The sequence below is a fragment of the Crassostrea angulata genome, chromosome 4 (assembly GCF_025612915.1).
Source record: "Crassostrea angulata isolate pt1a10 chromosome 4, ASM2561291v2, whole genome shotgun sequence".
Classification (NCBI taxonomy): Eukaryota; Metazoa; Mollusca; class Bivalvia; order Ostreida; family Ostreidae; genus Magallana; species Magallana angulata.
In genome coordinates this window covers 20,322,283-20,577,456 of record NC_069114.1, presented here as the reverse complement: position 1 = coordinate 20,577,456, position 255,174 = coordinate 20,322,283, and the positions used below count along the sequence as shown (strand labels likewise).

Here is a 255,174-nt window from a genome sequence, read left to right as displayed (position 1 = left end):
TAGACACGCAAATGTTAGGCAGAGCATTTACAGTCTTCTTGGGTTGGGGCGGGGGGGGGGGGGGGTTGGGGGGGGTGGAGTATTGAAGGGGTGGGTGATAAAAGGTGACCATGTGTTGTTTTATTCTTGTTGGACCCATTACTATTTGCTTTTGCATATATATTATATATATCTGAATAACATCCGGTTGCAGGTTCGTCTAATTGATATGCACTTTATGTAACTTTATCTTACGGACCCTGCCTAAGATTATCTGATGAAGACAGCCGAAATACAATATTTAATTATATTTTTTCCACATTTAATTTAAACAAAAACACACAAGAGATGGTATAAACATGCAGTTTATTGACCGTTTTTGTTTCATTTCATGCCCCCTGCCCACACGGCTCGTTGTTTTGATGCACCTTAGGGAAAGATAGAAAGAAAAAAAGGACAGACAGACAGGGAAACATTATATTTATGTGTTTAAGAGTGAATCTACATTTTAAGGTGCGACATGGAAACTGGAGAATCATTATCAGTCAGCTGTTCAGATTGATGCCCATTTTATGGATGCGACATTTGAGGCCGATAGACAGAATTACATAAATCAAGACGCAGTTGGCAAAAGATTTCACCAGGTGTAGTTGTAAGGCGCTTCAAGGAGCAAAGAAAACTCCAACCCTCCCTCCTTTCCTATTCTTAATTCCCAAAGCTCGCATTCCCTTGAGAAAAAGAAGAAAAATACTAAAGATTATGTTTTATTGCAAAGGAGCCCGGGCCCCACCGTTACCAACTTTCCTCAAGTCATTACTCTGCCTCAAGTCTGAGTTTTGATCTCAAATTAATGCACTTTTCATATAAGGGTTTGAGATGAGGACTGAGTTGAGCGATTTGAAAATTTTGGTGACGGCGAGGCTTGTTGTATAAAAAAGCGTTTCTTCATCTCTCCATAATTTCTGTTAATTCTAAACACGTTTCTTTTTCGGGATTATGATCTTCCGCCAGTTTCTCCTTTCGTTATCTACATAGCGTCGCACGGAGTTTAGGTTGCTAAGTCAATGAATGTCAAACGCTGACCGAACCGAGAACTTTAATGTAATCAAAACGCACATTCCAAGTTCAAAAATAAGTTGGGAGAGGATTGGGTGCTACTGGCGGTAGTTTAAATGGTCTAAGATTCTCTCCAGTGTTTTGTCAGGTTCCATGTTTTATTAGGATCCTGTCCTTTTTGAAAAACATAAATTGTGTTTTTACCTTGTTTGATGTAATTAAATTCTCAAGATACACCTGCCATTGTCTTGAAGCCCTCGCCTTTTCATCACCAGCGACTTATTTTTTTTTTTTTTTTTTTTTTCTCTGGTGTGTAGTATTTTACTGATGTCACAGAAAGTCTTTTTTAAATTTTAATCATCTATACCTGGAATAATTGGATAAAGAAACTTTTCAGTTGATGTATGTATGACAAAGGGACTAAGGTAGCCGTGCACATCATAAATTATCAACGCGAACTACCCATTACAATGATTTTGCACACACATTTATATATTAACCCCCAAAACTAATGTATTTGCTGACGTCATTTTTGCCCCAGTTCTTCTCTCTTTCTATCTCTGTCTTTCTGTTCTCTCTTTTCTTTTATTCTATAAGGCGACCACCGTATCGTGACAAAACAGGAAATGCCGCTCGTAATAGATGAAGAATATTGCTGCCTTGCTCACTCTGCCAAAGTTAAGACGTTTTTAACCGTGCATTTTTTGCAGATATGAACCATTAAAAATTCAAACGATGTCACATGAAAGGGATGCAAGTATCTTTAACATGAAAATTTAATATAAGTATAAATCATAGACTTTCCGTTGCGCCTGCTGGGTCTACCTATCACCAGCCGTGGTATCAAACGTTATTCTGGGTATTAATCATTCAGGCCTAATTTGTAGAATGAGGCACGGGGGATTTTCCTCATAATGTGCCCCTCCTGTTCACGGGTACGATGTTAAGAAGAAGGAGGTTTTCTATTAAGCAATGCACTATCATCGCCTTTTTCATCATCATCATCATCATCATCATCATCATCATCATCATCATCATCATCATCATCATCATTGATTTCATCATTACGATAGTGATGATAACCATCACCATGATAATCTGATTCATCATCTTCTTGAATTTTCATAATCGATTGCATGTAGTTATAAAAAGGAAAGTGCTTGATATTTTTCTTTGGTCCTCAGATTCTGCTGACCATGGCCACTCTTAGTTTCTTCTAACGTCTCGCACTTGAAACTTAATTCACATATGCACGCAGATATGCCTATTTCAACAACGAAAATATTGTCCCCATGTTTGATTAGAAATTGAAGATTCTAGAGGATCCACTTAAACACCTGCATTAAAGGGAAACTCTTGTATTTGTCTGTATATATAGGAATAGTTCCCCTTCTTCACTAATTTCCTCGCTATTACCATGCAATTATGCACGTATAATATCTAGATGCTTGTTCAGTATGCCCCATGTGTCAATAAAAGTTAAGCGCATTCTGCAAATTTTTAATGTTTTAATTTTATTTTTTTCTCTTTAATCATATATGAGATCCGATAGTCCAAACCTCTCTCTCTCTCTCTCTCTCTCTCTCTCTCTCTCCGATAGTGTATTGTAAACCATGTCGCATGGTGTTGCACTAGTCGGCCCATTAATGCTTTTATGTTGCTTTTTCTTCCATTCACTTTCATCACAAACTTTTATTTGTGCTAAATTAATCAATTTTTCATTCAGACAAGATGTGATATAAGGTAGCAAACCGCCTTTACAAAACTGTAAAACGTTTCAACGAACTTCAATAGTGGCATTGACTTTTTATATTTTTTTTTTATACCCCTTTTCAATAGAAATGATAGAGAGCAATAGACAAGGAAAAAAATGTGGAATAAGAAGAAGTAGAAAAGAAAGATCTCTAATACAAATATATAAAACTCGGATGTTTATCAATTTCTTAGTGTGTATTTGTAACGATTTTCGTTTGTACGTGATTATTTGTGTGACCCACTTTACACAAGAAGATTAAACAGAGTTTTGGAGGTTTTAGAAAACAAGGGTGTAAGAGGATTATTTCGTTAAGAATGGAATATTGAAGATCCGGCTAAATACCCTAACGTTTTCTTTTTTTAATCTTACAAAGGGGGTTTGGAAATATATCACAAAAAATCAAATGCGTGAACTGTACAATTCAAAGAAAAAAATATTTTGTACTATTTATGTGTATTGACTTTTTGACTTTTCAGTTCATTTGTTTACAACAAAGAGCCGTAGACTAGGAATGCATTGGTGAATAGGCCGATCTATTGAATTGGTAGTTCATTGACGGGAATATACAATGAAACGATTTAATGTGCGTGGAATGTCAATTTACATACATATTCTTTGATAGTATAACTTTATAATCTTCAATTTACCCCCTGTCCCATATCCCTAGTGTATATTCTTGGGTCTTGTTTCTCTCTGACTGCTCTGTAGCAGTACTCCAGTATGGTTACACCAAACTAATACGCTTTTGATTCAGTGCTAAAAATGGAATAATGATCTTTTAGGAAAAAAATTCACTGGAGAGATTTGAGATACGTTTAATTGTTTCCCGGACATTTTTAATTCATTTCCTATTAAATTTTATCCTGGCACCCGTTGCAGCATGAAACTTCCTGTGTATAATTTCTCTCTTGAGAGTTATTTCATATTTAATGACACTGTTTTATCATTCTTACATACGATTTTATACGAGGGATACACACAATTAGATAGGGTAGTCTACCTTTTAGGACTAATGGCCGTTTTTGCTTGGTTTCACTTAGTTGTTTTAACCCCATTCTAAAAGTTAGCCAAGTAGAAAGACACATAATGTGGCTGATTTCTTTCTTCGGATAAACCGCGTTTCTACCGGGTTAATTTTGAGTATATATCTGAAATTTTAAATTTTTTTAGGGGGGGGGGTAATAGAATAGAATATCGAGATTTAATGCAGGGAACTGAAACTTGCGTGCTTGTGTATTAGTGGATTTTGCCTTGGCGACAAGCAGACTATTAGTTAGCTTGCTAAAATGACCCCGTTCTGCGAAGGATCATCCATGCAAACCATAAAATTTGAAGAAGAAAAAAAAAATCAGGCAACGCGTGTTAACGATACCTATTTGTTTTACAGGGTCTGCGAAAAAACAATTGTGGTCGAATTATTTTTAAATCCAGAAATTGTAGGTTTGTGATCGGAACAAACTTATCTCTCCTAATAACCCAGATAAAAGGTGTGATAAAGGTTTAAACAATTTTCATGCTTCGAATAACAGAAGTTTAGCTTGATCATTGTGGTTTGTCGAAAATAACTGCGCCATGACACCCCCCTCCCCCCTCTCTCTCTCTCTCTCTCTCTCTCTCTCTCTCTCTCTCTCTCTCTCTCTCTCTCTCTCTCTCTCTCTCGTAAGTTTTTTTTTACCCGTACCCGATAGATCACAATGACCGATTTTTTTTATAAGTTTAACTATAATTATTTTATTATCCAGCAGGGCCCCTTATTCTATATTTTACCAATCCCACTTGGTCATCATTAGAGAGAAGTAATGGCGTCGTGTGTTGGGATTATAGACGCTTCAGTAATTTAATTTATTAAAAAGATTGCTTGGACACGTGTTTTTGTCTAGGTATAATGAAAATTAGAGGGAATCTGAGTGCATTTCATATATGTCCTTGTTGCCAGCTTTTCGGAATAATGTAATAGAATCGATCGGGATCGGGATGTCGAATCAACGAACACGACTATTCACTCAAAAAAGCTCATCCAAATCAGCGTCAGATTTCTATCAAAGAGTTGATTTTTTTCCTGTGATAAAATTTCGTTGTTCATTTTTATTAAAAGATTGCTGATTGCTTCAAAATTAATTGGAGTTTAATGAGTCCGAAATTTCCGTTCCAATTACTTACCAAACGTACACATAATGGCAATGGTAAATAATGGTAATATTTTCTCGAAAACACCCAGTAGATTCTCAACCTAATTAAATCCAAACATACATACAGACATTCTCGTTTCCTGTAGGAACATTGAAGTCTATATGTGCAATTATATGGCCAACAGTTCTGAATTAGGCCAACACCTTTATTATAAAAATTGACCTAAATTTTGGATATCAATGGAAATATTCTACTCCATATTTAAGCCTTCGGGAAATTAATCATATCATTTTCTATGATTTTTTTAAAATTCATAATTACATCATCAAAATGTAATTATGACATTTACATTTGGGTGGAAACTTTTAGACTGAATAGCATCCGTCTTTTCCTTGTGACATATTATTTGAAAATAAATTATTTCAACGGAAATTATGTAAGTAAGCATGCCAACAAATGAGTATAATTTGCAAAATTATTTCAAAATTTATTAGAGATCTCTCGGTTTATAATTACAATCTTAGCCTTTGCCATGTTCCCTCAGTTTCTTTGATTATTGGCATCTCCCGCTAACATGCAGACGAACTGCTTCCAGTTCGCGTCTCCACAAACGAGTGTAATCATTGAGCGGTTAAAACAATGATTTTATTGACAGATTAAGGCATCTTACACTGCAATTATTGGGTTAAACGAAACACCAAGGAATTTGATTCAATATTACCAATTATGTCTCTCAGCAAAGGGGCGTGGCCGTATGGAGCTAAGCAGATCGATACAACATATAGGGAGGCTGCAATATGGATATCTTCTATCCAACACTATAGCTGCATTTGATGAGGCAGCCATAAAATGCAGGTTTAGAATAAAGACAGTGTTATTGAACACTCAATTTCATTGTAGAAGATAGAGCAATAAATGCCAGGGACATGGCCATAAAATTTACAACTTTCAGAAAATTGACATTGATCAGTTTACTTGTTGATGGTATTATACTCAAAGTTTTGTTTATATTAGACTGCTCAAAGTTTCGGTTATTCTAAGACTGGTTTTTTTTTTTTGGTTGGGTAAACGGAAAGATATATGGAAATAAAGAACAATGAAATTTTGCTCTCGTGGGAGCATTCAGTAGTTGGTATTCTAAAATACAATCGTAGAAGAATATCTATGTAAAACAATAGCGCGGGTCAAGTCCAATCATGTGAATGTACATCCTCGCTAAATCTTCAGAGCTCGGGTTCGTGATACCACCATTTCGTGACGCCCTGATACCCCGATCTCGAGTTACACCGATTCCTTATCATTCTTGTCATTATCTTACCATCTATTCTGGACGACCTTTGTTTTTGTTCAATGATATGTGATAGTCTAGTCTTAAAACTAATTGTAGCATTCTTGAGAAATTGTCAGAATAAAACTTTGACAATGGGCTTTTGTTCTTTCTCAGCCATGGGCAATGGACTTTGATTATTTGCTGTTGGGTGTATGTGTTGATTTTCATCGCCTTTTTAGGGGTCCTGCACTTTTTATGAAATGCTTCCTAGACTTTCCTACTTTAGCTGGAAAGATTGTCATTATCAATACATCTTGTGATGCATCATCTGAGAACTTCGCAATACATTTTTACTAACAAGTTTCCGTAAAAATGTTTGAAATAGAGAAAGAAAAACATTGAAAATCATTGAGAAAGTTTAAAGAATCGAATAAAAATCAAAATACATGTATATAGATATGTAAATAGACACAGTCATAATTTATATTGGAACAAGTGTTGGGAGCTTTAACTAATTTTATTTTTTCTCTCTTTATTTTAGAGCATCCAGGATGCCAATTAACGGTTATGAAATTTGGGAACATTGATTGGAAGTGAATCGAAAGAGAACACCAAAATTATTAAAATCAGGTATATACTACTAATTTTTGATATTGGTGATACATGTACCAAGATATATAATTTTTAAAAAGTATATTTAATTGATTCACGTGGTTATAGACTTTTAGAAAAGTAGCCATAGATAGATAAGGAATGAAACCTAGATATGTTAACAGAAGGGGTTGTTCCCCGGTCTTAATTTTGTATCAAGACATACCTTTTTCGAAAGCAGTCATTTTTAGAAGGTTTCATATTTAAAAATTTCATCTCGATCTCTCCCCCGCTTAAGAAAAAGTTGAGACAATGCAAATTTAAAATATTTAACGTGGATCCGTCTGCATGACTGACCAAGTTTAATAATGATAATATAATAATTTAAAATGAAACTAAGCGTGTTTATCTACCAACGACCCCATTCATCCAGGTTGAATGAGTGACACAGTATCTATTGAAGACTTACAACGATAAGGTCAAGGTCGAAGTAGTTAACAACAGATTGACCTTGACACACAACTTTCTTTTTTGCAAGAATGGACGTGGTACGGTCATTCCATTTATACATGTATAATAGAGAATCTGTAGAGGAAATGGTTAGATTGATCAAACACAAAGTAATAAGTCGATGCGGTAGTTTCCAGATCAAAAAAGTTTACTATAGTATACCGGTGCTATCTGAAGGACATTGTTGAAAGTCAGTGTATACATTCAAATCTTACAAGTTTCTAGTTACACCCAGAGAAAGAAATATAAGAAACATATTTATGTAATTACAAGGTTTATTTGATACACACGGCGGAGAAGGCTACCCTATCATTCTTCCGTGTAAATGTCTCTAACTCGACTCGCTGTTGCGGTGTGAGTTTTACGATGGAGGGGATGACTTCTGTCTTTGATCTGCTCCAGAACGCCATATCATTCGTGTTTAGATGTTGGTAAATTCTAATAACGCTTAATGATTAAGCATCAAAAGACTTGCACCTGCATTATAGTATCTGAAACTATATTGATAATAATCCGGATCGGTGACCATGCGTCCATTTCTGATATGGGCTGTTAGTGATATCAGCATATTTTTTTCCTTATGCGTTATAAATTATGGGAAGCATTTTTGTGAAATTTGAGAGTTAAATGCAATGTTTTACTCATACATAAAAACATTAATGTGTATTTCCAAAACTGCTACAGGCAAAAACAATTTAAAAAAAAAATGTACGATTAATATCAACTTAATTTGAATTTGCTTTTGCTTTAATTTCCATAAATTTTACTTAAACGTCGATTATTACGATATATATGATATATTTTGTTAAAAGAGTAAATGATTAAGCATCAAAAGAATTAAAGCTAACCGGATGACTATTTTAGCATGCACTTATTTTGGCTTAATCGAAAAGGAGTTTGTTTTTAAGTTTCCTTCCTTTTTTCTCTCCTTAGACCTATACTTTTTCAAAGTTATTCAGCGTCGAGTTGGCACTCTTTCAGTCTACAGCGTCAAGTGGATGGCTTTACCGCTTCGTTTTATCTATATTTACAATATATTGGAGTAAAGATTATCGTGTGACGAAACACTTAAACTTTGTGATTTACATCTACGGGTAACAAAAGAGCCAGTCTCCCCTTATTGACTTCTGATAATGAGTCGCGTTAAAACCATTCAATTTTTACCATCACTACAGATTGTTATTGTCAAACAGAACAATTAAAGACCACATTTGCTAATATTGCAAAGTAAGGGCACATTAGCTTTAATGGAACAATGACTAAATAAAAAGTGATGATATACACAGTGAACAGGTATCTACTTTTATCCCGTGTTTGATCAAGTATTTGAGAATGCAAATATGTTGACATTGTACTATTTTACGACAATCAAAAGTGGATACGTTACAGAGATGCCATCAATCGTTCTTTTATTTCCGGTGACAAATATCGGTTGTGGTCAGACGCTTTCCCCCGCTCTCCCTGCTCGTTATCCCCACACACTTCTATTCAATCTGTATATAGAATGGTTCTGCTAATTTGGGTTTCTTTTTTTCGCAGCAAAAAAAAATGTCCGTCAAAGGATGAGCCCTGAATCAGTGGCTATTTGTTCCGAGAAGTACAATTAAGAAAATTGTGTTTTGACAAATCTATCGTCGATATTAGCACTAATAGGATGAAACGAGCAGTATCATTAATATTTGTCTAATATCCATGTCTGTGATTTATTACGAACATTGGCTAGTTTTCCCGTGCTTTATTTTTTTCAATCTATTTGATTTTAATGAGGTATCTTAATTATACAAAGTGTTTCAAGGCACCAAAACGACAACCTATCTGGTTTCAAAGAGTGAAAAAGCATTTTGATTTCAACCTTTCGTTTAAGTTTTGGATCATTAAGTTTTTTTTTTCAAATAAAGCAATGATTATTTTTTGCATTATATTGTGCATTAAAATATGTGTGAGTGATAGTTGAAATGCTACGCTGGGTTTTAAGGAAACGACGTAAAAGCAGATCTAGAGTGCATCAAACCTCAAAGTGGAACATAAAATGAAGAAAGAATGGAGTGGGGAAAAGTTAGTCAGAGAGCAGGTCTCTATTGAGGGAAATAAAGTCTTTTAAAAAAAGGAGAAATTTATAAATAATAATTTATCCAATATTCAAAACACTTCTTTTTAAATACATTATATAGCATAGACAATAGAGAAGATAGATTTAATTCTTTAATTTAAATTTTGTATTACCTATCTCTTCTTTTTATTTTGATACACTGTAACTATAATTGAAAGTGTTTCTACAAGCAGTGATTTTTAAAGATTGTCAAAGTTTTCACGGTATTATCAAAAAAAAAAAATTATTTTCGTTTTTTAAATTACTGTTCCTGCGTGTAGTTTTAAAAATAATTTTTGATATTTCACCCACGTTTTGAAGAATGTGTTTGCGGACGACCAACTCACGGCCCATTTCTTTGCACAATGCAAATAAATATTTCGATTGCATCAGGCTGAATATGAAGTATGTCGATCAATAATTAAGACCGAGAAAACTTTCTTTTCACGTTTTAAACCCGATTCCTCGTTCAGAGTGTGTTGAAAAGTTTATATTATAATTTTGACGTGTATAAAGGTCATATTCCTCCCATTTTTTTTTTGCATTGTAAAGTTTCACTGTAGTTATTGCATGCATTACATACAGTAAATGAATATTAAAAAATATTATATAAAGAATACCAGAAATTTCAAGACATTTATTCTACTGCCCACGACAAGGCACAAGAAAACAAGTTAGATTTTTATTTATCGAAGATTAGGTTCTTTGCCAGAACGAAGGGATTATCCGCGATCGCTTGTTAAAACAAAAACAGGGGGAGATAACACACATGCCAGTAAATCAAATCTTTATCAGCCAGTAAATTTCAAAGATTTAAGCCGCAACCAAATGCACTTTCTCCGTTTTCCACCGCCAGTAGGTAATATACAGTCATTTATTTAAAAGGGAAAAGCAATATGGTCGAGATTGCTTCTTGGGTTGATATCGACGCGGATTTACTCTGCCTTGCTCTGACGGGCATTTTCAATATGGTTTCCAAATTCTTAATATGCATTCTCCTACATTTATCTCAATTTGGTGAAATAAATCAAAATCTTCGTCATTTTAATTTAGAGTAAAAACACTGAACATTTACGTTGGGGGATTAAGGGAGCAGACGTGCTCCCCCGATTTATATTATAGGCGATAAAATATCCATTCCTCAAGTTTGATTGAAATTGCGTACTTCAGAAATAATTTATAAGATTAAGATAGTTACTTGGATTCGGTGTTATGTACAAAATATTGATATAGAAAAATCAGGATGAAATATTTTGGAGGAAAGGTATTCGATATGGCAAAGGAGTAGCAGAGCTTTCTTACTCATCTGGAAGACATCCTTCATATAGGTTCGGAAACCACTCGTAACTGTAAGAGATAATGCCAAATCCGAAACAATTAGACATTTTAATGTGTAATTAGACATCTTTGCTATTTTAAGCCCTTTTTAATTTGATAGAAAATAAAACCTGATGATTGATGGTTAATTCCATCTCGCATAAAAATTTTCTTTTTTTCAATCTTGAGTATGATTGACAGTTTTCCCGTCGTCTCCTTTAGGGTCAAAATTTTTTCAAGTGGTACTAACCCCTCATTACAATAGAGGTCATCCCCAGGGGTCACACGCCGGGAACGGTGAAATTTACGCCCTCTAGGAGTGGAGGGTAAACCGCGATCTTGGCCAACAAAGAACGTTTTGACGGGCTGCCCGACCTCCTTCGCCAAATTTTATCGAAAACTTTTGATTTATTGTGTAAATGGAATTACAGTGTCTATGCAAAATGAAGCAGTTTGTGTGTTTAAGACGCTGCAGAAGTGTTGGGTCTTACCCGCAGACGATAGACGGGTTATTGAGAATGGGGTAACTTGTTGCGTAGATACGTTCGCGAGTCGCTCGCCAGTGGTAAATCCCTATATCCCTTAGTTAATACATCTTATGAGTCACCGTAGATAGAAAATTTATGTATGATTCAAATATAAGAAAACACATGTCATTTTTAAATTCAGCGCTCTCAAAATGACCAGGTGTCCCTGAAACAATAAATTTCTCCAGACATATGTGGGGTCTGTAGATGAAAGGAGACAATGGATATTGGCATTCTTTTCTTTTATGAGATACAAGTTTGAAATATTTTAATAATCATATAATCTCTTTCAAACTTTAATATTTCCTAATTGGTAATGATTTATTTTTGTTATTCATTTTTACTATAAACCCAGTTGAAGACTGTGTTAAGATTTGTAGACGATATGAAATAGACAACGATAAAGAAGATGAGATGAGAAATTTGAGCAGCATTATCAATAAATTTATATGCCGTTATCTTTTAGATTAAAAGTGAAGGAATTATCTTTGATTACATATGTTAACAGAAAATGAGTTTGCTTCTGAGAGACCAAGTATGTAAAATAAACAAGGAAGACATAGGCATTGGTAGACATGAAAGGAAGAAAATTATAATGGCGGCACGGGTGATCTTATAAATAATTTACTCAGCCCAGCTTGTAGCTACAAAAACCTGGAAGTCTAAATCCAGAGCAAAATCCCCGCCAATTATATTGTGATCCTCTTACGGGTCCCTAATGTAATTCGTATCCCCATCAATTAGAGTTGGGACTGCTTGAGTCTTTGTACTTGCATGGAGTTCTCTTTCGGTGCCGTGTGAAAGAAATGGAGATTAAAACCATTGTCCGGTCCAACAGCAAGAGGATTACAGAGGCTTTCGCCGGGTTCTTTACAGATTAGCCTTGTGACACGGTGCTCTTAGCTGTTGAATAATTTATTTTAATTGATACACAAGATTGGTCATTATTTTCAAACATTCCTGCAAAGGTGCACGTGGGTAACAACTGTCTATATCAGCTGATTGTATTTACTTTGAAGCTTAAAATTCAATTTTTAATATGCTTTCATTATTGTAGGATTAAAAATAATGAAGACGGGTGATATTTATTTTATATTAAGTATATTTTCATAATTTTTACGATATGGATTAAATTGATAAAAACCATGGACACAAAAAGCGAAAACGGTAGTTCGACTCTGCCCCCGAAACATCTGAAAACAATTTCGGGTTTGGAAGTTTTCGTCTTTTGTTTATGATTTTTAAAACTTATCCCTCATATTTTGATGTTGATTTAGGCTTACAACCCCGTTTTGTCTGATAGATTTGACTTAAGTTATAAATAATATGGTTGTAACGTGTACCAATCCATCAAAAGTTTCAAGTTCTGTAATTCCTCCTATTATGGCAACGGTTGATGGTTCTGGTAAGAAATACCAGGGGTTATCAAAATCGTGGACTGAGTTTAAAAAAATCAACATATGCGAAGATTCAAGGAGCATAGACACAATCTAAAGGTATACAGAGAAAAAATTCCTTGAATCCGTTTGTTTATTATTAAAAGTACATGTAAAATTCTGAAACGGTAAACAATTTAAATTTTACCCGATGTTCCGGAAATGCAACATCTTAAGGTGGCTGGAGGGTCGGTGTCATTCTAAGGCTATATGAACCTCCTGTAGATAAAGAGCTGTGTATAAAGATGCTAGTATAGGAAAATGTTCAAAATTGAAGCTAATATGTTTGTTTATTTTCATAAGAAAATGATAGTTTATGACCAAAATATATCATATTTAAAAGTTTAAGGCAAATCGATGAGTAATTTGTTTACCATCCAGCATCCTTAATAGAATTTTCTCTCTTTTCTTGACATAAAAACATGATATTGTAATATTCCTATATTTACTGTGTCAAAACTATAGATACAATTTACTTCGTTTGTAATAAGTGTCTGCAAGTCACAATTTCATAGAAATATATTTAGAAGAAAACTGAAGGAATGGTTAACATACAAAGTCATTGCTAGTATATAATTCATTGTAATAGTTAAAAGTGAAGGAACCAGGTTTGAATACCAAATTTTTTTATGATTGATATATTTGTATAATACTTGTGCTAGCAATTTATTTAAATATACATATATACAGGCGTCACTTCTACTAAGTATTTTTTTCCAATTTTGAAATATATATACTTCTTAATTCAAAAATAAAAAATGGTACATGTAGTACTTATTAATTGCTGACATTAATTTCATTTTGTAGCTATTTATAGAAATTCAATGTATATTCAGAAAGGCAAATGAAAATCTAAACAAATTGAATATGGGTTATGAATTCAAGAGATAATTGAAATTGGTTCAAATATATACCACTGTTTTCATATATCTAATATTTTCTTTGAATAACTACAATTATAAATATTAGTTTTATTAATTAATTGGAAGAAAACTATCAATTAGGCATTTGGGAATATGTCTGTGAAATCCGTTTCATGACCTTCTTGTGTGATAAATGCATGGCTATAACTTATAATTATATATCAGAACATTATTGTTAAATATTCACCAAATTCTTTGTTGTCAAGCGCAATTAAACCTTTATTAAGTAAAAAAAAAAATATTGTGTGATTTTCCCAACATCATTTTATTTTCTATAGAGAACAATACTTTGAAAAGGATGATTGTTAACTATGTTTTTAATGTTTACTGTTAGATTCCTTTACAATGAATTGTCGTATTTTCATTTTTCTTTTGTCTTGAAAATAAATGGACAAAAGATTAACTGTGTCATTATGGTACAATTTCGCACCAAAAATTCTCAATGGATCACTTGCCAAATACAGTGCTAATACAAATATGAACATTTCTCTGTGTAAATCATAGATGTAGGTGGAAATGTATATATGTATATGTTAAAAAAACAAGTTAAGTTACAATTTATATGTGATAAAAGTCAAGATTATTATTTAAAATTCAATTATCCATTGTCTTGTATACAAAAAATATCAATTATATATATATCACTGTAACTGGTAAAACTATATTCTATAGATTGTCTTATAACAACACTACCTGACTTTGTATTTTGGAGAAGGTTTACATAAACTTTGCCTGTTACCCAATCCATTTGATTTATCAATAAAATATGTTTAAATAACAAAATCATTAGCTGTTGGCCAACATCTTGTCAAATAGTAATCCATTTATTTCTATGTAAAGTGTAAATTTTTTCTAATATATGCTAACAAGATGTGCTCTATGAACAAACATGTAAAGTCTATCTATGTAAAGTCCATGTAAAGTCTATCTATGTGAAGTCTATGTAAAGTCTATCTATTTAAAGTCTATGTAAGGTATATCTATGTAAAGTGTATCTATGTAAAGTCTATGTAAAGTCTATCTATGTAAAGTCTATGTAAGGTATATCTATGTAAATTGTATCTATGTAAAGTCTATGTAAAGTTTATCTATGTAAAGTTTATGTAAAGTGTATCTATGTAAAGTCTATGTAAAGTTTATCTATGTAAAGTTTATCTATGTAAAGTGTATCTATGTAAAGTCTATGTAAAGTGTATCTATGTAAAGTCTATGTAAAGTGTACCTATGTAAAGTTCATGTCAAGTCTATCTTTGTAAAGTCTATAAGGTATATCTATGTCAAGTCTATCTATGAAAATACCGAAAGTGTAAATTATTTTTGTATAGATGTTTCGTAAAGGTTTTAAAATTCATAGAAAATTAAATAAATATAATGTTATTGAAAGTAGGCCTATTAAATTTTAAGATTAAGAATTTTAAAACTTTATTGTCACATAGATGTTCACAAGATGTGACAAATGAACAAACGTGTAAAGTCTAACATGTGTGGATTTTATATCAATTGTATATGAAACTCTTCCAGAGCCATTATTTGTAAAACTGTTTTTTTCTGTTATATTGGGCTATACATTTTCAATAAAATAGCGAACGTGTCTTCTTGAAATGTTTTTATGTCTACATCCTGATTTCCATGTGTAATTTTTATCGTGTTAAATACATAATGAGAATGGAATAATCCTTCAACCAGGAACAGTCATAAACATGTCAAATATTACTGAATTTACTGCAATTATAAGAAATAAAATGCAAATTGAATGCTGTTATTTGATTCTTTTCTTTTCCACACAAAAAGGTTTTTTTTCTGTATAACAGAACATGTATTTTAAATTAAAGGCAAGCTGTTTGGATTTGCTAATCCTAGATATAAAAAAAACCTTCTCTTTACTGTTGTAAATATTGTTAATAGTCTTGTTTTATTTTTTGAAATCATTCTAAGAATTTCATTTTTAACTCTTTTCTTTTTTAACTCTATCTTCACAAATTAACAAAAAGCATTTTGGATCGGGATTATTTTCTTTCTTTTTTTTTTACTTCTTCCTATGTTTATAAATTCTAACAAGACATACTTTCCAAATATTCATTTTTGTTTGTTTGTATTTTTAAAGAAAATCTTTTTTATTTTTTATATTTTTCATAGATATAAATGATTTATAAAAATTAAAAAAAAAAAAAAAACTCATCTCACTGTACATACATTACGCATTTTGGTCAATTTCTATAACATGAAAATTACTTTTTGCAAAATTCAAAACATATCAAGTAATACAAAAAATACATTTTAAATATTGTGACTATATTTTTATTAAAAGTTAAGGGAATAACATTAAAAAACAGTATCATGCAATGTATACCAAATGTTTTCCTTCATGCATACTGAACAAATGAAATAAAATGATGTTTTATTGAAATATAACTATGTTAAAACGGTGATTTTAAACAAATAAACTTTCTTCCATGAAAACATCCCACATAAATACCCACTTTTCAACATGGTTGGGTTGTATGTCATGGATAACATCATCTGAAATTTAACAATTGAAATATTTGAAATTTGCTATTATACATGAAGTCTACCGATCAATACCTCTGGTAAATTGAGATTGACAAAAATGACAAGTTTTAACAATTTCAAACCAAATTTGTTTTGTTAACAACATACAAAATATTACATCATAAAAATTATATTTTTTTAATGCTTCAATTTACAAAAAGTTAAATAAATAAATATTTAAAGGTAGACAGTTTTATCACACATGGAAAACGTAATTATAGACCGAACAATTAATAATTTAAAGACATTTAATTGGAATTACTTGTTCACTATCATCTGCATGACTGTTTAAATAAGATTTTTGTCAATTCAATTCTGAATACATGTACTTATGAAAAACAGATATAACATGGGGAATGTGAGTATCATCTTTTAAAAGACAACTGAATTATTTATTATGAATTGCTAAAAAATGTTTACTTGCACGTACAATACACAGTCATATATTCACATATTTTTACACCGATTACAAACTGTGAGACCAGCGTTTACTATCAATCGTTATTTTCACCATGACTAAAAAAGTCAAATCTTGAACAGAAACAGTATCAGATAATTCTTAATGTATAGAATCAGAGCCCCTTTTGTTTTATGATAAGAATTCACCAATAATATTGAGGACGTGGCTTGTATCTATAATCAAAATATAACATATAAACAAATCACACGTTTTCTCCCTTAATATGATTACCATATCTTCATTCTTAATTTGCCCCTAATTTTTATTCAATCATTTAACTCACTTTATAACAGTCTTCTCTGTAAAAAAAAAAATGAGGGCTTTTCTTTTGTCATGTACAAATTAAATTTGTCTCGGGGGACTTCGAGAAATGTTTATTGATTTCAAGAATTGCCTCGTACCCTAACGTAGATCTGGTAATATCGATCAGAATCAGTACTCGCAGACTAACTCTGTTTATTTGCTCTTAGTTTTGTCAATAGATTGGGTAAGCATCTAAAACTACAAGGTCCTCGTTTTGAAATACAAAGAAGCGTTTTGAAGGTTTAGTATACTCATTTTACAGATAAAACTCTTCATATCATAATCACAATCATCGCTGCTTTTGTACAGCATTTGTGAGATGCATCATTAAATGAACGTATAATCATTTATTGCTGTTCTGACTTTGAATTAAATCCAGTAATTCTGTTAGCACCAAGTCTTAATGAACGAATCTGTTAAAAATAAAAATTGTATGTCCTTATCCAGTTATATTGAAATTATAACTGTGATAAGAATATGACAGCTTTGTTCTTAAAAAGATAAAGTTATTTGTTGATAAAAGGAATTATTGTTTCTTTAAATCGCCTTATACATTTTTTTGTCAATTTGAACTTCTATATGAAATGACATATTGCTTAAGTCTTTCCAAGAAAAAAAGCTAAAAAAAAAAAAACAAAAAACTAGAGCTTTATTATTTGAAGAAACGAAAAAGAAAAATGAATTTCTGCGATTTGTAATACTTTTATCAAATACATTGTTATATTTAAGACATTTCACTATGAAAAGAAAAAAAATCCAACACAAAATCTTTGCTTTCAAGGCACCTGTTATAGAAAAAAAAAGAAAATATCTAGCCATCCTTGAAAAAAAAATCACCTTGTTAATATGTTTTCTTCGTCAGAGAATACCTTGGATTAAAAGTTCTTAAATATTTAATTACATTCACCAATATGCCAATAAATAAGTGCGAGTTATTCCTAATAAATCTTGAATGACAATATAGAGTAGACTGCTCTTGTGACGGTGCTATTTCTCGTAACAAGTGGCTTAAGCAAGAAAGTGAAGTGTGAAATTTTCTAAATCATTTTATTTTTGGGGTAATTTCTATGAGTCAATCTTTCGTAAATTTTAATGGGGCGCATAAGAACCAGAAAAAGGGTTCTGAAAGCCCCATAGCATTAAAATACCATTTAGTAAGTCATTATATATCAAAAGAGAAATATTTCATTTTGCAAACTATAATTAGACCAAGGTTTTGCTTAGGTGACTTCAGCATTAAACATTGCATTATTGAACTGTTTAATGTTTGAAAATATTAACAACCCTATTTCATCCTGTTTCAAGAACTTTCAATTATTTTTAATGAAACAATATATCTATAAATTGATGTTTTATCTAAATATTTTACACTTATTTATTTTACGCGTGTGAGTTCATGTATTTGAATGTCACCTAGATATATATAAAGTTTTTGTTTTTGTTTATATGGATTACCTTGTTTGCATTTAAAGGCTTTTTATTTTCGATTTTATTGTATGAATTATTGGGTATAGTGTTTACTTCATCATTATTTTCTTATCAACTACATCATTTTGATCTTGTCAACAACAATCATTAAAAAACCAAGAAAGCTGCGCAATAAATTGTATGAATTATTGGGTATAGTGTTTATTTCATCATCGTTTTTCTTATCAACTACATCATTTTGATCTTGTCAACAACAATCATTGAAAAACCAAGAAAGCTGCGCAATAAATGCAGCAAACTCTTAGTCTATACATTCTGTATTTCGTTCCAAAAAAAAAAAAAAAAAAACTAGATATGCTTCCTGAAATATGGTGATCAGATCAAATGTGCTTTGTCAATGGAATACGAAATGGTCTTGAATGAAATATCCTCTGATCGACGTCCCTTTTTCAAAAAAAAAAATCAACCAGGAAAATAAAAAAAAAAGTTGGCCATTGTGAAATGAAATAATTTCACCGCTGAAGACGTCAAACCCAATAGTTGCAGATGGTGGCGCAACAGAATATGAGGCAGATGAGCAGATGCATTGCGTGCACTAACCACCAAACAGACATGCAAAAAGTTTTCAATATCATGTAGAGAGAGAAAGAGAGAGAGAAAAATTGAAATGATTATTGTTGTGCTCTCTGCTTTAATTAATCTTGAAATGGTTTATATTTCAAAGGGCATTTGTTAGCCCGTTAACGCTTCACGTGAAAACTCGTCATTCAAGTGACGTACGTTTTTGATATTTGAAGAGGCAATGCCATGTATATCAGCTAAAAACCATCCAATGAATTTCCTTGCCGGTAATTTAGGAAAAGGTGTTACGTATTATGGATTGCAAAAAAAAAAACCCATTTAGATATGTATTTCACAAGCTAAATTTTCACATGACAGTAAATTGAGTTAATATAACAGATGTTTTCAACAAAAGATGTGCTCTCTGCAATAAAAGGTATATCTCATTACATTGACAAGTGTTACAAAAATAGTGCATGATTGCAATATATTTTGCTAATTAAGCTTCAGCTCAATAGAACAGACTGTTTCTAAAATAAAAAAAAAATGAAATAGTTTATGCATATTTATGCCTATAAATTCTTAAATGACAAACGATCGCAATGAAAGCGATGAAATATCGAACAAAATTATGAAGAACATTTACATGAGTACTGAATAAAATCGCAAAATAAAATTTAAATCACCATACAAATTGAATGTATATGTATCACTTTATACCCTCTTTCCTATATGCAGCCTCCTAAAAAATTGTATTCTTCAAGTTTTATGATATTTTATTTTTGAATATTCTTGAATATTACTTGATGCAGATGAACATATGAACGTGTTACGTCAATTGGTGACGTCATTTCTGACAAGAAAGGGTAATGAAAATTAAGTCATGTTCAAAGAGGAAGTTTCTGAATTCCATAGCTTAATGTATGATACGTTAAAATATCTGAATGTAAAAATTATTACACTATTTATTATACAAAATAAATTGTCAAGAAAATATTTTTTTTCTCATATTTTTACATTTGTTTGGTGATAAAAGACTGAATGTTACATTTGCTAATTCAAAATTATATGAAATGCTTACAGGCAGTTTGTTTAATGTCGACGACTTTACATATAATGGATACATACGTGTTATTTTTGGATTAATTGAATCAACAACCATTCACCTTCGGATTGCTGTTCAATAAATCAAACGCACCCGGTGACTCTAAATACCCTCGGTGCAGCGATCGCTGCTTCTTCTTCTATTCCTTTGTCACTGTTCTCATCTCAATATTTAATCCCATAATCTAAAATGAAACTTATTATCCAGAAAAAATAATTATTTTTTCATTTGAAATGCAAACTATTTCTGAATCCTACCAGTTCACGTGTAGGGATGAATTCATAAACCATGATTTTCTCCCTCAGGTGTATGATTAATTTCGGTATTTAATTACAACAGTTCGTTTCCCCGATTTAGGTGCCATGTCATGTACTGCATAGCACTTAACGTTGAGGTAAGTTTATACAAATAAAACTCATAATTAAAAAAAATATATATATATATATATGAAATTTGCATAATACCATAAAAGGATATGTGAATATGCTGAATACAATTAGTGAAACAATCCTTCATATATATGCTGTTTGAAGCTTTCTTTCAAGTTTGCATACGGAATAATGATATATTATTATATACTTGAAAGAGTAAATTAGTTATTTTATTCATTCTATGAAGATATCCCATCTATTTGAGATACACTATGCATCTGACAGAGTCTTTATGGGCTACAGAGTCTGCATTTCAACGAAATACAAATGAAAACTCTACTTATTGACCATATTTTCTGGTACGCCTACATGAATTGATTAGGGCCCAGACAAAGTAATTTTCTATGACTTCCAATTCGTCTGCACATGTACACCCATTTATTGATCCGATTGCCTCAACTGTTTCTGAATTGTTCTAACAATCTTTTTTTTTTCTAGAAATAAATTACCGACATTTCTAAACTAAATTCTTTGTAATTAGATGGCTTGCCAATTATTCAATTGGAATGACCTTATCTATAAATATAGATTCTCTCACCCTTCGGAAAAAAGGTTAAAAACACGGTAGTACAAAGATGTTTTAATTAAAAAAAATCACAGGAAAAAAAAATACTTTTAGAGTGAAAAGATGTACATTCAAAAATACATTGTTTAAATGAAAATGAACACAAATTTTTGAATTATTTATTTTTTTACATTATATTATGGATGGTCTCAGCAAAATGGTCCTTTTAACGAAAAAAACAATCTGGTGCGTTCTTAAACATGCATTTCTGTTATTTTTACTGCATGCATATAGTCTTTTATTCTTCTGTTTTTCAAAGACTTTGCATGTTCGAGCTACAGCCGACAGATAATCAGATTTACAAAAAACCCGTGACAGATATTGTAGTTCTGTAATGTCGGGACCTTGCAATGTTGAGTATTCCTCCAAATCTAACCAAATGATAACCTTAAAATCACACATAGATGTGCTAGTACAGCCGATCAATCATGAAGTACAAAGAATTCATTTACCATATTACTGCAAAGTAATTTAGAAATATGAGTTGCAAGAAGAATTATATCTAATGTTTATGTATGATTTTAATCATGATATAGACACCAAACACTGACATTGAGTTAACAAAATATAATTTTTGATCATACAGTCACTAATTTGGCGAACAAAAACGAAGAGAGAGAGAGAGAGAGAGAGAGAGAGAGAGAGAGAGAGAGAGAGAGAGAGAGAGAGAGAGTTTTAGAGAGAGTTTTTACCGTGCGAAATCTAAATTGGTAGGACGATAACTTGAAAAAAGGAATCTTACTGTTTACAGTATATTTCTTTAGATTTCAAAGAGTGCCTGCAACATAGAATGGTAAAAGATGATATTAGGAAACTCACAGCAAGTGTGTGAGTGAGTAAGAATAAGTAACAAGACACTGTGTCATGCACACGTACATTTGCACCATCACCCACCAGCACGCACACAGACACACAAAAACTCTAACTAAACCCCAAAGGAAACCGATATCGGTATTTTTAAAGTTTTGAGCAGCAAATGAAGAGAAGAATTCTTCGTGATCTTGTCAAGAAGTAACCATCACCAATGCTGAGAAGCAGAAACAGGAAGTGAAACTGCTGGGGACAGGTTAATTAGTCTCCCTGGCACAGAACCCGGAAGACATCGACAAAGCGGAAATTAGCGGGCAATACAGAGGCCATATGATTCTGACAAAAAAGAATCGGAGAAGCATTTTTTTCCGCTAAATATTTCCTCATTTGAAAAAAAAAAAAATCTTGTCTATTCATATTTGAAAATTAAAATTCTTTCACATTTTAGGAACAAAAATATATCGAAGTTTGTATTTGAAAGTGTTTGAAACTATATTCTAACTGATTTCATTTGTTTTAATTTTCGTCTTTCAATAGATTGTTAAATTAAATATTCGCTTTCTTATATTCTTATATGCATTAAAACACAGCATAAATTATGAGTTATATTTTTTTTATTGGGGGGGGGGGGGGTCTCATATTTTTGACGTATGTACCTATAATACATGCACATATTTCGTTGACGTTTGTAAGGGCGGTTGCTGTATCAAATGACACATAAGTTCAGTCAATTTTTATGGAGAAGTCAACAAATGTTTCCCGTTTTTTATACAATCTTGTACATAGCATTGCTGAACTGCTCATTGATCCGTGACATACTTTACCTACAGACAGCACAGAAGATCGTATATCTAGGTTATTGGTTTTATATAAATCACCGTGGTTCCTCGGTAAGGAGATGATGACATGTTTTCCTGACTGCCTTTTCAGGCTGGATAAAAAAGAAATCAAAATGATAAATTGCTGTCTTAACAGCAGATTATGCGGCAATGCAAGCATTATTAACATTCAATTTCCCTGCGATGATAACTATCTAAATGGGATTCTGAGGTCGGGAATAGCGTCATAGCTTCTGTATGACAATGCCTTGCTCTTGACCTTTCCCGAATATGGTTAATATTTTCTCCTTCTTCATACCTAGATTCTGAAAATGTTCTCCTACTTTGGTTTCAGGAATCTTTTGTCGTAAGTAAGCGTCCATTTGTCCCTCGTTATAGTAGATGCTTATTAAATATATATCCTATAACTTATTTTAATGCTAAGGAACCATTACCACAAAGTTGATTGAAAATTTACTACGCAGCTCACAGAAAAAAGTTATTGTATATACATTGTATACCTATAAAAAGGAATAAACTTTACATATACAACTTTAATAGAGTTGCTGCATATAAAAAAGCCAATTCTTACTTTATAGAAGAAAAAAAAACCCAACTCAAAACATTTAACTATTGTATTTAGTTGATAGTTTAAATTCTACAGCAATAAACTAATAAATATCATCGACCTTTGTAGTCATAATCAAATTGTTCAATTTAAAGCATTTTTATATTCTCAAACTTTCAAAGAGACCTAAATGATTGATTTGTCGTAAGGATTTTTAATGATTGTATACTCCTAATCTCTAAAAATGTATGTTTTGTACGCCAAAAATTGCTTTATAAAACAGCTTAATTTCGATAATATGACATGTACAATGTACATTATACCTGTATTTGTCACATCTTTAAATGTTAGTGGTATAAAACTCTAGTATATCTGTGATAATCAAATATAAATAACTGTAATAGATTTTTTCTACTTTAAATTAATATTTAATAAAATCGCTATTACCTTTGGTGGTAAAACATTGGTGAACTTGAACGAGAAGCATAATTACCAACAGATTCCTAAAAGGCTTTATAAATGGCACATTATAGAACAAAGCTGCTAGGTGTGTTTTTGTAGATGGGTAAAAAAAAAAGGACGAACATTGTCAAAGAAAGACATCAATTTTTCCGATCAAAAATTAGATAATGAATACTGGTACCTTTGTCATAACTGCCTATATTCAACGTTAAATGTGCAAATATACGCAATGGTTGTTCCTTCTAAGATGTAACATCAGATATGAATGTATAATGATCAAAATATTGTGGAAAGCTAGTGTATTATTTAAATAACATTAATTTGATAACAAAAACCACCCTATCCTCACAGGTTTTGCTCTATAACCCCCTTATTATTCCTTTTGATCGAGACGGGAACTTAGTTTTCTACCGTTAGGTTGAATGTGATTTGCTAATGTTAATGTTAAAATATAATTGGTAGCTGAACAATTGTTTTAAGAAAATGAATTTTAAATTACCCTGTTTAACGAATGCTTTGTATTTTCTTGTTTTTTTGCTTTTATTGTGTGAATTTCCTGTTCTTAAATTATTGTTAGTTTGTTTCTGGCTACAAAAAAAACCCCCGCTGCTTAATGGCTTTAAACTTTAATAAAATGCTATAAAATGTCTTTTTGGAAATGAACCGATTACAAAATGTAGGCTGACATTCTCTCTTTTTTTATATATGTTTTACTGAAAACAACAGAGGTTACGAGACTGTCAGTTATTTTCAATGATAAAGGTTTGAAGTTAGTTCATGTAAGCTGTAAAAAATCAAAAGCTTCGAATTATGAGTAAAAAATAAAATGCAAAAGTTCGAAAAAAAAAATCCAAAATAACGAAATCTTTAACAAAATCCTATTCATAGTATAAATTACCCAAGTCAATGTATGCAATATGCTAGATAATTATGTGTATGTATTTTAACGTACATGTTCTGTCATAGTGTAAATTTTGAAAGCACTTGGTGAGTGTTAATACACAATTTAGATTATGACAACTGTTGTTGGATTATATATTACTTACATGACAATAAACATTTTAAATTGTGTTGATAATACATGTACTAGCATATTGAATAAAACCACCTACTTAAACTTTATGTATCTTGATTTTTATTCTGTTTAAGTTAAAATGCAAACATAGATCTTCCTCATCCAATTTTATAATTGATTAAGTCGATGTGCTCAATAAGGTTAATTCTTAGTGGTGTAGTTAGCTTCTTCTTAATAAGTTAATTGTCAACAGCATTTAGCAAACCTAAAACAAAAAAGCCATTAATGTTGTTCATCGTATTTGCTGAAAAAATGAATTAATGAAGGATAATTTTAAAAAAATATATTTATTTATTTATATGACCCAAGAGTAACTGTTTTAACGCTTTTGAATTACACGACAAGATTTTATTTTGCCATTTTAATTTTAAAAGTAATGCATACACAAGTATTTGTTTTATCAAACTCTCTTTTGACAGAAGTACCCCTTTTTCAAGGTTTTCGGATGATTATTTACATCATGTAGTATTCTGTTTTAAAGTGAATAATTGATTGAATAATCTTCATGTCAAACATAACTGCTTTTCCTCATAGCCATGTGTCGCCGTGAAGGCAAATAAAATCGGTAAAAAAAATGTCACAGGTGTCTGAAATCTTCTACGATGTACAGACCTTGTACAGTATTGATCAAATGACAAGATATATACTCGTTCTCGATCACAGACACCGTATTTCCTACCAATATTCAAGTGAGTTGTTCTTTACTTCACAGATCTAGAAGTTTGAAATAAATTTAAAAAAAAAATATTCTTGTATCTTGCTTCCTTCTTTTGTTTGTGTGTTTATTTGTCAAATAATATCAGCTGAATTATTAGAATTGATGAACGAATTCATATCGACATGATATACATCTAAATCTCTGTGTTTATCTTTATTGTTTAGAAACTGTCAATGCAAACACCAGGGCATGCAAGCATTTGTCAGATATCAGACCCCCGCAATTTGTGTATCCTATTTGAACAATATGCGCACTTGTTCAATAATGAACTGATTCAACTGGGTATGTTGATAATTACTCCTATTTATTCAACCAACATTTAATGTTGATATTGAAGCAAGAATGTAAACTGATTTTTTTTAATAAATGCATTACATATGTGCATTTCATAGATAGTGGTAAAAAGATGACTTATGTCATTTATTAACATAATATGTAGCTTTATAGTTTTGAATAAATCAAAATGTTTGCGTTCCCAAAAATTTGCTTTGCCTACAGCATCCTTATTTCCCCTTGAATATCCTTTTTAAAAGCAGGGTTATTGCGTTAACAGTTGACTATGAAAACAGAACGAAACAGTACTTCAAATGGTACGTTCGTGAAATGTTCCTCAAAGAACAAACGATGTCTTCGTTTCAGTGATCCCTGAAATTGTTCTGCTTGTTTCTCTAAGAGTTGAATGATGACGTCATCACAGTTTGCGCAAATGGCGTAGGTAACACTCTGTGATGTTTTCGGAAATGAACAATGTATTCATGTGTGCGAAATTACTCCTTTATATCATCGTTGGTAGTTTGATTTCAACCCATGACTGTTTTAAAGTGAATGATTGTACACACAAGTTTGTTGTAGAATTACACCAATTTTTATCACCATTTTTTTCTACCGTTTTCATCATTATTTTTAGTTTGATTTCAACTTTTGAATACTTTAAAGTGAATACATTTACGCAGGTTTAATTTGTTGTCGAACTACTCCATTTCATCATTATTTGAGTACATGAAAAACTTATAGGCAAGTTAGTCAATCAGCTTTAATATTCAGAGTTTATTTTGAGTTTCTAAATTAGTATCATACCCGGTATCTCTTTCCTTGTTTGCAAAAAGAGCAAATGCGTCATGAGGAAAATGAGATATCAATTTACTTACATTGAATTGTCAATAATTTATTGTTCATCATATATTTGATTTTTGAAAATATGAAAGTAACCAAAAACTAAAAAAAATTAGATTTAAAAAAAAAAGAAAATTGGCATTTAATCTAAAAGCCAATCAAGATTGGTGGATAAATTTAATAGCACCCTTGCTCAATTGTATTGTTTCAATGCCGCATGTTTCATAGATTGTAAGCTACAAGCCCGCATCTATAAAAATTACAATTTTCAACAATTGAATCATGTACTGTTCGTATCAAATGCATGAAATCTTTGACGCACTTTTTGGGGGAATGTATTTATGGTGGTGGAATTTGAAACAAACATGTAGAATTGGTACATGTTACCAGAACTCAAAACATTTAGATTGTTAATACGCTACATTGTTCTAATAATTGTGAATAAGGTTATCAAAGGTAATCAATTACTTTATTTTAAAGGAATCAAGGAGAAGCTTTTGTATATGAAACATTGAAAATTAAATATTAATGAGAAGTATACGGAAATGGTTGTATTCAATCTTAAAGTTGGTGATTTTTGCTCACATTCATAGTGTACAGATTATTGAAACATGTATAGTTTGAATGGAAATAAAGAATGCTTATATGTTTATGCATGTTGGAGTTTTTGTCTTTGTTGACTTTTAATGCTTTAAAATTGCCAGAGTATTTTCATAATTTCAGAGCTCCTACATGTAAGGCCTGATAATTAACCTATTATCATAAATTAAAGATGAACTGATAGAAAGAAAAAACTATTTCGTAGCGAGCAACCTAGACATTGAAAAGAACAAACGAAATCTTAATACTTTCCAGGTTTTATAAATTAAGCATTTAGGAGAGTGTACTAAAATCGGTCTCTGTCATAACATTACTAGTATGCAATCTTATTAGCTTTCCACAGAAAGCAAGAGTTAAAATGCCTTTTGTTTTTATATAAAACCATGGACTAAATAATGAACCCAACCGAGTTCCATGATGTTCAATTAGAAGGGACAAGATTTTCGCCGGATATGGTCTGTCTAAAATTGTTATGTGCAGTAAAAAAAATTTTTAAAAAGAAAAATAATTTCTTCTCATTCAAATGTCAAGGAAACATATCGACCTTGGGTCCGTATACGAGTATTACTTCGAAAAATACTACAAAAAAAGAGAAGAAAATCTATACCGCAGTGACTTGTAAAATTGGAAAACGTCAAGCAACATTACAACGTTTTTTTTTCCTTATGAATGGCAAATTGTTCTACAATAGTTTTTAAGATAATTATGTGGTCCGATTGCTGGTAGGTTGGATTGGTGCATGCGTGTCAAAACCTCCACAATGACATTGCATGTCATAGAAATGTCGATACCATATTACATTATGTACTCAATAGAACTCAAATTACTCTATATCTCTCTCTCCTTTTACCTTGCACTTGCAATTAATTTTTGTGGACCCAAACATTCAGCAAAAAAATTAAAAAAGATGGATATCAAAACTTTTTAATTTTCAACCCCGCTCACATCATCGTCGAAAAATTTTAATGAAAAATAGTTCCAATGTTGACTCAAAACCTCTTCAAAACCAACAAATGAAATGTAATGCTTGTTCTTCGGATTTGTCTCATATTTAAAGTTGTATGTTTCTGCTATGAAGTTGTAACCTGTGTTTAGCCCAAACGTTACTTGAATGTGATACCAGAACCTCATTAGTCATTATCTAAAACTTTTTTTAAATACTAGTAACTGTAATCAATTCAGTTCAGTTTATTTTCACTCAAAAACCATATAATGGTACATGAAGTACATGAAAAACCCCCAACATTTTTACATATACACAATAAAGTTGCAAAGGTCAAAAAAGTAAATGGGGTGAGTAAACAATTTGATTAATTTTTGTAATAAACAAACACAATTTTCTTAATATTGTATATTTGTTGACATGATTTCACAAAACTTTTTTAGTGTAGGAGAAGAACAGTTATCTGTAGCTAAAAACTGACTTCGTAAGTTACTTAATTCCTAACATTCTAAAATAACATGAAATTCATCGCCAATTTTGTTACAATTACACAAACTGCAAACTTTATTTTATAAATTCTATATATATATAACCCTTTAAGTCTATTCCTAAATACCGTTATGTCATTTTTTTTTTTTTTGTAAAAATTGAGCTCTAAACCTTTGGTTAATATAGTTGCCTTAATCAAATCTGTTTGTGTAATGGTATGATTCATGATCACACCATACATTTGAAAGTCTGCAATTGTCTAAAAATTGTCTATTTTTTTATAGAGTATCCAAATGTTTTATTTACAATTACTATATATTTTTCACGCACGATTGGTTATTGTTAACTACTTGTATCGTAAAAATAGCCTAGTTATGAAAATTCCATTTACCATACAGTACATCGTAAATGATTGCAAATTTTGACAAGCAATTAACGCCACCTACATCATCATGTACTTAAGCAATTACATGAGCTCAGCGCACATGTACATGCATATAGGACGTAAAAGATTTGGAATTAGTCGCCTGTATTAGAACCAGATCATTAAATACTGTCATTTAGCATCCAAACATTCCGACATCTACCCATTTACCACAAAAACAGAGGAAACCCTGTAAATAGTAAAAAAACAAAAACCCAAGAACGTTAAAAATATGGGAATTCGAATTTAGCCCCTTCCATCTTGGCCAACACTCCAACTGTGAGGACGAAACGTCTGTTAGTAATGTCGTTATCCCTGGGAAGGAACTCCCATCCTTCTCTTATATCCAGTGCAGGAGCCGAAACAAGATTATCCTTTAATTGGCGGGACCTAATGAAATCAGACCAGGATAAAAACCTCCTGAAATATAATTTGCGTGCCGATAATCAGCCTTTAAGCGAGTTATCGGCGACCCATATCAGCGCTGTTGTGTCTTTTATTTGTTTCTTTGCTGTAATTTAAGCTCTATTCATTTCAAATTTAAAGATAATTTATAGAACAATTCCACTGGATTCTCCTTATTTTCTCGAGAAGCGGTCAGGGTTTTTGCCTCCATCAACGCAAACACCGTTGCACTGGCCCGAAAACAGAACAGACCAGTTTCCCCACTGCGGACGAAAAAGAGGGTATATTTACATGTATCACATGTTTTCCTTCAATAAAACAAATTACAGAAAATAAGCTCAACAAATTTAGCTCAATGTAAACTGTCATCTGGTGCAGTATGATCACATTTTGCAATGAAATTGCAAAAAATGTAAATTAAATTCATATTTCCTATTTACTTATAATTCACTGTATTTACTCAAACTTCGTGGCATGCTATTAATAGTTTTTATACATATATATTTTTTCTCATCATTTTAATGGTAATCACCCTGATTATACGTAATGATGAACTCGGTAAATCCAAATTGAATTATCACCAGATCGTCGTAAGCAATGAGTTGATAGGGATTTTATTAACTGTCTTCATTAAGAGCCGCATTACATTGTTAATAAATTAACGATTTCATTGTAGGAAAACGGTTACGTAACTCGCACTGGTCAGGGCTTTGTCTGCTGTCGATAGCACCCTCCATATTTGTCACCGTTCATTAGCAGTTCTTTCACATGCAGGGTCGGTGATTTGAGTTGATAACGAATACTCAAGACTGGGGATTGAGAACTGACAAAAACACCATCCTAACCCGATGCTAATGAAATGCGGAAGCTGTGAACAAGTTTCACAGATTTCTAACCAGATTTTTTTCCGTTTTCCGTGTACTTTATCTGCCTATTATAGAATATCATGTCAATGTTGATACATGTATATATAAAGACAATCCATCATATCTATTAGAAAGACTTTGTCATATGATTATGAATGTTGTGTTAATGAACGCATTTTCAAGCATTATGAATTGTATGACTCGTATGTATTTTAAATTTTTGAATGTATTCTACATATCAAAATATCTTAAATTATATGTTGACCACAATAGAAAACTACCGTCGAACAAAAAAAATTATAGGCCTACAATTCATACAAATAAGAGTAGAATTCAGTATTTGCAGTACGTATAATGCGTTTTCATTTCCATTTCAAAAATATACTATTTTTCTTATATACTGCATACTACAAATATAGTGATAGTGTGTATGAACAACCTGCTTCCAATACTAAAGAACGGTTAAATACAGTATGCGTAAAAGTTTTCAATTAAATAAAAAAACCCATAAAAATCCTAATTATCTATATACATTTAATTTTACATATACGTAAGGGCCATTCATGAAATTCCTCATTGCATACATTTTCATTTGCAATTAGAAAACTACACAAACATATACATGAAAATAGACACAAACAATAAGGCTGTAAGTTCTTTGCAAAACTTAGTTATAATATACAATTTCTAACACAGTCTAAGATTTTAAAACTTTACTGTAAGCCGATAAATAATATAGGCTAACAAAAATGCACCACTTTTTATCTTACTAGCCTTTCAAACTGTTTTGTTCGTTTTCAATTTTATTTTATATTCAAATGTAATGAACAGAATTTTTCAAATCAATTCAGAACAATTTGAACAACAGTTATCAGATTTACAATAATAATATACAAATAAAAATAGGCGATGAAATGTCTTTTTTGATATAGAAATGTAGCCTGCAAAGCCCTTTATTGTCATTTGAAAGGAAATAACAAAAGGGTAACCATCACACGTGAATCAGCGCGGAAGAGCAGGATTACAATAGACGCCAAGATACAGTTACATGTAATGCATTATTGCGGTAATCCCATAATGTAATATCTACTCGCACGAATATCTGTATATTTCAGTGAAATATACTAGACGTGAGCCGCGCGCAATGCTGTAAATTTCTCTTGTAGTCGGATGCAATGGAAATAGACATGAAATTTTGTAAATTTCTCTTAAAGGAGTTCAGGATGGAAATGAAATAGACTTGACATGCTGTAAATTTCTGTTGGAGTCGGGTTCATTTCTGGGCGTTCGGAAATCAATTGCCTGTGTTTCCTCACAAACGACTGGAGAGGCTGGATCAAATCAATGAGTGGGGCCGTCCTTATATACAGAATGAAAGAAATATCAATAACTATAGAGCGACTTCTTCACAATACATGTTAGACCAAATTCCTTTCTGTTTATCTGTATATCCGTTGATTTTAAGGTATCTATTAATACACTGTAAGAAAAAATTATTTCATGTATTGAATTAGATTTTTCAGAAAGAAGAAGAAAAAGATTCAATAATGAAGAAATGAATAATAAGTATTCAAACTTCGTTTCTTTACTATGCACATAATAACTATATAGATGTTCATAGCAAAACCGTTTTAAAATGGTTTCTTTCTTCCCCTTGGTTCAAAATAAGTTTTACGGTAAATTATGTCAAAACATGACACGTTTTATTTTTATTTCTATTCTCTTTTTTAATTAAACGATAAACGCTAAATCAATGACAACACTGCAAAAATGTTTGACGTTTCCATTTTGGCAGTTTTAGGGTAGCTTATTCTCGCTGGACAAAAATTGAATTCAATGAAAAACAAATACGGTTTTCTTTGTCTAGGGGTGACTACTTCTTCCCACGGTCTCAAAGCGGACCTTGTTTATTTTAGCACCAATGTAAAAGCGTGAGGGGTGAGGCATTCACTCGCGCTGTGGGTCCTTAACACAGTTTTTTAGAATGACATTTATGGACCTATTGAATCTTACACAATCAATAATTGATTTCTTGGATTTGTTGGTCAATAAATGTGTTCCAAAATATAGGATCTGAGTCAAGAGTCAACCTGGAGAAACAATTCTTTGTCTACTTCCCGTAAATGTTATTTATTAGATTGAAGCTAAATATAGTCAATACTGACCGATTATTTGATCAGAAATAGTATAGCTTGAATTTCTTTGCTTTTATTAAATTTCAGCTATTTGTAAATTATGAGAAATATAAAACAATTCAAATTTAAAAAATACATAAATAAAGGAAATCGCAATTAGTGAATGAAATATTGACGTCAGAAAGAGATAATTAATTTTTAACAAGAGAATTAAATTTCAACTTAAAAAAAACTATGTAATGAAAATATTTAAAAAAAAACTAACTTTTTTTCTATCATTTAGGACATAAATTCAACAAATTAGATCCTTAACAGGATATATCTTATTTAAGAATATCAAATTCTACTAGATGGCCTATCGTCTATTTTTATGATTAAGGATAAAAACTATCATCAGCAATTGTTTCGCAATTCTCCAAACACTGAAACCAAATCAGTTTCCAATATTCAAAACTTCAACTTTTCAGCTCACTAGAGGATAGAATGATCATGCAGTTTGATGGGCTATGAATATTAATATGTCTATTGTAGACAATAGAAATGTAACATTCAAACATATTTCACGTCTGTAACGGGTATACATTTAGCTATTGTTATCATCAGAAATGACATGAATACATTAATTGCCATTCGTCAAAACTACCATTGAAACTGTCATTCAATAAATTATGAATCAGAGATTTCTGGTCAGGCAATGTCAGGTTTCGGCATGAAATTGCTGATTTTAAACAAAAGTTGAATTTTAATTTTCGTGTCAAAAGTCTGATAATGATTTATGTATGATTATGAAAATACTATGGTGCATTTTTTGAAGAGGTACTATATTGAGTAAAGGTGTAAAACGTTAAAAAGGGATTACAAATAGAAAGCGCACAATTGTCATCTCTCTCTCTCTCTCTCTCTCTCTCTCTCTCTCTCTCTCTCTCTCTCTCTCTCCTTATATCTTTATTATCTATGATTTGCATTTAACTGGTAGTGATACTGGTTGCTTATATCTTTTTATTTTAAATACATGAATTTATATGAATAAACTTGTTGATTTGAATGCTTCTACCAGTGTACCTGCCTCGAAAAGAAAACAACTAAAACAACACCCCACCATCCGCCAATTTTAGCTACTACAGATGACATTTTAAAAAAACCCACCGAGTGATCGATGCTGGTCATATTAATTAAATAAAGCTAAATCAACAGTTAGTATTTCTAACTTTTATATTTGACGTTGATATTAAACAAATTTTATTACAAGTGAAACAAACAAATTTATTAAGGTAATTTAGCTATAACGTTTTTATTATTTCACAGTTTGAATGAATTATTGCTATTCAATAAAAACAACATAAAAATCGTCTTCCCCCTCTCTTTCAAGAAATCATAGTTTATAAAACCTGATCCAAATATCTTCAAAACCTCATAATAGTCAAAGTTAAGGTTTCATCTTGCAAAATTTAGGAGAAAAATTGAAAAATAAAATGGTCATCTTTGTCAGATTTAACGAGATGACCCGGGTGACTGTAGATTGTCGGCGATGGTGACGAAATGGGTCAAACGACGCCATTGCCATAGTGAACCCCGGTGGAAGGAGAAAAATGTCGAAATCTAGCCGGGAAAGAGGGGTCACTAACGAAGAAATTGGAGAAAAATTGTTGAAGAATCGACATTTTAAAGCGGCTTAATAGGTTTTCAAACCCAGCAACCTGTCAAATATTCTATGTTTTACTGTTTTTATGCGAAAATAATGAGCAGACGTTTAGACTTTAAAATGATTTTTCATTTCCTGTGTGGATTTCATTTTGTTTTCTATCTTGACGTTTATATGGATCATCATAAAATTTATAAACATCAAACGACATCGCAGCTTAAGATGTGTGATTTATGTAGAAAAAAAAATCCTAAACATGCACCTCTTTTTGTTACTGGTAGAAATTTATGAAAAAGAAACTGTTACATTTCGAGAGAATGGTAATTTAAATATTGATACCTATTTTGTATATTACATGTAGTGTAGAGAGTATTATCTTTTCGTGATCATTTTTAATGATAAATAAAGATTACAATCGCAAGCGTTTAAATATACAATGATATATGTTTGAAAAGTGAATTGAGGTTAAAAAGAGACCGAGGCAATGTTTTGACTACTGTGAAATATAAACCGCAAACAATCCCAAAAATAAACACAAAAGATAAATTTTCTCGGTCTTTGAATTCGAGTGTTTGAATAAATGTGCGACAGGGGGTGTTAATAAGGTTATATAAACACTCTGTCATTTCTCACACAAGCTGAACTGTTTAAAATGTACATTAATTCATATGTGTATACAAGTGATTATTCAAATGAACAAATCAATTCGATTTGTGTTTTTATTTTCTTAATTCAACACTGATAGTAAGTACGATTATAAGATAATACTAGTATTCTTGAAAATCTTTCAAAATTTGATAATTAGTTTTTACGTTAAATATATCCACTCCCAGTCTGGATACACTTACACAGCGTGTGTTATTGCCTTTTGCAAAATCATGATTTATCTACAATATCTCGATAATATAATCCGGGTCTTTTAATGGATTCCGAGATAAATCTTTGACATTGTTTGACCACGTACCGAAATTTTATATTAGGTTCAAGCGTACATGTCGTATATGCTCTCTCTCTCTCGAAATGTTTTCAAAATATTAGTGCCCCATGCGCTATGCCAGTGTTTGAGTACAAGAATTAAGCTGTTATATTCTGCAAAACAAAAGGTCACGGGCAACTTTTTATTTTTATATATACGGTGTCCTTTTACAAAGACATTGTCGTTGAAAGAAGATTTATCTGTTAACCACAAACTTTATAGGTATGATCACACACCCGCGTTAGAAAAGTTCTTTAAATAAAGAACAGTTTGTGGAGTCCACTGTTCAATCCACAAGTGTTGACATTAAATTTTACGTTGAGTAACCTTTGTTTTAGCAAGACTTAACACAATCGATTTCAGGGTTAATCAGAAAGGAATATAGGTTTAAGAATTATGACACTTGGGCGAGGGAAGGTTTGATGTTCCAATTATTTATCGTCCATTCCGATGAGAATTCAGCTCGGATCATGTCTGCTCGAACACGAGTTTCCAACTCGATAGCCGACCCCTTAATATGGACAGGGGCAGACATTGCCAATTTATTTTGCGGAGGAACAACGACAGGTTCCCCTTTTTAAGACAGGGTTCAATTTCGATGGCATTTTAATTGGTCTGTAGCTTTTGCAAACTACAGAACCATCATTTGTCCTATACTGCAACAAGAACGATAACTGCTACAGGAAAAAACGATTAAACTTATCGGTTATTATTTACAGATATCTCATAGGGTAACTAGAAATGATCTCGTAAACAAAGAAAAATCAGAATTTATGATGTAATTTTCTAACCTTATGCAACGTTTCATCAAAATGTATTTTGATTCGCGTTTATTTAACCCTATGGTGTATATAGAGACAGAGTTTACCCATACTTTTATCCTTTAGAAATCCTCAACTTTCAGCAAAATTCCACAATCCCACACAAACATGAAAGATTACAGATTCAACATTTTCCATTACACTGAGGTAGAATGAAAAGGAAAGGATGATATTTCCAGTGAAAGCTAAACAAAAACAGATTTCGTTGAGAAAAAAGATCTTCCAACGTCAAAATACGACCTTTCTGGTACACAGAATTACCAACTAAATGGAAAGAGCAAGGATTTAGTCAGAAAAGAATGGAAATAAAGTCAATAGAAACGACGATTCGATCGAAAAGATTTGAAAAAGGATTTAGCTTTTCATTAGAAATGAAAGAGCCATTATTACGACCATGCTCATCAAAAGCCTTGGTATGTATTGGTTGGTGTATAGAGAACATTTTCCCTATTCATTGCCGGCGCTTGTTCAATTGTGGCATTATCGGGTTTGTTCATCGCATAAAGAGCAGACTGGCTGTGGAGCGAGAAACGAGCGCTCAAAAGAAAAGCCTACTTTAGAAAATACTCCAATGAAATGCGTCTGTGGGCGCTGACCATTGTTATGGTGGAACCCAAGACGTGCTGCACAATACGGTATCGACTTGGCTTTGCCAGTGGTCATGAACTGAAGAGCTTTCTCCAAGTTTTTTTCCGTTTCCCTGACAAGAGGGACGTGAGGGCCCATCTTGAGGACAGTAATGCACCACAATGTCAATTTCATGGCGCTCAAAGTGTCCAATTTCTAATTTAAGTTGTTCTCAATCAATGCGAAAAAAAAAGTTTAAAATTTTTTTGGCTTGTTAACTTTCTCATTAAAATGGAATTTATTTTACGGAGAACAAAGGCGTTGGCGTCTCCATGGACATACAAATAAATCCCCTCCGAAAATATACAAACCGATTGAACCGCAAACGCATATTACCTGGTAGTAATATGCAGGTGCGATTCGACTGTACTTCATGATCATCGCGAGAGGGCGTGTCGGAAACCATAATTACAACCAGAGTCCACAAATAAGCCACGAAAATAAATTGGATCGGGAACTATAAAAAAAAATGTACCTCTCAACTCTATTTCCTTTTCTACCATTTCTTGTTTTCTAAAGTAAATACGAAAGATAATTATAAAACACCCTCGTGAGAAGCCCTCGCGTACCGCATAACCCACTGAGTACCTAGAGGGAATCAAGAAATAATTGACGAAAAAACTCCCGCCGCGAGAGTTCGCGCGAACTTCATCCCCCTTGAGTGAGTCATACACAGTTGTCCACCCTTTGCAAGGATCAGTTTTCAAAGCAAACTATGATATACTATCTCGGTGACAGTTCGAACGGGTGAAACTGGGATGAAAATTGCAATATCACCAAACTACATTAACGTAAAGAAAACAAAAAATCTACATAACCGTGCATTGCAACCATGACTAAGTGAAAGGCAAATTGTTGTTGTATTCAGAATTGAGCAACGAAAGCACTTGCTACTCAATCCAGTTTTGATTACGATTGTATGTACTATACACCAGTAATGTAAAGAGCAAATGTGCCAAGCACCATGCAGTTTTTCATTTTTTGAGGAGAAAAAAAAATTAAGAAAAAACCCTCCAAATTTGCGTTTCGTATTCTTTAAAAAGATGACCCTTTTTTCAAAAGGTTTACCAAAACAATACATGTATTGATCTTGTATGATTTGTTGACTTTTTAATTGAACCCTAGTACACGTTGGTTGGTTTCGTTGCTAATTGGTTGGATGGCAGGTTGGTTGGTTGATGACACGGTTAATGGGTTCCTTAGATGCCAGGGATGTTGTATTGTTGCATTGCTAATTGGTGTAATGGGTGGTAACGTATTTCAACGATCTTTAAAAAAAAACCCAAAGTTTTAAAGACGCTAAAAAATAAAATTTGAAATAATTACTCATTATTACTAAAAAAAAAAATCTTTGAACTCAAATTTCAATCTGAAGAAACATTCAATTGTTAGCTATTCCTGATATCTGATAATTTTATAAATTGTACAATCACTGTTTGTCTGATGTTTGCCGGGAACTCATCATCTTAAAACATATGCGTATGTACAAAGGGTGTGTGACAACGTCGTCAACTGTTTAACAAATTAAAAAATCAATCTCCGTTTTTCCCGATCTCTCCTTGGCTTGTAAATAGACCAACGGTGACATCTTGTGTATAACCAATGATCTATTCTTCCTTATAGCAAATAAAGTACGTTATAGCTAAGGTCACTTAAATAAAATGATTTAAACATATAATTTATAAAATATCATTTTTGATAAGTGTTGTTTTGTTTTTGGGCAAGACTTTTACTTTAACCGTCTTATATATTTTAAAAAATGTATTTATTCCATAATATTTAAATTTTCCAGTGACTTTGTCTGTGGTAACACGACGAATCAATTTTGTTATGTGTAGTCCAATACATTTCATCAATGACTATTTTAATATTTAATCGCGCAATAGCTGAAAATTATATAAATCTTGGTAATAAAGAATCATTCTTTGAATATTATGAGGTAATTAAATTCTGTCGAGCGTGACCAAATCTATCTTAAAGCCGTTTTGGTTTTTTTTGGATTTGATCACCCCGACCATATTTGATCAACTCATAATATTCGCAATCAAAAAAAGATTCCTTATTCCTTAATTAAAGGTGACATCTTATGTCTAACAAATGGTCTATTCTTCCGTATGACAGCAAATTAAGTAAGTTAAAGCTAAGACCACAAATGTTAAAGCTAATGTCTTGAATATATGACCACTTTTAAAAAAAAAAAAAAAAAAAAAGGGTTTTTTTAACGTGTACTTTTATCTTTTTTTTTTCAAAGAATGTTTCGTGTGTGCATTAATTCGATATTGAAGGTTTCATACATTAACGTATTTGTGCGATAAATCATTGTAAATGTTAATATAGCAAAGAATTAACAATGTTTTCCATGGAAGATTTTTATACTTTTTCATAGTGAAAAAGCACTTTTCTAACATCATACCTAGGAAAATAAATTACACATTGTATACGTGTATAGCTTAGCTATTTTGAAAATTATATAAAAAAAGAAAGTCATTTTTAAAACAGAGAACAGTAATATGACTAAGAAATTCGCTTATTTTTCATGTCTAGATCTAAGGGTGCCGACAAACAGATTTGAGAGAATTTCCCACTTGTTGGAGAAGTTACGAATTTAAACATAAACCACCAGAAAGAATCACTGGCAAAACAACGAACCCCGATAATTTGATATTTCAACAACTGGTTTCAATAGAATCAAAAACTTCTTTTGGGAGAATATTCAATCAAAAACTAATATCCACACAAATTCTAAAGAAAGACCTGTGAAAGGTATACACAGTTTTCAAAATCTCTTGGCTTTTGTCACTTCGAACAAGTGATACTTTTGTTCGAAAATAGCGACCGTTGACATATTGGTCTTTAATCAGAGCATATGTAAATACGTCATCTATAGATTCGGAGTCTTCATAGCGTTTGAAAGATAAATATTTGAATTTTCCATTCTCTTTGATAATATAAATCTTAAACACAAATTATTCTTATTTCAGCGATCTATTGTGAACATTTTAATCACATTCTTGAGAAAAGAATTGATCGAAATTAGAGCATTATCGGGTTATTGTAAGTCGTATAATACCTATTTCCTGACCAATGGGAAATTAGGTAATGCGATAACTGTTTGCCCACCTTAAATTTCGGTTTGCTTACAGAAAGCAAAATAAATGAAAACATAATAGCAAGTCAATACTTTGCTTACTCTTATTTATGAATACCAAAGAAGTGGAATCCCCTGACAAATTGCAATTATTTGTCCAGACTGTTCAAAGCTTAGAGCTCAGTGTTACATATTTTGTCTTATTTAATCTAAAGCGTGTTGCGATTTTTCCTTTGCTTCTTTGATTTTGTTACATTTTGTGCTACATGTATAAAATTTTAATGTTAATACTATTTTCTGAAAATCTTTATGTAAAGTTTTTTTTCTGTCGTATCATACATTGAATAAAAGAGATTTTAAAAATAAACTAAGGATGAAGTGTCACAAAACAGGGTCTGAACATATACTTCTACATATTAAATGTATCATATTTCAATGTATTCCATGTATAACTTAGGTGAATTCAACAGTTGTGATTGATATCTTAAGTGCATTAAACATCTCTTTTAAACTATAACATGTATGAGGCTGACATAAATGGAATTCTGAAGACTGTTAGTAGTCAATGAAATGAACTCTTTGCACTTGAAAACTTTTTTTTTGAAAAGAATTGAACTTTTATTAAATTTCCAAAAGTGAAACTTCATTATTTTAAAAACCGTTAAAATTACTAAAAGATTCTAGTTAGGAATCTTAAAATATATTATATATGAAATGTGATATATATATATATATATATATATATATATATATATATATATATATATATATATATATATATATATATATATATATATATATATATATATATAGTCCAGGTCAGACATTTTGCATAATATGTATTTACACAATCAAGGTAGTCCATATATATATATATATATATATATATATATATATATATATATATATATATATATATATATATATATATATATATATATATATATATATATATATATATATATATATATATATAAATATATATATGGACTACCTTGATTTTAACATATTTTATTGTGTAAATACATATTATGCAAAATGTCTGACCTGGACTATATGTATCATAGGCTCTTACTCTCGTTTTGAAGTACAAATGCATATATCGTCTGTAACCAAAAGGTGCTTTCAGTCTGAAGTTCTTTCGTTGAAGCCGTAATGTGTCATCTTGATTTTTCATGTACATGTGTATATTCATGCTTGGTAAAAGCACCTTTTCTTTCAATGCATCCCCATCAAAACTTGCATACATGTATTAAAGGACTATATATGATAAGGGCCTAAAATGGCCCCCTAAAATGAACATCATCATTTTACTATCATTCTTTGTTTTCTTAGTACAGGTATGTATATGATGTGTTTACATAATATTCATTTTGGTTCAAGTGCCCACAATTTAGAAATACGACATTGTAAAGACAACCTTTTCCCGCCATTTTTGCATTTTGAGCGTAAAACAGCTTGTTTTCAAGCAGTTTTTCCTTCCGAAAACATAGAGCGCATTCTTGAACAAATGAAATATTTTAATCAGAGATGTATCTAGCCAAGACTAATAAGTGACAAAAATATTTTCCTTGTTCAAGCATGCGCTCTATATTTCCCATTCGTAAATAGATAAGAAAAATGTCAATTTTTGGCTGATTTTGATTGAATTATAGAAATGGCGTCACTTCTGACGTCATATACTGCCAGTGAGTGCAAATAATTCAAATAAATAGATGAAAAATATATTTCATATCAACTCTTCTAAAAAATTAGTTAACATTTTATTGTACCCGAAACATTTAAAAAATGGCGAATTATGGGGGCCAAATTTAACTCTTATCATATATAGTTCTTTAGATTTTTTTTCATACATATAAAAAATCATGGGATAGTCACAGAATCTTTTTTATAGTAATACGCTAGATACAAACTTGTGGGTTTTTTTTTTTAGCTTTGAATTGACCACAAGCACCGCAACCTTTGATGACAGGTAAACAAAGGGAGTGTTAGTACATACAAGAAACATATGAGTAAGATTCATTATATAACGCCGTTTGTGACATAGTTATGCTGGAATGTAGAGAGAGAGAGAGAGATGACCCTGTTTATACAACAGGTATCATGTAACGGCCTCTTTGTGTAACCAGGTGCTAGAATCCTCAATTTGGAAGCCTCTAGCAGACACTTTCGGCGTGATATAGGAGGTTTAGTCAATATTTAAGTCCAGTCAATAAGAGAGCTTGTATCATTTGGCTAAAGTGACTATTCCTTGATCGCAAATATTAGTCCCGCTTCTGTAGAGGGATATTCCATTAGAATTTCAAATGTAAAGTCAATATTTTAACAATCTAATGCATACTTAGTGCATGAAGAGTGGTTCTATGTACATAAAACTTAGCTTGGGAAACAGAAACGGGAAAGATTGCAAGGCGCGAAATTTAAGAATCTTTAATTGCAGGAAGTTGAAATCCAAAGTTCCATGTGTTGAATAACTGTAATTTAGTAAATTTTACATCCAGCATTTTTTTAAAGTTTCAAACATCCGCAAGATGTCATAGACAGCACAGTTTACAATTACACAATGCTTTCATCTCGGCGTTACAGATGATTTGATTACATTGCAAGAAGAATTTGTAATATTAATTTGTAATTTTAATAATTCTAAAAGATAGATATTTGAAGTCTTGTCGTGGTAGTTTAACACGGCAAACTTTCTTGCTTTGAATGTGCTCTAAAATGCAGATATATATAATAATATATAAGTAATCTCTGAGATAATGCAGTTCAGAATTTGACATAACACATATAGATGTATTATCTCATTGTCTTTTTTTCAGGTCAAGTTGAAGTAGAAGCAAAAAAAAATATAATATTTAATTTTTGGATCATAACGACATTCAGCCGTAAAGCGTCTCAACCATCTTTCACTGTATACAAAAGAGGAACATGCTGGTTCTATGCAACATGGTTACCGCGATGCAAAGCGTTGTAATTTTTACAGCCAAGTATTATGGCTACCTTGATCGAAACCGACTCAATATGACACAACAACCAGCTCCAAGGTTAAAAAAAACAAAAAACAATTACAAACAACCCGAAATATATAGATGTATATAAAAAAAACCACAATCCCCCCCCCCCCCCATAAAAAAACCCCCAAAAATTAAATCATAAAACAAACCAACCAGGCACTCGTTGACATACATACATCTACCTGCAATGATACTTGTATTTTACAAGAAAGAGAGAGAACCAAACGTTTTCAAGGTGTTGTTATTTTTTAAACGCAAAGTATTTGCCATCTTTAACGTTGCGTCTATATTACAAGACTCTTTCAGAGAATTTACCACTGATAATATTTCCTGGCACAAAACTTGATCAACTTTATTTTGATATTAATTGCATGCATTATTCGGTAAGACGTTTAATTAAAATCATCAAAATACAATCAGTTTGATCCACATAAGTGCGTGTAAATGATAAATATCAAAATAATGATTTTCCTTGAAAAGATACGATTTTTTTAATTCATTAATATTATTATATAAACTTTCCAGAATCGATGTGTCAGTGTTTTGGCAATTATCAACCTAAAAGGCATATAAATGAATGATTTCCACTGTTTTAAGAATAATTCGATTTCTGTAGCGCTTCAAAATTTGTTTCATCCCCCAAAACAATATTTGCTTTTACAAAATTTAACTCGGCGGCGGCAACATGAAAGACCTGCTTGGGTGTATATACATTACCAGTTTTTAAACCAAGGATTGTGGGAAACGCAGTGTTTCTTATTTGTTCGATTTAACAAGACATATTTACACTGTTTTCAGTTCTGTGTATCTAAACGACAAGTGACCTGTCCATAGCATGCAGCATTTCCCTGCGTTCTCTTGAAGCCCGCGGTCCACATTGATCACAAGCGAGGTCCATGGGTGCGCCACTATTAACACATATTAGAAAGACCGACATTAATATTTCCCGCCGTGCATGCATCGTTTAAACCCTTGCTAGTTTCTCGTCCAAAAACATATGAAGTAGCGTTTACACATATCCATTAAATCAATTGATATGGCGATGAAAAATATGTGAAAGACAATAAGACTTTCTACAGTATCTTAACTTATTGCACGTCAATTAAAGACATTCGGTAAAGTTTGCACGCTTTTTTTTCTCTCAAATGTCAAAGTTTTTTTTTATTACACATTATATTCATTCTATATCCCATGCAATTCAAATGCAGTTCAAGAAAATTAAAATTTGATATACATGTACATATGAATAAAACAATTGTGTTCCCAAAGTAAAATTGAAAAGAGAGAGAGAGAGAGAGAGAGAGAGAGAGAGAGAGAGAGAGAGAGAGAGAGAGAGAGAATGAGTTTAAATTTTCTCTAACCTACATTCTGAAATTTTAAACGTCAATTCTCCATAATTACATGCCTGAAACTTAATTGTCCAAATCCTCCTTGTCAATTATTATAATCATCTATTGACGGGTAACCCTTTTCGAACAAGGTCCCTCTTATTTGTCCTTGAACATTTGAATGAATAATGATATTTCATTTTTCTTTTTTTCCAGAATTGCGTCAATCTTCGCCTAAAATACACAAGAGTTTTACACACTACAAAAGAAAACTCGTTCCTCCAATTTCCATAATTCAATGATCATACAAATATATCTTTATTAATATTGTATCTTCACTTTAACAGTGATTTTTTCTCGCTTTCTCCATACAATATGTTGTATGATGCATTCAGTATTAGCGAAAACAGGGAGGTTTTAATTCAATATTTGCTCAAACTGGGGTATAAAATTAACGCATGGGGAGCTTTATTTGAGGAGGGGCGCAAGGATAGGGATTGTTTACACTGGCAGAGAGCACTTGTCACTACGAGTCTTCTTCTAACAACTGTCCTACTGAAAAGAATAAAGAATAGCAACCCCCCCCCCCCCCGAAAAAAAAAAAATCTTGACCCAAACTTGTTCTACTTTTGCGGTTAAAAAAAATTTGCAAAACTAGTCAATTTCACATTCAATTTATATGAAGAGGTCGCAAATAAGTTTTCAAAATTATGTTGAAAAGAATACTTTTGCTTATACTGTATGAATATATTTTCATTTTCCAGTGTCTTTGTACATGTATTTGATAACACTACGAATACATTTTGTAATGTATAGTCCGATACATGTCATCAATGAATATCTTTACATGTAATCGAAAAATTACTGGAGATTTTAACTATATAACTATAAGTTTATAACTATAAGTAAAAATTAAAAAATCATTTTTTGAATATAATGAAGTGATCGAATACGGTCGGGCATGATCAAATCTATCATAAAGCCCTTTTGGCTTTATTGGATCTGACCACCCCCCCCCCCCCCCCACCAAGGGCATTTGATCACCTCATAATACTCAAAGAATAATTCCTTATTCCTTGTATAAATCGATATTTCTACGCTAATGGATTTTTGTTCGGTGGTGGTAGGGGTGGCGCCGGGGAAAAAAATGTTCAGTTTTTTTTATTTTGCGTATATTACCCTAAATTAACAAAGAATAGTCAGTATTAAAGCAGGAAGAACTTCGGTCATTAATTTATGAAGCGGAAATAATTAATCTTAGATCATAAACTGTCCATTATATCAACACCATCTTTAAACACTTTTAGTCTATCAAAGAAATAGATCTAGAGAGAAAGACAATTTTTAAAACGTCCCGGTTGATTTTTTATTTAAAAAGATATTGATCGACTACCCTTGACAAATTTAATTACTTGAAGTAGTCGAACATTTTCCTGATGGTTCATTATCAATAGATTTTTGTGCTTTGTCAAGAATAGACGTTGAAAAATGATACTGAAATATGGTTTTGAAGGATTGTAAATTGACACTTCAATTTCTATTGAAGTAAACTATTTATCAAGCATGCATTTTGTGAAATATTACCGTCATTCACATATCATTTCGAAAATCACAAACCAAAGATAAATCATCTACACTATAACGCAAGACCTTGGATGCAGATTAGTAATAATGTGAAATAAATGGTGTCTTGTCAATATTTTCAACTTCTTTTTGGAAAGAGGAAATATGGACAGAATACAGAAGTCAATTAATTAGACATATGCTAATGCCAGGCTTAATGTTTGATGACCGTCTAACCCAAACTTACCGATTAGAATCTATTGATTATCAATCGTATATAAAAAACGAAGGATCTTTTAACCATATCTATTTTACGTAAATTTACGCCTCATAACACCTGTTTGCATCAATTGCAATCTTTCAGTTTGGCAATTTGAATTAAAAATATCTAAATTTTATATTATACAGAAAATGGCATCATCATTAATAAAGAACGTATTAAAAAATCACCCTAACAAATTAATCAATCGATTCACTTCTCAATATTAGTTCTAGTTTTCATCTTTAATTGCAAACAACAAATATTAATACGTAACAATTTTACAGAAAATCGCATGTTTGAGAGAGAGAGAGAGAGAGAGAGAGAGAGAGAGAGAGAGAGAGAGAGAGAGAGAGAAAGAGGTGTTTCTATACATGTACTTTGCTAACTTGCCCACCATGCAATTTATCTGACGTTCTTGGCATTGAAATATACAAGGATTACATTTACAAACGAATTATGTCACCATGATATAGTTACTATGTACAGTGTATATATCATTTTATTTTTGAAAATATATCTAGCATTGACAAATATATGCGTGCAGTCGTAGTAAAAATGTTCACATTTTGAATTAAATAAATATTTTTTTACAATATGTGTGTTAAAAACTCTTACAAAGATAAGATCTACGAAAGACCCACAGGGTTTCAGTTTTGCGTACATATTAATCAAAATATCAAAATTTACAATGTATGTTCGCGTACAGATTAATCAAACTATCAAAATTATTTCTGCCTACAGATTAATCAAAATTTTAAAATTACATGTATGTTCGCATTACGATTAAGACCGCTGTGTATCATGACCAAGTAACAATATTCATATTCGTGTTGAATTTTTAATCTAAGCATTTTTATATGTATATATACATGCAACTATCGTTTTTAAGATAACTAATTCCCCCGCTCGTAAAAAATTCCAAACCGGAATCCAAAGAAAAAATTTCAGGGAAAAAATTCAAAATATAAATGTTACACATATTCTACTTTTTAAAAAATAAAAAAATCGTGTAATCTATCAAAATTTTCGCCAAACCTCAAGAAAATTGCTAGATTAACAAAACTAGTATGCAAGATCCTACATAAATGTGAATCGTAAGCCTACAATTAACTTCATTTTATTTTTTTATCTAATCAAAATGTTCAGAACCTATCTTTTCCTTCTTTTTCTTTGTGGCAGGTGTGAATGCAATCTCATTTACTTGCAGTAGTCTAACGTTATATGGAAAATGGTACATCCATTTTGGCATCTGTATCTTGGTTTACGCGAATGAACTGACCATACAGAATTTATTCCGTTATAGAATTGAGATATGAAAAGCGGAATAACTCTTGCTCGCAGTAACTTTCCGGAATATTTTCACTGTTTTGTTTTCAAATTATGTGTATCTTCATGTTTCCCGTGTTGAGGAGAGAGGGTAAGTCAAAATTGAAAGTTTTATGATTTACACTTTATAATCATAATATTGTCAATCAAATAGTGGAATACTTGCTTTTTTTTGTATCGTGTGATTTTTCTTACTACCGGTATTAAAAATAAGTTTTATGTTTTGCAAAAGTGGAGAATATTTTAATAAGGTCGAAATCGACTGACTAAAGCTATAAAGCTGATGAGAGAGAGAGAGAGAGAGAGAGAGAGAGAGAGAGAGAGAGAGAGAGAGAGAGAGAGAATTTATATAAAAAGTAAAGAGTGAAGGCTGTGTTGGCAGCTAATGACCAGCATCCTTGACAAAGACGCCATCCTTCAAACGCGCAAAAAATCATACATTATAAACAGAGGCCTCATGTAACAGATGATTATTCCAGGAAAATTAAGAATGTGCAAGAAACTAATCCCCTTCCTTTTGGCAGCTAGCTAAGATAATGGGGAAAAAAGCTTTGCTCAGGAATGATAAACTATGCATCGACAGTAAGCTGTTCTCCATAGAGAAACTAACAATTAAGTAACAGAGATGATATGCATGATGACATACTGTGGGAGCGGAGACATAAATAACAGATTGGCAAATGATCAAAATCTTGTGGTCGCTATTCTAAAGTATTCCCAGTTTAAATCAGTATACATGTATCTTTCTAATAAACAATTATATCTAAATAGAAACAGCTAAAACCTATTACAAAAACATTCAAAATATTATATTTTCACTAGTTTAGGTCTTATAAACAATATTAAAAGAGGAGATTTAGGAGGCAGTTGGCTACCCGTCGTCTGAGGTTTCGGTGATGTTTAATAGCTGGCCAGTATATTTTCTATATACATGTATTTTTCTTATTTTTCAATTTCTTGTTTCAAAAATATCTTAAACCTATGCACATATTTCATAAAAACAATATACTTTTCGTTTAAGATCATTATCTCTATTTTCTAAATTTAAATATGTACCAATAGTTTTCAAAGTAAGGTTGGTCCCATAACATTTTTCAACAACAAAACACGCTAATGGCGAAGTTGCCAATCTCTGTTATTTATGTCTCTGGTGTGGGGATATGCATGATGATGATGTGCATGAAGTGAATAATGAAATAAATAGGAAATTCAGCCGCCCACTGTATAATAACATTAACGTTGTTAACATATTGGCACACTGAAAAAACTTGCTCGTTATTAAGAAATGTCTAGTAATACGTCAAGAAATACTATCACTGTAAATTGCAAGTGTATATTGTTTATTTTTGTGTTGATATGTGCATAATGTTGATACTTTTTCCTGCACCATATGTTGAACAGAGTATTATTTGAATTTGGAATTATTTTAATTCTTGGAATTTAGAGAAACAGTGAAAAGTAGCCTTAGTCACTACTAATTCATCAACTAACCGTGGATTTTAAACAGTCAGTGTAATACAGGGCATTACTTCAAATGCCCTTAGTTTCTTGATGTGGAAACTAAAATTTATCAATATCATTTATATTACATAAGTATTCAATAAAACAAAAAAATTAAAATGTCTGTAGCTATTGATTAATAAAAAAACATTCAGTCATGTATATCTTACACACTGGATTTATTCTTTCAAAAATATGTATGTATTTTTTTTTTTGTAGATGGTATGATCTAAGTTCTTTTGTTAGGTGCTTGAGTAAAAATTCTTCAGGATTCACTGGAAGTTAGTAAATCCAGGATTTGCTAACCCCTATTGGGCGCATGCCTTAGGTTTTCTTTGGGGTTAGTAAATCCAGGATTTGCTAACCCCTATTGAGCGCATGCGTGCGCTGTCTTTGGTTAGTAAATCCAGGATTTACTAACCCCCCCCCCACCCCCCCGACCCTCTTGACACACGTTCCAGTCCGTCCTTTTAAGCATTCAGTTGAAGAGATAATCTCCGGCTTCTTTAACATATCCTCTTTTATTGGTCAACAAAGATGCACTTCCCAATCGCTCTCGTAAAATCATAAAATGATAGCCATCATGCTTCGCCATGTGCACTACAATGTCAACACATCCGCATTGCCGATTCGATCGCCCGTTTTATTGTGAATTACAATATGTACCTACCATTGTTTGCCTTACATAACGATATCATTATCCTAGCGCGGTGGAATATATAACAAACTTGTAACATAAAGCCCCTGTCAAACAAGCAGCCATCACTGCAGAAGGTAGTAAATTTAGCGTCACTTCCGCATTTCCTGACGTCATATTCAACAGTGAAAAAAAATTGGCGGATCACGATAGTTATTTTTATCCTGATGATAATAAATGCTATAACTATATGCTTCAATCCTCTTTCTCTATTATTTATAGATAATTTTATTAAATGTTTCTATTTTTTCAACTACAATCATTATGATATAAAGGGTTACGATAACTAGTTGAACTGTTTACTTTATACATACCCCCCTCCCCCCTTTCCCCATGCATCTACGTCTGTACGTCTGAATTTTTTATTTCCGTCTTTTATGACAATCAATTTTCTGGATAAGCAAACTATTTTAATATGGAGTGTTTTGTGTCTTTATATAGGTACAGGGTAGATGTATAACAAGCAGTGGTAATTTAAAATCATTCAGAACATTTGCGTTATTTTCATACTTACAATAACACCACCATTACAGTTTTACCCCCCCCCCCCAACTTCCTCATTGATTTGTTTGTATACATTTTGTTTATGTGTTTTGTTTTCCTGTTCTTTTAATTCATTTTGATTTGTTCATTTGCATGAATTTATGGGCTGCTTTCTTTTGTAATATACATATAACACGTTATAGATATATAATTGAGGGAAAAAAAAATCAAAATGAAATTTTTGATAATACACTTATCAGAGCTAAAATGATGTATTGTTAACGTTATGCGTTGTAATGCATTTTTGAACTGTAAATATAACTTTATCCTTTTTTCCCTCCATTTCCACAAGCTGACGACATTTCCCATTGTTAATGTGAAAAGCTGTGTCAAGGATCTAGCAGAATCTGCACCATTCCCTATCAAAATATTAATTCAAAGTTTCGAATTTCAGGATCCGCCCATGGATATTTCTTAAGAAATAAGGTATCATTTTTGGATGTCTATCGGGATATAGATACGGGTTGGTCACGTGATCAAATCCCATAAAGCCCGAAGGGCTTTATGGAAGATTTGATCACGTACCAACCCGTATCTATATCCTGATAGACATCCAAAAATGATACCTTATTTCTTATATTTTCATTTGTAACACTAACAATGCTCCATACTTCCTCTTTTGTGATGACCTAGAAAGCCGCTTCGATTAAAATGACGTAACAAAAAATAGTGCAACAATGTTGCAAGCATTTGATTATTGTGATAAATGAATATGACACTACTTTTGAGGAGACAACACTTTTTTATCATTAAAAAGGGAAACAGAAAAGAAAATTCACTTGTACAATTGAAAAAACTGATTGAAGCTTGGCGGAATAGTACCACCTGTGTTGAAGTCGCAGAGCGGTTAGAAATTTAAAAACAAGCGATTGAAAGTTGAGTAAGAGTATACTTAGGCATTTTCAGGGGAAAATCTATCGCAGAATCAGATTCAATAGCATAATGATTTCCTCCGACATTATAGAGGAAAGCGATTTTAACTTTGATGATCTTTTTACGGAACAAATCGGTCAGAAAACACAAGGAGTTTTAAAATTTGACCGTGATCCGTGAATGTACTACACACTAAAGGTCTGTAATTTTGCGTTTGCAATTTTGACCGAGGCTTGTAATAAAATCAGAAATGAATTTTAACTGAATTAACCCCTTTGACAAATTACGATTGTAATTTTCAAGAACGCCTCGTTACGATGTCGAACCATAAACATTATGTTTACATGCCTAACGTGTTATCTAACATGAATCATTTATCCCCGCGATTATCCCCGATAATGGGTTTTTTTTTGTGAGAATGAATGAATAAAACTTCGTATAACAAAATACAAATACATGTACGTTTATTATTTATGCCTAAATTATGTTTTCATTACGATATCTAATAAGTGTGTTTCAGCACAAGTCAATTAGTTTGTGTACATAGAAAAAGTAGTGACCTATATTATTCATGCGCTACTTTGACCTCTTGACCCATAATGATGTTATGCAGAAATAACAGCGGATTGCTCAAACAGTGTTATATAAGGGAAAACATTTGCAAGTGTAAATATTACCAAATAAGAGTGCCGATTTAGTGTGCACATCTTCCAAAACTTACTTCAAACTGACGTAAGGCTTACTGTTACGTCATGAAGCTAGCACTGAGCTGTTCAAGATCGATTCGGCCTTACAGCAGCGCACCAGAGAGAGAGAGAGAGAGAGAAAGAGAGAGAGAATCTAAACAGAATTACGTAATATTGTTATATCACTTTACTGAAATGCTACATAAATATGTAGCTACCTACGGGACCATAGGCACACAAAATCAAACCGTCAGTAATTTTTGCTTTATTTGGCAAGTTTAGTGTGTGTGCGTGGGGGTTTGGGGGGGGGGGGGGGGGCAGAACTACCCCAGCATCTTGACAGGTAAAAAAAACCCGAATAATCATCCCGTCTATAATCAACATCGGAGGAGGATATACTGCAGTAGAGTTAAAAAATTGTTTAGTATGTTACAATAAGAATTATAAATGTTTTTAAAGAAGTATAGTCAATTTTTTTTTCTGGTTTTATTTACAACTATACTTTGCAGGCAGGTAGCATCGTTTTTGAAAAGGGGGGGGGGGGGAGGGGGGGGGGCAGACTCATCCAAAAAATCTTGAAAAGCAAAAAAAACAACTCCATGTTAATTCAGTTTTTTGTATTTAAATTTAAGAAAAAAATAGTGGGGGGGAGGGGAGGGGGGCAGCCCCCCCCCTCCCCTGATGCTACGTGCCTGCTTTGACCCGTGCGTGCACATGTTGACATTGCATATGATATTGGACATTTACGAAATAGATACATCGATACATGTATATTGTTGATGTTAAAAGCTTTAAGCCTACACTAATGCCATTAATTTCACTACCCTCTGCTTAGTTATAATAATCTGTGTCTCGGGACAGGCCTTTACCACAGTTAAAATGCATCCCATACATAGGCGTCGGAACCGGGGGGGGGGGGCTAAGCCCCCCCACTTTTTTGCCAAGTTATACCTAACCATTAGAAATATAGCATGATAGAGGGTTCAGCCCCCCCACTTTTTCTCGCAGGAAAGATTATTGTTCCTAAATTTACCTTGAAAGACCCCCCCCCCCTCCCCCGGGTTAGGAATTTCATGATTTTGGAAAAAAAAAAATTTGGGTGGGTAAGTGAATTTTTCTTTTTTGGAAGTATAGGTATCCTTCCCCCCCCCCCCCCCCCCCCCCCCGGATTAGGATTTCCATGATTTTGTGAATTACTTTTTTCTCAATATTTCTGAGGATTAGTCTAGCCCCCCCCCCCCCACTTTCAATTTGCTTCCGACGCCAGTGCCATATACCCGTAATGTAGCAATTGTAGAATAGCTCCAAACGATTTTGGAGAAAGCTAATGAAGCTGCAATGAAAATAACCGTCAAATTATTTATAACAAACCATTCTGAGGCTGTAAATTCCTTTCATCTAAAATACAATTCATATTAAAGAAGAATTCAACACTTTTTCATCAACGTACCCTATTTTCTTTGCTACAGAGACAATACACGGAAGACATTCGTTTTTTACTCGCTTCAAATTTTCAAATAACGTTGACATTCGGAACTTTCTGGAATTTTCATATTAAATGTACTGATTTAGAGCTATCTCCCGTATTTTCTTTGATGAACAGAAAATATTGCGAATTTTCAATGATTGAATGAAAATTTACACGTATTTGTATCATCGTTTGACTTTCTGGGTTTATTCATGCAAATGTGATATAGTAGTATAGATGCTTAAGGAATGCATTTTAATAATCAAATAAAATTTGAGAGTCAGTCGTAGAGTTATAAGCAATATACATGGCTCACAATTCTTTGTCATGTAAACAAGGCAAACAATACCATTCCGCAGACCCCTTCTCCCCAATACTTCAATCTTAAAATTAATATATTATATATACTTCAATTTCTGCAGCTTTGATGTCATTTCATCTATGTATGAGCAAGGTTCAATATCTACACCACCATCACATCACATTTGTATCATGGTGTTTTTCTTTGATGACTGATGTGCTCTTGATCTTATTACTCAAACAAAGGTGAAGTTTAGCGTGGCATCGTTCGATTTTGAGGAGTTTTTGTGTATTCATTAACTTCAAAAAACATGTGTCGGGCAATGTTTTTTCTTCAGTTGAATGCAAACTTTGTGAAATTAGGAAATTCAAAATGAAAATAAAGCCAACTGATAAAATAATACCAATATCATAAACAACAGTAGATCAAGGTATTTTTAGCATATATATAGAACAGTCCATTTTCTGTTGATTTAGATTCAATTTTTATAAGATGAAAATTACATTCAACGGTGAGCCGTACAGAATAAAAAGAAGATGGGTGGATAAGGCGTGTAAAATGCCCATACTCGGTCGGACAGGCTACTAAAAAATTAAAGTATCAACAAGTCTGATGGGTTTTTTTAAAATCATTTAAAACAATATATATTTAACGAATCGTTGATTTGTAACCTGTAGGTATGTTATATACTTGGAATATGTTGACTCAAACAGGCGTATACGTATCAAAACCTGCAAATATTGTCATTTTTTAGAACTTCAAGGCATTTTCTTTTATAGAGTGGGTCTGTGCTCCATATTTTTATCATAGTCTAATTAAGGTCTAATGGAAAACAAACCGATTTCAATCAACAAAAACGTGGAGAGATGACTCACTATACATTAAAAATATCATTTTGTATCCCAACAACTGAACGTATTGAAAAAATAATACAAGTCCGGTAATTCGTGACCTTAGTCACACATAATATTTAAAAAGCCGCCTTTGTTGTGTCTGAAATGGCTCAGTGGTTAGAGTACCTGGCATAAGCTAACAGTGTAAATCTAGGGTTTTTATGTTACGGGTTCGATACCACCAAAATTTCCGACAATATTTTTTTTCTTATTTTTTGTTAAATATATTAAAAACTGACTATAGTTAGAAATTTTGCTTTTGCAAGGTTGTATTACAATATATTTTGAATAGATTTAATTGGGGAAAAATAAATTTAAAATTGTATTTCACTACTAAACCGAATGGGCATTTGCGCCATCTTATTCCCCCATCTTCTTTCAGAGAGAGTTTGAGGTAGGGGAAATCTGTTACTGCCTCACTCCGAGAAATCGTTGTCCTTGCGATGAATTTTAAAGCTGAACACCGCTCGTAAATAGGCACTGTCCGCCATATTTCTCTTTAATCACTGCTGTCCCTACAACCCTTATATAAGGGACAGACCTCTAAACAGTTCAAAGTACTTCGCTGTAGAGGTCTCACCTGTGTGGACGTACATTTTGCCTCGCCGTGTTACCCGGTCGCGATGAAATTATCAAATTTTACGCACTTTTTGAAGCCAGGAGAATACTAACATCAAATAAATTGGTCAATGCATTATTTACGAACAGAAAATAAACATAAGATAAGAAAAAAATGCATAAAATCTAAAGACCACGAAAGGAATACTACATGTCGGCCACGAGGTTCAGGTGTGCAATCGGGTGTAACGAAATCGAAGGGTTTATATACCAGGTATCTGTGTGACGGCGCCTATTTACGAGCGGTGTTCAGCTTTAAGAACAGCCCACTGAGAGCTATTCATGAACTCCGCAAACTCAATAAAAACACAGTTTGTTAACTTAAATAATGTAAGTAAAGTATTGCCAGTAATAAAAGTTAGGTAAAACAGTAAATCCCTATGAAAATGAACGATCAGCTAACGCAAATAACTGTCCTTTTAATTTCTTAAAAATCACAATGTCCGGCTGAAAAAAAATGCTGACTTGGTCATGCAATGTGTACTACTTGTTTGAGTTAATCTTGTCACTGCATTCCGGGTTAAAAAAGGAATAAGGAATCATTCTTTGAGTATTATGACGTGATAATTTTGGTCAGGGCGTGATCAAATCCAATAAAGCCCGAAATATAAATAAACAAACCCCGCTGGTGCCTCAATCTGGCGTCATCTGTATTATATATATAGTACAAAATCGATACGTAGTGTTATCACAGGCAAAGACACTGGATAATGTAAATATATGATATTATGGTGCAGTGCTGAAAAAGGATCGGGTATGTGTATCTGTGGGTGCGGTGGGGGGGGGGGTGGGGTGTAAAGAAAAAACGTCATGCAAGTGATATCGATTGTCATGAATTTGAAACAAGTTCTTTCTTGAGCAGCGATATTGAGTATCATGTGATATTATGAGTGTTAACTCCTCCGGTATAGCGCGAACTCATTCAAATATCTCAGACACCCAGCTCTTGCAAAATATTATAAATATCAATTTCAACTTGATATGATTCAGTTTAGTTACAATCGGAATCGGTTCGAATTCAATTTACTAAGTCTATATATATGCTATAAATTCTTACCAAAATTGCGCAACTTTAGATACAGATTAAAAATTTAAAACGAACTTCTGGGAAAACTCCTCTTAGCATCGTTTTAAACAATACTTTATTTACAATCTAGTAGCAAAGCAAAAACACACACGTGCATCCAGCAAAGCATGATACTTTGTTTACGTCGAAGTTACACGTGTGCTTGAAAATTAAGCCCGATAATTCCCCCCCCCCCCTCCGGAAACACGCATCGAAAATGATATATTCAGATGACCTCGCATTGTTACAAAGCAGGGACAGTTAGACTTCTTACACGTTGTTTTTTATCTCATAAAAAAAGCTCCTGTCCTAGGCGGAACGCCCCAAATTCAAAGTATATAATAAATATACAAATAATTATAATTCGGGAATTATTTTGCTTCAGCCATGTTTTGACGTGAACGTTCAGTGAATTACTGTAGTGAAACCTTAAAAGGAATCTTGCTGTCCACAATACATTTTTATAGAACATATGAAGGCAAGGAATATGGCTAATTCTAGTACAGCGAACCAGCATTTTTTTTAAATACACGCATAAGCTTTGGATTCGCTGGTAGGGTGGGGCGGGGTGGGGGTTGTGTCATGTTGTAAATTTTGTATTTACACCCACCCAGTAAATTCAAAATTTACAACATGACAGTTGTCCCACTTTAAAATATTCTCAGGGGTAAGTACTAGTAAACATGTGCGGATCAGAAATTTTTCCAGGGAGGTCCGACGACTATTTGTGTTTGCCGGGTAGGGGGGGGGTCCGAGGAATAGTTTTCGTAATTCTATAATGTAATTAAAAGAAATTTGAATTTCACAGGGGGTCTGGACCCCCCCCCCCCCCCCGTAGATCGGTGCATTAGTAAGTGTTAAGTCCCAACACATCACACATTCACTTCCATCGAGATGACAGATCAACTCTACTAATTGTGATTTAAAAAAATCTGCGGCTATCAAGTATGAATGCTGAAACTGTTATGCCCGAGGATCCCCAAATCCCAATGATTTTTAAATCATGCATATACATTTATCCGTGTTTGTGTTTTTTTCTTGATCTTTGAAGACCCTGGATATATTTAAGTTGTTGATGGTGGTAAGAGAGTGGAGTTCCGAAGGAGAGCTCTTCCTTTCTTTATACAGAATTCCGTCTGTGATGTTCTTTAATTCAACACGAAGTCCTGGGGGAATCATCTTGGTCAAGAACTTAAAAACTAAATGTACGAAGTATTCTTATTGAAAGCATATATAGTTCAATGTATGTGTATTGTTTCATGCTGAATTTCAGTCCTCAAATACTCGTATGTGATGATTTCAAAGTCGACATATTGCGGGGAATACCAGCAAACTAATTTGTTCGACGAAAAAACCAGCGTAGATTTCGTAAAAGCAGTTTTTCGTGTGCATGTTATTGACAAGAAGTCGGGAATTTCAGTAATTTGAAAATTAAACATGAAGCATAAAATTATTGACTATACTACGCAAGCCAGATCCAAGAGTCATATACACTGTTTACTAGGGTTTTTTTACTGAAGCAATTTTCATATCACATTGTACATTTTCAAAATGATTAAAATCTTTCTTATGAAAAATTGATAAAGGACAAGAGCGTACAAGGCCTGACAAATCCCCCTACCGAGGATTTTGAAATGGCATATGACCATATAAAAATATCTATACATTTGAAACTGTGCATCAGTACATGTACATGTATAATATAGAACTGCATTCTCTGACAAATACATAATAAACAATAATACATGTCCTTGGTACTTACCTCCTTTGTTTTGTTTGATGCTTTCTAAGCATTACAGAATGATTTCATATCTGTGCTAGCGCTATTTTTCACCGACAATATATGTACAGAACATGAACATTACGTATTTGTTGTCATTATATAAATGGTATTAGATACTTTTCTCATAATCAATAAAAAAGCAAAACACGTTTTACTTAAAGGCAAATGAATTAAAAATAAAACGTCGTCTCTACGATTCGAACAGGAGAAGGATGGACTACGAGCATCCGCATATCACACTGGGCTACGTTGACACATAAAAGCACGGGTGAATAAATTGAACTCTTTGACAATAATTAATAAAGGAAAACGATTCAGGTGAAATCACAAATTTGACCATCATGGGTCTATATTCCATTTTATTAAATCAATAATAAAAATGAAAACAAACTTATTCTTTAAATAAAAGTACTTTTAGGATGGAGTCAAGACTCATTCGTACCTAATTTTGCAATTAAAAACGGTGAATGATCCAAGATTTAGGCAAAAAATGATGTGCAGCTTAATCTGGAAACCAATACCTGTCGTTTTTAGAAAATAAACGCACAATATTGACTTACATCGTGAAATTTATCATGAAAACAATGCATACAAGTCAAAAAATAATATTCTATTAACTTGAATTAAAATTCTTTCGTCTTCATTGCTCCGAGTGGGGGATATGCAACGCCTTGTACGCCTCTGTTCTTTGGGGTAAACAGATAATAAACATACTGGTATTCTCATACATGTATATTCATACAAATGTAGTTGTTATTTAGTTGACAAAATATATGCTACAGTAATGCTAAATCATGTCAGATATTTCAATGATTCGTTGTTTCGACTAAACAGTTTATTGACAACAACTCATTTTATAGTCAAATATGTTTCATCTTCGCTAGCCAAGGGTTTTCGGTCCACTTCGCTCCCCCATAAACCTCCCCCATAAACCCAAGGGTTATGGGGAGCGAAGTGGACCAAAAACCCTTCACTTCGCTCCCCATAAACCCTAGGGTTATGGGGAGCGAAATGGACCAAAAACCCTTCGCTAGCGAAGATGAATATGTTTATATCTTTAGGTTTATGATATACTAGTAATTAGGGCTTTTCGACCATCGATCGAAAAAACCTATTGTTTTCGTTCTGTTTTGTTATTATTCTTCTTGACAAAGTTTCTTCGGTTTTTAGAAAACGGAAGTAAAAAATATGAATTTAATGTTAATTATTGTAGCAATATCTTTGTTCTCCCGTATGTCCCTTTTTGGACTTCCAGTTTATATGCTTCCGGTTAACACATGTAAAAATACAAAATGTTAAAAAGACCCTTGTATCTATTTTATTTTTTAATTATAAACTAAGAAGTTTTGGAATTAGATACTTCATGCTATAATATGCAAAATCGTAAGCGACACCTTATTTGATTTTTTCTGATATTTTAAACAATAAAGGAATAAGGGGATGTCGAAAAGCCGTTACTTCTTGTTGAAGACAAAAAAGTCCTACTTGGCATTGCCTTTGCCAATACTCCCCCGGCGAAGAGTATTAAACAAACGTTTTTATCTATTTACATGCTATTACCAAAATGATAACTTTTCTTTTGGACGAAACTGACTTTACGTGCAAGGGGGGGGGGGGGGGTTAATATTTTATATAACTCGTTGTTTTACAAGGTGATTAGAAATACCAAGAAGTGGACATACACATGTACCCGGAAGTGATCATGTACAACAATGGAGTCGACTGCATGTTGATTTAGGACGACAAAAAAAAAAAAGAATGAAGGAAAACAAAGAAATATGAATAAATTCAAAATATTGCAAGAAGTACTATAGTCTGTCCCAAGATATTTATGCTGCATATTTGAAAGATCTTTAATATAAACACACATACCTGCTGTGACAGAATTGCAATTAAAATCGATGAAAGAGGAAATTCCCAAGATAACTTTATTCACACATTATCATTTTTCCCTCATAAAAATTCACAGGTTTCCTACGGAGATTTATAATTGGGAATGTTGACATCTTTTCTCCATTCGGAAGTACTCGGGACACCTCGCGCAATTTTTCAACGTTATCATCCGGGCGTCTTCATCTCCTTGGCAATGGAAAAACCCCATAGACTTTTTATTTTTAGCCGTGTATTGATACCCGACAAGATAGAGGGGGCGTTTCAAATCTTGGGATTTTTTCATACTATTGAATGAACATCATCTGAACCAAGAGGTATTTATAAATATCGAATAATTTAAGGAAAAATGTGGCAAAAATATCTTGGAACAGGCTATAGATATTTTCTAATGTAAACACCTTTTTCGGTAGAGCTCGGAGAAACACCTCGTGAAATAACAGAATTGAAATTCTGTGGGGTATTTGGGCTTCCAGTTATTATTTGTTGTCGTGCTCAATTGATTTACCACATTTAAAGATCTATTAAGGTAGTCCTATACTCGGCATTAAATGGGCTCAATCATTAAAAGCTTAGCTTTAAATGATAAATATATATTCTAGCAATACATATACAAAAGAAAATATGCATGTTTACATGCTAGGTTTTTTGTTATCACCTCTCAGACGGGTGTACCCCCTTGCGAAAATTATTGACAATTATGAAATTTGCCAGACGTCCGTTTTTTCTTAAAATAATTACCAATTTTGGGAAAATTAGAACTGAACATACAAAATAGAGTATAAATATTTATTTAAGCCATATCTCATCAATAATTTTGCGCAAATTTTTGTAAATAAGTACAGTTTATGGACCTGATGTATCAAATAGAATACAAAAAATGCAATGCTAGTATCGCGTTTGGTAATTTTTTTTACTATTTAATGGACTCAAACTTAAATTTATGGTGTTTATTCTATAGATTGACATCTTAGAAAAAAGATTTGGTAAAATAAATTATATGTTGACGGATTACTTTTCACGCTATAAGCTCTAAACCAAGTAGACCCTGACGAAAAAATCCGTAAAAATCACATTTTGCTACAGTTTTCTGCCTAGATCTGTCAACAATGTTAGATATCATTTAAACATTAATTAATTGACGATTGATTAAATTCGAGATAGCTTCTGTCTCTAAATTTAAACCGGTTTTAGTAAAAGAAAAAGAGAAATTCGGGGGTGGGGGGGATCAAAACAAAGAAGATATAAGCATACCTGAGATCCTGGTTAATCAGAAACTTCGTTTTTCATTTTACTTTAATAGAATCGAGTTTCTCAACATTAATCATTTCTATCTCTCATAGAATACATATATTACCGTTCTAATTGCTTACTAGTATTATTGCCATTGTTTACAACAGCGATGTAGAGCAAAATCAATACCGGGTATCAAAAACGCTTTGTAAAAGTCGAACCAATATTGTAAAATCCGTATTATGACGTAGTGCGATACTCGGACTACTTTAATATATATTTCGTTTGAATTTATATCAACTTTTTTTGGAACCTCAGAATTTTTCTGTGTATTTACTTGATAGAAATGCCCATAGTAAATTTAATTGAAAGCCATCATTCGTTGTACATGTATATTACCGGTAAATAAGTAATCCAAATTGCTATATGGCATGCACTGGAATACAAGTGTATGGAATACATTAAAGTAGGCTACGGATTTTTATTTTTTTTTTGACAAATTAGTTATTTTTCTTTAACTGCAAATCCATGATTCTTAACTTACATCTGAAAATGAAGTTTGAAAATAATGTTTTAACTCCTCTCTCTCTCTCTCTCTCTCTCTCTCTCTCTCTCTCTCTCTCTCTCTCTCTCTCTCTCTCTCTCTCTCTCGTGCGCTGCTGTAAGGCCGAATCGATCTTGAACAGCTCAGTGCTAGCTTCATGACGTAACAGTAAGCCTTACGTCAGTTTGAAGTAAGTTTTGGAAGATGTGCACACTAAATCGGCACTCTTATTTGGTAATATTTACACTTGCAAATGTTTTCCCTTATATAACACTGTTTGAGCAATCCGCTGTTATTTCTGCATAACATCATTATGGGTCAAGAGGTCAAAGTAGCGCATGAATAATATAGGTCACTACTTTTTCTATGTACACAAACTAATTGACTTGTGCTGAAACACACTTATTAGATATCGTAATGAAAACATAATTTAGGCATAAATAATAAACGTACATGTATTTGTATTTTGTTATACGAAGTTTTATTCATTCATTCTCACAAAAAAAAACCCATTATCGGGGATAATCGCGGGGATAAATGATTCATGTTAGATAACACGTTAGGCATGTAAACATAATGTTTATGGTTCGACATCGTAACGAGGCGTTCTTGAAAATTACAATCGTAATTTGTCAAAGGGGTTAATTCAGTTAAAATTCATTTCTGATTTTATTACAAGCCTCGGTCAAAATTGCAAACGCAAAATTACAGACCTTTAGTGTGTAGTACATTCACGGATCACGGTCAAATTTTAAAACTCCTTGTGTTTTCTGACCGATTTGTTCCGTAAAAAGATCATCAAAGTTAAAATCGCTTTCCTCTATAATGTCGGAGGAAATCATTATGCTATTGAATCTGATTCTGCGATAGATTTTCCCCTGAAAATGCCTAAGTATACTCTTACTCAACTTTCAATCGCTTGTTTTTAAATTTCTAACCGCTCTGCGACTTCAACACAGGTGGTACTATTCCGCCAAGCTTCAATCAGTTTTTTCAATTGTACAAGTGAATTTTCTTTTCTGTTTCCCTTTTTAATGATAAAAAAGTGTTGTCTCCTCAAAAGTAGTGTCATATTCATTTATCACAATAATCAAATGCTTGCAACATTGTTGCACTATTTTTTGTTACGTCATTTTAATCGAAGCGGCTTTCTAGGTCATCACAAAAGAGGAAGTATGGAGCATTGTTAGTGTTACAAATGAAAATATAAGAAATAAGGTATCATTTTTGGATGTCTATCAGGATATAGATACGGGTTGGTACGTGATCAAATCTTCCATAAAGCCCTTCGGGCTTTATGGGATTTGATCACGTGACCAACCCGTATCTATATCCCGATAGACATCCAAAAATGATACCTTATTTCTTAAGAAATATCCATGGGCGGATCCTGAAATTCGAAACTTTGAATTAATATTTTGATAGGGAATGGTGCAGATTTTGCTAGATCCTTGACACAGCTTTTCACATTAACAATGGGAAATGTCGTCAGCTTGTGGAAATGGAGGGAAAAAAGGATAAAGTTATAGTTACAGTTCAAAAATGCATTACAACGCATAACGTTAACAATACATCATTTTAGCTCTGATAAGTGTATTATCAAAAATTTCATTTTGATTTTTTTTCTCCCTCAATTATATATCTATAACGTGTTATATGTATATTACAAAAGAAAGCAGCCCATAAATTCATGCAAATGAACAAATCAAAATGAATTAAAAGAACAGGAAAACAAAACACATAAACAAAATGTATACAAACAAATCAATGAGGAAGTTGGGGGGGGGGGGTAAAACTGTAATGGTGGTGTTATTGTAAGTATGAAAATAACGCAAATGTTCTGAATGATTTTAAATTACCACTGCTTGTTATACATCTACCCTGTACCTATATAAAGACACAAAACACTCCATATTAAAATAGTTTGCTTATCCAGAAAATTGATTGTCATAAAAGACGGAAATAAAAAATTCAGACGTACAGACGTAGATGCATGGGGAAAGGGGGGAGGGGGGTATGTATAAAGTAAACAGTTCAACTAGTTATCGTAACCCTTTATATCATAATGATTGTACATGTAGTTGAAAAAATAGAAACATTTAATAAAATTATCTATAAATAATAGAGAAAGAGGATTGAAGCATATAGTTATAGCATTTATTATCATCAGGATAAAAATAACTATCGTGATCCGCCAATTTTTTTTCACTGTTGAATATGACGTCAGGAAATGCGGAAGTGACGCTAAATTTACTACCTTCTGCAGTGATGGCTGCTTGTTTGACAGGGGCTTTATGTTACAAGTTTGTTATAGCGAGCGCAGCTCGCCGGCGCGCAGCGCCGGCGAGCGAAGCGAGCTCTAAGAACCAGTGTGCGCGGGAAAAAGAACGAGCTAAACCTACAGTTCATCAAACAAAATTTTTTGTCTACGTCCCATAATGCTCTCTAATGTTTTCACCCGTGGTGCTATACCAAAAATGGCCGACTTTTAACTCGTAATTTACGGTGACTTAAAGTTTGAAGACACGTTTTGAGTACCGCATATGCTTTGGCGAAACTCAAAAGATTTGTTACATGCTTCCATACCTTCGTATTGAGTCGAGAAACGTAAACAAAGACGAACAAAGTCATGGATGACGTCACAGTGCACTCGCGCTATATTTCCCGCGATAAATTTAGAGGTGGATCAAACATCTGTAATTCGTGTTCTAGCTATTTCAGCTGCGATAACTGCCACATTGACGTATGATTTGTTTTTAATTTTTTTATTGTTTGAACATATTTTATTGTATATATAATATACAAAGGGTTCGAACACAAGTTCTTGCAACTTACTAGGTTCTCACCCAATTACAAGTAATTTGCAATTGTCATGAAACATGGTACAGGTATATACACATATAGCCTACTGAAAAAAAAAATGGTAAAGAACAAAATAGTATACTTATGTATATCTGCGAGAATTAATTATAAAGTTCTGCACAGCTGTGAAAATTATAACATTAGTTTTATAATCTAGGTTGTCATTACCCCATAGTAAAGTATGCGAATCTATTATACCTAAATTTTGTATTTGGAACAGTTCATTAAATAAGGTATTCCTTGCATTAGAAAATAGTTTGCAAACAAATAAAAAATGATATACATCTTCTTTCTTTCCACATATACAATTTGGAGAATCAACAATATTTCTTCTGTGTAAATCATAATTTAGTAAACAATTGTGTCTTAATTTTGTATGAATGATGTTAGCTACTCTTTTGCCATGAAGAAAATATTTTGGAACTTTTGAATCACTGCCATTATTAGAGATGCTTCTTTGAAACTGGCGGATGGATGTTGATTTTTTAATATCCGAATTTAGTGAGTTCCATTTGCCTATAGCATCTGGAATAAATGATTTTTTTATATGTATCATACTTAACTCTAGGAGGTATATAATTGTCTTCATAACGAGTATTGTAGCGAGAATTATCTTTCCTAAAAATGTTAGCAATATCACTAAGATATTGTGGTACAAGATTGTAATGAATTTTGTACATAATCGTCAGTTTAGCTATTTCTCTCCTTTTAGATAGAGAGTCCCAACCCGTTTCGAAATACAATGATTCCCTTGAGGCCAAAAGTGGAAGTCCCGTGACAATTCTTGCAGCGTGTAGTTGTACTTTCTCTAACTTTTCAATTTCTGCGGAAGAACAACCGTCCCATACAACAGAAGCATATTCAAATATTGGCCTTACAAAAGTTATATATAATTTTGATAGTTTGTCTCTGCCTAAAGTAAATTTAAGTTTCTTAAGTAGTCCTAATTTTTTACAAGCGATGTTCACTATATCATTGATGTACACAGACCAATTTTTTTATATAGAGATTTTATGTATATATATTAGCAAGAGCCATACTTTACTGTCATATCGATCCATTTTTAAGCTAATTGTGCATGAATGAGTAGGGAGGAAATAAACAATAGGATATTTTGAATAAAATAAAAAAATAAACAGTTAAAAAAATTATGTAGATATGGCATATACATGTAGTCAGACCATTAAATTTAAAAGTGGGAAATTACACGCCTACAAACAGGTACCGGGCTCTCTCTCTCTCTCTCTCTCTCTCTCTCTCTCTCTCTCTCTCTCTCTCTCTCTCTCTCTCTCTCTCTCTCTCTGGGAAGGGGGTTGCGCTGTATGTATCATAACCATTAAAATTAGTACCTTTGGCATACTTATTGTAGAGCAATATACTCTCTCAAAAATTCTTTGACGTTCGTTGATACCTAAATAAAACTATAAGTTGACAATGATGCAAGGTATGTGTATAATTCTTGCTGCGCTCGCCAGAACGGTAGCACCGTAAATCATATTATATTCCACCGCGCTAGGATAATGATATCGTTATGTAAGGCAAACAATGGTAGGTACATATTGTAATTCACAATAAAACGGGCGATCGAATCGGCAATGCGGATGTGTTGACATTGTAGTGCACATGGCGAAGCATGATGGCTATCATTTTATGATTTTACGAGAGCGATTGGGAAGTGCATCTTTGTTGACCAATAAAAGAGGATATGTTAAAGAAGCCGGAGATTATCTCTTCAACTGAATGCTTAAAAGGACGGACTGGAACGTGTGTCAAGAGGGTCGGGGGGGGTGGGGGGGTTAGTAAATCCTGGATTTACTAACCAAAGACAGCGCACGCATGCGCTCAATAGGGGTTAGCAAATCCTGGATTTACTAACCCCAAAGAAAACCTAAGGCATGCGCCCAATAGGGGTTAGCAAATCCTGGATTTACTAACTTCCAGTGAATCCTGAAGAATTTTTACTCAAGCACCTAACAAAAGAACTTAGATCATACCATCTACAAAAAAAAAAATACATACATATTTTTGAAAGAATAAATCCAGTGTGTAAGATATACATGACTGAATGTTTTTTTATTAATCAATAGCTACAGACATTTTAATTTTTTTGTTTTATTGAATACTTATGTAATATAAATGATATTGATAAATTTTAGTTTCCACATCAAGAAACTAAGGGCATTTGAAGTAATGCCCTGTATTACACTGACTGTTTAAAATCCACGGTTAGTTGATGAATTAGTAGTGACTAAGGCTACTTTTCACTGTTTCTCTAAATTCCAAGAATTAAAATAATTCCAAATTCAAATAATACTCTGTTGTTGATACATTGTTTGTATTTTGTATATGCCTAATTGTACGATGGGCATTGGCCAGGGAGTATCAATAAACTTATCTTATGATTTGTGTAATTTTCTAGGTATTAAAAATAAGTTTCATGTTTTGCAAAAGTGGAGGAGATTTAAATAACTTCAAGGTTGAAATCGACTGACTAAAGCTGATGAGAGAGAGAGAGAGAGAGAGAGAGAGAGAGAGAGAGAGAGGTGTAGTGCTCTAGTGGGATAACGTTATCTACTCACCATGTACTTTAGATTCATTCAATTATTTACCCTGTTCACACAGTTTATTTGGATTTTGTACACAACCACCTTATCATGCAATTACATTGGGTTATAATATTATTAGCCAATCTGATGAAAACACAGATCTTTATTATAGTGCAAAATGCAAAGAAATTGAGGGTCATGTTCTGTCACATGTCATAATGTATCAATAATTTAACCAATAAGATGGCAAGTTATGCTTTTCTGTAAGTGATATTGTGATGCAATATTTTAACGATATCCAGGTTGACTTTGTAACATAATGATCATCAGTAATATGATTGGTTGATTTATACTTGTCTTTAATGGAATTAATAAAGTTCATTCTGACATCGCGGAACAGTGGGTGTTGTCAGACCTGTTTGTGTTTTGTGCTATTGTAGAGTACATTTTATTTTATTTAGACTTGAGACTGATCATGAACTAGCCAATGTATATATCATTTCAACAAGACGAAAATGTCAAAAAGACATTTTATTTTGTCAAATTAATATCAGATAAATTATATTAATATGCTCACTGCATTAGTTGGTAAAAGTTTTCTAAATTTCCAGTTGTATTTTTTAAACAATTTAATTGATGTGGGAAGCCCATAAAATTAAATTGTTTAAACAATGCAGAATTATTTTTGTTTACGTTAATTGGATCACTGTTAAAATCTTGTACTTCATATCATTATCTGAGTCATTCATTCAAAGGTCAACCATGTTTTTGTTTTTGTTTTTTCCTCTAATGACTTATTCACCTTTTTATAACATTTTATACCGTATAGATTTTTTTAGAATTCCACTCTTACATATTGATATAAACATGAATATTATGCCCAAGTACCGGTATGCTGAGTATTATCGATAAGATTACTGCATACTTATCTGTAATACATGTATGCATCAAGATTCATTGAATCTGGGGTTATCATATATAGGATGGATACCTTAAGAATGAAAAATGCTAGTAGCCGGTATTTGTTAGCTCATATGGATTCTGGAGCAAAGGTTAACTGATCGGCAGGGACATACTCGCATTGCTTGTACATGTATACATTCACAGTACAGCCACCTGCCAACAAACACAAACATACTGCTACACCTAGCTATTCTCATTTATTGCTTAAAGCTTAGGATATGCAACAAGACTCGAAAATCATGCAGAGATAAACTGGACTGATTTTTTAAATTTAGACTTTAAATAAGTCTACATAATGACGAAAATGCAGATTTGAACTCAGGTAATTCGAAAGAAGTGAACATATACCATTGTACAGGAATCAGGAAACAGTGCCTGCATGTACATGGTGTATTTAATAGGTGTTTGTGTTTGAATAGAGCATTCTGGGTTTAAATTTTGGACGCTTTTATTATTACCTGTTAAAATGAGCTATGTCCTAAATATGTGGTAGAGAAATTGTCGTCTTGCATTATCAGTTGGGTAGATAGGTAGATAATACCTGTTCTGATTTAACTCAGTGTTTATACATGTATATATACACTGTCAGGATCACCCAGGACTGAGGTCACCATGAGCCTATAGCTGGTCAGAGATAATCTCGAGGAGCATCTGGTGATGATTGACTTATAGACAGCCCGGTTTTCCTTCAGGTCAAGGATATTCCATCAAACTCGATACAAAAAAGAAACGAAGAGGAAACATGTAAGTTTTTATTGCTGGATGTGTCGATCTTCATGTACCATATTACATGCATTTTTCCTATTACTTTGACCTTCTAGTACCCGGTAATGTAGATGTATATATAGAGCTGTATGTGTTGTCAAAATAGGATATGACATGTACTTACTGTATTATTCATACTGATAATGCATGCTTATATGCTTATTTTCTGATTCATTATAAGTTGTAAGTTTTTTTTTTTTATTGAGAGCCTTTATACATTGTCATTAATTAAGTGGTGTGAAACATTTATTATTTTTTAAGTTTTGTGTTAGATAGAGCAACACTGGCAAAATCATTATAATACAATTAATTCTTAATGCAGCCAGCATATTATAATTATTATGTGTTAATGTGTACATGTATAGATGTACATGTAAATTTGATAATACATGTACATTAATTATATCTCTCCATTTTTCAACACATGATATTATCTTAATACAGGATACACATGCTTGGACTGATACAGTGAATTGATTTTTATATTTTTATGATCTTTTGAAGTACCCCCCCCCCCTCCCCGAAAAAATGAAAGTGGTTTATGGTAATTAATATATATGAACATTTAATATGATATTTTCAATGTCTGCTAAATCTTGAATGTTTAATCATAAAGAATGTTACTTATCTGGTATATTTAAATAACTTGGTCACAAAATGCCTAAAAGTTACCGGTAATGTCTTTTAAAATAGACAAGTGCTGTGTTATTGATTTCTTTTTGAATTTTACAGGTTAAAATACGATGAGTACCTTAAAACGAATTCTATAAACAGATACTGTGCTGTTTGTAATATAATGACGTCTGAATAGATGTAACTATTTCATTTTTCTGTATTATTGATTAGTTCAGAAGAAATAGGCCTTTCAATGGACAGGGTAAAAAATGCAGATTGAGAGTTTACAAACTTGCTCAAGCAACCGGAATATTAAGTTAGCCGACTAACTCTGGAGACATTTAAAGGAGACACCCCATATAAATTTGACCTAATCGACAAGCAAAGAAAAACATGTCAGAAATTGAACCAAAGAAATAAATTGTCTTTAAGATATGCGTATAATTTTACATATTTATTTATTTGACTTTCACAAATTTATCCTGCAACGACCCCTTGCAGTGGCAAAATAAGGGTAATTACAACCAAAGCTGTCAATGCAAAAAAAAAGAAGAGAACATTTATTCAATGGTTAAATTTTAGCATTATGACCTATCATCTACATGTATCATACATTGTTTAGCAATTAGCTTCTTGGATGGGTAGTAGTTTGAATTGTAAATACAGGATATATAAATACTTGATAATTGTCTATAATAGAAATATCATTGTAAACGAAATTTCCTAATGGAAGTGCAAAGAGAGAGAGAGAGAGAGAGAGAGAGAGAGAGAGAGAGAGAGAGAGAGAGAGAGAGAGAGAGAGAGAATTAGAAATTCATGTGTTAAGACTCTGCTCTGTTGATTCCCCATAGGTATCAGTCTGTTACCATAGTTACTGCTAGTCAATCTATCAATTCAGCATCACTTGTCTACAGCATATTTTCTGTCCCCTTGATCCCATTTAGCTTATACTTTACAAAGTGTCAGGTGGTAAAGGGTTTATATGCAATGACCCTAAGCAAAGTGTTTAGATCAAAGGTTAAGGTCATAGCCAAACCATGTCTTAATTCATGTTTTCTTTCCTTTAAGCCTTATCTGCTTAAAGAAATACAAGTTTCATTGTAGTGTTTTTCAGTGACATTGAACCTGGCAAGTTGCTAATTTAATGGTGAAGATCACAGCAGAACCATTCAAAATTTATTTTAGGACCATAGTTTTTCCCTTAGCCCAATCAAGGTCAGACTTTACCAAAGCCATGCCTGTAGGTAAAGTGTGTGCAGTGACCTCTGATTAAGTCTGTTTGTCAAAGGTCAAAGTGATGCTTCACGAATCCTCTCATATATTTGTGAATATTGGTATGAAAGTTTGGTTGAGTTATTTGTTTTAAAAACAATATGTATTACCGGGTAATACATGTACATGTACATTTAAAATTTCTTACACTGATATTTTTACAGGAAGCTGCAGAATCCATGGTATATTAAAATCTTCTTGGGTCATGTTTTAATAAATATTTTTGTTTTACAGGTCAACCAACACAAAACTACTTCAGCAACTGTTCAAGTGCACTTCCATCTTCCAACAACCAATCAGACTATTAGCAGTACAGCAGGTGTCGTCTCTACATACTCTTCCAAGAGAATCTTCTCCAAGACAACATGTTTTCCTGGGAGCTAGACATCATTCCTGTCCATCCATCTTCAGACAACCTGACTCTCTGAAAGCTGTGTATAGAAGCTGCAGCAGTTTTGTGTCACCTCAGGGATCCAGAAACAGGGATATAACTTTGAACAAGGAGGAATTATCAGTTCGATACGGACACTACCATCTTGATCTCCCATATGTTTGGCTGAGAGATCACTGTCGCTGTGATGTTTGCTACAATCATCAGACCTGCCAGAAGAATATTGACAACTTTGAGCTGGATTTGGACATCAGGCCGACCGAGGTCTCATTTGACGGCACAGTACTGACCATAGAATGTAATTGTCTTTTTTTAGCTCTTGTGAAATCATGTATTAAAAAACTTATCATGCTTATTGGGGCTAATTTTTGTGGATTTTTAATCTTTCGAAGTTAAATTCATAGGGGCATAATTTTATTGATATACTAGGATGATTAATGAGTCAAAACTAAGTTTCTTTACTTGTCAAGGATGTAAGTTTGTGGAGGACAGGGACCTATGAAATATTCAGATAGTGATCAAGCCACTACAAATACTTAAAAGGTTCTTTTTAAAGGTCAATTGAGGCCACTGTTAACAAATCATTATATTTCTTAACTGCATCTCTTACACCCTCTTGAATTTCAAAAGTGAGATATGGATACGAAAATCTTATCTTTTTGAATTGCATCACAATCCCTATAAAAATTCTCAATGAAATTTTATGCTTTTACATGGCGCAGTATCAACATTTATGTTCTTCCTAAATTTAATACATGGATATGTACATGTATTATGTACATACTAGTAGGGTAGATAAATTTTACGATATTATTCATCTACTGGTACATAGGGCCAGACAAGCACCTGACAAGCTACAACATTGACTGGCTGCTGGAGAACACATACCATGACCAGCACCGCGACAGGGTGGAGAGAGTTCTGTGGAACAAGGCCATCATGGCCACCGTCACAGAACAACCGATGGTGCCGTACAAGGATTTCATGGAGACAGAGGATGGACTGAAGGAGCACGTGAAGAACTTGATGAAGTATGGGTTTTCTGTCGTTACACAGGTAAATATGCAGGTTTACAAGTCAATACTGTAGAAGCAGAAATAAATGTCTTCATTGTGGATTTAATTTCATTATTTTCGTTGGCAGTATAAATGAACGAAATGAAATCCACAAGGATTTTTTAACCCAAATATTAATAGATACATAGTTGATATGCGATACATTTAAAAGGAATTACGATGTGACGAAATTAAAAGCCAACGAAATTGTATTTGGTTTAAAAACCATGAAATTTTAACCCAACGAAAATATGTGCTTTGATCTACAGTACATGATGGATGTAACATTAAGCCAGGAACTTAAACCAAAAAGCCTGAATTAATGTTATGCTGGCATTTGCTTCAATTATGTTGGATGTTGCAACAAACTTGGGTTTGCAAAATTCAGTGCATGCTTCAGATCAGTCCAGTTAGAGTTCAATTGGATCTTCAAACCACCCCCTGTTCAATGCATTGTGTAGAAGATTCTGCACTATAAACGTAATAAAAATAAGAGGGTGAATAGTGAATTTAATTTTAAATATATTGGCTGCAAAAAATTGGAGAATTTTTTTTCTGAAGTATAGCATTTTTACTAAATAATATTGTCTTATTCAAAGATTTAAAATTAAGATGCTTATTGGTGCATGGATACATCCTAATTAAGTTTAAAATCAGTACCCTAAGTTATTAATGAGGATAGTTTACATTTTATGCTCAGCTTTGTCTACATACAGGCCCCTCCCAGTCACGAGGGAACGTTAGCAGTATCTCAGCGCCTGACCTTTCTACAGCCCACTTTTTTCGGCCCCTCATGGAGCTTCACATCAGACATGGCATTTGGGGATACAGCATACACTACCCTGGGTCTAGGGGCCCACACTGACAACACTTACTTCATGTCTCCGTCTGGGTAATCTTTTTGTCTTTGCTACTGGTATATCACATTCAGAAAACAACTCCTCTAGCTTATATCTTGATGTGCCACAGAAAAGTCATTTCAAATTTTGTGGAGGAGCAATATTCCTGAATTTGTGAAAGGCCCAGACCATAAATTCCCAACTCACTTTTACATGTATTATCCATTCGATGTTCTCATGAATCTGAAGGTTGGATTGATACAAAGTGGATTTTAATTTTTCTTTTCCATATGCAGTGTAGTGCTCCATTTATATAATTACGATGTACAATGTATTTCAACATGTGCCTGGACATGCATGTAATTACAGAATTCAGGTGTTCCATGTGCTGGAGCATCAGGGAACGGGAGGAGAGACCCTGCTGGTGGACGGGTTCTTTGCGGCAGAGACTCTGAGACAAGACAATCCCACAGCCTTCAAATGTCTGAGCGAGACAGTTGTAGCTCACGAATTCTATGATAGTGACCATCGAGTCAGGAGTTTGGGCACAGTTCTCTCCCATCATCCTACTACCAAAAAAATGTTTAGCATAAGGTATACTTACCACAGCATACGGAATTTCAAAACTGAAAGTGAGATTTAATATTGTGTATATATTTGCACTCAATTATGTTTGTTACATTGTCTGGTACTTTAGTTATAATTTAAACGTTCAAGTCCAAGACTCTCAAAAAATGAGACATCAGAACCTAAAAAGGATCAAGTACAGTACTGTTCTGCTAGTCAAGATATAATATTACATGAAAACAATTGTGAAGCTTAATACATACATCATTTGTTCCATGTCATGATATGTATAAACCCCATTATTTGTATGCTTTTATGATTTATTATTGTTCTCTTGTTAACATAGGCGGGAAGTGCTCCACACCTTCTGTTACAGTATATTTATTGTACATGTATTAGGCCCTATGTTTGATTGTAAATACATGTTTCTAAATAGCAGCTAGCTTTCATTTTCAATTACAGATTCAATCCCTATGACAGATCGCCTCTACACACCGTCCCTCCAGATCAAATAAAAAAATTCTACAAAAGTTACGCAGCACTGACAGAAGAAATCAGAAAACCAGAGAGTGAAGTCTGGCTGAAACTAAAGCCAGGAATGGTCCTCTTTGTAGACAACTGGCGAGTCATGCATGGCCGATCATCCTTCACCGGGCTGCGAAGAGTCAGTGGGTGCTATTTACCCAGAGACGACTGGTTTGGAAAAGCAAGACTTTTTGGCCTCCAGAACTTGTAACATCCCCCTCCCCTAAAATAATGTTTAGTTTCTTTTAAATGTATTTTTTTGAAAGAAGGAAGTTCGTTTTTCATAAAAACATTCATGTAACCTGATCTATGCTGAAGGGTGTTTGGTTCTGGACAGTCTTATGTATATACATTTTTCCAGAATTGTTTTTTAAAGTGCAGTGTATAGTTTTGTTGATAGTATACATCTAACATAATCATTTACCCTATGTATTCAAATTGAAAATGTCCCACTCAATTTTGACCTGCAGAAATGTATTACCTGTATATAGTTTGATGATTTAAAAATATGTGATAATGTCAAATCTTTTTATGATATCCGCAAAATGCATGCAAAATGACATACAAATGTGTCGGGTATATATTCTTTGTGATTTTTAAAAAATGGAATATGATGCCAAATAATTTGTGATTTCTGTAATTGTCTGTGATAAATAGTTTATGTAAAATAGTTTATGTAACATAGTAATACATGTAGTTTATAAGTAGTATATATATACATATACCAATTTAGTAATAAAACAAAACTATACATATAGGTAACAAATTATCAATGCAAGATAGATACCAGTATTTGATTAAAAACCAAATAGGTGTTTATGAACACTCAACAGTTGTGTGTGATCTCTTTTTTAGTTTATATTTGATTATATTCTCATTTAGTTCTACGTGTGTTTTGTGGTAAAACTAGAAATGGTTAACTCTTACATACATTTTGTGTACTTCCCATCATAGAATTATATGTACAATGTACATGTGTATAATTATGTATGTATTTTCATTTTACTACCATATTCCAAGTAGAAGCCCATGCATGTATACTGCTCTGGTTAAGTGTATATTTTGTATATTTAATGAAAATGTTACCAAGTAAATCATCACATTTTGTGACAATATTGGCAAAAGTAACAAGACATGTATGTGCAATTGTGACTTTTGTAAGTTTGTTGACTTTTTCTTCAATTTTGTGACATTCATTAATTGTTTTCCCATTTCTTCTGTTAATTTTACAGATAAAAGTTTTAAAGTTGCTAGCAGTTAATGACTTGTTTCTTTGTTGCAGTTTTGTAACTGAATTACATATTGTTTCAAAGTGCCATGAGTATTAAATATGACTTGCAAACAGTGTCCCTGTGTTTAGTTTTTTATGCCCCTCTTCGAAGAAAGGAGGGCATATTGCTTTGCTGCTGTCCATCTGTCTCTGTTGGTCTGTCAGTCTGACGGTCCACCAACAGTTTCCGTTCATTTTCTTCCTCAGAGGTTGCACATATTGAAATGTATACAGATAATAATATTTAAGTCAAGTTCAATTTGGGTGCGATCAAGCAATTTCCTACAGAGTTATGCCCCTTAGATGTACAAAAATTCCAATTATTTGCAGTTTTCCTTCATTTTTGCAGAGGATTCACTTACTGAAATGAAATTTTGTGTACAGATTTATCATAATGATATCAAGGTCAGCTTCAGTTTTGGATACGATTGAGCAATTTGAGTTATGCTCCTTGGACTTAGAAAAATTCCAATTATTTGCAGTGTTTGTTCATTTTCTGTGCAGATGTTTCATGCACTCTCTGATATTGTTTACATAGTACACAATATATAACAGCTGTTCTCCAGCCCATTTCAATAAGACTTTAATTGTATGTCTCTTCATATCAAGTTACTGTTGGAATAATAATATCTCGACCTAAATTTGCTTAGAGATTTTGCTTCGATTTACAAGATTATAGACATTTCATGAATGAAAATTTAGTTCTGCCAGTGACTTGCTTTTAACTACATATATTTACATTATCCAGTGTCTTTGCCTGTGATAACACTACGTATCGATTTTGTACTATATAACCCATAATACAAATGACGCCAAGTTGAGGCACGAGCGGGGTTTGCTTATTTATTTTTAAAATATTTAATCGTACGATGGCCTTAAATTATATAAATATAAGTAATAATAAATCATTCTTTGAATATTATGAGGTGATAATTTCGGTCGGGACGTGATCAAATCTATCATAAAGCCCTTTGGGCTTTATTGGATTTTATCGCGCCCCGACCAAAATTATCGCCTCATAATACTCCAAGAATGATTCCTTATATATGTATGTACCAGCACTTCAGATTCAAAATCCATAAATATTGGTCAACGTTTTATGATTGAAAATTTATTTGCTTTTACAGCGAATTACAGAATACCGGTAGAGTTTTCAATAGCTTGTTGGATTGCTCAATAGGGTATTCAATTTGGTCAGCAAGGTATCACATCAGGTTTAAATCTAAGTCCTGTGGTTACTCAAGTGTAGATGCTTATTTTGCACTCAACCCATTCATTTTACACAAAGAAAACCTCTAGAACACTCTCTCCTATTGTTTGCTATTCTATTCATAGACTTTTTAAAAAAAAGTTCACCTGGACAGCACTGGGCTCTATAGAGTACAATTCTGCTTGGAGTAATTTGAATTTTGTTTTTCAAAAAATGTAATTCAAAAGGCAGTTCTGAAGAAACAAACAAAAGAGACAAGCATAACTTAAAAAAGGAGATATTTTTCACTGCAAAAAATCATTAAACATTTTGGTTCCCTGATTTCTGGTGCATCTTACAGCACTAATATTTTTTTTTTGTGCTGACTGCTTAATTAGTTCAGACTTTTATAGCAGTAATGTAGGATAACAGAGAGAAACAAAAAGGCCCAAAACGTGCAAATGTTAACCAGATTAACTCACTCTATTGCTGTCATACCTGAGTAATCACATGACCTAAATTTAAACCTAATGTGATACCTTGCTGACCAAATTGAATACCCTATTGATCAATCTAGCAAGCTATTGAAAACTCTACTGGTATTCTGTAATTCGCTGTAACAACATATATGTACTAGTACTTCAGTTTCAAAATTCATAAATAACATTTTATGATGGAAAATTTATTTCTTATATTAGACAGCAAATTAATAACATGGTTATTGTTATGTACACTAATGTTTTCAAGTACCCTAATGGGCTTCTTTTTTCTTTTCCAAAATAATTGCACTTTATATGTATTAAACCATACATGTTGTATTCACATCATAGATAACAGTAACAACAGAATTCATGAAGAGGAAATACAGATCCAGCTGATGATGATGATGGGTTCTTTAGAATGGGTTGTTATTCTTTTTAGTCCTTTTAGATGCTTTATAATCCCCTTCTTGTGTAGCCAGCATGCCATAAAGTTCTTTGACTTTTCTTTTTCTCTCTGCATCTCTGTAACATGAGCACAGGTGAACAATAATATTCCGAAATTGAAAATACCTCCCTACATAATTTGAAAGCGTCATGTTTCGATGTGACTCAATCTCTAATACCATTTACGCTAAAGTTTTATTAGGGATATAAATGATAATAAGATGACTTTAGTCATAACATCTTATAGTTTTTTTGTGTTTGCTGAAATCCACTTGTCCATTTGTTGACCTGCAATGTATGGATGTAAGACCCCATCTCTTTTTAGCTACTCTTATATTACGCGAGTACTTAATTCCGCGATCTCGCTGGTTTGTTTCAAATCGCGAGAATATAAAATCGCGAACATGGAAATTTTCTCCTTATTTCTTATATAATAGCGAGATTTTAAAATCCTCGAAGGGTGCCTCTCGCGATTTTACGCGGATATTAATTCCTCGCATTTAATTAGGAATCTACAGTATTGATTTTTCCCCATTTGTGCCGATGACTTACTTTTCCATCTGTTCATTGAGCTGCTCTCGAGCCAAGAACTGCGTGTCTTTCCTGATCTCTCTAATGGCTCCCTTCAGCTCCTTCTTGTATTTGTGCTTCATTTTCCCTTTCTCATTTTCCTCCTTTGATGCTGCTTTCTTTTTCTTTCTGTCCTCAAACCTGAATAACAAAACCAATATTTTATTGGTCATTTCAAAACTGGGCCTTATTTATAGTATAATGTTTAATACATGTAGATACATCTCCCAAACAGAAACTTACACTTCCTCTATCTTGGGTTCAAACATCTTCAGGGGTTTGGGTTTACTATGTGGCATACTGACTTGCATTCGAGATTTGCTACTCCTTTCTTTTAAGGTTTTCTGAAGATCTTTTATCGATTCCTGCAAATTAGAACACAAAATGCACTTAATCCATTGTTTTCAACTTAATAAAATTATGACACATTTGAACTGTTCTTGCCAATATTATAACTATGTATCTTGAAATTAGTATGAAGTTATATAAAATGAACAATTTCTTCAAAGACGAATTAAATAAATCTTTAATTTTTTTCTGACAGACAATTACTGTTAAATCCATGTAAGAACTTAATTTCCTGATTCTGTTGTTTTGTGTCGTATCACAAAAATATAAAATAGCAAGTGACAAAAGTTAGCTCTTTATGCGCATAGTTCAAGTCTGTCAAAAAATAAATGCAAGATTTTTATAATAAAATCTTTGATGAATGCCTCTCAGGATTTTAAGCCAATGATAATTCTTTGCATTAAATTAGGAATTTGCAGCATAAAACCTGACAAACATTACCGATATATGCCCAGGCCATACACGTATAAATGGCAGAGCAAACAATAACCAAACATGAATATATAAATGTACCTGAAACAAATACCGGTAATGGTCATATTTTGCGTTATCGGAGGTGAGTTCAACAGAGCATGCACTCGCCAAAATTTCGTTGCGGGTATAGGGAATTTTGGAAAGCGCTGGCTCTGTTGATCATGCCTACGATACTAGTATAACAAGAATTTACCTGTAGTGTGAGGGGGTATTTATTGACTGGTAACTTGTCCATCATGTCTAGGATGTGGGAGAAGATTTCTCTGTAGCTGGGTAGTTCCTGGTACAGAGTCTGGAACTCCGACAACAGAGCCACACAGCCTTTTATCACAGATAACCTAAAACAGAAAATCTGCCATCAATAACACCAAGGCTTGATTGAGTGAAATTAATATTGTAACAATGAACAGCCTGGCAAACAATTTATTAAAGATTTCATACCTGAAGTCATCATTTCGTAGTTCATCTATATCCATTTCCACATTCAACACTTTAGACATTTTTAACATCTTGACATCTGCTTTTCTATAAAATTAATATACATGTACAATTTTAAAAACAAATTATAAAAAAACTTTTTATTATTACATGTACCATTTAATTAAGTATTGAATTTAATAGCTACAATGTACCCAATTTTTACATGCATAAACTGGGTTGGGGCAGTTTTTTTTTTTTAAATCAATAAGTGTTGAAAAAAAAACCTTGATTTTTTGCTATTAGTTGTAGAAAAGAATCAGTCACAGCATGTTACAAAACCAAATTATAACTTACTCTAATGAGTTAAAGTACAATTTTTGGTATTGTTAAAATTTTGTAGATAGACGATATACTCTTGAATTCTTTATAAATGAATTAATATTTAAGTTTATTAAAATGGCACCTGTTGAGAAAAAATATTTACAGGTAAATGTAATAAGTGATAATCATATTTACTAGCTATCATTCCCTACAAATTCCATTTCAAGGTACATGTACAAGTACATGCATTTGAAATATATATGGCATTGCATATATCCTGCCTCCATTACCTTGAAGCTGAACACGGCTCGTAAATACATGCAAGCACCATCACAAACCCTTCAATTTTGTTACATCTAATTGCACACCTGAAACTTGCGGCCAATGTGAGGTATATGTATTCCTTTCAAGGTCTTTGGATTTTATGCATTTATGGGCAGATGGTTATTTCAAACACTGGTCTGTGGCTTATATAGGGGATGCAGGGATAGTGGTAATGAAAGAAATATGGCAGACAGTGCCTTCTTACTAACAGTGTTCAGCTTTAAATACAGCCATAACAACTCACTTGTTTGTCTTTGAAACCACCAGAAGGTCATTGAATTTTCCGACTGGCCTAAATGGAGGAATAACTGAGGCATCTGCAATACAATTGACAAATATAATATGAAGCAGGGCAGCCCAAAAATAACTAATACATGCACAGAATTACAGTCATACATGTACCGGGTTCATTAGGATTAGGAGGGGGTAATAATGAAGTTTCCTCTACGAAATCTACAAACACTAGGCCCTCCAAATAATGAAGATAACAATATGGTATAAAATGATGAATATATTTACATTTGTTGGGGTCTTTCTTTGATGCCAGGAACAGAAGTCCATGTAAAAAGTTCACACACTCTGGCACAAATCTTTTAGACAATGACACATACTGCAAAGTACAGAAAAAGAAATTGGTTGAATTGAATACTTTGATAGATATTTTTTACAAAATGATGAAAATGACTTTATAATTTTTGAGAGTAAATGTATAGTAAGATATACATAAAGCATTCTGTTTACATGAATTGTATACAGGGAAATATTCGCCCCTGTTTTAATTTTGCCCCTTTCGCCCTATTTGGTAACTGGTGCAAATTTAAGACTGGGCGAATTACGATGTCTCAAACTATCTCTCTTAAAACACATCTATGTCTGGGCGAATTCAAGACGGGGCGAAACTGTTTGCAAGAGTAGAAGGGCGAAAATTACACGGGGCAAAAATAACCCTGTATACAGTATTTCAAAACATGAAAATGCTTTACAGATATTTTGTACGTTTTCAACAAGATAAAATGAGCACTTCTTACTTCCAACACCAGCGTACAGAGGAAGAGACCGACTGCCACATCCCGCTCATGTTTAACGGAGGTCTAATAAAGTAAATGTGCATTCTTGTAAAAAATCAAAGTACATGTAAATCGTTATGAACTATTAAGTGGATGTTACAGTATTAATTATTTTCTGTACAATTTTAATTGAGATTTTGATGCCTACTTTTTTTTCCAAACAAAAAATTCCTAATATTAACTGAACTCCATTTACATGTAATGTAGGATAGCAGAAAAAAAAATTTGTACCACAATGTTTATGTACACAGTAGATCTGATGTAGTTAACTAAGTTCAGAGTAGCAAATACTTGGTATTGGTATTTATAGAGTAGTTACCTCTGCCAGCATCTGAGCAATGAAGATGATAGCTGGAGTAGTGACTGCATGGCGGAAATCAGAAGTAGGAAATAATATGGCAACAAGTTTCAAAAGCATCAACTGTAAGGAAATAAGATATCATTTCGTAAGACACAAGTCAATAATTCTGCAGTGGACAATCACATTCTTTTCCTGTCAATCATGTTTGCCACAATATACTGTGGATCACCCATGTAGTAAATTTTTGATATTATACTATACAATGACATCATCAAGAGTCAAGAAAAATTGCTGAAATGCCTTTACTACCCAAGCCTATAAATAGGGATAGCACAAAACAGGTTGTTCAAACGTGAAAAAGAAAAGAATGTCCTTCAATTTGTAATTGTACTGGTATATGTATTTTTTTCAACTCATTGTGTGTTTTCCTTCCCCTTGTCAATCATCATCAATGAAAAAACCACACTACTCATTGGAAAAAATAATCATATACCATTGCAAATAATGAGAGATCCTATATTTGCTGGCGATAGTAATACATAATAATGTGTGCTGATCCTTACAGTATCTAGGGCAGGATAGAGTCCTCTCCCTTTCCTGCTATCACAGATGGCCTGGAACTCCTGCTGCCTCTCCGTGATCTGGTCCACTAACACCTGGGCGGCGGACACCTGGGACCCCTGACACAGCTCGTACAGGTGGGGCACCAGCTTGTCCATCAGCTGGAGCTGTGGGGGCTGTTGGAGGGCCAGGTCAGCGAAGTACTGGACCAGGCAGGAGAACAGGGTCTGTACAATACAAGGCACAATTGTATGAGGAAATAAAACACCTCAGCAAAATTTAACATATTTTTTTCTTCATATTTTTTCACACAATGGTATATAATACGATATTCATGTTAGACTCATTCTTCTAAAGATAATAATAATGACTACTACCACATGGTATATAATAAGGTACAGAAATACTCATGTAGGACTCATTCTTCCAAAGATAATATATGTATTAATAATGACTACTACAATTGATCTTTGTATTTTTATAATTAAGTCTTATTTTTTTCTTAGCTGAGATTTAGCTTGGCTTGATATTTGGACTGATGCCCTCATTGAGATGTAGCTACAAATTTAGTAAGCCAAGCCTAAACTCAGCAGAAATTATATCTTAGTATTTCAATTATTTTCATTGGAAAGTTCCAAATACATGTAGTTCTGATATTACTACATATAGGTTACTATTTATACCTCTAGTTTCTGTTTGTTTCCCTCTGCCAGGCTGACGTGGTGACATTTCCTGAGTCGGGTTATAATGGTCAGCTGATCTTTCTCATTGTGCTCTTGTAACAAGTCCAGCAACTCATCGTAATCTTTGGGTGCTGAAAGGCAAAGGGATTTTAGGCATTCATATTAAGGGTATAAAGACTGAAGTTTACAAACTATTGGTAAATTGATGCTGATACAATGTACTGCATGTGAATGAATGAAAGACTATGCAGCTAAAATTATTTAATTGGGTGATAAGCATAATCTCTGAATAAAAATAGTAATGAAAGACTATGCAGCTAAAATTATTTAATTGGGTGATAAGCATAATCTCTGAATAAAAATAGTGAATTTATTTTTAACATTTGCGACAAAATAAATACCTGGGAAAGTGTAAGGAAGCTCCTTCCGTGCCTCATCCATGACTTTCTTCCTTTCCTGCAACAAGATTAAGTGTAAAATCAACAATATTCCATTCACAACATATGCATAACAAAATGCCATAGTGACAAATTCAGAAAATACAGCAATGACAAAAATAATTAACCTTGAGGTCTAGTGTTGATTTTTTGGGTTGGCTGACTGTCGGTTTCTCACTGTCCGAATCTCCTTCATTTTCTGACTCAATGTCTTTGTAACTGTCATCATCAGAATCATCATCAGAACCTGTTTTTTTTAAAATTTGAGATATGATATTATTAAGCAATTAACAATTACTTAGTAAAAGAAAAAATCCACACATTTTTTTGGTTACATTATGAAACTTCTCATGGCGATACATGTACATATGGTCTTAATTAAATGGCCACAACCATACCCCCCTTTCAATGTTTAGAATTAAACCACCTTAAGTGATATTTGCCAAACCTTCATTGTCCTCTTCATTGTCATTTCCTTCGACATCATCTTCATCTTTTTCACTCTCCTCACCATCTTCCTCCTCTTCACTCTCTTCTTCATCATCATCATCACCATCATCATCTTCTTTATCCTCGTCATCCTCACTTTCTTCTTCTTCATCATTTTCATCTTCACTCTCGTCTCCATTCATCTTCATTTTTCCATCTTTGAACACTGCATGGAATCGAGGTTGAATATCCACTGAAAAACTGCAAAAAAAATTAAATAACTAAGTTTCATGCATCACTTCACCAAACAACTGAATAAAAAGATAAAAATATTGTATATTCATTATCTTTCCTGTGATTTACATTCAATCATATGTGATCTACAGAGAATGATATCCTTTGAGTTAGTATTACATAATCCTGTTCATCAATCATCATTAAAAATGAAGACTATGCTTGTTACAAATAGCAATGTATTACTTGTCATTGAAATCATCAGCAGAGAAATGAACCCTCTTCTTCTCTTCCTCCTCTTCAACTGCTATTCCCTTCATCCTTCTGTGACGGTCAGCCTTCACAAAAATTAGAATAATGTTAACAATGAAAGTGGAATTAAAAAGCCGACACATCTCATCACCTATTTATTTAAATATCTATTATGGTTATTTACCTCAAGTTTGTCTAGTCTTTCTTTCTCTTCCTTTGCCAGTTCTTCCTCAGATTTCAGTTTGTCTGTCGCCTGCATAATGATATTCAAAAAAGGACTAATGAATGGTTCTTGGAATTCACATGTACATGTACGCTGAATTTTATCAATGTTTTCTTCTAAGAATTAAAGTTTAAATAACATCAGTTGGTAATGATCATCTTACCTTGCCCTTCATTTCAAACTTGAGTTCCCTCACTGCAATGTCAAAATCATCTGCTTTACTTGGGAAATTATCCTCAGGGCCTCTCTGTAATATTAAGAACATTAAAACATTCTTAACTATAAGATTAACTCGCTACACATCATTATTCACCACACGCAGCGATATACACTGTACATACATGTAAACAATCAACTTTATGTTCTGTCAGTGATTTATATATGCTGTTGTTGTTAAGACAAACCTTGTCTGATCCAGACATCAGCTTCATAACATCTTTCCATTCAGCATCCAACTTTTCTGTCAGTTCCCTTGTTTTCTCTTTCTCTGCTTGACGTTCATACTAAAATAAGAATCAACAATTTGAAGAAAAACAAAACAAATGGAGACTCCTTCTCAGAGAAAGGTCAGGAAATCAGCAAACAAATGAATGAATACATTTACCAACCTTTTCCTTTTTAGACTTGGCAATTATTTCTTCCATTCTCTCTTTCCAGCTTTTTTGTTTCTGTCCACCTAACTCTTCATGGTTACTGTTTGTCATAAAGCCACCAAAGTGTTCCTTTGCCACCATATCAGCTGAAAGCAACAAGCACAACAACTGTTAGTGATGTGTCACATTAGGGTTTATACAGAGTTGTCTCCCTCAGAGAGCACTGTGTTTACAGAAAAAAATACATTGCATGTTAAAAGTACCTGTTCAGGTAAATATTCCCCTAAGTCTGGCAAAGTTATGATGTGAACTAAAGTTTCTTGATATATATGTACTTCTTTCAAAATTCAGGTCTATAACAGGATGTAGCCCTGTCACAATTCTTTTTTTAGGGCAGCCCTCTCCATAAAAAAATCAGAGAGGGCTACATTATTGCATCTTACAAATGGCAAATGTTGATCCTAATCTAGAGGTTATTATAGATATTATTTATCAAAGTTGGAAGTACATTCAACTTGAAAGAACATTAATTATTGAATATGCATGCCAGTCATAAAGAGAATCCTGGCACAGTTCAAAAGTTTGAGCCAGTTATTTAAGTTTTAACAAACAAAACTGGAAGACAGATGAGACAAAGACATTTTGCCACGCTCAACATTTTTGGAGGCCAAAAAAAAAACCCACCAAGCAAGAATCAATAAATTACATAATTTGACTGACCATCAATCCTGCCACCATCTTCTTCATCTTCACTGACGAGTGGCTCCTCAAACTTCTCAATAGAGGAGAGAGACTGGCCAAAGTGGGTCAGGTCATCTTCGTCTTCATTCAGGCTGAACTTGTTTGTTTTCTCCTTCTGAGAAATTAATTTGAAATCAGTGTTTTATTCACCATAAACCAAGTATTATCCACTTGTATTCCTGTAGATATTGATATTTATATATTTTACTGTTCATTGCTTATTTGTATTACTCTGTGCAAAAACCAATTGCAGAAGTCTAGAAGATAAATCTGCATCTGACAATTCAGAAATAAAAGATGATGCGTACGGTATTTTAAACAGGTACTTAGTTTAGGGCCTAAAATACTGCCTGGGGAAACAGGTATTCCCTTTATGAGCATTACTGTGAAAATAATATAGTACATGTATTGTCATTGAGTTTTTAAGTTCAAAATCAATCGAAACTTACTGCTCTTTCCATGGCAAATCTCTTCATCATTTTCTCCTCTACACTGAGTGAGGTGTCATTCTCACCAAACCTTTTGTCAATAAATTTATTGCTTTTGAACCTTTGGTTATATTCCTGAAGTAATGTGGCTTTTCTCTGAATATGACAGAAAGAAAATATTGTCAATTCAACTGGGTACATCGAGATGTTCAACAAACAGCTTGTACACAAGAATCTAGCTAACCTTTTGGATTCCTTTAGATCTTGATAGCCCTGGCATCCCTCTGTCGTGCTTGGATACTTTACGGCCCATTACTTTTTGTTTCTGTCGATTTATCTTGATCTCAAATGGATTAACTTTCTTTTCTGGATCTCGCTTTTTATTCCTTGTTTTATCCGCAAGGTTTTTCTTCTTTTTGGCCATATTTATCCTCTTTTAAAATATCAATCTCAATTCTTATATTTTTCTATGGTTGAATACTAGAGGTCGTCTGTCAATAATCTCTGAAAAAAAAACATCTTTACAAATAAACTTTGTGAATGATTCTGCTGAACTTATTTATGCATGTTTCGGCCATCTTTATAAACCATACAGACTTATTCAAAGATATGAACTTTATATCTATACTACTATATTAAAAAAATAGACTCCAGTTTAATCTTAAAGCTTGGTTATGTAAATGTCAACAATACGGTGTGACGATGTAGGCCATTTCGTAAACAGTGGTAAATGTCCTATACAGGCATGTAGCATCGTTTTTGAAAGTGGGGGGCCAGACTCATCCCAAAAAATCTTGATAAGCAGTGTGTGAAGCTACGGGTCAAATTTAGTAAAATAAATAAGATTTACTGAATCAAAATGTGGTAGAGTCTAAGTCATGTTGGAGACCAACCCATGTTTAGTGGTTTAACTCCAATTTTGTGGATGAATGATATACTTTTTTTATCTATCGAACGGGACTCTTTTTTAAAATCTTCTTGGATTAAGTCTTCCAGAAGAAAAAGTGCATCATGTTTACCACCATGGCATTGTAATCTTACATATGTACCTTTGTTTAAAAAACTCTATGTGTCAATATTTGCGCTCAGGTGTTAAAAACAAAGGTAGAAATGAAATGCATTCAAAAGTTGCTTACTGTCTGTCCCAAGATATTTTTGCTGCATATTTTCTTAGATTATTCGATATTTATAAATACCTCTTGATTCAGACGATGTTCATTCAAAAGATTGAAAAAATCCCAAGATTTCCCTTTTGAAACGCCCCCTCAAGCTTGTCAGGTTTCAATACACGGCTAAAAATTGGAATGTCTTCGGGGATTTTGCATTGCATCAGCCATAATTAAGCCCCAATGATAATGTTAAAAAAATTGTGCGAGGTATTCCGAGCGACTTCCGAATGGAGAAAAGATATCAACATTCCCCATTATGAATCTCCGTAGGAATATTGTTTTCGTTCCTGTGAATTTTTACGAGGGAAAAATGATAATGTGTGAATGAAATTATCTTGGAAATTTTCCCTTTCATCGATTTCAATTGCACTTCTTTCACAGGTATGTGTATTTTACTAAAAATCGTCCAAATATTCAGCAAAAATATCTTGGGACAAACTATAAGAGTTTCTTTCTAAAAAAAAAAATTGATTTTATTCAAAATATATCATCAGGTTGGACACCCACCCCCGTTTGGTGGTTGGAGTCCCGTTTGGTGGTTAAATGCCTAAATGGTATACCTATTTTACCTACCAAATGGGACTCATTTTTCATTCAACTCGGATTACGTTTTTCTGGAGAAAAGGCGCATCACGTTTATTACTGGGGTAAGTACTCTGACATGTTAACTTCATGATTAAACATTCATTTAAATAATTTTATGTGTCGATTTTTCCCCACATTTTAGGCATTTAACCACCAAATGGGACTCCAACTACCAAACGGGGGTTGGTGCCCAACCTGATCATGGCTTCATTCCTCAGACGCTTTACATTTTTATTCCTGCATTTTTGCATTCCAGCAAGCTTTGGCTATAGAGGGTTTGTACCTAATCTTGATTGGTAGAGTGCTTAATTTGTATGCCAGAGGACCTGGGTTCAAACCCCAGATGGTCTACATCTGTCCTTGTTACAAAAATATAGCCCTATGCTTACTTGTGAAGAAAAGTGGATGAAGGCTATGCGGTAATGGAACAAAATATCTACCCACTTAAAATGTAAATAAGTATATCATAACATCCAATCAAATTCTAATCACGGCAAAACGCTTAAATTCACAGAGATCAACGGAAAACAAAACAGTACCTTCTCACATGTGTATGGAAGCCGCCATTTTGTCAGTTGTGGTAACTTGTTCTTGTATTTGTCGTGGATACCCCCCCCCCCCCTCCCCCAATCCCCAGGGCCTCCTCCACCTTCTTAAAGAAGAAAAAATATGCAAAGTGTTTTCAACGGATCAATGTTTAAAATATGGTTAAAATGCAAACTAATTTGTAAAGTGGGTAAGAGTTCCATAAGCATATATAAAGACCTTTCGGTCACATTTCTGTTCAGATTTGCCTCAGAAGCCCGGGAGTAGAGCAAGCAGTATTTACATATCATACAGATCTTGGTCTGATTAAATGAAGCATTCATAAAATGGTCGGACTATTCACAATATTACTGAATTATAAGCAACCAAAAAAAATTAAAACATAAAATATAATACTCATTAGAAAATTACCGGTTTCCGAGCCAGATATTATAATGACGGATGAGTTTCCGTCAACAACAGAAGACGCAGCAGCACGTTCAGACTCGGAGGATACGATGAGCAATCCCACCAAATGTGTTCTGTTAGCTTGTGGATCTTTCAACCCTGTGACAAATATGCATTTACGAATGTTTGGTAAGTAAATCATGTGTCAATATTGTTACACTTTTTGCTGATCAGAAAAAGAAACTGAAACCATCATTTTTTTCTTATTTATCATAAATTTAATGTTTAAGCCTAATGGGTAACCAGGAAGGTTTTTCTGTAAAAGTACCGGGGGGAAATGTGTTTCATTTTCTGATTTTTTTTTTTTACTATAGACTCTGTAAATCACACATTTTTTAAATGCCGAAAATGTTGAAATGGAAGGTTGAACAGATGAATTTACTCTTCTCGGATTTATATAGGCTTATTTATTTTCACTTTCATTTTCCTAAACTTATTTTTCTTGGAATAAATTATATTGCAATTTGACCAAAATTCAATCACATGAAATATCCAAGTGTAGATGAAAACTGCCTTCAGCTACCCCTTTTAATGAATAATCTAGATATTAAAAAAACCCACATTCTTATGTCTCCTAAATAAAGTAAACATTATTAACATACATATGGAAAATCTAACTGAAATAATCTATTTTGATTTCATTGCCTTTGCTAATTGCTAGTCTAAAATTATGCTTTGCAATTTAGATATTTTTGCAACCGTATTTGTACTGGACCCAGTGTACTATGATGCCAGATGAATAAGTGTTCTTATTTTGTGATACAAGTTGTGTCTTGTTTATAATCCAATTTGTCTTAGTTAAGCTTGACTCCTTCAGTAGAAAATAAACAAATGGATAAGCCCTTTACATAGGTATTGCTATTTTCAGGACAAATTCATATACAGTGGTTCATTGAAGTTTTAGTTGGCAGATAAATACATGTAATGACATTCAATCATTCAATATATAAACCAATTTGTAATTGTGAAAGTTACACAGCTATAGTGTATTTTTATATGACAATGAAAATTACTTTATTTTTGCTTGAAAATTTTATTTCAAAAACATTGATATGTTAGAAACCTCTGTATCATATAGTGTAGTGTCTTAGTAACATAATAATGGGGTTGAAAGACAAGTTCAATGCACCCAATGTATGTAAGACTGCTGAATTTACATAAATGTTCATGTACATTTAATATTATAGAGAGTTAGATCATCATCAGTTGTTTATATATTCAATAATCATATATTATGAAGTTTTAAGATATTAGAAATGACAGAATAAATGTAAAATTTCAGAGATAGCTAGAGATGCTCTCCATAGGACCCAGAAATTTTCTGTGGTGAAAGGGATAATTTCTCCAGTCAGTGATGGGTATGGTAAAAAGGTAAGTGCTAAATTACCAGTATATGCATATTTACTAACTACTTTTTAAAAATTGCATGAATGATAAATGGTGTATTCTAACTTAAGTTGGATATTGCACTAAACAGTATATGTATTTTGATATATAAAGTAAAAGAAATTGTCATAGATATGTATGACAATATGTGGAAGAATAGAATAATGAAGTTCTAGCTATTTGAATAAAATAAAAATCATTATCAAACAATTCTTCATGGTGAGCCTTATTTCACAACAATTTGAATGTGAATATAACAGACTCATGTGGAAAAATAGAATTATAATGAAGTTCTATTTGAATGAAAACAAAAAATCATTATCAAACAATTCTTCATGATGAGCCTTATTTCACAACAATTTGAAAGGGAATAACAAATTAATTTAATCAATGTGAAAATTAATCGGCAGATTTATTAAAATATTAAAGGTTCACTGGTTTTATGGCATTGATTTGGTTAATTGCCCAGTAACTTTGTGTTAATTGTCAACACAACGGAATGATAAAATCAATATGAATTAATACATTCTACCATTTGATTAAATGCATCCTTTCAGGTTATTTAATTTATTGGTAATTGTTCTATGAAATGAGAAACTTCAATAGAATTGCCATCAGATATTCCTAGATTAGTTGCCCTGATTATTGAATTCATCCAATAGTTGTAAAAATTAGAAGCATCCATCAGATTGAAACTCACTGTTAAAACATACAATATGTACATGGATATGAAGCGTATTGCTCTTTATATATTGCTGTGTTCTGATCAGTGGATTCAACAAGCTTCATGCACACAATTTTGCCCATCGGAGAATAATTGAATTAACATATAAAAGGTTATCATAATAATGTCTGTCTATTCCATGAAAGCTGCATTGTTATAATTAAGCTGTAATCTTCATTTAAAGATGTGTAATGGGACTGCCTTCTATACCGATAAATTGGTACATTCAGTTGACATAATATATCAAATATTTGGATCTTCATCCATTCCAGTAGTAGTTCTATAGAAGTTGTGCATGTTCTGTAGCGTAATGTTTGTATATTGAATTGGCAGTTTAACACCTTTTGCATTTACGGTAATATGTGATTATCAACAATATGTTCCACAAAATGACAGCTAGGTACCAACTTGAAATACCCGATTCATTCAAGGTTAAATGGGATGATAGAGTGATATGAATCTCAATTAAAAAAACTGTTAGAATTACTTTAATGTTTTGGAAGATGTGGGAGCTAGGTGGGAGTGCTATCGTCATTACCTTTCTCTTTTATCCTGCGGCTTCCTGTCCGTACCACAGATATTGAGTGGATAATGGTTGTAGAGTTTGTGGGGTATTACCAAGCACTGTTTTTATGGAATTTTCAGGAGTGGTGTTCAAAATCAATACATTTTTTCATTGATCTGTCTATAAATAAAGAAAATCGGTGACAGTCCTGGCTTGATTGTCCCTGTTTTCCGAGCATCTATCATCTGCTTGGTTAAACAGGTGAAGTCTTTCTCTCAACCTTATATCTATGTTGAGGATCAACCAACATTTCCAACTGCAATGCTATGCTTAGATACTTTTCTTATACTGCTAAATAGACTAAAACAATACATAGTTTGACAGAATACACTATTGGCTGGATCTTTATAAGCATGAATATATTTTTTTTTTTTATAAAAAATGAATCAATCAGTTGAACACAAACCAATTAGATATATGGCTCAAAGTTTCTAACTGAATAACCATGACAACTGTGCTTCCAACTTCAGAAATACAGCTATATATACAATAAAGCTGATGTGCATTTGTCATATTAGTTTTTTTCCCCAGGTTTTATAAGACAGAGAAAGCAGAGAAATTAAAATCAATTTAATACTGGTATGTTGTAACATCATGATAAGGAAATATTGCAACTCTAGAAATACAGCTTTTATAACATGTACAATAAAACTGCGGTGCATTTGCCATCGTAGTTTTTTTTACCGTCATTTTATAAGACCAGAGAAATTAGAAAAATCAATATCAATAACAATTCATGCAATAAATAACAAAATGTCCCCATTGAAAGTTCAGGGAATATTTTCCAAGCCTAGAGGCTCATGAAGCTATGTAGACAGGTGCCTTATCTTTAAAGGCATAGTGTATAAATACATTATACAATGTTGATCAAGTGCATTCCAAACACACAATTCTACCTCTGCATAGCAGAATCTAAACCAGCAACATTTTGGGTACTATGTATGACTCCCTGATCGGAGTGCTTCATGGTTCCCTTGTTTAATTGCTGCTCACTCTTTTGCTAATACATGTACTGGTAATGTTGAATAGACAATATGTAAAATTGTTCAACTTGTATGTTAATTTTTAATACAAAATGTTTGTAGAAAATAAGTTAGGAGAATTAAAAAAGTCCATATTGTGAAAAAAAGTTGTTTAATTGATATCTTGAGACTTACATACATATAACCTTGGTCACAGTTCATTGCATTGTACGTAGTTACCTTGTAATTGCAAAGATTAGTCAGTAGAAACCAGTTTATCATGTGTACACTGTAATTCACAAAATAAAGAACATTTATATAAATATTAATAGTAACAAGTAAAAGTTGGTTTACATGCAGACTAACAGTTTATTGATAATTAAGATCACCATGTTTGTGGATATATATACATTTACATTCAATATACTTTCGATAGTGTCAGGGGATAGGAGCCATTTTCTGGACAGTCCTCAAACTTTGAATTGTTGAATGTTTCCTTGGTTGACAATATTGATGCAGTGTGGAAGAAGTTGACCTCTACTGGTCTAAGGTCATTAGGTTTGATTGATTATTGTCTAAACAGTAGGTTGAGAGTCTCTAACTCTACAGACACATTAGAAAATCATTAGAATTGAGGATGTATTGGGTTTATACTTTCTTTTCCAGTGTTGAACCTTCCTTGCTTCTACAGTGTGACATGTTTTATTAAATAACAAAATAGGCTTGTTTTTAGTGTCACTACATGTAGTTTTAGGATTTTATAGTTGCTGTTTATATATGGTTGATGTCTTAACATGTATATAATAGGATCATTTCTGAATACAAGCCAGCAGATGTTCCATACATATTTTGCTGGTTTTTTGGTTAATTTTTATATATTACCATACATTTATGGACTTTTTCTACATTGTAGGATTTGCTGCCTGCTAGTCATCGGTGTGAAATGCTCAAGTTGGCTCTAAAGTCCAGCAACTGGATCAAGTAATTTATATTTGAAAAAAATCTTCACAATTTTTGAATTTCTGATTTTGTAACTGTAGGAATAAGCACATACCGGGTAGATGATAATAAGAAATCTCAACCATAGATGGTTGAGAAACATATAGCGGTACATGTATTATAAATATTTTTAAATTGATTTAAGCCTTCAATTTCCTTGTAGTGTAGAATTTCATAGAAATCCATACTATACGTTAGCAAATGCAAAGAGCCAATTATATGCAAGCAATACTTTTGTCATTTTATAAGTATGGACACCTGGGAATGTGAACAAAGCAAATGGACAGAAACAGCCAAAGTGTTAAAATACCATCAATCCAAGGTAGATAGAGAGAGCAACATGAGATCCAAACCAGCGCCCACAAAGAAGAGGAGAAAAGACCTCCGTAATGTTCAGATCAACAGCAATGACAATGATTATGGTACTAATAATCTCTAATATTTCTCGTACCTAATGATATCAGAACGGCATATACCCAGTAATTAACACTTTATATAGACTGTGTAGTTATTGTGTTTCATATAATGTACCATATTATGATGTATATACATGGATTAATGGAATCGTATTGATCTTAACGTTTTAAGTCTGTACGTCTCACCATGCAATCAGGTGTTAGCCTTAAGAAGCATGCAGATTCGCCAGTGGGACTTTCATTAAGAAACTACAATAGACGCATATTGCTTTATGTTTCAGACGACATGTCGGTAGATGATCACAATGCGATCAATGCGGCCCTGAAGAAGGACAGTGTCAGTGTTAGATTACTGTGTGGAGCAGATTTACTGGAATCATTCGGAACCCCTGGCCTTTGGGCAGACAAAGATGTAAATAATAAAACACATCATTTATCTCCCAATTCGATTACCCAACCATTCAGTATACTAGTGAATCATACTCTTAAAAATTTTATTTTGAAAATTTGTTCATGAATACCCTGTATATTTTTAAAATAGTGTCAAATTAATTCCAGCTAAAATATTTAGTTCCAGTGTGAGTGAACAGCTGTCAGGAAATATAAATGTATAAGTAGATACATGTATTGATAAGTGGTCTTTTTGACAAATTTTAGTGTATTGAATACATTAAGATGGTGATTTTGTAGATTGAGGAAATAGTTGGAAAGTATGGACTTGTGTGCATTACAAGGGAAGGGTCAGATCCTAGAAAGTTTATATATGAATCTGATGTATTATCAAAGTATCAGGTAATATTTCCAACCAATATGTTAGCAGATATATTTTTGCATATATCAAAAATATATCTTTCAATGAAATATTAAGGACAATATTTTCTCTATCAGATTTTTTTTTACTTTACCAAAAAATTATATACATGTATTATTTAATAACTTTGTTCAAAATTACAGGAAAATATCATCATTGTAACAGAGTGGATATTCAATGACATTAGTTCTACAAAAATCAGGTAGGTAATTTTCTTCTGTTTACATGTATTTATATACCTGCAGTAACTATAATAACTACTGGTAGAAAAAAGTAACAATTTTGAAATGCAATCTTGCATATTTGATTTTATAATATAACGGTATTCAATTTTTAATTTACATTTGCAAATATGCTTCCTTTTATGAACCTATGTAATAGCGAAAACGTTCAATTCTGTATGAACGTTTTCGTGACGTCACAATGATAACCGCACACGCTAATTTGCTTGACCATTGCAATATTGTAAACGTAAAAACACCGTTACATTAATGATTCTGAACATCTTGCCATTCTCAAACATAAATATAAGTAATAAACAGCAATGTAAAAAAGTTCACCGGGGTATGAACTTAGTTGGTACGTGATCAAATCTTCTGAGAAGCCCTTTGGGCTTCACACAATTTGATCACGTGACCAACTAAGTTCCTATCTCAGTAAACATATTAAATTGCTGTTTATTTCTTAAGTATATGTTAGAGCCTTTTTAGTTTATCATAAACCAAGAAGTAATACAAATTTACTGTAAACATATTATATTTGGCTGAAATCAGTTTTTGAACAAGTTGGCGTGGATTTGAATTATTGTGAAAAAAAAATACCGACTAATCGTCCGAAAAATACGGTATTCCTGAATGTGACTATTCTTATAGTCATTTTTCTTATACAGTCATACATGCATGGCATTTAGCGATGTTCTTGATTTAGCGTAAGCTGCCTTCCACCAAAAGGGCTTAATAGAATACACAGCCAAATGTAGTATGTTTACAGTAATACACAAGAGGGCTAATTCGTATAAAACCATATATTAAATGCAATCATGAGGTCATTAAAGTTTGCAAAATTTCCCCACACACATTAAATAAAATCTTGTTTACCATATATGTATAAAATGGGTGACATTTTTGTTTCAGGCGTGCTCTGCGGCGAGGAGAGAGTGTGAAATACCTTTTACAGGACGTTGTGATAGATTACATCCGAGCGAATCATTTGTATGGCGTAGAGGACAAGTGAGTGAGAGCTGCATGGATTCACTCTCGGTGTCTGTGTATAAGTGTCCAGCAAGCTGTTCATGTATCCAACTGTCTCCCTCTCACTCTGTTTATTTCTTTTAAGTTTGTTCAAGATTGCCATCAACTCTCAGAATTTCAAGAGGTTTTTTTTATTTCTGTTTCTGGAAAAATCCATCTTGATATGTTACCGGTATTTATTGAATGGGATATACATTAGTAACTGTACATGAGTTTTATCTGTGATGATCAGACACTTTCATTTTTATCATATATTTTAACTATACATGTAGTATGTACACTAATCTGCTTGTAATATTTTGGTCTGCATGTTCAGATGAATTTTATTTTTGTTTTGCTTGTTTTAAAAGCAGTCATGATTGTCACTTTTATCTTTAGTTTTTAATTCATGTATGACATGTTACTAAAGGATGCTTTTTTCTTCTTCTGTTGTAATTCATAAGAATATGAGACTTCAATGCTAATTATCTTGCTGTGATAATTTATTAATTTAATCAGCTCAGCTGTTTACTATATGCAGTAACTGCAGATTCTTACTTAGTTTTCAAATAACATGTAAACATACATTTGTATTTCAAACAGAATAATAATATTCAAAGCTATATACTGGTATATGGAAGGATATTGATGTTTTTAGATATTAATTATTTCCTAAACAAAAAATACATTCAGCTGAAAAAAGTTATAAACAGTTTTATAGCGAGCGCAGCTCGCCGGCGCGCAGCGCCGGCGAGCGAAGCGAGCTCTAAGAACCAGTGTGCGCGGGAAAAAGAACGAGCTAAACCTACAGTTCATCAAACAAAATTTTTTGTCTACGTCCCATAATGCTCTCTAATGTTTTCACCCGTGGTGCTATGCCAAAAATGGCCGACTTTTAACTCGTAATTTACAGTGACTTAAAATTTGAAGACACGTTTTGAGTACCGCATATGCTATGGCGAGACTCAAAAGATTTGTTACATGCTTCTATACCTCCGTATTGAGTCGAGAAAAGTAAACAAAGACGAACAAAGTCATGGATGACGTCACAGTGCACTCGCGCTATATTTCCCGCGATAAATTTACAGGTGGATCAAACATCTGTAATGCGTGTACTAGTAATTCCAGAATAGACTGCGATACCTGCCTCATTGACATATGATTCAAATTTTTTTTAATATAGAGATTTTATGTATATATACTAGCATGAGCCATACTTTATTGTCATATCAATCCATTTTTAAGCTAATTGTGCATGCATGTACAGTAGGCAGGTAATTATATGAGTAGGAAGGAAATAAACAATAGGACATTTTGAACTAAATAAAAAGGAATAAAATGAAAAAATAAACAGTTAAAAAAATTATGTAAATATTGCATATAGTCAGGCCATCAAATTTAAAAGTGGGAAATTACACACCAACAAACAGGAACACCCCTCTCTCTCTCTCTCTCTCTCTCTCTCTCTCTCTCTCTCTCTCTCTGGGTAGGGTGTTGCGCTGTATGTATCATAACCATTAAAATTAGTACCTTTGGCATACTTATTGTAGAGCAATACTCTCTCAAAATTCTTTGACGTTCGTTGATAGCTAAATAAAACTATAAGTTGACAATGATGCAAGGTATGTGTAATTCTTGCTGCGCTCGCCAGAACGGTAGCACCGTAAAACATATTAGATTTGTGGTTGACCGAGGAGATGGACACATATACCACAAGTATCTAAAAAAACCGAGCTTATGATTATGTTAGAAAAAATAATTCTTATATGTTTTTGTTTTTGTTATTAGGGTCTCAGAAAGTAATGGTATACATTTTTCTCAAAAGTATAATAGTCTGTAAAATATGAAATGTGTGACTGAATACAAATGTACTACAGAAATCATAGCTTGAATCGGAATGAAAGTTAGTACCTTAGTTATTTTTATTGTATTAAGTTTAGAAACATATAGCTTTCATATTAATTGAAATTATGGCATTTCTATTTTTTAACCAATAATAGTAACCCTAGTGCCAACTTTTATTAATATTTTATTTATTTATTTACTCTCATGACTTGTAAAATTTATGACATATACAAGTAGTTTTAACATTATGGGATTAAAAGAGAAAAAATATATTCATATGTGGTTCTTGCCTCACTTCAGAAGTAAATAAAACATCAGATTTTATAATATTTATTTTTTCCCTAACATTTTTGAAACCTCAAAAAATTGTTATTTCAGGGAAACTCACAGACTATTTTCTTGTATTAAAGAGTATGTGTTTCTTTTATAAACAGTTTACAAATAGGGACTTGCCATATAAAAAAGTACTGTTGAACTTTGGTACGCTGGACAGAATACAGTCAAACTTAATTACAGTGAATACACCTACAATGAATTTATGCTTACAGGGAATTCATTCTCACTCCTTTTAACTATATATTATAAACTAAACAGAAATGAATTGCATTTAAATGAATCATAATTGTTAATTGCAGGCAATTCCATTTAAACTGTAATATATTTTCAAAAGAGATCAGAATTGTTATAATAGAACCTATACAGGTACATATACTTTTATTTTTTTAGGTCCATTTCTTAGCTCATGTCAGTACATTCAATTGTAAGGTTGCATATGTATAGTGAAGAAAAATGCTTTTAGGATGCCTTTTTACATTTTGTTGTGTATTCAATTTTTATGTAATATCAGGTAATTTCCTTGTCATTTTAAGATGGACAAAAAGTTGTAGGCATTTCTTTTAATGTAAAACTGATTCTATTAAAAACAAGTGAAAAAAAATGATCTACTGGTAGAGCATTGTACTTCTCATTAGTCATGTGCTTTGATATACATTCAGAAAGTATATATTAAAAAAGAAAAGATATTTTTCATATCTCTATAAATCATATCAACCCCATCTCCATAGCAGTAGATTGATGTTTTAGTTCAATCTTTGTTAAGTTCCAAGAGGTCATTTACATTGTCATTTAATCACCAGTACCATTTTTTTTAAGTAGCTCGTGTACATGTTAGGTCGTCTTTTTTAACTCAGCTTGTTGATTGTTTATCTTTATTTTTTTGAGTTTGATTCTGATAGGATGAGTGTGTCCGAGTTGGTATATGTAGGTCTTATGTAAGGAGCAATCGGTAGTACCTGTACTGATATATCTCCTGTGAAAAAGAATGGAACGTTATATTAAAGTATTTATTTTATGATATGCATGGAAAGTGCAGTCTGTTTGTTATTGTATGAATGTACAAAGTCTAATACAGAAAGTTTTATTCAGTCATGAATATTTGTCAATAAAACTTTGAAAACTTGATAGTCAAAACATAGAAAGCTGTCATGGTGTATTATATAACCTTTGAGTGTAACAGCTAGGACTGGCATTTTGATAGGCAGTGATGTAACAAATGCCTATCATTAAACCACCACCTCAATATTTGATGGGACGGAATATTGCAATAATCCCAAGTGGAAATCACAATTTGACACATTGGTTCCTATTGATTGAATTCTTTAGTGATGAGGATGGAAGTTTAGTAATTAATGTACGACTGGTACTCAAATTTGATGGACCTTAACTTTGGTATTTGACATGAATATCATTCAGGCATATCATTGGTACAACAACATAATGACACACATGTAACCCGACTATACCAGTAACAGTACTTTGTTTAGGATAGTCATCGAACCTTATTTCCATTCACTTGCTTTCTATCAAATATCAGTAACTGGATATGTGCATACTTCTAAACAATCCATTTTTATCTTTTTTCTGCTGCTCGGATAAATAGTAAGTATATAAATGACATTATTCCCTCCCCAGTAGCGGAGAATGCTGTGTCCGACGTACAGTGGCCAAACTCGGAGGGGCCAAGCTCAGAGTACGAGGAGGTGCCAAGGTCTCCAAAGAGGATCAATGAAGATCCTTTCGATGGGCCCCCATCTCCCAAGTCTCCTCGTCATGTTCCTTGTATGGGCCCAGATTTAGGATCTTTGGTCAGAAGAGTCAGAAATGTACGGATCATAGCTTATGCTCCAGAAACTTGTGTGTGATGATTGTGATCTCAGCACTATGTCATACGGTGCAGCACCCTTTGCTATAGTTATATCTAAAAACCAAATGTACCACTGCTGGCTGTTGGTTCATCACCTTTGCTGAGTGCATTATATCATCACGCCATTGCTTTGCTTTCCTTCCCTCAAGAAAGCATCAAGTGTTTCTAATCTTTTTATACCCAGCACTGATTTTTTGATTATCTTCAGTATCTAAAAAATTAAAGATTCAATCTCGGTGCTTTATTGGTATTGATTCTCGCGCAAGCAGTACTCTGCGTATGAATGTTGATCATCGAGACAAATTGACCAGAAATTCAATTAGATGCTCTCGGCGTAAAAATCAATGAAATCCTTATAATCTCGCATTATCCTGTTTGTGACACCTGCATGATGTCCAAAGGAAGATTTTATTAGAATTTGGTAGCAAAATCGGTTCTTCCTGTAGGATTAGTTTTGTGAATAGGGCATTCATGTTTAATTGTTCAACTACATGTACATACTGGTTTGATTTCTTACCATGAAAGAAGTAGATGGGGTAAATACTATATAGTAAGTAAAGCAAGTTAACAGCTAATATTTGTGATTGTGCAGATTTTTTAGATTGATCTAAGACTAACAAATTAATGTGTGTTAAATGTTGTCTTTTCTATGGTTTTTTTTTGTATTTTCTTGTAATGCTTCCTAAAACTATTCTCCACATAGCTCAGACCATACACAACTACTGCACCATCATTTTATGCCTAACATACCATCTTTAAGTTTATCATATGCCAAGTAAACTGCACAATTACATTTACATTTTTATTGCACATACAGTGTATATGTGACATAAAGATAGCCCAAAGGTCAGTAAGATGACCTTGTGATTTCAAGGTCAGTGGTTCAGGGTTCAAGCTTCAGACTTCAAACTTGATACAGAGGAACTCCCCGTTCAAGGAGTAGATGACCATATTGATTTATGGGTAAACGGTCAAGGCTTAAATTACTTATTACATGCACATGTGAAATATGTCTTACTTGATCAATATCTTTAAGTTATTAACCCTTTTCTAGAAAGACGTAAAAACTCTTTGGAAGTACACAATGCCTTTTAATTGTGTTGTCCAATGGTCAAGGGTGATCTGTGTTAACTATTAAATTATTGACAACTGTATGTCTTCAGAGCCATAGGTATTCTTGGAGGAAATTTGCTTATGACATGAGAGTGTGTAATAATTTTGACCCAAGGTCACTGGAAGGAAAAGTACAAAACTTCCGTCCAGTATGTATCTTTTTTTTTATGGAGAAACATTGAAAGTTTTTTCTTTACACAAAGATTGCTTTTTATCTGATGATGTGTAATGATTTTGACCCAGGGTCATTTGAGCAGGTTCAAGGTCACTGAAAAGAAAGAGTTAATAAAGAGTTAATTATTTGTGTCCGGTCTATATCTTTCTTATGGAGAAACATTGGACTTTCCTACTTCACATTAAAATTGCATATGACCTGAGGATATGTCTTGATTTTGAACCAAGTTCATTTGGATAAGTCAAGGTCACTAGAAGGAGAAGTGCAAAATTTGTGTCCAATCTTTATCTTTCTTATTGAGAAATATTGAAAGTTCTTACTTCACACAATGATTGCTTTTAATCTGAGGGTGGTCATGATTTTGACCCAAGGTCATTATAGCAAGTTCAAGGTCATTGGAAAGAAAAGTTAATTACATGTATTTTGTCAGGTATAAACCTTTCTTATGGAGAAAAAAAGGACATTCCTACTTCATAACGATTGATTATGACCTGAAGATCTCATGAACTTGACTTAGGTTCAGTAACTGACAGTTGACTGCAAGTTCATTGTCATTGTTAAAAATTGCATAATTCCAGTGTAAGTGGCATACCTTGTAATGGAAATGATGAAAGCTTAAAGGACTATGTGCGGTTTGGTCAAATATCTGCCCCCGAGTTCAACCAATTTTTAAATAGTATCAAATCTTCACAAATCATTGTACATAGGATGCCTATCACTTTAATCTTGATTTTAGTCATCATTGCTCATTCGCTGTTTTTCTATGATGTCACCTAAATGGCTTACCGGTAATTCCCGGAAATTTGCATACAAATGAAAATATGCTCATTTTTGCTTTATATTTTGCATTCAGAAGTATAGAGCGCAGGTCTGCTCAAGTACGATTTTAACATATGTTTTTCTTCAGATAGCTATACACGTGATACTGAATAATTGTACTTGAGCAAGCCTGCGCTCAATGTTTCACAGTTGAAAAACCATCGGAAAACACCCATATTTTGCTACAAAACATCAATTTATCAAAATAAGGTTATCTTCATGGCGTCATTTCTACATTATGATGTAACTGTGGTGATAACCTTTACACTCTTATTTTCAATATCATGATTTTAAGTATCTTTCACCTTATTTTTAAAGCTCTTTATAAAACTTTGATTTTGGGGGCAAAAAATGCAGAATACTGCACATAGTCCTTTAACACAAAGATTGTTTGAGACCTGTAAATATGTTGGCCATTTTAGCAAGTTCAAGGTCACTTTAAGAAAATAGTGCATCCATTACTATCCAAAAGAGAAAATATGGTACTTGAGTTCTTATATTTTCTTTGAAAGGTCAAGAGTCAAACTATCATAAATTAGAAGTAGAAAGATATTGACTGGATTTATCTACTTATCTCTGCACAATATCGTCCAAAAGCTCTTACTTAACAGATATCAAGCTAAGAAAACTAGTAAAAAGGAGTAAATAACCCTTGTTAAATTCAAATTCACAAGCTCATGTCACGAGTCATTGGTTGGAAGATGTTCATTATTTAATGAGCCATTGTTATCTGTGCACAGACATTAAACTTTGTACTCTGTTACTATGGAGTAGAGTTTGAGTCCACAAACGGTTAAACATCAAACCATTATGGACATACAAAAGTATTGTCAGCTTTAAAGTTGAGATTCTTTGACTTGAAATTTCTCATCAGGACCTTAATTTTCACCATTGCTTTTTAGGTGGCATACTAGTACATGTACATGTTTCCAACCACACCCTGTTGTTTAAGAGACAACAGATTTAAGACCATGTTTTAAAGGACCAAATAACCTTTGAGATATTCCATTTGTCTTTCATTGATAAATTACAAGAACATGTTGTGAAAATATGCTTTAATTTATACATACAATAGCTACAACCATACAAAGGCCAAAATAATGAATATATCTTGACTGCTTATTTAATTTGCTCAATAGTTTGTTTTTTTTCATTTAGTATTAATTATGTCAATAGTTGCCCAATTCATACTCTTACTTATACTTTATACATGTATGATAAAGCCTTAGTATGAAAGCTACAAGAATAAAAAATGCATGTTACTTATTTCTGTGTTTATCACAATATAAATTATGTGTACCCCTCAGTATAATGATATGTACACTACGGGTAAATTATATCAAATTTTTATCATTATACATGCATTATGGCATTCTGATTAAAATCTCTTCTCTGTGCTGGCATCTTTTTCAGTACAGCTTTCGACAGGGGATGTTTCAACATCACCAAGTGGAAAACCAATGAGTATGTGCTATTGTCAGAACCCAAAGACTGGCTATGTACTGTGGTAACGGTCCCCTATGTGACTGCTTTATTCACCCCTGCTGTCAAATTGAACATTTTCAGAGTAATTACATTCTGCTTGTGTGAATATTTGTGTGTACTATCTGTGTTTTGAAGAAAAAAAAGTCCAAAAAAATTATTTCACAATAACATTGCATCATTAGAAGGTACAGTTGAAGTTTGATATCTCGGACACTGATATCTCGAATACTCGGATATTTTGAAGCTTTTAAACAGTCCCAGTTTGACTGTATATATATAAAAATTTTACCATGTTCCTATAATATATCATCTGTGAATTGGTATTTACCTTCATATGGTAATGTTCATGTTTTGCCAAATTTTCTGTAAATTCTGTATGTAATTGTGTCAATTTGCTACAGTGTACAAATATGTTCAAAATATGCTTTATAAAATTTTGTGCTACCAATATTTATATAAATTAGAATTATGATGTGTACCTCTAGTTGGAGATAGTGAAATTTCCAATCTTTGTTATGGCTCTGGTTCTGACATTTTTCTGGCAGATCAAATATTAAAAAAGCCAGGGAAATCAAGGTATTTGGACTAAAGTGACCTGTTTTTCATTGGAGAGAGAGAGAGCAAGAGAGAAAGAGAGAGAGAGAGCGCATTTATTTATATCAAAGAAGGCTTGGTAAATAACAGCCTTCAAAAAATACATGGCATCAAAAATTGACAGAACCAACTCCTCTGATCAGATTGCGACCAATCTCACAAATGGGACATGATGGTCTGTCTGAGATACAATATTCCAAATGGGACATAAATTGAAGTGCAAAAAAATAATTTTTTTTTTGAGAAAAATAATAGATGAAATATAACAACTTTTGTGTTTTTGTAACAAACTTTTACAGATCTTGATCCCTCAGTATATTAAAAACTTCTTGGGGATCAATCTGACAAACTAAAGGGCTTTAAGGCTTACAGAAAAACTTGCTAACCAAATACTGTTGCATTAAATATGAATTAATGCAGATTTATTTTTAGAATATTTCAAATTTATATCCCTTTTAGGGTATTATATCCCAAACAAGCTACTGTGTCCCATTTGGAAGATTTGTCCCAATCCGTTAATATCAAGTCATTAGGTATATCAATTACCTCAAAAACATATATTATGTAGCAATCAAACCCACTGTTATATTTTTATATAGTTTATGCTGCTAGTTGTACATTTATTGTTGGCTATTTATACAGATCTGTTAAACATGTATAACATTTCTACATGTAGTATGTTATCAATTTTCCTTTAAGCTCTTATGCTGTTCTTATAAACTGTACGTGTCCTCCTCACAACTGTCAAAGCCCAATATGCTTTCAGTACTTTAAAAAGTTATTGTAAATAAAGACTTACAAAAAACAAACTTTTTATGTTGCATTTTATTTAATTGTAGCAAATCTTTTAATAATAAAAATACAACAGCAATTCATTAATTAAGAAGCACTTGTATACAATGATCTTTGCAAAATTTAAGAAATATAATTTTTCTTGTTGTACAAAGTATTTCCTTAAAACACATGTTTATTTATGCGTACGAACACAAATTACTGACTGGAGTTGTTCTGTAGGGGAGTCATGTGACCCCAGGTTTTCCCTGCACACAGTGAGACTCTGAGAGGAACTCGGAGGTTTAGGAACTCACTGCAGAGCGTCTCTCTGTCCTCCATCACCGACTTTATCAGAGCTATTAAGACACAGGGATCGTAATTTGTCAACTGTCTTAAAGTACCAATAAATATTTATTACCAATTTACTGAGGTCTTGTATTTACACAATACTTGACACACAATAAATAAAACAGGAGTTTAAGCTTAAAACCCTTGACTATCTAATTAACCCATACAAGCAATCATGCCCACCTTAAAGTTAAATAATTGTCTTGATTTAATGGGCCGGGACTTACATTGTATATGTACATCTGTCACTCAGACTATAAAGATTATTACATTTTTTATATATTTTTATATTGCATCCTTTATTAGCCCCAACCGAATTCCTATAGCTGTCAGACAGGAGGGCTGATATACTGTAAATTCCTCATTTTACACGAGTACTTAATTCTGCGATTCCGCTGTTTTGCATCAAATCACAAGAATATAAAATCGCTAGCACCAATTATTTGTTATGATTTCATGTAGCGCAAAACTGTCAGAAAAATAAGAGCAAGATATTAAAATCGGGATTTTTACGCAGAAATTAATTCCTTGCGTTTAATAAGGAATTTACAGTACATTGATCCATGGCTTATAAAGGATGCGATATAAAAAATGCCATGTCATGATTTATATCATATACATGTACTTGTAGAAAATATTGAAGAAACAATAAAAAAACATCATGTGATGAATGATTATTGTCAACAAATCACTCTGTGTCTTTATTTTCCACCCCCTAATAAACTTTCCTGAAAATTTTACATCGGCTTTTTGTATACCAAGTAATTATTTGATGTCATACTCGGAGACCAGAGTTGAATGACACATAATAATCCCTACGTCATTAAAGCCGATGATCAAAGAAAGGGTGTGTAATAACAATCAAAGATTAATTTAGATTATTATACTTTCATGTTAAATACTGAAATTTGATTGGTAAAGACGCAGTTGATAATCCGTTCTATAACCCTCAGTGTTAGCAACACACTTGGCAACGGGTAACACAACAAATTGTTACATGCAAGTAAACTATGCGCGTACAGTTCGCCATAGAATTCATGTCATTCAGATATAAAAGCAGTGAAGTTTTCTTTAAAATTAAGACAGTCAGTATATTAAAATAAATAGTGCCTTTTTAGGAGGGTAAGAGTTGAAATTGACACCCCGAGAAAACCATTGTCAACCGACGCTTACCCTCTTAAACAGGCACTATTTATATATTGCCGAGGAGAGGTGAATAATAAATTTTTTAAACAAGGCAAATTTTCGGTTTATATATCGCATGGGCGGAAAGGATATATTTCATATAAGTATATGATATATTGGGGTTTCAATTAGTTGTATTCAGGTTTCAAAATACAGATCATACCTCCAGCTTTAGATAAATGCTCATCTGGAACCTCAAACAGTAATTCATCATGGATTTGAACCAATAGTCTGGAAAATAAATATATGCCATATTTAATTTCATTACGTTACCACTGCTCAATACATTTGTTGAAAACAATGGGCCTCTTCCTAAGAGTCTGAGAGAGAGAGAGAGAGAGAGAGAGTGAGTGAGGGAGGAGATTGAAGGGGAATAACTCATTTTTTCAATTCATTGGCTTGAGCAGAGTTCATTGGTGATACATGTATACGTTACACAAGATGACATACTTTTACATGTACAAATTATCTTAGTTCAATTACATGTGCATGTGTAAAACTGCTCTTTTACTTTTTATATTATGTTAATGAAGAATCATTCATAGATGTAATTTTCACTGCTGCTACACATAATGAATGGCATGTTTAATTACAACAAATGATTACCCTGGTAAATGAAATAGATAGAAATCCTAGAAAATAATGAACTCCAATTTCCGGCAAATAATTATACAAAACTGAAGGGCAAGTCTTTATTACTTAAAAAGTTTCAGGAAGTTCTGATCAGGAACTTGATCCCATCATGAAAATTAATCCAGCATTTCCTGAAAATATGTAATATTGTTGCATGAGGAGGAGTTAATTACCCTGCCTATAGTTGCAGTATTATATATACATGTAGTACTACAGGTATTAGATAATATTAAATAATAACCTGGATGATACTTCTTAGTTTAAAAGAAGAAAATCTCCCCAAAAACAATAAAATTAAAGTTTCCTGTGAATTTGCACTCAATTAAGCATATCAAAACATCATGTCCTAATATTGCTAATTACAGCTGTATTTTGCAGTTTTGTTCATTGGTTTAAGAAATTTTAAAGTCTGAAACATGTCTCAGAATCACAATTAATATTGAGATCAAGGCTCAATTTGGGTATAATTTCAGCCATTTGCAATTCAAATTCATTGTCAGTTTTATCACATTGTATTTAATAAAAAATTACTTTGGTGATATTCACTTCATACTGAGGCAAACCTATGATAAACCTACTTTCTACTTTCCTACTTGAATGGTGAATGGTGAGCGTATTCAGAGGGTACACTAAACTCACGCTGAACGGAATTTGTTGAACGCTAATGAACATGAACGATGGACAAACACAGACCACAAACGGAGAGCAAAGTGAACAGTGAAAGCATGGTGAACGATATATGTAAATGCTTTGTGAATGCAAGATTAACGATTTATTCGGAGTGCCTCGTGAGTTATCCTTTAATTATATTTATTTGTTAATCAGGAAAAAATAGCAAATACCGTAAACTACATGTACAGTGCTGCTATCATGAAAGTTGACAAAACAATCCTATCCTATCATATATCCTGTATCCAGGGACGTATAATCTAATTTTTTAGTTTAAAAAATTTAAAATTTTATCTAAAAAAAAAATTTAATGCCTTGCATTATCTTAAATGAACATTAGTAGAACGCTGAGTGAACAGTGAATGCAAGGTGAACGTTTTGTGAGCATACGGTGAGCACTTCGTGAACAGTAAGAGTGAACGGAACAGTGAGCGCACTGTGAACACATGGAAAAATGGGAAGGTAGAACGCTTTAGGGACTGTATGCATGTCACAAATATACACTAATTAAGGAAGCACAAAGAAGTCATAAAACAAGAATATTTCCCACCTGACTCGTAGCTCTGAGTGTTGTACTAGATTGTTTTCTACCTGAAGCATTGCAGCTTTGCACAGGTCAGCAGCAGAACCTGTTAGATCATTTATTTTCAAGGTCAAGCATTCATGCAATATAATATCTGGGTAACAATAAATGGGTAAAATTGATTTGCATACAGATTATTTTCAAACTTAAAATGCTAAGGAGAAGTGTATGTCTGTCACTTCCAGATTGATCTTGACTGGGTATTAGTGTTTAATGTCAGGAAATGAATTTCAAATTTTTATTTTCCAGTATCAAAAGCAATAAAGCATGGATCAAGACATAATGTCAGCTTATGAAATTATCTAATTTTCAATTTAGATCTGTCACTCTCTGTTTGAGTTTGATTCTAGACTGCTGATTTAGATCAACAAAGCAGGTTTCGTAAAGTTACCCTTTTGAATAAGATTTTCTTTCAAGGACAAAGTAGTAGATTGGACATATTGAACATACCTTGGACACAGAAGTTGACTGCTTGTCTCTCAGCTTGAGCTCGGAGTGGAGGGGACGGGTGATTGATATTTGGAATCATCCTTTTTCTCTTAAATATAGACTCGGTATAACCTAACGATAAATAAATAATAACTCATATTTTTTTTTACTTTTCATCAGTATTCTAAAGGTACTAGCTGTGTGCATGAGTATTTGTTTGGCTAAAACGAAAAAGAGACTGCATGACATTCATGCAAGTGCAAGCATGCTAAATCAGCTTCCTCATCATCTAAAACATTTAACAAGTTAAAAGCATGCAGGCCAAGGTGCAACAAGTATATAGCTAACAAAAAGACAACTATTAAAATTTCCTCCATGCATGTTATCATGTAATTTTAACCCAACAATTAACTTCCACTTGCTGCTGATCGAACTATATTTTTGAACAATGCAATATGATTGATCAAATTATCCCATTGAAGAGGCTATACCTATCACATGATGAAGTATGCACTCTACATGTACCAGGTACAGTGCTGCTATCCTGAAAGTTGACAAGGATAGGATAGGATAGGATGCAGGATGCACGATACAGGATAGAAATATAAAAATTAAGTTCTATCCTATCCTATCCTATCCTATCCTGCATCCTGTAGCCAATCAGATTCGAGTATAAATTTCAGAGTTATTTTGCGAAACGAAAATTGGCTAAACAATGTATTTTCAACGTCAATTTAAAACGTTTAACAAGTTAAACCATTTAAGAATAATTATTATATCAAGAACGCGGTGCATAACATTAATGCGCGCTAAAATGTCGGCGCTACATCTTTGTCAATTCGTACGCAAGTACGGAGTTACTGCGAAAATTCGTTGCAACATTTGACAACGTCAGAAATATATTTCTGTATTTACTTCATTTAAAGTCTGTAAATTAATAAAAGCTTGAATTTATAAACGACTAATTTGGCATTTTAAAAGATAAACATGTATACAAGAATCAGACATTGATTTACGTTTAATATAATTTCTTCGAAGCCCAGTAACAGGGACGCATATTTTTGTCCCATATTAACCTGAACATATCGAATTAATAAATGTTAGCTAGCTATAAGTGCTTAAGAATTTATACTTTAAAAATACCTCCGAGTGGTTTAAACTATAAACGATATAAACTTCCCAAAGGAATTACTTATTTTCAGATCGTGTTTACATTTATCGCCGAACGAATCGCTCGAATAATGAGAATGACGCTCAGTTGTATGTGATAAGAAAATAATTTGAAAAAAATATGTGACTAAACAGTTCCTCAATAATTGCACCGAAGTTATTTATCTGTTTTTAGCTCACCTGAACCGAAGGTTCAAGTGAGCTTTTCTGATCACCCGTTGTCCGTCGTCCGTCCGTCCGTCCGTCCGTCTGTCTGTCTGTCCGTCCGTCTGTAAACTTTTCACATTTTCAACTTCTTCTCAAAAACCACTGGGCCAAATTTAACCAAATTTGGTACAAAGCATCCTTATTGAAAGGGGGTTATAAATTGTAAAAATAAAGGGCACAGCCCTTTTCAAAAGGGAGATAATTGCGAAACAGTAATTATAGGGTGCATGTCTTTAAAAATCTTCTTCTCAAGAACCACTGCACCAGAAATGCCAATATTTACACAAAAGCTTGTATATATAGTGAAGATTCTAAATTGTAAAAATCGTGACCCTCGGACCAAAACTGGGGCCCCAGGCGGGGTTCAAAGTTTAACATAGAAATACATAGGAAAATGTTTTAAAAATCTTCTTCTCAAGAACCACTGCAACAGAAATGCCAATATTTACACAAAAACTTGTATATATAGTGAAGATTCTAAATTGTAAAAATCGTGACCCTCGGACCAAAACTGGGGCCCCAGGCGGGGTTCAAAGTTTAACATAGAAATACATAGGAAAATGTTTTAAAAATCTTCTTCTCAAGAACCACTGCAACAGAAATGCCAATATTTACACAAAAACTTGTATATATAGTGAAGATTCTAAATTGTAAAAATCGTGACCCTCGGACCAAAACTGGGGCCCCAGGCGGGGTTCAAAGTTTAACACAGAAATACATAGGAAAATGTTTTAAAAATCTTCTTCTCAAGAACCACTGCAACAGAAATGCCAATATTTACACAAAAACTTGTATATATAGTGAAGATTCTAAATTGTAAAAATCGTGACCCTCGGACCAAAACTGGGGCCCCAGGCGGGGTTCAAAGTTTAACATAGAAATACATAGGAAATTTTTAAAAAATCTTCTTCTCAAGAACCACTGCACCAGAAATGCCAATATTTACACATAAGCTTGTATACTTAGTGAAGATTCTAAATTGTAAAAATCGTGACCCTCGGACCAAAACTGGGGCCCCAGGCGGGGGTCAAATTTAACATAGATATACCTTAGGAAAATGTTTAAAAAATCTTCTTCTCAAGAACCACTGCACCAGAAATGCCAATATTTACACAAAAGCTTGTTTATATAGTGAAGATTCTAAATTGTAACAATCGTGACCCTCGGACCAAAACTGGGGCCTCAGGCGGGGTTCAAAGTTTAACATAGATATACCTTAGGAAAATGTTTAAAAAATCTTCTTCTCAAGAACCACTGCACCAGAAATGCCAATATTTACACAAAAGCTTGTATGTATAATGAAGATTCTAAATTGTAGAAATCGTGACCCTCAAATCAAAACTGCAGCCCCAGGCGGGGTTCAAAGTTTAACATAGAACTACATATGAAAAATGTTTAAAAATTTTCTTCTCAAAAACCACTTCACCAAAAATGCCAATACATACACAAACGGTTGTATATATAGTGAAGATTGTAAAAATCGTGACCCCTGAACAAAAAGTGGGGCCCCAGTAGGGGTTTAGATTTTAACATATATAGGAAAATGTTTTAAAATCTTCTTCTCAAGAACTATAGTGCAACTGTTTGGGATATTACTATGCATACATGTACATCCTTAAATAATGGAGATTCAAAAAATTGTAACTCCCGGACAATTGATGGGCACCAAGAGGGGTTCAAAGTTTAAACATTTTAAAAAACATAAAGGAAAAGTTTAAAAATTTTCTTCTCAAGAACTACAATGTTTTAGTTTGTGGAATTTCTATGCCTTCGCTCATGTAGATTCCTAATTGGTAAAATCGTGACCCCCGGACCAATACTGGGGCCCCAAGATGGGGTCAAAGTTTATTATAGAAATATAAAGGTAACGTTAAAATATCTTCTTCTCGAGAACTACAATGCCTCAATTTGTGAGATTACTATCATGCATACAACCTTGGATAATGAAGGTTCGACAGTTTTAAAATAGTGACCCCTGGACTAATACTAGGGACCCAAGATGGGTTTAAAGTTAAATGTAGAAGTACCGGTATATATGGAAAATGTTTAAAAATCTTCTTTTCGAGAACTACAATGCATCAGTTTGTCAGATAACTACGTAAGCACCCTCAAATAGTGTAGATTCGAAATTATAAAAGCTGTGACCTCAATCTAATACTGGGGCCCCAAGAGGTGTTCAAAGTTTAGCACAGAAATATAGAGGGAAAATGTTGAAAAATCTTTTTCTAGGGAACTATAATGCTTCAGCTTGTGAGATAACTATGCAAGCATCCTTAAATAATGTAGATTCCAAATAATTAAAACTTTAGCCCTGAACTAATACTGTGGCCCCAAGAGGGGTTCAAAGTTTAACATAGAAAGATATATTGAAAATGTTTTTAAAAAGTTTTTCTTGAGAACTATAATGCTACAGTTTGTGAGATTATTATGCAAGGATCCTCAAATTGTGTAAACTCTAATGTAGTGGAACCAAGAGTTATCTTTCTTGATGTTCTGTACAGTCTGAGTTATTTCTCTTGAAGTGGAACTCTGCTACGTTCAGTTTTTCAGGTTGTGTACGTGCGGTCCTACCGCAGTGCTACACATTTTCATTCCTATGTTACTGTTTATGTTGTTCAAGCCAACCATAAACCTCGGACCATAACTGGGTCCCCAGAAAGGGGTTCAATGTTTAAAATAGAAAAAGCATATGCTACGAAATGTAATGTTACAAGGAACTGCTGTTCAGGTGAGCAATGTGGCCCATGGGCCTCTTGTTTATGCATAAATATAATTAAATCAAAAATTTAATCGCTTACCTGTTTGTTTACGTTATTGTGTCCATCCCGCGTACGATTTAATTTTACCGTAACACAGGTAAGTAAGTTATCCCGCTCGATGAATATTCGGTTTTAAGATTTAATTATTCATTTTGAGTACTACATTAATTAATAAAATCATTTTATCTTTAAATTTCGTTTTATTTAACTTGCATTCCTATATTTTGAAAGTATGGGATAGGATAGGATAGGATAGAGCTTATTTGCAGGATAGGATGCAGGATACAGGATATAGGATAGGATAGGATAGTTTTGTCAACTTTCACGATAGCAGCACTGTATATAGATATAATGTAATTATACCTTTCTGTCTGCAAAATTCAATGCATCTTCTTGAAAAATGATTCACAGCAGGGAAAGAAACTGCATAAAAAAGAAAAAACAAGACAATGAAAAATAAGCAGAAAAAAAATAGTACACAAGTATAACATATATAAATATACCATTTCCCAAAATCTCTCATCTGAGTTGTCCACTTTTTAGCAGGGGTTGAGAACTCTAAAATTTGGGTTTTTATAGAAAATGAGTATGTCAACTTATACCAGTGATGTTTCTATTGAGTTGATGGTCAATGACATATTATTGGCTCATTACTAGTGGTATAACAACTATAGTGAACCTCAATCAATCTTACGAAATTGATGAAAAGCAGTTGGTTTGACCCTCATGTCTTTTAATGCAACATATATAACACAAATCTTCCTTTTTCCTATAGTTTTCATTACAATTAACTAAGCTAGAAAATGCTACAAGTATATTTGTAAAGCACTTGAACATGTATACTATTGTAAAGCTTCTTTTGAAATTGAATTATAATTATATATATTTACTTGTATGATTATGTATGAAAAATGAGATATTTTTAAAACATCTCTGTAAAAAGATTTTTCTAGCAAATATTATATAACATGCAATATCGTGAAACCCAGTACCTAGGAAACTATCTATGATATTTTTAGCTTCTACTGCTGGTATCTTCAAATATTCAGCCAATTTTTCTTTTCCTGTTTGAATATTAAAATAATCTGCATTAATTATCATATTAATGTCAAAATATTACCTAAAGAAATTATTGTTATTAATTAGCATAATATAATTGCTATTCTTTATAATTAATTTAAAAGCGTATTTTATAGGACTGCATAGAAAAGTATGAAATAAATCAAAATGTACATGTACCTGCACCATACATGACCGAATAGACTATTCTCTTTGTCTGTTCCCGCTCAGCTGAAGAAACATTATCAGGTAGTTTCCTCAACCTACAAAAAATTATATGCAGATTCTATGTTTGTATCATAGGTACAATTTCAGGTAATTTTTTTTTTTTTTTTTTTTTTATAACTTTACAATAAATCTGAAATATAATTAAAATTCAAAATTGTTTCCCTCATAAGTTTCATAAGACAGTTGTGATATTTTGTATGTTATAAGCAATCTACCGGTACATAATTTAGATTCATCTCATACAGGTACAAAACATAAGCATCATTCTTAAACTTGATAAGCACAGATTTATTTTGAAAATTAGGGCTTTATTTAATTAAAAATGAAAGGGTCACAATAATTATATCTTAAATTAAACTAACTATATTAAACATATACCATTGTGCTGTAAGCTCTACAAATATGTCTTTCTCACAACTCTCATTGAACAGTCGTAATAGCGTTGAATCATTTGCCAAATGAGCTAGCAATCTAAGTTCAATTTGTTGAAAATCTGTTACCATGAAATACAAAAATGCATGAATTCGAGTTTTATAACATGAAGAAAATTAAGAGAATAGAATACGGGAATAAAGAGAGAAATCATAGTCAAGTCTTTAATTAATTAACGGGACAAACTGCATGATTCATTCTGTGTTTTTATCTAGTATTAATATTTGCAATTTTGTTTAATATTTACAAATACTTTTTTATACCTGCAGATAAAAATGACCATCCATCATGGCTGATGAAAGAATCCCTTGCAAATATATCTACATTTTTCTCTCCAAGATCTGTGTATCCTACACATTAATTAAATCACGTACATCTTATATGAGATATCATAAATCAGTTAAAGTAATTGCATGATAGACTTCAGTTGATATAATTATAATGCTCCAAGGATTGTGAAATATTTTTGCAATTATGCTCACTCTTGACATTATATCTTTTCCCTTACCATTGTTTACCTTACAAGTTAAATATCCGATACAATGTACAAAAAGTCCAATATCCAATATAATTGAGTAAAATTAAATCAAAATATAATTATTAATATTGATTGTAAGAAAACTATCAAAAGGGTGAAAAAAATCTCACCCACAATGCATTCCTTGTCTTTAACTGCGGAGACTGAAATAGAACTGGCAGTTTTGGGGATAGCCTGGATGTTGGGGGAGTGAGAGGAGAGCCGACCAGTGGCGGCCGAGGTTTGGTCCCAGTGGGTCGACAGGTATCCACTGACCACTGCACTCATCATTCCGTCTACATATGTAGACTTCAGTTTTTGAACCTGTAAAGAATATAGTAAACTAATTAAAATCAAGTTAATTGAGACTCGCAAAGCTATATGATTAACAAAGATTTAGCATATCCATGTACATATAGTTGAAATCAAGAACATGCATGTATCGATCAACTTAGCATCTAGCTACTCTGCTAGCATGCATTAGCAAAACTTTTCAAGGGAAATAACTGACTAGAATATTACTGAATTTTGATTAATATAAATAAGACATTCATATTTAGAAAAAAAAGATTAAATGACTGCAAAAAAGATTTTAAAATTCATAGTGTGTGGAAATATTTGGAATATTAGGAGTTATTCCCCTTTTAAAGCACTTTTTGTAGCTAAGAGCATATTTCAAGAGATCTTGTCAAATAATCAAAAAATAGATTTTTGCTTTGAATAGTGAAATAAACAACATGTTGCTTTAATTCTAATGGATAAAAATTATTCTTTTACTGATTAAAAGACATTAAGTTGCTGTTGTCAAAGAACAGCAACTCTTGTATCAGGTAAATTTTTATCAAAAAATCAAGGAAGTGTGTGCCAAGATATGAAACACTTGTATTAACTTTCATACATATGTACAACTAACGAAAGAGCAAAATATTCTGTTTAATTCAGCCAAAGTTATTGCTTCTTAACATAAAATTAACTTCAAACAAAGGTATTAAAAATAAATATTAAAATTTATTTAGATGATTTTGTTTATTTGATGAAAATTTATAAATTGCCTGTAGACCTTATATTTGGTTGATCAAAAAGAAACATCTCTCAACTCCACATGTATGTATTACTCATAGTACATAACACGTCAGTAGAAGAGTAGATGGACTCCTAGCTTTGGAAGCAGGTAAATGCCTACATGCACTCACCTGTGCCGAAAAGGCTAGGTACAGTTTATACAACTAATACCTACATGTGAAAAATGATAATCATTTACAATTCTAACGAAAATCTAAATAATGGTCCAATGGTGCTAAAGTCTCTTTGTGTAAATAAATAATCTGTGCATTTTTGTGATTAAAAATGCATTTGTGCTGCAAAAGTACAGACTAGCAAAAAAGATGAAACTGAGATCCCACTATTGACTAATAATTATTTATTCATCAAACGCCAAACCAAGTTAAAACTTTCCCGTAACAAAACAATGTCAAATTTTCCGATATCATGTACCTTTCACCGGTAGTTTACAATAACAAAAGAATTTTCAGTATTCAGTACACACCTGTCGATATTCCAGTATTACAGCAGGGAGGGGATGAAGGTGCATCAGCTGAGTAAGTACAGATTCCGAGGTCGACAACTGGTGTCCCACTGCTGTTTTGGCAAGCTTAGAGTTACTCAGCCTTGTATGAAGCTGAAGCTCTTCAAAAATTACCTTTAAAGGAAAAAAAATTGTACTTTGAGACACATTCATTAAAGTGTTATTTAGAATTTGTTTAGAATATAGAATGAATTAAGTACATGTCTACATTGATCAACAACAAGAATGCGCTACATAATTAACCTGCCGTATCTGAGCTGGACTGGTAATTGAAAAAGAATGACCCACAATCTTATATGCCTTCTGCTCAAGGAATTCCAGCTTTTTCTGGAAAAAAAAATTGTGATTTAAGCGTAGTTTATTAACTAGGGGTTTGCGGGTAAAAGACTTTTGAGATGTACATTTATATATAATCATATTCATAAGGCTAATCGCTGTACAAACATGTAATAATTTCATCATTGTCGAACAAAATTGAAAAGATAATGTAAAGATATCATTATCATTGATTTCTTTCACAAAATGAAGTTCTCTGTTTTTGACACAAGGATTGTTTAGTACCTGTAAAATATCGGAGAATTTCAACATTGTGTCCGTAGAAACTTTGATTTTTTGGGTGTCCATAATGGCCAGGAGAGGTGTTAGCTTTGTCTCCACTCGGAGAAACAACTGTCTCATGTTTTTAGAGCATATACTATTGAACTGCTTTTGAATCAGATCCAGTATCATTTCCATATCATCTGAAATGGTATTGTGTCCAATCTGATCAATTGAGATATTCTAATGAGAGAGAAAGAAAAAAGTAAAAAATAAGCATCTCTATAAATGATACATCTTTTTACAACACAATCCAATAATTTGTCTGTCAACAATTCCATGTGACAATATCAAAATATTACATGTAAGATAAACTAATTTTTTTTTTAGAACATGTATTACAACTTTAATAAATAACAATAAAAAAATGTCCGATTTTGTCTTCACTGCATGTATGCAGTTGTAGATATTTTAATGAATCAAATTAAAGAAACCTTTTGCTGAATCCCATTATCAGCAAGCATCTGTTGAAATGATGAGGTAGATTTGTCTGGATTTAAGAGCCATTGTGCAACAACTGGATCCCATATATTTGTTTCCAACACTAAGAAAAATGAAAATTTAAATGTCAGAGATTTATATTTTGCCATATATTACTACTTATTTTCTGAAGAAACAGGGGAAAACCTGTAGCGTCTTATCCTCTCTCTTTTTTACGAAAATATTGATTGTAGATTGTATGATTATCACCCTTGTAGTAATTAAAGCTGTATGCATTAATAAAAACCGAGTTCTAATCATTCTATATTGTTTGGAACAATGACATAACATTTGTTTTCATCATTAATGAAAAAAAGTTCAAACTAATGCATAATATATTTTGGTATTCAAATAAACATAAAATACATACCATATTTATGACCTGCATCTGCATTTTCTGCATACAGGTACTTTAATAGAACAATCAGAAAGTCCTTAGCACAGAAGCATACTTGCCTGGAATTGTTTCTGATAAAATCCTTCAGAAATTGTCTGCAAGTAAAATACCATGGGAGATTCATTATATTATATTAATCATAATTATTTCATGTAAGTTTTGAACATGGTTGTGGAGGACATTTGACTTTATAAAATTCATTCAAATATCATTGAAGGTTGATGTACCTTAATGGAAACAATTTCATTCACAGTACTTATAATTTGGCTTCTGTATAATTAGATTAAACACATAACATTTTGTGGAATACATGTACATATATGTATTATATATGTAGTGTTTGCGAATTTACCTCGGGATCGAGATTGCTATAATTGTGTTGTTGAACTTTCTAGATAAACATGTGTATTTGATTCCCACGTGTTCTGGTGATTTATTCCTGTAATTACCAAGATATTACAGTGGCGACGAGGATGGGATACGAACCCACGCGGGGACCAAGGTGCTCTTCATGAAGCTCCTCCATGATTCTTTGAGCGCAGGAGCAGTTTGAGTATAGAACAAGGGATTATCCTTTGGGGAATCCGAGTGGTAATTCCTATGGCACTGCGTAAACGAATCATGGAGGAGCTTCATGAAGAGCACCTTGGTATGTGCAGGATGAAGGCTCTTGCACGAGGATATGTATGGTGGCCAAACTTGGACAGAAACATTGAGGAGACAGTGCAGGCATGTCCGTTATGTATGTCCGTCAGGAACAGTCCCCAGTCTGCCTCATTACACCCATGGATTTGGGCAACCAGACCATTTCAACGCATCCATATTGATTATGCAGAGTATAAGGGACAATCTCTACTTATTGTCAATGACAGTTATTCAAAGTGGTTGGAAGTCATTCCAGTGAGATCAACCACCAGTGCTAACACGATTGACAAACTTCGGATGCTGTTTGCGTCAACCGGATTACCAGAGGAGATAGTGAGTGACAATGGACCACAGTTCACGTCCCATGAATTTCGTGACTTTACACGTCAAAATGGTATAAAACATACCCTCGTTCCACCGTACCACCCGCAATCCAATGGATTTGCTGAGCGAGGAGTACAGATAGTGAAGAAGGCCCTGAAAAGCAAAGATGTTGAGGGACGGCAACAATCGCTAGAGCATCGATTAGCAAACTTCCTATTAAAGTATAGAGTTACTCCCCACACAACTACTGGTGTGTCACCCTCTGAGCTATTTCTGAAGAGGCAACTTAGAACGCGTCTCACACTGGTGAAGCCTGACATCGGGAAGAGTGTTGAGAAAAGTCAGCAGCGGATGAAAGACTTTCATGATCGAGGCAAGGTGAAGGTCAGACAGTTTGAAGAAGGAGACCAAGTGCAAGTGAAGACTACAATTCAGCCTGGGAAATGGAAGTGGCTACCTAGAACAGTAAACAAAGTTTGTGGTCCACTTACTTACCTAGTCCAAGTCGGAAATCGCAAAAGATTTTGTCACCTTGACCACTTGCTAGCGTGCAATGCTAAACTTCCACAAGCGTTGCCGCCCCTGAGCGACTTTTCCTTGAAGGAGCCGACAAGACCTACAGTGGATCTACCAGAGGAAGTGGATCTCCCGAATGCAGAACCTTCCAAGGAAGCAGGAAGTTCCCCAACATCTAGTCAAACGTCGAAGACACCGTCTACCACCAGTCGAGTGATGTTATCCAGGGCGGCGAACCAGTCAATGAGCATACCCTCACCACGGCCCGTGCGTGAACGCAAACCCGTCCGTAGGCTCATTGAGGAAATCTGACTTACTTTGTGACATTTGGACGTTTCTTATGTTGAAAGTTTTGTTTGTTAATCTTCGTGTTAAAGGTTAAATCAAATCTGTTATTTTGGTGTACTTGGATCCTTTGTTTAAATTCAAGAAAGAATTTAAGATTTTAAAAGGGAGGAGTGTAGTGTTTGCGAATTTACCTCGGGATCGAGATTGCTATAATTGTGTTGTTGAACTTTCTAGATAAACATGTGTATTTGATTCCCACGTGTTCTGGTGATTTATTCCTGTAATTACCAAGATATTACAATATACCTGATCTGTTCATTGATTGAAACATCTCTTGTATGTTGAGGAATGTAGAGAATTTCATCATCTTGTCCAACTAAATTACTTCTACATTTCATGTACCATCCTGAGACCTGTAGATGCAGATATATGTAGATACATACATGTCTATTCAAATGTTGATCTCATGCATGAAAAGATCTGGCAATGATCAAACTACATACAGTAATTTACCAGTATCTAGGTACTAGAATACACTGTACATGTATATTGTTACCTGTGATAGATTTTTCAGCTTTACAGTGCTGCTTTTCTTCTGCAAATGTATAGAATCAAAATCAGCAATCTCCCATTAAAGAACTGTCTATAGTACATGTGTACAATGGTGGAGTTTGTACCACGTACATAATTTTATAAATGTACATGTACGTGCAGCACCAATTGAAATTATCTTATACCTTAGTGTTACTACTGTTTGTAGCATCCAAATTTTCCCTGAGCTGTGTTGAGCCATCAGAGTACACGAGAGTAATGGCTATTTCCCGACTTTGTAGGAACTTTTCAAATACTTTTTTTCGCTCCCATTCTGACATCTTATCCACATTGGATACACCACCCTTTGAATTGAATTCAACTTAAACTGTAATGACTCTATACTTTATTCTACAAACTAGTTCATACATGTACATACATGTATGTAACTAGAATTTACTAGATATACAATAAATCTTTTTGGGGGTGTGTGACAAAATGTCACAAAACTTGCAAAAATGAAAAAAATATTAAATGTTTCTTTGTGCAAGTCATTTTGAGCAATCCAAAAATTTCTAATAGCATTATGCAATGCCAGAAAATTTCTGCTATTTTTGGGGATTGTAAAATAAGCAAAAATTTGATGGTCATAAATTATAACCTAATATGTGGTATACATAAATGAATACATAATACTTACCTCAGGCTGATTTTTCTGCTCTTTGAAGTCCTCTTTTCTTTCATCTTCACTTCTCTTTTTCTTGTAAGGCACAAAATACTGGGTTAGGGTTTTTTTTTCTTTCCTTTCCATTATCTATTCAATAGAATAAAGGAAACTGATCAATGAAATATAATGTAATAGGAAATACAAATGTTCATAAAAAACCAAACAGGTTAAAATGTTTTGAAGTATATGTTCTTACTATTGTTAACATTACTACATTCTGTCACAGCTTTTTGATCTTCCTGCCTTTTTTGCTTGTGCTGATACAACCTCCTTGCTATTTTTGAACTAATACTGGTCACAGAATTTGGAGCAATGACATAAGGAGTTCTTTCATTTTCCTTGACAGGAACTGCAATACCATTCTTTTGCACATTTGACTCACAATCAATTGAAAACTTTGATTCTTCTTTATGGCCTAGTTCATCTTGAGAGAATAGGGACTGTGAACTGGATTGCATATTCTCTTCATTTGTACTGACATCATCAAACTGAGAAACTGTTGATTTGTTGGTCAGCTCATTTGGACCATGAATGCTAGCTCCTAAATTTGGAAGACTGCATTTATTTTGAAATTTTTTAAATCTTTGAACTTCTCCAGAAAGAGACACAGGGTTTACATCTTTACAATTTGCTCTACCGATCAGCACACTTTTGCTATAATGATCTCTGAAACTAGTACCAGCATGTGTTTTTCCCTCCATGTCAGCAGAGCAGTTTGAATAACAGCTTTTTTGAATAGTACCAAACAAACTGCCAGAAAGCTGCCTTTTATCACCTAAAGATGTAACGTTATGAGCTGTAGTACTTACATATCTCTGAAAATTTGACTTGCTGTTCTGGCTTTTACACAGGAGAGAGTTTCTATCTGTACCATATCCTTTATTTTCTTTCTCAAGAAATAATTGCTTTTCATCGTTTTGACAATCTGTAACTTGTTCCCTAGGTACACAACCTCTTTCTTCCTCAAGTTCCTCAAAATCTATACCAAAATTTTGTTGCTGAGTGGAATATCCCATGTCCATTTGCTCATTCCAGGACAGTTTTTCTGTTTTGATTGTTGTGTTTGTACCTTGGGTTGAAGACAAACAAAATTTTTTCCTGTAGATATCTTGATAATAACTTGAAACATCTGAAGAAAAAAGAAAAGAAATCAATTTAATAACCACTTGAGACATATAGCACTCAATGATACACTATTTCATGTATATAGGCATCAATGACTAGCTGACCCAAGAAGAGTTTTCACATATCACGATTTCAATCGAGATCAAGACCCTGAAAGTATTTTTCTTACAACACATCTCTCTCTCTCTCTCCATATCGGTAAGATATTACGTTAATAATAAACATGTCAAAATTTGGAGTTAGTTTGTGCTGAACGTTATTTTAATTGAATAGTATAAGGCTGGTCTGTGTGTACATTGCATTACTGAAGTACAGTTATAGGAGCAAATTTTTCATAAAAATAGTCATAACAACCTCTCTGGGATGCAAATTTCGATGACTGACGCTTATCCTTGTAAAATGCTGATAGAATACACTGTGCATCATCTGATAAATTAGTGAACTTCTTTAAAATCGGAGCATCTTTCGCCGGTTTCCAAGTTATTTGGCGATTCATTATCGTCTGCACGCTGAACCACGTGTCTGTCACGTGACATTAAAAAGAATAAGAATCTAACCCGATCAAATAAAAAAAAAAGCAAAGTTTTAAGACTGTAAAAATAAGCATAAATTATAACATTCGTGAAACTTGTCATTAGAAAAAAAAAACCCCGACTTCACTGAAAAAAAAAAAACTATCCAGAAGGAAAGCATGCTAGTCCTAAAATGTTCCGATTCACGATGCATGTATTGGTACATGTATGCCTTGCTAGTATGCCATACAATTTAGCTTGAAAAGAAATAAAACAAACAAACAAACAAAGGTTTTGAAAAAAAAATCATCGAACTATTTATGGAATTTTTTGACATAAACACAAATTATTAGGACTACCATGCACCGTTTGAATTCAATCTTACTGTATCCCATCTAACTAAAGAAAATTTAAGTATTTTACCATTTCATGAAAGGCTTAAGTTTGAAATGCTTGTTATGTCACCGGAACAGTTTTTGACGAATTTCAATTTTATTCAACTGTCCTAAATAAAATAATCTGACAGTAACTTTTGATAAAAATTTGATTTAAAAAAAAATAATGTTACAGAACTATCCAACATATATAGCTACTAGCATAAGATCAATTGACGGGAAAGAGCATCATCGGGGAAACGAAAATGTCAAGAGTTAATGGTAGGGGAGCATTGATGTTTTCGACTCAAGTACGGCCATAGAAGCAATTACAATCATCTCCAAGCAACTTTTCATTAGTATTTGCATTATTCTTTTAGTCCAAGAAGTTGGGTTCTTTTATTTCATAGTGAATACCTGATGAAATTTCTTGCATAAACTTTTTCTACAGTAACTTTACTACTCTACTATTATTTCAGAATTTAAAACAAAACATACATTTGGCAGCCCGATTTCATTGAAGTCGTCTCAATATTTACCACGAGAACCTAAGGGAATTTGCCAGAAATGCAAAAAATGAGTTAATTTTTCCTTATTTGTTGTATTTCAATATAAAATCATTAAGTGCTATTTAACATGCTTCTGTTGATAACCTGTCAATAAATTCCTTGAAAAAATTAATTCACGACCTTTATTTCAGCTTCATTTATAGTTTACAATACCGGATCCGAAGCAGGATTTGCCATTTATAGTACATTATTTTATCCGTGTATTTTACCCAGTTAATGTCTTAAATTGAACACAAATGTAATACATAATGTTGGATTAAATTAATAGTTTAATAAAAAACTCGATACTAAAGAAACTTAGTTATAACGTCGCACAAACGACTGAACATAAAATTAAAAATTGCGCGAAGTCACGCGCACTTGGACCTTCCGTGTTGAAAAAAGACTAAGACAAACCTTAAGATAATCATAAAATATGACAGTTTTTTTTTAAGACAGCTATGATGAAATCTTATGACAAAGTTTGATCTAAAGACAGATCTTAGTCATAAGACATGCAGTTTCTAAAACTGGTCCCAGATGCAGAATGATTTTCATAATCGCTAGACACAAATATAGCATACAAATCTTTCATTACTTTCATTTTGGGAACAGAAATGCATACCACATGTCTATCGAAAAAAAAAAATGGACATGGCCCTAACCCTTCCTTTTGTGTAAAACGTATTCTTGATTTTAATCCCCGGATGTAACAAGAAATCCGACGATTCCTGTCTTACACAACCCGACCTGTTACGTGTCGTGCCAAGTACTGAAATTAACTCGCATGTCTACTGAATAGGTGTATTTGCTGATCATGCAGATGAAAAGAGCTTTACTTAATTGAAACCATGAATAAAAAACCCAACAAGTTTTGAAAATAAAATTCAATTTTGATGTTGCACAGTAATACACATCTTTTATTCGTATATATACTTAAAAAGTGTAGTTGTAACAAAAAGAATGTTTATACATGCACAGGTTTAATTTCGTAGTGGATTTTTTACTGATATAATTTCCTCCATTGGTCCGTCAAAAGTTTAAAGATTTAATTGCGCGTTTTTAGATAAAAACCATCACACGACTTTGAATATGAAAACCATGTTACGATCAAAAATATTTACATTTCAAATTTGAATATACACCATAATTTTATTTTTTCAATATATATAGATCACTAGATATTAACTATGGAAAGCCGTATGGTACCCCCACATTATTATTATATTTTACTATATAATATGGTCACAATAAAAATGTCCTGCCAAAAATAATCATCACTTCAATTTCCTTACATTTTTATTTTCACGCCACAATAATTATAATTGTACCCGCACACAATTATCATAATCTGCCCCAAATAAAAATGTTAACCAAAAATAATAATGTAAATATCACAATCATCTCGGTTTCCATTATTATTGTCACAATGTGTGCTAACAATAATAATATATTGCCCAGAAGACATTATTATTGTTGGTAGAAAGATTTAGACGCTTGAAAAAAAAACGATTATTTGATTCCGAATCACAATAATAATCTCTGCCTTTTTTCGGGCAGAGGTTATTATTTGGACGCTTGAAATTTGAAACGTTTTAATGAGGTAGAGTGGAGGAGATTATTTCATGCGTGACTATAAACAAGCGTCTGGTTGAGAGGAAATTCACGTGACCCTAGTTTCGCTTTACCTTAAGGCTTGTGTATTAAGAACTGAATAGGCACCGAAGGCGAAGGCACATGATAACGGTCTGTAATTGTAGTCTGACGGTAGAAGGATTGATCTGAGAAGCTTATGAGAAGGTATGTTAGTGATTTTAAACTAAATGAAACTAAACGAATGGAGCAGTTTTTTAAACACTGTTTTTTAGTAATATGTTTTACAAATTACGATATGCGACCGTTGAGACGAGGGAAGCATATAACTGTATAACGAAATATGTACAGATGTACATGTGTGACTGTTCGTATCACTGTAATAAATCAACTACATATATGCAATCTATTTACTTTTAGGGGGGGGGGGTGTTGTTATGTTATGTAAAAGCATACTGGCTTGAACACTTTGAGTACAAGTAGACCACCGTCCCTTGAATTGATACTCTCTGTTTTCAGGCCACTTTGTTTCTGTATAGCTGTTGTGTTCACACATTATTTCACACAGATACATGCATAAATCCCATACATATATTTCATTGTATTAATGAATCATTTCGCATATTGTTGCCTGTAATACGAAGCTGGACATAATGTGGGCTATTATTTTCATTATTTGTTATAATTATGATATTATTTTTTTTTTAATGTATATGCCCCCTGAGGGCCCTTGATTGGCGAATAAATAAATAAATAAATATACATATATGCAGCAGGGTCTGGTATCTTTGCATCAACAGCAAGAGTTGACCCCCCTCGCTATCTCTCTCGCCTTTTAATTTCGGTTGAAAATTGAGATTATAGATGGTGTAACTAATTATTAAAAACCCCGGTCTTGGATGGTGATTTAATTAGGATACGATAAGTGTTCAATGGGACCCCCCCCCCCCCCCCCCCCCCCCCCGTAGATCATTGAGGGTGCGGATCATTGACAGTGCATTCAGCTGCAGTGCAGATACAGTCTGATACTCAGATAGCGAGCCGGGTAAGCAAGGTAAGAAGACATACTGAGATCTATACCATATACTACAAATTAATAGAGAACATGTACATGTATATGCGGCAGGCTCAACAATGTGCAGATTTCAACTCGAATTTCCTTCGTTTGTACACGTTGTCTTTGGAGCTCGCTGCGCTTGCTAATATGTCATATCTTTTTTGGATGATTAAAAAGGATCACCACTACCCCCTCCCTTTTTTTTAATTTTGGATGAGATTGCGGATGGATGATAATTTCTTAATTTCTGTATTGTCTGACTGGTGTTTCACTATCTATAGAGCCTTTAAACTTGATTGTAATATTATGTAAATCGTGTGGTAGTTGGACAGAGCGCACATTTAAATGGTTTGAAACACAGACAGTAGGATCTGTCTGCCTACTCAAACTCAAACCTAAGGTTGCATGCTCAGTCTCGATTATGACTCATGTTTCATGTTTGAATCATATGTAGGCCTAAAACATAACAGTAATCGTTTCTTCGGAAATAGCTGAAGAAAAGTATGTATGTAATTCTGAGATTTTTAAAATTCTTCTTTTAATGCTTATGTATTTCATAAGTTGATAAATTTTCTATTTATACTTTATTCAGACATTTTATTCAGTATTTAAAAGATCTGTTTCTTGATGAAATGTGTTTATTTTTGCCATCTATTAATTTGATAAGACATGCATGTAAATTTACGTAAAAATAGTCTATGAATCTCCTGATGAAAGCACCGTTGAAACTATCTGTTTTGCATAGTCAATTTTTTTCAATTAAATTACTTTCATTTGAAAACTTGGAAAAGTTTTGATAGAGATATATATATATATCGATATAAAGCTACGTTCTTTATTGGGGTTTAATTAATGGATTAAAGAATTAAAAGCATAGGTGGTCAATGCTAGTTCAAATTCTCTCTCTCTCTCTCTCTCTCTCTCTGTTTTTTTTTTTTTTTTTGGGGGGGGGGGGGGGTTGAAAGCATTTGCTTTGCAACCATCAAACTTGATACAGTGGTAGCCTTGATTATGTAGAAAAAAATTAATGGAAGTACATATAATATGAAGAGTTGACTACTGCTTGAAATAGTCACACATAAAGCAATTGGAATTTATTTTGACTAAGGAACATCTTGACATTTTATCACAGCTGTGATGGCAAGACTGGGTGAGAAACTTATTAAAGCCTTCCATCAGCAAGAGTTTTGCGATCTGGAAATTTCATTATCAGATGGAACTACCCTGAGGGCACACAGGACAGTTGTTATACTCGGCAGTGATTGGTTTAGAACATGTTTGAGTGAAAATTGGGACCCAAACCAATCAAAAAAGGCAGTTATTTGTCATGATTTTTTGCCTTCGCTAACAAGATCTGTTATTGAATTTCTGTACACACATGAGATTGATTTATCATTTGAAAATGTTGAAGATGTGATACAGGCATCACAGTTTTATATGATTACAGATTTGTCTGTAAAATGTTTAGATTTTCTTCAACAGTCCATATGTGTTGATAAAGCCGTGCTTGTTTTACTCATTTCGCACAAATTTGGTTTGAAAGATGTTGTGTCATCATCATTGTTATACATTGACAAATATGCAAGAGATATTCTGTCCAATAGTCCTGCAAATGAAATGTTTTTCCAATACCCTGTAGATCTAGTTAATTTGATGCTTAAGCGAAACACATTGTGTATGCATGAAGAGAAGCTATTTTTGTTGATAGTGAAGTGGATGCATTCAGAATTTAGAAATGTTTCAGACACTTGGGAAAAAATTGTTCCAAATATCAGGTTTGGCAGAATGTCCGCCTCTTTTTTCATTGAAAATGTTGTGTACCAAAATATTATTAGTGATGATTATGCAATGAAAATACTATTATATTTAAATTCATTGAATGTTTGTAAGGACACTGTTGGTCCAGCTTTTCATTCTCGTATGTGTGAGTCAGACAAGGACATTAAGATTGTTAGGTTTTTTTCAAGAAGTCCAAGAAATACTTGGAAATGTGATGAACTAAATGGGGATAGACTTGTAGTTTCTGTAGATAAAAATATGCAACTTCATGGAATAATTTTGTATGGCAACTACAATGTCTCAGTCTTAGTTGAAATAGCATTATCGTGTGATGAAAATATTCTTCTGAAGGAAAAAGTACGTGAAGAGTTGACTGAGGAGTGTGAATTTTCATTTATTTTTGCAAACAATGTTACTTTAGAAAAAGATAAGTTGTATACTGTTGCTGTGCACATGTCTGGATGTGATGTGTATTTTGGCATTGTCAGATGGGTTATCAAGTATAAAAACAACCTTTGAGGTAAAAAAAACTGTGACAGTCACATTTTCTGACAGTATGTGTAGTCTTACAAACACAAGAAGAGGACAGATTAAAGGAATTATTTTGCATTAATAATTACAGAAAATTTGTACATTGATATAATGTACTTCTTGTGTATAACACATACAAATCAAATAAAAGAATGCTCTTACTGTCAATCTATATTTGTACTGTTTAGTTTTATAAAAGGAATCCAGAGCAAAAATAGTTAAAACATCGCTGCGTTTGAGCAGTTTTAAGGAAAACTTGCATTTCTATTGTTTGATTAAGTGTATGACACCTTGTGTTTGATTAATGGATTAAAGATTATAAAGCATTGGAGGTCAATGCCAGTTCAAATTACGGCACCAAATGTAATGGGATGGGAGAATTAATGATGGACCAGACCGATTCGAACCCGGGCCCCCTGAATTTTCTCTAGTCAGGTGCTCTACCAACTGAGCTAGCAGGCGCTGGTATTCGAACCGGTCTGACCGTCTCAACAGAATGGGTATGGGTTTTTTTTAGGACAAAGTTAAGATATATTTTTCTATAATTGGTATGGTGAAATGCTGTATAACTGTAATCGTAAATACAAGAAAATGAAGTTCTTATAACCATATTTTAGATGGATTTATATACTTTGTATATGAAAGCTGCTTGGTCTGCTCTTTAGTTATTTATTTTTGAAAAAAATTCTAGGTAACATGGCCGGATTAAAGAAAAGTCTGAATATTATTAATAAATAGGTCATGTACATTTAAACCAATCAGTTTCTTTAGAACCCTATATATATAAAGTTTACAATATCAAAGACCCTGGGACGACTGGTGGGTTATTATTTATATCTGTTTAATATCTTAATGGAAGCCTTTGTTTATCATTTTCAACAATCTAAATGCAAAATGTATCCTTTTAAATTTTGACCTTGCAAGGAGGCATATGTGTTGTTTGTTTGAATTTGAATTACAACTCTTCTCCTGTATTTCAGTTTGTTTAAAAGAAATGAATCAACAAGGTAAGAATTGAAATATCTCACTTGTAATATGTATATGTTCAGTGCAGCCAAATTTCCAAAGCAGTTACTATTGTTTTCTAATAATATAATTGATGATAACTATGATCATTTATCTCCTGAACATTGGCATTCAATAAGGTTTATTAACTGATTTTCTCCTTTAAATTTGTATATTTATTATGAGATTTTCATTATTTCTTATCTTCACAAATCTTCACATTGATTGCTTTATTTTCTACTTTAGAACTACACAAGAAAATCAAGGAGTACTTTTATAAGGGTTTCAACAGCAGACTTATCCATTACCTAATCCAGAGAAACAATAATTATGATATAAGGTAACTAAAACAATGTCTGATTGATATGTGTGTGTGTATTCAATTCACATCTTAGAAATATTGTAATAGAGTTTAATGCATTCTGTAATCCAAATACTAGGATTCTGATCATAAATGTGATATTTATTCATTTTATGCAGTTATAATTGCCTAGTTAGAAAACTACTCCCTAGACTTGGTTTGAAAAGGAGGCTTGCGGATATTGATATAGATGAAGTATTTGAAAAGTCACAGGTATAATTGCAACAAGCTACTTTAAAAAAAACCCCATATTTATCTATAAAGTATTATGTATGACAATTAAGGAGGCTGAATGGTCAACAAATTAGCACTCAGATGCACCTAGAAATATGATATGTATTGAGTTCTCTACTTAAGGTAAAAATAAATGCTGACATGTTCCAGCTAGGATATTTAGTCTAATTTCAAGTCTTTGTATATATTGAACTCTTCTTTTCGAAGAGGTTTTAATACATGTAGTTTAGATATGGCCACTACTATTAAGCCATCTGAAATAACAGATTTCTGACAAGGAATGATATGAACTCTTCCAGATAGAGATACAAAATGGTTGTGCAGGTTCAGAGAACCTAAGAAGAACTTTGAAAATGAAATACCATTTTAATGTAACCAGGTAATGGTTCATTTATGAACATGATGAACAATAAATTCCATTTTCATCTGAAAAAATCTTTAATTCCATGCATGATGGTGATTTTATTTCAAATTTGTAAAACTGCTCTTTAAAAATATTGATTTTGTAAAATAGATCCATTTCAAGAGAAATAGTAAAAATTTTGGATGAAGATGGAGTCAGAAGAAGGAAACAAAGAAGACTAAGACGAAGGCAGTATTTCAGCAGGGTAAATGATAGATTTAAGGTCAAGATCAGGTAAATGATGCCAGAGTGTCTATTTGGTGCTTGAACCATTATGACGTCATAATTAATTTGGTTCTTTTTTCCAATAATTAAGGGCTAAAAAGGAATTATGTAGAAATGAAACAATTTCTTGACATATTTGATATTAAATCATGGAAAGAAATCACGATACATATACTGTAAATTCCTAATTAAACGCGAGGAATTAATATCCGCGTAAAATCGCGAGAAGCCCGTCTCGCGAAATTTAAAATCTCGCTTTTAATTTTCAGACATATGTAAACTACATGAAACTATGATAAAATTTCGGCATTCGCGATTTTATGTTCTCGCGATTTGATGGAAAACCGTTGAATCGCGGAATTAAGTACTCGCGTAAAATAAGGAATCTACAGTATTCAATTTGGCATTATTTTAAAGAGGAGGCCAATATCTTGTTTAATGCCATTTTTGGAGAGACTGTAGGCATTCTATATTTCATTATTCGAAACTGGACAAACCTAACATATATCCTGAATTTCATAAACTTTTAGGCACCTTTCATTTACTAGATCTAGACCTTAAATGATTGTATAAAAATGTATACGTACAAGTCTTTTTAAGTACTAAGGGATGAATCTTTAACATTGTTATTGTAATTTTGTTAGTTTTTTTAAATTGGAGATACTTTTGTTCCTTTATGGCCTTTTATTAAATCATTATGATATTGGCCAAATAAGGGTAAGAAATTCTCACTCTTAGTTTTGGCTTCACTAATATTCCAAATATTCCAAATAGCTTATTCACTGACAAATCATTTTACTTGTCTACATATTTAGGGTCCAAACTTTGTATGGCACTTGGGTAAGTTTGTTGTTGGTGCTTGTTTTTGTTTCTGATGTTATTGGTGCATGGTTCCGTTTTATTTGATTTCCAAAAAAATACCACTGTACAAAATAGGGTTGTGTTTTTACTGCATTCATAGATTGTAATGAGGTAGATTTAATAGGATTCATATTCATTGAAGCCTAAAGCATTAACATTATATGTTGATGATGTCTTAATTATGATAATCCTCCTTCAATCATTTTTATGTACTTTTTCCTTATAGATGGATATGATAAGCTTAAGCCATTTGGAATAAGCATTCATGGGTGCATCGATGGGTAAATCTACTATACTTTTCTACAATTTGTAAAAAAAAGAACACCCCATACATTTTTAACTGTTTCATGCATGTAATTTTCACACATTTAAATCAAACCTGTTCTAATTCGAACATTCTTACTCATGTTGATGAAAATTAATACCTACACTGTACATGTACCGGTATATATAACATTAAGGCAGGGGGTATAGAATTACTAGATAAGAAGTTTCGGGGGAGAATGTTTCAACCATACAATTTCCTTGAATTTTTTTCCAATGAAAGGTCAACTTATGAGTAAACTATGTGCCAAAAATAAAGTAAATGTATCGATTTTAATTGCTTAATTGCCATGATCTCTGTAGCATACTTAAAAATAGTTGATAATGTATTGTTATTTTAAAAGGTTTTCTCGAAGAGTGATATGGTTGGAGGCAGATATAACCAATAAACGGCCAGAGGTTGTAGCTGAATATTATCTTAGTGCTGTGCAATTGCTAAAAGGTTAGACTTTTTTCTGACAGTTTGTTTTCAATCTTGACAAATGTTATTAACTGTATGCTAGATTATGTTTATAGTTTCCAGTTTCAGCTGGGTTTTTCTTCCTTTTTTATCTCAGGTGCCCCAGCAATAAGAAATGAAAATGCATTTTAGCATTGCAATGCAATAGAATCTGCTTGGGTGCTCGGATTTAATTTATGACAGATTAATGTTAACCAATATTGAGAATTTTCTATATTTTTTTTATTTCATGCATTAATAGGCTGTCCTCAGAAAATCCGTGCTGATCCCGGAACAGAAAATGGAATCATTGCCACATTTCATTCCTGTTTGAAAGAAAATTGCAGTTCGGTTACTTTGGGAACATCTACAGCAAATCAGGTGAGCACCAATAAAATAGAAATATTTTATAAGTGAATTTTTGAGCTCACATGATATTATAGCACAAGTGTCCATGAGTTCTATAAATATGTTTCTCCAGTTAGTTAAGACCATGGTGTGATCTCATATTCCCTGTGTTTTAAAGTAAGATAAGAACATGTAAATCATGTCATTGCAGAGGATTGAGAGGTTCTGGGGTCTTTTGAGACAAATGAGGGCAGATTTTTGGATACATCATTTCAAGGTATTCTTTTTAAAAATGACTGTGAGCAAATTGAATGGGATATTTCATTGACAATACTTGAAAAATTTATACTCTTACAGTTTAGTGTTAATTTTAGACATAATTAATACATGTAAGTGATATTTTGTACTGATTGCTGAACATCTGTCATTTTGCTAGATACTTGTTTACAGGCACAGGTTATGTTGAGTTTTTACTACATAAATGCACAACAGTATTCATGAAGTTTAAACTTGGTTTTCTTTGCACGGTAGCACAAATTAAACTCTCATACTATTTTTTGTGTATATATTATTTAAATGAAAAAGTTTTTTCAATTGATGTCATAGTTGATGATGTGTACTTTGTGTGGTCGAAAATTGTGACTAGACTAAATTTGTGGGTGGGGTTGGGGGTGCTAGACCAACATTTGATTGTTATAAAATTTCACGTATTTATTATGTATACGGTAAATGTACCATTCAATAAATTGCATGTGCAGAGGACTGAAATGGATCACATGGTCTGAAGGATCTATTTCCCTGAATGTATATACATTTTCATGTACATTGTATAAATTAAATGATTGTAATGTATTTATTTGACATTTTGTGTGTTTAATATTTCTTCCTTTAGGATTTGGTGTATGAAGATTTGCTGGTGCTAGGAAATCCTATACACAGGTATGGACACAATTGGTATCTGCTCATAAATCCTCTACCATGTATAATTTTTGTAAAAGTAAATATAAATTTACTGTTAAGAAACATCTGACTAATATAAGATTTGAAATTTATATAGACTCTGCATTCAGTATGTTTACCTCCCACTAATAAAGAAAGACTTAAAGGAAATAATGGAGCAATGGAATAACCATTTGATTCGGCGACAGAAATTAGGAGATACAGTACAAGGCATTCCAGATGTGTTGTTTAAAAATCCAGAGATTGTTGGTAAGAATCTCCTGAGAAACATTGCTTAATACATATTAATTGATATTGACTGTGTTGAAGTTATGTGTAAAACTTTAAAATGATGTTATTTTATTATTAAATATTACTACTACATATGTACTGGTAGATATTATGCAGAATGCAGTAATCATTGTAAATTGAGGCATGATTTATTTACATGAACATGTACATTGCACATGAATATTTTAAGCTCATTTGAGCTAAAAGACCTGAGCAAAAGGCTAGGATTGAGCTTTCCTGATCACATTTTGTTTATAGTCAATCTGTCTTTAAATTTTTGACATTTTTAACTTTTTCTCCAGAATTAATGATTTCTTTTTTTTTAAGGATTAGAGGAAAGTAAAGTGTAAATATGGCCATGCATACAATTTTATTTATATTTACTTCAGTACTTTCAGTGATGGAAGAGAATGCATTGTTGTTATGCCCAGAATGTCTTCTTCTAAAGTTATGAAATTTTCTGCCCATGGGAAAGGGGTTCAGGATTTTTGTTTAGAGTGGGGTGACAATTGTGGCCAAATATAGCGAACATTTTTTTAGTCTCTTGAGTCAATTGCTTAACTTGCTGCTGTTGGTAAACACCAGAAATTAAAATGGGGGCAACAGTAAGAGAAGTCTTGGATGAGGGTTACTCCAAAATGACAATTAAAATGCAACTATTAGATTTCCTGACAGGTCGATTCATCTACAGGCTACTTGGTTGAACATCAAGGCCTGAACTGGGCAACGTTTTCTTTCGTTGAAATTGTGTATACAGTAAGCATGTTTCATAATGAAAAATTATGCACAACTCAACATAATAATTTTTCATTTCAGGTGCTTCACAGTACATACATTCAGTTCCTCACAATACAGTGGCTCGTTTACAGGAACTTGTGTCAAACAACTTCAAACAAATTGATGAAGATTTTGCACATGTGGCAACATTAATTTTGCACCAGCATGGTCTGCCTCTGCCAGATGCCCTGGGAGACTGGACCTCTGCTCGTCAACTCTACATATTTCTGCAGGAGAGCATCACACATTTAATGAATCTTATATAATAACGACTTAATAAGTAAAAGGTGTAATCACTCATGGGTGTCAGATGATGTTGCTTGTATTTTCAGCTGAATTGTATTAACCAGCTTTACAGTCTTAAATTTTTAACAAATCAGATACATTTACATGTATATGTACATGCACGTATCTACATTATTTAGTTTTTATACCTCTGCTTCAGAAACTGTTTTACCCGTGTGTCCGTCTGTTCGTTCGTACATGTAAAAACTCACTGTCACATTTTTTTTCAGCGACTTTTAAATGCAGATGCTTCAAATTGAACACACTCTTTTTTTAGGCATGCCATTTTATTTTCATACCAATGGGATGTCATCTTCATTCCTGTTAAATGATTTTTTTTTTAGCCCAAGTTTTTAAATAAATTTTAGTTAAAGATTTAATTCTCAGCAACTGTTAATCGTAGATGCTTGAAATTTTAAAACTCTCTTTGTTTAGACATGTCATATGGTGGAATGTTTTCGTACCAATTGGACATCAACTTCTTGTCAAATGACCTGTGCTTTTGTTCATTTTTAGATTAAATTTTGAAATTATATTTTTTCAGCAACTATAAATTGCAGATGCTGGAAAGTTTTACTTCTATTAGTTGAAGAAGGCAATATAGTTGGATTCATTTTTTCAAAATTCTCAGTCAACCTCCAGTTAAATGCTTATTTTGTATATTCACATCAGTGCAGGGGTATCACTTGTGAGCATTGGCTCATAGATATCTTATATGTATGCGTTTTTAATGGGGAGGGGGATTGAGATATTATACACCAGCCATAAAGTTTACCTATAATACATGTAAGCTCTCTCTTTGTAATGTTATCATGGAATCCCATTATGTAATGATTATGTCAAATGCATTACATGTATTGTGAAATAAATTATATAAAAGTAAAATGTATTTATTGAATTGCTTTTGATGCTTAAAGTGTTTGTGCCTTTATTACGACATGTACAAACATAGAATCTGATCTCAGTAATTTTGGTCACTTTAAATAAGGAATAAGGAATCATTCTTTGAGTATTATGAGGTGATAATTTTGGTCGGGGCGTGATCAAATCCAATAAAGCCCGAAGGGCTTTATGATAGATTTGATCACGCCCCGACCGAAATTATCACCTTATAATATTCAAAGAATGATTCCTTATTACTTATATTTATATAATTTTAAGCCATCGTACAATTAAATCTTTAACTATAAATAAGCAAACCCCGCCGGCGCCTCAATTTGGCGTCATTTGTATTATGGGTTATATAGTACAAAATCGATACGTAGTGTTATCACAGACAAAGACACTGGAAAATGTAAATGTTGTAAATTACAGTCCTTTCAAAGTACTATCATATTAATAAAAATCAGATCATAGAACAGTATATTCTTTCTATATGGTTATTGGTATACATATGAGATGGGCCAATGGATGCATGCAGACTGGTCCTGTCCTTTCAAATGGCTCTTGCAATCTATCAAGATATCATTTATTACCAATATGAACAATTGCCAATGCAATCAGATTGAAGACACCAAATCCCAATGCACTCACTTCCTATACCAGCACATAGACAATATCCTTTTGACAAGGATAGGGGAAAAACAGTTCAACGAATTGCTGTTATAAATTTATTATTGCATAGAATTCATATTTGTGTTCATGAAAAACCTCTTATCAGAAACATAATTCTATAGGTGAGCAAAATGGATGAAGAAGCATGCGAGGTTGGGTAGCATGAACGTATATAGATTTCTTTCTGGAACACATTGTAAAAAAAACATATTATTGATGATCAGGTATCTCTGAAGGTGTTAAAACAGTCAATGAAACACTGGACCAACACTTCCCTGCAGGTGCACATCACCGTAATTAGTTAGTGTGTCATCCAAACTGTATTCCTAAAAGGAAAGCACAAGTTAATGTAGCTGTAATACATTATTTGACCATAGCTTACAATATGGCAGGTGTATAAAAATTTGGAATTGCAGGATTTATTCATTTATTTTGTGTATTGTTAACATTTTATTCAGTATAATATTTTAATCAAATGTAGACACCACTGGTTGGCTCTTTGAACAATTACTTAATTATAAAGTATCTTTTCTGTGCAACAAAAAAGTAATTAAACTTCTGCAGTTTAGCCTCACTTGGAGACACCACTTTTTAGTTGCCTCCAACATATTAACAGAAGAAATATAACACAGCTAGGTTCCCACCATAGAAAATTCCAACAGCATACCAAATAGAAAAAGTAAGAAAAAGGGCATAATGGAGATAGTTTTAACTGTATATATATTGGTCTGCTAAATTAAATTACTTTAGGATTTTTTATTAAATCGATTAAAAATTTAAAAAATAATGTAATTAATTTTGATATGATAAAAAAAAAGATGTTCACTTACGGCCTCCTTTAACAACAGCACATCTGGAATGTCTCTAATGTTGATACCGTGGCATTCTTCCAACTTAAATGAATGCTGGCAATTCGCAAACATGCAGGATTCGGTAGAGACACATTCAAAGTAAAATGATGGAGGCAATATTTCCGGGTTGATTTCCTGACAAGCGAATGTAAAAACACTCTGAAAAACAAATAAAGATTTTAAATTTATTTTTAGATTTTAAGTACACACAACAAAATTGAATTCACTTCTAGGGGAAGGGGGCAGAATTCCCACTCAAATGCACCTTCTGCTGCCCTCTTAAAGTAGTCAAATGGTATCTACAACCTTGCCCCGAAGATTTTCTTCTTTCTTGTGTACACCATTCTATTTACATGGTTTATTATCTTGAACATTATTAAGATCTCTAATTTAGAAGCAAAGCTTTTCTTGTTCATCGATTAAAGAAGAGGATTTGGTGTTCTTGAGTCATAATTGACCCGATCTTGCCATATGTACATGTGCAACAAATTACAGTTTAAATATAACAATTTTTTTCTTTGTTCCTTATGATTTGCTACATGTATCACCAAGTTCTGCTGTAAGAAATTATATTATTCATTCCAAGTGGAAACACTATGAACTTAAAATGGTTTAATTTTTTATGGGTGACAAAATGTATTTAGGGTTTTAGGCAAAAACATTTAAAATGTACAAGACAATTAATAAAGATTTAAGGTCAAGATCTAGTATCAGGTTTATAAAATTTAAGATATAAATTCTTTCCGTGATGCTTCATAACAATAGCTTTGTTTAATAGGGTGTATCAGGGCTAAAATTTTTGGTAAACACAATAAAAAATCATATTTTAAACTATCATTTTCAATGAAATAGGAAGGAAATAAGGAACAAATTTTGGAGTTTTGTCTATTTCTGACCAATAAAATATACATAAAATTCCTAGTCTCTCCAAAAACGGAATTAAACAACTCTTGACTTTCTCTTTAAAATGATGTCAAATTGAATATAGCTATTGGGAATACTTTTTCCATGATTTAACATAGAATCTCAAGAAATTGTTTTATTTTCTACATAATTCCTCTAAAGCCTGAAGTACAGGGAAAAGATTCTTCAAATCAATTATGACGTCATAATGGTTCTAGCACTAAAAAGAGAGTCTGGGATCATTTACTAGATCTTGACCTTAGTGTATGTACAATGTAATGCAATCACTCTGCTTTTTCATACCAGCATTGTGTCATCAGTGTCAAACGGCCTGCTTAAAGCCATTCCACCATGAACTTCATAAACTATTGTAATACGTTTCCCTTCCTTTGGAAATCGTATTTCATATTCATCGGCCATCTAAAGAAAAATATATGTCAAGTTAAATCATGCAAGTAAGAAAATAAATGTGTCAATAATAATAAATATGTAAGAATAAGATCCATGTCCACTTTTTTTATGTACATGTACTAAACTCTGTCCCGAGTTTTTGCCTCCACCACTTTTTGCTTGATATTTCAATAATAATCATAAATACTTTTCTACTCCAACTACGTTCATCCACTAATTTGAAAAATGTCCAGAGTACATGTATCTGTTAGGAAACGCCCCCTCTACCGCTCCAGGTTTCAATAAACATCCCGAAATAGAAAGTCTATGGGTTTTTTTTTTTGCATCAGTAATGAAATATTTTTTGCATCAGTATTGAAATAGCCCTGATGATAACATTGGTATTCTGAGTGAGTTCCAATGGTGAAAAGATATTCAAACATTTCCTGTTATAACTCTGCATAAGAAACTATTTTTTGTTCCTGTGAACTTACATGTATATAAAAGAAAAATGATAATCCGTCGATGAAGATACCTTGGATATTTTCTCTTTTATTGATTTCAACAGTAATTCTTTCACAGGTATGTGTACTTTTATTAAAAATTATCAAAAAGTGATGGAAGCAATAAGTTGGGACAGACTACCGTATATATAGTATACAGTTTATGTATGTCCCATGTTATGTCAAAATCATTATCTGTTCCTGTTAAATATGAATTTAATTAAGTTTTTATTACAAGCCATAGTAGCTTCCAAAGCAAGTACTCTACTAAAACAAGAGGCCCACAGGCTTTAAGGGTTTCCCGAGTACCAAAGCCAATAAACGGAGCAGTCAGGGAATACCTGAATAAATGTACACACCCTAGCCCCCACAGCAACACAATCTCAAATTTTGTTTTAAAGCATATTAAACCCTTTCCCAGCACCTATTTTTTCAAACAGTTCTTTTGAAATATATCCAAAAGTAGATATAAGATTTGAATCAATTAAGTCATAAAATCAATCATACTCCTTCTTTAAAGTTTAGAAATATTTATATTTTAGGTAGACAGCTTTAAACCCCCCATCCCCCCCCCCCCCCATAAGCATTCAGTTTCCATCCCATGCCACCTGGGTGACTCAGGAGATAAGCAAATCAATTAATGACTAATAGTAAATTGAACATTTTACTAACTGTCTTCCTCTTGATCTTCTTGTCCATTAACTATAAATAAAAGTAAAATGAAGTTAGATGAGTTTGCCGACTTTGGATTAAGAGAAGTGAAATACATGCAAACATATAATAAAAAGTCCTCTGAACACAGCCATTTGAAGGCAAAGGGTATTTCTGTTAAGTACCTTTATCCAGTATATTTTAATGTACAATGTCAATAAATGCCTATATAAATTAAATATGCTTATAAGGTAGATATTTCCCCTAATGTTTTTCTAAATAATGACTTGTTCTTTGTTTACATTTACATTTACTTACATCAAAAAACTTTTCAACTTCTCTGTCCATGAGCTGTGAAAAGTGAAATAAAATATAACTGTAAATGCTTACATCAGGAAAAATGTATTCCTTTATAAAATAGACATTTACTTACACATATTTACATTCATCAAGAATGATCCCTTCCTTATATCTCTAATGGAAATTAATTGTAATTCATAGCTCTGTAGAAACTGACAGGACTGAAATCTACAAGCCCTGTTAATCGATTGGTCTAAACCTACAGCGACCTAATAAATAATACGAAATAAGCATGATGTCAGACTCGCAAATTCGCTAAGGAGAATTTGGCTGTTTCTTTTAGCTATCGTTCTGATGTACATTGGCAATAATTTTAGCTAATTTTACTTACTTTTAACAATCCATTTATCAAAAAAGATGTTAAAGAAAGATGTAAATATAAACAATAAAATGTTCTCTTTGATGATTCATGTGGGTTATGAAGGTAGCGATCATTGCAGATCTGCAAAGTTGCCACCTTTATATATCCAAATGAATCACCAAAGAAAGCATTTATGTCTAAATCTATACAAATACCTCATCCTCTTTTATACATGGAGATTCTTCTTTCGAGGAACACAAATCTGGCAGCTAAAAATAATGACACAACACACAAATTAAGTTGTAAGATCATTACAGGAACCAAAAAAAAGTTATCAGACTTAGTTGGAGTACTGAGGTGTGTTCAGCAGAGAGCCCGCTCGCAAGCTCTCGCTAAATTTTGTGTTGCTGATATAGGGAATTTTGGAGCTCACCCTGTTGAACACACCTCGGGTGTATCTAGGTGGATTGCATGAAGATCAAGTCTCACTTACAATGTACATTATTGTTTCCAACAGTCTTAAGATGTTACAACTTCTACAAAATGGGTCGGTCAATCACTAACGTAGTTTACAACTTTGCAACTTTAATATACACAAATTTTTGTATGATAATCCTGAATGCCTCTACTAGATGGTAACGGATGCACATTTTTATACAGTGGCCTCAAACTTGCACAAATGACCAATTTGAAAGCTCAGTCAGACATATTTACAAATCACAAGCAATCTTTGTGTCAAATTTTAGTTTCTAGTAATTTCCATTACAAGATAAGGCCTGCATGTTTAAATTAATACCAGTGTATTCCAACAAGACTTACATCATCACTCTGCATAGTGGAACTCTTGATTTTTCTCCCCAATGGCATGTTCTCTCCACTACATTTAGAGGACTACAGAAAGAAAACATATTAAAAATATACATAATACTTCTCACCAAAATCTGTATGAAGACAATGCATCATTACCCTAGTCTCTGCGTTATCTACATACTGTAATAAAACACACTTACTGGTAATGAAACTTGGGGCAAAACACACTTACTGGTAATGAAACTTGGGGCAAAACACACTTACTGGTAATGAAACTTGGGGCAATTCCACATCCGACTCCACAACCTTTGAAAAACAAAAGTGTTACTCTATTAAAAAATGCTATTTTTTAAAAGAATACATCAGTGAAAATTATGAAATGAAAGATTATATAACATTTTTAAGTTCATTGTCTTATCACAATCAATAACTTAAGAGATTTCCAATTTTACTCATTTTTCATTCTGTATAAAAAATCTCTGACAGTTAAGGTAAACTAGAAGAAATTGAGATTAAAAAGTCAGACACACAAAATAAACTTACTGGTAATGGAACTTTAGGCAATTCCACATCCGACTCCACAATCTTTAAAATAACAAATGCAAAATATTCTAGAAAACACTTCTTTTTGAAGGAATACACCAGTGAGTATTATAAAATGAAGGATGAATTACAGTTTAAGTTCATTGTCTAATCATTATGAAAAATCTAAAAAAATAAGAGTGTTAAAATAATAAATATTATTTGCAACTGTTCAACAAAATATGAAATTCCCAACAATAGTTCGATTGGAAGAAATTGCAACAAGATAAAAATCATTTGTTTTTACATGTACCGTACATGAAGACAGCAACTTTAGCTATACCGAGAGTATGCATGTATTCTTTTATTAGAATCTCAAAACAATTATGCACATGGGAAATACACTCATTAAGGCATTGGTAAATTACTTTCAGTGTATCCAAAAAAAAGACTCACATCATCACTCGGCATAGCGGACATCTTTGGTAAACTCTTTCCACCGCATTTAGAGGACTACAGAAAGAAAACATATCAAAAATATTCATAATAATTCTCTTCAACATCTGTATGGAGACAATGAATCTTTACCCTGGTCTCTCCTTTCCCTTCGTACAGTAATAATAAAAAATGAAATTCATTCCTACATCCAATGTATACAATGAAAAGTCAGAAACACAAAATATATTTACTGGTTTCTGCAATCTAATTTTTGGCATTTCTTCGTCGGATTCCACAACCTTCAAAAAATAATTAAATTTTAAGAAATAGCTACAGGATATAAAACTTTTGTTTTTACATGTACCCTACATGAAGACAGCAACTTTAGCTATACCGAGAGTATGCATGTATTCTTTTATTAGAATCTCAAAACAATTATGCACATGGGAAATACACTCATTAAGGCATTGGTAAATTACTTTCAGTGTATCCAAAAAAAAGACTCACATCATCACCCTGCATAGCGGACATCTTTGGTAAACTCTTTCCACCGCATTTAGAGGACTACAGAAAGAAAACATATCAAAAATATTCATAATAATTCTCTTCAACATCTGTATGGAGACAATGAATCTTTACCCTGGTCTCCCCTTTCCCTTCCTACAGTGATAACAAACAGGAGGCCCATGGGCCACTTTGCTCACCTGAGACACAATAGGTATGATAAAATCAGCTAAATGGAGCCATAATACAAACTTTCTGGACAATGTACAATAATACATGTAGATCCTGTATAAATAAACTCCATTTTCCCCTTGGATATTCTTTTCTATTTATAATCATTAGTCACTTTTTCTAACAGGATGATTTTAAAGTCATATCACATGTTGAGTATTGCAGTTCTCAAAAAGATCCTTAACAATTGTTTATATATGGAATATAAAGCTACATCAAACTCTGAACCTTTTTGTGAGGCCGTAGAATCGTCCTGGATCCAAAGTTTTAACAATTTCTAGTGTAAAGAATCATCTGGCTGATTAGTTTCTGAGAAGAATATTTTTAAAGATTTACTCTATATATTCCTATGTAAAACTTCGACCACCCATTGTGGCCCTACCCTACCCCCTGGGGGTCATAATTTTCACAACTTTGAATCTACACTATCTGAGGATGCTTCCACACAAGTTTCAGCTTTCCTGGCTTTATGGTTCTTGAGAAGAAGATTTTTGAATATTTCTCATTAATTTCTAATTATCTCCCCTTGAAAAAAGGTGTGACCCTTAATTATCACAACTTTGAATCCCCTTTGCCTAAAGATGATTTGTGCCAAGTTTGGTTGAAATTGGCCCAGTTGTTCTTGAGAAGATGTTGAAAATGTGATAAGTTTACGGACAGACGGATGGACAGACGACAGACAAAATGTGATCAGAAAAGCTCACTTGAGCTTTCAGCTCAGGTGAGCTAAAAATGAAATTCATTCCTAGATCCAAGTATACAATGAAAAGTCAGAAACACAAAATATATTTACTGGTTTCTGCAATCTAATTTTTGGCATTTCTTCGTCGGATTCCACAACCTTCAAAAAATAATTAAATTTTAAGAAATAACTACAGGATATAAAATCATTTGTTTTTACATGTACCCTACATGAAGACAGCAACTTTTGCTATACCAATAGTATGCATGTATTCTTTTTTAGAATCTCAAAACAATTATGCACATGGGAAATACACTCATTAAGGCATTGGTAAATTACTTTCAGTGTATCCAAAAAAAAAGACTCACATCATCACTCTGCATAGCGGACATCTTTGATAAACTCTTTCCACCACATTTAGAGGACTACAGAAAGAAAACATATCAAAAATATTACCACTTAATGCTTCTCCTTAAAATCTTTATAGAGACAATGAATCATTACACTAGGCTCCACTTTACCAACATAAAAAAATCTCAATAGTTTAAATTCATTCCTATATGCATTGCATAAGCATTATTAAGTCAAAAAGGCAAAATATCCTTACTGCATGGTTTCTGCAATTCAATTTTTGGCATTTCTTCGTCGGACTCCATAACCTTTAAATAAACAAAAGTGCTATAATATTTCAGAAAATGCTTTTCTTTAAGGAATTCATTAATGAGATTCATAAAATGAAGGATGAATAGCAGTAAATTGACAAGTGTATTGCATAAACATATTAAATATCTTAAAAGACTGTATTAAATGAAAACTTATTAATGATATGATTTGTTGTTGTTCTCAATTTAATTTGACTTTGTAGAAAAAAGATACTCATAAAAATACAGGTATATTATAAATGCAAAAACACTGGTGTCTCTGTAAATATTTCTTTGGAATTAATTTCCAGCAACAACAAAAAAGAAAAGAAAAAAAAGCAAAACAGAAGTAATTCAAGATTCAATCAATGACAATTGATAACAATCTAGTTAAGGGTCCTTAACACCCTGTGATGTCTAATTTTTATGACAGTACGTCACACAATGGTGATTTTAACTAATTATGAAACAATGGGTGCAGCTAACGACCCACAAGTCCAGAATACCACAGGGGCATTTTAATAAATAGTGGTAAAGTTTTAAAAGTTGACCCCCCCCCCCTTTTGATTTTTTTTTCTGTTATTTACAAGTCAAATACTTGCTAGAAATCCAACAAGTTTAAAGGGGTATGGTCACTGGTTTGGTAAAAAAAAAAATTCTGTTTTTAATTTAATGTTCATCAAGACATTTCTTAAAGTCAAGCAAAATAATAATGTCAGTCATCAAATTATAAAATAATGAGATACAGAGCTCACAATTCTCTGGAAGGTAAACAAAACTCTGACAGGTCATGGTTTTTTGTAAACATTTGAATTTCAAAGTTTAGACCAACAATAAATATGACAAATGCTAGAAACTGCAGCTTATTTATGTTCAAAACGAATTATCAGATAGAAAAATCAGCTTAAAAAGAACTTTTTTTCTGGTATATTGATCGAAACATAGATGTATACAAAAACCAAGGCATGGGCCTTGTTTAACTAGCATAGAATTGTACGCTCTGTATCTTACTTACCAGGTATAACTCTACGACCGATTCTCAAATTTCGGTTGTTCATTACTTAAACATGGTCGATACAACGACCAAGGATGCTCTCTCCTCCATGGCACCTAACCCTACCTTTTTTCTTTTTTTCTTTTTTAGAATTAAATAGGTCAGTGTTCACTCTGCTCCTATTTTGTAACTTTCCTTTGGACTTTTGAATTTGAACACTGTTCGTTATCACCACATGTCATTGTAACAATGAAAATAGAGAAATAAAATTTGACCAAAATCATGACCATGCATGCCCCTTTAAGTAATTTAGAAGTCTGGGCTACTATGCAGAGCTTTTCCCAAAGAAAGGTGTGGAGGACCCTTAACTGTTCAAGAACCTTCAAATACATGTACTTCAAAATGTTTACAGTTGAATTGTTAAGTCCCATTAAATAACATCAGGTACATTTTATTCGAATTACCAAAGTACACAACCTAAATAAGTTGAATAAGACTTTAATTTCAATCTCAGGTTGATAACAATATTTTGTACATGAATAAAATATCTTTCATTTTTGATACCCCTTCTCCATTCTATCCACATTTGAAGTAACATGTATTCTATAGATGTAATGGTTGTTATCAACTGAACAAACAAAAGAAAAGAAAGTCAATAACTAGGTTGAAATAAAACAATAAAAATCAAAGGAATATTCATACAAAGAAATTAATTTAAAACACTGATATAAACCTCTTGGATGTTCTGCGTTTTAAATTTTTGTACAATTTCTTGCCTATCTAAAAGTACCCAAATGAAAAAAGAAAAATTTGACATTAAAAAAGCTAAAAGTTTTACGGATTCTTTGCAATATTTATATATAATTAATAATAAAATTTTGATGTCTCTCATTTGCTTCGAATATTCTGTGTTTTCCAATTGTATCCAATTTTAGAACAAACATTAATGGTACATGTATATGCCAATATTTCTTTCTTGAACAAGAAGATTGTAAATTATATTTTCTAGAGTCATTACATTGCTATACAAAGCTACACACATCTGCATAAAAGGAAAGCTTTTGTTGTCTGGAGTAAGAAATACAAAATTAATGAGCATTTTGGCCCATATATACAAGTCCATTAATTGTTCCATAAGCTATCATTTCACAGCAACACAACAGCTAAACATTTATAGTTCATGTATATCAATTACAATATTAATTAACTACTGCTCTGGTTTAAACAACCATGCATGATCTAGTAATTGTTTGTACAACCATTCAATTTCAACATTCATTTTTCACTGTCAAATGTTCAATATAGTTACCTTTTCCCTTTGCCATGGCATAGATCTTTAAAGCAGATTTTTTCTGGATTTTCATACTTTCTATCTGCTCTAGGCTACAGTCGGTACTGATGGGTTCCAACCCATTTCTACCCATAATGTGGGGGATAAAATCTATATTTCCTCTGAAATGGTGTTTAAGGGAGTCCATCCAATTTTTGGTGGTTTGATTGTAATTTGCTTTTATTTTTAAACAGCCTGTTAACCCACTGTCACTTGGAAAAGCTCTTTTGAGTGCTTTTTTCTTTTTGTCCATTACATGGATGATCATTTCCTGAAATGTTGAACTATATGTAGTTTTCTTAATCTCAAAACACAAGCAATACTCATTATCTGAATAATTTTTTTTTTTATAATATATCATAAACCCATATAATAGTGGGTTATTTTCATTAATAAATCCAAATTAATATGAAGATTTAATTAAAAGATAAACATCATCTTTAGGCCAACACCATCATAATTTATTGTCTGTCCGTCCCCGCACAATTGTATTTAAATAAAACTATACAAATAATATTAATTATTAATTTCATGCATCCATGAAAATTTTGTGCTGCTTTCTGTTCTACCTCCACTCTATTTTTCGCACTTTAAATAGTTTTAATTTATAAATCAGAAACAAGTAGAAAAAATATACATATAGATATACATGTACCGCCTAAAAATTTAGGCTACAAAAAATGGTAATTTTTTCATTTAAATAGGCATGGTCACGATTTTGGAAAAAGATTTTTTACTGGTTTTAAATTATTGAATCTATGTAAACAAAAAACAGGGCACGAGCCTTAAGTTGTTTACATGACAAAGAATTGTGAGTCCTGTATCTTGCTTATAACTCTATGAATGACTCTCAAATTTTGTTTGATTATTAGATCTGCATTTCTAAAACATTGTAAATAATAAAAACATAAAAATGGAATTTGACCAAAATCGTGACCATGCCCCTTTAATTGCTCGCTTGCACCTTTTTTTTACTGGATGTCTGACGAACAAGAAATTACATTGGTGTGGCCTTATCTAAAACTATACCGAATTAAAAACAAAAAACAAAAACAACATGCAGTCATAAGTGTTGCTTAATTATGCATAAGTAGTGCCAAAACTGAAAATCATATTTGTTTACTTTTGATTCACTTGTTCGTTTCTTCGACACTGGTTTGTGTCCAATGTTGGTGGGATATTTTTCTTTAAGTTTAGCCAAACTCTCCATTGCGCCTTAAAAACAAATTAAATAATATAATTTCATTAATTAATATAATCAATTTTGACAATTCAGTCATGAATATGTCCATAATGGTTTCAATTAATGTATGAAAATCCATCCATTCTATGGTATATTTTTTTTAAACTCTTATATGTAATTCTGTATTATAAGATATTCGTTTATCAATTTTGCAATTCAATACCTTGAGATAAAGTTCCCTGAACAAACGAAGGAGGGAGGACTTCAACACCTGCAATTTCAATTTAAACCTTCATTCTGTGTTTTATGTAGTGCTATCATTGTCAAGGATTGATATAAAGCACATTGCTTGTTTTTCAGTGAAATCACAATTCTCAGTACAAACCAGGATCTGTTTCTTTGGAGGCTGAGGGTACCTTGGTACCACAATTCCCACAAAATTTTGCCTTCCCATCAGCAAGCTGCATACCACATTCCATACAAAACATCTGTGAGATATTAAATGAACAATACTTAGAACTTATAGTACAAGCAAAGAAATTGAAACAATACAATTTCAAAATTTAAACAATGAAAAATTACTTTTCTGTAAATAGCAGCATAAAAGCCATTTCATTGTCGAATAGATCATTTAAAATAATATTGAATCTTTCTTTGAGTATTATGAGGGGATAATATTAGTCAGGGGCTTGTTCAAATCCAATAAGCTGGAATGGCTAATGAGACTTTATCATGTCTCGAACAAAATGATCACCTCATAATAATCAAAGAAAGATTCCTTATTACGTATATATTATTTTCAGTATTTATGTGTGATTATTAGATATCTATTCATGCCAACCCCTCTTGTGCCCCAACAATACATTAAATAATATGTAAATTTATTTCCTTTAAAATATATAAACTCATGTATGGACATGTTTAAATGCATTTCATCAGAAAACTAATATTCAACAAGATTATCTATATAAAATTGCAAACACATAAAAAGAATTAATATGAAAATGTGGGACTTGTTTGGGTGGGAGCTCTGCAATTACTGCCCCCCCCCCCCCATCTCCCCAGATAAGCTAGCATGAAACTAGAAAAATCATTACCGCCCACTCTCATTTCACTTACAAATAAACACAAAGCAAAGATATACAATTAGTATAAGGAGTGGGGGTTACAATAGACCTGCCCCTCCATCTGTATAGCTGCCAACATGGAATTCCCTACCTATTTAATAACTAATACCTAATTGTTTATAACAAAGCGAGCTCTACTGGAAAATAACAAATTCAGACCAGCTGCACATTCACTCAACAGGTTTTTTGGGGGGTCAGCTACTAGGACCAGTAATGCCTTATTTGTATCGGAGCAGCGCAGTTCCCTGTATAAATATGGTTTACCATTTAACGCTCTCATGAGAAAAGCAAAGATAAAAATAATTAATGAATCTGTACTCTTTCAAATACAATTGAGTTATGTCATACGCGGGTAGGTTAAGGCAACTCCGAGTTTAATGACCGTCAAAATTATGATCAATTTAAAAAATGTTTATTTTTATGAAAACAGCGCAGGATATTAATACCAAGTGAAAGAGTTCACCAAGATATTATTTTTCTACTTCGGAATCGACTCGATCTTTGAAGCTGCCGTGCCATGGTATCACGTGACAGTTAAAAATAGATCACTTTTTTACCTTAACAAAAAATCAAAAAGTGTAACACTACCCCGAAGTTCATTTGTATTTTTGCTACAATAATTCGATTGGCAATTAGTTCATGTTTATTAGTATTACTGCTAGAATCCTATTGTACATCGCATAAAATAAATATTGTAAATATTTATCGGAAACCCTCTCAACTTCTAAAATTTCATTGAAAATACTACGTATATTTCGTTTAAAACAACAAAGCACACGATTCTAGCAGCACTTTTCAGGTAGTTTAGGTCATATACCGTTGGTATTTACCAAAATCATCTTTCCTAATATCCGAGGTAGTGTTACACTTTTGCTATTTTTTGTACACACTTACAGAGGAAAGGCTGGTCAAGCCATATAAATGTCGATCTGCTTACCTTATAACACTCGCTGATTAAACAAAATATCCATGCCTGTATTATCCTGATTATATTCTAACTGACACTCATCTAAATCTTAGGTATCTGTATTAAATAAGTCTTATTTCGGCATTGTTTACACTGCATTCCGATAATTTGTCTCCCGACATGATCTTCTCTTTTAAACATGCTTGTGACGTCATAAATGTTAAGTATACGTAATAGAGAGAAATCGAAGATATATTCAGTTAGAAGAGTTTCTAGTGATATTTTATGTCTGTAGTTTCTATAATTTAAACCAGAGATAAAGTTAAAATCGACATGTTTCTGAGTAAAATATGACATCATGCTGCTTATTGGGACGTCATATCGATCAGAGGAATTTGATCGCTGTTAGCTGCCTTATCATACCCGCGCAATAGTTGTCTTGCACATTGATCCGTCAGATTTTTTTGGTGTCAATTTTGACCCACAATGCAATTCCAAGCATTGCAAATGGCGTTCTCGATCCTCATGTTCACACAATAACTGAATGATGAATCAAAGTAAAACTTTTGAAAACCAAATAAAATACGTAATTTCAAGAACGTCATGCGTTTAAATTGATGTACCATAAATAAAACAGTATACTTAGCATGTATGTTTTATTTATTACAGTGATACGTACAGCCACACATGTACATCTCAGTGTACATATTTCGTTATACGGTTATATGCTTCCCTCGCCTCAACGGTCGCACCGTAATTTGTAAAACATATTATTAAAAACAGTGTTTAAAAACTGTTCCATTCGTTTAGTTTCATTTAGTTTAAAATCACTAACATACCTTCTCATAAGCTTCTCAGACCGATCGCAAGACCGTTACCATGTGCCTTCGGTGCCTACTCAGTTAAAGTAAAGCGAAACTAGGGTCACGTGAATTTCCTCTCAACCAGACGCTTGTTTACAGTCACGCATGAAATAATCTCCTCCACTCTACCTCATTAAAACGTTTCAAATTTCAAGCGTCCAAAAAATAACCTCTGCCCGAAAAAAGGCAGAGATTATTATTGTGATTCAGAGTCAGATAATCGTTTCTTTTCAAGACTCTAAATCTTTCTACCAACAATAATAATGTCTTCTGGGCAAGATTATTATTGTAAGCACACAATAATAATGGAAACCGATCGAGATGATTGTGATATTTACAATAATTATCTTTAGGAAACAGATAATTATGTTGTTTTCTTTTTGTGTTAGATATTATTATTTTTGGTTAACATTTTTATTTGGAGCAGATTATGATAACTGTAATAAAGTGCGGGTACAATTATAATTATTGTGGGGTGAAAATAAAAATGTAAGGAAATTGAAGTGATGATTATTTTTGGCAGGACATTTTTATTGTGACCATATTATATAGTAAAATATAATAATAATGTGGGGGTACCATACGGCTTTCCATAATTAACCATATATAGATTATTCAAAAAAAGAAAAAAATCGTCAGAGGTTCCGAGCTTGACAATGTTTCAAATATTTGACGACCTAGATTTGAATATTAGCTCTTACTTAAATGAATGCAATGAAAAAACTTTTCAAAGTGGGTTAACTTGGTCCAAAATTTAACGCACTTTGAAATTTTATTTCAAAGTGCGTTGATTTTGTCCAAAATATAACGCACTTTGAAATTTTTTTTTTAAAATGCGTAATTTTTTCAAAGTGCGCTGCCCCAATGCAACATGCATTGCCTTTGTTATTTTATATTATACGATGGCCGATATGGGCCGGACAAAAAGTAACCACGAGTTGTGTTTGATTTGCCGGCAATTCCTGAAATGCCGGCAAAAAGTAACCACGAGTTATATTTGATTTGCCGGTGTAATGAAGAATAATGACCCCCGTAGAAAAATGACCGGGGGTCATTTTTCGACGTAGAATAATGACCCCCCGGTCATTATTCTACGCAGAAAAATGACCCCCCGGTCATTATTCTACGTAGAAAAATGACCCCTTCGCCTGAAGAATAAGTGTCATTTTCATAAAAATGAGCACACTCCACATGAAGAAAAGTGACCCCTGTAGAATAATGACCCCCTTGTAAATTAAAGTTTTTCAGTATATTTTTTAGTATTTGTGAAATAGTTTTTACACTATTGTAATTTTTACTGCTGCAGTTTACAGAAAGTAACAGAAATTATAATTCATATTCAAATAAACTTAAAGTGAAATTTAAAGAAGGGGTATAGTTTAGAAAATAAAAATCGTTCCGTTATAACAAGACATTGACGTATTGCATCGGGGTATAGTTGTCATCTTAAAGGGGCATGGTAACGATTTTAGTCCAAAAAAATTTTCCGATCTTAATGTTCACAATGCTTTAGTAAGGCATTTTTAATAGGCAAGCAAAATTTGAGTGTATTTGTTACATTTTGAATGTTGAAGTGAAAATTCTAATGTTAGACCTAATGAATGTGTTAAACGTAAGGAACTGTTTATTTATGCTTAAAATGAATAAGAAGATAGACAAATCAGCTTGAAAACATTTTTTCCTGGTATATTGAACCTATATAAACAACAACAGGGCACGAGCCTTGTTTACATGACAAAGAATTGTGAGCCCTGTTACAACTGACCCTCAAATTTCATTTGATCAGTAGAAATGCTTTCCTTAAGCATTGTAAATAATGAGAACAGAAAAATAGAATTTGACCAAAATCGTGACCATGCCCCTTTAACAATTACATTTACATATATCTATGGTGTTCCGATAGGGCCACTCCGACCTTAATATAGGGCGAAGATGCGAAGTTGCAAAGGCGATAGTGCGAAGGCGAAGGAGCAAAAGTGCGAAGATGCAACGACGAAGCGCGAAGATGTGATGCCTAAAGTGCGAAGGCTAAGGAGCGATACGCTCCTTCCCAACTTCGCACTCTGGCCTTCGCATTTTCGCACTTTCGCCTTCGCCCTTATTGATTGCATTCAGCAAGTCTCGGTCGATTACATAGAATTTAATGCAGGCACCGCCAAGGTTTTTCGTATTATTGGTACGTATGCGCTAGGCCATAGCGCTTACTATGAATGTTTATAAATATTTTAATGTGTACATGTGACATATATGTTTACCAATGCTGGCTATGCCTAATCATTATATACTCCACACAAAATTTAATGTCCACCATAATGTGTACATACATGTATGCACTTCCAGACTCCTATCACTTACCAGCTGTCTGTTTACCGTGGACCAAACACAGTAACATTCTTATTTCATTATGCGACAGTCCTTGCTTATGCATGGATCTAGAGGGGGAGAGGGGGAGAGGGGGACCGTCCCCTAGGGAAAATTTAATATTAATAATTTCACGCAGTAAAAGGGGAGAGGGGGTCCGGACAGTGTCCCCCTGAATTATTTAATTTTATTAATTTTATAAAAATAAAATTTCCAAAATATGCCTCGGAACCCTTAAACGATAGAGAGCTCCGCAATTATAAAACATAGGTGATCACAAATTACAAACAGAGACGAGGCATCACCTTTATGAGGCATCACCTTTATGAGACTACCTTTATCATATTATATGAAAACCATCCTTTATGATCTTGGATATTCATGGATTCTGTTATGATACATTATCGTATATCATCTGCTAAAAAATTGTATGATAATCATTTGATCATATGTTAATCAATACAATAATATAAAATTAAAAATTGCATCCTATATACTTACAATATATATCATATAATAGCATAAAATACCGTACAAAAATTGTGAGATATGATATTGTATCGTATGGTATGACATTGTATTGTGTTATACATTATTTTATTTGATCAAATAAAACAATATCATAAAACATAATACAATATATTATTATATGAAACAATATCATATTGCAATAAAACATCATAACATTGAAACATGTGTTATTATATTGTATGATATAGTATGATATTGTATTATATGATACTTTATTACATACTTAGTAATAAATACCGGTTTTTTGCACATGTGATACAGATGACATCACAAAATCCGTATCGGCCTCCGGGGCTGATACAGGTTATCAGCCCTCCAGGGCTGATACGGATCCGTATCACACCCCTTGTGGAACTCCTCTGCCTTTTTCGCTTTGGCATTTTTGCATGTTTACAGACGAAAAATAAAAGATTTTGAGTTACAGTCGACATTTTTAAGTGCAGTTGAAAACTTCAAATGCTAGCAAATGTTTTAAAGCAGTCAACTTTTAAAACCTGATGAAATTCCGTTCTGTAGCTTCATGTTTGTTAAACTTAAACTTAATTTATTACTAATTATGTAATAAATATAATAATAAATACCCTTTTTCTATATCACAACCTGTATCAGCCCTCGACCAATATCATCCCTCGGGCCTTCGACCCTCGGGCTGATATTGGAGTCTTGGGCTGATACAGGCTGTGATATGGAAAAGGGTATGTATTATTCTCTATATATCATATAAACCAATATCATATTATACAATATCGTATGATACGATATTGTATAATATTACAATATCATTTATACAATTTCATTTGATATAATTTTATATTACAGAAACCAATATCATATTATACAATACTGTATGATGCAATATCACAGAATATACAATATTATATCATAGAATGCAATATTATATTTTGCAATATCATATGTAATAGTATAATGTGATTTAATAATTACTTAATAAAACAATATAATATTATACAATATTGTATTATAATATACAATAATATACTGAACAATATCATGATACAATATCATATCATAAATATAAAAAAAATACAATATTATATCGTATCATATAACGTTTTACAATATAACATATGGTATTATATTGTCTCCTATTAAACAAGAGTGTTTCATATCATACAATACTGTATCATAGATATCATGTTATATCTTTTAACAACATCTACATCTATCTATCAACCAGGTTTGAGTGAGGTAGGAGATTTCTTTAGCATCCTTGATAATGCTGATCAGGCTCTGCATCTGAAGCAACCTCTGCGTTTCATTTATAATATAGTTAAATCAACTATGCAAGCTATCATCTATAAAACATGTGACCTGTTCAGAAAAACTAAACCTCATCAAGCATCATAAACCTATGGCTCAGATTCAGCATTCAAGCCTGCCAGGTGCATCAGTATCATAAGACGCACCATCCATGAAAGTTTGGTGAAGTTAGGACCAGTAATAACTAAGATATCATCATCAGAGGGCACCAGCAATTAAAAACTTTACCTCCTCAGGCATCCCAAACCTATGGCTCTGATTCAGCATCCATGCCTGTCAGGTGCATCTGTATCATAAGACTCACCATCTATTCAGGTTGGGTGAAGTAGTAATAGCTTAGATACAGGACCTGCACCAAAAACTTTAACCAGCTCCGGACGCCAATGCCGGGAGTATAGCATAAGCTCCCCTTGCTTTCGTCTCGGTGAGCTAAAAAGGCGAAAGCGCGAAGATTCGAAGGCGAGAGTGCGAAGTTGCAAAGGCAAAGAAGCGATAGTATTGTCACTTTTTCGCCTTCGCAACTTGGCACTTTCGTCTTCGCATGTTCGCGCTTCGGCGTAGCATCTTTTATATTCTTCCTATTGTTCATGAATTATACTTGCATTGAGGATTTCCACTATTACAAACTGCTGGGTATGCAAGTGCATCACGCGGAATTAATGATGAAACCAAAATTTTTTAAAGTTTACTCCACTGTTATACTCTGTCCCAAGTTTTTGCTTCCACCACTTTTTGCTTGATATTTCAATAATAGTAAATACCTTTGTGCTCAAACTACGTTCATCCACTAATATAAAAAATGTCCAGATTATCTGTTTTGAAACGCCCCCTCTACCGCTTCAGGTTTCAATACACATCCCGAAATTGAAAGTCTACGGAGATTTTGCATTGCAACAGCCATTAATAAGCCCGGATGATAACGTTAAAAAATTGCGCGATGTATTCCGAGTGTATTCCGAATGGAGAAAAGATGTAAACATTCCCCATTATAAATCTCCGTAAGGAATCTGTTTTCGTTCCTGTGAATTTTTCCGAGTGGAGAGGGATAATTGTTCAATGAAGATATCTTGGATATATTCCCTTTTAACGATTTCAACTGTATTTCTTTCACAGGTATGTGTAATTTTATTAAAAATCATCAAAAAGCGATGGAAGCAATAACTTGGGACAGACTATAGGCATTATAACCAAGCTGAAGTTAGTAGGCACTGACAGCAGCCATTACGCCAGTAGAGGTTAACAGCCAATAAGGAAAATCGTCAAAGTACTGAGAAAATATATTTTACTTTATCGTCGGCATACTTTAGTAAGTTTAGTTAATACCAAGATGATTTATGCAACAATAGTTTGTATGAGCATTTGTTACTTTGGATACAATAAAGATCGTGTGATCAAAATCAAGGGGGATATAAACCACCTAACATGGGCCCTATCCTCTTATCAACGCTTTAAGAAACAATCTTTTCTTATTATAATCGATCAGTATTTATTATGTATTAAGATTTACTATAGTCAGGTACTCTTCACACATTTGCTCTAGAAGAATAAAGTTTATTCATGATGACAAAGACAACATTACAACAAATGTTTAGAATATTGATGTTCATGTATCACATAGAAGAAAACAAAACTAACGCAAAATGATTTTTTAAAAATCACTGTCCTCACGAAATGTAAATAAGAAGAATTCATATTCCTACGTTACTTGTCCCCTTAGTCTTTTTCCATAAAGATATATACATGTATCATTCTAAGATTGACAATTCATTCACCAGTGAATATTGCTTATTATTCTTTCATGATTATTGTTCGTTAATTATCACCCAATATCCTCATCGTGTATGAACCTGTCTTTATTTGCGTCATTTCCCGTCGTATGTCGATGAGAGAAGTGACGTAACTGTTAACAATCAATTTACGGCAATATAAGAGTGTTTTGTGTATGCCTGCTACGGATATGAAAAACTAAATACAGCGATTTATTTTACAAATTCGGTGTTTATAACTTCAAAAGCAGTTGAACAGAGTAAAAAATTAAGCAAATTTTAAAGTCATATCTTGGATACGGTGTAACCAATTTCTATTCATGTTTACAGGGGGGGGGGGGTCATTTTTCTATGGGGGTCATTTTTCTTCATGTTTAACATGAAGAAAAATAACCCCTGGGTCTTTTTTCTTCAGAAAAATCCAATTATTCTTCAGCTAGGGGGGTCATTATTCTACGTAGAAAAATGACCCCCGGTCATTATTCTACGGGGGTCATTATTCTTCATTACACCGGCAATTCTTAGATGCCGGCAAATCTCAAACGTGGGCCAATCTTACTTATTGTACAATTAAAATACCAGAGGATATAGAGGTCAAAAAGTCTCGTTATCTTAATTGACAAAAGGATGTGACAAAAACATGGCAGTTTTACTCGCAACGTGCATTATTAATGACATCAAACAGAACACAAGAGCAAATTAAAAAAAAAGACGGTATCAAAACATTCAGACATGTCTTAAACTCATTGGAAACCGACACTCTTAATGAAGCATTTGGTCAATTGCTTATATATCATAACTAATTAAGATCGTTTCGGCGGTATTAATAGCACATGTGACATTTCAAATTTGTAATATGGCCCACTTCGTCAGGAGCTCACCTTATACATAAATCAATTAATCTCTTTGAACTTCATTTGGTTTTAATTTGGATCTAATGATAAGATCACCTATATTTTTGTGTTTACTGTATGCAACCATAGGAGGTGTTGTGAATAATTTTTGCATACTTCGTCATGTTGTATGTTATCCCAGTATTTCATAAGTCGTTTCCTTAATTCGTTTATACAAATTTGGTCACCAAAACATTAGATACAGCCTTTTTATTGTGTTCTTCTTTTATTTTTTTTAGAAGATTAATTCTATTTGCTGAAATAGTTTCTTGCATGATAGGTTCAATTTCTGATTGTTTTTAATCTCTCTTTTTTAGATGAGTTTTAAAGTCTTTAAAAATACTTTGTAATACAGCCTGATCACTAGTATTTCTCAGATGTCTGGTACATTCTCCTTTAATTAGACCCTTGAAAACTGATGAGCTATGAGCACTTTGTCTGTGCAGGTATTGGAAGCTGTTAGTAGGTTTGATATATGAGCGAATGTCTAATCGCTGGCTATCTGAGAATCTTGTTTTCTTGTATATGGTCGTGTCTAAAAAATTGACTGGTGTGAGATAATTCATAAGTAAATCTCAGATATTTATGACAAGAGTTCCCTATGTCAAAAAATTCTTTAAATTCATCCGGGCTTCCATTAAATAGAATAAAGCCGTCATCTCTATATTTGCCGTGATAAATAAGTTTCGAAAGGCCCTCAACATTGTCGGCGCGCAATTCCCCCCTTACTTCTCCTCATACTTTTCTTCTTTTCAACCCTTTCGACCAATTAAGATAACTTGACTTTTGTGACCTCAATCTTCTGGTATTTTAATTAAACTTTAAATATAAGATTTGCCCACATTTAAGATTTGCCGGCATCTAAGAATTGCCGGCAAATCAAACACAACTCGAGGTTACTTTTTGCCGGCATTTCAGGAATTGCCGGCAAATCAAACACATCTCATGGTTACTTTTTGTCCGGCCCATATCGGCCATCGTAATATTATGAAGAAATGAGCATGCATATATAAAAAGTTACAAGATATTGCAAACTTTCAGGATCAATATTTATCCGGGCCACGCATGTTACAGTGTATCCTGCATGTAGATAAATCATACATATCCAATGATCCAGTAAAATCGACCTAGCTGCGCGTATAAAAGTACACAACTCAAGTACACACAAGTTGAATTCATTCAAAACATATTTTTAAGTGTGATTTAAAAAACAACCAACAACAAAAGTTAATAACTACATGAAATCGACAAATGTTTTTTTCCCTGATGAATAGGAAATATGCCAAGGATTTACCCCGGTTGTACCTATTGTTCTTGTTTTCGTTAGAGTTTGTCCAGGCACGAAAATTGGGTTCGAATTTTGAATCAAAATTTTCTACAGGGCTAGCCCCCTAAATTTTTCAATCACTTGTATCTAAAAAATAACGACAATTTTAGAGAGGAATAAGAACAAAAAATATTCGTGTTCGTCATACATTTTGTATGAACCCAAGAAAAAGGGGCTGGCCCCTTTTATTAGGAGACTCGTAAAGTCAGTTGCAATTAAAAATGATCAAGATTTTTTTAATGCAATATAGAAGCAAAGTTATTGATCGTAACTATATCTGTTTGGAAAACTCATTGCCACACCATTTATCACGTAATTAGGGATTTTTAGGGGACTGAAATCTCTGATCTTCAATGCGCCGTATGTAAAAAAAAAATGTTGAGCGTTGTTGATTGCTATTGTCAAAAATTTTGGCAATCCTATACTTAATCTGAAAAGGGTTGAGGGTTCTAAATCTTTATCGATATTTCATCGTATCGTTTCAAAAAATCGAACGGAAGATTGTATTTAGTTCATTATTATCATTGTTAATATTATATTATCTGTTTTACGTCGATTAATCAAGATAAAATTTATTTTTTTATTTATAGATATGCATAAATCTGAAAAAAAAATCATAAAACTGTTAGATGATCCATGTAGATAAGGAGGTAGAACATCATTTTGTTTCATTGTTCGCCCACCCTGTGTTCGAACAGGCATTCATTAATTATGTTTTTTTCTGAAACTAATATAAATTCAAACATGGGAAATCTTTAAAATCTTAGTACTGTTTTTCAAACGACATATGTGATAAATTTGAGGACGAATTTACGTTATCTTTATTTGAATAATAGCTTGAAAAATGTATAGATTGGCTGAACTTATTTAAATTCATAACTTGACTTATTTTTCTGATATGAACCCGTCCAACTAGACGTTATATATCGTTTTGAACAATGATATCCTTTCAATTGAACAATAGTATTTGATATAACTTTTAATCGAATTAAATATTTAACTATGCAAATGTTGAAGCGATGCTTTATTTTTCTATAATACAGCGCTCGTGAGATTATAGAAAACACGATGCATTATGTCGTTTGAAAATCAGTACTAATACTTTAAAGATTTCCCACGGTTGAATGTATATCAGATTTATTTATATTTATATATAAAACAGATTTTGTTTTATTTAAAACTAAGATGTGCTTGTTTTCAGTCATTGTTCTTCATAAGGGTGTTTGTATGAAATGAGTAAAGTTTATAGTAAAGATTATAGTAAAGTTTCGCGTTTATTCGAAATATTAACGCTTTTATTCGCGAAAGTTACGCGTTTATTTGCGAATTTTTGCGTTAATTCGCGAAAGTTACGCATTCATTTGCGAAAGTTTTGCCTTAATTCGCAATAGTTTCCCGTTTTTACTCAACAGCTAGTGTTATAAAGTTTTGCGAATTAATGCGAAACTTAAACATAAATATTGTCATTTATACATGACTGAAAACATACATATTTAATTTAAAATGAAACAAAATGATCTTATTATATAAAGATTAAATGAATCAGATTAAACTTCATACAAATTGATATGAATTAAAACGTAGGAAATCTTTAAAATTTTAGTACTGATTTTCAATGGACATACTGTATCGCGCATATCACATACTCATTGGCACTGTATTATAGAAAATGAGGCATTAACATATTTGCATTGTATCATTGCCCCTCCCCCCCTCCTCATTTTACAGGACCATGTAAAAAGGTATCCCCCCGCCCGCCCAATGTTTAGGATTTTTTAAAGTATTTTTTTCGTTTAGATTTTTAAGATGAGTCCCCCCCCCCCCCCCCCCCCAAACACACACACTTTCAAATTGAAAGTTGTAGAATTGAAAGGGTATCATTCAAAACAAAACATTTTTAAACAATCAAAAAAAAAAAAAATAAAGCATGTTTTCAAGCACTTAATGTTATGAACAATTCTGTAGACTAAACATGCAATTTTAACACAGATGCTTATCAATTGATTTTTATAGTCTCTAAACACATTCATACTGTAAAACTATATTCATAGCTTTTATTTTTGAGGCAAAGATGCATGAAACAACATTCCTACCCCCTCCCCCCCAAAAAAACAATGGACATGACCATCGACACCACCTAACCCCCTCCTTTTGTGTAAAACCTCCGATTTTAATCCCGGATGTAACAAGAAATTTGACGATTCCTGTCTTACCCAACCCGACCTATTTCTTAAATATACGTATAATTTGTCGTGCCGAGTACTGAAATCAATACGCGTTTCTACGGAATACTTTGTTTATTTGCTGAACAAATGAAAAGATTCCTAACTTTACACTTTCATCAATAATGGAATCATAAATAAAAGATTGAGAAAGATTTAATGGATTTACGGTATAAAGCAGTATAAAAAACCGCATTCTGTTCGGCAGTTTAAACGTATAGCTTACGTTAACTAAAATTAATTTTTAATGTTGCACAATACATGCGCTGATGCAAAGCTTTTTCTGGGGGAGGGGGGGGGGTCCGAGGATATTTATATTTGCCGGGAAAATGGGAATCCGATGCATATTTTTGGTACTTTTATTCGTATTTTCAAATAATTGTTATAAAGAAAAATCTATCCAACCGAAATTTTCAATAATAATTTTAAAGATTTGATTGTGCATGTTTTTAAAATATGATATTGAATATAACACGATATTGAATATTCAGATTAAATTAGGAATATAGATATTAAATACGAATATAAATCACAGGCTTTTATTTAAATAATAGTCACTAGATATTGATCCGTATAAAAGTGGAGGTTTATATTGCTGTAAACATCATATATATAGATTTTCTAAAAAAAATCGTCTGAGCTTCTAAACTTTTTAACAGCGTTTATTTGAGTCAACTATTTATTTTCTACCTTCAAGTACATAACGTAAAAATACAATTGTTTATACTTATACTTCAATTTATAAGTATTAATGCGTTATGGTAGATAATTAGATATTGAAATTATATTAGTAAATATTTCCAAGAGCGTCTTGTAAAAGACAATGTTTAATTGTTATGTTATAAAGAAATAAACGTGCTTTTATAAATAGTGACAAGCTGTTGCAAACATTCAGGATCTAGATTTCTGTGCAAATAGTTATTTGGGTCACGGGTATTACAGTATATCTTGAAGAAATTATTTATTATAAATATGAACTCAATTTAATGATCCAACAAATTCGATCTTACTGCATAAATGTGCACAATTAAGTACAAAAAAGTTAAACACATTTCTTCAGAAAAGTTAACAACCACATTAAATTGAGAAATGCTTCTTTTTTTCTTATGGATTTTAATAGATCCTCAAATTTAGTTGCTGCATTAATCTATTAATTACAACAAATTTTCTGATAATAAAAGAGGAAACATCTTTTTTTTTCTTGTTCCTCGTTATCAGTTATGACTCAGACAATCAGGTCATCTTAAGACAGCTGCAAACAGAATGCTAAACCATTTTTTAAAAATAACTTTTTGACCGCCGATTTTGACCAAAAAAAAAAAGACAAAATTTCCGACAGGGAAAATATTTATACATTATCGATATATTTTCTATAGTTCAAAATCAAAATAAATTCAAACGGATGTTTTTCAGATGAAAAAATAATGGACATGACCATCGACACCACCTAACCCCCTCCTATTGTGTAAAACCTCCGATTTTAATCCCGGATGTAACAAGAAATTTGACGATTCCTGTCTTACACAACCCGACCTATTACTTAAATATACGTATCATTTGTCGTGCCGAGTACTGAAATCAATACGCGTTTCTACGGAATACTTTGTTTATTTGCTGAACAAATGAAAAGATTCCTAACTTTACACTTTCATCAATAATGGAATCATAAATAAAAGATTGAGAAAGATTTAATGGATTTACGGTATAAAGCAGTATAAAAAACCGCATTCTGTTTGGCAGTTTAAACGTATAGCTTACGTTAACTAAAATTAATTTTTAATGTTGCACAATACATGCGCTGATGCAAAGCTTTTTCTGGGGGGGGGGGGGGTCCGAGGATATTTATATTTGCCGGGAAAGGGGGAATCCGATGCATATTTTTGGTACTTTTATTCGTATTTTCAAATAATTGTTATAAAGAAAAATCTATCCAACCGAAATTTTCAATAATAATTTTAAAGATTTGATTGTGCATTTTTTTAAAATATGATATTGAATATAACACGATATTGAATATTCAGATTAAATTAGGAATATAGATATTAAATACGAATATAAATCACAGGCTTTTATTTAAATAATAGTCACTAGATATTGATCCGTATAAAAGTGGAGGTTTATATTGCTGTAAACATCATATATATAGATTTTCTAAAAAAAATCGTCTGAGCTTCTAAACTTTTTAACAGCGTTTATTTGAGTCATCTATTTATTTTCTACCTTCAAGTACATAACGTAAAAATACAATTGTTTATACTTATACTTCAATTTATAAGTATTAATGCGTTATGGTAGATAATTAGATATTGAAATTATATTAGTAAATATTTCCAAGAGCGTCTTGTAAAAGACAATGTTTAATTGTTATGTTATAAAGAAATAAACGTGCTTTTATAAATAGTTACAAGCTGTTGCAAACATTCAGGATCTAGATTTCTGTGCAAATAGTTATTTGGGTCACGGGTATTACAGTATATCCTGAAGAAATTATTTATTATAAATATGAACTCAATTTAATGATCCAACAAATTCGATCTTACTGCATAAATGTGCACAATTAAGTACAAAAAAGTTAAACACATTTCTTCAGAAAAGTTAACAACCACATTAAATTGAGAAATGCTTCTTTTTTTCTTATGGATTTTAATAGATCCTCAAATTTAGTTGCTGCATTAATCTATTAATTACAACAAATTTTCTGATAATAAAAGAGGAAACATCTTTTTTTTTCTTGTTCCTCGTTATCAGTTATGACTCAGACAATCAGGTCATCTTAAGACAGCTGCAAACAGAATGCTAAACCATTTTTTAAAAATAACTTTTTGACCGCCGATTTTGACCAAAAAAAAAAAAAAAAAAGACAAAATTTCCGACAGGGAAAATATTTATACATTATCGATATATTTTCTATAGTTCAAAATCAAAATAAATTCAAACAGATGTTTTGTAAAAATTGTTCAAATCATCCATGTCAACAAAAAACTATGAACGATTTTGCTGATTTCTGAAAAACAAAGACTGTATGCATTACGCTTTCGTAAAGACGTTATAAACCATTATAAATAAATCCTGGCAACCGTAATTGCACTAGTTTTGGGTACACGGTAACCCTGTGGTTATTATCTGGGTTGGTTACATGGTATCCTTGTCCCTGTAACAAGGACATCCCCTCGCACTCGGCGTTGGTGATCATTGTCCTGTTGGTCAAGCAGAGGGGGAAGGTGTTTCGTTGATACGTTCCCAAAATGGCGCGGGGACCGTGGGCTTTGTTCCTGATTTCTTGCTTCATAGTAACTGCAGTTGTAGATAGCGTGGACAGAGGTACAGATATTTAATTTGTTACTTTTAGGCATTTTAGGGCTTTTTGAGCATATATATGGAAGGTCATATAAGAAATTAATCCAATTCATTTTTAGGACCTTACTATGATAATACCCTTCGAACTTGGGATCAGTCTTCCCAAAGCTGCCAGCAGCTGGGGGCCTGGGACGACGGAGATTTCAGCGTTAAAGGCTTTCAGGTTCCTCAGCGTCCCCCAAACTACCCTCAAGATCAGTTCTTCTGGATCGGAGCTCGAGTTCAACAGACACCTTGGTTTACACATCTCGGTAAGAGAGAGAGAGAGAGAGAGAGAGAGAGAGAGAGAGAGAGAGAGGTTCAAGCTTGAATATTTTTTTTCAGGTTGTTATGAGACACCCACGGCTCCAGAAAAACGCGACATTTCCAACGAGACGTTTCCCACCTTTTCCTGTTATTTGTTTTGTGCCAGTTTCAGAATCTACTTTACAATGGGTATATCGGTAAGTTGTCATATTTAAAATGTTAGACTGTTTGAATAAGATAGCGCAAATGTCTATTTATTTAATGATGAAATACAATTTAATTTTTTTTATTCAAATCTGCTTTAATAATTTTAAAAAATTCACAAAAGCATATTTTCTTTATTTATATGATCATCGAAAAATTTAACACACACAGAAATAAAAGAAATACATCAATTTTTGTGATATCAAACCCTTTACCTTTAAAGCATACTTCTGGTACTCTAAGTAAAGAGCCATTTCATTTACAATAAAGCGTTTAATTAAAAATGCTATACATGTGACTTTGGTCACAAGTTTATGCACCTAAAAAAAAAATTATAGTCGTAAAAATGTTCAACTTTTAAAAATAAAATGATATTTCTAATGTATAGTGGGTCATCACTCCAAATCTTTGATTGAAATTAGTTTGTTTTACATTAAACATTTATTAGACATGTTGACAAGAATAAATGTATGGAGCTCATCAGGTCCATTCTATAAAATAAAAAGGAATTGTAGATCTAAATATTGATGCAATTTGAAGGGTTTGATACGCACACACTAAAATCAATAAATTTGAAGAATTGAACAAATCAATAAATTTTAAGAATTGAACATATTTGAGGCTAGCGCTTACATATAGATCTTATGTTACCTGTAAACAATATCAATGTACATCGTTTGATACAATTTTTTGAAAGAATTATCAGAACTGTTTTTATTTTTCAGTACTAGTTATCTTTCTGTTCTATTATATAAACATTTTGACCGCCTTATTTCACCATCTTCGAGTTGTGATCATGAAGTTTATTTTCTGTTTGCAAAAGCAACCCCCACAGAACTTAGCATATGTTTTGCTATTTTGAATACAGGAAAAGACATGCTATTGCTATGACAACGTTGACAACTACCGTAAATTGGGAAGCGAACAGTGTTATTACCAAGATTTTCCCAACAACCCTGACGAACTTTATGGCGCCCCAAATCCCGGAAGTGTGGTTGTATTCAAATACCATCAAACAAGGCCAGTGGCAGCGGGTAAGAAAAATCTATTTCATTTTTACAGTGAAACCAAACCAGGGCAAATAACCATATGCATACAATGCAGCCGCATAATTACGTTTAAAAATGGAAATAAAGGGGTTGATTTTATTTGGACCTTTCTCTACTGCCTCCATAAAAATCCTGCAAAAATAAATTTATATTCCTATGCAAATATAAAGTTAATTAAAAAGATAAAGAAAAAAAGAGATAGAGAGAAAAGGGAGAGAGAGGAGAGGTGGAACTTGCTATGCCAACCTTAAGTATTGACAAAAAGGTACATTAACGTTTTCATACATAATTTTCGTCATATGACTTTACCTGTCAAGACTCTGTGTAGAAGAATTGGAATGATTTGTTATAGAGTCATCTGCAGAAGTACATTGAGTACAACATAACAATTAAAATTTTGTAAGAAAAAATTCGTCTGACGAAATCCCAAAACGCACGATTCCTCTTTATCATTTTAAATGAAATCAATACTATTCACCGCAAACAGTAGAAGAGAAGGAGGTAATCAAAATAAATATTATAGATATATCATACAGATTTACTAGAAAGAACATGTAGCTATGAAAGAGCTTGCTATCTACGTTACACAATAAAATCAATATTCAAATTTTGTTGAATTTTTAAAGTGTGCATCGAATCACTTCGATGTCATATCAAATACCTATTTGTTGTATATATTTTGCTCAGAAAATGACTTTGGGAACTGTGCCAGCTTCCGATTCTTTGGAACGCAACCCATTGGACACGCCTACTCTTCCTGCTTGAACAGACTCGGAAGGATCTGTGAGAGTAAGTTTTTTTGGCCAGTTTCGTTCGGGTATGGTATAATTATTTTTCTCTCAGACGGTTGGGTAGTTGTGACCATTTTGAGACTTTATATGTCTCCTACGAAAAAGAAACAAGCTTAATATAACGATACAAGGAACCTTTCAAATTAATTTGAATTTTTCTTTACTAAATCTTCTACTACTGCTAAATCACAATTTGTGGTTTAATCGATCCACTGGATCAGCTCAAAATATAATATCTTAAAAATTTGATGAATACCTTGTTGACCATCAAGCTTCTTGAAATGCCAAGAAGATTTTTATATTTTACAGACGGACAGATATCAATAAGCGACACAATACCATGGACAGAGGCCGTCAAACGGTGTGGCAAGCTGCAAGCAAACTTCAATGGATATTATAATGGTCTTACGGAATCAGTGAAGTATTATTCATTGTGGACAGGATTCTATAGAAGGAGCATCGAGAAATGGACCCCACCAAGTAAATGAAAAATAAAGAATATATTCCATTCATTCGATTTTATCAACTTCAGATGCTATTTAAACATCGAAATGCTTTCAGTAGAGGTGTTTTGTATGCATAAAGGTACATGCTGCAAGGATTGCAGAAAAAAAACGTTAATATGTAATTTCAATATTTTTACAGGTCAAGGTTCAAATCTGGTAACCATGGTAGACAACCTTCATTCCAGTCACTGTGTTGCGGTCAAGGTCAATAATGACGGCACCCTTTATCAGATCACATATCCACAACTCTGTACAAAATCTCTGCCAACTTTATGTGAAAAATCCACAAGAGGTATGATGTGTATTTTCTTGTCTCTACGTCTTGTCCTCAAGATCCTTAAAACTTCTTTAAAGAAAACTTGTTAGTTATATATGTAGTTGCTTTGGGAATTTGTCCGCTCAAGAACTTTACTTTGTGCCCAAAATAAAGTCGATGGACGTCGATCATTCGCTGCTTGTGTATTTTGAGGACTTAATGGTCTGTGGCAACGCACTTTGAAAAAAAAATTGTTGTACGCATTGATCTCCTTAAAAATCAGCAAAAATCTATTTGATTATTATAAATATCATGATGGATAAAATGTACATATTAGTCAAATTGTTAAAAAATGGAAGATTTTAATAAAAATAAGTATTTTTCCAAAAGATTAATTTTTTCAATATGAACAATATCTCTCAGGTTCTGTATGGTTCACGAGGCTGCTACTTTAACCAATGAGCTCTATAACGATATAGGTACATGTGTACAAACAATTAAACAAAACATTTAAGTTGCTATCTGGTGAGGTAGGGTCTTGAAATGTTAAGTAAAAGAGCTCTGTATAGGGACACAAGAATATATTCAAATTTTAAAACTTAATTACATGAGATTTTCTTTACAAAATAAAAGTCTTGACCTTAAAAAATCACATCTAAAAAATTAAGGTGTGGATCTTTTTCGATCGCTCATTCCGATCAGTATGCATGTTATTGGTTATCTGCTCTATCTTGCCGTTCTGACCTCAATGCTACCTGTTCTCTGTTACTAAAAGTTGATGGGAATTGGGCGTCATGGGGTGTGTGGAGCCAGTGTCCTGTCACATGTGGAGGGGGTACCATACAACGGAGTCGCGAATGTACAAACCCACCACCTAAACACGGAGGGAGCGATTGCGTGGGAGATGCTGTCGAATCTAAACCGTGTAACACAGATCCCTGTCCAGGTACACTGTGTCCAAAATAAATAAATAAATGACCAAGCAATAAAATAAAATGTTTAGACACGTATTTTGCTTTTTTTTCATTGATGTTTCATTTAGTTGACGGCAATTGGTCATCTTGGAGTCCATGGGGAAACTGTTCATCAGATTGCGGGAAAGGTGAACATTGGCGCAGCCGGGAATGTAACAACCCCAAACCTGAACACAATGGGAAGGACTGCGAGGGTGACGAGAGGCAACGCCAGGAGTGCATCGGGTGTCCATGTATGCTCCTTTTGTAATTCTTGTTTAAAGCAGAAAGTTTATTATATTCATCATAAATGAATTTTTGAAAGTTATCATCTAAAATTTCCGCCATTAAAATACATGCAAACGAGCAAATGGGTATTTCGTAATGTTTGCGACTTTTCATTTTTTTTCAGTTCAAAAGGAACTTACACTTTGGACTTCATGGTCCACGTGCTCTGTAACATGTGGTAACGGAATTCAGTCCAGAAGCAGAAGATGTGATCTTAAGGATGATGAAAAACATCTGTGTAGTTATGAAGAGAAGGGAGAAAGAGAATGCAAAACAAACATAGAATGTCCTAGTACGTACAACACCGCAAATATTGGTGATTGTATCGTTTTTCTTTAGTATTATTTGAAAGGTAACAAGACTCTTAACATGATCAATTCGTATCTTGCATTTATATTTATTAAGAATGTGTAGACATATTTTTTGCACCATGCATAAAATATATGCCACCGGCAACAAAATATGTTAACAAATAAAAACATTGATGAAAAAAACCTTACAATTTTACACACAGAAAAAACATAATGATAACCACCAACATGTTGGTACTGCACCTGAATTATTACGAAAAAATTGTCTTTTATTATTTTGTTTTAGCCTGTTTTTGAAGATAAGTTTTAAAATTAATTTTTTCTGAAAGGCCAATATCAGATATATACTAATACAACAATCAATGAATGCTAGTTGCAGCTTTCATATAATTTTCGCGGCTGATGATATAGTAAATGTAGATCAAGAATGTTAGAATTATGCTGTTAACATGTTGACATACTTTCAAACTTAAATTGTACAGTTGATGGAAATTGGTCCGATTGGTCTACATGGGGTGAATGTTCTAAAACTTGTGGACATGGCGAGGAAACAAGGATAAGAACATGTACAAATCCGCCCCCACAACATGGAGGAAAAGATTGTCCGGGAGTGGGACTGGAATCTAGGAAATGTATCGGTTGTCCAGGTGAACAAAAACAATGTTTCATATCTCGATATTTGATACAGTCTACGAATTAAAAGAAGACAAAATTCTTAAATTTTTGATTACTATTACAGTGTATATTAAATCTCATGTTTGTATAGGATGTCCAGGTAACATTCAAAGTGTAGGAACAAATGTTGTATTCATTGAAAGTAAGGAAATATATGTCAATTGAAATACAATGCAATTGTCTGGAACGTTTTATTTCTATTAACAGGAGGAAAAACTTTGACCCCTTGGACAGCTTGGGGACAATGTTCAGTATCTTGTGGAAGCGGAGAACAGAGCAGATTCAGAGAGTGTGATCTAACACCCGCTGAACAAATTCAATTCAACTGTACCTTTAAAGACGAACAGAAAAAGTCATGCAAGATGCCGGATTGTCCGAGTATGTATCAAATTAAGTTTTCGAAGTGAAATCATTAGATTTCATCTTGCTCAGTTTTGGTGGAATTTGTGGTTACCCTTCAGCACAAGTTAACGTCCTCCACGAATTATGGAATTAAATGTAAATTTCTTATTTTACAGTAGTACTTACTTCATCGATTCCAACGTTTAACAACAAATCGCAAGAATATAAACTCTCAAACACCGATTACTGATTGTATTTCAGAACAGTTTATATCTGTCCAAAAATTAAAGCGAGATTTTAAAATCCAAGAGATGTGCTTCTCGCGTTTTTTCTTTTAATAGAAAAACCTTTTTTAAGTAGTTTGGTTTGTTCTTTTTATTGATTCTAATTATTTTTATCGAATGATAAAAGCCACTCCGATTCAATTTGTGTCGTTGATTCCTCTATAAAAGCCAATTTCATTGCATCCTAAAGGTTTTAGACGGCTGAATTGAAAATGATTTAAAACGATAACGATATAAATGGTCGTATTTTCTTGAAGTTGACGGTGGATGGTCTCCCTGGTCCGCATGGGGCAAATGTTCTAACACTTGTGGACGTGGTCAGGAAACGAGAACAAGAACGTGTACAAACCCACCGCCACAAAATGGAGGCGCAGACTGTGTAGGATCTGGCACGGAATCTCGTGATTGTATAGGATGTCCAGGTAACATATTCATTTGCAATTGTTTATCCTCTCATGTTGATAGAGTATTGAAGTGTAGGAGGTATATTGCTATCATTTCAAGAATGAAGTCAATACAAGTCTGGAACGTTTTATTTCTATTAACAGGAGGAAAAACTTTGACTCCTTGGACAGCTTGGGGACAGTGTTCAGTGTCTTGTGGAAGCGGAGAACAGAGCAGATTCAGAGAGTGTGATCTAACACCCGCCGAACTAATTCAATTCAACTGTACCTTTAAAGACGAACAGAAAAAGCCATGCAAGATGCCGGATTGTCCGAGTATGTATCAAATTAATTTTTCGAATTGAATGATTGTGAAATCATTAGATTTCATCATGCATAATTTTGGTGGAATTCATTGGTACCCTTCAGCACAAATTAACATCCTCCACAGATTTTTAAATAAGGGTTATAAAGTATAAAGTTATATATTATTTTGAAAGTATATGAAAATGCAGGGAAAAAAGTCCCTTCAAAACTTTAAAATGTCAGAAATCCATGAAAATTGATCCCCATGAAGTTGGATGATTCCAAAGTATTTAAACTACTGTAAATTTCTTATTTTACAATAGTACCTGATTTATCGATTCTATCGTTTAACACCAAATCGCGAGAATATAAACTGGCGAAACACCAATTTTTCATTGTATATCTAAAGTTTATATCTGTTCCAAAAAGAAAGCGAGATTTAATGTCCGAGAGATGTGCTTCTCGGGATTTTACACGGATATTTATTCCTCGCGTTTAATAAGGAATTTGCCGTATGTAAAAGAGTTGGTTTGTCATACATACTTTTTCTTAGATTTAAATGCAATATTTGTTTTGCCATTTTAATTTTTTCTTATATTTGATAATTTTATCATATATAAGTAATAAAATTCAAGAAATTATAGAATGATATCGAAATAAGGTTAGAGTTTTAAAAATGAAAACGTTTGTTGCATCATGTGTATATATGTGCATGTTCATTTTGTTTCATCTCGAAGGTTTTTAACAAATCGAGATGCTCATCTACCTAAAATATAATCATTTTATCTTAGTAATCGTTCAAATGTTGTATAGTTTGTTCTTTTTATTAATTCTAATTATTTTTACCGAATGATAAAAGGCCACTCCAATTTAATTTGTGTAGTTGATTGATTCCTCAATAAAAGCCAATTTCATTGCATCCTAAAAGTTTTAGACGGTTGAATCGAAAATGATTTATAACGATAACAATATAAATGGTCGTATCTTCTTGAAGTTGACGGTGGATGGTCTCCCTGGTCCGCATGGGGCAAATGTTCTAACACTTGTGGACGTGGTCAGGAAACGAGAACAAGAACGTGTACAAACCCACCGCCACAAAATGGAGGCGCAGACTGTGTAGGATCTGGCACGGAATCTCGTGATTGTATAGGATGTCCAGGTAATATATTCATTTGCAATTGTTTTTCCTCCCATGTTGCTAGAGTGTCGAAGTGTAGGAGGTATGTTGCTCTCATTTAAGAATGAAGTAAATACAAGTCTGAAACGTTTTATTTCTATTAACAGGAGGAAAAACTTTGACCCCTTGGACAGCTTGGGGACAGTGTTCAGTATCTTGTGGAAGCGGAGAACAGAGCAGATTCAGAGAGTGTGATCTAACACCCGCCGAACAAATTCAATTCAACTGTACCTTTAAAGACGAACAGAAAAAGCCATGCAAGATGCCGGATTGTCCGAGTATGTATCAAATTAATTTTTCGAATTGAATGATTGTAAAATCATTAGATTTCATCTTTATCATTTTTTTATGGAATTTGTGGGTACCCTTCAACACAAATTAACATCCTCCATGAATTATTAAATAAGGGTTATAAAGTTATCCTTTTGAAGGTATATGAAAATACACGAAATTACGTCCCCTGAAAGCTATAAAATGTCAGCAATCCATGAAAATTGATCCCCATGAAGTTGGATGATTCCAAAGTATTTAAACTACTGTAAATTTCTTATTTTACAATAGTACCTGATTTATCGATTCTATCGTTTAACACCAAATCGCGAGAATATAAACTGGCGAAACACCAATTTTTCATTGTATATCTAAAGTTTATATCTGTTCCAAAAAGAAAGCGAGATTTAATGTCCGAGAGATGTGCTTCTCGGGATTTTACACGGATATTTATTCCTCGCGTTTAATAAGGAATTTGCCGTATGTAAAAGAGTTGGTTTGTCATACATACTTTTTCTTAGATTTAAATGCAATATTTGTTTTGCCATTTTAATTTTTTCTTATATTTGATAATTTTATCATATATAAGTAATAAAATTCAAGAAATTATAGAATGATATCGAAATAAGGTTAGAGTTTTAAAAATGAAAACGTTTGTTGCATCATGTGTATATATGTGCATGTTCATTTTGTTTCATCTCGAAGGTTTTTAACAAATCGAGATGCTCATCTACCTAAAATATAATCATTTTATCTTAGTAATCGTTCAAATGTTGTATAGTTTGTTCTTTTTATTAATTCTAATTATTTTTACCGAATGATAAAAGGCCACTCCAATTTAATTTGTGTAGTTGATTGATTCCTCAATAAAAGCCAATTTCATTGCATCCTAAAAGTTTTAGACGGTTGAATCGAAAATGATTTATAACGATAACAATATAAATGGTCGTATCTTCTTGAAGTTGACGGTGGATGGTCTCCCTGGTCCGCATGGGGCAAATGTTCTAACACTTGTGGACGTGGTCAGGAAACGAGAACAAGAACGTGTACAAACCCACCGCCACAAAATGGAGGCGCAGACTGTGTAGGATCTGGCACGGAATCTCGTGATTGTATAGGATGTCCAGGTAATATATTCATTTGCAATTGTTTTTCCTCCCATGTTGCTAGAGTGTCGAAGTGTAGGAGGTATGTTGCTCTCATTTAAGAATGAAGTAAATACAAGTCTGAAACGTTTTATTTCTATTAACAGGAGGAAAAACTTTGACCCCTTGGACAGCTTGGGGACAGTGTTCAGTATCTTGTGGAAGCGGAGAACAGAGCAGATTCAGAGAGTGTGATCTAACACCCGCCGAACAAATTCAATTCAACTGTACCTTTAAAGACGAACAGAAAAAGCCATGCAAGATGCCGGATTGTCCGAGTATGTATCAAATTAATTTTTCGAATTGAATGATTGTAAAATCATTAGATTTCATCTTTATCATTTTTTTATGGAATTTGTGGGTACCCTTCAACACAAATTAACATCCTCCATGAATTATTAAATAAGGGTTATAAAGTTATCCTTTTGAAGGTATATGAAAATACACGAAATTACGTCCCCTGAAAGCTATAAAATGTCAGCAATCCATGAAAATTGATCCCTACGAATTGAATGATTCCAAAGTATTGAAACTACTGTAAATTTCTTATTTTCAGAAGTACTTACCTTATCGATTCTATCGTTTAACATCAAATTGCGAGAATATAAGCTCGCCAACACCGAGTTTTCATTGTATTTCCTTTTAGTTTATATCTGTCTTAAAATTAAAGCGAGATTTTTAAAGCAGAGAGATGTGCTTCTTGCGATTTTTCGCGGATATTTATTCCTCGCGTTTAATTAGGAATTGCAGTATGTAATAAATATGGTTTGTCATACATATTTTGTCCTAAGTTTAAATGCAATATTTGTGTTGTCATTTTAATTTTATTTATATTTTATAATTTAATCATATATGAGTAATTAAATTCAAGAAATTATAGAATAATATCGAAATAGTGTAAAAGTTTTAAAAATGAAAACATTGTGGCTTGAAAGGTATGTATGGGCATGTTCAAATTATTTTATCTCCAAGGTTTTTCTAAAATCGGGACATTAATCTACCTAAAATAAAATCATTTTATATTAGTAATCGTTTAAATTTTGTATAGTGTATTCTTTTAATTAATTCTAATAATTGATACCGAATAATAAAAAGCCACTCCAATTTAATTTGTGTCCTTGATTCCTCAATAAAAGTTAGTTTCATTGCATATTGCACCCTAAAAATCTAAGCTAAACCGAAAAATGATTTATAACGATAACAATACTAATGGCCGTATCTATTTATTAAGTTAACGGTGGATGGTCTCCCTGGTCTGCATGGGGCATATGTTCTAACACTTGTGGACGTGGTCAGGAAACGAGAACAAGAACGTGTACAAACCCACCGCCACAAAATGGAGGCGCAGACTGTGTAGGATCTGGCACGGAATCTCGTGATTGTATAGGATGTCCAGGTAACATATTCATTTGCAATTGTTTTTCCTCCCATGTTGCTAGAGTATTGAAGTGTAGGAGGTATATTGCTATCATTTCAAGAATGAAGTCAATACGAGTCTGAAATGTTTTATTTCTATTAACAGGAGGAAAAACTTTGACCCCTTGGACAGCTTGGGGACAGTGTTCAGTATCTTGTGGAAGCGGAGAACAGAGCAGATTCAGAGAGTGTGATCTAACACCCGCCGAACAAATTCAATTCAACTGTACCTTTAAAGACGAACAGAAAAAGCCATGCAAGATGCCGGATTGTCCGAGTATGTATCAAATTAATTTTTCGAATTGAATGATTGTGAAATCATTAAATTTTATCTTGCATAATTTTAATGGAATTCATTGGTACCCTTCAACACAAATTAACATTCTCTACGAATTTTTGGATAAGGGTTATAAAGTTGTATTTCCTTTTGAAGGTATACAAATGTACACGAAATTACGTCCCCTCAAAACCATAAAATGTTAGCAATCCATGAAAATTGATCCCCATGAATTTGGATGATTCTAAAGTATTGAAACTACTGTAAATTTCTTATTTAAGAAGTACTTACCTCATCGATTCTATCGTTTAACATCAAATCGCGAGAATATAAACCCGCGAACACCGAGTTTTCATTGTTTTTCCTTACAGTTTATATGTAATCAAAAATTAAAGCGAAATTTTAAAATCCGAGAGATGTGGTACTCGCGATTTTACGCGGATATTTATTCCTCGCTTTTAGTAAAATTTGCAGTATGTAACAAATATGGTTTGTCATACATATTTTGTTCCAAGTTTAAATGTAATATTTGTGTTGTCATTTTAATTTTATTTATATTTTATAATTTAATCATAGATGAGTAAGTAAATTTTAGAAATTATAGAATAATATCGAAATAATGGAAGAGATTTAAAAATGAAAACGTTGTGGCTTGAAAGGTAGATATGGGCATGTTCAATTTATTTTATCTCCAAGATTTTAATCAAATCGGGATGTTCATCTACCTAAAATAAAATCATTTTATCTTAGTAATCGTTCAAATTTAAAAAGTGGGTTTTTTTTTATTAATTCTAATTATTGATCCCGAATAATAAAAAGCCACTCCAATTTAATTTGTGTCGTTGATTCCTCAATAAAAGTCAGTTTCATTGCACTCTAAAAATCTTAGCTGAACCGAAAAAAGATATATAACGATATCAAATGAATGGCTGTATTTTTTTTAAAGTTGACGGTGGATGGTCTCCCTGGTCTGCATGGGGCAAATGTTCTAACACTTGTGGACGTGGTCAGGAAACGAGAACAAGAACGTGTACAAACCCACCGCCACAAAATGGAGGCGCAGACTGTGTAGGATCTGGCACGGAATCTCGTGATTGTATAGGATGTCCAGGTAACATATTCACTTGCAATTGTTTTTCCTCCCATGTTGCTAGAGTATCGAAGTGTAGGAGGTATATTGCTCTCATTTAAGAATGAAGTCAATACAAGTCTGGAACGTTTTATTTCTATTAACAGGAGGAAAAACTTTGACTCCTTGGACAGCTTGGGGACAGTGTTCAGTGTCTTGTGGAAGCGGAGAACAGAGCAGATTCAGAGAGTGTGATCTAACACCCGCCGAACAAATTCAATTCAACTGTACCTTTAAAGACGAACAGAAAAAGCCATGCAAGATGCCGGATTGTCCGAGTATGTATCAAATTAATTTTTCGAATTGAATGATTGTGAAATCATTAGATTTCATCTTTATCAATTTTTTATGGAATTCGTGGGTACCCTTCAACATAACTTAACATCCTGCATGAATTCTTAAATACGGGTTATAAAGTTATATATCCTTTTCAAGGTATATGAAAATACACGAAAAAACGTGATCTTAAAACTATTAAATGTCAGCAATCCATGAGTATTGATCACCACGCATTTAAATGATTCCAAAGTATTGAAACTACTGTAAATTTCTTATTTTACAGTAGTACCTGATTTATCGATTCTATCGTTTAACATCAAATTGCGAGAATATAAACTCGCGAACACCAATTTTTCATTGTATATCTAAAGTTTATATATGTTCAAAAAATAAAGCGAGATTTAATATCCGAGAGATGTGCTTCTCGGGATTTTACACGGATATTTGTTCCTCGCGTTTGATAAGGAATTTGCCGTATGTAAAAGAATTGGTTTGTCATACATACTTTTTCTTAGATTTAAATGCAATATTTGTTTTGCCATTTTAATTTTTTCTTATATTTGATAATTTTATCATATATGAGTAATAAAATTCAAGATATAATAGAATAATATCGAAATAAGGTTAGATTGTTAAAAATGAAAACGTTTGTTGCATCATATGTATATATGTGCATGTTCAATTTGTTTCATCTCGAAGGTTTTTAACAAATCGAGATGCTCATCTACCTTAAATAAAATCATTTTATCTTAGTAATTGTTCAAATGTTGTATAGTTTGTTCTTTTTATTAATTCTGATTATTTATAACGAATGATAAAAGGTCACTCCAATTTAATTTGTGTAGTTGATTGATTCCTCAATAAAAGCCAATTTCATTGCACCCTAAATATCTAAGCTGAATCGAAAAATGAGTCATAACAATATCAATATAAATGGTCGTATCTTCTTGAAGTTGACGGTGGATGGTCTCCCTGGTCCGCATGGGGCAAATGTTCTAACACTTGTGGACGTGGTCAGGAAACGAGAACAAGAACGTGTACAAACCCACCGCCACAAAATGGAGGCGCAGACTGTGTAGGATCTGGCACGGAATCTCGTGATTGTATAGGATGTCCAGGTAACATATTCACTTGCAATTGTTTTTCCTCTCATCTTGCTAGAGTATCGAGGTGTAAGAGGTCAATACAAATCTGGAATTTTTATTTCTATTAACAGGAGGAAAAACTTTGACCCCTTGGACAGCTTGGGGACAGTGTTCAGTGTCTTGTGGAAGCGGAGAACAGAGCAGATTCAGAGAGTGTGATCTAACACCCGCCGAACAAATTCAATTCAACTGTACCTTTAAAGACGAACAGAAAAAGCCATGCAAGATGCCGGATTGTCCGAGTATGTAGATACAAATTAAATTTTCGAATTGAATGATTGTGTAATCATTAGATTTCATCTTGCTTAATTTTGGTGGAATTCATTGCTACCCTTCAATACAAATTAACATTCTATACAAAGTTTTGAATAAGGGTTAGAAAGTTGTATATCCTTTTGAAGGTATAAGAAAATACACGAAATAATGTCCCCTCAAAACTACAAAATGTCAGCGATCCATGAAAATTGATCCCCGCAAATTGAATGATTCCAAAGTATTGAAACTACTGTAAATTTCTTATTTTCAGAAGTACTTACCTCATCGATTCTATCGTTTAACATCAAATCTCAAGAATATAAACGTGCGAACGAACACCGATTCTTCATTGTATATCCTTACAGTTTCATCTGTTTTAAAATTAAAGCGAGATTTTAAAATCTGAGAGATGTGCTTCTCGCAATTTAACGCAGATATATTAAGTCCTCGCGTTTAATAAGGAATTTGCCGTATGTGAAAAAATTGGTTTGTCATAAATATTTTGTCGTACGTTTAAATGAAATATTTGTCTTTTCATTTTAATTTTTTCTTATATTTAAAAAACCTTTTAATCGTTCGTTAAGATTATTTAATAATATACGAAACATTTAAATTCGAAAATTATAGAATAATATCGAAATATTGTTAAAGTTTTAAATATGAAAATGTTTGTGGCATGAAAGGTATGTATGGGCATGTTTCATTTATTTCATCTCCAAGGTTTTTATCAAATCGAGATGCTTATTCTACTTCAAATAAAATCGATTGATCTTAATCACTAAAATGTTGTTTAGTTTGTTCCTTTTCTTAATTCTTATTATTTGCCGAATGATAAGAAGCCACTCCAATTTAATTTGTGTCGTTGATTCCTCAATAAAACCCAGTTTCATTGCACCCTAAATATCTTAGCTGAATCGAAAAATGAGTCATAACAATATCAATATAAATGGCCGTATCTTTTTAAAGTTGACGGTGGATGGTCTCCCTGGTCCGCATGGGGCAAATGTTCTAACACTTGTGGACGTGGTCAGGAAACGAGAACAAGAACGTGTACAAACCCACCGCCACAAAATGGAGGCGCAGACTGTGTAGGATCTGGCACGGAATCTCGTGATTGTATAGGATGTCCAGGTAACATATTCACTGGCAACTGTTTTTCCTCTCATCTTGCTAGAGTATCGAGGTGTAAGAGGTATGTTGCTCTCATTTTAAGAATGAGGCCAATACAAATCTGGAATTTTTATTTCTATTAACAGGAGGAAAAACTTTGACCCCTTGGACAGCTTGGGGACAGTGTTCAGTGTCTTGTGGAAGCGGAGAACAGAGCAGATTCAGAGAGTGTGATCTAACACCCGCCGAACAAATTCAATTCAACTGTACCTTTAAAGACGAACAGAAAAAGCCATGCAAGATGCCGGATTGTCCGAGTATGTAGATACAAATTAAATTTTCGAATTGAATGATTGTGTAATCATTAGATTTCACCTTGCTTAATTTTGGTGGAATTCATTGCTACCCTTCAATACAAATTAACATTCTCTACAAATTTTTGAATTAGGATTAGAAAGTTGTATATCCTTTTGAAGGTATAAGAAAATACACGAAATAATGTCCCCTCAAAACTACAAAATGTCAGCGATCCATGAAAATTGATCCCCGCAAATTGAATGATTCCAAAGTATTGAAACTACTGTAAATTTCTTATTTTCAGAAGTACTTACCTCATCGATTCTATCGTTAAACATCAAATCTCAAGAATATAAACGTGCGAACGAACACCGATTCTTCATTGTATTTCCTTACAGTTTAATCTGTTTTAAAATTAAAGCGAGATTTTAAAATCTGAAAGATGTGCTTCTCTCAATTTAACGCAGATATATTTAGTCCTCGCGTTTAATAAGGAATTTGCCGTATGTAAAAAAATTGGTTTGTCATAAATATTTTGTCGTACGTTTAAATGAAATATTTGTCTTTTCATTTTAATTTTTTCTTATATTTTAAAAAACCTTTTAATCGTTCGTTAGGATAATATAATGATATACGAAACATTTAAATTCGAAAATTATAGAATAATATCGAAATATTGTTAAAGTTTTAAATATAAAAACGTTTGTGGCATGAAAGGTATGTATGGGCATGTTTCATTTATTTCATCTCCAAGGTTTTTATCAAATCGAGATGCTTATTCTACTTCAAATAAAATCGATTGATCTTAATCACTAAAATGTTGTTTAGTTTGTTCCTTTTCTTAATTCTTATTATTTGCCGAATAATAAAAAGCCACTCCAATTTAATTTGTGTCGTTGATTCCTCAATAAAACCCAGTTTCATTGCACCCTAAATATCTTAGCTGAATTGAAAAATGATTCATAACAATATCAATATAAATGGCCGTATCTTTTTAAAGTTGACGGTGGATGGTCTCCCTGGTCCGCATGGGGCAAATGTTCTAACACTTGTGGACGTGGTCAGGAAACGAGAACAAGAACGTGTACAAACCCACCGCCACAAAATGGAGGCGCAGACTGTGTAGGATCTGGCACGGAATCTCGTGATTGTATAGGATGTCCAGGTAACATATTCACTTGCAATTGTTTTTCCTCTCATCTTGCTAGAGTATCGAGGTGTAAGAGGTATGTTGCTCTCATTTTAAGAATGAGGTCAATACAAGTCTGGAATTTTTATTTCTATTAACAGGAGGAAAAACGTTGACCCCTTGGACAGCTTGGGGACAGTGTTCAGTGTCTTGTGGAAGCGGAGAACAGAGCAGATTCAGAGAGTGTGATCTAACACCCGCCGAACAAATTCAATTCAACTGTACCTTTAAAGAAGAACAGAAACAGCCATGCAAAATACGAGAATGTCCAAGTATGAATATTATTTTTGTTTGATTAATATTGAATCATGCACAATGTAGAAGGTTTGATTTGCTGTTAATTTCTTTAAATTGGCTTTATTTTTTAATATTAATTGAATTTTGTTGACCTCATTTTAACCGTTGATTTGCTTTGACCAATTTAATGACTTGTCCATGATGTTTATGGTCTTTGTTTATTAATCAACTACTTTGAGTTAATACCTTGCATTAAAATGTTAGATTAATAACATTTTGGAATATTGAAAGTTGATGGAAATTGGGGACCATGGTCAATGTGGAGTGAATGCTGTGTAAATAGCCGCTCTCGTATCCGGGAATGTAATAACCCTCCTCCTCAACATGGAGGAACGTGTCATGGGACATTTATTGAAGGGGAAACGTGTTTTGGCTGTCCAGGTATTTAACATAGTTAATATTGCAGCAAAAGTTACATTGTATATCACATTTCTTGTGTGAGCAATTCATGTGCCATCATCACGCTTTTCGAAAAAAAAAATTATGACTGTCATGATTTTATTTTCGTTGCTTGTAGTCTGGAAACATCGGTTTTTATAAAAAGTTTTTGAATTAAAGCGGATGTAAGGGGTTTGTCGTTGCTTTAAGTGACTTGTAGGTGTGCAATGAAAGGATGAGCATATTAGATATTGACATTTGTAGATCTGAATATATGTTGTATTTAGGCTTATAAATTGAATTTAATGTTGAAAATAATAAAGGGGACTGCGTTTTCATTATTATTTGCTTGTAGTCGATTGTTCAATGAAGTAGAACATTTTTTCTGGAGGCAACACTCTCCTACATGATTCTGTAGATCTTCAAACACTTTTTAAATGTTCACAAATCCATAATTATTGATGTTCAAAAATTTAAATGAGAATGAAATTCCGTTTTATTTTCGATTGATAACGCTTAGGTCTACATTTTTAAAAACGCTTAATTACAGGAACCTGGCCAGATCCTGTCTGGACTGCCTGGTCTGATTGTTCTGTCACCTGTGGTTTTGGAGAGCAAAGAAGGACTCGCTCCTGTGAACTTCCAATAGCTTCACGGATAAAATACAAATGTTTCACAAGGGAAACTGAAACTAAAAATTGTTCGAAGGTCCAATGTATTGGTACGTTAGATTTCATTTTGCCAAGTCGAGAATTTATATGTTTTTTTATCTGACTACTGTTTACAAGGAAATATTTGCACCCGTTTTATTTTCGCTCCTTTTGTCCTTGTTATCAGCACGAATTTGAGACTTGGCGAATTCCAATGTTTCAAATATATCTCTCTTATAACACAGTTGAACCTGGGCCAATTCAAAACGAGGTCAACTGTATGCTTGTTTAATAGGGCGAAAATAACAGCGGGCGAAAATTATCCTTTATACAGTATATATTAAAAAACACAAACTCAAGATATTTGTAGCTAGTGTCAATAATTTTGATGTGAAGCGGAATGTGGGCTTCCGTTCCTGGAAAACTCTATTTTCATTTTGTTACAGTATTATTTTCTCAAATGAGCAATTTGAAAAGTTGAATTTTCATGACTAATTAACATGTTTTTATTTTCATGACATTAGAGAGTTTAAAAATTGTTACCTATTAACTTGATCAAAAAAGCAAAATGAATTGTTACTCTGCCAAAATCTACTTCACAATTTCTTTAATTTCACATTTGAACGTACTTATTTGTGTTATGCGAATTTGTTTGTATAACACTATTTCTCAAATGGACGTTACATGATTGTCAAGATAACTACAGTGGTTTTCAATTCTTTAAAAGGTTCCTGTGTTAGCGACTGTAAGCACTGGGTAAACGGCCATTATCAGTCCTGTGAAACCTGCAGCGGATATGTGAGTTGTGCAAACCAGATTTTGTACAAACGCAGCTGCCCTGCGAATCTAGTTTGGGACGATCATGCGAAACAATGCCTGTACATCTCCACAACATGCCCTCCTCCCATAACAACGCCTAAAACAAACAGTAAAGAAATTCATTTTTTCAATCAAAATGATTTTTTTTTTCAAAAGAAACAAATTCAGAAATTGATATGTAGTCGATGTATTATATCTATTTTATTTACTAGCATTAATAATGGTACAAATGCTTTTTCTTTGTCCTCATTAATGTACACAATTTTTCAACAGGGTTACTCAGAATGAAGAGGTCTGTCGAAATGAATGCAGAGTCTACTCGCTTGACTAATATTTCCTTGGAAACGAATACTAAGAGATGGGTCTTGCTGGGTTCTAGTTTTATTGGTGGCGTTATGATTGTAGCTTCTCTCCTTGTTATTATAAAACTGGTAAGAATATTAACAACACTACAAGTTATCCAGGTTAAATCAAGGGTGTGCGGGGTTTTACATATGGCACACCAAATTCACATAAATGAGCTAATCATAGTTTCACAGTCGATAAGCTATGTTTTACTGTTGTAAACTATTATGATAGTTTACAGACATAAAACTATAAATAACGACGATAATCTGTATTTCACAACTGTCAAAAATAGTTAACGCGATCATCTATGTTTTAGAAGTGTAAAACTATAACTAACACTGAAAATAACTATTTGCGATTGCAAAACATAGTTTATCTAACAAATATAGTTTCAAGACTGTGAAACTATTATTAATTACTCTTATCCATAGTTAATGACTGTAATATAGTTTACAGATGTGAATCTATGTTTATCAGCAAAATCTATCGTTAACTTTATTTTCAGACAGATAAACTTAGATTATCCTGTAGTATATAACTATAGTTTACAACTGTTAAATAAATTTTTACAGATGAAAACTATAGTTTACGAATCCTTTACTCTAGTTTGCGGCTCGTAAACTTCAGTAACCAGTCGATAAACCCAATTTATCAAGTGTGAAACTATGTTCAGCTCATTTTTGGGAATTTGGCGTGGCATATTTACAACCGGGGCAAGTCCCCGTACAACTCTCATTTAACCTGGATAACAAATTTATATTTCATGTAATCCTAATATATATGTCTCATTGTCTAATAAATGGTATATTACACTTTCAACATCTACCATTGAAGCAGTTCATGCAGTGTGACGTCACTTTTAATGTATTTTGACGTCACGTTATTTTCCTCCGGCTCAAGCTGGGTGTTCAGAAGTTTATAGAACCGGCTTTTTAGCCAATCAAACCTCGTATTACATGCTACATTAGAAATAAAAATTAGTATGAATTTTCTATCAAATGCAGATGAAAAATTAATTTGACTATGATTAATTTAAAATGTATTTTTTATTTTGTTTTTTTCAGAGAAGACAATCACGCGTCGTCTATCACAGTATAAACGAATGATACAATTGTTAACAGACGACAGAACTACTAGTACTTCGAAGACATAGGATTCAGAACCTGAAATTATTCCGGTTTTTTTCTTCTTTTTTTTTGTATAACACTAGTTTCTACAAATTATTTACATTCTTTTCCTATTAAATACATGTATAGCGGAATTTCTTGTTGTTATTATGTTATTTCAATTAAATATAAATGCTGCCGCCTTCTTTTGAATAAAGAGGATCTAAAAGTTTTTGAAAAAATAGTTTAATCTTACAACTTACAATGAAGACTGGTGAAATGCACTACTGTACAATGTACTAAGGTTCTTCAACGAAGAACAATCTTAATTGCTCTTCGGACTTGACTCACTTAAAATTATTAGAAATATCATTTTAAAGTTCAAGAAGAATGTGACTCATATCAGATGAGAAGACTACAAACCAGTTATCGCGCTAACGTGTGTTATTTAAGCATTGAATCATTATTTTTCGAAAGATTTAATCTAATCACTGAAGCGGTGTGTGAATACAAATTAAGTAACGCTCGTTATGAAAATTTGTGCAGTTATGAGACTTTATCCTTTCAAAAAAATGATTGTATTTATATTTTTTAAAGAACTTCTTGCATTGTCTGCAAATGTGATATATACATTATAATTTCTGTTTTATCCTAAGGGTAAGTTCAAATTAATGAAAGAGCCACTGTAACAGTCATACGCATGAACTTTCATTCTCGCTTGTGACGGTGCATTTTACAGCTTTCAATGTTTGTGACGTCAAAGTAAAACAAGTTATTTTAATCTCTGAGTTCTCTGTGTGTATTACGGTCTAATATTTACATTTTTTGGTTGTAAAGTGTGTTGAAAGCTGCGGCATTATAACACTGTATTACACACAGGGTATTCAAAGGTTAAAATGACGAGTTTTAATATGACGTCACAAACGTTGAACGCTGAAAACTGCAACGTCAGAAGCGAAAATCAAAGTTCACACTTGTAGCTGTTACAATTGTTCTTCCATTTACTTAAGAGATAAACAACGTTATTTAGTGAACATGGCGTTATGAATAGCAATTGCTCTGCTGCCATATTCCATAATGAGCGCTAGGAGTTGCTATTCATAACGCCGTGTTCACTAAACAATCTTTTTTTATTACTTATATTTGCATTTTATCACTCGCAAACACCATATGGAAAAATCACGTACACATTTTTTATGAGCTAAATTCCACGTGACACTGTTCTCATAAAAATTCATACAGTCAATTGTCTCCCTTACGAATGAAATTACTTACGTACCTTACCTGTATGAAATTTGTGCTATTACGTCAAAACTTTCACTGTTTGAATGGGAACACTTGTCAGGGAAATGCATCTGTATATGTTTTGTCACCACAATCAGTGATTCACACTTCAAATTTACTTTGAATTCTACCCTATTCAACCATAAGGCTCTAGATTATTTTAAATTAGGACTATATTGGCTAGAATGAGTAAATAGATAAATGAACAGTTAAAAAAATCAGCTTGAAACAAAATAGAATTATAAGCTGAAATAATGCAATAGGTCTAATGATTCAATAAAACCCTATATGCCTAATTGCAGGTCCGATAGCTTACTGAAAATAATCTCGAAAAATGCTTAATTGAAGGTAAAAAGAAACCAACAAAACTGTTTGAGTCAAGATTTCTGACACAATTAGTTTGCAATGTAAACTTTGTAAATATATGAGGAACAATTTTACCTATGAATGTCAAGCATTTTAAAAATAATTTCAAAATCCCTTCATGACGTCTTTCATCACTAAAACACTTTATTTCTGCAACGCTCCGCTTCGATTTTTCAGATTCAAACGGAACCGCCATCTCAATATCGAATGTAAACAAAACAAGCACATTCCGATCCCCGACGTAGTGAAAGGAAAAAAACCAAATGAGGAGAAAATATTTCCGAAATACTAATTTTTAAATATGTGAATTTTCTCAATCTTTTCAATATGATTATTCTTTTTTACTGAAAATAGCCGTTGTGATAACAATATGGCCGCTATGCAAATTAGTAAAATGTGCATAATTTCCCATACACCTTGTATTAGCATTGTATACTCTGTCCCGAGTTTTTGTTTCCACCACTTTTTGCTTGATATTTCGATAATCATAAATACCTTTTCGCTCAAACTACGTCCATCCAATATTATGAAAAATGTGCAGGTTATCTGTTTTGAAACGCCCCCTCTACCGCTTCAGGTTTCAATACACATCCAAAAATAGAAAGTCAACAGGGATTTTGCCTTGCATCAGTCATTGATATGCCCTGATGATAACGTTGAAAAATTGCGCGAGGTGTCCCGAAGACTTCCAAATGGAGAAAAGATGTAAACATCTCCCATTATAAATCTCCGTAAGAAATTTGTTTTCGTTCCTGTGAACTTTTATGGGTGAAAGATAATAATTGTTTAATGAAAATATATTGGATATATTCCCTCTTATCGATTTCAACTATATTCTTTCACAGGTGTGAGTATTTTTTATCAAAAATCATCAAAAAGTGATGGAAGCAATAACTTGGGAAAGACTAAAGACCTTGACATTTAGCTATTGCATCAAAAATAAACGTTCAGACTGTAATGTATTTTTTTAATTCACATAGATTTGTTAAAAGAATTAATGATATGTTATAAGTAATTCCTTAAAATGTTAATATCAGACATTTTTAAAAACATCAAATTTAGGGAGTTGGAGAAAAACACACGATGTATCTCATAATGGTTTAATGAGGCCGAGTACAGAACGAGTACGCACGCTTTCGCGCAGTGTTTCATTTGTTTGTGACGTCATCTCTTTGCTTTGTTGACGCCATGGCGTGATAGTTTCAACTGCAGATATTCAGCGAAATTTGTCAAAAATAGCTCGTTTGATGCGTAAAATTGATATTATATTGTGGAATAAACATAAATGTCTCGAAATATAAGCTATATTTGGGCTTGGGTCGAAAATGTGAAGAGGGTTCAGCAAGCCTAGCCCTCTGTCACGTTTTCTTAACCCGCCTAAATATAGCTTAATTCAGAGTCCTATATTTAAAACAGTAACCATGTATTTTATATCAATGACCCTTAATATGTGAAGTTTTATATTTATTTATTACTCAGATATGTCTGTCGTGAATGTTTAATAATACTATAATGATCACCATGTTCGTCTTTGTCAACAAATCATTAGCCATTATTTGACAAACTGGGAAACTGAGCATACAAAAACAAGTTTGATAAGACTCCTGGAACAAACCAGGAGGTAAAAGGTTTTTTTATTTGACTATTTGATGCCTTTTACCAATAACTTAAATATGTAGAACAGAAAAAGAAATCCCTAGGCAGAAGTTTCAAAAAATTGTAAATAATTAGCAAAATTGATACATTTCAAGCAAAATCCCATAGGGTCCTATGTTAAAGATTAACAAACTTTGAGATGACCCCTGAAACAAACGGTGTGGTAAATGTCTTAATTTTTATATCTTAAAATAATAATTATATCAAAAGAAATCATGTAAAAAATTTCATTCAAAAATCTGGGGCAGAACAAATTAAACCCGGCCTCGTTATATCTATAACGTTATTGAAAAGTATATAACGTCACATCTTTATGACGTCATTGTACGCCAACAGTAAGGTACATGAATCATGTCATAATAAGAAAGAGTTATCTTTCCTTATACTTAAATTTCGTTCATGAAAATAAAAAAATCAAACACTTTCGTTTTATTTGGGTACATTTTTTACATACATAAAGAAAAATAACATTTGTAATTAAATAAACATGAATAAAACTTCAATATCTTTTTTTTTATTTTAAACTTTAGATATCTATATTTAATACCACATATTTTTCTATTTGAAATATTCACTATATATACGAGTAAAATTCATGATTGAACTGATGATAAATCGCTATCTGAAAATCTGTAGGGCAATTGCGCATACAGCCAGAGCAAATGCGATTATAGAAAAATAATTGAAGCTCTTGGAAACAACAATGGATATGAAAATATATGTATATGAACTTACTCTAAAGATAAGATATGAATTTCAAGACATAAAGTACATTTGCAGACGAGGCAAGAAGTAAATAAAATGTAAATATTGAGCATTAAATAATGATTTTTTAAGGTACAGTCTCATAACTGCAGCGGTGCATGCATACAAATGTAGTTACGTGCGTAAGCGTGTTATGAAATTTGTATCTTTCAAAAAATCATGATTCAATGCTTAAATGATTGCAGTATCTTTACACACACTTTACATGCAAAAAATAACAGTTATAATTGAAGCGAAGGCGTAGCCATTGATCGTATCAGAAATATATATTTAGATTTATTTCTTAATATATCATATGTAATATAATTAATATATAATTTTATATCATGTAAAATTTCATTAATTATAAAATAAATAATATAAATTATTTATTTTTGAAATGCCAGAAATAATTTTTTACAATTAATTATAAAGTCCTATTTTAGTTTTGTCTGTTTACTGACTAAACGATATGAAACAAATCATTAATGTTATATGTATTTACCTTATTATTGTCTGCACGTCACTTGACACATAAACGCGTGACTTAACACATAAAACTTACATTATCAAATGATCTAAAAGAATAGTACCTAGATAAAGACTGAAAAAACAAGTACCTGTTGGTCAAAGTTGTTGTTACATAACAGATTAAACTAGATGCTGACATGATTTTCAATGCAGAATTGCCAAGACAGAAGATATTTTACTATAATAAGTATAAGACACATGTTGATATTTATGTGGATAAAAGTGCGTTTTAATCAAAATTGTTTCACGGTGACGTTTTAGAATTTTTTTTTAGATGTAACGGTAGTTTGAGAAAGTAAAACGGGACAGACGGACGGACGGAACAGGGTAACAACAATATACCCGAACTTTCTTTAGAAAGTGCGGGCAGAAAAAGTTACATTGATATATTTACATTTAGTAAGTATTAATTTCTCCATTTCTTATGGAAACTTATGGTTAGTTCATAGCTCTTGAGAAACAGCCAGACTGAAATCCACACGCCCCATTTATCGGTTGGTCGAAATCTACAGCGGCTGAAACTGATAACAAATTGACAGGACTGAAATTGATACGCCCTGTTTATCAATAAGTTGAATATACAGCGACATAAAAAAATCACGAACTGCACAAAATGATCATGATGATGTCAGACTCAAAGTCTCACAGGAGACGATTTGACTATTTCTTTTAGCTAACGTACTTATGTACATTTACAATTATTCAGTGAATTTTATTATCTTTTCATAATCAATTTAAATATTAGTTAAAGAAAAATGTTCATATAAACAATAAAATGCTTTCTTATGATGATTCATTATGAAGGTAGCAATCGATCATTGCAGAAAAAATGTATTTTTTCTGCAATGATTGCTACCTTCATATCCCGAATGAATCACTAAAGAAAGCATTTTATTGTTTAAAAAACATTGATCCCAAATATTGCACTATTATACATGTACTTATCTTTTTATTTATACATGCATATTAGAAATAAAAACAATTGGGAAATGTTATGTTATGTATTTAAAAGAGTATGAAGTAAAGCATGTTTAATTTAAAGCAATGCAAAACAATTCGTTTCAAGTTATAAAAAGTTCATTTTTTAGTACAGATGACCACACAATTTTGTAAATGATAAGAAACGAACGTAAAAATTGCGCGAAATCCGAATGGTTTTTTTTTTCAAAAATATAAATCATAAATATATAACTTTAATATTTTTATCAAGATCATTGTAAAATTTCTTGTACGATAGATCGTTTTTGCCTGATTTCGCTGATGCGTTATTTGCATAAGCATAAAACAATAATGAAATTGGTGTAGCTACCTTGACATAATTTAATATTTCATGCATTTAATAATGAACTGTTACTTATACCTTGCTTAAAAATACAAAATATCATGTCATATGATCGTGTTGTATTAGACAAGGATTAGGAAAAGTTGATAAGTATATTATGAAGTTAAGATAATCCTATACACTATGATGACCCGGCTACTGCCTGTACATGCACTATAACATCAAGAATTCTCGCCTCCTACATGGTATTATCTGGGGCATAGCTGATACAATATATCTTACAATTACATATATGCCCCATCTTCGCTAGCCAAGGTTTTCTGATCCGCACCGCTTCTCACAACCCCTTGGCGAGAAGCGGTACGTATCAGAAAACCTTCGCAGCACAGTTAAGGCTGTCAATAAACTCCGTTCAGACAAAAAGTACGGGAAATGTGCATTATGACATCACAGTATATTACAAACCTCGTAAATACTTATTAATCTATTTATTAGTAAAATTAACATATACTAATCTTTTAATTAAAAATAACAAATGTTATTACTTACAATTTTGATGTCCGTTATATCGTACACACTGAAAAATAAGCGAGATGTCGTTCTCGCTGTACTACAAAATATGACGTCATATGCTTCAAAATGACGCATTAAGTTAAATCATTGAAGGCTATCGTGCAGTTTTATAGCGAAGAAAAATAAATGTCATACATTAACGGAAAAGTATAAATGAATATTTCGTTTAAAATTATTATTAGTAGAATGCTACCTATATAGTCTTATTTTCATTTTGTTAAAAGTATGCATCGTATAAAGAAGCCACCTCGGTTTTGTATAAAATATCGTATATCTAAAATCTGAGTACCGAAATAAATCACTTAATTGCAAGGGCATACACTTACCTGATCCCGACAAACTTTTACATGTAAATTTGAAATATGCTATGTAACTTAAAAACTTCTACGATCCTTGTAAAATCTTACAAATTAATTATTTTTTAATGAAATTAACCCTGTTACCTTCAAAATTATTCAACATATGCATTATAAATTACGGTTTCTACTAACAAACATTCTTATCTTAAAAAGTTCGCACCGTTTTTCAAAATCTACGATATAACATTAAGTTATTTCATAATTCAGTTGTGAATTTTGACATGATTATGCCCTTGCAATATTGCATTTTTTAAATGACCTCAAAACCACAAATACATCTGCTTGTACCATGCGACTGCCATATCACGTGACCACTATGAACATAAAATATTGTACTGTTATATATATATTTTAGAAATATATTGCATTTGGGTGACTGTTATTGATTTTAAAAAGGACATGCCAGTTTAACTTAAGTATACGTGTTTTCATCACAAAAATTTGCCCATATTTTTATTGACCGCCTTAACTGTACTGCGTTGGCTAGCAAAGATGTATATGCCCCTGATTAACCGATATGCTTCCTACAAGTGCAAAAATGTAACCAATTTTAAATACAAACTAATATTTTGAATTAAAATCGAAATCAACTATTGCTGCTAAATCAAAAAAACATGCCTATTGAATTGCTTATGAATTATTTTAGAATTATCAATATCAATTTCCTGGATATACCGTTTCGTTTAACAAAATCTTAAAAATTGTTTAACATGTCACGTGACTACGGACAATTTGACGTTTCAGCGGTAAGTTTGAACTACACTATTTCAGAATGATTTCACTGAGTTCGAAAATGGTCGTTAGACATTGTGCGTGGGGTAATTATCGAAGTTACAATAGATACTCCTTTAAATAAAATATGCAAGGTGTTGATTTTGTCAAATTTCCAAGTAAACATACGGATGTAGACTGCTGTAAAAAGTTGGTCACAGCCTGTGGTCGTTCTAATTTCACTTTGGACGAATGAACAAGAGACACATACATCTGTACGAAGAATCAAAATTTTCTACAGGGCTAGCCCCTAAAATTTTCAATCATTTGTATCTTAAAAATGAACGACAATTTTAGAGAGGAGTAAGAACAAAAAATGTTAGTATTCGTCAGACCTTTTGTATGAACCCAAGAAAAAGGGGCTGGCCCCTTTAATTAGGAAACTCGTAAAGTCTGTTGCAATTAAAAATGATCAAGATACCTGCATCAATAAAAATTTCCCGGATCTACTTTTTGTGATCGGCTTTTTCGGCTTCGGCCGATCACTATTGTGTCCATATGAGGCATCCGGCAAATGCTTCCACGTGCGCACACATTCCGCTTGCATAAGTAGTTCTTATAAAAACTTTAAGTTTGGTTTAGTATTTATATAACATTTTACTCAGTTTTATTTCAATTCATTTACCTTAAAAGATGCAAACATACATAAAATACAGTTCGACCTGTTAATTCAAGAATGCACATTTTGTCTCAACCGTAATAATTTCGATCGAAAGATTCATTCAGTAATGCAGTTGACCTCGATGAACTGACCTTAATCATAAGAAGATGCCCCATTAACTGACCTCGATCTATTGATGTTGCATAATAGTAGCTAGGAAGACGGCTTGATTTATAAACAAGGTTACGTTATAATGCGACCTCAATAGCAAGTTATGATTTTTCAGTCGCATTAAATTATTTCAATACAACTCTTTCTTTGTGTACGTGTTTATGCTCTTTGAAGAGCCCTACTCAGTATTCTGAAGCAGAAGCAGAAGAAGGTACATTATCATTTAATAATTACGTTAAAAATATAAAACTAGACAAGGAGTTTACGAACGGCTTTTCCCAAATTTATTTCAAAATTAAATTTGTTGACGGTTTATAATGATGAAATTATTATGTACAGATTCAAAATATTCTATTTTGTAAAAATACAGTACTTTTTTAATTATTTTACATCAAACTGATCATGTTGATTGCTTCTTTCTATCAATATATCATTATTGCCGATCATTCCTTTAAAAGGAATACTTGTCTCAACTGATCTGATCTAACACTATTTATAGAACGGGAATTTCCAAAATAAACACTGTCGACAAAGTGTGAAATTGTGTCTGTTTTATTGTCAGCAAACAAAATTTAACCTTGTAAACATAAAAAGTTGAAAGTTTAACTTTCAAAAATAAACAAAACACATTATTTAATTCACGAAATGGAAAATTTAGCGTCTTCTCACGATTTCGTCTGTTTGGGATCGATCAACATTACTGCGAGGTCGGCTGTTCCTTTTCCAGAACAATTATAACGAACATTTAGGCCTATACACTTTCACGGTAACACTGCAGTTCAAATTTGGTAACGACGATTTTTAAATTTACACACAATCTCACATGAAAACCAGTTTTAACAAATCTTTCTGCAAATTGAATAACATCACAAGCTATCGCATGTATTTTCCATTCGTTTTCAATTCAGCCGGTTCAGATTTTAACTCACTATTTGTGTTTAATCCATTGAATTTAGCTCAATAGCTCTGCATCAGCTGAAGGCGCATCCATTTTGAATATTGTTACTGTTGTTGTTTTGTATTAATACGCGCCGCTTCATTTTCATTATTTACATTTTTGATCAATGACACTTCACATTCTATGATTTGAAAATATTTCATTAAATGATAAGAAATGATGATAATAATTTTTCTATTGATCGACGTATCAAAGAAAAGATTGACCGGAAAACTGTTTCATCAATGCGCTACGTTGTTATTGTTAAAGATTTTGGCAATCCTATACTTTATCTGAAAAGGGGGGTCAGTTCTAAATTCTTATCGATATTTCAGCTTATCGTTTCAAAACATCGAACGAAGAGTGTATTTAGTTCATTATTATTATTATTATTATTATTATTATTATTATATTATCTGTTTAACGTTGATTGATCAAGACAAAATTTATTCTTTTTATATAGATATGCATAAATCTAATAAAAAAATCATAAAACTGTTAGACGATCCATGTAGATGAAGAGGCAGAACATCATTTTTTCATTTGTTCGCCCACCCTGTGTTCGAACAGGCATTCATTAATTATCTTTTTTTTTCTGAAACTTATATAAATTCAATCATGGGGAATCTTTAAAATCTTAGTACTGATTTTCAAACGACATATAGGATAAATTTAGAAGACAAATTTACGTTATCTAAATTTAAATAAAAGCTTGAAAAATGTATAGATTAGTTGAACTTATTTAAATTCATAGCTTGACAATATTTTTCTGATATAAACCCGTTCAACTAGACGTTAATTCATATATAACATATATATCGTTTTGAACAATCTTTGATATCCTTTCAATCTTAGTATCTGATATAACTTTGAATCGAATTAAATTTTGAATTATGCAAATGTTGATGCCTTATTATCTATAATACAGCGCTCGTGAGAATATGGAAAACATAATGCAATATGTCTTTTGAATATCAGTACATTGTACTAAGATTTTAAAGATTGGATTATGGGTCAACAACATTTAACGTTTTAGGAATTCAGTTCTCGGTAGATCTTCATAATATTGTCGATATGAATTATAATTTATTAATTCCAAAAATTATAGCTATGGTCCAGCAATGGAAACGACGAATTCTTACTCCCATTGGTAGAATAACTGTTATTAAAAGTTTGCTCATTCCAAAACTAAATCATTTATTCATATTACTACCAAATCCAAAGAAAGAAACAATTTCATACCTTAACAAAACTATTTTTGAATTTTGTGGAAATCTAAGATCGATAAAGTTAAGAGGTCAGTCATTACTCAGGATTATTCGTCAGGAGGGTTGAAAATGGTTGACATTAACAATTTTATAACATCTCTTAAGTGTTCTTGGATTAAAAGGCTTACAAAAACACACAAACCTTGGATGGATTTTTTATTTACCATTTATGGAAATGATTTTTTACAGAAATTGTTTGATTTTGGTGATAGGTTTGTAATTGAATGCTTACACAAGGTAAACAATGATTTTTGGAAAGATGTGTTAAATTCATGGTTATGTTTTATTATTACCTATAAGAATCACCCAAAGGTAAAAGATAATTTTTTAAATACTCCAGTGTGGTATAACTCGAATATACACATAGCAAATAAATATGTTTTCATTAAAGCCTGGTACAAGACCGGTGTAAAGGTTATACAAGATTTTTATGATGAAAATTGTAATTTTTTAGATATTGAGGAATTTTAATGTAAATACAGTCTCAAGATTATATGTACAATGCAATATAATAGTGTAAAAACAGCAATTTTTAAGTTTTTCAAAATGTCTAATATTGACAGGACTTCTGTTAAAAGAAATCCTAATCCATGCATACCATTATTTTCCCAAGAGTTATACCCCATGAAAAGTGTACAAAAATTATTTATAATGTTTTGAATGAAAATGTAGTTGTTCCAATTGCTGTAACAAAATGGAAAACAGATCTAACGGATTATAATGTTGAAGATCTTACTGTATGTGACATTTTTAAGACTTGTTTTAAAACTACCAAAGATTCTTCTGTACAATGGCTTCAATTTAGAATTTTACACAAAATTCTCCCAGTTGGCTTCTACCTTAAAAAATTAATGCCAAAACTACTGACAGATGTGGGTTCTTACTTTTGTAAAAGTAATGTTGAAACTATTATACATGTTTTTATTTCTTGTGAGAAAATACATACCCTGTTGAGTGAACTTAGTTTATACATTTACAGAAAGACCTCTGAAAGAGTCGGATTTAATATGTCTAATATTATACTTGGCCAACTTCCATTGTCATTTCATAACAAAGTCATTAATTTTATAATTCTTTATATGAAACAATATATATTTCGTTGTCTTATGTCAAAAAAGATTCCATGCTTAATTGGTTTCCTTTGTCATTTAAAACTAAAATACAATATTGAAAGATATGCTGTAATACAAACTTGTAAATTACAATATTTTGAAAAATAATGGGATAGTTGGAAAGGTATCTTTGGTGCTGACATCTAATCTATTTTCATTATGACTATTTTTTCTATTTCTGTTTTGTCACTTAAACTCTCTTATTTTTCTTTTTTTTTCATGTAGGCAAGTAACCACTAAATAATACATTTAGGTGTTTTTTCATAAGTGTGGGTGTGTATGTGTGTGTGTGTGTTTGTGTGTGACTGAATGTCTTTTCTGTATGTTTGTTCCTTGAAAAAGAAATAAATTATACAAAAAAAAAGATTTTAAAGATTTCCCACGGTTGAATGTATTCTAATATCAGACACATTTATATCTATATATAAAAAAGATTTTGTTTTATTTTAAATTAAGATGCGTTTGTTTTCAGTCATTGTTATTCAAAAGGGTTTTTGTATGAAATGACAACATTTATATCATTCGCAAAATTAACGCTAGCGCTTTTATTCGCGAAAGTAACGCGTTTATTTGCAAAAGTTTGCGTTAATTAGCGAAAGTTACGCGTTTATTTGCGAAAGTTTTGCGTTAATTCGCAATAGTTTCCCGTTTTTTCGCAAAAGTTATGCGTTTATTTGCAAGTTTTCCGAAGTAATGAGAAACATAAACATAAATATTGTCATTTCATATATGACTGAAAACATACATGTTTGATTTAAAAAAGAACAAAATAATCTTTTTATATAAAGATGTAAACGAATCAGATTAAACTTAATACAAATTGATATAAATTCAAACGTAGGACATTTTTAAAAATCTCAGTACTGATTTTCAAAGGACATAATGCATCGCACTCCTCACATTCTCATGGGCACTGTATTATAGACAATGAGGCATTAACATTATTGCATCATTGCATATGTTCAAAAGTTCATTAAAGAGTCTGGAAGATTTAATAGTTAAATTCCTTTTTGCTTTTGCTTTTTATATTGTAAATCAATGTTATCTACTATATATTCGAAATTACTTAGTAAATGCATGTTTATGAATTTAATTATTTTAGAGTCAATAACTATAAACAACATTGTAGAATTGAAAGGATATCATCCAAAACAAAACAAAAACAAAAATAAAGCATGTTTTCAAGCACTTATTGTTATAAACAATTCTGTAGATTTAACATGCAATTTCGACACAGATGTTTATCAAATGGTTTTTATAATCTCTAAGCATACATATACTCATACTGTAAAGCTATATTCATAATTTTTATTTTTGAGGCAAAGATGCATGATGCAACATACCTACCCCCCCCCCAAAATAAAAATGGACATGACCGTCAACACCGCCTAACCCCCTCCTTGTGTGTAAACCCCCCGATTTTAACTCCCGGATGTAGCAAGAAATCAGACGATTCCTGTCACAACCCGACCTGTTACTTGTTAATGCGTACAATTTGTCGTGCCAAGTACATAGAGCCAAGTTAGTAAAGGAATACATTGCCAATAACAATATAATAACAACATCATGACCTGCCCAGTCTCCTGACCTAAATATTATCGAGAACATTTGGTTAAAAATAAAAAGATCACTGGAAACTGTGCCGAATTCTGTAACACAAAACAGCAATTCATGGCGGAAATTCGGACTGCCTGGGAAAATATGTCTACCGCTTATATTGAGGACCTTTATGCAACCATTCCTGGAAGGCTAATTGAAGTTTTTATGATGAAAGGCAATTTAATAAAGTATTGAGGTAAGATAGTCATTTATTAATTATTTAGTGCATCCCAAATATCAAGGTGCGCAAATTCGAAGTCCGGCGGCCATTTTGAAGTGGCAAATTATTATATCTCTTGACTGTAGATTATTTTAAAAAATCGCCAGAGCTTCTAAACTTTTTGAGCAGCGTACAATTGAGTCAACTATTTACTTTTTACATTCTAGTACATGACGTAAAAATAGAATTGTTCATACTTCAATTTATAAGTATTGATGCGTAATGGTAGATTACTAGATATTGAAATTGTATTAGTAAATATTTACAAGAGCGTCTTGTAAAAGAAATGATTAATTGTTATGTTTTAAGATAATAAACGTGTTTTTATTAATAGTTACAAGCTGGTCTACATTAATCTATTAATAATTACAACAAGTTTTCTGATAATAATAAAGGAAACATCTTTTTTCCTTGTTCTTCGTTATCAAATATGATTCAGCCGATATCAAGTCATCTTAAGACAGCTGCAAACAGAATGCTTAAGCATTGATTTTAAAAATAAATTTTTGACCATTGATTTGGTCCCCCCCCCCCCCAAAAAAAGAAGACAATAAGAAAAAAAACTTTGAAAGGAGAAAATATTTAAACATTATCAATTTATTTTCTATAGTTCAAAATCAAGATATATTCAAACAGATGTTTTGTCATAATTGTTCAAATCATCTGTATCAACAAAAAACTATGAACGATTTTGCTGATTTCTGAAAAACAAAGAACTTTTTTGTAAAGACATTATAAACCATTATGAATAAATCCTGGAAACCGTAATTGCACTGGTTTTGGGTACACGGTAACCCTATCGTAATTATCTGGGTTGGTTACATGGTATCCTTGTCCCTGTAACACGGACATCCCCTCCCCGCACTTGGCGTTTGGTGATCATTGTCCTGTTGGTCAAGCAGAGGGGGAAGGTGTTTCATTGATACGTTCCCAAAATGGCGCGGGGACCGTGGGCTTTGTTCCTGATTTCTTGCTTCATAGTAATTGCAGTTGCGGACAGAGGTAGTAATTTGATTTGTCTTTTTTAGGCATTTTATGGTTTTTGGAGCATTTATATGGAAGGGCATATAAGAAATTAATCCAATTCATTTTTAGGACCTTACTATGATAATACCCTTCGAACTTGGGATCAGTCTTCCCAAAGCTGCCAGCAGCTGGGGGCCTGGGACGACGGAGATTTCAGCGTTAAAGGCTTTCAGGTTCCTCAGCGTCCCCCAAACTACCCTCAAGATCAGTTCTTCTGGATCGGAGCTCGAGTTCAACAGACACCTTGGTTTACACATCTCGGTAAGAGAGAGAGAGAGAGAGAGAGAGAGAGAGAGAGAGAGAGAGAGAGAGAGAGAGAGAGAGAGAGGGGTTCAAGCTTGAATATCTTATTTTCAGGTTGTTATGAGACACCCACGGCTCCAGAAGAACGCGACATTTCCAACGAGATGTTTCCCACCTTTTCCTGTTATTTATTTTGTGCCAGTTTCAGAATCTACTTTACCATGGGTGTATCGGTAAGTTGTCATATTTTAAATGTTAGAATGTTTAAATAAGATAGCGCAAATGCCTATTGATTTAATGATGAAATACAATTTAATTTCTTTTAATTCAAATCTGCTTTAATCACTTTAAAAATTCACAAAAACACATTTTCTTAATATGATCACATCGAAATATTTAACACACACAGAAATAAAAATACATTATTTTTTGTTATATCAAACTCTTTACCTTTAAAGGATAGTTCTGGTGCTCTAACCAAAGAGCCATTTCAGTCACAACAAAGCGTTTCCTTAAAAATGCTATATCTGATTATGGTCACAAGTTTATGCATATTAAAAAAATTATTGTCGTAAAAATGTACAGCGTTTAGGGAAAAAAAATCATATTTCTAGTGTATAATGGGTCATCACTCCAAATCTGATTGAAATTAGTTTGTTTTCCATTTACGTTCGTAAGACATGTTGACAAGAATAAATGTATGGAGCTCATCAGGTCCATTCCATAAAATAAAAAGGAATTGTAGATCTAAATATTGATGCAAATTGAAGGTTTGAAACGCGGACACTAAACCAATAGAATTTAAAAATTGAACAAATCAATAAATTTTAAGAATTGAACATATTTGAGGCTAGCGCTTACAGATAGATCTTATGTTACCTGTAAACAATATCAACGTACATCGCTTGAAACAATTTTTAAAATAATTATCAGAACTGTTGATATTTTTATTTTTCAGTACTAGTTATCTTTCTGTTCTATAATATAAACATTTTGACCGCGTTATTTCACCATCTTCCAGGAGTAGTCATGAAGTTTATTTTTTGATTGCAAAAACAACCCCAACAGAACTTAGAATATGTTATCAATTAAGTGAAAATATTTCGCTATTTCGAATACAGGAACGGACATGCTATTGCTATGACAACGTTGACAACTACCGTAAATTGGGCAGCGAACAGTGTTATTACCAAGATTTTCCCAACAACCCTGACGAACTCTATGGCGCCCCAAATCCCGGAAGTGTGGTTGTATTCAAATACCATCAAACAAGGCCAGTGGCAGCGGGTAAGAAAAATCTATTTCATTTTTACAGTGAAACCAAACCAGAGCAAATGACCATATGCATACAATGCAGCCGCATAATTTCGTTTAAAAATGGATATAAAGGGGTTTGTTTTATTTGGACCTTTCTCTCTTGCCTCCATAAAAAGTTTGCAAAAATAAATTTATATTTATATGGATATATTAAGTTAATTAAAAAATAAGAGATAGGGAGAAAAGAGAGGAGACGGAACTAGCTTTGTCAACCTTAGGTATTGATGAAAAGGTACATTAACATTTTCATACATAATTTTCGTCATAAGACTTTACCTGTCAAGTCTGTGTGTAGAAGAATTGGCATGATTTGTTCTAGAGTCATCTGCAGAAGTTCATTGAGTACAACATAACAATTAAAATTTTGTAAGAGAAAGTTTGTCTGACAAAACCCCAAAACGCACAATTCCTTTTTATCATTTTAAATGCAATCAATATTATTCACTGCAAACTGTACAAGAGAAGGAGGTAATCAAAATAAAGATTATAATTATATCATACAAATTTACTATAAAGAGCATGTAGCTATGAAAGAGCTTGCTATGTACGTTACACAATAAAAACAAAATTCAAATTTTATTGAATTTTTAAAGTGTGCATCGAATCACTTCGATGTCATATCAAATACCTATTTGTTGTATATATTTTGTTCAGAAAATAACTTTGGGAACTGTGCCAGCTTTCGATTCTTTGGAACGCAACCCATTGGACACGTCTACTCTTCCTGCTTGAACAGACTTGGAAGGATCTGTGAGAGTAAGTTTTTTTCGGACAGTTTGGTCCGGTGTATGGTATAAACATTTTTCTTCTCATAGGGTTGGGTGGTTGTGACCATTTTCAGACTTTATATGTCTCCCACGAAAAAGAAACTTTATATAACGATACAAGAATCCTTTCAAATTTTGATGTCAAAATAATTTTAAATTTTTGCTTTACTAAATCTTCTACTGCTAAATCATAATTTGTAGCTTAATCAATCCATTGGATCAGCTTAAAATATAATATCTTAAATTTGATGAATACTTTGTTTACCAACAAGCTTCTTGAAATGCAAAGAAGATTCTTATATTTTACAGACGGGACAGATATCAATAAGCGACACAATACCATGGACAGAGGCCGTCAAACGGTGTGGCAAGCTGCAAGCAAACTTCAATGGATATTATAATGGTCTTAAGGAATCAGTCAAGTATTATTCATTGTGGACAGGATTCTATAGAAGGAGCATCGAGAAATGGACCCCGCCAAGTAAATGAAAAATAAAGAAATTCAATATCTTCAATTCATTCGATTTTACATGTATCAATTTTTTTTTATTTGCATTTTTCAGATTCAAACATACATAGTTTCTATTCAACTGATGTAAACTTCTTTTTTTTAAATATTATAATCACTCTTTCATACCACTTTCATTCTTACACTCATTCAAAAATCAAAAGTAAATGAACCTGAGGTTGTATATTAAATGGCTAAGAAAAAAATAATAATAATAATAATAATAAATAATAAGAAAAATAAATAAATGAAATACTAATATTCTTATCAAATTCCACTTCTGTATAATATAGTTATATAATTATAGACAAAAGAAATCTTCCCACTGTGACCAGCATTTTTCAAATTTCCTAAGTTGAAAATTTTGAACTGATGCATATTTCTCTATCTTATACTTAAAACTCAAATAATATAATAGATCAACATAGTTTGGAATCTTATTCTGCTTCAGACATATAAATATGAATTGTTTTGTATATAAAATTATGAAGTTCACAGGTTTATTGTCTACACTTAGAGAATTTTCTCCAAATAGTATATTAATAACATTGAATCCAACCCTCTTTGTTGTTTTTCTATATATAGACATGCTAAGATTATTCCACAAGGGTAAAACATTAGTACAACTAAAGAATACATGTTGTATTGTTTCTGTTTCTTCTTTATAAAAAGTACAACAGTCATTTGCAATGATCTTGATTTTTTTAAAATAATAGTTAACTGGAAGAATTCTGTGTAGAATTCTGTACTGTAGCCATTGAACAGATGTATCATTAGTTGTCATAAAACATATTTTGAAACAGTCTTGTATACACAAATTATGTTCAAGTGGTAATTCATTATTCCATCTTGATATTGCAGTTGGAACCACTTCAGTATAGTTCAAAGTTTTATAAATTGCCTTAGTACATTTTTCATTCAATAAAATCACTTCAAAATACATTGGTAAAAAAGGAGTACAATTTTTTTTCAATATTTACTCTTTCAACAAAGACTGATTTTAAAAACTTTGAAATAGCACTAATTATACTGATGTATTGCATGACATATACATCAGGCAAGTTAAACGTATGTAAAAAATTATCGTATGTCAAAAAGCTCCATTTGTAGATAAGAAATCTCCAATTAATTTTATACCATGTTGGTACAATACATTAATAAAGAAAGATTTATTGGCAACTGTAATACAAGAGTTGTGCCATATTGGAACATTGATAATATTTTTCTTAATATAATCAGGCTGTTTGTTTAACATGTTCACTACCTGGAGCAATGATTGAAAAACATCTTGCCAAAAAACATTATTTTGCTTAATCATCTTTCTTATAAAATCATCCCCAAACTCTAACATTTTCATAGTAACATCTTTGCCGTTAATTGCAAAAAAAAAATCCATCCATGGTTTGTGTTTGAGAGTTAACCTTTTAATCCATGAGAGAAGAAACGAATTATGGACTTCCAGCATTTTAAACCACCTTTAATGTAATCTTGAGTAACTATCTTTCTTTTTACTTTATCACCTTTAGATTTCCATATAAAATTAAATATTGCTGTATTCAAAGAGGATAAAAATGCTTTATCGGGTGTGGGAAGGGAAATAAGTAGATGATTCAATTTCGGTAAAATTAAAGTCTTTGCCACAGTTACTCTACCAACAGGAGTTAGAACCCTTCTATTCCATTGTTGAATCATTGAAAAAATCTTTGGCAGTTGTATGTTGTAATTTAATTCAGTAATTTTATCTAACTCTACACAGAATTCTATCCCTAACAGATTAAAAGTTGTACTACCCCAATCGAGTTTCCATCTAGTATGGTGAAAAACCAGATCTGAGAACTTTCTTGAGCCTATCCAAACCACCTTGGTTTTTGAGCTGTTAATTTTTAATCCAGAAAACTTTGAGAAAAACTCTAATGTATCAAGAGAATTAAAAAGAGACTCTGGTGAACCATCAAGTGTCAGTGTTGTATCATCTGCATATTGAGTTATCTTGTGTTCTTTACCGTTGACTATACTACCCTTAATGTCAGTATTCTGTTTGATAAGTATGGCTAGGATCTCTGCACACAGTAAAATTAAATATGGAGCAATCGGATCACCTTGTCTGCAACCTCTCTGTATGTCAAATTGATCAGACAGATATCCACATTGCAAAATAGATGCTTTAAAGTTTGTATTTAAAATCTTAACCCAGCTTATTATATTTTTTCCAAACCCCCAAAAATGCAAAACTTTGTAAATAAACTCCCATGCAATAGAATCAAATGCCTTTTCAAAATCTATGAGAACAAGTAAGCCAGGAATTTTTAATGACTCTGTATATGCCATAAGGTCATATATAAACCTTGTGTTTTCACCTATGTATCTGCCTTTCATAAAACCAGACTGTGTTTCTGAAATAAGATAATCAAGGGTAGATCTTATTCTAAAACTAATGCACCCTGAGATAAGTTTATACATGACATTTAGCAAGGTAATTGGGCGCCAATTTTTTAAAAATTGTCTTGGCTTATCACCATTTGGTAAACAGGATATAATTCCGAGTCTTTGAGTAATAGGAAGCTCTTGTTTACTAAATATACAATTTATAGCTGATACAATGTACAACTTTAGATCTCTCCAAAAAAATTTAAAGAACTGAACAGTGAATCCATCGCTTCCTGGAGATTTGTTATTTTTCATATTTTTTAAAACTAAGGAAATTTCTTTTTCTGTAATATTACCCTCGAGGGAGTATGAAGTCTTTCTATCGAGTCTCTGAAAATGTAGAGGATTTAATATATCTGTAAGATTTATATCAATGTGTTCAGAGTCTCTACAAGTATACAAACTTTTGTAAAAAATCTTTACCTGCTGTAAAATTTCAGACTGATCATAAATAGTATTATTTTCATCCAACTCCACCTTCTTAATAGTTTTATTTAAAAAATTTCGAGATTCCAGGCTGCAGAAATATTTGGTAGGCTTTTCCCCTTCTTCTACCCATTTGGCACGTGACCTTATAACATGTCCCTGTAATTTTTCTTTCCTAAGACTTTCTACTTCCAATTTTTTTCACTAACAAGATCAATATTAACATGAGGATTTGATTCTAATTTTTCTATATCTTCTAACAAGGACCTCTCTCGCTTGTCCTTTTGTTTTTTCTTAAAAGAAGAATATGAAATGGTGACACCTCTAATTTCCATGAGCAGAACTTCCAGGAAATTGTGGTCCTCAATGGATTCGGAGGAAGTACCTTTATATTGGTTATGCACGTGTTGTATAGTGTCTTTGACCTTTTGAATGTAAATTTTGTCAATTAATAAAGAATTGTTGAATTTCCACAGCCCTCTGCCTCGTTGAAATGTATTGAATTTAAACTCTAAAATGACAGCTGAGTGATCTGACCTATAACCTGGTTTAATAACAAAATTTTCAACAAGGTTGGATACATTTTCAGAAATGAGGATATATTCTAATCGCCCTTGCTTAAATGGGGGTTTCTTTCTCCAAGTAAAAACCATTTTTATTGGATTTAAAATTCTAAAATAATCTGAAAGTTGCAAGTCAGACATAATTTCAAGAAGAAGCCTTAGGGTTACTAAGGCCCTTGTAATTTTCAGTATCAATGCTGGGATTAAGAACAAGATTAAAGTCACCACAGAGAAAAATATACTCATTATCAAAATCTAACAAAACATCTCTAACCATATCATAAAACGTGGGTGTGTCAGAATTTGGACCATATATGTAAATAAGAGTTACCTTGTTTTCGTCGATGACCATATCAAGAGCCAGAAGATTACCATCATTATCCCTACGAGTTTGATTGACCTTGAATTCAAAATTATTGTTAAACATAATGGCCACTCCTCTGGTGTTTGATTTGAAAGAATTAAAAAAGCATGTATAACCCCACTGTGTTTCAACAAATGGCTCAATATCTTCAGTAAAATATGTGTCTTGGAGACATAAAATTGAGTAACCCTTTTTCTTATAAAAATTTAAAACATCTTTACGTTTAGAAGCAGTTGCTAGACCTTGACAATTCACTGTCGCTATTTTTAAAGTATCAGTCACGATAAATTAACAAAACAGTATATACAACCTCTTACCTCATTGTAAACAAATCTGAAAAATCTGGCACACATTCTCACACCTCGCACACAAACCTCACACACATGTAAACATAAGCGAAGTCCGATCCCGATTTTGTCCACTGAACACATGTACACCGATCCCGATACTTATCGCGCACCTGCTACCGCCGCATCCTGCTGATCATTAAAGTGTCTCTTCAGGTCCTCAGTTTGTCACCTATTTGGTCCAACACATCGAATTTGTGTCTTTTACCCTTAGTATCCAAAGCGAATACTTTTCCGTTGAAATACCAGGCCTGGTCGATTCTGTCGTCGTTGTTTAGGTCGCGTATAAGATGCCCGTTCATTGTTGTAAGGTGGTCGTGCATAAAGAAATGTTTTTTTAACTGAGCGTCCTGCCTCTTGCGGATGATCCTTATTTTAGTTTCGGAATTCCTAAACTTGGCGATGACATGTCTCGGCCCATTCTGTGTCCCACCTCCGGGGATTCTGTGGATTTCCAATACATCGTATGGGTCTAATTCAATGCCTACAGTTGATTTTAAGATCTGTTTAAGGTCCTCCCTAAGTTTCTCCGTTTTGTTTTCTTTCCAGTTGGTGAACTTTATGTTGTTTTTTTGCGAGTATTGTTGGTTGTTATTTGAGAGCTTTAGTGCGGCTTCCGCCGTGAATAGACACTTTTTCAATTTTTGAGCCATTTCTCTAAACTCACTAGCTTGTTTGTGAAATTTTTCCTGCAAATCATTTAAGTCCAGACTAAACCCATCGGACATTTCTTTCGTCATATTATTGAAATGTTTGGAATTTTCATGTAGTTTCTGCTCTAACTCGTTTGCAATTTCTTCTTTGATTTCTGCTTTAATTTCCTCTCTGATTTCTTCTTTTATTTCAGTTTTTATCTCTTCCCTCAATTTAAACAATATAGCCGAAACAATTTCTTCTATGTCTGATTTTTTAACCATTGTTCCTTTAATTTCATTTAGACTTTCTTGAATTGCCGTCAACTCATCTGTGTCGACCATTTCGGGGGCGCCATATGGGGCGATTCTCTACTGCTCTTTTTGGCGCAATTACCAGGCGTTTTATCTAAGACAGTGCTAGATCTAGTTGATATATGGGTTGTTTTCAGGCCTAGCTGCGTAATTCTTTGCTATTTAGTTGTATCTGATTCTGTTGTCTTTTTACTTTTCTCACCTTTTTTAGCCCCTGTATTTCCCGTCTTATCAATTTTAGATGCTATTTAAACATCGAAATGCTTTCTGAAGAGGTGTTTTGTATGCATAAAGGTACATGCAGCAATGATTGCAGAAAAAAACGTTAATATATAATTTCAATATTTTTACAGGTCAAGGTTCAAATCTGGTAGACAACCTTCATTCCAATCACTGTGTTGCGGTCAAGGTCAATAATGACGGCACCCTTTATCAAATCACATACCCACAACTCTGTACAAAATCTTTGCCAACTTTATGTGAAAAATCCACAAGAGGTATGACGTGCATTTTACTTGTCTCTACTTCCTGTCCTCAAGTTCCTTAAAACCTTCTTTAAAGAAAACTTGTTAGTTATATATGTTGTTGCTTTGGGAATTTGTCCGCTCAAGAACCTAACTTTGTGCCCAGAATAAAGTCGATGGACGTCGATCATTCGCTGTTTGTGTATTTTGAGGACTAAATGATCTGTGGCAACACACTTTGAAAAAAAATTGTTGTACGAAATTGATCTCCTTAAAAATCAGAAAAAATCTATTTGATCTATTTAATAGATAATATGATGGATTAAATGTACATATTAGTCAAATTCTTAAAAAAAATGGCAGATTTTAATTTAAAAAATATCTTTCCAAAAATTTAATTCTGTCAAAATCTCTCAGGTTCTGTATGGTTCACGAGGCTGCTACTTTAACCAATGAGATAAAATGATGTACAATCAAATCGATTGATACAAACAATTAAACAAAACATTTAAGTTGCTATCTTGTGAGGTAGGGTCTTCGAATGTTAAGTAACAGAGCTCTGTATAGAGATACAAGAAAATATTCAAATTTTAAAGCTTAAATACATGAAATTTTCTTTACTAAATAAGAGTCTTGACTTGAAAAAAATCACATCTAGAAAAATTAAGGTGTGGGTCTTTTTCGACCGCTCTTTCCGATCAGTATGCATGATATTGGTTATCTGCTCTATCTTTTCGTTCTGACCGCAATGCTACCTGTTCTTTGTTACTTAAAGTCGATGGAAATTGGGCGTCATGGGGTGTTTGGAGCCAGTGTCCTGTCACATGTGAAGGGGGTACCATACAACGGAGTCGCGAATGTACAAACCCAGCACCTAAACACGGCGGGAGCGATTGCGTGGGAGATGCTGTCGAATCTAAATCGTGTAACACAAATCCCTGTCCAGGTACACTATATATATATATATATATATATATATATATATATATATATATATATATATATATATATATATATATATATGTATATATATATATATATATATATATATATATATATATATATATATATATATATATATATATATATATATATATATATATATATATATATATATATATATGTAAAATGAATGACCAAGCAATAAAATAAAATGTTTAGACACATATTTTGCTTTTTTTTTTAAATTGATGTTTTATTTAGTTGACGGCAATTGGTCATCTTGGAGTCCATGGGGAAACTGTTCATCAGAGTGCGGGAAAGGTGAACAATGGCGCAGCCGGGAATGTAACAACCCCAAACCTGAACACAATGGGAAGGACTGCGAGGGTGACGAGAGGCAACGCCAGGAGTGCATCGGGTGTCCATGTATGCTTCTTTTGTAAATCTTGTATAAAGCACAGAGTTTATTATATTCATTATAAATGAATTCTCGCAAGTTATCGTCGAAGAATTCCGCCTTTTAAATACCTGCACAGGAACAAATGGGAGATGGTATTTCCTAAATGTTTGCAACTTTTCATTTTTTTCCAGTTAAAAAGGAACTTACACTTTGGAGCCCATGGTCCACTTGTTCTGTAACATGTGGTAACGGAATTCAGTCCAGAAGCAGAAGATGTGATCTTAAAAATGATGATAAACATCTGTGTGGTTATGAAGAGAAGGAAGAAAGAGGATGCAATACAAATATAGAATGTCCTAGTACGTACAACACCGCAAATATTGGTGATTGTATCGTTTTTCTTTAGTATTAATTATTTGAAAGGTAACAAGATTCTTAACATGATCAATTCGTATCTTGCATTTATATTAAGAATGTGTGGACATATTTTTTGCACCTATAAAATATATGCCACCGGCAACAATATGTTAACAAAGAAAAACATTACTAAAAAATACCTTTTTATTTTGAAAATATTTTACTAAATGAGAAATGAACAAAAGTGATTTATAATTGTAGTAACAAGAACAATATTGTTCCCACTTCAGTATACAAATGGAATGAAGAATTATCTCCAATGGACTTGATTATATTCGTATACAAGATGTGTTTAAAATTTGTTTTAAAATTGATATGGATTCCTCTTCACAATGGTTACAGTACAGAATCCTTAAAAGGATTCTTCTTGTATGTTACTACCTTAAACAAATCAAAATTAAAACCAATGACTGTTGTAGATTTTGTGGCACTGATATAAAAAACTATAATGCATATGTTTGTTATGCGTGAAAAAATATTACCTCTGTGAAGAAATTTTAGCTTACATGTATACACAACAACCTCTAAGAGAGTCGGTTTTAATATTACTTATATTATTTTAGGCAAGACTCCATTAAATGTTAATAACAAGGTAATAAATTTTATTATATTATGTTGCAAACAGTACATTTTTTTATGCTTGTTGCACAGTAGAATTCCAAATTTGTGTGGCCTTCTAAGTCATTTAAGAATGAAATATTACATTGAAAGGTGTGTACCAATACACAATTCAAAATTGTTAATTTTTGATAACAAGTGGTCGCTCTGGAAAAATATTTTTGAACAAAACTAGGAGTGTTCTATTTCATATATATTTTTTTGTATCAAGAGCAGTAATTGATTAAGTTATTCCATTTACCTGTGTAAAATTTAAAGCATATTACTTTACTGATGTGAATGTGTGTACACGTATGAATGATTGATGAAAGAAAAAAAATCATTGTAAAACCTGTATATATCTTAAAATTGTTTATGAAAGTACAATTAATAAATGTTAATTTAAAAAAAATTAAAAAACCTTACAATTTTACACACAAAACAACCCCAACATAATGAAAACATTGGACCTGATGAGACTTATGTCCTGAATATAACTATGGGTTATGTTTACACTCACCAATATGTTGATATTGCACCTGCTTTATTACGAAAAAATTGCTTTTTATTATTTTGTTTTAGCCTGTTTTTTAAGATAGGTTTTAAATTTGACTTTTTTTCTGAAAGGCCAATAGCAGATATATACTAATACAGCAATCAATGAATGAAAGTTGTAACTTTCATATAATTTTGGCGGCCGATGATAAAGTAAATGTAAATCAAGAATGTTCAATATTGATGCAAAAAAATCACGAGTATAAAGCTATGCTGTAAACATGTTGTCATACTTTCAAACTTACATTGTACAGTTGATGGGGTTTGGTCCGATTGGTCTACATGGAGTGACTGTTCTAAAACTTGTGGACATGGCGAGGAAACAAGGATAAGAACATGTACAAATCCGCCCCCACAACATGGAGGCAAAGATTGTCCGGGAGTGGGACTGGAATCTAGGAAATGTATCGGTTGTCCAGGTGAACAAATAAATGTTTCATATCTCGCTCAATATTTGATACCGTTCACGAATTTAAAGAAGACACAATTCTTGATTAATTGTTTACTATTACAGTATACATTAAGTCTCGTAATTCTATCTGATGTCCAGGTAACATATTCACTTGCAATTGTTTATCCTCTCATGTTGGAAGAGTATCAAAGTGTTTGAACAAATGTTGTATTCATTGAAAGTAAGGAAATATATATATGTCAATTGAAATACAATACAATTGTCTGGGATGTTTTATTTCTATTAACAGGAGGAAAAACTTTGACCCCTTGGACAGCTTGGGGACAGTGTTCAGTATCTTGTGGAAGCGGAGAACAGAGCAGATTCAGAGAGTGTGATCTAACACCTGCCGAACAAATTCAATTCAACTGTACCTTTAAAGACGAACAGAAAAAGCCATGCAAAAAACGAGAATGTCCAAGTATGAATATTTTTTGGGGGGGGGGATTTAATATTGAATCATGCACAATGTATTAACGAATGATTTGCCTTTAATTTCTTTAAATTGACTTTATCTCTGAATGATTGAATTTTTTAGACTTCATTTAACCGTTGATTTGCTTTTACCAATTCAATGTATGACTTTACCATAATGTTGATGGTCTTTGTTTATTATTAAACTACTTTTAGTTAATACCTTGCATTAAAATGTTAGATTAATAACATTTTTGAATATTGAAAGTTGATGGAAATTGGGGACCATGGTCAATGTCGAGTGAATGCTGTGTAAATAGCCGCTCTCGTATCCGGGAATGTAACAACCCTCCTCCCCAACATGGAGGAACGTGTCATGGGACATTTATTGAAGGGGAAACGTGTTTTGGCTGTCCAGGTATTTAACATAGTTAATATTGCAGCAAAAGTTACATTGTATATCACATTTCTTGTGTGTGCAATTCATGTGCCATCATCATGCTTTTCGAAAAAAATATATATAACACTGTCATGATTTTTGTTTGTTGCTTGTAGTCTGAAAACATCGTTTTAAAGAAAAAAGTTTTTGAATTAAAGCAAATGTAAGGGGCTTGTCGTTGCTTTAAGTGACTCGGAGGTGTGCAATTAAAGTATGAGCATATTAGATATTGACATTTTTGGATTTAAATAGATGTTGTATTTAGGTTGATAAATTGAATTTAATGTTGATAATTATAAAGGCGACTGCGTTTTCATCAATATTTGCTTGTAGTGAAAATGGTTGTTGAGTTGAATAGAAGAATCGATTGTTCAATGATGTAGAACATTTTTTGAGGCAGCACTCCCCTACACGATTCTGTAGATCTTCAGAAACTTTTTAAATATTCACAAATCCATAAATATTGATGTTCAAAAATTTAAATGAGAATGAAATTCCGTTTTATTTTCGATTAATAACGCTTAGGACTGCATTTTTTTTAAAAACGCTTAATTACAGGAACCTGGCCTGATCCTGTCTGGACTGCCTGGTCGGATTGCTCAGTCACCTGTGGTTTTGGAGTGCAAAGAAGGACGCGCTCCTGTGAACTTCCAATAGCTTTACGGATAAAATACAAATGTTTCACGAGGGAAACTGAAACTAAAAATTGTTCAAAGGTTCAATGTATTGGTACGTTAGATTTCATTTTGCCTAGTGTAGAATTTATATGTTCTATTTTTTTTTATCTGACTACAGTTTAAAGGGAAATATTTGCACCCGTTTTACATGTATTTTCGCCACTTTCGTTCTTGTTGTCAGCACGTATTTAATACTTGGCGAATTCCAATGTCTCAAATATATCTCTCTTATAAAACAACTGAACCTGGGCCATTTCAAAACGATGTCAAACGTTTGCTTGTGTAATAGGGCGAAAATAACATCGCGCGAAAATTATCTTTTATACAGTATATATGTATATATAAAAAACCCAAGCTCAAGATATATGCTGGCCCGTGTCAATAATTTTGATGTGATGCGGAATGTGGGCTACCGTCCCGGGTAAACTCTATTTTCATTCTGATACAGTACTATTTTCTCAAATGATCAATTAGAAAAGTTGAAATTCATTGACTTAATTAACATGTTTTTATTTTCATGACACATATGAGAGTTTAAAAAATGATTTTACCAATTAACTTGAACAAAAAAGCAAAATGAATTGTTACTCTGCCAATATCTACATCACAATTTCTCTAATTTTACATTTGAACGTACTAATTTGTGTTATGCGAATTTGTTTGTATAACACAATTTATCAAATGGACGTTATATGATTTTCAAGGTAACTACAGTAGTTCTCAATTCTTTAAAAGGTTCCTGTGTTAGCAACTGTAAGCACTTGTTAGACGGCCATTATCAGTCCTGTGAAACCTGCAACGGATATGTGACTTGTTCAAACCAGAATTTTTACAAACGCACCTGCCCTACGAATCTAGTTTGGGACGATCATGCGAAACAATGCTTGTACAACTCCACAACGTGCCCTTCTCCCATAACAACGCCTAAAACAAACAGTGAAGAATTTTTTTCCAATCAAAATGATTCTTTATCAAGTTTAGAAATTCATATGTAGTCGATGTATTATATTTGTTTTATTTACTAGCATTAATAATGGTACATCTGCTTTTCTTTGTCCGCATTAATGTTCACAATTTTTCTTTGGTGACTTTGTTTGGTTTTACTTTTTCAACAGGGTTACTCAGAACGAAGAGGTCTGTTGTAGTGAATGCAGAGTCTACTCGCCTGACTAATATTTCCTTGGAAACGAATACCAAGAGATGGGTCTTGCTGGGTTCTAGTTTTATTGGTGGGGTTATGATTGTAGCTTCTCTCCTTGTTGTTATAAAACTGGTAAGAATATTAACAACACTATTAGCTATCCAGGTTAAATCAAGGGTGTGCGGGGTTTTACATATGGCACACCAAATTCACATAAATGAGCTAATCATAGTTTCACAGTCCATAAGCTATGTTTACTTTTTATACACTAGTTTAGTTTACGGACATAAAACAATAGTTAACGACGATAATCTGTATTTCACATCTGTCAACAATAATTAAAGCGATCATCTATGTTTTAGAAGTGTAAAACTATAATTAACACTGGAAACAACTATTTGCGATTGCAAAACATAGTTTATCTAACAAATATAGTTTCAAGAGTGTGAAACTATCATTAACAACTCTTAGCCATAGTTAATGAATGTAAATTATAGTTTACAAATGTGAATCAATATTTATCAGCAAAATCTATCGTTAGCGTTATTTGCAGTTAGATAAACTTAGATTATCATATTGTATATAACTATAGTTTACAACCGTGAAATAAAGTTTTACAGATGAAAACTATAGTTTACAATTCGTGTACTATAGTTTGAATTTCGTAAACTTTAGTAACCAGTCGATAAACGTAGTTTATCAAATGTGAAACTATGTTTAGCTCATTTTTGAGAATTTGGCGTGCTATATTTACAATCCGGGGTAAATCCCCGTACACTTTAGCATTGAATCTTGATTTTTTGAAGTATACACTCTCATAACTGCCGCGGTGTGTGCATACAAATTTTCATATGAAAATTTGTATGCACACACCGCGGCAGTTATGAGAGTGTATACTTCAAAAAATCATGATTTAATGCTTATATTTACATTTTTTAACTTCTTGCCTTGTCTGCAAATGTGAATTATACCTTAAAATTCCGATCTTATCCTAAGGGTAAGTTAATATTAATGGAAGAGCCACAGTAACAGCCACGAGCGTGCACTTTGATTTTCGCTTGTGACTTTGCAGTTTACAGCGTTCAACGTTTGTGACGTCATAATAAAACTCGTCAATTTGACTTTTGACTACTTGTTGCATTTAGAGGCATTTGAAGATCACAGAATTTAATGGAAAAACACAGTAGAATGTAAATATACCTCATTAAACCTTGATAACGAATTTATTTTTCATGTAATGTATGTGACGTCACTTTTTATGCATTATGACGTCACGTTATTTTCCTCCAGCTCAAGCTGGGTGTTTAGAAACCGGGGGCCCGTTTCACAAAACAATCTTATGACTAAGATCTGTCTTAAGACCAAACTTTGTCGTAAGTTTTCATCACTGCTGTTTCACAAAACTGTCATATCTTATGATTATCATAAGATCCGTCTTAATCGTAAGACCACCATATACATGTCATAAGTCCAAACTTAACATTGCGGCGGCCTTTGTTTTGATTCAAAACAGAAGACAATTAAGAAGAGAACGGGTGTTTAGAGATAGAAATAATCCCTTGGACTGTATGGACGACGTAGATATCATAGATAAGTTTCGACTACCGCGTTTTCTGATACATTTGAGACAGTGGAGTTTTGTTTTGAAAAAAGAATGTCTTTCTTACTTAATTTCAACTTCATCTGTTAAAACAGATATTTCTGCAGCGAGCTCACATAATTTTGTTTTTCTGACCGCACGGACTTTCGATTTCCTACCCGCTTACTGGTTACAACTGAGTGCATTCAAACATCATGCTTTGGTTTTTTTTCTTGAATAGACACAAAGGCAGGGGTGGATCACATTACTTGTAATGATATGATTACAATATATTTTATATCTCTTATTTTTTGTTAAAATTTTAGATTTTAATATTTTTTTTCAAAATTGTATTCCATGTGCGTACATTGAATACTAGTATAGCAAGACAACAATTCCCTTACTTTCGAAAAAAACACTTATGAATACAGCAATAAATGCAATTAAGTATATTTTTAAAAAACTTAAGGTAAAACATATGAAAATTGTTTAGATAAGTTGAATATGTTTTAAAAATCAAAATATTAATAGATAAATAATGAAATGAAAATAATCCCAGTGTGAGCGCATCTTTTTTAACGTATCGCATTAAAAGTTGTATATGTTTAAAAAGTATATACAAGTATAAACATATCTTAAGATTTATAGCACTTAAGATTGTTTTGTGAAACGCAAGTGATAGATCTTATGATTGTCATAAGTCAGATCTTATGACAATCTTAAGATCTGTCTTATGACAAATCTTATGATACTTTTGTGAAACCCAGCCCGGCTCTTTAGTCAATCAAACCTCTTGTTACAAGCCACATAAGAAATAAAAATTAATATGATTTTTTTTTATCAAATGCACACAAAAAATAGTTTAACTATGATTAATTTTAAATGTATTCTGTATTTTGTTCTTTTTTAGAGAAGACAATCACGCGTCGTCTATCACAGTATAAACGAATGACACTATTGTTAACAGACGACAGAACTACTAGTACTTCAAAGACCTAGGATTCAGAAACTGATTTATTTTTCTTTTTTTTCTATTTTTTATGTATAACACTAGTTTCTACAAATTATTTACATTCTTTTCCTATTAAATACATGTATAGCGAAATTTCTTGTTGTTATTATGTTATTTCAATTATATATAAATGCTGCAGCCTTATTTTGAATAAAGAGGGTCTAAAAGTTTTTGAAAAAATAGTTTATTCTTACAACTTACAATGAAGACTGGTGAAATGCACTACTGTACAATGTACTAAGGTTCTTCAACGAAGAACAATCTTAATTGCTCTTCGGACTTGGCTCACTTAAAATTATTAGAAATATCATTTTAAAGTTCAAGAAGAATGTGACTCATATCAGATGAGAAGACTACAAACCAGTTATCGCGCTAACGTGTGTTATTTAAGCATTGAATCATTATTTTTCGAAAGATATCAATCACTAATCACTGAAGCGGTGTGTGAATACAAATTAAGTAACGCTCGTTATGAAAACTTGTGCAGTTATGATACTATATCTTTCAAAAATTAATAATTTGATAATTATATTTATATTTTTTTAAAACTTCTTGCATTGTCTGCAAATATGATATATACATCATAATTTCTGTTTTATCCTTAGGGTAAGTTCAAATTAATGGAAGAACCACTATAACAGCCACACCCGTGAACTTTCATTCTCGCTGGTGACGTTGCATTTTACAGCTTTCAATCTTTTTGACGTCATAATAAAACCAGTTATTTTAATCGTTGAGTACTCTGTGTGTGTTACGGTTATATAATTACATTCCACATTTTTTTGGTTGTAAAGTGTGTTGAAAGCTGCGGTATTAATAACACTGTATTACACACAGGGTATCTATGATTCAATGCTTAAATAATTGCAGTATCTTTAATTACACACACTTTACATACAAAAAATAACAGTTATAACTGAAGCGAAGGCGTAGCCATTGATCCTATCAGAAATATATATTTAGATTTATTTCTTAATATATGATATATAGTTTAATATGTAATTTTATATCAAATAAAATATTGATATATAATAAAAAATATAATTTATATATTTTTTGAAATGCCAGAAATAATTTTTTACAATTAATTATAAAGTCCTATTTTAGTTTTGTCTGTTTACTGACTAAACGATATGTAACAAATCATTAATGTTAATATATGTATTAACCTTATTTTTGTCTTCACGTCACTTGACACATAAACACATGACATAACCATCACATTATCAAATGATCTAAAAGAATAGTACCTTTTTTTTTTTTTAAAAAAAGCACACCTAGATGAAAGACTGAAGAAATAATTTAAAGTACCTGTGGGTAAAAGTTGTTGTTACATAACAGATTAAACTAGATGCTGTCATTAGACAGTAATACCCGCACCGAGTGTTTACCCCTAAATAATACCGTACTGTTTTGTACCAGTTTAATAGTAAAAATGAAGGTCACATTCAATTTCCGGTAATTCTTAAAAATCGTGATTTTAATTAAGGATGAGATCCCATCCCATAATACACATGAGTGGCCTTTTACTTACAATTTTGGATTGAACCATTGGAACGACTTTACTTTACCGGTCCCTCCAAAAACGCGCTAAAATATAGTATCGCCGTAAGCATGTTTAATTTAATGCAAGGCAAAACAATAGTTTCCAGATATAAAAAAGTTCATTTTTTAGTACAGATGATCACACAATTTTGTAAATGATAAGAAACGAACGTAAAAAATGCGCCAAATCCGAATGCTTATTTTTTCAAAAATAAAAATCATTAAAATATAACTTTGATATTGGTATCAAGATCATAGTAAAAAATTTTGTACAAAAGATCGTTTTTGCCTGATTTCGCTGATGCGTTATCTACATAAGCATAAAACAATAATGAAATTGGTGTGACTACCTTGACATAATATCAAAGTACTGAAGTACTGTCAGGAGTTGCTTTTATCGATTATTATCAATTTTAAAATCTACGATATGTTATTTTGCATGGCAAGTAGTTTCTAATCTGTATTTGAATTACGCACAATTTTTATAATATGAATTCTCGAACTTTTCCGACAAGGATTTCAAGAAAACCCATATGAATCATGCTGTGTAATATTTAAAGATAGAATTAATTCAATCGAACTGTGTATCAGTAATCGAAATGTTTCTAAAAATTGTACATGTCTGGATCCATGCAATATTGAACTCTAGTCTCTTAACTGTCTCCGTTAATCTCCGACTACCAAGAGAGACTCTCTGCTTGTCGGAGATTTACGGATACAGCCGAGCGTCTGGTTGAACGAGAGTATATTGAACTCCGGTGTAGGAATACATACGACTATAAAAAAATAAATTGTTCGTACTGTAAAAAATCTGACTATTTTCAAGGTATTTATAAATACGTTTCCTTGAAAAAAATGGTACAGCATACATTACATCGAATTGTTTTCTTTTATTTTTAAGTTCCGAGTCTTATCAGCGGTGATGATTTGTGCTTAGGTCCAAAATCTGCTTCACTTTCGGTTTGCCAGAGTAACTGCATAGGAGAGTTTATTAAAATCAACTCCCAAAAATATTTCATGCATTTAATAATGAACTGTTACTTATACCTTGCTTAAAAATACAAAATATCATGTCAAATGATCGTGTTGTATTAGAAAATAATTACAATCGATTTCAAACAGGTGGTAAAATTTCTCTTCTAGATGAAAAGTTTTAAGCCTGTCTTTGAACAATAGCATTGCAAAAGGTAACGCCCACCGATCCCGAAGAAAGCAAAAACGATTGACTGTGTTCACCCACTGGAACGTATAAGGAACTGATGACGTCTTCTAGTCCACTCAGTGTATAAAATTGAGAGGAAGCCAGAGTACACGGAGAAAACCAACGTGTCCGAGCGGGCGACCACCATACCCTCTCACGTGAAACCACTACTCATCACATGGATCGTACTCGGATCGCAGTGGTGATATGCGAATGCGCTTACCACAGTGCTACCCGGACATTATATCTTTTCCCATATGTCATTTCTAAATTAATGTGTAATTGCGCTTTCTTAATTTGTTGCTGATAAATGGACATGTCTCATTCAATTTTATGAAATTAAGAAAAAAATGAATCCCCTTAAAAATATTGAAAAATCTTGGCAAAAGTAAAATTCAAAGTCGTACATTTTATTTTTAGGCATTGCATTTTGGGCAAAGCAAATATTTTACATTTGAGTAAAATTGGTAATTAGGTGATATACGTAAAACTTGCAATTTTAAAAGCAATCTTTTGTAGCCATTACGAGAGAGAGAGAGAGAGAGAGAGAGAGAGAGAGAGAGAGAGAGAGAGAGAGAGAGAGAATTCTTAAATGAAATATAACTGGAATCAACGAATACTTCTTTTAATCCCATTTTACATGTATTGTATTAGTTAACATTTTAAAGGAATACTGAATAAAACAAAATTCGTATAGTATTTAAGTAACTACCTGTTAGTTTATTGAAATTAAATGTCTAGACTAGGTGTCTTACATGATAAACACACTTTTTTTTAATATTTTAAATCAACCAGAAAAGTAATAACGAAGAATATCGAAGTCTTAAAGTTTTCTTTTCTTCAGGGGGAGATCATCTTGATCGTTCACGTGGTTGACGGGATTTTGGGTGCAATTACGACATTCAGACGTAAATCGAATTCCAGAATCTAGTGGTACAAGTAGTTTTTCGCTTTTACGGGTATCCTGTGGAAAAGATGGAAAGCTAACACCTTTTTTCTCCATGAAACTTCTTACAGGGTCTTTGAAATTTTTAAGATCAATTTCTGTTTGATTATCTTTGAAAACGCACACACTCCACTTCTAGATTTCGGGGTACTTTTCCGCGGTAATATTTTTCTAAAATTGCCATGTCTGACTGAACAGCCGTCATATTTAAGGCCCGTAGGCCAAAGGATCCCACAGGATAATATTTGTCGATATCGGTATTGACAAGGTGGGGAATAACTTGACTTAAAAAAGACTGACAGGTTTCTTTGTGTATTCCTTTTTTTGATACAAGACTTTGTTTCAACTTTTCTAAGTCTCTGTTAATTGTTTTGACATTTTGCGACGCGTCTAACAATTGCTTTTTCTCAATATCATGTTTATCTATGTCACCACATATGTGTGGTCCTTCACATACTCCGTAATCACAATTTCTCTTGGTGTGTCCAAGGCGCAAATGGCACTGCCCACATTGACCCTTTGTTTTATCGGGCTTTAAACCAGGATTTGAGTATTTTAGTTCTAATTGAGCAAGATGTTCGTGTGCACTCTCTAATTCTACCTTTTTAATATTGACAGAATCTTCCGGCTCATCAATTAGAATCTGCATGGGGGTCTTATATAGGGGGCATGGACTGCTTACTTGTCGCTGATTTATTATCAAAACCGATTTGGTTGAACTTTTCCTATAGCGTCACGATCATTTCTGTCAGCTACGTCATGCATAAATTATACACGCCGCCGGTGTGAAAACTATATGATTGGTTAACTCCTATTTTTGGGCCGAGTTATCAGTATACACTTATGCAATGCCAGAGCTGAAGGATTTCTCAGAACAGTTTATTTCCCCCCAATATTATTCATTCAAAATCGACTATCCCGTATGTTTAAATTCTGTGCTAAATTCTCTCTCTCTCTCTCTCTCTCTCTCTGTGTAAACGGGCGTGAAACCATAGCCTCAAGCTACGGTCCAGAGTAGGGCGTTATAAAAAATATAATATTTAAAAGTTGCATGTGCTAAGCGTTCATTTCATGTAAATACCGTAAATGTATAATGCACATGTATTACCTACTAACTTGCCAGTCAAAGTGATAGGTATGAATTCCTCGATTTTCTACACCTTTCGATCGGCAATCGACAGGCAATAAAACGATGGTGTGAAAGAACGAGACGGAAGTGGAGAGTGCGAGGAGGTTTGTACATGTGCGTCTTCATTAGGCAAGTGTCCGATTCGTTTCTCTTCTGTTGCCCTATCACTTTCGGTGTAAATATAAATACTAAAATATCCACAAACCATTTACTGCAGATTTCTTTATTTTACCTGTCTCTGAACCCCCGATCACCCGCTCCATACATGAACACTGGTTTGTTTACATACATAAAAAATACAGTTCTTGATCCGATTTCCGAGTACGGTTAAAGGTTGTTTAATAGGGGAAAGTTTGGGGCGGGTAAAGCTACAATTATTAACAGTAGTAAACTAAATGAAGAATTATTTAAATGGATTATTTGCACAAAATGTGGTATGGTATGATGTAAATATTTTTAAAAAAAAGTGTTATTTTTATACGCGGCAAATTGCCGTAAAGTTTTTTTGTACATGTAAGTATTGTATGCACTGTAGCTTTATATTTTCTAACCCAAAATTTATACACAGAGCTACAGCTATATATGTTATGTACCGTATGTATTGTTTTATCACAAGTGAACACTTTCGAAAAATAGCCCAATTTCGACAGTCACGAGTACCCATGTGAATTTTTTATTCTCTGATATGTTGTTGTTCTGTCCGTGCATAATTTAGTCTTAGTTAACCAGCAGCCAATCAGCGGTAAGCTGAATCCACCAATAAAAAAAACTGTGGTTAAGGTGCGGGTATTGTTTATGTATGACGTAGCTGAACAAGTTGAACGCGACGCGATCGGAAAAGTCAAACCAAATCGGTTTTAGTAATATTTGCAATGTTTCTAACCAATTCTTTCTGTGTCTCCTCTTTTTTAGTTTCTACAGGTGGCTGGTTTTCTACGTATGTCTGTATTTTGAACCTCCTAAAATTTGTTGCAGCGATTGGTCTGGCACACCAGAGGCGAGTTGAACAGAGCAAGCGCTCGCGATCGCTCGCCAAAATTTGTGTTGCAGGTATTTGGAATTTTGGCGAGCGCTCGCGAGCGCTTGCTCTGTTGAACTCGCCTCTGAATGCCTCCTCCACGCACATGTTCCTGTATATCATAATCCACGTGACCTCGTCGTCAAGGTGTATTTAACCCCAAAGTCAATGTTTCTTAGAATAGGAATGAGGCACTGTATGTCACAAATGATTTCGTGATATGTGCATGGTACATCGGGTATTTTGAATTTTTGTACCCGTCCAGGACCGTATACAATTTGTACTTGTACTTCTTCATCCCATTGGATATTCATTAACTTTACAATTGATACCAACTGGTTGATATATCAATTTTTTTTTATTTCTTTGGTGAACATTTTAAATATCACACTATGTGCACGAAAAGGAACATGTATGGAAGAGAGTTCCAGCAAGGCATTGGACTAAGTACTGACTTTAGATCTTTGCTAATTCAGGATTTAATTGACCGTGGATGTGACAGTGCAAGTGGTAAGGTGCCCTGGGGAGCATTAAGTGCCACTGCAAAAATATTTAAAGTTTCGGTGAAAACGGTAAATAAAATCTGGCGACGTTTTGTTGAGCACGGAACATGCACCGAAAAAATGCGAAACAAAAGCGGACCACGTAAACTTACGAAACCAGACCAAAGATTTATTGAATGTTTAAAGCGAGAAACTCCGTCCATGTCATACAAAGAAATTCAAGAAAAACTAAGAAGATATTCCCCCGTGTCTGCAGAGGTATCTCTACCAACTATAAACCGTTGTATATTGATCAACCTAAAATTCACATACAAAAGGCTAAAGTACTCTCGCAGTGAAAGGTTTACAAATGATAACATGATTTATAGTCAAGCTTACATAGACTTTTGCCAAACAAAAAACACACAACAAATTAAATTTATGGACGAAAGTGGTTTCAAACTTACAAACGCAAATCGCACATACGGTCACTCTCGGAGGGGGGGGGGGGGGGGCGTGTGTTGAAATAGGCAGGTTTGTAAAAGACAGAAACTTAACGCTAAATTTATTAATAGGGAAAGACTGCGTGCTTTATTACAATTTTGTCGGTGGCTCTTCAAATATGTATACATATTCAAATTTTTGGGAAGAAGCGGCTCAGAATCAAGACGAGCATGGCAGAGCAGTTCTCATTCCAGGAGATTTTGTTGTCGTCGATAACTGTCCGATACACAGAAACAATTCAGAAAGAGTTCTTCGTCTTTATTTCGGAATGCAGGGTGTGCAGTACGGATTTCTACCTGTATATTCGCCTGCTTTTAACCCAGTTGAAAATTGTTTTCTTAAACTTAAAAAAATATTGTCGCAAGAAAAATATTTAACATATTTACACCTAAGTCTAAAATTTGCCATAACACAAGCCTTGAAGGAAATTTCATCGAATGATATCAGGCAGTTTTACCGACAAACAGGATATCTCGATGTATGACAATGCAATTTGAATGTGTAATTCGTGTACATGTACAGTCAGGTATATCGGTATATCAATATTTTTCATAAAAGTGCACTGAAAAAAAAAATGAAACCTTAGAATTGTTTATTTGTACTTGTTATTATCAATTTATTCATTAACTTCGAAAACTTGCACTTGTTCATGTTTTTGAGAATTGTCTTTAACACACACACATGAACGCACGCGCGTGCGTGTGTGTGTGTGTGTGGGTGTGTGTGTGTGTGTGAAAATGTATTACAGGAGTTTGTGTATTGAACACGTTCAAGTGGGTGTATACAGTCAATCGTTTTTGCTTTCTTCGGGATCGGTGGGCGTTACCTTTTGCAATGCTATTGTTCAATGACAGGCGTAAACCTTTTCATCCAGAAGAGAAATTTCTCGTCAGTTTCAGCCGCTGTAGATTTCGACCAATCGATAAACGGGGCGTGTAGATTTCAGTCTGGCTGTTTCTGTATTATTATATATGTACTTGTATTATGATAAGTTACAGTTTCAGGGAGAAATTCTGTATCCAGTATTAAAAAAGTATAAAGAAAATCAGTTTGAATTGCAAATTTGTCTAAACTCTTAAGTGTCATCATTATTGTGGTTAAAAACCCTGTATCAATAATATATCTTGAATTTAAATAGAGAATCGCAAATTAAGTTTATGATTGTGCATCAGTATCAGTGAGTTTAATTGGCTTCGATTTTCAGTAACATTTGCATCTAATAGTAGTGCATCTACAGGTACATACATCGTAGATTATAAAAATATACTGTTCATTTATAAATTACCAAAATAAAAATATTAGCTATTTTCTCGGGAAGCATACGTTTAAATGAATGATTTTTTTAAAGGTAAAGTCATTTATAAATTTGATGTAAACTTGTTCAGGGTAAATGTTGTAGAAAGAAAAAAAAGTTTTGAAGAATATAATGTAAGTTTATAAAATGCAACACACATGAATCTAATATGAAGGTATTTGATTACATGTAACATGTCTTGTGAAAGGTATGTCGAAAAGTGTAAATAGATGTATAATGTATTTCTCACCTTATATGATATTCTCTCTCTCTCTCTCTCTCTCTCTCTCTCTCTCTCGGGAGAAATTCCCGTGGCAATCAAATTCCAGAATTCAAAGTATAAATCGTTCTTTCTCAGATTCAAAATGTGACAATACATGTAACTTAAATCGCGTTAATGATTCAATACAATCATTGTTTCACAATATATATATGCTTACTTCTGTCACGCCTACCTCTGAGTGGACGGGAAAGTTTGGCTAAATTTTAGTCGGACGTAAAGATGCACTCTTTTATGAAACACAAATATTCGAACTAATTCCGTATTTACACCTGCGTAATGGTAAGTCTAGGCGTACGAACCCTTTATGAAACGAGCCCCAGGATCCCATATTTCAGCCATCATATTTAGTCAGGATGGGGTACCCGGAAAGTCCAGCCGATCCTCAAAAGATATTATAGGTTTAAAGAATCATTAACAAGTATTGCTGGTCTGGTTAAAAAGAAACTTTCTCATAAAACAGTTAAAATGGGAATACTATTAAAGGGTTGGCTTACTTCCTGGATCCCATATTTCAGCCTGCTTATTTATTCAAGATGCAGCCCTGGAAAACTACAACCAGTCCAGCGTCAAAAAGAATTGGGTTGACACGGCCACTAACAGGTAAAGCTAGCCTGGGGAAAAAAGAAACTTTTGTATTATTGAGTTATAATAGGAATCTAATCAAAGGTATGGCTAACACCATAGATTCCATATTTCAGCCTTCATATTTGTTCGGGTTGAGTCCCCGGGAAAACCCAGTTGACCCTACAAAACCATAAACAGGTATATGTAGCCTGGTTAAAATAGCAAATTTCGTATACTACAGTACTGTTATAATGAGGATACTTTTCTATGGGTTAGCATACATTCAGGATTCCATATTTCAGCCTTTATAGTTGGACAGGATAGGGCCCTAGAAAGGTCCGGTCGACCATCAGAAGAAATTAGGTTTGCTTGATCATTAATAGGTATAGCTAGCCTGGTGAAAATATCGTTTTTTTAAAAATAAAGTTGTAATCAAATACAATTCTAACTATGGGATGAACTATGGGATCGAGGTTATAAGTTAACTTACAACATGGACCCCATAGTTCAGTTGGTCAGGATGGGGCCGCGGAAATTCAAAGTCCACGGACAGGTGACCCTCAAAAGGTATTGGGTGGTTTTATGATTCATTTTGTACCGCACTTTTTGCCATTTTGAAATTGGTAAGGACTGAAAACACATATAAACAAGCGCTGAGAAAAAAAAAGTTGTTTTTGTTTTTGTTTTTTTTTTTGAATAATGAAATACACAAATTCATTGTCATTATGAATTAACTAGAATCAATCGTATAATTCCTTTGGTTATTTTTAGAGGAGGCAATCACGTGTTGTCAAACACAGTATGGAGGAATGACTTACACTGACCGCATGTGACAGAGCTTCTTTTACCCAGGATCTTAACATTCCGGAATTTTCATTTGATTTAGTACCTCTAATATTTTATTTTGTAATTATATGCTAATTAAAATGAGTTTCAAGAAACATCATGTATGTTACACTTCCGAAAAGATCTAGCATTGATTGTTTTTATTACAAATCTAGCATTGGTGTACACGCTGCGACCGATGGTTAAGTGACGACACTATTTGGCGCAATAGGTTAACAATTTGAATCGCATGTTGCATTTTATAAAACAAACATTTTCAATGGCAATATGTACTTTTGATGTTGACGCTTTACTTGACGCCGAATTTCTCTCAAACACGCTAATCGACCTCGGATTGTAAAATTCACCTGCAGATAAAGTCGCCATTTTACAATATTAAACAAACAACACTTCTTCATTCACGGAGCTGGTGACTATGGTTTAAAGATTTTCAGTACGAATTTATTGTAAGCAAATAAGTGAAGATAGATATATGCTGTAAAACGAAGCGTTTAATTGCTTTCACGGCGTGTAAACTCGAATTTTCCCGTGGATTTACATTTTGCAGCAAGCTTTTTGTGAGGAAAAACAGTCTGTTCAACTCATGCGATTTGCCGCATCAGTTGGTACGTTATAAACGGTGACGTAGAATATATTTGCTCACTAAACAGTTTCTGACGAATTTCTTCACAATAAACTGAATAACGTTATTCAATGAGCGAAGCACAATCTGTGACTTTAATCTATGTGCGGTCGTCCTTGCTTTAGAGAACTAAGTCTTTTTCTTTGTTTTTTTTTTCTTCACCTGCATGTACATTATTTACGCATGTACATAAACACGTCCCCGTTTGTTCTCAAACAACCCTGTATGTAATTTTTAACTTGCGAGCTCAACTTTATTTTAAGTTTTCTTTCTCCGACATTTGTTTACACGTGTAAATATGATCTCAACATGAATTTGATAAGATCGCGGAACATTATCTGAAGATTGACGTAAGCTGTATATTTCCAATCTTGCCAATCATACCCGGAACAGTCAAAAAATTTGAAACGGGGAGGGGGGGGGGGGGGGAGAGAGGTGGGGGGGGGGGGGAAGAGGGAAATTAACGCGGACGTTTGAGAAAACATTGGATTGAAACTACAGTTTTATTTTCAACCCACCCCAGCATTTCAAGATGCTTAGCTATATGAGTTGAAGCGATCGAGAAGATTTTATTTGGAATCAGCAAAGCGAATTATATACATCCTATATCATCAATAAGTATATAATCAGCAAGTATGGGAAAATCCCAATTCGGGAGAGATTTAACGCAAGGCAAAGCATTGTCCGATGACACCAGAATATAAGTCGTCACAAGTTAGTGTATACGAAAAACAATTAAAGCAATATGAGCTGCAATTTTGATGTTGATTTTTTTTTTTTTTTTACGAAAATGTTATTTTCTAGTTAAAAGACAAAACATGCCACGGCTTTTAGATATCTGTTATCCATATTTTTGTGGGAAAAGGCGTTAAGAAGCCTTAATTGGAGCAAAATTGAATTATTGTCGTCCTGTACAAAAATTGATTTGCTATGTATTCCTTAAGGCCCTGTCACACCAAGCTGCGTCCCCACGGCGTGTTCACGGCATTGTAAAATTCATGGAATCTCCGTAGGATCGCAAGGAAAATTAAGAAAAAATGTACCGTTTAATTTGAAAATTTTACAAGTGGAATCGTCACGGTGTCCTTACGGCGACCGAGGCGTTCTTACGGAGCTCCCACGGCGTGTAACTGCGTTTCCACGGAGTTCTCTTGGCGATTAACTGCGCTCTCGCTGAGTCTCCGCCGCGCGCTCATGGCGTGCTAGGAGATTTTACCGCGCGTCCACGGCGTGCTCTGCGCGCTGACTGCGTGCACAAGACGTTCTCTACTTCTTGGTAGATTAATTAAGGTCTTCCGTTTCCAACGGAAGACCTTATAGTGATTGTAATGTTTCTTTTTATTAAGGTCTTCCGTTTCCAACGGAAGACCTTATAGTGATTGTTAGGTTTTTTCTTTCTTTCTTATTATTATTATTTTTTTCCCCTTTTTCTCTCGTGAATTTCTCAGAGATGTCTTGATGGATTTTTATAAAATTTTCAGGAATGACAGAAAATAAAAAGATCTAGAGGATTTTAATTAAAAATGTTCTAAATTCACTTCCGGTCGTCCGTTTCCTGTCCCACGACAAAAAGCTTGTCACCTCGAGATCTAATAAACGGTAAAGACTTAAACATTCAAACTTTGTGGGATGATAGACCTATAGCTGTATATGTGTTTAAACACTTTTGTTTTGTTCGTCATATCTTCCGGTCGTCACTGGAAGCAATTAAAAATAATTATTTTTACGCATCAAATTTTTTGTCAATAGAATAAATATATAAGCATAAATCTATACATAGGGAATCTCTGCGGTGTAATATCAACAAAAAGTTTTTACTTCCGGTGAGATATCTCAATTATCTCAGGTAGCTTTTTTAAAACACATTTTGTACCCGCGAGATCTCAGAAACTATAAGCGATCAAGACACGAAACTTTCATGGATGATAGACATTTGATTGAAGATGTGTTTAATCGGTTTCATTTTGTCTTCCGTCACTTCCGGTCCATACCGGATGAGTTAAAAAAATCGAGCTGTTTATCCGTTTAAATGTTTTCCTTTGATATATTTTAGTTAGATAAATGAAAAATAATGTACAAAAGGCAAGTGTACAAGAAATATTGAATACAATTTACATTGAACACTTCCGTTTGCCCGTTTCCTGTCCAGAGACCAAAAACCTTATTTCGACGAGATTTCAAAAACAGTAACGACTTGAACAACCAAACTTTGTGGGATGATAGACCTATATATGTATATGTGTTAACACTATTTTGTTTTATCCGGCGTAACTTCCGGTCGTCACAGGAAGTACACCCAATTTTAATTTTTTTAAAATATTTTTTTTACTTAGCATGGAGGTAACGTTAAAGCTATAGAAATACAAAAGGTCGTCTACACATGGCAAAAAAAAATCTACTTCCGGTGAGACATCTTAAATATCTCAAGTAGCCTTCTTCTATAACAAAAAACAAATTACTTGCAAGATCTCAGAAACCGTGAAAAATCAAAACACCAAACTTATATGGGTGATGGACATTTGTTTGTACATGTGTTTAACGGGTTTCATTTTGTCTTCCGTCACTTCCGGTTCTCACTTGAAACATTCAAGCAGAAGACTTTTTTTTTACTTTAGATTTTTTAAAAATTGTACTCAATGTAAAGAAAGGTAACGTACCGTAGGTAAATGTACTAAAACTATCTACTTTTGCTTTCCTAAATCACTTCTGTTTCCGGTCCCGAGACAAAACCCTTTTCTCAACAAGATACTATAAGAATCAAAAACTTAAACATTCAACCTTTGAGGAAAGACAAAACAATGTATGAAGATATGTTTTCTATAATAATCTGAATAATCTGGCGTAACTTCCGGTCGTCACAGAAAGTAATCAAAAATTGACACCTTGTCTTTTGTTTTGTTTTACATAGAAATTGTTTCTTGGGAATTCCTTTACAGTTTATATTGTACATGTATCCATTTTCTTTTAAAAGAGAAATAGATTTTTTTGTACCGAATAATGATGAGGAACGGAAGACCTTTTTGTTGCTATAGCAACAAGAGTCTAGTTATTATTATTATTATTATTCTTATTTTTTCCCCGATTTTCTCAGAGATGACTGGATGTATTTCCTTGAAATTTTCAGGAGTAATAGGAAATGATAAACGCTAGGGACGTTTTTTTCATTTTTTCAAAAATCATTTCCGGTCATCCGTTTCCTGTCCCGCAACGAAAAAGCTTGTCACCTCGAGATCTCAAGAATGGTAAAGACTTGAACAACCAAACTTTGTACGATAATAGACCTGTGTATGTAGATGTGTTTAAACACTTTTGTTTTGTTCGTCGTTACTTCCGGTTGTCACCGGAAGCACTTCAAAAATAGTCATTTCATGTAATAAATTCATTTTCCACAAATTTAATATATAAGTATAAATCTACATATAAGTTATCTATGTAATTTTAAATCAACAAAAAAATTCTACTTCCGGTGAGATATCTCAATCATCTCAGGAAGCTTCTTTAAAACACATTTTGTACCCGCGAGATCTCAGAAACTATAAGTGATCAAGACACAAATCTTTCGTGGATGATAGACATTTGATTGAAGATGTGTTTAACCGGTTTCATTTTGTCTTCCGTCACCGGAAAAGTTCAAACAAATCGAGCTGTTTATCAGTTTAACTGTTTTTCTTTGATATGTTTAGTTAGATAAATGAAAAATAATGTACAAAAGGCAAGTATACAAGAAATGTTAAATACAATTTACATTGAACACTTCCGTTTGGCCGTTTCCTGTCCCGAGACAAAAAACCTGATTTCGACGAGATCTCAAAAACGGTAACAACTTGAACAACCAAACTTTGTGGGAAGATAGACCAATGTATGTGCATGTGTTAACACTATTTTGTTTAATCCGGCGTAACTTCCGGTCGTCACAGGAAGTACACCCAATTTTGATTTTTTAGAAATAGTTTGGTGTTTTAGCATTGAAGTAACATTTTAGCTATAGAAATACAAAATGGTCATCTACACATGTTAAAAAATAGTTCTACTTCCGGTGAGACATCTCAAATATCTCAGGTACCCTTTTTTTTAAACAAAGTATGAATAAGATCTCAGAAACTGTGTTAGATCAAGACACAAAACTTCTATAGATAATGGACATTGATTTAATTTGTGTATTAGGGGTTTCATTTGGTCCTACGTCACTTCCGGTTATTACTAGAAACGTTCAAGCAATAAAACTTTTTTTTTTATTTTAACTTTTTTTAAACATTTTACTCAATGTGATGAACGGTAACGTACCGTAGGTAAATGTACTAATATTTATACTTTCCATTTTTTAAATCACTTTCGTTTGTTCGTTTCCGGTCCCGAGACAAAAACTTTTTTTCAACGAGATATCATAACTAACAAAAACTTGAACATCCAAACTTTGAGGAAAGACAAAATGTACATAGTACAGCCATTTTCTGTTTACAAGATAAATGGATTTTTTGTGCAGATTAATTCATGAGGAACGGAAGACCTTTTTGTTGCTATTGCAACAAGTGTCTAGTTAAGGTCTTCCGTTTCCAACGGAAGACCTTGTACTGATTCTGATGGTTCTTCTTCATTATTATTTTTCTTCTTCTAGACGTTTTTAAATCCTCAATAACTTTTTTGTTTGTCATCTGATTTCATTCATATTTTCACGGTGTATTGAAAATTGAATTAGGTTTCTAGAGCACAAAAAAAAATTAAAATTGCAACTTCCGGTTTTGAGTTATTCCCCTTTTTCTAAAATTTTAGGGGCGTTAGTTTCCAGACAAAGGCTCCGAAATGGTCCGTAACAAATAATTTATAGTTAAAAATCTTTATTATTGACACTTTGAATATTGTCCTCTGATTTTTGGATTTTAGTTTCTTCCAATTATTCCACTCGAATTAATCAATCGAAATCTATGTTTTAAAAATAGCAAAATTTTTCTCATGTTTTAGCTTCGTAACTTTATAGTTTGAAATATTTCCTAAATACATATAGAACAAAAGTTGTGCATAATGTTAAGGGCTTTCATTTGACACCAATAAAAAAGGGCTGGCCCCTTAAATTAAGGGCCAGTAGCCCTCAAAAGATTTTGCTTAATAACTCAAAAACGGTTAGGATTTCGATATTGCTGTCGCTGGAAAAGTTGTTTGTTGGGATCTCATAAAGGTCGTTACAATGTTATTTTGTAAGTGATTTGTGTAGTATGAGTGTAAAAAGCTTTACATGTTAACATGTACCTGCTTTCATTTGGCAAGTTAACGAAAGTCTTTGCGCGTAAAACTTGCAAAAAGTTACCACAGAAAGTATGATGGTTTATACAGGAGGCTTTAATTCATGAGAAAAAAATTAGAACACATGCTTTTTTTTTTTATAGAAGTTAAAGTCATTGTTGTTTAGTTCTTATAGTGCACAATCCTTAAAGACGAGAATCGAAAAACAAAATATTCTTTTTCTTTTCTAGTAAAACACAAAATACTTATTGAAAAAAAAATCTATGCATTACATTTTAGTTATCATACTGCATGCATTTAAAATCCACCTTGAATCAGAGATGTGTATTATTACGTAAGCTATCCCTCGCCCACGGCCGAGAAAATCGGTCGCCATGGTCGCGGCTGGACTACCTAGCGGTCAGCGGTTATCTAATACACGAGAGTTGCGTCTCTCATATATGAGTTAATTTAGCTGCGAACTGAAGAATTATTTCAGTTTTGATTACACATAAAGGTTTATTCTTCAACTGGATTAAACGATAGGGTGTCAATTAAGAAATCGTTCAGTTAATTAATAAAAGCAATGCCATTCTCAATCTAATGCAATATCAGACATATACATCAATTGTGGGTTTTAAGTAAAAAAAAAGAATTTCTATTTGATAGAATTTAGTCATTAAATTGCAAACTTTTCAAATCTTCCTAGGTTCTGAGCTGTGTGTATGTATGCGTTAAACCTTTATGTAATCTATCCTTCGCCCGCGGCCGAGGAAATCATCCACGGCTGCACTACCTAGCGGTAAACGGTTATATAATACACAAGATTCGCACCCGCACACTTACATGAATATGAACGTGTTTGAGTTTATATAGCCGTTAATACAATGTACACTGTTTTAATTTTATGTTTTAAAAGTTTGTTCATTTTGTATTTAGTTAAATTAAACATTGGAGAGTAAATTAAAAAGTCTGAAAATTAATAAAAGCGATTTTACTCCAAATCGGAAATACTCGTGAGACATATTTGAATGGTTGGTTTGTAAGTCTTAAATGTTTTAAAAACTGTACAAATAATGTTTTCAATCAACAACAAAAAAACAACAACACAAATATTAAAACCTTTAAATAATGATCATCCCTCGCACATGGCCGAGGAGATCCCGAGCAAGTGACCTCTACATGTACCTTATCACGCGTGCATGTTTGGTATATTGTACGAACGCAACTATTTGTATTATGTTTTAAACTATTATATTGGTTTCAGATGAACAAATACATTTATTTTACTCGTACAGTTGATTTAGCATTGATTTATACGACAGTGTACAAGGTAATTTAAAAAATCAAATCAAATTATGATCAAAGCGCCGTGTTTGCGGTAGGTGCTGACACGATAAAAGAATGCCCTGAATTAAAGCATTTGGTGATTATTTTAAAGAATATTCATATGAGTTTTGAAACAAGTTTTGTTTAGATTCTATCGGTCACATATTAATAACTTCTGTAGTGTTTCTACATGGTCGTTAGTTTCATTGTGAAAACGAACTTATTTCTGTGTTGCCCTCCCACCGCTCCGCTGCCAAGTGCTCTTTTTTTTTAAATTCCAGATCTGTCGAAAATCATTTGATAGTGACTTCTATTTATGTGTAACATTTTCTCCTGAGCGTGTTTCTCTTTCCCACCCGTTTTTTTATTCGGTCAGTCTTTGTAAATTTCAACTTTCTTTATTGCGTAAATTCAATCGCCACGTGCTACCGAAAATCTTGTGTCACTTTGAACGGCGCAAACAGCTCAGAACATATATAGCCCCAGCTTATTTATGGCTGCAGATCATCAACTGTTATGTAATTAATCAACAGTTCGAAGGGTGCTTTCTTCAAAGTGGTCAATTATCAAACAACAAGACTTTCATTTTCACATTAAAGGTGCGAGATCGTAATCTGAGAACGTGGCTATAATAAATTAACATGTCGAACACGCTAAACTTCTATTATATATAGTTATGAACAGAATAATATATATTATAATTATAAAGTTTTAAGTCAAATGTAAATTTTTTCTTGGGATAAGATGTTATGAAATACGACTACATTATGCTATGCAGGTGGTCGCCATAGAAATCATCAAAGTATTGCAAGTTAGGACATATTAGTTTACTTGACTTACAGACTATAATATAGCGACACATCTGCCTCAAAAAAATATATGCGCTTCTCAAAATTACACTTCAGTGAGATGGACATGTGTTCTTGGGGATTTTCTTTATTGCTAATTATATGAAAATTGATTTTTAAAAAAAAAGTTTTATTGAAGTTGTGTGGTATGAGGATGTCATGGAACTTAATTTACTTACAAGGTTAGCTACAGCCTGTGGAATACTAATTTTAGGTCAACAATGATTACCATATCTATTAAAATACAAGATAAATAGAGAAGGCAAATATTGCTTGTGACATGTACGTAGTTTTCTGATATATCTTTATGATAAAGCAGACAAAATAAAAAAAAATAAAAACAAAATAAACCCCACAAAAAACATGGAACTTGCATCAAATTTACTTCATGTACATGTTACCAAAAATCCGACCGAATATGCGCCTTTGTCACATTTAATTAAATTAACTGAAAATAAAAACCGTAACACCATTATTTTTCGCTTATTTTTATTGAAGTTTCTCCCTTTTTTAAAAAAAAAATACATACGTAAACTTTCTCCGAGAGAATAACTGTTGATCCGATAAAGGAGAAAAAACTGACTTAAAAATAGGGATTTTGAATATTATTGCATCGTAGAGAGAAGTAATATTCATTTCTGTAAATAATGTTATTAAATTTTACGTTACATAGCGGTGTCTGTATATCAGGAGTAAAATTCAGACGCTCACTAAATTCACTAAATTCTAAATTCTCCCGATGATCTTTGATAGCTGATTATCATTTTAAATGTTCAAGTCTACTCGTATTATCAAATAATATCAGCCCTGAATAAATTTTCAGAGATGCCATCAATTTTGGCTATTTACCAAATTTTGACAGCACGAAACAAATTCAAACTTGCACATAGTCTTCAAAAAATAAGACAAATTTATTTACAGAAGTTACGTGTTTTTTATGCACGTTTTAACGTACATTTCCTTACATGAATCATGAGTACATGTAATATATAACAATCCATGCTACCCTAAAAAATTTAACTCGCCATTAAACTTCTCATTGTTTAAACCCCTGTCACACTGGAGCTGCGTCCTCACAGCGATCCCGCTGCGTAATTGAATAATGTAAAACGCCATGGTAAATGAACTAGAGTCTTCTACAGCGCCGTAACAACTCAACGGCATCTTCGTTCGCCGCGGTGGGGTATCCTAGCCTAGAACATTTTAGAACGCCATGCGACGGCGCGCACTTTGAACATGCACAAAGTACGCGCCGTGGCTCTGCGTTCCGATAAACACGCCGTAGAAGTGGAGTAAGGTTGCCATGACAGCGCCGTAAAGTCTCCAACAGCGCATGTGCACGCAGTCAGCGCGCAGAGCACGCTGTGGATGCGCGGTAAAAACTCCTAGCACGTCATGAGCGCTCGGCGGATACCCAGCGAGAGGGCAGTCAATCGCCAAGTAGAACTCTGTGGAAACGTAGTTGGAAGCTCTGTAAGAACGCCTCTCTTGCGATCCTACGGCGATTCCATGAATTTTACAACGCCGTGAACACGCCCTGGGAACGCAACTTTGTGTGATAGGGCCTTAAAGAGTTTTTAAAACAATTACACAAACTGTGTTGGACAAATAGTTTTCCTAAAACATTTTCTTCCTGTCTTTATACAGGCTTTCAATCACAGCACGTTTTTATAACAAAAGCAGAAGTGAAATTTTAGTCATTAGTCATTATAATCGTTTGACACCAAATCACATAAATGTTCATCTCGCAGCAACAACGGAAGACCTACTCGTGGCTTTGCCACGAGCTCTGCTCTAGTATTAATTTGTACAATTGTATGGGAAACAAACAAGAATTTACAACTTGTAAACAAATGATTAAAAAATTGTTTTGATTTTATGAAAAGGTACACTGTAATATTGAAACATAGTTACTTCTTAACAATTTGTGAAGGACTAGGATAAAACTTTTAGTAGCCAGGTCTACAAAAAAAAAAATCCGTTATTAGTTGTTAGAAAACATAGAAAAAATTTGAAAACATCAGAACCAAATGGCATGAATTCCATCTACGTCCATTGATAGGTCTTGGAATATTAGCAAATTCTACTTTTTACATAGTCATCTACATCCAGTTTGATAATTATTACATCGCTTGCTTTTGTACAACAGCCATTTTTCGAGTTTTCGTGGTCTTGATGACAACGCAGAAGAAACGCCGTGGGAGCGCGGTATAAACGCAGAAGAAACGTCACGAGAGCGCGATGAACGCAGCAACAGCTCTTTTGGGTCGCTGTGTGAACGCAGCCAAATGGAAAGCAACTTGTTCAAACGCTGTGGATGCGCAGTGAGAGTGCGATAGGGACGCAGTGGGATCCCAAAGGACTCTGTGAGGTTTCCGTGCAAGCGCAATTGACTTATCACTGCGTCTACACTGCGATTAGCTGCGTTCCTTGAACGTGCCGATGGAGCTCTCGTGGCGCTGTTGGAGATCTTACGGCGCTGTCACTGCGATCTCACTACGCTTCTACGGCGTGTTTATCAGAACGCCGAGCCACGGCGCGTACTTTGTGCATGTTCAAAGTGCGCGCCGTCACATGGCGTTCTTCAATATTCAAGGCGATCCCACCGCGATGGACGAAGATGCCGTTGCGTTCTTACGGCGCTCTAGGAGACTGTACTGCGTTTACCCTGGCGTTTTACATTATTTAAGGACGCAGCGGGATCGCCGTGAGGACGCAGCTCCGGTGTGACAGGGGTTTTAGAAGAGAAATCTTTCTTTCTACAAAAATTAATGATTTGTTCTTATCTTATTTATCATAAAAGTTCAAGTTACATGCAGACGCATTATACTAGCAGGTTTTTGCACTGAAATAAATTGTAAAAAATACAGCTCATATTACTTTAACGCACATATATATATTCGTAGAAATATACTTAGCAAAAATGAAAATTTTTATCTGGGTATGATTTTAATTTATTCAGTTGGAATTTGAATTAATCTCCTCTGGGAATAAACCCCGTTTCAACAATGGCCCACTTGATTTCATACTTATTACGACTGATTTCCTGCAATCATTGAACACAGCTTTACTTTGCGTATATTATCTCAGAATTGATTTCTTCCCATGTTTTCTGATTATTGCGTGGACCCTGAGGTCCACGCAGAAAATATAAAAGCGAGGTTAAACCGGATGCTATGGGGAAAATTCAGCCTGCGCATGAGCTAACCTGGTTCCTGTGCGTAATGGGTAGCTCAGGGAACCAGGCTAGCACACGTTTATCTGAATCGGGATCGGGATTCCGTGCCATATAGGTTCAGGACACAGACCACAATTATTTTTCCCTCTTATTCCTTTATACAAAAATAAATCATATAAAAAATTCCACCAGCTCAAATGAGTTCAAATACAGCATACCTATAGAATGACACTAGTCCAACAACATATCCAAACTACAGGAAAATCAATTGAGAGGGGACTGAGATATGGCCCCTAAAATAACCCCTACCATGAAAAATACACTTTCACTTTGGAATTTGTGTAAACATTGGCCTCTTTACACCCTTTCCATTGCGCCTGTAAAGAGAATTTTTCTAAATTTTTTCCTGCCTGTATTTTTTTCAAACCTTCTTCTTTCCATCCATGCCATAAAAGGAACCAAATTCGACCATTTAGTACCCCTAGGAATTTTTGAAATAATACATACATTTTTAGAATGGAACTACTTGCGTGGTCAATGAGCACGGGGTAAAAATAGTGGTATGTGACCTAATAATTACACAATTCTTCTTTGATTTTGATGAAACTTGGTAGGTAGACACTTATACCCATAATGCACCTCCCTGTGAAATTTGGCGGGAATTGTATATTCTGCATCAGAGTTATAGGCCTTTGAAATCTGGTCCAGGAAGGCTGAAATAACATGCAAAATCTAGCACGTTACACACAATATTCAAATTTCAAGAGCTACATTTAACATTAATTACTTGTCAAAAGTTTCATTAATCTATTACATTCATGAACCTAACATGTCTACATGATGATGCTAATGATGATTTAATTCTTTTACACCTGGAACTATTTTTTGGAAATTTTTGCAAAAAAAATACCCCAAATATGGCTAAATTTTTCATAAAATGCCAAAAATGAAACATTTAATCACATGCTATGAGCTTGAAAAAATATTTAAAAAATTCTGCATTGAGTTTGCTATAGAAATCAGGTATTTTAATAAATATACAGTGGCTAATCCGTTTACATTAAGCAGATAATCACATATAACCATTCACACATTTTCAGGAAATGGCACTTGCTGACCAAAGTAGATTAACTCAGAGTACACAGGGCTGATATGGATAGGCATAAAATGCCTTTTGAAACAAAACTAACAATTTAGAAGAATTTAGAATGAATTCTATTTGTCCATTCATTACATATACACTGAATAAATTACTTAAATGTACCCTAATTCATAAGGAGCCTTGGTTCATGAAAACTGTACTCGTAAAACAAAGGGAGATAACTCTACACATTAAAATCCAAAGTAGGGATTTTTTACAAACATTAACGAGAAACTATTTTAAAAATAACAAGTCCATCACCTTCTTTCAGCATTATCTGGTGTGATTAATCTTGAGGAGATCGTACTTTTTGTAGCGAGGATTCACCATTCAAAGTCATGGGTTTCTACATACATTGTGCATTTAGAGGTGAAAATGTCTGGTATGTTACCATGAACTATGATGACCAAGACTCAAATTAATGATGAGAGTGCCAAAAAGATATTACTACAGTATTACAAATAGTAAAGCTTCTAGCAGACCTCATATATCTTGGGCAATCACTGTTCAATGCCAGCAACCAAACTCATACACATGCTACATTTGTTGGTAGTTACATTTCTAGGACACAAAGAGGGGAAAAAACTGACATAATAAGACTTTAAAGCAGTAATTTAAATAAAAGTTTGCAAGGCATTGATAATTTAGATGCTAAAATGACTATTTCTAACCAGTAAAATGTATATGTCTCATATAAATATCTATACATGAAGGTTTACATATTCTAAAGTACTGAGGAAAATGTTGTGATGCCTACTCACCATCAGATTTCAAGTGTTAAATTGTAAGAAAAATATGAATAAATGAATAAAATCAACTTACCATTTGTTGTTTTCTTCATTATTTCTCTGTCAAAATGGTGTTAACTGGTGGGGGGGGGGGGGGGGGGGGGGCAGCAGGTGCCCCTTTACCAGCTTGTATGTCCTTTCATGCATTCTGCTAGGCAGTGAAATATGTCATCATTCATAGGAATCATAAAGTAACATAAGCCCTACTTTCCTCCTTATAATTTAATCAAAATAATATTAAAGGAAATATATATATATACTTTTACATGTAATATGATTAATATGAGAGAGAGAGAGAGAGAGAGAGAGAGAGAGAGAGAGAGAGAGAAGGGGGAGGGGTATAGTTAAGGCTTTATAACTTAATGACAAATCGACCAATTCTTTTATGATTTGGGCGATAAGTAAAGTTAACATTAGAAAGTGTTTTTAGACATTTTGCAAGTACTTACGTCCCCTGTTTGACTCATTGATGACACCATGCTGTTCACACCCCGTTCAAATCCATTTCACACAATTTTTACCGTTATTTTTTCATATTATCTGCCACAATTGAAAAAGAACCCCACAAAATGTCATTATTCATCCTAACTGTTTGAAAAATAACGAAAAATTAGACTTAAGTTGATAAACGTGGATTTTGACCTTTGACCTGATAGGACACAGACCACAATTATTTTTCCCTCTTATTCCTTTATACAAAAATAAATCATATAAAAAATTCCACCGGCTCAAATGAGTTCAAATACAGCATACCTATAGAATGACACTAGCCCAACAACATATCCAAACTACAGGAAAATCAATCGAGAGGGGACTGAGATATGGCCCCTAAAATAACCCCTACCATGAAAAATACACTTTCACTTTGGAATTTGTGTAAACATTGGCCTCTTTACACCCTTTCTATTGCGCCTGTAAAGATAATTTTTCTAAATTTTTTCCTGCCTGTATTTTTTTTCAAACCTTCTTCTTTCCATCCATGCCATAAAAGGAACCAAATTCGACCATTTAGTACCCCTAGGAATTTTTGAAATAATACATACATTTTTAGAATGGAACTACTTGCGGTAAAAATAGTGGTATGTGACCTAATATTCAAAGGCGCTGTAATTGTAAAGTTTTCGGTAAACAGTACAGAAACAAAGTATTCCTTTTAAAGAAATGATTGGCATGTGATATGAACTATCAGTATTTTGAAATAAGTTAATGTTATGCCGAAACTACAACATGCATCAAATAGCATAATTTGCAATGTTTTGTTGTTTTCCGAATACACATGTAACTTAACTTTACTTTTATAGTAGGCAAGGCTAGAAAACTTCCCGATTAAATTTTTTAAGCATTTTAGTATGATTGAATAATTATGTCGCAGTAGAAAAGTTTAAATCTCAAGTAAAATGCATTAAAATATGAAATTTTTAATTTACACAAAGCTGTCACTGCATAGTTAACAAAGTAGTGCGAATCGTAATGTGTGCGCAAATAGTAGAATTCACCGAATGCCTGATACTAAACATGCAAACTTCATTCATAGATAGATCATAATTATTTTAGAAATATGAACCCTATAATTCTGAGATGAAAAGTCAGGGCTATACATGCATGTATACGTAATACAACGTACAAATTAAGTGGTTAAAAGCAGAGGGCTAGAGTCGGTGGAATCTCTGATAATCTTAAGGCTTTCACGTTTTCGTTGGAAACACATGCAAATGGTCCACGTATTGTAGTCCTTTTTTAAAGGACAGTAACTTGTATACTTATTGGTGATATAAAATCTCTATCGATCGCTTTGTTGATACTAATAACATTTTTTTTTTCGATTTATTAACTTATATAGCAAGTTACAACGCTGAGGTGGATCGAAAATACACTTCCTATAACTAGTTTCAATCCAATGTTTTCTCAGACGTCCGCGTCAATTTGTTCCCGCCCATTTCAAATGTTTTGACTGTAAGAGGTGAAATTGACACAAGATCTTGCTAAATGGGTTGGTCTATATAAATGTGCCAATCAGATTCTTTGTTGCTAATCGCAGTTGAAATACACACCGATTAGAAAGTGTCACCACTCGACGCAATGCTCCATCGGCCGTAGCGTGTAGATTTTGTATATGTTCGATTTGTAATTATAAAGCAGGGAAAAAATCAATCGATAAGCGAGTAACCGTTTACTAATTTGACAACACTTATATATATCATTGTCTTTCACTGATTGGCATCTATTGTAATTATGTTACATTAAAAGTTTAAAATTTATCAATTTAAACTTAACTAGAGCCTGTCCCCCTTTTTTGCGCAGCAAAGATTTTTCTTAAATATACATACAAAAAACTGAATTAAGATGAAATTGCCCCCCCCCCCCCCAAAAAAAAAAATGGGAGCATACAAAAATTTAAATTGAAAATAAGGATATTATCGTAAAATTGAAGTTAAAGGTATACTACCCCCCCCCCCCCCCGGGTTTTTTTTTGCTTGTCAAGATTTTTGGATGAGTCTGCCCCCCCCCCCCCCCCTTTCAAAAACGATGTTACGTGCCTGTACCTTGATGTAAAAAAAGAGAGTTATAAACATTGATACAGCAACATTGAAATAATCCGGGATATAAAGATTAGTGCAATGATGAACAGACGCACCGTAACCTATTTATGACAATGTCCTGGTCACCGTAACACAATTTATGCAAAATCCCGGAAAAAGTTTGTGATTGCATTTCACTTCGGCATGCGTCTTTGACACCCTCCTATACATTTTAAAGATGCATCACAAACCATGGGGTTTATCCCTGGTTTTATGCCTCTTAGTTTCTGCAGTGGTACAGTGCAAAGATAGAGGTAAATAAAAGTTAAGAAATAATATTTTGACGTTGTTCCTAATGCCAATATTTTTTATTTGACAAATCATTAACGATTATCATTTGAACCCATAGGTGCCTACTATGACAATTCCTTTAAAACTTGGGAGCAGTCCTCTTTAAGTTGTCAACAACTTGGGGCCTGGGATGAAGGAGAGTTTAGCGTCCGAGGTATACGGGTTCCTCGACGTCCCCCGAACTACCCTCTAGATCAATTCTTCTGGATTGGAGCTCGGGTTCAACAGACTCCTTGGTTTACACATCAGGGTGAGAGAGAGAGAGAGAGAGAGAGAGAGAGAGAGAGAGAGAGAGAGAGAGAGAGAGAGAGATGTTCAAGCTTGAATTTTATTTTCAGGTTGTTTTGAGACACCCACGGCTCCAGTAAAACGTGACATTTCCAATGAGACGTTTCCCACCTTTTCTTGTTACTTATTCTGTGCCAGTTTTCAGGTGTATTTCACAATGGGCGTATCGGTAAGTGCATGGTGATTTAGTCCATTAATATTCTCAATATCAAAATTGTCTGTAGATATTTTCGTAGTCTCAGGTTTGTCTTTCTCTCTCTCTTTTTCATAAACACAGCACAAGACCTGTTATTGCTATGACGACGTAAATAAATATCGTCGTCGTGGCAACGAACAGTGTTTTTACATGACATTTCCAAACAACCCTGATGAACCCTACGGTGCTCCAAATCCTGGAAGTGTAGTGGTTTATGCATTCCGAAAGACGAGACCGGTAGCTCAAGGTAATCTTTTGATTTTTTCTTCTTCAAAAAATATTATAACTATATATTAAACGCCTAGGTGAATTTTCTGAATATCATAAATATCAATCAAATACAAGACAAATAGGTATATACAATTAAAATTCGGTTGATTAAGTAAAATACTATATACATTATTATTCTCGCAGTGTTATTCTTGCAAACATTTTTGCCTCGCGCCTTGGATACGCCCAGACAAAGTTGTGTTTAAAGCAGGCACGTAGCATGGGTTGGGTGGGGGGGGGGGGGGGGGGGGGGGGGGCAGGGGCATTTTTTCTCGCAACAACATTTTTATTTAAAATTTACATGTAACAATTTCCATTATCATGGAGTTGCCCCCCCCCTTTTTTGAGAGTATGTAAAAATTGATATGAAAATAAGGAAAGTAGGATTGAAATGGAAGTTATATATACTACGCCAGCCCCCCCCCCCCCCCCCCCCCTCCTTCCCAATTCCCTTTTTTTTTTCTTTTTTTTTTTTGCTTGTCAAGATTTTTTGAACGAGTCTGGTCCCCACCTCCAAAAATGAGGCTACGGGCCTGTAAAATGAGATAATTTAAGACTTTAAAAAATTATACCGTCTTGAATTCTCCCGCTGACAATGAGTGCAAAAGGGGCGAAAGTGAAACAGGGGCGATTATTTTCCTGTATTCAGTAAATACTTTTTTTGTAAAACATCACATCGACTTAAAGTTATATACCATTACCGAATCTAATATAAATATACATGTATATATTATTAGTTATCTAGGTCCAATCAAGGGTTACGGGGATTTACCCCGTGTTGTATTCCTGAGGCCGAATTTATTTCCTATATGTTATACAAGTTTTAAAATAATTTTGTTTCACATATAAGTTCGATACAAAGAACCAAAAGTTAATATTGATTGAAATTGATTGAAATTGTGCTGAAAATCATTTATTCACACCAATAACCAATAGCTAGAATTTTAAGAAACAGGGATTTTGACGCATTATCTATTCATTTTCATCATTGAACGTCACAATAATTTGACCAAATATATAAACAAGAAGTGCATTGTGACGTCCATTTTATTTAGCCCCGGCTTCAGCAGGTACAGTGTAATACGAAAATTTACACCCGGCTTGTAAACCAATCAGTTCTCGCGTTATAAGCGGTATAAGAAAATAATTTTTTTTCAACGTCGCACTTTATTTTGATGATGAATCGGTTGTCTTTGTAAGACTTGCAACAGAGCAACCATGCATGATACAATAATTGTGCGCTTGCTTAGCTAAATATTGTCAAACTAAAAACTTCATATATTTTTTTTATTTTCAGGAAATGACTTTGGGAATTGTGCCAGCTTCAGGTTCTTCGGAACTAGACCGGTTTTACACACATACTCCTCTTGTTTAAATAGAAAGGGGATGATCTGTAACAGTAAGTTAAAAAGCATCTGTACGGTTACATCTGTAACTAAATGGGTCTTTTTTCATGACGAACTATTCACACATTTAATTATAATCATAAGGCCTGTTAGTTAAACAGCATCTGTACGGTTACATCTAACTAAAAAGGTTTTTTTATGACTAACACATTCAATTATAATTATTGTGCCTGTAACTGTAGTTAAACAGTATATATACAGTTACACTCGTAACTTAAATTGTTTTGTTTTTTCAAGATTAATATTAACACATTTAAACATAATTATAATGTAGACGGCTATATAAGGAAAGACGCTAGCATATCCTGGGTAGAGGCAATCAAAAGATGTGGGACATTACAGACGAACCTTAATGGCTATTATAACGGTTTGACGCATTCCGTCAAATATTGGCCAATATGGACAGGGTTCTATAGACGAAGCATCGAAAAATGGACTCCTAATAGTAAGTAATCAAGACACCAAGAGAACTGGTAAGCGGTTAGCAAGGTTGTTGTCAAGTTGTTGAGAATATTTGCATCAATATTTTCATTTAATTTGATTATCCAGTTAATCATTTTCAGGAAAGTATTGGTCCATACCCCGCTACAATAACTTAAATATGTACAGAATTATTCATAGTAAGGATACATGTATATATTCTTATCAGATGTTACCCTGTTGTCTGGCCCATCGGTTTTATGAAAACTAGAACCGTTGCTAAAAATAGAACAGATTGCGGGAAACGATGCTTTTTTTTATACAATACTAGCGTGAAAGCGTGAGATTTGACTTTTAGAAAATAATTGTTTTGACTAATTAACGAATTTTTTTTGAAAACAAAATATTTCATGTTACACTTGCTTATTTATTAATTTAATAAAACCAATAAGATAAAAAAAAACAAAACCAAATTTCCAGTCGATGAGAGAAGATAAGTTCTTGAAATTGTATGTACGATCAGAATTCTCTGAAATATTGATATTATTTATCCTTTAAAGGTTTATGTGGCGTATATATTTAATTGCATAACAAAGATACGGTACGGCAAAAAATACAAAAGATTTTAATAAACCCCGTCTTACATCCATTTCGGTCTATCAACAACAATGACGATGACGAGAAAGATAAGTTTTCCGTCAAGTTTGACAGATTTGGCAAAGAAAGAAAAAAGAGACAGACTGACAAGGATAGGAACAAAGGGAAGATTGTCATTGGAGACAATGTAGATTAATGGAATATGAATTAAAGCCGAATTAAACTTAAGTTTTTATCATGAAGTTGTAGAGGATTTGCTAGTCAGGTTCATGCTTCATGTGTTCCATGTCTTTACTTTTAAGTTATAAACCACGAGTGGATTTTTGTTTAGAGGAATTTTCGAATAAAGAATAAATACACACTGTCAAGGCATTCATTAATCCCTCAGTGAGAGTGGGTATATTTACACAGTATACCGTGTCGATGATCCTATAAAAGTCGTGTTTCATCTTTATTACACTTAATTAACAATAAATATCGTCCTACATTAATGAATATCGGAATAATATTGCTTCGAGTATCATCTGATATAAGAATTATCTAATTTAAGACATGAAAAACGTGATTCTAATTCGTAAACAAACTGTTCTTCCATCGTGTTTTCAATGCTAGGTTTTCCCGCACTCATGCGCAGTTGCGTTATAAATGGCGGATCACATTATTATTCATCAGACGTGTAGCAAAGTTTTGAGACAAATAACAGAACATGTTTTAAGGGCCTAGAGGTTGTGAAACGTCTAATTATAAGTAGCATGATGTATATTTTTACTTTAACTCATGTCAAAAATTTACCCAGAATACGGTTTACTTTAACAGGTAAAAGGTTATATCAGGGAGACAACCTTCATTCCATTCACTGTGTTGCGGTCAAGGTCAATAATGACGGGACCCTTTATCAGATCACATACCCACAACTCTGTACAAAATCTCTGCCAACTTTATGTGAAAAATCCACAAGAGGTATGACGTGTATTTTCTTGTATACAGTTGCCGTTGACACTGCACATAAGAAGAGTAAAGGAAAATGTTCAACTTTTACAGCTAAAATATTTTGATTTTTTTTCTCTGCTAAATATTTTAAAGTTTAAGAAAGATCTGATGGTTTATTTGTTGACGATCCTTAAGATAGATCTTTGTCGACAGCCTAGCCTCGTGGAGTCCTAATCAGTTTGCATGTTATAGGTTATTCGTTCTATTTTGCTCTTTTGACCGAAATTCCACGTGTTCTCTGTTTGTTTTAGTCGATGGAAATTGGGCGCCGTGGGGTGTGTGGAGCCAGTGTCCAGTCACATGTGGAAGGGGTACAATACAACGAAGTCGCGAATGTACAAACCCACCACCAAAACACGGAGGGAGCGACTGCGTGGGAGATGCTGTCGAATCTAAACCGTGTAACACAGATCCCTGTCCAGGTACACTATATTAAAACGGTGAATTATCATGCTATGAAAAAGTAATACAAAGTTTAGACGTCCGTATTTTTCTAAAACAAAAATCTAGTTGACGGCAATTGGTCATCTTGGAGTCCATGGGGAAACTGTTCATCTGACTGCGGGAAAGGTGAACAATGGCGCAGCCGGGAATGTAACAACCCCAAACCTGAACACAATGGGAAGGACTGCGAGGGTGACGAGAGGCAACGCCAGGAGTGCATCGGGTGTCCATGTATGCTCCTTTAGTAAAGCAGAGAATTATTTTTTTTTAAATATAAATCAATGCTTATCGCTTATTAGTATATGCTTCGGCTGATATAGCTTTGCATTCAATGACGACATTTTCTAATCGGTGTATATTTCAATTGCGATCCGCGACAAAGAATCTGATGGGCCCGTTTTCATAGACCCGCCCATTAATCAAATGCATGTAGTTCGAGAACATGATTCCTCACATGGAAACAAATGTCGAAGATAAAAGCCCTTAAAAAGTTGTACATACGGGGCGATTTTACATACATGTACATGTGTCATTGATGTTAGTGGGAAAAAAAAACAAAAACAAAGAAGAGGTTCTTTAAAAGCAGGTGCATATTGTTTAAAGTCACAGATTGTACTTCGCTTATCGAATAAGGGCTTACTATACCGTGAAATATTTTCTCAAATCAGCAGAAAATTACTTGATTATGATAGATATCTTAATGAATAAGAAGTATTTAAGTCTGATAGGAAAAAAATTGCAATTTTGGATGAAAAATTACATTTCCAAAAATCATGAACAAAAGCTCCAGGCGGATTCGAACTCATGATCTGCAGTTCAATACTTTAACCACTGCGCTAGGTCGATATACAACCCAATCGTAAGATTTTAAAAGATTAGTGAGAATGTTTCTTGACTTGTTGCAATACTGATGTTGTCATAGGCAAAATCCCATCGTGAGCCCTGGACCGGTAAATGTCCGAGTTAAAATAAACTGGCGACTTCGAGAGAATAATGACGTATATCTCCACTATTTTAAGACCTATCAACTTGAAATTCGGCATGAGTGTATCTTATACATTCCTTTTCTGAAAAATACATGCATATTGCGAGTGTTTTAAGAATTCATTGATTTATTAGGCTTTTATAGCGAGCTGGTAGTGTTTTATCTGGGTCAGAGTTCGACCCCTTTCTTTATTTATGGTTACATTGAAATTAATGTTAAAACGGGCTTGGCCCCTGTGAACAAAACATTTAAATCGCCATTTTGTGACGTAGTGTCTTAAAAAGTATAAGTGTAGGTGTAGTGAGGTACCTTAAGGTGGTATGGGACATCTGTCGATATTAATATGGATTAACGTTCATTAAAATTTAAGTACTTTCACCGGTTTAGAATTTTCAAATTTAACAATATTTAACCAAAAAAAAAGGTTTAAATTTTGTCTAGAAATGTTAAAGGATGACTGCACTTAAAGCCGGGTTTTGGGTGTTTTTTGGTCGCTTCTGTTGCGTTTATTTCTTATTCTAATATCACTTTTGTTTAATATTTTATTAAAGACTCTTGTCAATTTCCAACATAAATTAATATTTTAGACTGAGATAGAATTAATTCATTTAATGTTTTTCTCCTTACAACTTTGGAAAAAAAAAAAGAGAATTGTCGCTTTTCTGCCCTTAATCGAACATAAAACTGAAATTAATAAGCGTAAGAGGTGGAGCTGGCATTATCAGATGGTACTAAAATTAGACTAGCATGAATAACAATGCCATGTATAAAATTTTTGAGATCACTCTTTCACCATAGCCCTTTCTATTTAATATGGTACAAGTATACTATTTACTATGGTTCCAACAATAAGACCACGTCCACACAAGTTCAGAAGACTTGAAATCAATGCTTGACAACTTAACGTGTTCGAAAACATTGTTCTAGCTTGCACATAACACGCTACCTACCTTACACGTCACGTGATAGAATTTTGTATTCACAAAGTTACCTGAGGTTAGAAACCACCTTAATGTGAAGAAATTGGTTAGAAACTATAAATAGACCCGCCCATTGAACAAATTCATGGATGCCTAGAACTTGGGAGACAAACGTGGGAGAAAGAAAGTTTTGCTTGCCAGTTGAAAATTACAGAGTTATTTTAGAACAAAGGAAGCAATATCAACGAACAACAAATGTAAAGGATGTCAGAGATTAACCCCCCCCCCCCCATAACCAAAAGAAAAAGCAACCTCGGGCTAATATAGGATGCGATATAAAAATTACCATGTAATAATCTTTATTATACATGTATATTTCTAGCGGCGAAAATAATCTACGTTAGACTGAAAATGCTGAGCGTACGCGTCACAAAACACGTTGCATTCATCAACCATTATGTAGAGAGATTGATCGGAATTACCAATAGAATGAAGGTGCGTTCAGAGTTCCGCAGATTGTTACAACCGGCAAGTTCGGTCACCAATATCTTCAATTGGTTACAAATAGTAGCAATTGGTTACCAATGTTGACTATTGGTGTACTTTCAATCTTAAATGGGGTCACCAAATTCACCAGCAGTCTAGAGCTTAGGTAAATTTGGTAGGTGACTTTATTATGCTATTCAACATAGCGCGATGTAAGAAATCTAGAGAGACCATTGTAAATAATGATTTGTTTGAGTAAAATATGTAAACATCTTGTTGCATGAATATCTTGAATACAAACAAAGGCAACTTAGGGCTCCTAGAGCCTGTGTATGTATCTACATGTAGGAACGTTTGAAAGTAAGTGTATGTTATATATATACTGACGTACATCAGTAAAGATAACTGTTTTCATTGGCTCAGATTGTTTTTCATTTGCTTGCATGATAGGAATAGAAAGTAGAGTTCGAGAAACGTGGCCATGTCGTTTTATAAATGAAATCGATCTTTTTGGAGACAAAACCACTTTGTTTATATGCGACTTCCGGAATGCATAATATTTCAACCTTTTTCTAAACACCCGAAAAATCGACACATAGAATTTTTTAAACGAATTTATTATAATGAAGAAAATATGTCAGAGAACTAGCCACGGTGGTAAACACGATGCGCTTTTTCTTCAGAAAAACACAATCCGCGATGAACGAAAAATGAGTCCCATTTGGTAGGTAAAACAGGTATACCATTTGGGCATTTAACCAACTACCAAACGGGGGGTTGTGCCCAACCTGTTTAAAGTATGTTGCAAGTGCATCAACTTTTGGTCATTTTGCGCAGATTAACAATCAGCTGTCTGATTTACCGAAGTCTATCTTTGATTTGATACGTATTTTAATTTCAAAATACAGGCAATAATTCCCCTCAAGTTAAAAAGCAAAATGGAAATGAAACAAAAATAAAAATAAGCTTAAACCACCGTCACAAGTGAAAATTTCAATGCATTGAAATACTTAACCTCAATTTACTTCACCAAATCGGCACAAATATATTTTGCAATATTATACAAATATTGACTGGGGTTGAGTGCAACATTGATTATATTAGCCCCCGAGGGATGAAATATTACCTGACGCGAAGCGGAGGGCAATATTTTCGTCCCAAGGGGGCTAATATAATCAATGTTTCCCGAAAACACAGTCAACATTTGTTTTGTTATATGAAGAAACAACCAAAATTTAAGAAAATAATTGAAAACAGATCGCCATAATTTTCTCAGCTCAACAAAGAATTCACAAATTCAATTTTGTGCAAAGTTCATTTCCAAAATATCCTCAGCATCAAACGGTCACTGGTGTTATTCTGCCAACCGGAAGAATTAGCATACAGATGTTCTACCTGATTTTACTTCACAGTAATTCGCAAATCCTTATATCCGTTATGATAGCGAACCATCGAATTGCGCATCCGTTGTTTACTTGCATTGACTGACTGTCTATTATGACGTCACGCGCTAGCGCATCATGGAAAATATGCCAGCAGAGCAATTGCTATTCATAACGCCATGTTCACTAAATAATCGTTGTTTATTACTTATATTTGCATTTTACCACTCGCAAATACGCTGTATTAGCCTAGACCTTAACATTTAGCTATCGCATCAAAAATAAACATTCAGACTGTAATGTATCTTTTTAATTCACAAAGATTTGTTGACAGAATCAATGATTTGTTATAACAGCAACTCCCTTAAAATGTTATTATAAGACATGTTTTAATTAAATACATCAATTTTATGGAGTTGGAGGAAAAACACATGATGTATCGTATAGTTGTTTAAATCTATAACGTCCTGTAGCCCTTTTCACAAAGAATCTTAAGGTTTTGTGTAAGATTTCAACTTAAGAATATCTTACGAGAAATCTTAAGTGCTTTTTACGAACATATTCGTAACAGGTTTCACTTAAGAATTTACTTACGAGTTATCCTTTCCCTGGCAACGATTTGAATTCACTGAATAATTCTTATAAAACAGGAGCAACATATAAATAAACTGACATTCTCTACAAAAGGATGCAAAACTGAAATTATATACCACTTACATCGAGTGAAATCAATGTGATGTAGTAGAAACCAAAATATGACGTCACAATCACAATGTGTGTTTAGTGTGACGTAGGAAAATCTTACGAGAAAAAGAGCTAGAGCCACGAAGCATCAAAAAATGCCCTATCATTAAAAATTACCATATTTTGGTAAAATATAGGGTAGAATCTTAGCTTTTCATAACTGTTTTTCTTTTTTCGATATCTATCATACTTTTTTTATAAACGGAGTTTACAATATGGCATTGTTTTGATGAAAAATGTAGAACAGACGTCATGTTTGTTAAGTAACGTCATGAAATGATAAAACTACGTATGACTTGAATCTAATAAAATAAACCAAAAAAAAAAACAAATAAAATTATCATGTAGACATTATAATTAATTTATGAAAATAAATTTATTGATGAAAATAGCATGAAAAGCTTATTTACAATATAGTTTAAAACATATTACAGGGACCAGTGCTGAAGGTCAATATAACGGCGGTACATTTAAATATGTCGGTGTCTTAAAAGTTCTTTTTTCTGCAATTTGAAACTGCATGAAGTAATGCCGATGATGCGCAATGTATAACTGAGTATTAATCATTGAATTCTACCAATGTAATCACAAATTATTAAAAATAAACATATAAATAAGACAGAGATACGGTAATTGAATTTAATAGAGATATATGTAATCTCGAATTTTGATGCATTACTGTAACAGTCTGTGTGCATTATTCTACATGATTATTTTACTTGTTTCAAGGCTTCGATATTTTCACCCAATCCTGGCGCTTTACAGCAGTTAGATGCCAGGGTTCAGTTCTTTGAAATGTTTTATTTTCCCAGTTTCCCGTGGGCTCACCGTGCGTTCATGTGCGCTCACCGTGCGTTCATGTGCGCTCACCGTGCGTTCACTTGCGCATTCCGCTCCGCTCCGTTCCCGCTCATCGTTCACAAATCGCCCACCGTGCGTTCACAAAGATTTCGCCTTGCACGCACTGCGTTCGTTCAGTGTTCACTAATCTTACTGTTTAGTCAGATAATATTATATTTAGGCTTATAACAATACGAACATGTCGTTTAATGTTATCAACGAAACACAATGTAACAATACCGCCCGGGGCACTCCGAATAATAATCACCTTGCGTTCACATAGAGTACATATATCGTTCAACGTTCACTTTGCGCTTGCGTTTGCGCTCTGCGTTCGCTCTCAGTTCACCGTTCATAAGCGCTATCCAAATTCGGCTCAGCGTGCACTCGCCGTTCGTTTAGAGTGCACTCACCGTTCACAAACTGTTCAAGTGAAAAATAAAACCCTTTAGCGACTGTGTATATGTAATGGATGTACTAGAATGCCGAAAGCAGTTCTGTATGGAATAATATAAAACAGTTTCGAGGCCCGTTATAGGGCCGAGAACAGTGATATTTTTCATACAGAAGTGTTTGAGGCATATATAGCCATTGAATATCATTGTTGATTCCTGAGACAGCCCGAAATTAAAAAATAACAGTGCTGTAACCACTGATAATGGTCTGATATTAAGAAGCTCTCTAATATATCGGACTGTCACAAGTAAATTTTTTGACTGCTGGAACAAGGGAATGACATTACAGCAGTGTTTTAATGTTCATTGATTAAATGAAAAAAGAATATCGATTTCTTTAAAAATATTCTTATGGAGTTAATTATTCCTTATAAATGTCATAACGTCTATTCATTTATATTTCATTTTTTCTAGTGATTTTCATGTCCTTTGAGAATTGTTACAAGTGATAAGCTATCCGTAAATGTCTTGAGAATTAAGATCATATTTCAGAGAGAGAGAGAGAGAGAGAGAGGGAGAATGTAGGTTTATTATTTTGAAGCGAAGATAGGTTAAAATGAACATTTTTATTTAAAACATCAAGCAGTAGCACATAAATAATGTTGTAAAATTGTCTTGAAAAGTCGAATTCATAGCAAGCATGTAGAATCGTGTTATCATATCTATAGATTTGTTGTGAACTCGGCCGTAAATCGATTTTTTTCAGAGGGTTGGGAAGGGGGGGGGGGGTGTTGAATGGAAACAAATACTGTTTTAAATCTCTCCGTACTCATCGTTGTTTTTTTTTTTAAAGAAAGGGCCCGGCAATCTGATTTTTTTCTATATTCCATACAAGAAAAACTTTAATTAGATTTAATACGCATAAAATAATCAAAGATGATTTCAATCGAGAATTTTATAGGCAAAAGTAAGTCACCGATGTACACACATTTAGGGTGATTTTTTATTTTATTGGACAAATTATCAACAAACACATCGCAATTAGGATTAGATTTCTATATAAAGCACATGCTGATAATGTATTTTAAGCTGTGTATACCAAAAGCCGTCTTCATCGAAACGGACACAATCGATCTTTTAAGAAAGGAGTGTAACTGCATATATTTACATTCTACTGTGTTTTCCCATTAAATTCCGTGATGTTTAAATGCCTCTAAATGCAACAAGTAGTCAAAGGTCAAATTGACGAGTTTTATTATGACGTCACAAACGTTGAGCGCTGTAAACCGCAACGTCACAAGCGAAAATCAAAGTTCACGCTTGTGGCTGTTACTGTGGCTCTTCCATTAATGTTAACTTACCCTTAGGATAAGATCGGAATTTTAAGATATAATTCACATTTGCAGACAAGGCAAGAAGTTAAAAAATGTAAATATAAGCATTAAATCATGATTTTTTGAAGTATACACTCTCATAACTGCCGCGGTGTGTGCATACAAATTTTCATAACGCGCTAACGCGCGTTACTCAATTTGTATGCACACACCGCGGCAGTTATGAGAGTGTATACTTCAAAAAATCATGATTTAATGCTATAGTAACGGTTCACCGGAAATACATTGACCACGCGACAAATCAACACTGATTAACAGGTGGCTGATAAAGAAAAGACGTATGCATTTGCAAAATTTTTTTACGCAAGGGACGATTGGCTTAATATTCAATTACGGCTGTACTTAGGAATTAAATAATCAAGTTTTTTGACGGAATAAATTAAGTTTAACATATATGTACATGTTTTCATGTGATGTCGACTGTCTTTCTCCCGCGGTATTCAGGAACACGTGCTTGTGTGAAAAAAATCTCTTGCATCTTTCCTTTCGTTTAATGCATTTCACCGTTTGACAAAAAACCCACAACTAGCTACGTATATATGCTATCGCTTATTCTACATAAAGGTATAGGAGTAGGCCTATATATTTACTTACGTACGTACAATGTTAACTTTGCCAATTAATTTTTTTTCTGTTTATAGCAATCTTCATGTATCTCATATTCTACTGCAATTGAATAATACCGTGGTACATAGAAATAATGCTTTTTATAAATGCATACTTTACTGGTCAATTCTATTGGCAAAATACTGAAAGAACTCAAGATTCCATGTACAGATTCAACTGACGTCGCAAACGTCAAACTATGACGTCATTGATGATGCACGATGTAAGCATGAATACACAGTTTAAAATTACTAGATAAAACATGTTAAAGTTCAGATTATATGCATTTCTTCCTCAAATATTTAATAAAATGATGATTTTGTAAATAATCACAAATAATTCTTTATCATTATTAATTAAATTCTGCTATTTCAATAAAAAGGAAGCAAATAATTACCCTAAAATAGAGTGGTCAGGGTTATTTTCTGTTATTAAAATTTTCAAAATATGTAAAATACACATTGGCCACACTTGAGTACCTCTACGAAATTTTGCAGGTGGAAGCATTTATGCAATATCTCTCAGTTTTAAAAGTTTCAAAGAGGTACTCAAGTGTGGCCACATTCAAATTTGGGAAATACTGCAGTAAAATCTACAATTTTCAGCTATTTTTAACGATCATAGTATGTTTGATGATGCGCATGTGCTAAACGGTTGGGCCGAAGTGAAAAAAATTCATATGCATAGAAGCAGAATATTGTGCCCTACATTATAAGTAATTACAATTTGTATTGTTTCAAACTTGAGTTTTGTGAAAATTTTAAGGCACATTTTGATGCTTCGTGGCTCTAGCTCTTTGCCGTAAAAATTTTTGGAGAATTTATTTGTGTATTTTTCTCAACAATAACTGCTATATAATGCGAAATAACGGTATAATGCGGCTCAAAACATTAAATTTTGCTGTTTTTCTTGTATATTTTACATAATACGATTATTATTTACAGTTTTGAAATACTTACGAGAGGGTATGTGCTATCGTAAAGTTACGACAAATTTTACACGTAAGAATCGCTTAAGATATTTTGTGAAAAGGAACAAAAACTTAAGTTTTCACTTACGATTAAAATAAATCGTAAGATTTTTTGTGAAAAGGGCTACTGGAAAATATATGACGTCACACCTTTATGACGTCATAGTATACGGACAGAGCAATTGCGATTATAGAAAAATAACTGCAGTTCCTCCGTATGGTCTTACAGTGGGAAAGAACAATGGATATGCAAATATATAAGAAATAAACAACGTTATTTAGTGAACATGGCGTTATGAATAGCAATTGCTCTGTTGGCATATTCCATGATGCGCGCTAGCGCATCATGGAAAATATGCCAGCACAGCAGTTGCTATTCATAACGCCATGTTCACTAAATAATCGTTGTTTATTACTTATATTTGCATTTTACCGCTCGCAAATACTCTATAATAGCATAGACCTGACATTTAGCTATTACATCAAAAGTAAACATTTAGACTGTAATGTTTCTTTTTAATTCACATAGATTTGATAACAGAATCAATGATATGTTATAACAGTAATTCTTTTAAAATGTTATCAAAAACATGTTTTAATATTTCATGTAAATACGTCAATTTTAATCGAGTTGGAGAAAAACACATAATGTATCGTATAGT

General features: G+C 33.0%; 11 protein-coding genes, 1 long non-coding RNA gene and 1 pseudogene across 22 annotated transcripts; 9 read left to right on the top strand and 4 right to left on the bottom strand.

Annotated features, from left to right (window-relative positions):
* The first annotated feature begins 25,327 nt into the window (after positions 1 to 25,327).
* Positions 25,328 to 31,816, top strand: LOC128179293 (uncharacterized). Its single transcript, XR_008243060.1, has 3 exons — positions 25,328 to 25,409; positions 25,603 to 25,720; positions 29,554 to 31,816. It is a non-coding gene; the product is annotated as an uncharacterized LOC128179293 (long non-coding RNA).
* A 15,268-nt stretch (positions 31,817 to 47,084) lies between these two features.
* LOC128181299 (trimethyllysine dioxygenase, mitochondrial-like) lies at positions 47,085 to 74,902 on the top strand. Of its 2 annotated transcripts, XM_052849655.1 has the most exons (7): positions 47,085 to 47,151; positions 68,116 to 68,270; positions 70,413 to 70,867; positions 71,402 to 71,625; positions 72,341 to 72,516; positions 72,833 to 73,057; positions 73,493 to 74,902. In XM_052849655.1, coding segments are annotated over exons 2-7 (1,356 nt in total). In that variant the 5' UTR covers positions 47,085 to 47,151; positions 68,116 to 68,268; the 3' UTR covers positions 73,767 to 74,902. The 2 variants fall into 2 exon arrangements, with proteins under 2 accessions (XP_052705615.1, XP_052705614.1); XM_052849654.1 differs by lacking the exon at positions 47,085 to 47,151 and having other exon boundaries at positions 67,898 to 68,270.
* Positions 74,903 to 76,680: 1,778 nt separating this feature from the next.
* LOC128182058 (nucleolar protein 14-like) lies at positions 76,681 to 87,706 on the bottom strand. The gene is made up of 23 exons (XM_052850671.1): positions 87,640 to 87,706; positions 85,591 to 85,850; positions 85,368 to 85,502; positions 84,898 to 85,033; positions 84,193 to 84,323; positions 83,989 to 84,087; positions 83,748 to 83,831; positions 83,546 to 83,614; positions 83,356 to 83,447; positions 82,895 to 83,136; positions 82,575 to 82,693; positions 82,411 to 82,465; positions 82,010 to 82,140; positions 81,329 to 81,553; positions 80,784 to 80,885; positions 80,426 to 80,488; positions 79,917 to 80,007; positions 79,642 to 79,714; positions 78,774 to 78,857; positions 78,526 to 78,670; positions 77,754 to 77,875; positions 77,493 to 77,651; positions 76,681 to 77,018 (listed from the first exon to the last, which is right to left on the bottom strand). The coding sequence occupies exons 2-23, from the start codon at positions 85,768 to 85,770 to the stop codon at positions 76,910 to 76,912; spliced, it is 2,646 nt and encodes an 881-aa protein (XP_052706631.1). The 5' UTR covers positions 85,771 to 85,850; positions 87,640 to 87,706; the 3' UTR covers positions 76,681 to 76,909.
* A 219-nt stretch (positions 87,707 to 87,925) lies between these two features.
* LOC128180095 (nicotinamide/nicotinic acid mononucleotide adenylyltransferase 3-like) lies at positions 87,926 to 104,215 on the top strand. Of its 7 annotated transcripts, none has more exons than XM_052847931.1 (10): positions 87,926 to 88,222; positions 89,376 to 89,464; positions 92,644 to 92,711; positions 92,979 to 93,151; positions 93,427 to 93,557; positions 93,836 to 93,937; positions 94,100 to 94,158; positions 95,090 to 95,185; positions 98,970 to 99,192; positions 102,759 to 104,215. In XM_052847931.1, the coding sequence occupies exons 1-10, from the start codon at positions 88,081 to 88,083 to the stop codon at positions 102,849 to 102,851; spliced, it is 1,176 nt and encodes a 391-aa protein (XP_052703891.1). In that variant the 5' UTR covers positions 87,926 to 88,080; the 3' UTR covers positions 102,852 to 104,215. The 7 variants fall into 7 exon arrangements, 5 of the variants coding, with proteins under 5 accessions (XP_052703891.1, XP_052703892.1, XP_052703895.1 ...); XM_052847932.1 differs by having other exon boundaries at positions 87,927 to 88,222; positions 102,754 to 102,954; XR_008243179.1 differs by having other exon boundaries at positions 87,931 to 88,222; positions 99,002 to 99,192; positions 102,759 to 102,895.
* Positions 104,216 to 104,404: 189 nt separating this feature from the next.
* LOC128180096 (DNA polymerase nu-like) lies at positions 104,405 to 122,138 on the bottom strand. The gene is given in 22 exon segments (XM_052847937.1): positions 104,405 to 104,549; positions 105,890 to 105,957; positions 107,579 to 107,657; positions 108,062 to 108,172; positions 112,540 to 112,599; positions 113,169 to 113,240; positions 113,416 to 113,498; positions 113,842 to 113,956; positions 114,159 to 114,245; positions 114,544 to 114,736; positions 115,959 to 116,111; positions 116,241 to 116,324; positions 116,559 to 116,777; positions 117,029 to 117,138; positions 117,445 to 117,566; positions 119,551 to 119,657; positions 119,801 to 119,839; positions 119,982 to 120,140; positions 120,476 to 120,571; positions 120,573 to 120,589; positions 120,699 to 121,631; positions 121,982 to 122,138. Coding segments are annotated over 22 exon segments (3,189 nt in total). The 5' UTR covers positions 122,124 to 122,138; the 3' UTR covers positions 104,405 to 104,409.
* Positions 122,139 to 124,761: 2,623 nt separating this feature from the next.
* On the top strand, positions 124,762 to 135,398 carry LOC128182466 (uncharacterized). Of its 3 annotated transcripts, none has more exons than XM_052851100.1 (14): positions 124,762 to 124,861; positions 129,002 to 129,028; positions 129,273 to 129,366; positions 129,507 to 129,600; positions 129,921 to 130,000; positions 130,136 to 130,229; positions 131,065 to 131,089; positions 131,337 to 131,391; positions 131,779 to 131,876; positions 132,136 to 132,254; positions 132,433 to 132,498; positions 133,114 to 133,160; positions 133,279 to 133,430; positions 134,268 to 135,398. In XM_052851100.1, exons 2-14 carry the CDS (start codon positions 129,016 to 129,018, stop codon positions 134,492 to 134,494), a joined length of 1,164 nt encoding a protein of 387 aa, XP_052707060.1. In that variant the 5' UTR covers positions 124,762 to 124,861; positions 129,002 to 129,015; the 3' UTR covers positions 134,495 to 135,398. The 3 variants fall into 3 exon arrangements, with proteins under 3 accessions (XP_052707060.1, XP_052707059.1, XP_052707058.1); XM_052851099.1 differs by lacking the exon at positions 124,762 to 124,861 and adding an exon at positions 128,396 to 128,521; XM_052851098.1 differs by lacking the exon at positions 124,762 to 124,861 and having other exon boundaries at positions 128,802 to 129,028.
* Positions 126,735 to 128,103, top strand: LOC128182465 (BTB/POZ domain-containing protein 1-like; annotated as a pseudogene).
* A 717-nt stretch (positions 135,399 to 136,115) lies between the features above and the next one.
* On the bottom strand, positions 136,116 to 143,605 carry LOC128182149 (uncharacterized). Its single transcript, XM_052850761.1, has 14 exons — positions 143,582 to 143,605; positions 143,325 to 143,372; positions 142,304 to 142,360; positions 142,048 to 142,095; positions 141,787 to 141,871; positions 141,380 to 141,447; positions 141,101 to 141,142; positions 140,846 to 140,917; positions 140,242 to 140,295; positions 139,684 to 139,716; positions 139,387 to 139,416; positions 138,125 to 138,241; positions 136,898 to 137,077; positions 136,116 to 136,393 (listed from the first exon to the last, which is right to left on the bottom strand). Exons 1-14 carry the CDS (start codon positions 143,603 to 143,605, stop codon positions 136,316 to 136,318), a joined length of 936 nt encoding a protein of 311 aa, XP_052706721.1. The 3' UTR covers positions 136,116 to 136,315.
* A 211-nt stretch (positions 143,606 to 143,816) lies between these two features.
* Positions 143,817 to 150,420, bottom strand: LOC128182559 (uncharacterized). The gene is made up of 6 exons (XM_052851274.1): positions 150,235 to 150,420; positions 147,747 to 147,849; positions 147,585 to 147,632; positions 147,302 to 147,393; positions 146,158 to 146,449; positions 143,817 to 143,872 (listed from the first exon to the last, which is right to left on the bottom strand). Exons 2-6 carry the CDS (start codon positions 147,847 to 147,849, stop codon positions 143,838 to 143,840), a joined length of 570 nt encoding a protein of 189 aa, XP_052707234.1. The 5' UTR covers positions 150,235 to 150,420; the 3' UTR covers positions 143,817 to 143,837.
* A 13,425-nt stretch (positions 150,421 to 163,845) lies between these two features.
* Positions 163,846 to 184,119, top strand: LOC128182575 (SCO-spondin-like). Its single transcript, XM_052851292.1, has 33 exons — positions 163,846 to 163,960; positions 164,056 to 164,247; positions 164,321 to 164,439; positions 165,315 to 165,480; positions 166,183 to 166,284; positions 166,596 to 166,766; positions 166,932 to 167,084; positions 167,824 to 167,994; positions 168,091 to 168,255; positions 168,414 to 168,581; positions 169,083 to 169,247; positions 169,483 to 169,653; positions 170,159 to 170,323; positions 170,450 to 170,620; positions 171,585 to 171,749; positions 171,875 to 172,045; positions 173,000 to 173,164; positions 173,290 to 173,460; positions 174,414 to 174,578; positions 174,705 to 174,875; positions 175,822 to 175,986; positions 176,112 to 176,282; positions 177,237 to 177,401; positions 177,500 to 177,670; positions 178,650 to 178,814; positions 178,940 to 179,110; positions 180,091 to 180,255; positions 180,381 to 180,551; positions 180,808 to 180,957; positions 181,505 to 181,675; positions 182,332 to 182,532; positions 182,697 to 182,854; positions 183,836 to 184,119. Exons 1-33 carry the CDS (start codon positions 163,885 to 163,887, stop codon positions 183,875 to 183,877), a joined length of 5,229 nt encoding a protein of 1,742 aa, XP_052707252.1. The 5' UTR covers positions 163,846 to 163,884; the 3' UTR covers positions 183,878 to 184,119.
* Positions 184,120 to 198,246: 14,127 nt separating this feature from the next.
* On the top strand, positions 198,247 to 200,982 carry LOC128180586 (uncharacterized). 2 transcript variants are annotated; one of them, XM_052848709.1, is made up of 5 exons: positions 198,247 to 198,353; positions 198,447 to 198,638; positions 198,735 to 198,853; positions 199,742 to 199,907; positions 200,592 to 200,982. In XM_052848709.1, exons 1-5 carry the CDS (start codon positions 198,287 to 198,289, stop codon positions 200,732 to 200,734), a joined length of 687 nt encoding a protein of 228 aa, XP_052704669.1. In that variant the 5' UTR covers positions 198,247 to 198,286; the 3' UTR covers positions 200,735 to 200,982. The 2 variants fall into 2 exon arrangements, with proteins under 2 accessions (XP_052704669.1, XP_052704668.1); XM_052848708.1 differs by having other exon boundaries at positions 199,742 to 200,982.
* LOC128182148 (coadhesin-like) lies at positions 200,786 to 215,467 on the top strand. The gene is made up of 13 exons (XM_052850760.1): positions 200,786 to 200,844; positions 200,977 to 201,185; positions 206,640 to 206,783; positions 207,526 to 207,696; positions 207,954 to 208,118; positions 208,284 to 208,451; positions 209,916 to 210,080; positions 210,363 to 210,533; positions 210,795 to 210,944; positions 211,524 to 211,694; positions 212,378 to 212,578; positions 212,758 to 212,915; positions 215,273 to 215,467. Exons 1-13 carry the CDS (start codon positions 200,786 to 200,788, stop codon positions 215,312 to 215,314), a joined length of 1,974 nt encoding a protein of 657 aa, XP_052706720.1. The 3' UTR covers positions 215,315 to 215,467.
* Positions 215,468 to 243,246: 27,779 nt separating this feature from the next.
* On the top strand, positions 243,247 to 246,130 carry LOC128180587 (thrombospondin-2-like). The gene is made up of 5 exons (XM_052848710.1): positions 243,247 to 243,332; positions 243,614 to 243,784; positions 245,173 to 245,316; positions 245,598 to 245,768; positions 245,857 to 246,130. The coding sequence occupies exons 1-5, from the start codon at positions 243,320 to 243,322 to the stop codon at positions 246,033 to 246,035; spliced, it is 678 nt and encodes a 225-aa protein (XP_052704670.1). The 5' UTR covers positions 243,247 to 243,319; the 3' UTR covers positions 246,036 to 246,130.
* The last annotated feature ends 9,044 nt before the right edge of the window (positions 246,131 to 255,174 follow it).

Excerpts from the sequence above, each read along its gene's own strand:
- LOC128181299 (XM_052849655.1), top strand. Across the intron at positions 71,626-72,340 it reads GGTTTTCTGTCGTTACACAG|GCCCCTCCCAGTCACGAGGG; the intron begins GTAAATATGCAG and ends GTCTACATACAG. Across the intron at positions 72,517-72,832 it reads TACTTCATGTCTCCGTCTGG|AATTCAGGTGTTCCATGTGC; the intron begins GTAATCTTTTTG and ends ATGTAATTACAG.
- LOC128182058 (XM_052850671.1), bottom strand. The coding sequence starts at position 85,770 with ATGGCCAAAAAGAAGAAAAACCTTGCGGATAAAACAAGGAATAAAAAG. Across the intron at positions 83,832-83,988 it reads TGATGTCTGGATCAGACAAG|AGAGGCCCTGAGGATAATTT; the intron begins GTTTGTCTTAAC and ends TTAATATTACAG. Across the intron at positions 80,886-81,328 it reads TCTATCCTGCCCTAGATACT|TTGATGCTTTTGAAACTTGT; the intron begins GTAAGGATCAGC and ends ATTTCCTTACAG.
- LOC128180095 (XM_052847931.1), top strand. The coding sequence starts at position 88,081 with ATGACGGATGAGTTTCCGTCAACAACAGAAGACGCAGCAGCACGTTCA. Across the intron at positions 93,152-93,426 it reads CAGCAATGACAATGATTATG|ACGACATGTCGGTAGATGAT; the intron begins GTACTAATAATC and ends TTTATGTTTCAG. Across the intron at positions 99,193-102,758 it reads TGGTCAGAAGAGTCAGAAAT|CTTTCGACAGGGGATGTTTC; the intron begins GTACGGATCATA and ends TTTTCAGTACAG.
- LOC128182466 (XM_052851098.1), top strand. The coding sequence starts at position 128,953 with ATGTGTTGTTTGTTTGAATTTGAATTACAACTCTTCTCCTGTATTTCA. Across the intron at positions 129,601-129,920 it reads AAGTATTTGAAAAGTCACAG|ATAGAGATACAAAATGGTTG; the intron begins GTATAATTGCAA and ends GAACTCTTCCAG. Across the intron at positions 131,877-132,135 it reads TGCTGTGCAATTGCTAAAAG|GCTGTCCTCAGAAAATCCGT; the intron begins GTTAGACTTTTT and ends ATGCATTAATAG.
- LOC128182149 (XM_052850761.1), bottom strand. The coding sequence starts at position 143,605 with ATGTCCGCTATGCAGAGTGATGAT. Across the intron at positions 141,448-141,786 it reads TTTTTTTGGATACACTGAAA|AATATTTTGCATTTGTTATT; the intron begins GTAATTTACCAA and ends AGTGTTTTCTAG. Across the intron at positions 140,296-140,845 it reads CCACTATGCAGAGTGATGAT|CTGCCAGATTTGTGTTCCTC; the intron begins GTAAGTCTTGTT and ends CATTATTTTTAG.
- LOC128182559 (XM_052851274.1), bottom strand. The coding sequence starts at position 147,849 with ATGTTTTGTATGGAATGTGGTATGCAGCTTGCTGATGGGAAGGCAAAA. Across the intron at positions 147,633-147,746 it reads CTCCAAAGAAACAGATCCTG|GTGTTGAAGTCCTCCCTCCT; the intron begins GTTTGTACTGAG and ends TTGAAATTGCAG. Across the intron at positions 146,450-147,301 it reads AACGAACAAGTGAATCAAAA|GAAATGATCATCCATGTAAT; the intron begins GTAAACAAATAT and ends TCAACATTTCAG.
- LOC128182575 (XM_052851292.1), top strand. The coding sequence starts at position 163,885 with ATGGCGCGGGGACCGTGGGCTTTGTTCCTGATTTCTTGCTTCATAGTA. Across the intron at positions 165,481-166,182 it reads AACAAGGCCAGTGGCAGCGG|AAAATGACTTTGGGAACTGT; the intron begins GTAAGAAAAATC and ends TATTTTGCTCAG. Across the intron at positions 174,579-174,704 it reads TGATTGTATAGGATGTCCAG|GAGGAAAAACTTTGACCCCT; the intron begins GTAACATATTCA and ends TTCTATTAACAG.
- LOC128180586 (XM_052848708.1), top strand. The coding sequence starts at position 198,287 with ATGGCGCGGGGACCGTGGGCTTTGTTCCTGATTTCTTGCTTCATAGTA. Across the intron at positions 198,354-198,446 it reads AATTGCAGTTGCGGACAGAG|GACCTTACTATGATAATACC; the intron begins GTAGTAATTTGA and ends ATTCATTTTTAG. Across the intron at positions 198,639-198,734 it reads ACCTTGGTTTACACATCTCG|GTTGTTATGAGACACCCACG; the intron begins GTAAGAGAGAGA and ends TCTTATTTTCAG.
- LOC128182148 (XM_052850760.1), top strand. The coding sequence starts at position 200,786 with ATGTCTCCCACGAAAAAGAAACTTTATATAACGATACAAGAATCCTTT. Across the intron at positions 201,186-206,639 it reads CGAGAAATGGACCCCGCCAA|GTCAAGGTTCAAATCTGGTA; the intron begins GTAAATGAAAAA and ends ATATTTTTACAG. Across the intron at positions 207,697-207,953 it reads TAACACAAATCCCTGTCCAG|TTGACGGCAATTGGTCATCT; the intron begins GTACACTATATA and ends TGTTTTATTTAG.
- LOC128180587 (XM_052848710.1), top strand. Across the intron at positions 243,785-245,172 it reads CGAAAAATGGACTCCTAATA|GTAAAAGGTTATATCAGGGA; the intron begins GTAAGTAATCAA and ends TTACTTTAACAG. Across the intron at positions 245,769-245,856 it reads TAACACAGATCCCTGTCCAG|TTGACGGCAATTGGTCATCT; the intron begins GTACACTATATT and ends ACAAAAATCTAG.